The sequence below is a fragment of the Lonchura striata genome, chromosome 3 (genome assembly GCF_046129695.1).
Source record: "Lonchura striata isolate bLonStr1 chromosome 3, bLonStr1.mat, whole genome shotgun sequence".
Lineage (NCBI taxonomy): Eukaryota > Metazoa > Chordata > Aves > Passeriformes > Estrildidae > Lonchura > Lonchura striata.
Window position 1 is genome coordinate 110,883,594 of NC_134605.1, and position 243,793 is coordinate 111,127,386.

At 47.8% G+C, this 243,793-nt stretch overlaps 2 protein-coding genes and 1 long non-coding RNA gene across 3 annotated transcripts; 1 reads left to right on the forward strand and 2 right to left on the reverse strand.

Moving 5' to 3' along the window:
• Positions 1-23,679: 23,679 nt before the first annotated feature.
• LOC110475988 (small basic protein 1-like) lies at positions 23,680-24,693 on the reverse strand. Its single transcript, XM_021540522.2, has 2 exons — positions 24,636-24,693; positions 23,680-23,914 (listed from the first exon to the last, which is right to left on the reverse strand). The coding sequence occupies exons 1-2, from the start codon at positions 24,691-24,693 to the stop codon at positions 23,784-23,786; spliced, it is 189 nt and encodes a 62-aa protein (XP_021396197.2). The 3' UTR covers positions 23,680-23,783.
• A 39,410-nt stretch (positions 24,694-64,103) lies between these two features.
• Positions 64,104-239,660, forward strand: XKR6 (XK related 6). The gene is made up of 3 exons (XM_021540532.3): positions 64,104-64,828; positions 211,462-211,658; positions 230,490-239,660. Exons 1-3 carry the CDS (start codon positions 64,104-64,106, stop codon positions 231,452-231,454), a joined length of 1,887 nt encoding a protein of 628 aa, XP_021396207.2. The 3' UTR covers positions 231,455-239,660.
• On the reverse strand, positions 181,873-182,795 carry LOC116183442 (uncharacterized). The gene is made up of 2 exons (XR_004148084.2): positions 182,649-182,795; positions 181,873-182,066 (listed from the first exon to the last, which is right to left on the reverse strand). It is a non-coding gene; the product is annotated as an uncharacterized LOC116183442 (long non-coding RNA).
• Positions 239,661-243,793: the final 4,133 nt, after the last annotated feature.

Below are 243,793 nucleotides of genomic sequence, written 5' to 3' on the forward strand. Positions count from 1 at the left end.
GATTGGGAATGGAGCGGGAGCAGGCAGGGATTGGGAATGGAGCGGGAGCAGGCAGGGATTGGGAATGGAGCGGGATCGGGCAGGGATTGGGAATGGAGCAGGAACGGGCAGGGATTGGGAATGGAGCGGGAGCGGGCAGGGATTGGGAATGGAGCGGGGTCGGGCAGGATGCCGGAGCCGCAGCCCCGGGCCGGGCAGGGAGCAGGGCCGGGGTCGGTCCCCACCGGGGCCGTGGGCAGCTGCAGTTTGGGTACAAATCCACGGGAATTGAGCACAAACGCGGTCAGGTCCCTGCTGAGCCCATCCCAGCGGCATCCCACTCCTGCAAAAACTGGGAAAAAGGCCAAAATCGCAGCCTGGCCACACCACTGTGGTGTTTTCTGAAATCCCGCTCAGGTTCTTCTCCAAAGCCACCCAGCTGTGGCAGCAGAGCCCCTCCTACACTGGGTTTGTGTTTCCATCATGGAATTATTGAGTGTTTTGGGTTGGAAGGGACCCTAAGGATCACCCAGTGCCACCCCTGCCATGGACAGGGACACCTTCCACTATCCCAGGTAACTCCAAGCCCCATCCAGCCTGGACTTGGACATTTCCAGGGATTCAGGGGCAGCCACAGCTTCTATGGGCACCCTGTGCCAGGACCTCCACACCCTCACAGGGAAAAATTCCTTCCCAATGTCCCATCCATCCCTGTCCTCTAGCAGTGGGAAGCCATTCCCTGTGTCCTGTCCCTCCATCCCTTGTCCAAAATCCCTCTCCAGCTCTCCTGGAGCCCCTTTAGGCACTGGAAGCTGTGACACTGCCAACATCCCACAGCCAGTGGTGATGCTGCAGGATCAGGGGGCTCGAGTGCTTTTCCATGGTTTGTTCCTGTGAAGTTCAGCCGTGTCAGGAAGAGCTTGGGCACAGCTAAAACCCAAACGTTACCACTAAATTTATTAGCAGTGGTGTGAGCGGGAATGTGGATCCCTGGAAGTGTCCAATGCCAGGTTGGACGGGGCTTGGAGCAACCTGGGATAATGGAAGGTGTCCCTGCACATGGCAGGGGCTGGAATGGGATTATTTTTAAGGTCCCCTCCAACCAAAATTATCCTGTGATTCCAAACCAAATTCAGGGCTGGTGATGCTGAAATCCAGCATTTACCCCGAGAGTATCTGTGAGAGTGAGAAGGGCTGTCCATAAACCAGGAAAAGTGAAGTTCTAGAGAGTGGGAAAGAGATAAAGGACCCTTCAGATCTTCAGGGAAAAAAAAAAAAATCAAGATTTTTCCTGAAGAGAGGCTCTGCTTTCTGCACTGCCTGTTGGTTGCTGGGTCCAGGATGTGATCTAGAGCTGCAGATCTCACGGATCTCACTCACCCAGGCAGGCTCCTGCTCCTCAGCCTCCACCTGCTTTATCTCTGGTGGAGAGCAAAGTGAGGAAACTGAGGCACCAGCACTGCTGGGCTCGCTCTGGAGGGGCTGGAGGGCTCCTGGCGCCGTCCTGCCCAGCGCTGCCTCGGGTTCAAGGCTGTCCCAATGGATCAGCCTGGGTGGATGCCAGTGGGCAGGAGTGGGTGACAGCCTGTTCTGGGCAGCTGTCCCTGAGGATTGCAGAGGTGTTTGGATTTGGTGACCTGAATTTTTATCCTGGCCCCTGGTGCTGAGCTCAGCCCAAGTTTGTCTGGTTTGCTGCCGGCGTGTCTCGTTAATGCTGGCGGTTTTGGTGATTCCAGTGTCTGGGAATGATCTAAAAGTCTAATTAATGACGTTTTAATCTCATAGATAGATGCAAAGATTCATAATAAGGATGATTAATTCTCCTCTTGTGTGGGTCTGCACTGATGCACATCATCAGATGGAAGAGGGGTCTCTGGGTTGCCAGTTTGAGGTGGAAGAGGTCTTTAAACTCATCCAGTGCCACCCCTGCCATGGCCAGGGACACCTTCCACTGTCCCAGGCTGCTCCAAGCCCCGTCCAGCCTGGCCTTGGACACTTCCAGGGATGGGGCAGCCACAACTGGAGTGGCTGCAAAGGAAAACAAAGGATTTCAGCCCCATGGGCAGTAGGCAAACAGCACTGCTGCCTCTGTGAAGGAGGGAAAAGGCAAATTTGGGCAGTGGAGGGACTGATGGTTACCCAGTGTTGGTCCTGACACCTCTGCAATCCCCAGGGGATGTGTGGGAGGAGATCATTGCCCAGCTCAGAGAAAAACCCATCACATACAGCCCTCAAGTTGAGGATATATCAGATATTACACAGAAAAAGGAGAGAAAGAGAAGAAAAAGGAGTTAGAGGCGCACTAGGAATGTGCCTAAGGAGAGGAGGGGCTGGCACTGAGGTGGAATTCACTGCCTGCCTTTTTCTGTCTTTGTGCCTTGTGCTGTAAGGAAAATGAGGTTTGTACTCACTTGTGCATGTACAGGTGTTGCAGTAAGGCAGAAAAATCATAAAGAAAGGCCTCATAAAATCAGGCCTGCTCTGTTATTTCTTCTAAGGGAAGCTAGCACTTTGCAAGTTCCCATGTGAAAGCCATCCTGGAGTAAGCAGTTTGTTAACATCACCATATATTCCTGGGTGAAAAACAACTAGCACCTGTATAAACTGTTTTTACAACATTAGACAGAAAAATGAAAACTCTCTCACAAACCACTTTTCCTGCATGTACACAAGGGGGGTTTCAGTGACCATGAAGAAAATGGAGTTTAATGTGATCTATTCCAATATACATATGTTGCCCTGACTTTTAGAAGTGTTAAGTTTTCTTTTATAGTTATTTTGAAAGTTTTAAAGTTCTCATAAAACTTCTTTAGCCTTCTGATAATGTTTACATATTTTTACTGGAGTTCTCATGTACTGTTCATGTAAACAATGATTATTTTGCATTCTTTGTGGGAGGAGAGAATTGATGGACTGTTGGTTTTACCAGTGTGGCTGGAGAGGTGGCAATTTCATCCTCCAATACATGGTCACTTTTGTAATTCTGTATATTGCGAGGTCAGAAATAAAAGTGGGTCTTTTTCTCTCTTGAACTCACCAAGCTTCTGCATACTCATTTTGTGCCAATAGTGACATCCCATGTACTCATCGAATACTCAACAATTTGAGTTTGAACGTCACATCTCCCAGAGGAACCCCTGAACATGGCAGGGACAACCATCCTGCCTTGGTTTGCATTCTGTAAAATCAGGAGCAGCAGCATTTGGAGTTGTGACACTGCCCAGCCCAGCCCAGCCCAGATATTTGTCAGCAATCATTGTCCTGATCTCGGGAACAATGGGGGATGTAAGGACACCAGGGAGGGAACAGCACAGCCCTTGTGCAATAAACCTGGCCAGCCTTATCTCTGGGTGCTGCACATGTCACCCTGTCCTGCATTCCCTCTCGACAGGAGAAGTCCCAGCCCCCAGGCTGGGCTCTGAACACCAACAATTTTAGGATAAACTCATGGCTGCGGTACAGACTGGCCCTGAGTGAGAGAATCTGAGAACTGAGAATCCAGAGAACTCTGGAGCACGACTGGGATGATGAGGAGAGGCTGAGGGAGCTGGAAAGGGGCTCAGCCTGGAGAAAAGGAGGCTCAGGGGGGCCCTTGTGGCTCTGCACAACTCCTGACAGGAGGAGGTGGCTGGGTGGGGCTTGGTCTCTTCTCCCAAGTAAAAATGATGGGAAACAGCCTCAAGTTGTTCCAGGGGAGGTTTGAGTTGGATATTAGGGAAAATTTCTTTATGGAAAGGGTTGTCCAGCCCTAGGACAGGGCAGTGCTGGAGTCCCCAGCCCTGGAGGGGTTTAAAAGCCATGTGGGTGTGGCACTTGGGGACGTGGGTCAGTGGTGGCCTTGGCAGTGCTGGGGGAGCAGTTGGACTCATTGAGCTCAGAGGCCTTTCCCAACCTAAATATTCTGTGGGTTATACAGGTATTTCTGAGGATGGATTTAGGTCTTAATGACTGATAATGGGTCAAGGAGGCCTCTCCAGCTGCTGGAACAGCTGGCTCCAGGCACCAGCTGCTTTTCCTCGCTCTGACAAAGCCTCCTAAGAAACCCCACGAGCAGGAGAAGCACAGAAATTGTCCAAGCAGAAGGAAATGCAGCTAAATCAGTGCCCTCTGCCAAAGGCCCAGAGATTCCTCCTGCCAGAGCCCTAAATGCCCGGCCATCTGCTTCCCTCTGCCCTGGAGCGTGGGCTGGAGAGCTCTGCCAAAAGCTTGTCTGTCCTCAGCAGGAGTCAGGGCTCTTCCCATGGCCTCCTCTCCTGCCTGGAGAGCAGGATCATGAACTGTCTGGGTCTGCTCCTGCAAAACCCCAGGGCACGGGGCAGACCCTGGGGAGCAGATGTTCCTCTCCCTGCTCTGGAGTCACCCTCGAGGCCACATGTCTCAAATCTGGAGCGACTCCCATGATTTTGGGCTTTCCAGAGGGAGAGTTCTCCTCCACCACGTGTGCACTGACACCAGCAGGGGCTGGCCTGTGGAATCCAAGGAATAAGTGGCTGCAGGATGGCAGAGAATCACCCTCCATATGCTACAGCCCCATGACCATTTGCCTCTTGGACGAGTACTGGGGTTTTTTAGGGCTCTGTGCTTGTTTCCACTCCTGAAATAGATTGTTGATCCTGTTATCCCAACTCCCAGCTGCTTCACACTCGGATGTTTTCCCAGGAAGAGCAGCAAGCACAAGGCAGAGGAGGTTTGTGGCTTCTGAGGATCATCTGTGAGTGCATCCACAGGGATAAATCCAAGGCCAGCTGGAAGGGCCAAGCCATAGACAGGACATTAAGATCTCCTGGCTGCCCAAAAAAGGGATCCACAGTGGGCAGCTCGCTGGGGATTGTCTGTGCTAACTCCTGAACTCTGCCTTGGAGCCAAAAGTCTGCCAGGGGCTGGGGGAAATTTTATGTCTGAGCCTGGTCCTGGCATTGCTTCATTTGCTGGTGTGGATCCAGCCAAGGCTCTGGAGGAGAAAGAGGCAGAGAGAAAAACCCTTCCATGAAGAAGCAGAGGAATCATCCTGTTTGCAGGAAATTTGCTAAAATAGCAGGAAAGGCAGCTGGAGCTGATTTAGATGTTGTTTTCCACGTTACATCCACAGGGATGTCTGAGCTCACAGCGTGTCCCAGGAGCTGCCATCCACAATTCCTCACCCAACCCCAGCAGCAGGGCTGGGAGGAAGGAGCTGCAGGTGTGGGAGAGCTTCCCAGCCAGCATTCCCAGCTCCACAGCGAGGCCACTTGGGGGATTTGGCAAGCAGAGAGTGAGTGGGCAGCCCTGCAGTGAGACTGCAGGAGGAAGGAGGCTGGAGGACGAGGCAGACAGACAGATGGACCCCACACCCCATGCACAAGTGTTCCTCGGCACCGAGATTCCATCACTAATTATTTTTAGCTGATTTCCAATTTTTTTTCCCCCTCCAGGGAATAATGAGTTACTGGTGAAGCTTTTCCACTTTGTCATAAGAAATCAGGGGACAGTGTGTAATGCTCCTGAGGAAAAGGGATTGGGGTGCTGGTAGGTGAGAGCTGGACACCTGGAAAAGAGCAGGATCTGGGAGACCTCAGAGCCCTTCCAGTGCCTAAAGGGGATCCAGGAGAGCTGGACTTGGGACAAGGGATGGAGGAACAGGACACAGGGAATGGCTTCCCACTACAAGAGGGCAGGAATGGATGGGATTTTGGGAATTAATTGTTCCCTGTGAGGGTGGGGAGGCCCTGGCACAGGGTGCCCAGAGAAGCTGTGGCTGCTCCTGGATCCCTGGAAGTGTCCAAGGCCAGGCTGGACAGGGCTTGGAGCAACCTGGGATAGTGGAAGGTGTCCCTGCCCATGACAGAGGATGTGAATGGGACGAGCTTTCAAGTCCCTTTCCACCCAAACCATTCTGGGATTCTAAATTTAACATGTTTCCATTAAGATTTTTGTCTTTTTCTTTTTTCTTCATTTTTTTTCCCTCCTCACTTTATGAAAATCTTATCTTGCCATGTAAATCTCCAGGCACTTCCCAGGGACAAACCTCAAGGTCTCCATGTTCCTGGAGTACACAGAGAACACAGCCTGGTGCCAGAGTTGTTTGGAATTACTGAGTGAGAACAATTGCTCAGGAACAAACAGTCCCCACAACCTTCCCTTTATCAGGATCTAATATGAGGGGTGGGATATCTAATATATCAGCTGTACTTGGCTTGTTCAAGTTTTCAGGGGGAAAATTCCAACCTTTTCATGGATTCAAAAGCCACTGAATTCCGAGGAAACCACTCAGGTCACTGCACAGGGCTCTGATACATATTGAATGTGTTGTTGTGCCATGATCTGATTTTTTAGGTGAGTGGCTTTGAGAGTTTTACTTTGGATATTATTCAACTTTGAGGGTTCAGAGACCCCCTGGAAGGATAAAAATAGAAAGAAAGAGAATTTGGTGACAGAGGAGGGAAACCTCTGTGGTTACAAAGGCTTTCCACTGGACAGGACTGTAAAATAAGGGGCATTAATGAAATTATCTTCACCTGAACTTGGGTTTAAGTTGAATGATAGTGAAACAGATATTTATACAGTGACCACAGGTTGCAATAGAGACAACTGTGATTTCTTTGTCGATATCATTGTTGCTGCTAAAAATGAAGGGATGGGACTATTTTCAAGCTAAGAATGATTTATTGTTTAGATAAACATCTGTTTCAGAAGCCATGAGATTTTAAAGGAGCAAGCAACCAGGTATAGCTCAAGAGTAGTCACAAATTTCTTTGTTACAAGGCAATATATAGCTTTCTAAACTGATAGACAGTTGTCACAGAGTTTATTTTGCTTTTTTAACTTTTCACTTTTATTTACTTCTACTGTACTGTGGATACTTTTATCAAATGGGTTTTTAACTCATACACACACATGTGCTTCTATTATAACTTCTAAACTCTCAGTTTATTCCATACAACTACACCCAAAATAAACCCTTCACCATCTTATCACTATATTTTCTCACTCACTCAAGGCATATTCTTACCTACAAGTATAGAAATATAAGTTTATGATTTTTCTGCTTAATATCTGTGTATTGTATTGTATTTTTACATCAATCTAAGCTTCTTCTTAGGCTGCAGATTAAACTCTTCAGTGTCTGTGGAAGTCACAAAGTTACAAAGGTTTTGCATTGGACAGGAGTGTGAAACAAAGGGCATTAATGAAATTATCTTCACCTGCACTTGGGTTTTAGCTGAATGATAATGAAGCAGATATTTATACAGTGACCACAGGTTGCAATAGAGACAACTGTGATTTCTTTGGAAGCTACAAGGAAGAGCTATTATAAGCCCCCCGTGGCAGAGGGTTTGGAACTGGATGATCTTCAAGGTCTTTCCAACCCAAACCATTCCATGTTTCTCTGATTTAAGAACAGGATTGTTCTAGGACCTGTTTCTGAAAGGGAAATGGGAATAATGTGAGGTCATAAATTTTTTATGGACTGATTTTTCATTATTACTGTTTAGAAGCTGTGGTGCTTTGAAAATATCATTTTTGGCTGCTATTCCATGAGACCTAGCTCAGGTTCCCTCTGTCCTGGGAGCTGCAGATGTTGAGGTAACTCCTCACAAGTCCAAAACCAGGTTCTTGGGGTCTGACCCAGTTCGGGAAATTGCCAGATCATTCCTGAGAAAACTGAGTCCTGAATTGCCTCTTCAAGAGCATAAATCAATACATCTTCAAAATCAAACCCTCCCGGACCTGATGGAACTTATAAAATTTTGTTTCAGTGTGCAGGGATACTTGAACTTCATAGAAGCACAGCGTGGCTTGGGTGGGAAGGAATCTTAAGCTCCTCTTGTTTCACCCCTCTGCCATGGGCAGGGACACCTGCCACTATCCCAGGTTGCTCCAAGCCCTGTCCAGCCTGGGCTCACAACCAGGAAAATGGATTTAAATGGAGCTGCAGCCACCCTCTGGTGTTGTCAGTTCAGCAGTGACTGCTGAGGTTGTGCTGAGTATTTAAGAGCAAAGATGAACAGGCTGAGTTAGGATTTGTTAAGCTGGGACTCCTGAGTAGCTTGAGGTATGAACCATTGTTATTGGGGGGAACAAAGGGTTCTCAGTGTGGGAGTAAATGTCCTCTCTGTTGGATGCAGAGAACTAAAAATCTTCTTTTCCAGAATCCAATTAACGATCCCAGCTAATAAAGAACAAGTGGCCAGAGTACCAGTGACAAAGAGATGAGAGCCAGGGCAGCCCAGCAGATTCAGAGATGCTCCCACCAGCTGAAATGCCTTTTGTTCCTCTCCCTGTTGCAGGCAGTGGGATAAATTTAGAGCCCTGACTTGTCATTCCAGAAATCAAACAGGACACAGAGACAGCGAGCGCTGGAAAAACATCCAACTGTGCTGGAGCTCAGCAGCAGGGCTGGAAAGTCTCTTTAACTGTAAGATCAGACAAAAAGCAGAGCTGCTCTTGCAGTCATGTGGCTTTTTTTTTTTTTTTTTTAAATGGAATCACAGAATCATTAAGGTTAAAAAAGCCCTTTAAGATCATCGAGTCCCAACACTGACCCAACCCCACGTGTCCACCACCAATTCCAGCACCTGAGTGTTTTCCCAGTGTCTGAAGGGAGCCTGCAGCGAATGTGGAGAGGGACAATTTGCAGGAGCCTGGAGTGGCAGGACAAAAGGGAATGGCTTAAACTGAAAGAAAGTAGCTTTGGATTGGAAGTTAGGATAAGTTCTTCCCTGTGAGGGTGCTGAGACCCTGGCACAGGGTGCCCAGAGAAGCTGTGGCTGCCCCTGGATCCCCAGGAGTGTCCAAGGCCAGGTTGGACAGGGCTTAGAGCAACTTGGGACAGTGGAACATGTCCCTGCCCTGGCAGGGGGTTGTACTAGATGTCCTATAAGGTCCCTTCCAACCCAAACCATTCTATGATTCCATTCTATGATTCCATTCTATGATTCCATTCTATGATTCCATTCTATGATTCTATAAAGAAATTTCATTATTAAAAGTGAGATTCAATAATAACAGATGTGGTGATGTCTTCACTGCCTGGAGATTTTCAGCACATGACCGGATATTCCTCACCAGGGAAAATTTTCACCACAAATGCAACTCCACAGCTTCTGAACTCCAGGAGTTCTGATTCCATTTCTTCCCCTTTCTCCCTAAAATCCCAAGAGCTGCTGTAATCTGGAGCTGCCCTGGGGAGTGCCCACCCTCTGGTTTAAGCCGTGCCATGTTCCCAAAGGGTTGGCACAGCCCCAGGAGCTGCTCTGCCCCAGGATAACCAGCAGGTTCACCAGATCCCAAGTGCAGGTTCTGGACTGGCCACGGACCAAAGACCACACCCAATATTTGGGTGGAAAGCCACTGCTTTGGAAGCTGGGAGCAGTTTAATCCCATGGGGATGGCCAAAGCAGACCATGCTCGAGCCATCCTCCTTCTGCACAGCACAGAGCTCACCTGAGAGACATGCCAAGGACTTGGCTTCAAATTTTTAACTGGAAGGAGCCAGAGGAGAGTGAAGAGATCACAATTCCTTTGCTGTTTCCCTGTCCGAGCCATTCACTCCTTTGTCTTTTCCTTTTCTGCATTGAACGAACCACCACAGTTGCAAGGTGAAAAATGAGGGAAAAAATCTCAGATTTACATCAGGAGAAAGGTCTAGATATTTATTGCTGCCATATTTGAAAATATTTCATTTACTGGTGCAGGGTTCAGCTCATGCCAATGCCACAAGGACCACAGAGGTCACTGCATGCACCAGGGAAACAAATGAGCCTGATAAAAACATCCGTGCAAAGCCACAGATCTGCCTGGGGAAAATGTTTCTGGAATTTCTGGAATTAAAAAACCCAAATTACATCAAGGTTGGATCATATCCCATTCAAAAATACAGTTTTTTTTTTTTTTTTTAATGAAGGAACACAGAAGATCCTTCCTCTCCTCTGCTGGATTTTCTCCAGCTCTGCTCTTCCTCCTGTGGTGCAAAGGGCTTCAGCATCTCCCAGCACTGGGTTTTTTTTTTTTTTGTGTGTGTTTTTCAGCTGATCCAGACTCATCCTTCCTGCTCCTTGTGCCTTAACTCAGAGGAAGAGATTTTAGCTGTTGGTTTTGCATCCAGAAAAGATGAACCCAGAAAAGAAGAAAAAACACCAGCCAAAGATTGGTTGGTGTTGGTTTGAATTTGGACGTGAAGAGCTAGAATGAGGGATTCCCTGCTGAATATTTCTAGGAACAAACACATTCAATATCTACAAAATAAACTCTGCACCTTAAAATCCCCATCCAGTTTCTTGTCAAGGAAAAAAAAAAACAAAAACAAAACCAAAAAAAGCCCACTGCTCAGTAGCAGTGTAATGATCAGTGTAATGATTCATTTTCCTTCAGAATTCCAGTAAATGAAATTATTCCTTCTAAAAGGTTACGAATGGTCAACAGCAGAAGTGAGGTGGGTTGTTTCCCTGTAGTGGTCATGGAGAACAAAAAAATATAAAGTGGAAAGAAAAAGGAAAAAGCAAAGAATGAAGAAGGAAGCTGAGGGTATGAACATGTAGTTACAAAAATTGGATATGGACAATAGCTGGATAGAAGCATAAACAAAAAGAGAAGGAATAGAGAAATCTGGAAAGGGGGTAAAGGAGTGACAGGGGAGAGAGTGGGAAGAGACTTTCTCCAGTTTCCTGGGGAGTTTCTGGCCACTGGAGTTTGTGTTTAAGGATGTCTCACTGCAGGGTGTCACAATAAGGTGACTCTGGAGGTGACAGTTCCTAATTTTGTCCTTGCAGGTCTCTCCATCCTCTCCAGCTCCCCAGCTGCTGTGTTGCCAGGGTGGGCATGGAGGAAAATGAGGGAAAAGCAGAACAGTGCAGAAAACAGACTCATGGAATTCCTGAGGATGGAAAATCCCTCTAGGGCCATCGAGTCCATCCGTTCCCCAGCACTGCTGAGGCCACCACGGACCCACATCCATAAGCACCATCTTTACATGGCTTTTTTGTTTTTGAACCCTTCCAGGGATGGTGATTCCCCCACTTCCTTGGGCAGCCCATTCCAGTGCCATTGACCCTTTCAGTGAAGGAATTTCCCCCAGTATCCAATCTAATGGCTGCAAAGCCAGGGGAGCTCTTGCTGCGCCGGGAGCACGGAACCGTGCCCACGGAACAACAAAAACCAGAAACATTTGTGCCTGGAGACGACTCAAGCCATCTGCAGAGGGCTGTTGTTTGCTCTGCAGGCTGTGCAGTGTCACCCTGCCCTGCTGGGCCCTCTCACAAAGGCACCTGGCAGCCCGGCCCGTGCTCCACGGGCACGTGGGGCCGTTCCCACTCTCCAGATCCGGCTGCCCGCAGCACAGCTGCTCCCAGGGCAGCTGGAATTCAGCCTGGCACGGCTCCTGATAAGCTCTGGGTGCTATCTGCAAGGCACAGGCACAATGGGGTATCAGATCCACGGAGGGGAATGGTTTTATGGAGCATCCAACCCTGACCAGTGCTCTGGCACTGAGGATCCTCGAGGGCCTCTCCCGAGCGTGATTCTCGACAACATTTTCATCACATTCATTTTTATGGGTGTTTTGTCTCAATTCTGAGTTTGTTTCTTTTTTTTTTTCCGGTATTGATCACAGCCTAAAGGAAATGAAGGAAAAAATGGTTTATGAGCAGGAGTTAATAAATTTCCAGTTACCATGGCAATGGTAGGACATCTCAGAAGGCTGTTCTAAGTCCTGAACTATCCAAGGTCTCCATTAAAAAATTCCATAATGGTATAAATCTCCTTTCTCAATTTGCAAATAAGCTGAAAAGAACTGCTCTGCTCTGGAGGGCAGTGGGGATTGGCTTTTCTTTTTTGGAAGAGACAGAACAGTTGGTGGAGAAGCTGGAACAAGCAACACCTGGCAATTCAGGGTTTCTGCAGGAAAGATGTGGGGTTGCAGTGGGTACCAAGGTGCACACGCTGGGACAACATCATCCTGTTCTCTTCTGGAAAAGGCAGGAATTGTTCTTTCTATAAAAATAACCACCAGGGTTTTCACATGTCAGGCACATCAGTTAATTCATTTACAATTCTGAATTAGAATTCCAGGTGGTGCTGTTTGCTGCCAAAAGGACCAGGCTTAAAGGGGAGGTGGAATAGCTGGAGAGAGCTCAGGGCAGAGACGGTTACAGGACAAATAAAAGTATCTATAGCAAAAATCTGGAAGAATTGAGATTGTGATCACTGAATCACAGAATAGTTTGAGTTGGAAGGACCTTAGACCTCATGCTGTTCCTACCCCCAGCCATGGGACATCTTCCACTATTCCAGGTTGCTCCAAGCCCCATCCAGCCTGGCCTTGGACACTTCCAGGGATCCAGGAGCAGCCACAGCTTCTCTGGGCACCCTGTGCCAGGGCCTCCCCACCCTCACAGGGAACAATTCTTTCTCAATATCCCATCTCTCCCTGCCCTCTGGCAGTGGGAAGCCATTCCCTGTGTCCTGTCCCTCCATCCCTTGTCCCAAGTCCCTCTCCAGCTCTCCTGGAGCCCCTTTAGGCTCTGGAAGGGGCTCTGAGCTCTCCCTGGATCCTTCTCTTCTCCAGGGGAACAGCCCCACCTCTCCCAGCCAGGCTCCAGAGCAGAGGGGCTCCAGCCCCTGGAGCACATTTGTGGCACTCCTTGGACTCTGTGGTTCCATGCATTTTTGGTAACGCACTATTTCCATGGTTACAGCTTCGTTGGCAGCTGAACAGTTCCATGTCCCACTCTCTGATGTCAGTGGTCACACCCTGCTGACATCTACAAGAGTAAATCTCTTCCATTCCAAGCAGGATTACCAGTCCCAGTCCCATTGGAAGCCAGGCCTGTCTTCTGGAGACACAGGAGGTGCAGTGCAAACATAATTGTTTGCAAATGTGTAAAGCAGCCTCAGAAAAAAGCATGGCCAGGGTTGTGCTAAAAATTTACTAACAGAGAGAGGCAGCTCCTTGTGCCAGGACAGTTGATTTGTTTAGAAGTCAGTAACAGAAGGGTAAACCGTGCCATGGAATCACAGAGTCACAGGATCTTAGAATCATCAGATTTGGAAAGATCTTTAACTAAGATCAAGTCCAAACATCCCCCAGCACTGCCAAGGCCACCACTGACCCATGTCCCCAAGTGCCACAGCCACATGTCTTTTAAATCCCTCCAAGGATGGGGGCTCCAGCAGTGCCCTGGGCAGCTGTGTGAGGGCTGAACAACCCTTCCCATGAGGAAATTGTTCCTAATATCAAGTTTAAACCTTTCTGGCACAAGCTGTCCTCCTGTCTTTTCCCTGTCCCCTGGGAACAGAGCCTGACCCCACCCTGGCTGTCCCCTCCTGCCAGGGACTTGTGCAGAGCCACAAGGTCCCCCCTGATCCTCCTTTTCTCCAGGCTGAGCCCCTTTTCCAGCTCCTTCAGCCCCTCCTGGTGCTCCAGCCCCTTCCCAGCTCTGCTGCTGTCTGTGTAGCAGGTCCCCATCCAGCCAGGTGTCCTCAGTGTGACAGTGACAAACTGCTGATGCTTAGAAGGGTGGGAGAGCACAGCCACATGGAGCAGCATCAGACTGGAAACCCACCCAATTCCACCCGTTCCCAATTCCAGTCTGATATCTGGGGCTGTTGAGCTGGATATGGATGAATATTACTGTGCTGAATGCCCCTCAGGGGATCTTTTGGATTTCATGGAAGCACAGAATAACCAGAGTGGGAGGGAGCTCTGGAGATCACCTGGTCCAGCCTGCCCAGCTGCTCAGAGCAGAGCAATCTCCAAAGTCAGATTGGCTGCCCCAGTTACCTTCTGAAGACACTTCCAACTCCCTGTTCCACAGTATCTGTGGCAGCCATGGAATCATTAAGGTTGGAAAAGCCCTCTGAGGTCACCAAGTCCAACCACTCCCCCAGCACTGCCAAGGCCACCACTGCCCCATGTCCCCAGGTGCCACATGCACATGATTTTTCAATCCCTCCAGGGATGGGGACTCCAGCGCTGCCCTGGGCACCACTTTAGTGAACAAATCTTTCTTAATATCCAATCTAAACCTCCCCTGGTGCAGCTTGAGGCTGTTTCCTCCCATGCTGTCTGTGGCACAGTGAGTTGCACCACTGTGGGCAGTGGGAAAGAACAATTCCTTTGTTCAGTGCATCAAACTCCCATGTGTCATCTGCTTCCCTGGCTATGGAAAGGGAAAACCAGAGTTCTCTCTTTTTCAGGACAATTTTTTGACAGTGCTGTCACACATTCCCACATACGCCTCTCCCTCTACGGTGGAAGTTCCCAGTCTAATTACTGTCTTGGGAATAAGCCCCCAGCTCTCACCATCCTCCCTGCCATCCTTTGTACCTCTTTTCTTGCTCTGCAGGTGCAGAGAGAGGGACATCAGCACAGTTTGCAGCACGAAACACCCTGAAAACTAACAACAGCACTCACAAAACCACCCCAATTTCTATCAGCACTCATTCCAGCAAATCCAGTCACTCAGTTTTCCTGTTTCTGGGCACTGTGTTTTTTTTCCTGAATGCTTTTTGGGACTGTCTCATTGCTGGAAGGTGAAAATCAGTTTGCCATCGCTGAGCCAGTCTCATTTGCCATCTGCTGAAGCTGCCAGTCAGTGCTGAGATCCTTCTACCTCCTTGCAGTCAGTTCTCATTTTCCTGCTCTGAGTAACCTTCTGTTGGCATCAGAGCACCCCTGACAGCCAGGATCAGGCCATGTCCACCCCAGAAGTTGAACACACTCAAGCCCCCAGAGCTGTCTGGAGGATTAGGAGGGAGAAGGACTGATCAAAGTGTTTCAAGTGGTCAGATTTCCCTGGGAAAAGGCTTTCAGCTCCAGGGCTCCTGCCCTTCAGAGGGGTGAGAGGGGACAAGAGGTCAGGCTGCAGGGAATGTGGCGTTTGCTGAATTTACCAGAGGGGTTTGCAGTCATGGCTCCAATGAGGGTGACACACAGACACCGGCTCCTCTCAGCCTGTCCAGCCCGTGTGGGGACAGCTCTGGACAGCAGAGGCAGAGCTGTCAGTGCATCCTGGCCACATCCCAGCCCTGCAGCATCCCTGCCAAAGGTTGGGAAAGGCCTGTGATACTGATCTTGCTCCCTGCGAGGTCCCTCTGCCCCAGCACATCCGTTCCATCCCGGCCGCTCCTGTCACACTCTGCAGTTTCCCTTTGAATCGGGAGCTGATAGCAGGTCTGGGGAGAGCAGAGTTTTGCCAGCAGGGTGGAGGGGCTGCTGGCCACGCTGTGCAGTGAGCCATGAGCAGCAGGACCTCCCCCAGACCCTCCTCTCTGCCCTATAAATCCGAGCATCCCCAGCCGTGGCACTCACAGCGCCCAGCTCCGGCTCCCTCCTGCTCCGGCCTCGCGGAGATCCCAGCTCCTCTCCAGCCATGAGGTTCCTCTGCCTCGTCCTCGCTGCCTTCCTCCTGCTCTCCCTGGCTGCCCCAGGTAAGAGGGGGGATTGTGTGGGACTGGGAGCTGGATAAGGGGGAAAAGCAGGATGGGGAGGTCAGTCTGGGCCACAGGGATGGAGAAAACACGAGCCCTGCTGGCTTCAGAGCTGCAGCTTTGGTGCCCACCCACATAAATGTCCCAAATCCTTTGGGTGCGCATCTGTGTCGCCAAGCAACCCGAGCCACCCAATGGCTCTGTGATTTCATGATTCTATGATTTCATGACTGATTTCATGATTTTATGACTGTGATTTTGTGATTCTATGATTTTAGGATTCTACAATTCTGTGACATGGTTTGGTTACCCTGGCTTGTCTTATGCGGGGTTCTATTTTTATATAAATGAGTCTTTGCCCAAAAAAAAAAAAAAATCACTTTAAAGTACTGCAAGAAGCACATTTAGGGTGTTTTGGATGGTTTTGACACCTAAGTTAAGGTGAGCTGGGCCTTGGTGTAATTGTTTTAATAATGAAGCACCAAGAGAGTGCTGGATGTCCTTTTCAGAGACACCAGCCTTCTGGAACTTTCCTTTGCTTGATACAACCTTTTTTTGCCAAACTGCTACTGGAAATACCTTCAGGGACAAGCTCCTTCACATTTCTGATGTGCAGTGCTCAGACATCCCTTCTGGTCTGATTCTCCCCTCTCTCTTCACTGACTGAAAGGGAGATTTGGGGCTCAGAAAGGTTCCCATTCCCATATTCCTTCCCTTTGGATATAATTTCCCAGCTATTTCAGGCCAGCAGCTTCTCAGCCTGGTGCCTGGCACTTGGTGAAGCCTTGTCCTGAGGAACATCTTTATGAATTTTTGGTTTTGGGGTGTTCTGAGATGCTCTCTCATCTTTCCCTAAGTGCACCAGGGTCATCCAGTGGCCACCAGAAGGGGAGGGAGGTGCACAGGGAGCTGCTCTGGGCACTTCAAGGTCCCTTCCAGCTTTGGGGCTGGGCTTGGACAGGATTGTTGGACATGTGAGGGAATGGAGCAGGACATCCCTATGGACAGGGGCTGATCCTGCTGCCCACTGTGACTGGGAGGGGGTGGGAGGGCATGGAAATGGGAAACAGGGATGGGGAAATGGGGAGCAGGGATGGGGAAATGGGAAACAGAGGTGGGGAAATGGGAAATGGGGAACAGGGATGGGGAAATGGAGAATAGAGGTGGGGAAATGGGGAACAGAGGTGGGGAAATGGGAAAACGAAGAACAGAGATGGGGAAATGGGAAATGGGAAACAGGGATGGGGAAATGGGGAGCAGGGATGGGGAAATGGGAAATGGGGAACAGGGATGGGGAAATGGGGAACAGAGGTGGGGAAATGGGAAATGGGGAACAGGGATGGGGAAATGGGAAACAGGGATGGGGAAATGGGGAACAGGGATGGGGAAATGGGGAACAGGGATGGGGAAATGGGAAACAGGGGTGGGGAAATAGGGAAATGGGAAAATAGGAAAATGGGGAATACAGATGGGGAAATGGGGAGCAGAGATGGGGAAATGGGGATATGGAGAAATGGGGAAATGGGGAAATGGGGAAATGGGGAAAGCAATGGGGAAATGGGGAACAGAAATGAGGAACAACCTCTCTCCCTCTCCCCTTCCAGGCTATGGGAAGTTCAGGAAGACCTGTGCTCCCATGGGATACTGCTCCCCGAAATGTCACGTGATGGATTTGAAGTACACCTCTGGCGACTGCAAGTACTCGTGCTGCATCCCAACAGCCTGGAAGGGGAAATAGGAGCTGAAAATGGAGCACCTGGGAAAGAGGAGGCACCACGGTGGCTGTGGGAGCAGATTCTCAGCTGTCTGAGCCCATTGCCATCCCCTGCTTCTGATAAATAAAACAAAGAAAAAAACTAGATATCACTTGTGTGCTCATGATCCCATTTAAAGCATTAGGACAGGTTCCCCAAGCCCAGCAACAAAGACCTGTTGGCATCATGTCTCATTGTTCCTTTCCACAAATTTCATAGTGGAAGTGTTGAAGGGATGGAGTTTCCCCCTCTGTCTCCCACAGGGAATTCAGGCAGTGCTGGGTGACAAAGACGTGGTTGGAACAAACCCCCCTGGCTGTCCTTGTCCCCTCTGAGCTTCAAACAAATCCCATGGGTGGGAGGAGCCCTGGTTCAGTCCTGAGGCTCAAAAATCAATGTTCACTTGAGATCCTGGCAGAAGTGTTGTGATCATGGCTGGGGAATGAGAGGGAAGGGTGGGGACAAGGTCTCAAACTCTCTTCTGCATCTTCCTCATTTAGAAGGGGGAAAGGGACACAGGTTGGAGAAACCCAAGAATTGTGAGGAAACATGATGAAATAACGCAGGGATTGGTGAGAGGGGAAAATGTAAATAGAGAGACCTTAAAGGGAGCATGGAGAGACCACCCAGGGATAACCAGAAGGTGCTCAGGAAGCTCCTGAAAATGGGATTAACCCTCACTGGCCACAGGGCAGATCCCATCTCCTTGTCCTCCAGCAAATACATGGAGTAAAGCAAATTTCCAGGCACCTCTGCTGGTCTTGGATGGGAAATGGATACTGGGAAACGTGTAAGAAACACAGAACCAAGATCTCTACAGCAGGCGAGGAAAGGGGCTGAAAACCAACAGTTTGGGTTTCCCACTTAGTTGTTCCTAAAAAAGATACAATTTGGGGAAGGTAGCACATCTCTGGCAGCAGCAGCAGCTCTGACCTCCCAGTGGCTCTGGTGTTGCCAAAATCCCTTCTCACAACTCTGGAGGAATTTCAGAATTGTAGAAGTAGGGCACTGTTAAAAATCCCTTTCAAGATGTTGTCTGTGCCACTGATCCAGGACTGGATTTGGTGCATTTGAGCCCGCGTATTTGAATGTTTTTTTTGTCTTTGTGCCCTGAAGTCACTGCAGAAATTTCAGCAGAGGGATGTCCCTCAGTCATCACTTGTATTTTCCTTCTAATACATCTTCTTTGATCATGAAATTCAGCAAGTTAAAAAAAAAAAAAAAAGTGGTAAAGCATAAAATTAAGCCTTAAGACTTGGGGTTCACGAAGCTCCAAATAAATCTGGAAAAAAAACCCATAATTTCCAACGAGAAAGCAGAGATATCCTCATGCTTATTGACATCAATAGAATCACAGAATTGATTAGGTTGGAAAAGCCCTCAGAGATCATCCAGTCCAAACATCCCCCAGCACTGCTAAGGCCACCATTGACCCATGTCCCCAAGTGCCACATGCACACAGCTTTTAAATCCCTGCAGGGATGGGGGCTCCACCACAGCCCTGGGCAGCTGTGCCAGGGCTGGACAGACCTTTGGTGAAGAAATTGTCCCAATATCCAATCTAAACCTCCCTTGGAACAGCTTGAGGCTGTTCCCTCTCATCTGTCCCTGTTTCCTGGGGGCAGAGCTCGATCCCCCTGGCTGTCCCCTCCCTCAGGGAGTTGTGCAGAGCAATGGAACAAGTGCAGGAGCAGAATTATGAAGTGACCCTGAATTGCTGTGGGGTTTCACCTAAAACTTCATCACTTTAAAGCAGTTATTTACTCACTTCCTTCATGTCAAGCTTTCACATGATTCTAAATCTGGAAAGGACAAGAATGTGGGGAAAAAAATACAAACCCAAAACTTCTTTACCTTTCCTATTTGACATAAACAGAGTAAGTTCAGAAATGTTCATAAAGTCACAGGCTATCCTGAACTGGAAGGGACCCACAGTATTACCCAGTCCAACTCCTGATCCTGCACAGGACACCCCCAAAAATCCCACCAGGTGCCTGAGATGTGATGAACATCAATTAAAGCAGCTTCCTAAATTGCAGCTCCAAAAGAAAGGGTGTTTTTCTGAGTCTTACTTCTAGGAGCTGCAGGCAATGGCACAGGCTGCCCAGAGAAGCTGTGGCTGCCCCTGGATCCCTGGAAGTGTCCAAGGCCAGGTTGGACAGGGTTTGGAGCAACCTGGGAAAGTGGAAGGTGTCCCTGCCCATGGCAAGGGTGGGAATGGAATGAGCTTTAAGGTCCTTACAAACCATTCCAGGATTTCATGACAATTGATTGGATCCTGGTTGTAAGATTGTTTTTTTTTTTTTTTCCCCTCTGTTTTTCTCTATATCTTACTTTCAGTGAAATAAGACTTCAACAAAAACACGTTTTGAGAAAAAAACATACAGAGCAGAAAAAACAAAACAAAACAAAACAAAACCTCTGCTTTCCCCACAGACCTGGAGCTCCCATATTGCCTGGTGCTATACATTTTAAAGATGTGTCTTTCCTTGTGGTGAATCAGTGCATCTGCCCCGGGAGAGAGAGGAATGGGAATGTCTGGCCCAGTGATTCCTCTTAATGTGCCCATCTGCCACCCACACACAGCCACAGACAGGGAGCAGGGCAGAGCCTCTTTTTAAATGTTGGGACCTTCATGATGAGTGCAGTTTGTGTATACAGCAAAAGAAAAAAAATAAAAGGCCCAGCAGGGCTTTTTCCATCTGATCCTTGCTCAGTGAGACAGAGGCTGCTCAGCAGATCCTAGGTTTTCACTCCCTGAGTCGTCACAAGTTGCCTCCAGCTCTTCCTTCTCCTTTCACGGGGATATTCACTGCCATGGGAACAGCAAACACATGGGAAAATTAAAAAAAAATTTAAAAAATTAAAAAATAAAAATAAAAAAATTCTGGCTGGAATTCCCAAGGTTTAGCAGACAACTCCGTGTGACTCTGCTGATGCTCCGTGTTCTCTCTTGCTCCTGCACTCCCAGTCTCTACAATCAAATAACCCACATGGAGCCATGCACTCCACATACAAAATCATTTGGATTTTTTCCTCATAACATCCACCTGGATTTCACCAGCCAGGGGAGGAGTCACACCCCCAAACCCAAGCCAGGTCCTTCTTCAGCCATAACCTTTATCACCCTCAACAATACACCTTCCCATTCTCTCCCATCCATTTTCCAGCTTTTTTTATGACCAAATTTCCTGCTCTAGCCCCACCACAGCACTCCTCTTTACCCCCTCTCCTGCACCTCAGCCCCAATCTGCTGGGCCCTGTCCTTTGGTTTTAGGACAGGATTTTCCTGATTTCCCATTTTCCTCCTTGCTATTGTATTTAAAACTGGTAAAATCCTGCTTTGCAATCCCATAGGACACTTTAAGATGTCTTTCCTTATCAAACTACCATCTCCTGTCTTTGCACAGCAAAACCTTCTTGAGCAACAGATCATGGAATCATGGAATGGTTTGGGTGGGAAGGGACCTTAAAGCCCATCCCATGGGCAGGGACGCCTTCCACTATCCCAGGCTGCTCCAAGCCCCATCCAGCCTGGCCTTGGACACTTCCAGGGATCCAGGGGCAGCCACAGCTTCTTTGGGAAACCTGTGCCAGGGCCTCCCCACCCTCACAGCCAAGAATTCCTTCCCAATACCCCATCTATCCCTGCACTCTGGCAGTGTGCAGCCATTCCCTGTGTCCTGTCCCTCCATCCCTTGTCCCAAGTCCCTCTCCAGCTCTCCTGGAGCCCCTTTAGGCTGGAAGGGGCTCTGAGGTCTCCCTGAGTGCCTCTCTTCTCCAGGCTGCAGAGATCACACACTGCAGTCAGAAGTGGCTGTTTCATCCTTTAATTCCCTTCAGATCTTTTTTTTTTTTTTTTTTTTTGAGGGGAAAGATCATTAGGTCATGGTGCTGGTGATTTGTTGCTGCTTTTTCTTCTTTTCCAGCGCTTTTACATTTAAGACAAGCCCTTTGATGAGCCCCCACAAAGGAGGGTTCAGCATCACGGCCTCTCTTCTTTCTGGCCAGGTGAAAACCAATGCAAATATTTCACTCAGCTCCTGTGGAGTGGCCTGAGTTTTAATTAACTTTATTTCCCTGACCACGCTCTTTGTCAGGCTTCACGTTCACAATGTGTTTGGAAAAAGAAAAAAAAGATTGATTTGAAGATGTTTCCTCACATTTTTCAAGCTCTTCCTGCAATTCTCTGCTGAGCTGCCTTATTGTGTTTAATACTTTGTCAGGCCCAGTTTATTATCTTTTCTATTTTCAACGTTTGGCCACAATTTCAGCTTTTCCTTTCTAACAATCTCCCTCATCCCACTGTTCTGCTGTGACCTTTTCCTTTTTGCTCTTTCTCAGGCCTTTTATTTTATTTTTTTAATACCTGTCATCAGTTTTCCCTGAGTCTCCTTCTAAGTGGCCATAAACACCTCCCAAGGTGCTTCCAAAGAATCTATTTGCAAGCATTTAACTCCTTTAACTGCACCCTTTGTCTCCTTTTTGATAATTCCCCTATTTTTATATCACTTCCTTATTGAAATGGAGTGCAGAAGCAGTGGCATTTCCATCCCCTGCTGCCCTGGAAAGCTGTGGAGTGGAAGTTCTGTGGGATCTGAGTTGCAGGGGCTCTCCCAGGGGACAAGCCCGGTAACTGATGTTTTCTCCCTTTAAAAATGAGAAACCCTTGTAATCCAGTAATTCATCGGTCTAACAAAGAGATATTCAACTAATTTCTCCTATAAAAGGTTCTTTCCAGGACATGAATCTGCTTCTTGGCATAGTGGGAATTTATAATATCAGGGAATTATAGAATAATTTGGGCTGTAAGTGACATTTTTAGGTTGTCTCATCCCACCTATGCCATGGGAAGGGACAACTTCCACTATCCCAGACTGCTCCAAACCCCATTTCGGAGTTCATTCCCTTTCATGTGGTTTTTCTTTTCACTCTCCTCTCCCAATAAAAAGAAAAAAAAAAAGAAAAAAAAAGAAAAAAAGAAACAGCTAATGGGTTTTAATTTTTTAAATATTTCCTTCTGGAATTTTTATCCTTTAATCAAACTTTCAGCCTCGTGCGGCTGTGAACTGTCAGTCACCAGCTCAGGGCTGGTGTAGGTGAATTTTCCATCTTTCGTGCCCTCTTGTCTGGGGTCAGGTGAACCTTGACAAAATCTGTGGCTCTTGATGGGCCATCCTGTATCAAATGGGATTTTTACCTGCTGCCAGCCCTCAGCCTCTGCAAACTGGATCTTAACCCCCTCACACTCAGCATCTCACCCACTCTGTGAAGAGACTCAGTCCTCTTGTCTACACCCAAAGAAATCCCACAGCCTTATCAGGTTTCCTGTTTCCCTGGCCAGTCTTTCAGCTGATAAAGTGTTTCAGGTTATCAGTTTATCCTAAGGATGAAAATTTTATCCTAAAGATGAAATAAAGGAGAATAAGCTTGGACCTTTTTTTTTTTCCTGTTATTATTTTTTTCTGTCTGCCTCAAAGTTTCCAGGGGCAGAAATGGTCACAAAACCCTTGGAGCACCTCATATTGCATGTTCAGATGCACCAGAGGCCCCATGTGTCCTGGGAAATGGGAGTTTTGGACAAATATATAAATTATTTTGAGGAAGAAATCACTTTTACCTTCGGTTCCAAGTGCCAAGATCTCTGCTGATCACAAAGGATGCTGCTGAGGAGAGGAGACACAGCCCTTTCTCCTTCAGAAATTGGGAGTCATCCCACAAGAGGGAGAAGTCTGTACCACCTCTTTTCTCTTGCATCACCTTCCAGTCCTACAAACACCCATGCAAAGCCTTTTTCTGTATTTGCAAGGCCCCAGGGCTGGAAAGTTCCTTTATTCCCTGCAGGATTTCAGGGAAACAGAGCTGATTTTTGCCCTGTGGCCCTTTAGGACACAAACATCCCAGCCTCCAGTATTGCTGGGGTGTTTGTGGGGTGTTCTGAGCCACCCTACACTGGATCAGCCCATGTCCCCTTGCAGAATACCTGGAGTGATTGGGTTATGCCACAGGAGATGGGGCAGGGAAGGGGACACTGAGGAAATCCTCATCTGTTCTCCTGTTCTCGTTGATCCCCAAGGTCACAGACTGCTGAGAAGGCTTTTGGTGAGGGTGAGCAGGACAACCACAGGACCCCAAAGCCTCAGTGGCTGCAGCGGTTGCTCTGTGGGCACCCCAGGAATGGGATTTTGGGGTGCAAGGGGAAGGTGGTGCTGTTTGTCTCCTGTGTCACATCTCCACAGGACAGATGGGACTGATGGGGTTATTGTGCCCCCTACAAAAAAACTGGGATTCAATTTGTGGAGGAGGGAGGCACTGGATTAAGCCATGAGCACTCCCTTAATCTTTGCCACCACTCTGCTTTGAAAACCCCAAAGCCTTTTCTTTTCCTGGCTGGCATTTTGGTGTCGGGGTTTTTGTGGCTGCCAGAAGCAGCTGTGGGTGCCAGGGGTGTGTCACGACCTCTCTCCAGGGAGCTCTGGCTGCCAGCCTCTCCCGGCTGTCCCCTCCTGGGAGAGAATGAACCTCACAGCACACAGAAATTATCTTATCTGCCCATCTTTACTTCAAAGCACTGAGCATCGTCTCTGCCACGCCGTGGACACAGCGCCGGGAGCTCCACGGCTGCAGGGCTGGGCTCCTCCAGGGTCATTTCCCCTTTTTGGGAGAGGGGATGCAGCAGTGCAGCTCCTCGCAGTAGGGGTTGAAGGACCACTCCTCAGTTTCGCCGCACGCGTGGGCGCAGTACCCGTCACAAAAGCCCTTGGGCTGCCCGTGCCCTGCAGGGAGGAAGCAGAGGGGGGTTATGGAGAAAATCATGGATATGTAGGAGGGCAGAGCCCCGGGAGTTGTCTCCTTGCTGGTTCCAGGGTGGTACTGTGATGGTTCTCCCCTCTCAGCCCCTAAATTATCAGGCTAGCCCAGAGATCCGAGACCTTGAGGGACATCAGGAGATGGGCAAAGATTTCCAAAAAGAGGGTCTCACCCCGATGTAGTTGTCCAGCTCCTTTTATTGCAGGGTCCGAGGGCAGAGCAGGGGAAAAGAGAGCGAACAGGAAGGGTCAGGGTGTATCTAGGCTCTGGACAGGGAGGGATTCTCTGGCTCCCTGCCAGCCCCGTCAGGGCAGGAAGGAGGGGACCAGGTTTATCTGGTCAGAGTCACAAGGGTCCAGGGAATGGGGAAACGTGGCCTGAGCACACTGTGACACCACTGATGCTCTGGGGTTAGGCCCACCCAGGACAGGATGCATTTTGTGTCCCCACTGAGCTGGAGGAAACTGAACACTTACAAACCATCCCTCTCCTCATGTTGGATGCCTCTGCCTGAGGGTGGGAGGTGGGATTTGCAGGGTGGCATTCACCCCATCCCAATCCCATTGTACCTGCCGGGCTGGGTGAATCCCAGGGACCCGACCCCCACCGCCCCGGAGACGAACCCCCTGCCTCCTGCGGAGGACACAGGCCACCCCGATTTCTGCACCTCCAACCTTCCTGTCTTACCTGGGGTGGCCAGGGAGAGAAGCAGGAGCACAGCAACGACCACGCAGAGCACCCTCATGGCTGGAGGCCAGGGGGGATCTCGGCCCACAGGATCCGAGGTGTGCGCGGTGTCCGAGGGCAGAGGTTTTATAGAGGGACTCCGGCCACCAGCAGCACGGCCAGAGGAGAGCCTTGGGCAAAGCCATCTGCAGAGGGCTGTTGTTTGCTCTGCAGGCTGTGCAGTGTCACCCTGCCCTGCTGGGCCCTCTCACAAAGGCACCTGGCAGCCCGGCCCGTGCTCCACGGGCACGTGGGGCCGTTCCCACTCTCCAGATCCGGCTGCCCGCAGCACAGCTGCTCCCAGGGCAGCTGGAATTCAGCCTGGCACGGCTCCTGATAAGCTCTGGGTGCTGTCTGCAAGGCACAGGCACAATGGGGTATCAGATCCATGGAGGGGAATGGTTTTATGGAGCATCCAACCCTGACCAGTGCTCTGGCACTGAGGATTAAACAGTCATGGAACAAAATCCCAGAAGAGTTTGGATTGGAAGGGACCTTAAAGCTCATCCAGTCCCACCCCCTGTCATGGGCAGGGACACCTTCCACTATCCCAGGTTGCTCCAAGCCCCATCTTCAACCTGGCCTTGGACACTTCCAGGGATCCAGGGGCAGTCACAGCTTCTCTGGGCACCCTGTGCCAGGGCCTCACCACCCTCACAGCCAGGAATTCCTTCTCAATATCCCATCTACATCTTTCCTCCTTCAACTTTAAGACATTGCCCCTTCTCCTATCCCTCCATCCCTTGTCCCAAGTCCCTCTCCAGCTCTCCTGGAACCCCTTTAGGCACTGGAAGGGGCTCTGAGGTTTCCCTGGATTCTTCTCTTCTCCGGGTGAACACTCCCAGCTTTCCCAGCCTGGCTCCAGAGCAGAGGGGCTCCAGTTTTGTGACCAATTTCTTGGATCCCCTCTAGACTCAGTCCAACAGCTCCACATCTTTCTTATTGAATCAAAGAATCATGAAGGTGGGGAAATACCTCTGAAATCCTCGAGTGCCATGAACCTGGCACCACTGTGTTCACCACACGTCCCTCATGTCATATCCACATCCGTTTGGGACATTTCCAGGGATGGGGACACCACCACAGCCCTGGGCAGCTGTGCCAGTGCCTGATCACTTTTTCAGTGAAGAAACCTTCCCTAATATCCCATCTAAACCTCCCCTGGTGCAGCTTGAGGCTGTTCCCTCTCATCCTGTCCCTGTTCCCTGGGAGCAGAGCCTGACCCCCCCGGCTGTCCCCTCCTGTCAGGAGTTTTGTAGAGCCACAAGGTCCCCCCTGAGCCTCCTTTTCTCCAGGCTGAGCCCCTTTCCAGCTCCCTCAGCCCCTCCTGGTTCTCCAGCCCCTTCCCCACACTGTTTCCATCTCTGGATGCTCCAGCTGGGGGATGCCCAGGGCATGGGGAGTTCAGGGGTGGGTCATGTCCAGCTCTCACCCCCCAGCATCCCCAAGTCCTTCTCCCAGAGCTGTTCCACCCCTTCATCCCCAGCCTGGATTGATCCTGAGGACTGCCCCAACCCCTGCACTTGGTCTCATTTTCATCACATTGATTTGGCCCAAGCTTTTTGGGGGTATTTTTTCTGAAATCTTTCCGAAAGGACCATGATGCTGATTAAAAGGGATATAGGCAAATATGTAAATTAAGCTAAGGAAATGAATTGCCACGCCAGATCTGATCAGAAGTCACTTCTGGTTCCAGTGCTATCCTGCCTAGTAATTTCCATGACTTTCTGGAAAGAATGCTGTGGGACTCAGATTCAGTCAAAGGAAGAAACTGAGAGTTTCTAGCCAGTCAGAGGCCTGGGGAAGAGCTGGAAAAGAATGTAAATAATTCTTTATCTCTCTTGTTTTTCACATTGTTTATAGTTAAGTTCTATCACTGTGCGTCAAGCACTCTGCACCAATAGTGGTGGGTTGTTTTCACTTCAGAACCAATGGATTTGGTCCTTGTGGAGCTCTGTATAAAAGAGCGGTGCATTTTCAATAAACAGGAGTTTACTCTCAACAGCCTTCTGAGTCAGAGCCTCTCATTCCCATCCTGCCTCAACAGCGACAGATTGCTTCAAAAATTCACAAATAAGAGGTTGAAAAGGACTGCAAAACATTCGGGGACAGGATTAGAAACCCAGTGGATCTCCTCCTGCCAAAACCATAATGAAAAAAAAACAACATTAAGTAATAGTGGAAGCTCCCTTGTCTATACAGACAAGGATAATGATCTGGAGGACACAGAACAAGGAGTTTCTGGCTGTGGGCAGTTCTGCAGGGATCATTTGTGTGGCAGTAGATCACAGGCAGGCACCCAAGAGCAGAGTCAGGGCATTGGGAAAGCAGCACCCATTGTCCTACAAGTGCAAACAAAAGCTGAGTCTGGAAAACACAGGCTGTACCCATGGCACAACCCTTGGGAAGTGCATCCATCCTGATGTGTGCTCCAGGGAGAGGAGGAAGGGACTCAGGGGGCTCAGAAAATGGCTCAAGGTCACCAAGATGAACCAGGGTAGTGCCCATCCCCTGTGCTGGCACTGCTGGGGCACCTCCAGTGCTGGGGACAGCTCCAAGACCCTCACAAGGACATTGAGTGTGTCCAGGGATGGAAAAAGAGCTGGGGAAGGGGCTGGAGCACCAGGAGGGGCTGAGGGAGCTGGAAAGGGGCTCAGCCTGGAGAAAAGGAGGCTCAGGGGGGACCTTGTGGCTCTGCACAACTCCTGACAGCAGGGGACAGCCAGGGGGGTCAGGCTCTGCTCCCAGGGAAAAGAGACAGGATGAGAGGGAACAGCCTCAAGCTGCACCAGGGGAGGTTTAGAGGGATATTAGGGAAGGTTTCTTCACTGAAAAAGCGATCAGGCACTGGCACAGCTGCCCAGGGCTGTGGTGGTGTCCCCATCCTTGGAGGGATTTAAAAGCTTTTTGGGCATGGCAGCTGGGGACATGGGCCAGTGGTGGCCTTGGCAGTGCTGGAGAATGGTTGGACTGGATCTCAGAGGTCTTTTCCCACCTAAATGATTCTGAGATTTTTGTGGTTTAGATGTGTCCTGCTAGAAAAAAAAAAAAAAATAGAGTGGAGTGGTTATGATCAGGAAAGAGAAGACATGGAAAACATGGCAGCCCTCAATTCCAGGAAAGAGGATCTATTGGTGGCCAGGATGAGAAGTTGGTGATACAAACTTTGGCAAATTCTCCAAGGAGATTTTGCACTTAATTTTTATTTTTTACCTTCTACATTAATTTATAAATTATAAATTGCCTTTTCAATACATTTGTCCTTTCAGTGCATTTTAACTTCTTGCATTTCTTGTTCAAGTTCCACATTTCAGCTATCCTCAGTGTGAAAGAGGACTTTTTTTCACTTTTATGATAAATACATGATTTACCTTCATATCCCACCTATTTCTTGGGTTAGGAAAATTGCAGAACTGTACTTCTCTCCTGCTTAGGCTTCTGAAATGTTTTCAGCTTGCGATACACCTTCACTATTTCTAGCCTGAGCTGACAAGTTCCACTATATTTAATTTTGTGAAAACAAGGCTCCAATTCTGCCAGCTTTCTTTAACTTCTCCTTTTCCTACTGAAGGCCATCAGGGATAGGGAGATGAGCAGTGCACATCCCACAGGGTGATGCAGGATGCCCAAACCTCCTTCCCAACTGCTTTAGGTAATTCAGACCCCCCCCATTTGCACAGATTATAGATTTTCCTAAATTCTCACTGATTCAGCATTTGTCATTTCGCTGCCTTGTTGTGTTGTAAATTTAATCTGCTGCACTCTGAGGATTCAGGTTTGAAGATGCTGGGTAATTCTGAAGCAGCTTCTTGCCCCTTCAGCCTCTTTCTCTTCCTGGCTGTTTATCAAATTATTAAACAGCCCAGTGAGCTGGGGCTGGAAAAGTTCCCTGGTGGAGTTTGGCTCTTGTTAGAAAGCTCAGGACTGTCTGGAGGGTCTGTGGGGATGATCAAAGTGTCTCCTCCAGGCTCCCTGGAGCTGCCAGCCCCACAAGTCCCACCCATCCATCCATCAGAGAGGACAGCCAAAGGCACCTCCCTGAACATTCACTGAATTTATCAGGGAGATTTTGCAGACACGGTTCAGAGGTGGGAGCAGGGATCTTTTCCAGGCCATCAGTCCCACATGGTGATCAGCCTGGACAATGCAGGGAGAGTTATCAGTGCATGGTGGCCCTGCTGCATCCCTCTGCATCCCTGCCAGAGGCTGGGAAAGGCCTGGAGTTCTGTGATACTGATCTTGGTCTCCCCTCCCCGCTGCACCCGCAGGTCTCCATCAGGTCCCTCTGACCCACAGCCCTGTCCCAAGGACCCAGATATCGACATCCCCTATTCCTTTGTGTTCCCATCCATGCTGGGATCCTATCTGATGTTGGGTAACCTCATCTGGGGCAGACAGGAGGTGCCTGCCAGCACAATTGGGAATTCTTGTGCCATCACTGCACGCCCAGCCCCAAGCAGCACGACTTGGATGAATTCCTCTGCTCACAGGGAAATTCTCTATAAAACCCAGCAGCTCCTGCCTGCCTGTACATCACCTCTTCCCTCTGAGGTCTTCAGCTCTCCTCTCTCCAGCCTCGCTGAGATCTCAGCTCAACTCCAGCCATGAAGTTCCTCTACCTTGTCTTTGCTCTTTTCCTCCTCTTCTCCCTGGCCACTCCAGGTAAGATGGAAAATGGGATGGGATGAGCTTTATACTAGTTGGGTTTCTTTTAAAATAACTTTAGCTCAGTTCTTACCCTCTGTGGTGGCTGCTATAAACTGGGTAGGTACTTCAGTGATTTCTTTCAAGGGACAATAAAATGAGAACTAACTCAGGGAGATTTGTGCAGGAATAATTGAGGTTAAAACATAAGTTTCCAGTTTAGGAGAGAGCCAAGGATATACAATTCCAAACAACAGTCTGGATGTGGCCACTTCTCCCAGGGACTTGGAGAATTTCATAATGCTGGTGGAGGGCTTTTCAGGCAGCTCAGTGTCTCTGTCAAAGCTCAGTCCTGGCTGTGTTTAATGGCTTAAACTGATAAAGGGTAGATTTAGTTTGGATATGAAGAAGAAATTCTTCCCTGTGAGGGTGGAGAGACCCTGGCACAGGGTGCCCAGAGAAGCTGTGGCTGCCCCGTTCCTGTCCAAGGCCAGGTTGGATGGAGCTTGGAGCAGCCTGGGATAGTGGAAGGTGTCCCTGCCCATGGCAGGGGTTTGGGACAAGGAGATCTTTAGGGTCTCTTCCAGCCTAAACCATTCCATGATTCCAGATTCTGTGTTTGGTTTATTGATGTGACACAACTGTTGCTGTCATTCTCTGTTTCTCAGACTCTAAAGCTCTCTGGTCCCTCTCCAGGAATCAAGAGGGGATTTTGGGCTGAAATCTCCCAAAGGAGTGTTAAAACCCCCCTCAGATATCAATTCTCACCCACCTGGGGCAAGTTTTCCCCTTGGCCCACTTTTACCTTTTAATGGTGAATATTTGGTGCCAGGCTGCTGTGGGACCAATGTTAAGACCTTTGCAGCAACCTTGAAGTGTTTTTTGCTGCTTTGCTCTGAGAACACTGATCCTTTCAGGAGAGGTACAAGGGAAGGAAACACCTGTGGGCACAGGGGAACGTCTTTAGGAACTTTGCTTTTGGGGCATCTCTCAGGAGGGAAATGGGTCTGCTTCCCTTGGGAGCATCTTTTCCAAAGATGAGAGGAGGGAGGTGCACAAGGAGCTGTTCAGACTTGTCACCTCCCAGGTCCCTTCCAGCTTTGGGGCTGGGCTTGGACAGGATTGTTGGACATGTGAGGGAATGGAGCAGGACATCCCTATGGACAGGGGCTGATCCTGCTGCCCACTGTGACTGGGAGGGGGTGGGAGGGCATGGAAATGGGAAACAGGGATGGGGAAATGGGGAGCAGGGATGGGGAAATGGGAAACAGGGATGGGGAAATGGGGAACAGAGGTGGGGAAATGGGAAATGGGGAACAGAGGTGGGGAACAGAGATGGGGAAATGGGGAACAGAGGTGGGGAAATGGGAAATGGGGAACAGAGGTGGGGAAATGGGGAACAGAGGTGGGGAAATGGGGAACAGAGATGGGGAAATGGGGAAATGGGGAACAGAGGTGGGGAAATGGGGAAATGGAATACAGACATGGAGAAGTGGAAAATGGGAAACAGAGATGGAGAAATGGAGAACAGAAACGAGGAACAACCTCTCTCCCTCTCCCCTTCCAGGCTATGGGAAGTTCAGGAAGACCTGTGCTCCCATGGGATACTGCTCCCCGAAATGTCACGTGATGGATTTGAAGTACACCTCTGGCGACTGCAAGTACTCGTGCTGCATCCCAACAGCCTGGAAGGGGAAATAGGAGCTGAAAAGGGAAGAAGAGGAAGAGGAGGCACCACGGTGGCTTTGGGAGCAGATTCCCAGCTGTCTGAGCCCATTGCCATCCCCTCCTCTTAACAAATAAAACAAAGAAAAAAAGGAGATGTAACTCTGGCGTGTGTGGTGTGGTTACTGGTGTCCCCATGGTTCCTGCATTAAAACAAGTTCCCCAAGCCCAGCCCAAAGGCTCAGCAGCACAAAAAAAACCCTGAACATCCACTGACAACAAGCTGCAGGTCTGTCAGCGGTCTGACAGGGTGGGGATTTTGGAATAAGGTGCTATTTTTCATCTTGACTTCTCCATAGCCCTTAACAAAGCCCTCTGGAGACAGGAGAGATTCTTTTAGCTTCTTGTTGCTTTTCAGGTCTCAGGTTGTCTGGAGATGTCTTTAAATGTGTCTGTGGCTCAGCAATCTCTTGTCTCAAGTGTAAGACAACCTTCTCTCCATGAAAATTTCTGCAAGTGGGAAACAGAGAAGCAGCAAGGCCCTCACAGGTCCCATGCAATGGTTTGGACAGGGGGAGATCCCTCAGCAATTGCACTTGCCATGGGCAAAACAAACTCTACTTAGGAAATGGAATATAATTTACTTAAAATCAAAGTCAGGGGAGGGAAATGAGGAAGGAAAAAATAGCTTAAAATTCTGCCCTCCCTGCCTGCTACTTTTTCCCATTCTGGCTGTCGCTCCTGAATTCTCTCCCTTCTCCTCAGCAGGGGAATGGGGGCTTTGGTCAGTTGTCTCTGCTGCTCCTTCTTCCTCAGGGGTTGGGCTCCTCACACACTTCCCCTGCTCCTGTGTGGGTCCTTTCCATGGGGTCAGTCCATCAGGAATAGGCTGCTCCACATGGGTCCCCCATGGAGTCACAAGTCCTGCCAGGACCCTGCTCCAGCGTGGGTTTCCCCCAGGCTCCTTCAGGCATTCCCCTGCTCCAGCGTGGGGTCTCCAGGGTGGATCTCTGCTCTCCCCGGGCTCCCATGGGCTGCAGGGGCACAGCTGCTTCTCCCTGGGCTGGGAAACCTCAGCTCTGGTGCCTGGAGCAGCTCCTGCTCCTTCTTCTGCACTGGCCTTGGAGCAGGGCTCTTCTCACATGTTCTCACTCCTCTCTCCAGGTGCTGTTTTGCATTTTCCCCCCTCTTTTCTTGCCTCTGTTATTCCAGAGGTCCTGCCACTGTTACTGATGGGCTCAGCCTTACCCAGTGGCACATCCATCCTGAAGAAAATTGGAATTTGCAGAGGAGTCAGGGACCAGAAGAGCTATAGGGACTGAGGGATCATTTTCCATCTGGAGAAAAGACAGCTAGAGGGGTGTATTGGGAACATTTGGGACAGTTTAATCCTCTGTTTATCTCCTCTACTTCTGTCCTGCTTTTACCTTGCAATGCAATGGACGCATTCAGTGCAGAGAGAGAACAACAGCAAATCCACAGGGCTTGGGATCCATTCAGGATCTTAGAGCTGTGATATCCAGCTGGGTGTGGAAGGGAGCCCCTTGTTCCCAGTCCTTCACGTGGACACACTTGGAGCAAAAGCCTTTCCAGTTTTTGCTCCCCAGGGCAGGCAGCCCCAGGCTGCTGTCAGGCCATTCCAGAGGGAACAGCGTGGTGCAGTGCCAACATTGTTCAGGCTCAAACATCCATTCTCTGCCAGGAACACAACCTGCAGTGTCTCTGCTTGGGTTCAGCCTCTCCTTGGACTGGAGGTGCTGATGGAATTTTTTTGTTTCTCCGCAAGGGAGAGGGAAATGTGGGAAGGAACACATCAGTCACAATCTGATATAAATGTGAATGCCAGGACTTCTGGTTCTTCTGCCAGTAAGCTGCTCTAGTGAAAAGTGTCCCTGCCCTGTCCTGTTCCTGTCCGTGCCCATGGCAGGGGCTTGGAAATAGATGAGCTTTAAGGTCCCTTCCAACCCAAACCATTCTGTGATTCTGTGACTCTTCCCAGTTTGTTTTGAAGGACACTTTGGGAGGGCAGCAGAGGCCTGAGCCACTCTGGCCATCTCTGCCCTTGGCATTTTGTTATGTTCTGTTAATTTATGTGTAAAATTTACCTTCAGGCAGCCAGAGGGCTCTTCTGATAGGAAAGACATTTAAACTTGAAAACAACTTTTTTGTCCATTGCCACAGGATTTTGGGTTCTGGCAGAGGGTCTGGACAGGCAGCTGGGAATGCCCAGGGTTGGATCAGCCAGGGTAGTACCAGTCCTCTCTGCTTTGGAAAGGGAGAAAAAGGGCTCTCAAACTCATTGCTTTAGCACTGATTACCCCAACCATTCCTACAAGCATTCCTGAACTGTCACCCTTGTCTGTGCTAAAGTCTCTCATTAGAGGGACACTGGCACAGGGCACACGAGAGTCCTTCAAAGAGCCAAATGGGCACGGAGTGGACGTCTCATTGTCAGATGGCCACTGGGTTGGAGTGACATAAGGTCCCATTAAGCAGCAAACAATGTGTCCTTGGACACCAGCAAAGTCACGCTCCTCTTAACGCTGTCCTGTGTGGCAGGAAATGTCTATAAATATCAGGGTCTCCAGCCTTTTTCTGAGCAAGATCTCCCAGCAAGGCTGCATCCCAGAGCTGCTGTGGTCCTGGTGGATATCCAGCCATGAGGGTCATCTACGTTGTCTTTGCTGTTTTCCTAATGGCCTTGATGGCCAGCCCAGGTAAGGTGGAAAATTGTGTGGAGCAGAATGAGAGATAAGACTGATCCATAAAGGAATTAAGGTGAAAGTGTTCTAGGAAGTGTCCAAGAGCAGGTTGAATGGGGCTTGGAGCAACCTGGGATAGTGGGAGGCGTCCCCGTTGGAACTGGATCAAGGTCCCTTCCAACCCAAACCACTCAGGGACAAAAAACCAAAAAAGTTTTCCAGGAAAGTAGGTGTGGGTGGGTCTTGCATGGAGAATTATTCTGGGTTTGGTTCAAGACTTTTGGAGTGGAGTTCAGCTCCAGAATCACCTCATCCTTAATTTAGACATCCAGCATCTGTGGGTCTCCATAGGAAGTGGGCTCGGTCATGGTCACTGGATCATGCTGGTGACCATGAGCAATTAATCAATGTAGGTGCAGATCTTTTCTTCTTTCCACAGCCAAAAGCCAGCCAAAAAGGAGCTGCAGAGGGCATTGCTCCAGGACCTGTGGCAAAGGAGAGAGGGAGGAGCACACTGAGGACTGTGGGAGGATGCACTGCTGCCTGTCACACAGGAAAAGGAAGTAGAGAGGAGGGTGGAAAGTGATGCTTGCAGCGATTCCTTCCTGTTTGGAAGCAAATTTGTTTCTTCTTTGATTTCTTCTTTCTTTGTTTTTTATTTTTTTTCCTTTGTGGAAAAATATTTTGCTCCTTTCAATAAAAAAAGTATTGAAATGTGAAATGTGCTGTGGGGTTCATTGCCTTCTAAAAAGTTGGGTGCAGAGGACCAGGAAAAATCCAATCAGTCTTGCCAGAGAGGTCCTTGTTCATGGAGATGATGTGGTCAAATGCAACTACTGCCAGTTGAACTCATTCCCCCTTGTCCTGTCCCTCCATCCCTTATCCCAAGTCCCTCTCCAGCTCTCCTGGAGCCCCTTTAGGCTCTGGAAGGGGCTCTGAGCTCTCCCTGGATGCTTCCCTTCTCCAGGTGAACATTTCCAGCTCTTCCAGCCTGGCTCCAGAGCAGAGAGGATCCAATCCTCACCTGCTGAACTTCCAATAATTTGGAAATGACCATGGCTGTGTGAGCAGCTCTGTGTGGTAGCACAGGAACACTTAGAAGGTGCAGGATCCTTGGGATTAAGGTGAAGCAGGAGGGGAGAGGCACAATCTCACATAACAGATTGGATCCAGACAGGGCTGGTGCAGCAATGTGCCTTCTGAATCTGAAAATTGCCACCAATTATTAAGTTTTGTCCCCGGAAAGACTTCAGTTTTGTCCTTTTATGTGTCATTGAGACCTGTTTTGGAGTTGGCCTGATGGGGTAAACAGCCCATGGCATTCCTAGAGACTCCTCCCAAGGACACAACATGGGAAATGTGCCCTCCAGCTGCTCCTTCTCAGCTGAGGCAGCATTTCTGGGCATCACTGGGGACAGCTGAAAGAGAAAAATCTGACAAATATGGAAGTGATCCTGCCCACTGGAGCAGAACTGCAGCTGGCACAGGTTCCCCAGAGAAGCTGTGGCTGCTCCTGGATCCCTGTAAATGTCCAAGGTCAGGTTGGACAGGGTTTGGAGCACCTGAGATGGTGGAAGGTGTCCCTGCCCATAGCAGGGAATTGGAACAAGATAATCCTTAAGGTCCCTTCCAACCCCAAAAATTCTGTGATTTCGTGATCTATGGCTTTTCTTTGCTCACCATTTTCTTGGAAAACAAAGCATAGACAAACCCAAATCAGCTTAATGCCTTCCTGATCCCAATTCCCTCTTGTCACAGTGACTTTCCTCCTAATGTCTCCAGGAGGAGCAGCTGGAAGTCCCTACTGCAGGGACTGTGCTGCCTCTACACCTTGCTCCTGGGGGAGACTGGGTGGGTTTCCTAGAGAAGAGCTCACCATGGCACAGAGAATTGTCTTGTAATTTTTAAGGCCAGTTTTTCCTTCCATTCTTGTCAATGTCCTTAGCTTTGGACTCCAGTGTCACCCCCAATGGCACCTCCAAGTTACCCTAAGCCCAGAGGAAAGGGCTCCCCTATCTCTCTTTGAGAGGAAGGAAATAATGCTTTGCTCAGTTTAATGCACAGCAGAGGGAAATGATTTAAAAACCCAAATTAAAAAGTGGATCACCAGTTTTATCTGGGAAAAACCGAGAATGCCCTGTGGATAGTGACAATTTCATCTCTTAGGGAGGTTGGGATCAACAGGGATGAGCAGAGACTGTTGAAGGTCTGACTTTGTGCAGGTGTCAGTCCAAGTGCCAGGCGGGGACACCAGCAAAGGTGCTCACCAGTAAGGAACAGGGATGGGGGCTGCTTACACACCAGTGATAGTCTGGACAAGGCCAGGTAATGCCAGCTGGCCTCAGGCCCAGCAAACAGGCCCTGGCACAGTTTAATGGACTGGAATAGACACCTCCAGAGTGTCCAAGGCCACGGGAACAGAGCCAGGAATAGGCTGTGTGACCTCTTTCTTTAGGACTGGCAGGCTCAGGGAAACAGTGGTGGAGGAACAGAGCTGAGGGTTTTGGTTTGCGTTTGTAGCTTGGTATCTGTAGTTTTCCACAGACTGCAAATATAATGTGGAGAGAAGGGCAAACTGATAAAAGGGATGCTTGGAAAAGAATGGGGTTTATATTTGTGTTTTCATCTTCTATTTCCAAGGTCTGGAGAACAGAGATGCACAAGGTTGGTGCATAAAGGGGACATAATTTCCAATCCTGATGAGCTCCTGCAATGAACACTGAAGCAGAGTAAATCCTGGGAGCAAGATGGGAATCTTGTGAGGGTGGGGAGGCCCTGGCACAGGTAGCCCAGAGAAGCTGTGGCTGTCCCATCCCTGGAAGTGTTCAAGGTCAGGCTAGACAGGGCTTGGAGCAGCCTGGAATAGTGGAAGGTGTCTGTGCCCATGGCAGGGGGTGACTGAGAAGGTTTTTAAAGCCTTTTCTAACCCAACTACTCTGTGAGTCTGCGATTTCTTGAGGGGATACGTTGGAATTTTGTGGGTGGGTGACCACAAAGCCACACAGCAAAGGCAGCAGGAGGGAGAGCTCATCCCACCATCTCATTGTGTCCTTTTGCAGCGAAGAACAATTTAGGAATAGAAATCACAGGGAGTTGAGAGCCCAGGCCAGTGTGTTACTGGCTCCTACACTTCCTCCTGGAGCTCCCAACCCAAATACCCCCTCCCACAGAAGCTGCTCCAGGCACCATGGATGGTGAGGAATGCCAGAGGAACAGCTCAGGATGCTGGGGCTGCCAGCAAGAAGGAAACTTTGGGTGACGTTCAACTAAGAGAAACCCCAGATCTCTTCTCCACCATCACTGCTCTAAGCAGAAGCCAGGAAAACCCCAGCAGCACTGCTGGGAGGGCAGCTTTCAGCAGCTCTCTGCAGCTTGAGATCCCACAGGCTCAAGGTGAAACGTGTGCTTGCTGGAGCTCACCTCTAGGTCAGGGGTGATCCGTATGGTGGAAAAGTCTCTCCTCCAACCTGTGCTTTTAAAGAAAGGCTCAGTATCTTCTGTTGTCTGGTCTTAAGGTAATTTATTGCATGTTATTTAAAAGATTTTCTTCTTGAGCTGATGTGGTTTGCTCAGCAGCTCAGGCAAAGGCACAGACACACCCTGACATCCTCTCTGACTCCTGACTGCTTCTTCTCTCTCCCTACCCAGGGCTGGTGTTATTTTTTATATGATACATTACATGTTAAATGTTTATAGTTTTTTCCTAATGCCTATTACTTATATTAAATGATGCCTTTCTACTCTAAACCAATCTGTGAGTGCCAACATCACCAAGAACATGGAGGTAAGGAGGAAGAAAGAGGGAGGACAGGACGGGCCCGAATCCCTCCATCTTAAAACTTTTGACCCCTATGTATAAGATCTAAAACCCCCCTGTATAGCACTTAAAAATTCTTCTCTCTACTTTGCGACTATTTCTACTACAATATCCAAACTTTTGTGACTTCTTGTTCTTTTTGCAAGGTTGCTAAATTGTTCTATGGTTTAAATCTAAAATCACAGCTGTTTCCAGCTGTCTGCTAGGGTCTTAAATGCTTCTGACCTGGACCCGGAGCATCTAAAAATGTCTGAGGGACACTTTGAGTTCCGACACGTGTTCGTGAGAAGATTTAGGGAAGGCTGCCATCTCTTGGATAACTGCAAAATGACGGCACCTGCCTGGGAAACGCCGGAGAAGGACAGGCTGAAGTTACCCCCGCTCTGCTCGTGCCCCCCACACGTCTTTATTTAGGGCAAACTGGGATCAGATCTGGGAATGAGCAGATTTTCCGTCTGGCTTTCCGTGCCTTTCGGCGGTGGCTGCCTCTGTGGGGCCGGGGCTGCACATCTGGCGAGTTTTATTTGGACCACCTTCCACCTGGCTGCCTGCGGGTCACACACGGGTGGCAGAGGTACCACGAGACTTGGGACAGCCTTTCTGGGGTCTCTTTTCCCATCCCCGCTGTTCTCAGGTGGTTTCAGGGGATCCTTTCCCCTTCCCATAGGAAGCCTTTTGCCATTTGCAGAGGCCACACCTGCCCTGCCCAGCCCTGAGGTGCAAACCCTGCCCTCCTCTGGCTCCCTGTCCCCAGGGTCCCTTCCACTGCCCTCTCTCCCAGACCCAGCTGCTCCACGGCTCAAAAAACATCCCAGCACCTGCCTGCCTGGTGGCCCACTTTCCTGCAGATTAAACATTTGTCTAATGGCCGTAAGCTGCTTAAACATGTCTTGGGCAAAGCCCCTTTGTGAGTATCCCGAGAATAAATGGCTTCCTGCTGGGACCACTGCAATGCCCCCACTCCAAAGCGTTTCTTATGGATGCCTCATCTGGTTGCCTTCCCTTTTGTGCCTCCAGTCTGCTCATCTCCTTTCCAGGAGTGAGGAATTTACCCCATCGTGGACAAAGGGAATTGGCCGGTGCTGCATTGCCAAAGAAAAATCCCCAATCCTGCCTCCCTTTTCCATCCTGCTCCATCTTTCCGGGATATCCCAAAGCACGCCCCTCCCTCCAATCCCATATGTGTTCACCCAGCCAGCCAACACCACAATGTTCAGGATCTGCCAATGCATGAGTGTGCAGCACTTTCTAATCAGCCTGACAAAACCCAAATAAAATCAGAGCCAACATATCCAGTGCTTCCAGGATTTTCCACCCCCAGATGCCTGTCAGCTCTGCATCTCCATTGTTTGTCCTCCCTGCCACCTCTGACCAAGCTGTGACCTTTAACCTAGACCCAAAAAAGCACGAAACACAAATAAAGTGACTGTCCTAAAGCTGTTTTTATTTTTGGCAGGCATGGGAGGAGGATCAAGCTGACCAATACTGGGAATACTTGCTCCAAACAGTAAGAACTGTGATTTTTTTTTTAAAGGGAACTTTCTATCATGATGACTTTAACTTGTCACTCAGTTTTTTCCTCCTGAGGATATATGATACAGACCCCTATGCTGCACCCGTTTTATTTTCTAAAAACAAGTGCTGACTCTAAAAATCCCCATAATAACCCATTTTCCTATGCTCTGAATATCCAGCACAGAAATAACAGAAAATACCCAAGCACTTGGAACAAGGCAAGGAATTCCAGTGACACCCTGTGCCCTAATTCATCCAGGGCTTATGCTATTAGAGGAGGTGATGCTAAGCTGGTGCTCCTAAGCTGTGGCTCCTTGGATATTAGAGAAGGAAAGAGTGTGGGGGAGGTGGCTGGAGTGGAGAAATAGGCAATGGCTTAGCAATGCCAGGTTTTAGAGTATCACTGAGCCTGATGGCTGTGATTCCCCTCAGGAAAGAGTGCTCTGGTAGGAGGGAAGGACATGTGGGCTGCATGGAGACCTGAAAAAGAGGCAAAGTGATGCTATTGCCCCCAAAACTGTTCTGCTTTTCAGATGGAATGTGGGGCATCCCCCTGGTGTTGGGAATCCTAAGGTGTTGGAGGCCAGTCCTTCAGCTCCCATGGTGCTGCAAGGGCTGAGAGAAAGCAGGGAAGGTCATTGGGAAGCAGCATGAGGCATGAGGGAGATGTGGAGGAGAGGAGAGGAGAGGAGAGAAAGGAGAGGAGAGGAGAGGAGAGGAGAGGAGAGGAGAGGAGAGGAGAGGAGAGGAGAGGAGAGGAGAGGAGAGGAGAGGAGAGGAGAGGAGAGGAGAGGAGAGGAGAGGAGAGGAGAGGAGAGGAGAGGAGAGGAGAGGAGAGGAGAGGAGAGGAGAGGAGAGGAGAGGAGAGGAGAGGAGAGGAGAGGAGAGGAGAGGAGAGGAGAGGAGAGGAGAGGAGAGGAGAGGAGAGGAGAGGAGAGGAGAGGAGAGGAGAGGAGAGGAGAGGAGGAGAGGAGAGGAGAGGAGAGGAGAGGAGAGGAGCCACAGGGGCAGGAGGGATGTGGGCAGGGGGAGTTTCAGGAGCAGAACATGGGCAGAGACCAGGAAGGGAATGGTTACATTGACCCAGGTCATGTGGTGGCTTCATCAGGATCCCAGGATTTGACACAGGAAAGGGCTGGTGAGGTGCTGGGTCTTGAAGAGGGGAAAAATAGATGGAGGAATTATGTCAGGGAATAAAGATAATTGGTGCAGTGCCTGTATGGCCAACAGGATTTAGAGATAATCCAGGGACACCACCTGCTCTGGTCTGGGTGTCACTGGCAGGGAAGAGCCACACCCCACAGGTCTTGGGGCCACTGCCAGCCCAACCTGTGGCCAAACAGCCCTTCCAAAATCCTTGAAAAGGCTCTTTCAGCATTTTTTGCCTTGAGATTGACTTGGATCACCCAGCAGTCAGGCACCCAGCTCCTGCAATTCCCCTGGAGAGGGGATTCAGGTCTTCAGTCCCTAAATGTGATTAATGACACCAGTCATAATTTCTGTGTAGGACCAGAGCATCTCAGAGCACCCAGATTCTCTCCAGAAATTTATAAATCTCTTAAGAGATTTACAATTTAAACATGGTCTCGTGCATGCTCCAAAACCAAGATAGAGTGGCCAGCTGGGCTGGATCTGCTGTTAAACTTTCTCAGTCTTCAAAACAGGATGATCCCTCCAGGTGGTCCATTGGGAATGGTCCCTTGTCCATGTTAACTCCTGAGCTTCCCAGGTTATTCCAGCCAATGTCCCAACTGAGCTGGAACAACCAGTTGAGCAGTAGGGGTGGCTATCTGTGCCCCAAATAGTTTCATTCCCAGTTGTAGCCGTAGCCCCAGGGATTCTAATTCCAGTAGGGTGGAGTAGGACAGTGGCCACGTGGCCACAAGGACCAGGAGCGGAGCAAACCAGAAGCAAAGACCTTCACCAGCAGTGTCAGCTCATAAAACATGAGGCAAAATTGTAACTCATGCAAAGATAAGAAGCCTCTTTTTCTCTTTAAAAGTGAAAATGCAGGAACTGAGTAATTACTCCAGGCCTGGCTATCCAGTCAGAAAGCATCAGGCATTTCTGAGCAGTGCTGGGTGAGGGACCGACGGGGCTGGCTGGCATTTCATCCCAGCTTCCTTTCACTTGAGCAATCCGCTCCGAAGACTCTTGCTTTAGTCACTTTTACGGCTCTTTGCACTCAAGGCTGCAGCAGCATGTGCTGGAAGAGATGCTAAATGTTGTTTTGTAGCAATGTTTCCCCTAAAAGTAACATTTTTTCCTTCTTTCTGAATAGCTGTTTCCCCTATTTCTTGTGATACCTGGTGCATTTTCACTGAGAAATGCGAGCTCTGGCCAAATTGTACTTGGAATCCCTGAGTTTCTTCTTGTCTTTCAATTTCCCCTGAAATTTAAAGGGGTGAACTCATCATCTGCCCTCTTCTGCTGGGTCTCAGATGGTGTTAGCCCTTTAAATTACTTCCTTGCCTCTTGCCATCCAGAGGGACCAGGACAGGCTGGAGAGGTGGGTCCATGTGAACCTCATCGAGATCAACAAGGCCAACTGCAAGGTCCTGCACTTGGATCTGGGCAATCCCAGGCACAAGAAGAAGCTGGGAGGAGAATGGGACTTCTCCTGGGGAGAAAGATTTGGGGGTGTTGGTGGATGAGAGCTGGATGTGACACAGCTGTGATCATGTCATGGGTTGATCCCCCAGCATGGACAGCAGGGAAGGGGGGATTCTGCCCCTCTGCCCCTCTCAGGTGAGACCCCACCTGCAGAGCTGCTCCAGCCCTGGGGCCAACAGCAGGAGGATGTGGAGCTGCTGGAGAGAGTCCAGAGGAATCCAGAGATGCTCCAGAGCTGGAGCTCCTCTGCTCTGGAGCCAGGCTGGGAGAGCTGAGGGTGCTCACCTGGAGAAGAGAAGAATCCAGGGACAGCTCAGAGCCCCTTCCAGAGCCTAAAGGGGCTCCAGGAGAGCTGGAGAGGGACTTGGGACAAGGGATGGAGGGACAGGACAAGGGGGAATGGCTTCAAACTGCCAGAGGGCAGGGTTAGATGGGATACTGGGAATTGTTCCCTGAGAGGGTGGTGAGGGCCTGGCACAGGGTGCCCAGAGAAGCTGCGACTGCCCCTGAATCCCTGGAAGTGTCCAAGGCCAGGCTGGACAGGGTTTGGAGCAACTTGGGACAGTGGAAGTTGTCCCTGCCCTTGGCTGGGGGTGGAACTGGGTGAGCTTTAATGTCCCTTCCAACCCAAACCATTGTGGGATTCCATGATTATTTGTGTGTTTTCTTAAACATACAGGAGATCTTTGCCCCGTGAAGCCAAAAGATGTGTTAGACATTTCATGAGTAATCTTCACCTGTGTTCCAGTGTGCCAGAACACCCTGAGGAGCTGCACAAGTTTGTCTTCATTCAGGAGAGAAAGCAGTCAAAAATCCAAAAATATTTTGTAAAGACAGCAGAAGGGTTTGAGGATATTATAATGAAAAAAGAGAAAGAAACCGCAGGCCTGAAATTCTCTTTCCATTTTTCCCTGCCCTGTATAACACAAGTCACTGGATGTCACTTGGTGAAGATGAAGTTCAGTGGAGGAGGAGGAATTCAGAGGTCCCTCCACTGTGTAAAGCCAATTTATGGACTTCACTGCTAAAGAAGGTCACTGAGTCAACTGCTGTGACTGGATAATTGCATGACCACGAACATTTGCAGCTCTGCATGCGAAGATCCTGTAATAAAGGTAATCAAATCTCATGCTCCAGCGCATAAGTGGATCTTGGGCAGCAGCCGGGGGAGAGCTTTTCCACCCACACAGCCAGAACTGTGCAGACACTTTGGAGTGTGATGGAGGCAACCTCAGGAGCCTCCGTTTTTGGCCACCGCCGGAGGCAGGAAAGGGGCTTTGATGAGCTGGTGGTCTAAGTGGGAATGGCAATTCCTGTGCAGGAGCTGGGGAGATCACGGAAGGGGCCGGGTGTGATTAGTGTGCTACAGTGAGTCACTGTGCACGGGGAAATCCGTGGCTCAGGAGATTGCCCCAGCAGCAAACCCCGGCCTGGAATGTTGGCAAAGCACCACAGGGCACTTATGAAGTGAGTCTGAAATATCCTGGGAGAGTGCAGGTGACACTTTGCCCAGTTCAGGAGTGAGGAGTGATGAAGGAGCCCGCACAGATGCCCAGAGATGATGTGGACTCCCCATCCCTGGAGGTGTTCCAGGCCAGGTTGGACAGGGCTTGGAACAACTTGGTCTATGGAAGGTGGCCCTGCAATGGCAGGGGGGGTGGAACAAAATGGTTTTTCAGGTCCTTCCAACCCAAATCATTCTGTGATTCTATAGTTCCATCCTCAGCAAACACTGAAACACTGACCTCCCTCCCATGAACAAACCATCGGTTTAATGTCAATGAAAAGCCCAGCCATGGTGCTGTCACTACTTGGGGTGTCCTGTGCAGGGACTGGAGCTGGACTCAATGGTCCCTTCCAGCTCAGGATATTCTATGGTTCTACTGCAAACCAGAGAGGAAGCATAACACCCTGATGGGTGCATTGATGGGGATTGAGGATTGGGATCTACATGTATTTATATGGAAAAATCAAGGAAATCAGAACCTATGTAGTCCTAACAAAGATTTCCAACATATGCAAGAGAAAAAAACCCCGAAAACCCAAAAAAACCCCTCAAAAACCAGTCACTGCAGAGTTCTTAAAATCCCATCTAGAATGGGTTGGAAGGGACCTTAAAGCTCATCTTGTTCCAACACCCTGCCATGGGCAAGGACACCTTCCACTATCCCAGGTTGCTCCAAGTCCCATCCAACCTGGCCTTGGACACCTCCAGGGATGAGGAAGCCACATCTCCACTGGCACCTTAAGCCGAGGCCTCACCACCCTCACAGGGAACAATTTCTCTTTTTTTGAAATATTTAGAGGAAAGAAGAGGGCACAGACAAGCAGCATCTTGGAGAAAAGTGCATCCAGCTATAATGTGAAAACTGCAAACTGCTCAGACAAAAATGCATCCTGTGGGGGTACAGGGGACCCCAAATTAGTGCCCTTCAAACCTAAACATCCAAGGGACTGCATCTTTGATTACAGGGCCCAAGCTCTGCATCAGGAGGCCGTGAAAGCTGTGATTTCTGCAGGTCAGCACAGGCTGGAGCAGAAAGGGATGTTTCCCAGCAAGCAGAGAGCTGTGAAATATCCCGTGGAAAGCCAGCGCCAGGGATCCGCTCCCATCTGATCCACAGTAATTTCACACAGTGGTGGAGGTTTTCACACGTAGCAATAAAGAGTGATTTTGGGAGGCAAATAGCTGAAAGAGCAGAAGCACCTGGAAATGAAGGTATCACCTCTGGCCATGATTGCAGCTCTGTGATGTTGGGAGCCAGCACCAGGATTCCCCAGCGGGGCCCAGCTGCCAGACTGTTACTCTGCCTTCACACAGTCAAATGCACCCACATCCACAATTCTCCGAGCTCTGGGGGAAAGTACACAGGCAACCATGCAAAACAGGCTTTTCTGCAGTGCTGGGACAGCCATCGATCATCTCTGTCCACAAAACCCACACAGCCCACTCGGGGAGCGTGTTCTGGGGCCATGTTCTGGCTCTTCTAAGGAAAAAAGGAGAGGTCCTGGAAAGTCGGTGCAGATGAGGCCACAAAGATGATCTGAGGGCTGGAGCACCTGTCCTAGGAAAACAGGCCGAAAAAGCAGAGTTTGTTCAGTCTGGAAAGGGAGAACTCATTATGACCTTCTAGTAATTAAAGACAGTTTATAAAAAAGAGGAAGAGGGACTTCTGGCAAGGCCATGGAGTGATAGGACAAGTGGAGAAGCTTCAAAGTGACAGAGGGAAGAGGTAGGAAAAAACTGTTTCCTCAGAGGATGGTGAGGCCCTGGCACAGGTTTCCCAGAGAACCTGTAGCTATTTTGGATCCCTGGAAGTGTCCAAGGCCAGGTTGGATGGGGCTTGGAGCACCCTGGGATAGTGGAAAGTGGAGGGTGTCCCTGCCCATGGCAGGGTCTTGTAACAAGATGATCTCTAAGGTCCCTTTCCACCCAAACCATTCCATGATTCTATGATTCTGTTTCCCAGCAGTGATGCCTCCAAAAGGAGCTTGTGGCACAACTCACCTGCTGAGACACAAGCTGTGGTTCTAGTGCCTTAGATGGGAAACTCAGAGGTGAATACATCCCCATCTGGCAGGAAAAATCCAAGGACTGGATTGACTGAAGCCCATGCACATCCTGGATGGATGGATGGTTGGATGGATGGATGGATGGATGGATGGATGGATGGATGGATGGATGGATGGACAACAGAGGTAGAAAATACTTGAAAACACTGAGATCCCTCCGAAAGCTGGATGACTGACATGGCTTTGACCCTCAGGAGAGCTCCAGCTCCCAAGTCACCCTCTATCAACACCCCTATTAAGCAATTCAAGGTAGACTTTCAGGCTCAGGAGGAAGCTGTGAAGTCTTCCACGCACATTTTATCCTGCAAAAACAGTGTTAGCTTGTGTCTCCTGTAGCGACAGGGATGTCTCTTTGCACTGCCCTCTCTGTACCTAGGAAGTTGTCCTTTGCAGGGGAAGATCCTGATTCAGCAAAATATTACACCTAAAATTAACCTGAAGCCCATCTGTGCTCCTTGAAACAAGTGGCACTGGGAGCTGGTTTGAATATTCTGCCACACAGACACATCTCAGGATTGAGACATGATAAGGGATAAGGATTTAAATGTTTTGTTTAATCAAGAGGTGATAAAAGAGCTGTTGAAAAGGAAGTGGAAGCAGTGTTGTACATGATACCCTGAAAGCACATATGAGCAATCCAAGGTTGTTGGACTCCCTGTGAGAAACCTGGAGCAAGGAACAGGGTGTGTGCTTATCTCTCGAGTGTCACAACACTGCCCCTGGCAGCTCCTAAAAACAGGAGTTTGCTGCCTCTCACCCTGCTGGCCTGACCACCTTGCACCAAATCCTCCCGGCAGCTGGGAGCTGCAGCCACACTGAGGAGGGAAACTTGCTCACAGGAGTGGAACCAGCAGATTCTCCCTGGAATGTTAACTAATGAACAGGCAGGCTCCAGGCATGCTGCATCCTCAGCACCTTGAGCAGTGGTGACTTGAAAGAGCAATGACAGCCATTCTCGTCTGGAGATTTCTTGGGGGCATTTCTGACCAGTCCTAAGCAGGATCAAGAGGATCACAGAATCACACAATGGCTTGCCTTGGAACAGACTCAAAAGCTTATCTAGTCTGACCCCTGCCATGGACAGGGACAGCTTCCACTATCCCAGGGTGCTCCAAGCCCTGTCCAACCTGGTCTTGAATACTTCCAGGAATCCAGAACAGCCACAGCTTCTCTGGGAAGTCTGTGCTAGGGCCTTACCACCCTCACAGTTTAGTTCCTAAACTAAACTCCTCAACTAAACCTCTCCTAGTTTAAAGCCATTCCCTCTGCCATTCCCAGGACTGTTCTTCATGTTCAGGTCTATGAATTAAGTCTCTCTTTATTGAGTCATAGAATTGTGGAATGTTTTCTGTTGGGGGGGACCAGTAATGAACATCCAATTTCAATCCCTTGCCATGGGCAGGGACACCTTCTACTAAATCAGGTCACTCAAATCCTTACCCAGCCTGGTATTGAACATCTCCAGGATATAGGGAGTTTACAGCAACAAGACAGGGATGGGAATGTCTCAGAGAAATGGGAATTCTTTTCTCTATTAAGATGAAATGTTACAGGTACTGCAGAGTGATTAGTCAGGCCTGCACAATCTCTGCTGGTGGTGGAAGGACAATTAAGAACTTTTTGGGTCATGGTAGGTCTCATTCAACAGGCCCAGTTTTGCAATCTTTATCTGGACAGTTGCCCCACTGCAAATACAGTGATCTGTAAGATTTAGATCAAGAGTTATTGTTTGCTGCTGTTTCAGCTTCTTTTTTTTTTTCTTTTTCTTTTTTTTTTTTAAGATCTTCTTTCCATTCTGCCCTAAAAATGCCAGAGCTTGTTATCCTCTCCGAGACAACCTGAGCATTTGTGCCGCAGACTCCCTTGTGCCCCTTCTGATCAGCCTAACCAGCAGAGAACTGAGTTCCTCACACTTCTCTTTGAGGAGTCCTTGCTGTCCTCCAGCTTTGCTTCACCTCCATGGGATTCCCTCTGTCCTGCACTGCTCATCCCCTGAGCAGAGTAGGTGGGTTCTCTGGCTCTGGCTGGGTTTCCCATGGGACATGCCACAGGGAACAGTTTGTGACGCTTTCCAAAGACCAAACTCACCATTCCTGGCTCTCTGGAAACCCAAGAAGCGAGACACAAAGTGTCACCTAATCAAAGGATCTATCTTCAATAAGGTTCTTCTCACTCTATCTGGTCTGAGTTGCCCTTGCCTAATTTCACCTCTCTAAAAGTTAAATTTCTGTCCAGTCAGCAGAAAAAGACTGGACACATCCAGAGCATAGTTCCTCCTGTCCTAACAAGGACAGGTGCCCAAACAAGGAAAGGAATTTCCTTCCAGTTGTGCTGGCATCCTCTCCAAATCTTGCAGAGAAACTCTGAAGGATCAGCTTGGACAAGGAAGATGTCCAACTTCTAGATGGCTAAAGCAAGACGAGATGAATTCCCATGCCTGGCTTTGTGTTTAGGAACCTCAGAGGGAAGAACAATTCTTCCACTGCTTTATTAAGCAATCTTCAAGCTTATTTATCTCTTCCTTCCAGTCTCTTTAAATGCCACTGAAGTTGCTGTCATCACAAATCAGAGTCACCAGAACTGCCTTTCAAAGCAAAACTCCAAACTGAGAAGAAAAGACATGGCTGGGCAGCAAACCCCAATGGGCTGTGTATTGCAGGGGCAGGAGCACGGGGACTCCTCCAGCCTCTCCTCACCCTGGGCCATCCTGGTCCTGTGCAGGTTCCAGAGGAGCAGGGTGCCCCAGGAGCATTACAGCAGCTGGATTACTTCAAATATTTGCACTTCAGGAGGACTTTCTTTACACAATAGGTTGTTAAAAATTGGGACAGGCTGCCCAGCAAGATGGTAGAATCACCATCCCTGGAGGTGCTCAAGGAACAGCTGGAAGCGACACTGAATGCTCTGGTTTAGTTGCCAAAGTGGTCCAAGTTTGGGCTTGATGCTCTTTGAAGACTTTTCCAATCCATATGATCCTGTAAAACTGAGGATTCACCTCACATTTTCTCCCCACTGTTGTCATTAGCAAAGTCCTATAAGAAAAGTAAGATCAAGGAAAACACATATTTGTCTTTAATAATTCTACTTTCCACACATTTTTACCCCAGAGGACTCCTTGAACTCATTACCATTTGCCTCAAATGGGCTTTTCTTCCTAGTTCACATTCTGGAGCAGACCATCAGTTTTTTCCTATTCCCAGTTCTCGACTCCTCCAGGATTTTGCAGGCTGTGCAGATGTCCTGAGCCCCTCTGGAGAGGTTTGTCACTGTCCAGCCATGGCAGCTCTGTGTCCCAGAGGTCCTCACGCCCCAGCAGTTCTCATGCAGTGACTTCTTCCCAAGCTCTGGCATGAGTGGGGATCAGCTAGTGCTCCCCAGTGGTGGCTGATCAGCTGGTAAATGGAGATTTGCTCCAGGAGAAATGTGCACCTACCCCAGGGTGATGCTGCAGCAGGTGTTTGAGTCCCCAGTGAGCCCAGGCTGGACAGTGAGATTTGGGAATGGTGATTTATAAAAGAGCTGGAAGAAGTGAAGCAGAAAAGAGATGAGGGAATAAAGAGGGTTTTTTTATGTTTTTCTAGTTTCTTGAGGAAACAAGGCTGGGGAGATCACACCCTCAGAGTGCCCATCTCTAACTTTCTGTGTCTTTATTATTCCTATCTGCTCCAACAATTCCTTCATCCATCCAAGAGTTTCTACTAGACCCCAAGGACACAAAAGACACCCTATAAATGTCTTCTCCCAGGTGAAGCTGCAGATGACAGGCACAGTTCTCAAAGAAGGGAAATCTTAAAGTCACTCCTTGTTCAAAGACTGCTGGTTTCACTCCGTTTGGGGCTGGGAGTTGAGGATGGGGCTTTGAGCAAACACACCTAGAGGAAGGTGTCCCTGCTCATGGAATGAGATGATCTTTAACATCCCTTCCAACCCAAATTCTGTGATTCTATAATTTGTTTGGATTCTTTTTTTTTTTTTTTTTTCCCAGTGTGTGACTTTGTTTAATTAGAAACAAACTGCATCCCCAATATGCATCTATACATTTTAGTTATCATCGTGTAGCATTGTTCTACTCATGAGTTCTGTGTAATGAACTTTATGACATTCCCAAAGTATTTGCCAAGTGGTGGTTATCTGCCACTTTTAACCAGGGAAAGAGAACTTGGGAAAGGGTGAGAGGATTCAAAGGACACATTCATACCTGGAAAAGCTATTTGAAATTAAGTTTCTCAGGTTTTTTAGCAGAAAACTCACTCTATAAATACCACAGTTGAACATAATTAAATTGAAATTCATTTTCAGCATCAAAGAAACAACACTATAAATCCTGCTGTGAACTCAAAGGTAACAATGCCAGGTGTCTGGGATGCAGAGATGCTCAGAAGGTTTTCCAGATGTCACCTATCAAGAACAGTCCTGGGAGAAGGACTTGGGGGTGCTGGCAAGAGGCTGGACATGCCCTGGCCCTGAAACCCCCATGTCCTGGGCTGATCCCACAGTGTGGGCAGCAGGGAAGGGGGGGATTCTGCCCATCTTCCCCAGTCAAGTGAGATCCCACCTGGGGTCTCCCAGCACAGGAAGGACATGGTTGGAGTAAGTCCATAAGAGGTACCAAAATGACCAGAGGATGGGGCACCTCTTTTGAGAGGAAAGGTTGAGGAAGTAGGGACTTTTCAGCCTGGAAGAGAGAAGGCTTTGGGATGACATAATTGTGGCCTTACAGTGGCTAAAAGGAGCCAAAAGGAAAGTTGGAGAAACAGCATTTACAAGGGCCTGGAGAGACAGGACAAGGTTTCACACTGACAGAGAACAGGGATAGATGAGATATTGGGAAGGAATTCTTCCCTGTGAGGGTGGTGAGGCCCTGGCACAGGTTGCCCAGAGAAGCTGTGGCTGCTCCAGCTCTGGAAGTTCCCAAGACCAGACTGAATGGGGTTTAGAGCAACCTGGGATAGTGGAAGGTGCCTCTGCTCATGGCAGGAATGAGGTGGATTTTAGGTTCCTTCTAACTCAACCCATTCCATTATTCTATGACTCCATCAACTCATGTGCTATCATGGACAGCCCATGAAATAACTTTGTTGTCTTTTGTAGGACAGTCCAGGCTTGGTCTTCTTTTCTGCTTTACCCTGGATTTGGAGTAGGTTTTTTTCTTTTTCTTAGGGTGAACAACAGGTGCATCTCTCCAGAGCACAAAACAAAGTCCAGTTTCTTTCCTGAAGCAGAATTCTCCTCTCCACAGGCACTTCAGGAGCAGCTCTATCAACACAGCAACTGACTCTGTTTGGCAAAGGTAAATCTCCCCCACCAGTGCATCGCTGGTGTCTGAGGGTGGCCTGACAAATCCATTGACATGACATAAGGAAAGATTTAGGAGAGGTTTGGGAGCATAATAAATGAATCCCCCATTGAGTCGACTCTACGTTCCTTGGATCTAGCAAGCAATCACAATAAGCCCTTTGGATTACTTTAGACAAATGCTTGTCTGCACAACAAATCACTGCAGATTGCTTATGACAGCCAAATGAGACGTCCTTTCAGAACATCACCAGCAACTCTCACAGCTCTGGAGCACATTATGCAGCAGGAGTTAAGAAATCTTTAAAAAAAACATCACCTCTTTTGGGTCTTCTTTCATGGGATAAAGACAAGTAACTTCTAACCTGCTCTGCCAGGGCAGTTTAGCCAAATTGTTTGCTACAAGGCATTAGAGCTTTTGTGTTTCTTTGACATTCCAGGTTACTAAAGGATTATATCCATAGACTGTGGTAATCCCTGAATATTTAGAAAATACACAACATGTCTCTCCAAACACCAGACATCTGCCCCATGGTGCTGCACATCTGCCATTCCTATGGATTTCTGAACAATTTCCTTTGATGAGCAGGTTTATTCCAATGGAAATCGACAAATAAGAACAGCTCCCATTCCCTCTTCAAGGCTGTGCCGAGTCTGCAGTTTTGCAGCTTAACATTTTTATCCAAGACAAAAGATGCAGTCAGGCTCTTTGGACATCACACAAACACACAGAAATGTTGAAAGATAAATAGGTTGGTTGCACACATGCACACACACACAAACTCGCCGAAATCTCCTTTGCTGAAAAATCTGTTTCTGCAACGAATACATATTTTTTAAATTAACATTTTTTAGAGACACTAACTGCATCTTGAGAGCAGAGAACACATTATTTTGTAGGCGTTTTCAGCAGCACAATACCAACCCCTATTTTTAACTATTGACTAATTACCAGTAGATCTTAATTACATGGTGTGTGGAGGCACTAATAAGTTTACAAATCTGCCAACAACACTAAACACATATGTCTTTGCAAGCATTAGCCTCTCTCTCTTATTTTTAAAAACCTTTTCTCTCTTTCCCCCCTCCAATTTGGCAGCAGAAGGTCCTGGGAAAGGCTATAATTGTGGCTCATTAGAAGGCAAGCATCTAAACACCCATCCTTGTGGAGAAAGGAATGGCTCAAAGCACGAGGAGGAATGAAAAGAGAAGCCAGCAGAGCTTGGAGAATTTGGATTTTCAGCAGCATGAGAGAAGGGTTGCCTTTGGAGGTGTTAATTTTTGTCTTCTCTGCAAGATTCATGGAGCCATGTGTAAGTTTATTGATTAACTTTGTTTAGGAAACAGTGGCTTGGAGCAACCTGGTCTGTGGAAGGTGTCCCTGACACAGCAGGGGCTTGGAATGAGATGATCTTCAAGGTCCTTTCCAACCCAACCAGCTTGTGATTCTACGAGACAGTCTCTGAGAAAAAGGATGGTGCTATTTTATGCATTTAGGTTTAATATTCTTATGTAAAAAGTAGCTCAGCAGGAACTGTTCCCATGCTCTGCTGTGCTGGGTTATGGCACAATGCAGCCAAATGCATCCCAGGGAGATTTTCTGACAGGGTTTTCTCCTCTTGTTCAAGAATTTTGACAAAGTTTTTGCATCCTCAACTCCTGAGAGATGTTTTACACCACAGCTGGACCGTCACATCTACCAAAATACCTTTCAGACCCAGTCCCCACAATGCTGCCCACACTTGCAGGCTCTTCCAACAGTCCCAAGTGGGGCTGAGAAAAGTTTGAGCCCTGGGGATGCTCCTCTTGCGCAGGGTCTGTAGGTCTGCAATGCTCCTGTTAAATACAATTTTGGGTGAAGTTTGCCCAGTACCACTGAGAGGATTCACGGAGATTCAGGAGGAAAAGAGGTTGCTGCAGGCAACAGATCCTCTGGAAGTCACAAACTTTCATAGCCTTCTTCAAAAGTTGGTCAAGAGGGAGTAGCATTAACTGCCAGAGGGCAGGGTTAGATGGGATATTGGGAAAAAAAATATTCCCTGTGAGGGTGATAAAGCCCTGGCACAGGTTGCCCAGAGAAGCTGGGGCTGCCCCTGGATCCCTGGAGGTGTCCAAGATGAGGTTGGATGGGGCTTGGAGCAACCTGGGATAGTGGAATGTGGTCCATGGCAGGGGGTAGAAGGGGATGCCCTTTATGCCCCTCTACAACTCAAACCATTCTGGGATTTTAAGATTGAAATCAAGTACTGCCAACTACAGAATTGAACATTTGGAAGTCTGATGGCAAAGACTTCCATGTGCTCTTCCATCAGTTGAGTTTCTGACAAAAAGGAGCATCACCCTGAGACCATCCTCAGCAGAAGCCTCTGCACACCCAGCAGCACTTAGTCCAAGAGTTGATCACTTGTGGAAGGTCTGATGTTGCTTTAGAAGCTATATAGAGGCTATTAATAATATCAAAGAGCTATTAGAAAAAATAAATTATATTGGAATTGTATGGGTTGGTTTTTAAAATAAATAATTCCAATAATTTAACAAGAAGGAAAATTAATCTTCTTTTTCCAAGTGCAAGTGTAGCCAAAGGGTAAAGAATGTCCATATTCTTGGAATAAACACTGGGGACATTTTTAGTCTCTGTCCACGCTACTGCTGATCTCCTGAATGATTTGCCATGGAATCACTGGGTAAACTTGAGTTTTATGACTCCATAAATGAGAGCAGGTGTCTCCTTTCCACATTCATATTTCTAAATGCAGGACGGTATTTCTGCCTGGGATGATTCAGTGTTTATATTTACACGGTGGAGGAGAGGAGATTATTGTCATTTGCATTGATGAAGGAGGTAGCTGTCACCTTCCAGTTTTTCCATATTGAATCTTTGTTAGCAAATAATATGTCTTGAGTAAAATGAGAGCAGAAGATAATTTAAATGGGCACCACACTTAGCCCCAGCAATGAAATTACAGAAGAGAATCAACATGAAAGCAGAATCATTTTTTTTTTCCTCAACAATTTAGGTAATTATGGACAAGGCAGACATCAGTTTTCCCTGCAAAGAAACTGAACCAGTTACTCTGGTGTCTCAGGGCAAAACTTCAGTTCCTTAATTAACAGATTCAGAAATATTGTGTGCACTGGCAGACGGAAGAAATTATAAGAGCACTTGGCAAATCTGGAAATGTTGGTGATTGCACATCTCAGAAAGCACAGTGTGCCTGAACTGGGACTTCAGAATAGCCAGACTTAATTCTGAGATGTTGTCTGAAACAGCCACGTGATAATTTTTGCCATAGAGATGAGAGACTTCCAGTGTCCCTTTCAAGCTGGGCAAATCTCATCCATTCCCTGAGTTACCAAATGACCCGTGCAAAGTCAAAATAATTAAAAGCATTTAAAAACACAGAAAGGGCATTGGTGATGCTTTTAATATGGTGGGAGAATAAAAGAAACAAAGAAATCAAGAGACTGTTTATTATCCTACAAAAAAAGAGTTTTGCAAGATTATGGAATGAACAGTCTTTATGTCCCATCTCCTTACACTTAATTCCAAGTGACAAAGGCAGGTGAATGGATTTCCCCAAAAACAGGTAAAAATTCTACACTGTTGCTTGAAACTGGAGCCTGTTCCTGCCAAGAGAAGCTGATCTAGGAGAAGACAAAGTCATGGGATGGGAAAATCCCTGGCAAGGAACTGGAATTAGATGATTTTTAAAATCCCTTCCAACCCAGAATATTCTGAGATCCTACATTCCCTCTCAGAACCAAAGTGGGGAAAATGGTGGTTGAAGTGGAGCCAAGGTAGGGGGAGAAGATTTACTGAATGCAAAAGGACACAAAAATCAGAATCCCGTGTGGTGCACAGGGAGAAGAGGAGGGCTGCAAAGGTGTCACCAACACAGAATTAAAGAACATCCAGAGATGGAAGGAACCCACAAGGTTCATCAAAATCCAGCACCTGGCTCTGCACAGCACAACTCCAAGGTTCACACCATGAACAACAGGAATTAAATGGAAATGGAAATTCTGCCCTCAAGATGAAAAAGAAGAGAAAAGCAAAAAGACAGAGCTTTAGGAAAATGGGCCATAGAGGATCTCAGAAGATCAGCAGGGAATCAGGGGAAGGTGATTTCTCTGCAGTACTTTGTCTAGAAGAATGATCAAGAAGAGAAGACACCAAGGTGTAGCAGCCCACACTGGAAAGAGGCAATGGTTGGGTTGATGTTTAAGCCAGAAGGAAATGGAAGAAGCTGCAGTCACCAGTCACCAGCCACCTTTTCCTTGACTTTTTTCCAGAGGGAAACCCAGGTACGTTCAGATTTGTGCAGCATCCTGTCTAAATTTGGTTTGATGTAAAAGGTCATGCATTTAATTAACAATTCTGTAGTAACAGTGCTAAATACCAGAAAAATCTTCTGTTACATTCAGAGCTTTGGGGGAAGTTTACAGCATCATGAGACCCCACCTGAGGTGCTGTCTCCAGCTCTGGGGCCTCCAACATAAGAAGGACATGGATCTGTTGGACTGAGTCCAGACGATGCTATGGAGATACTCTGAAGGTTCCTTCTGCTCTGGAGCCAGGCTAGGAGAGCAGGAATATTCACCTGGAGAAGATAAGGATCCAGGGAGACCTCAGAGCTCCTGTCAGGGCTTAAAGGGAATCCAGGAGAGCTGGAGAGGGACTTGGGATAAGGGATGGAGGGATAAGAAAAGGGGGAATGGCTTCCCACTGCCAGAGGGTGGGGATAGATGGGATATTGGGAAGGAATTACTCCCTGTGAGGCTCTGGCACAGGTTGCTCAGAGAAGCTGTGGCTGCCCCTGTATCTTGGTTCAGAGCAAATTCGGGAGAGAACCCCCAGAGGGGTTCCTTTAGGAAGTAGATTTAATTGGCTCCTCTCCTTAACTGGTTTGGGAAAAAAATACTTTGGAGAAAAGTGGAAAAAACTGTTCATTAAACAAGAAAACCTAAACAATATTGAACAATAAAACTTCTTGCTGCTCTAAAAGAGAGACAAACTCAGAAAATCCCCTCCCTGGGCTGCAGCTCCACTCACTCAGTTTGTTATCTGTCCTTCTAGTGCTGGAAATGCCATGGCCCAGGCCTGGCCCACTGGGCCACAGGTGTGAGCTGCCACTGCTCTTCTGGATGTTCAGTCCACAGCAGGTTTGAGCAGGTCCAAAGAAAAGGAAAAGCCACAGTCTAGGGAACTTCTTTGCCTCAGCTAGCTAAAACTAACTAAAAGCAAATGAGAGCTCTGTCTTGCTGTCTGTCCATCCGCAGACAACACAGTCCAGGAGCAGGAATGTGGAGGAGGGAGCGCAGTTTCTGAAAACAAACTCTGAGCTTCTTCTCCCCCCAGTTCACTTTTGGAACAAGTCTTAAAGGTGCAAAACTTATTATTCAGCATAAACAGAACAGATGACTGGGAATAAAGGCATCATACAGTCAACCCAGGACACCCTGGATCCCTGGAAGCATCCAAGGCCAACTTGGATGGGGCTTGGAGCAACCTGAGATAGTGGAAGGTGTCCCTGCCCATGGCAGGAGGAGATGATCTTTCAGGTCCCTTCCAACCCAAACCATTCTGTGATTCAGTGATTATCAGTTATAAAAAAAACAAGCATCAGGGGCTGTAGAAAGGGGAATAATTTTACAAGGAATATACCTTACCTTAGTTAAGGTGTGAAATCCAGCTCCACTTCCTCCCGATGGCTCCACATTGGCTTTTTTAGTGACCCAGAAGAACAGAAAAATGGGATGCTACCCACACTTCCCATTGGCACAGGGGCCAACCTTCACCCTGCTTGGAAGGGGAAGCATTGCCTGATAAGTTTATTTTTCACTGAGCTCTGAAGATCAGCGTGGCACAGTGACAACAGCAGCCAGCTACTCTATGAGATACATCCCTGCCCTTCAGAGCCAATTAAATCACTGGAATCCCATGGGGGGAAGTAGGAAATGCTGTATAGTCACTTTTCCTAAATCCCAGCTTGGAAAAGCACTGAGCAAGTCCATCAAACTGGAAGCCTGAGCTGTTAAAGCTTTTCCGAGGGGAGAAACACAGTTGCCTGCACTGCTCACCACCTTCCTTGGCTCATGAAGTCACGTTGCTTCTTCCTACTGTGTAATGAGTTCCTTGAGGAGCAGGACTAAGGGGATTATCCTGTGTTTGGTTTAATGGGAAAGATGCAAGAACTTCCAGAAAAGGCAGGAGGATGGAAATCCTGGAGTCACCCTCTCCTGGCCAGCCCCACATCCCAAGTGGCCCCAGGACCGGGCATCCAATGTCACTGGTTCAGCTGATGGCATTGAAATGGTGTTCCACAAAGGCATTTTGGGGGAAGCAGAGAGAGCAGATAGGTTCCTTTTGATGCACAGCAATAAATGAAAACAGCTGCAGCTCTCAGGAGATTAAAGGGAGCCTGAGGAGAGCTGAATAAACCCTGTCACCGCAGGTAAGATCTAGATAACAGGAAGGATGAAGTTTTCTAATGCACACGTCTCAAGACCATACTAATTCTTAAATTTGTCAGGAGGTGCAAAGTGATTAAAATGTAACATTTCTGTCCAATATACACAAGTTTGGGATTCATATAATTTCATATTTAGTGGGGAACTGGCATCCAGGTTTTATCATGTAACACTTGAGGACCTGAATATGTTTCAAGGACTTGTAAGGAACTGGCAGTGAAGCACCTGGTCCAGCTGTGAGAACAAACCACATTCAGTTGTTTAAAGTCTGGATGAGGCTCTGAACAACCTGGTGTAGTGGGAGACTCCCAAGCCATGGCAGGGAATAGATCGAGGTCTTTAAGGGTCCCTTCCTACTCAAAGCACTCAGTGATTCCATGATTTTATAATCAGTAAGGACTAACACTATTGGCAGTCACTGATATCACTTACCAGTCAATTGCATTGCTAAAATGAGAACTCAAAGATGAAGCCCTCATATAAAAGAGAAGGGATGGAATTGGAAGTGTTCACCAAACATTCCTCACATTGTTTTAGGGGCAGTTCCTATGATGGCTGGGAACTGGCTTTTCAGTAGAGAACCTTTGGGACCTTCTGCACCTTTCCTAGAGAGCCCAGTGTCTCAAAGTGATGGGTGAGAGCTGGACATGCCCTGGCCATGTGCTCTCACATCCCAGAAACTCTGCATGCCCTGGGCTGATCCCCCAGCATGGGCAGCAAGGAAGGGGGAATTCTGCCTCTCTACCCCCTCAGAGCTGCCTCCAGCCCTGGGGCCAACAGCAGAAGCACGTGGAGCTGCTGGAGAGAGTCCAGAGGAGGCCATGGAGCTGCTCCGAGAGCTGGAGCCCCTCTGCTCTGGAGCCAGGCTGGGAGAGCTGGGGGTGTTCCCCTGGAGAAGAGAAGGATCCAGGGAGAACTTCTTGCAGCCATTTAGTACTTGAAGGGGGCTTGTAAGACAGATGGAGACAATGGGGACAAGGATTGATTGTTTTAAATGGAAGGAAGGTCAGTTTAGATTAGATACAAGAAATGAGTTTTTTACAATGAGGGTGGTGAGGCTCTGGCACAGGTTACCCAGAGGAGCTGGGGCTGCCTCTGGATCCCCGGAAGAGTCCAAGGCCAGGCTGGGCAGGGCTTGGAGCAACCTGGGATAGTGGAAGGTGTCCTTGCCCATGGCAGGGTGCTGGAACAGAATGAGCTTTAAGAAATCACTTCCAACCCAAACCGTTCCATGATTCCATGATTCTATGACAGTGCTCCTGACAAATATCAGCAAAAGCAGCATCCTGTTGATCCTCCCTGGTATATACATGTAGCATTCAAAGAGGTTAATAGAAATTAACAAAGTTAATCAACAAAACGAATGGCCTAAGTGAGTCTTCTAAGTCAAGCTCACACAATAACTACTAAGTTTAACAACACATTCAACTTTTGATCCTACGGATACATGAACATTGTGGCAACGGAAGCTGGAGCTTTTTCTGCCTCATGCATGAATAACAAAGCCACCTGCTATATTCCAGCAGTGGATGCTTTATTGTTAGTGATGATGCATGAGGCAGAAATAATGCAGTTTGATTTTTAGAGACAATACCAAGTTGAGCTTGCGAGGCTGTCAGCCCACACTCGTTTGACTTGGGAACTGAGCAAACAACATGGAAGTAATTGATGGAAACTAATGACACAATAAGATGTCATTTTTTTCTGACCTACTTTACTTAACGTAAATCCCCATTAATTGTAATTATCTGTACTCCACGTACACCAAACACCCAGCTGGATCCATCCCCCAGTTATTTAAATGAGGTAGCTCCAGATTTACACAACTCTGATTCTGGCTTACATACCTCTCTATATTTAGTGTTTGTTCCCCTGTTCTGAATAAATGCTTGGAAGATGGAAGACCACACAGCTCAATTAGTGTATTGATCAGGATGAAAAAAGCCTTTAACCAAGCAGCAGAAGGAGGTTGTGATCCTATGCTGGGGTGCTGCTGGAGCACTGAACACGCCTCCCCTTCCCAGTGCCTCCCTGGTGCTCCTGGAGAACAGCAAGAACACCAAACGCAAGGCACAGACAGATCAGCTCCCAGTGCTGTGAGGGAAAACCCTGGCTAAACATGGTTTATAAATACTTGCAGATTTTGGGGTCACCCAGAGTTTACCCAGACCCCCGGACACAAGCGCCTCCAGCGTGATGGAAGTGTGGGATGGTGCTGAGTGCCAAGAAAAGCTTTCTCCTCTCAAAAATATGAGTTGAGAGATCTCATCATGGGTGTGATTGACATTCACAACTTCCAAAAAATCCCTAAAAATACAGAGTGTCGGCTAATAAAAGAAACAGGCTCTAAGCAATGACTTCTGGCTTTCTGTGAAGGCCGCGACTACAAGGAAATAGGAGCTCCTGTGGGACTAAAGGGGCAAAGCATCACCCACGTCCTTGGCCAAAGCAACCCCAGAGCAGCAGTTGTGGGAAACAGGAAAATCAGGGGGTTGTGGAGAGACTGGGACATGGGTACATCTCTGCTGTGTGCTAAGGGAGAGAGCAGGAGCTGGAGAACATCATGGGATAATCAGGAATTAAGATGTAAGTGGTGGAGATATCACTTCTGGCCACCCACGGAGTCATGTAGCCATGACTCATCCCCTGGTGCAGGAAGGAACGTAGCGTACCGTGCATCAAAATGGACAGGATCTTTCCAAGGAGAGATGATCTGGGATGGAAGCCCTTTAAAGGTCTGTTTATCCCTCCACACTGGCATGCCTTTTTCTTCATAAAATCAGGAAGTTATGTGTTAAATGAGTTACTTTTTTATTTCAGTCTCCGATACTCCTACTGGAAAGATCTTCCGATTTCCAGGCTAAAAATATTCATGGCCAGTTCCTACTCATTTACTTTTCCACCATTGCCCTTCAGTGTCCCAATGCCTTTCCCTCCGCTCGCATTTATTTTCCAGGATGTATTTATAGGCAGGAAAACATATTCCTTCTCCAGCCTCATTTTTTAGCTAAACTAAACAAGCCAAATTCTTTCAGTCCACAGGAGAAAAGACAGATTGTCCTGAGCTCTGATCAACACCTTACTCTTCCCTGCAGCTGGAATTCACCCTTCCTGGGCACAGGTGGCCACAGCTGCACGGAGGAGTTTGGGGGCAGTGCCAGCAGGGTATTGTCATTGTGTCATCCCTTGCCTAAGCAGCTGCTTCTCTCACTGCACGTGCCAATGCTGAAATCTTCAACTGCTGCCTTCTCCCACCCAAATGTCTCATCAAACAAGTTTGGGTTGGTTTTGTATCAAAACAGATGACTCGTCTGCCCCCTTACTGGTTCACCTACACTTCTATATAAGTAATAACATTAGTTTGTTTACTTCTCTGTTGTTCTGGGTTTGGGGGGATTTTTTTATCTTTTTAATCATATGTAGCAAATCTGCCACACAGAAAAGTTCGAAGGAATGAGGGAAGCTTCCATTTATATCTCCTTATACTGCAAATCAGAAGTCGAAGCTTAATCTGGGTGCTTCTCACCCAAAAATATGGGTCCCAGAGTCCTTATTTCTTACTGCTGTGAGAATTAACAGCCATATTTAGGTTTGAAAGTATCCATCAGGAGAGGGAGTTGAAGTCATATATATATATATATTTATACTTGTCTTATGCACATGAAGTAATTTGGTCGAGGGCTGGTTCTGCTGTTATTTTTTTCCATATTCTTGTAATAGCTGAAGTTGGTAGAAAACAAGGGAATATCTTCAACATTTGAATGTGCTATGATGAGGATCTGTGGGACCCTGTTTTGTCTGATCCCACTAAATAATATTATACATAATACCACTTTTCTCCCTTTGGGAAGCTTTGTGCCACATTTCACTCCACATGAAATCTGTCCACATCCAGGTGTGCATCAGGTGCATCCACGTGGATCATGCCCAAAGCTTTGCTTTTTGCTCCCTTTCTTCTGTTTCTCTGCTGCAGGAGGATCTAACCATTTCAAAACCAGCAGCATTTTTTTAAACTTTTCAGCTCTTTTGACATCACCCAGAAACACCACACATACCCTTCTGAGATAGCCTGTTTAACATATGAAAGTCCTCCCACTTTTTCTTCAAGATTAAATTAATTTTTCCTCCCTGAAAAAGCATTTTTATCTGCATTTTATCGCATTTTTCTACTTTCTTGGAGCTGTTTCTTTTTTCTCCATGTTGCAATTTAGACTCTGCAAAGCAGCAACTTTTTCAGCCCGTTCTGGAGTCCTGACATTCTCAGCCCTGATATTTTGACACGGTTTAAAGGAAAAAAAAAGGGAGAAAGGGTAGAATTCAAATTCCCACAGAAAGAGACAGAAGCAGGCACTGGAGAAGGAGCATCTGGAAGGAGTCTTCTTATTCAATGGTGGGGAAAAAAACCCACATGGAAAAGAGGAGAGACTGTAACCTACAGAGGACAGCACAAGACAGCTCAGAAATGATGGATATGATGAATGAACAGATGCATAACATGAAACTGGGAGAAAAGGACCTGGAATTTGGATGTCTCAGATTGCCAGTGGGTTCTTCAGTGAAACATCTGACTGGGGTGCAGCTCAGCTCTGGGCAGATCCCAAAAACAGAGCCAAGAGCTGCTTCCTCAGCCTGCCAGAGGTTTCTCCAGCACAGAGCTGAGCCCTTGGAGACTCTGCCTGACTCTAAGAACAGGGTGGGAAAACCAGTGTCCCTGAAAGTGGGTAAAGGAGTGACAAAGAGCAGAGGAGGGGATGGAGAATCCCTGTGTTAGGAGAAGGACAGGAAGACACCAAGGTGGGGGATTTGAGGAGGCAGCAAGGTGGTGTGAGGTCAGGGTGCCAAGGTGTGCTTGGAGAGAGCTGTTATCAACAGAGAATGAGTCCCAGAAAGGTTTGGGTTGGATGAGACCTTAAAACTCATCCAATACCACCCACTGCCATGGGCAGGGGCACCTTTCCCAGGTTGCTCCAAGTCCCATCAAACCTGGCTTTGAACATTTCCAGGGATGGGGAAGACACAGTTCCACCACCCTCTGAGTAAAGGAGAGGGACCTGTGGGATGGGGTCGGACAGGAGCCCCCCTTCCCCAGCACAACCATGGGAAGAGAAAAGACAAAAAGGAACCCAGAGGAGGTCCCAGATCTGCCAGGGACCTGGGAGCTGCTGGAGGTGGGAAGGTGGAAAGCAGCATGGCTGAGGACAAAATGAGTGGTGATCCTGGGATTTGAGGTTGAGCAGGGACAGGGAAGTTGACACTGGACTGGAGAGCTGATTTGGGAGCAGGATGGGGTCAGCACAAGGGGGTCCAGCTGAGGCTGGTCTGGGGAGTGGCGGTGTCAGCACTTGGGCCTTGGGGGAAGAAGAACTTTTTAAAGCATACAGAGGAGAGCCAGGAAGAGGGAGAAGGGTCAGGGGCCATTTAAGAAGCAAATGATGTCACTGGGTTTGCTCAGCTGGAGGAGATGGAGGTCAGACCTCGCTGGGGGATGCAGTTCCTCCAAGGGACAGCTCCAATCTCTGATCTCAGTGACAGAGACAGGACCCAGGGAATGGCTGGAGCTGTGGGAAGACTTAGGTTGGATATCAGGGAAAGGTTCTTCCTCAGAGGGTGGTGGGGCACTGAGCAGGCTCCCAGGGAATTGGCACAGTCCCAAGGCTGCCAGAGCTCCAGGAGCGTTTGGACAATGCTCTCAGGCACTGGCTAGGATAGCTGGGATGTCCTGTGCAAGGTCAGGGGTTGGGCTGGTGTGTCCCTTCCAAATCAGAATATTCTATGATTCAGTGTAGATTTTGTTATTTCAAGATGACTAAAGAGGTGGAATACCTATGGGGAAAAGCTGAGAGAACTGAGGTTGTTCAGCCTGGAGGAGAAACCTGGGGAGATCTTAGAGCCTAGGTCTTACATGGCTGGAGAGGAGGTTCAGGTTGGACATTAGAAGAAATTTCTTCACAAAATGGGTGATTAGACATTGGAAAAGGCTTCCCAGTGAGGTCACGGAGTCATCATCCTGGAGGTGTCCAAAGAATGACTGGACATGGCACTCAGTTCTCTGCTGCTGTTGACAAGGTGGTGTTTGGTCATAGGTTGGACTCGATGATTTGAGATGTGTTTTCCAACCTAAATGATTTTGTAATTCTGTGATTCTGTGATCTCAAGTTGTACCAGGGGAGGTTTACATTGAATAGTTGGAAAAAAATTCTTCATGGAAAGAGTGCTCAGGCAACAGAACAGGCTGCCCAAGGCAACCTGACGGTGGAACCCCCATGCCTGTGTAGATGTAGAACTTGGGGATACAATTTAGGTGTGATCATGTCCATGGGTTAACAGCTGGACTCGGTGATGCCAGAGGTCTTTTCCAACCTAATTCTGTAAGGGAGCTCCAAGAAAGCTGGAGAGGGACATTGAATAAGGGCATGGAGTGACAGGACAAGAGGGAATGGTTTTAAGATGACAAAGGGCAAGGCAAGATGGGACTTTAGGAAGAAATTCTTCCCCGTGAGTGTGTTGAGACCTGAGAGGGCAGAGGTTGTCCAGAGAATCACAAAATTAGCTGAGCTGGAAGGAACCCACAAGGATCATCCAGTCCAGAGCATGGCCCCACACAGGAGCATCCCCAACAATCCCACCCCGTGCCTGAGAGCGCTGTCCAAGTGCTCCTTGAGCTCCGTCAGCTTTGGTGCTCTGACCATTCCCCGAGGAGCTGCTCCAGTGCCCAGTCACCCCCTGCGATTAGAACCTTTTCCCAGTGTCCAACCTAACCTTCCCCTGACACAACTCCAGGCCGCTCCCTCGCCCCCTGTCGCGGGTCAGCCCCGCGCCGAGCCCGGCGCCTGCTCTTCCTCTCCCCCTCAAGAGCAGACCGCGGCGAGGTCCCCGCTCAGCCTCGCTCCTCCAGCCCCATCCCTGCGAGCTGCCGGGCCCGGCGGGACGGGGCGCGGAGCATCCCGGCGCCGTCCGGCCCCGCCGCGCCGCCGCCGCCGGTCGCTGTCGCCGCCAGGCGGCCCCGGCCCGTCCCGCGCGCCGCGGAAGCGCCGCCCCCGGAAGCGGCGGGCGGGGGGAGCGGGCACGGGGGGGGCAGAGCGAGCGAGCGCCCGGCGAACGGGCCGGGGACGCGGCGGCGGCGGCGGCAGCAAGATGGCGGCCAAGTCGGATGGCGGCGGCGGCGGCGGCGGCGGCGGCGGCGGCTTCGCCCAGCTGCACAACCTGGACGAGGCGGCGGCGGCCACGGGCGGCGGCGTCGGGGCAGCGGCGGCCGAGGTGGCGGAGGAGCCGGGCGCAAGCAGCTCCTTGCACATCTGCCACTGCTGCAACACGTCGTCTTGCTACTGGGGCTGCCGGAGCGCCTGCCTGCGGAACCTCTTCGGGCGGGCCGCCGCCACCGCCGCCGCCGAGCCGCTGGCCCCGCGCCCCCCCGCCGCCGCCGCCGAAGGGCCGCCGGAGGGCGGCGAGGCGGCCGAGCGGCCGTGGCTGGACTGCCTGTGGATCGTGCTGGCGCTGCTGGTGCTGCTGGGGGATGTGGGCACGGACCTGTGGCTGGCGCTGCACCACTACGGCCGGCGGGACTACGTGTGGTGCGGCCTCACCCTGGCCTTCGTGCTGCTGCCCTCGGTGCTGGTGCAGATCCTGAGCTTCCGCTGGTTCGTGCAGGACTACACGGGCGGCGGGCTGGGCGCCGTGCAGGGGCTCAGCAGCCGCGGGCCGCCCATGATGGGGGGGACCGCGGGCCGGCGTGGGGGACCCGCCGGCGGGGTAGGAGGAGCCGCCGGCACCGCCACCCCCGGGGCGCAGCGCCTCTGCAGGATCTCCGTCTGGGTCTGGCAGTCCGTCATCCACCTGCTGCAGATGGGGCAGGTCTGGAGGTAAGGGGGCGGCCGGGAACTCCGCCGTGCCCCCGGCGGGGCGGGCGGCGCGCTGGGTCGGGAGCGCGGCCGCGGAGGGGCGGGAGCGGGGACTGCGAGCGCCCGGTGCGAGGGGGACGTGAGGCAGCGCCAGCCCCGGCTCCAACGGGGATGTGGGGCACCGTCACCTCCTGGTTTGAGGTGGACGGGGACAGTGTCACCTGGTTTGAGGTGGACGGGGACAGTGTCACCTCGTGGTCCAAGGTGGACGTGGGTCAGTGCGCGCTGGCCGAGGAGGGGCTGCTGTAGGTGGTTGTCAGCACCTGGTTTTGAGGCGGATGTGGGTGACTGTCAGCTCGTGGTCCAAGATGGGCATGGGTCAGTGTCACCCTGTGGTTTAAAACGGGTCAGTGTCCCTTTGATGAGGTGGGGAGCTCTCAGCTCGTGGTCCAAGGTGGACGTGGGTCAGTGTCACCTCGTGGTCTCAGGTGGACGTGGGTCAGTGTCGTCTCCTGGTTTAAGGTGGGTCAGTGTCATCTCGTGGTTTGATGTGAGTCAGTGTCCCCTGGACAAGGTGGGGCAGATGGGGGTCAGTGTCACCTCGACAGGCTGAGGTGGGTCACTGTCCACTACATGAGGTGGACCAGATGGCCATTGCTGTTACCTCATGGTTTGAGGCAGACGTGGGGCTGTGTCATCTCATGCTTGAGGTGGATTGCTGTCCCCTGGCTGAAGTAGGACTGATGGGAGTCAGTGTCACCTCATGATTTGAGGTGGACAGGGGTCACTGTCCCTGATTGAGGTATGGCAGATGGGGGTTGTTGTCAGCTTGTGGTGTGAGGTGGACATGGCTCCATATCACCTCATGGTCTGAGGTGGTGGTGGTCAGTGCAGTGCTCTCCACATGGAGAAGGAGGAGAGATTTGGGAGTTCCTCCCATCTTTCAGTGAGGAGAGACCCAAAGAGAGGAGTGATTCCCACAAAATGAGCATGGGGGCTGAGATGGGGGACATGGGGGTTGTTGTTGCCTCATGGTCTGAGATGCAGTGCTCTCCATGGTGGAGGAGGTGTCAAGGTCCCCCTTGTGCTGAGGGGACATTTGAGGGGAAGAGAAGTTCCCTCCAAATGTGTCTGTGGGACTGAAGTGGGAGGAGTGGCATTGGTTGCTACAAGCAGGACATGAGATGGTGCTCCCCACTTGGAGATTTGGGGTGACCCCTTCTTCGCTGAGAAAAACCCAAAGGGAGCAGAGATGCCCCCTCCCCCATGAGCATGTGGGGCTGAGGAGAGGAGAATAGGGCTACTGTCTCCTCACAGCTTGGAGGGGATACAGTTCTGTGCCCCCCATGGTGTGGGATTCTAGCTCCGTGGGAATGAGATGGTGCTCCACAGACATGGGGCAGCACGGGAAGGGGGATCATGGAGCTGCTCTTCCCTTCAGGACAGGCCCGGTGCTGGGGGTGACCCTGGCAGTGCTGCAGTGGGAGGTCCTGTGGCACTGGAGGGGACTCACCCCTCCTGGAGCCAGGGGGCAGCCAGGAAAGGACCCCATGGAATGCACGGGCTGCTCCAGAAAGGGTCTGCTGGGGGATGGACCCGTGGCTGCCAAGCACTGAGATGTGCTGGTTCCAGAGGGTTGGTGTCCTTCTGGCACAGATCCCGTAGGGATGAGAGGTGAGGGTCTGATCCATCCTCAAGAGCCTCTCCCCAGCCAGTGGAGCGGGAGCTGCTGGCTCCCTTGAACCGAAGGAGCGGGTGGTGGGAGTGGAAAAACGCAGCGTGATGCCTCGGCTGTGGCTTTGGAGAAAGGAGAAGCCTCCTTCGTGGGGACGGCGGCGGTGAGGCTGTCGGTGTAAGCCTGAAGGTCAGGAATAGGGACTGTTCCCGGCCGGAGAGAGAGGTCGTGGGGTGGGGGAGGCACTGGCTGGAGGATGAGTCTGGGAAGTGACCTCGGGCTCGGCAGGAATAAAAAAATATCCTCCAGTGCGAGCTGGAAATTACGTTATCCTCCCCAAAAAGAGAGGTGGGAGGAGGCAGGGAGGGATTCTCCAGGATGAAAGCCTGTGGATGCAAACACTGCCACAGAGATGTCGGGCTTACAGAAAGAGGTGGTGTAAGGACAGCTGTAAAATCCCGGCGTGGCCCAGCATCCTCTGAGCTGGGGCGCGGGTTGGTAACGTGGAAGGGGTGTGAGATTTTGGCTGGGGGTAGAGGGACAACTCTGGGTTGTGTCACAGGGTCGTGGCTGCACCCCCTCCACATCCTGGATAGGTCAGGCTGTAAGGAGGAGGCTCCAGATGGGGGTTGCTTGGCGTTTGTAGGTTTTAAAGTAATCCTTAGGGATCAAAGATTTTTATTTTCCCAATTTTTTTTTTTGAAGACGCCATGGGGGTGGAGGGGAGGGGATCTGCGTGGGAAGGGTGCGTGAGATGTGTACATAGGAAATAATCCCATGCAATCATGCAGTGCAACAGCAAATACATATTTCTTCTGCATCTTCAATGTCATTTGTGCAGCGTTCAAAGCACATTTGTTCTCAACTTCTGCTTGGGGGTTTATTCTATTTTTATGGGTTTTTTACGGCCAGGGTTTGGGCTGGGGGGTAGTGGGAGGGGGATGTCTGCGGGTGGTGTGTGCGAGGATGATGAATTGGTCCGCGACCCTTTCTGCTGCTTCCCTGGTACTCCCAAGTGCTGATCCCGTCAGCAGAAGCGGTTCTCAATGCAGATGCTCCCCTGGCAAGTTGGATTTTTCCTTTCTTGGAGTCAGGCAGAAGAAATGATTGAGTTTTAGCTGTGCACAAACACCCCATGCCATGGCATGCTTGAGTGAGCGCGTGGGTAGGGGGATGCCGAAGTGATGCTGGCAGGGACAGAGGGGATGCAAGTAGGGGGCTATTTTTGGGTAACAGAAAGAAACAAAGCTCAAGTTGCCCAGACTTTTCCCTGCTATGCTAATGCAGAGGAAAAACATTTGCTTCTGAGATTGTGCAGGGCTGGGAATGCCAGAGGGGACTGATAAGGAGTGCTGCAGCTCAGATCATGTTAGGTGAAATCAGGGAGCTTTCTCTCCTGTTGATCTCTAATCCCACCAGTGCTCAGCTTCCACTCTTTAAGGCATGCTGGACAGTGTGGAGCCGACTCCCAATATCTGACCAGAGCCAGAATTAACTTCCTGGGATCTGTGGAGCAGCCTCCACGAGGGTGTCTGATTTTTTCATTCCCACTACAGCTATTGCCAACGCCATTAAAATCAATCTTGGATGCAGGGATGGGGATTAATACTGGAGCACTCTGGTTTGGCCACCTTTGCCTGCAGCGCAATTGCTGCGTGCTGGGGAGAAGTTTAGACGTGGGGATGGAGGTGGAAAACCTAGGACAGCGTAAGTTCAGTGCGTAATGCTCCGAGCCCGGTTTCCCGGGGGATCACGGATCCGTGCTGCCGCTGCATGGAGCGTAACTGGGATCGTACCTTACGTAGGGGATGTCGTGGGTGTTGCTCAGCAGCTGGGAGCGAAACCGTGGAGAATTGGAGGGGGGCAGGTCGGAGTAGTACAGGAATTCTGAATACGTTAGGTAAATCTGCATCTGGATTTTGAGGGATGACACAATTCCTGTGGCGGCTTCTTCTCGTAAATACTGGGAAGACTCGCCAATAAGATGGTGAATAAATAGCATTTTATGACAGAAATATAAATATACATCGGGATCTTATTTTAGCAAGGCTGTCTCTTCATTTTGTCAGGATTGTGGGAGAAGGAGCTTGTTTTGGAGCAGTCTGGATGGGGACTTTGTCTGTCTGTGTTGTATTCAGAGGGTGGATCGTGACCAGGCAGAGGGCTGAGGGGGCAGTGCGAGTGCTGAGGGGGGACTTGGTGATATTCCTGGGGTTTTTGTGGGTTTTTTTAGTTCAGCTGAGATCTGAAGGATGTGTTAATACTGTCTGTCTGTAGTGGCTGTTGGAAAAATAGTAAAAACACGTGTGTGTATAGATACATATATTTTGAATTCTTGCTGGAAGTAGTCTGATTTCTAATGCTGTTCCCACCAATAAAGCTCAGCACCTGGGGTTTTTACCTTCATAAACCTACAATATTCACCTTTCCTCTCAAATCTTAGATTGTTTTGAGGACTTGAACAATTCATCCAGACTATCCATAAAGTGAAGGATGCCAGTTGGGGCACATTATGCTCATTATAGAGGTGCTGCAGTGCAAGCTGCCAAGGGCTTGTTCCTTGGGGAGGGATGCTGTGGTTTTGCTGGGAACAGGGTGAAGACAGGGCTGATGCTTTTGCTGGAGCTGTTCAGCCGTGTAGATTCAGAAGCAGAAGTTTTGGTATCTTGAGTAGTGGCACAGGTTGTATGAATGACAGGAGTGAACTTCCCTGTCTGATGTACCTTTCCTTAACCTCTGCTGGAAGTGGGTTACTGGGTCATGGATGCTGCCCTGGAATAGAGGGTTTAGAGTGGAAAGTCCGATCCCTTGCGTTGTGCCGTGCTATTAAAGCAAACATTATTGGATTCCATTGGATTAACGGGATGTGGAGCTGAGCTAAAATGAATGCTGACCAGCTGGAAATCTCTCTGTGTCTGTTAAATATCAATGATGGTGAGTTTTGGGATATGAATTTGCTCTATTTATGGGGTTTGTTATTATTCAAATCAAAACAGATTTGAACACAGATCTAGGAGGAAAACATTCTGTAAAAGAAACCCCAGCAAACCACAACAGCCCTTGTCACTGTTGTGACATTAAAAATTGTCTTGTGTATGTACATGGTGAGAAATTCCTAACATTTAGGCAGAGAGTTGGCATCTTTTTTATTAGTGGAAAGACCAAATCTGTGAGCTGTTCATCTTTGGAGGTGGAAGGATGAATCAATGGGTTGAAATGGAATATGAGGCATTTAATGACTTTGTGTTGAGTGGATTCAGGCTGTCCTAATATACTTTGTCTGAGATGAACTTTGTGAGTTAGAGACACATTATTTTGAAAACTTTAGAAATACAGGCAGCTACAACTCCGAAGTTTTCTACCCAAATCCCTCAAAGTGGAAGCCATCTGCTTGTCACACAGCAGATGAACCAGAAGCTGCTGACCTAATGCTGCCTTCTTGTCTTGGTTTGGGATGTTCAGCTCTGTAGAGCCTTTCTGTAAATTTACTGCCTTTTTGGCACATTGGAATATTTTTTTCAGCTTTTGCTGGTTAGCTTGTCTGGCAGCTGAGTTTTTCCTTTTAGCCAAGTTCTAACAGCTTGCTTTTATAGTATGGAGTTTTGTCAGTTTTTGACAAGTTGGCAGAGGGAAGACATTCTGGGATAGATGATAAATATGTTCTCCCTACAAAACCAGATCTGGGGTATAACTTTTTATATTTTTTTCCAGTGAGGTTGCTCTCCCTTTCAAAAGACTTACCCATTCCACCCCCATTTCAGCAGGATCTCCATAAGGAAGTGCTGGGCTGTGGGTGTAGAGGTCCAGCAACATCTACAGAAGCATGTAGGTTGTGAGAGAGTGGAAATAATAATAATAATCATAATAACGATGGAAGAAGGGCTTTATCCCTTGAGTGGGGTCTCCATGGGTGGTGGGTGGTGGTGATGCTCCGTGTCTTGTTGAGTGGTTCCCACTAGAGGGGGTCCAACCACAGATGTTGGAGCAGATCTGCTGGGCCGGCCTTGGGAGGGCAGAGATTTCTCCAAATCTTTCCTTGGGAGAAATAATATCCTGCCCTGACCTGCTGGGAACTCCCCTTCCCATACAGCCCAGTGTTCCTGCAGAAACAGCATGGCTTGGGCAGCTGGGGAGTGGGATTTGGAGGAGAAACTGGAGTTTGGTTTGCTCTTGGATGCTGTTGAGGTAGAGCTCAACAGCATCCTGTGGTGCCCTGTGGCTGGGCAGTGACAGCAGCTCATCACCCCTCCTGCCCTGGTTTTTGGGTAGGAGGAAAGGGAAGCTGGACTGCTTGGGTGACCTGACTCAGTTCTTGCTGGAACCCACATAAAATTTCCATGGCTTTCAAGGTGAACTCACCGCTGCAAGGTATTCTGGGGACAGCATCTCCAGGACTCCAAAAACTGGAATGGAACCCATCTGCTTTGAAGTTGGGTTGCAGGCTGCTTTCCTAAATGCTCCCACCCATGTGGTCCTTGGCCACAACATCTCTTTTCAGCTATTCAAGCTGAACTCCAGGAAAAACAGCTGTTTGTTTTTTCCCCACTCTCCCTATGGCTTTATCTCTAATGCCAGTGGCAGCCTGACAGTGCCTTTCCTGGTGGAGGGGAGGCAGGGTGCCAAAGGAAAGAGGGAAAGATGGCTCATCATTTTTTGTGTGTTAAAATTCCAGGCTCTGTATTTTCCACCTTTCCAGACACTTCCATTTTGCTTTCAGCTGCACTGAGCCAGCTTTATTCCTTGCAGTGGTTCTCCTCTCCGAACAAATGTAGGTTATTCAGGGAGCATTTCTTTTAATGAAAAGGATGGAGGAAGAACTGATGGTGATAAAGCATCTCTTTGGAGGAGAGCTGCTTGCTCTGACTTGAGACTGCAAGGAGCAGAAATGGGACATCAAATGTGTAATTTTCACTGGGGAACGAAGGTGAGCCTGTGGAAAAGTCTGGATCCCTCGCACAACTTCACTCTCTTGTTTTGTTTTATTTCCCTTGAATCCTGACTTGATTTTTAGCACCTGACTGTAGTGAAAATCAGCAGTAGCACAAGGCAGTGTTTTAACACCTGGAAGCTTTTAGGCAGGAGAAATTGTGAGTAAGAGTAAGGCTTTGCTAGAGAGAAAATTAAATTGTAATTAAAGGCATAAGCAAAGGACATGTGCCAAATATTGTCACTTCATTGACCCACCTTCTACTGATGTGCTGGGATTCAGAATGATGGCCAAGCCTATTGTGATTCTTTAGGGCAGCGAGATACTTTTCCAAAGGGGATCCCAAAAAAATGGGGGAAGAGCTTTCCAGGGGAGGAGGTTCTTTAGAAAACCCTCCAACCTAGCAGTAGTCTGATGGAGGGAGGAACACTTTGTATGTTTAACCCTTGCTTGGTCTTTGCAGGGCAGAACATCAGGCACATCCCATATCCTTTAGGCTGCAGTGTCAAGGATGCTACCAAAACCTTCTGGATTGTGGGACTGAGCATTTAGCTGTGTCCCAGGAGCAGTCCATTGCATCTCTCCATGAATGGATTTTAATTTTTATATTTTTTGTCACTCTCACCACTTAGGATTTACATTTTCAACCACCCTCTTTTCCAGTTTCAGCCTGTGTTTGGTCATATGGAAATGCTGTAGCAGAGGAACCACATTCACAGTGCTGAGCAGGAGTCTCAGGAGTTGCTATTTGTCCATCCCTGAACAAATTTCACTAATGGATTTTGGTTATTGCAGTATAAATGTGTGTTTTATTCCTTACTTCCGTATCTCGAACCAGGAAGAAAATCAAATCTTGGCCAAGAGACAAAAAAAAAAAAAAAATAGAGCAAATGCCATCTCAAATGTGTCCCCAAAACTTTAATGGGACCTGAAGACTGTGCTCCTCCTCACATCTCCATTTTTTGGAGAGCTGAAGTTTACCTCTGAGATATTCACTGTCCTTAAGTGTCCTTAAGTGACTTCAGTGTCCTTAAGTGACTTCAGCTGCACAGATCTCCTGCAGAATTGGCAGCTTTGTTGAAACCTTCTGTGTTCAAGCCCAGAGCCTTTATCATGACCTCCTCTTCCTCTGCTCCATTCTGATTTGGTTTACCTGCAGCAGGATTTTGGCATCCCACAGAATATATCCCTATGTTATCATGGAATAGAATCACGTTGTAGAATGGTTTGGGTTGGAAGGGACCTTAAAGACCATGCTGTTCCAGCCCCTGCCATGGCCAGGGACACCTTCCTCTATCCCAGGTTGCTCCAAGCCCTGTCCAACGTAACCTTAAACACTTCCAGGAATTCAGGGGCAGCCCCAGCTGGGCAGTTTGGGACAGGGTCTCCCCACCCTCACAGGAAATAATTTCTTCCACATATCTAACCTAAATCTCCCCTCTTTTGGTTTTAAACCATTCCCACTTGTCCAATCACCATCTGTCCATGAAAAAAGTCACTCTTCCTCTTTTTTACACACCCTCTTTAAGTACTCTGCTGTGTACAGGATGGGCTGAGGGAATAGGCATCTTCTCCCTGTCCTAAAACCCCATGGGAAATAGGACTAAGACAGGAATTTCTCCTAAATGCTGCCCCTGTGCCCTGTATATGGTCAGTGAATGGGCACTAGGAAAACCAAGCGTGAATTGTGAACAAGTTTAAATGGTTTGAATGGACACTGCAGAGGTCTCAGCTCATGCTGGAAAGCTCCTGTCAGCTACTGGGCTACGTCACCTTTTCTCCTTCACAGGTCTGCTTGATGTGGGAGAAGTTTCCCATAAAACCCTCACCATTTTGGCAGAACTCTTATTAAAATCTCCTCAGGAGCCATGATGCAAAAGGCTCTGGCAGCTGGAGCTGCCTTTATCACTTTGCTAATTAAACGTGTGGGAAAAACCCAAACCTGAATGAGGGAGGATCATGTCCAGCTGCCAGAACCTCCCTCAGCTCATGGGGTTCTGTGGGGTTTTCTGTAAGGGCAGGGAGCAGGATCATATTTTGCATCTGTGATGGACAATGGACGTCACATCTCTCCAAAAAAGTCCAGGAGAGATGAGCTCCCCCATCCTTCCAGTAAGGTGGCTCAGGATCAGCTCCTAAAACAGGGACATGTCACATATCCCAGTAAGTTTAAAGAGTTCTGGTCTCTGGGAAAATCACCATTCCCCCATTTTCTCTTGTAAAAAAAGATCAGTTTAACTCCTCATGCTTGGATCCTCCACACAGGCAGCCCTGGATGACAGGATGGCAGGAATATGTTGCCTGATCTACCAAACACAGAAGATAGCAGTAAAGCACCAGGAGTGGTTTTGAGTTTGGGATTGGAATTCATCCCAGTTATGTCTAAGCGAGGGAAAAAAGAGCAACGGAGGCCGATGTTGTTGAAGTAAAAATTGTAAAGAGTGGTATAAGCAGAAGGCATTTAAATAATGTAAACAGTCTGGCATGGGAGGAAGGATGGGAGGCATTCCAGAAACAAAGGGAAAATAGTTTTAAAACATGGCTAAAAATACAGCAACTCTTGAATTCCAGAGATTATCTCAATTAGTGCTTTTCAATATATCTTTACAATAGAATTTTAGGAGTTCACAAAAGATAATGGAGGCTATGAGATACGGAGAAGTGATATAAATTTGCTTAATTAAAAGGATGAAGGGCTCCCTAAAATAAGATTCACTTATCTTCTGTCGCAGGGAAGAGCGAGGTTATATTTGGAAAACTGCAGCTCATGTCACCGTAGTGTGGAGAAAGCATGGAGAGAGCCAAGGCTGGGAGGAAGAACCCCTTCTTCAGCCTCAGCAGTTCTTTGCTCAGTGACTTTCAACAGTAAATCCCTTCCCTTGGGATTTATATGCTATTAGAGTAAAATGGAAAGATTTTACATTTCCAAGAGGATTTTGTTTGATGTTCAGAGAGCAGGAATTGGACATTTTCGTCCAACAGAAAATCAAATACTCAGACATCAGAGCTTTGAGGGGCAGGCAAACATGGTTTAAGCTGGGAATCTGTGTGTGTGGAGCTGTGCATGGATGTGTTTGGTGTCCTCTGGCTCCAGAGGTGTATGGCACATGTCAGAATTTGTCCAGCCTCAGCATTGCATGTCCATCCCTTGGAATGGGGGAGAAGCCTACATGAATATCCAGCTGGAAGTGTAGGGAGAGACCATAGGGGCCAGGGAGGAGAAAAGACCCTCATGCAGATCTAAATTAAATTAACCCCCCTGGATGTATATTAATATGTTAAGTAGCACTAAGCTCTGTATCCCAGCTTAGCAATATTTCGAGGCACTTTATTGCTTTAATGGAGGGATAAAATAGAACCTGCAATTATAGTAATTTTTTCTAATTGAATATTTTGCTTTATTCTTTCCCTTTCAAAGCATGACTGTAAGTACCAGCCTTCATAAAGCTTTGGAAATATTTATACTTTCCCTCTCTGGCAATGGGTGTAAATATGCTTTTTCTTGGGCAGACTGTTTGGGTCCCTTGTGGATGAGGAACAGAACAGCTCTGGAGAGCGGTGGGCAATGCACCTTCCTCTGCTCCTTTTAATCATGGAATTCTGGGATGGTTTGGGTTCAAAGGGACTCTAATGATCGTCCAGTTCCAACCCTTTCCATGGGCAGGGACACCTTCCTCTATCCCAGGCTGCTCCAAGCCCTGTCTAGCCTGGCCTTGAACACTTCCAGGAATCCAGGGGCAGCCACAGCTTCTCTGTGCAACCTGTGCCAGGGCCTTCCCACCCTCACAGGGAAGACTTTTTTCCCAATGTCCCATCTAACCCTACTGTCTTTCAGTTTAAAGCTGGGACACACTTGTTTCCCATCAGAGGGGGGAATGTGATGTTACACTCTCAGTGTTTTATGTCATCCTGCATGGGCTTGATGTGAATGTCAGGTGTCTTTCTGATTAATTTCTTGTCTGTGCAGGGATAGTGGACAATAACAGCTGTTACTGCCAAGCCATGTTCTGTGCAAGCAGATGAGATCCTTGTTTTCTGCCACCTAAACTGAGTCTGGAGAGGAGGACAGCTAAAGCACCTTCAGGATCCTACTGGAGCAAGATGTAGATGGTTGGAAAAGGCAAAAGCTGAAGGGCAGAGTCCTTGCCCAAAACCAGCCAGGTGAGGCAGCGGTGCTGATGAAAGGGACAAAAGGGTGTTAAACTCGACAGCTGATGGTGTAATTGGGTGTCAGCTGAGTTTTCTGAAGTAGCCATTTTCAATGGTAGCTCTTCAAACTGAAGTTCCTCCCTCCAGCTCAAGCCTCAAGCAGGCAGCAAAATGCAGCTAAATTAACATAATAATTATGTTGTGCATTTGGTGTGCTGAATCTCGGGTTTAAAGAGGAAGATTTGCTGATACTCCCTCCATGTGATGGGATGCTATCAGTTGGAGGCTGTTGCAGTAGCTGTCTCCTCGTCTAAAGGGAACTTTTGATCCAATAAACTGCTTATCTCGTGTAGTTGTCCTTTCATCTAGCGTGGGTGGTGTGTGACGGCTGATGGAAGGCGCAGTATTGTGGCTCGTTTATGAATATTAATTAGAAATGGAAATAATTTGGAACAGTGTGCACCGACGGCTCTCCAAGCACCACCGGCTGCAGAAATCCATCAGTTCCTCCCTCGTGGAAGACTCAGAAATGCAGAGAAGACGCTCACGTTGGGGTGTGAAGTCACCACACAGAGTCTGTCACACCAACGCGTCGGCGATGCAGCGGGAGGTTGTCTCGGGGCTTTATTTCCCAGCGTTTTTCACGGCTGGGCTGGGGAAGGAATGATTTCCTTGGGAGAAAGAAGCTGCAGCAGCGCCTTGCCAAGTCATGTGCATCCGAGCCGGGGCCGGAGCTGGAGGTTGAGGCTGTGCCTGGGCACGTGGCTGTGCCGAAAGGCAGCGCGACAAGGCTTCGGCGCCCTTGTTTTAGTGAAGGGCGTGCTTTGCTCCTGAATGCTTAATCTTACCTTAGTCCTTGTCACTCCTGGCCCGTTGTCACACACTGACGTAAATGCATCGTGCCACTGATGCCAGGAAAGGCTCCAGCCCCAGGTGTGATGCAGCTCGATCTGGGATGATACCAGAGCCTTTCAGTGAATCTCAGAATGGTTTGGGCTGGAACGGACCTTAAAGATCATCTCATTCCCACCCCTTGCCATGGGCAGGGACACCTTTCCCCTTTCGTGGTTCCATCTCAAAGTCCAACCGTGTGCACTGATCAAGGACAGAGCTCCCTCTTCACCTCTCTTGCCAGGAACTCATCCTCAGTGGCCACATCTCCTCTTGGGAGCTCGGTAGTGGCAGGATTTGCCCTCTGGCCCTGAGATGGGGCTGGCACAGCGTGGCTGTTTCTGTCATGTTAGGCTTTCTTGGCTTTTGGGAGAGGGTGGCTGCTTCCAGGATGCCAGCTGGGAAGGGTTCTTCTTGAGAAGTGCTTCTTGAGGTGAGGGCTTGTAGGTCCCAGGGATGATCCTGTGCTGGTTGAGCCTTGAAGGCAACAGCCTAGTGGACAAGAAAGAGCCCAGAAGGATGTAACACATCAGAAGGAAAATGTTCCCGTTAGTTAAGGTTTTTATTTTCTTAGGAGGCTGTGGGCTTATTTTTCTAAGCTGATGAAGGTATATCCAGCCTGTCACAGTCTCCAGCAAAATCCACCTGTAGCTCTTGGACATGGCCATCAGATTCACCTGCCTGAGACTAAATTTATTTTATGACTCCTGTGTGTGCACCAGTAGTGGAGGCCAGATCCCTTCATTGGATTAAATTGTCATTGTCATCTTTAGGAGAATTTATATTCTTTGGAATTGATGCTTAGGGGTGGAATCCCTGGTGAGAAGAGTGGAGAAATGCCTGGGCATGTCATAAATCATGGAATGACAGAGTGGTTTGGGTTGGAAGAGACCTTAAAGCTCATCCAGTTCCAGTCCCCTCCGATGGGCAGGGACATCTTCTACTGTCCTGGGTTGCTCCAAGCCCTGTCCAGCCTAGTCTTGAACACTTCCACTCGTGTCCCTGTGGACTCATCCTGCTCGGATGCTGGTGGAGGAGGATGTGGTTTGTTGCTCCTGCAGTTCTCCAGAGTGCTTTGCTATCAGGGAAGACCTGCTGGGGTTAAACTGGGATCATCCCTGGGAGCTCAGGAAATGCAGCCAGCCAAAAGTGTGCACTTCTGGGGTGACCCATCACCACCCAGACCTATCCCAACTCTAATTTGTGGGTTAATTTATTTTTAAAGCAAGCCAAGTAATTAACTGCTTTCCTTTAAAACTCCTCGGAGCCCTTCAAACCAGTGCTTTAAAAATGGGTTGATTATTCCGCTTTCTTCAAAGCGTGGGGTATTAGGAAAAGTCGGCTCCTGCAGGCACGATCCTCTGGCAGCCCAAGGCACTCCAGGGGTGCTGTGCTGTGTCACACACGCTCAGTGTCACAAACCACTCGCCTGTGAGTGCCACTTGCTCTAAGTGGGGCATGGCAGCTCTGCCATCCCCACCTTCCCTTTGGAATTTGTTCCCTTCCCCCAGCGTGGTCGGGGTTGGGTTCTTTGAACCAGTGCCAGCTTTGCTTTTCAATCGTGAGCTTTAGATCTGGGATAATAAAACATCAAAGTAAACCAGATTGTTGTGGATACAGAAAAAAAAAAAAAAGAAAAAAAATCAGGACACTCAGTAGGACTTCAGGGAGTAATAAATTTGTTCTATATTTAATCTCGTATTTATCGCAGTGTCAGTATGAGACCACTTCATTTTACTACTTTAACTGTAGCTAAGAATAACTGAATCCTTGAAATATTGAGAAAGTGGCTAATACCTGGTGGTAGCTGATGGGATCCAGCTTTAATAGTTATTGATTGGCTTCAAAAAGCTCCCCGTAATATCACATTTGAGCTACTGTATGTTGGGAGTTCAAATCCTATCAGTTATTTAAGATTAGAAGTAATTGTAGATTTGCAGCTTAATCATCCCTCAGTAGGTGAAGCCAGCCAGGACTTCAGGTGTCATTTATAATTTTGCAAAAAATTATGGTTGATCTGCTCCAGTTTTGTTGTGGGAAAATCTTGGCATCCCTAAATTCAAACATTCTCCAGCATTTCCTTGGCTTGCTCTAAGATTGGTGTGGATCTTCTGATGGGGGTGCAAAGCCCAGTTTGAAATCTGTTTGTCAGGCAGTGAACACAAGGGACAAATGACCCCTGTAGGGTTGGCCTTAGTGCTTGGTCCTTTCTCATAGAGCCCCATGTCTCAGAAGGGGCTGAAAAAATCCACATATCCTCATAGGAAAATAAAAATTATTCCTCAGTAAGGGGAATATGTTCCAGTCAGAAATTCAGGAGAGCAAAAAATCAGATTAAACATTGCTTTTGAGTACTAAAACTCTGCCTGGGTAACCTGACATTTACCTGTGCTTCAAAACAGCACCTTTAATGATGCCTTGTTACGGTTTGTGTTCTTAGTCTTTGTTTTACTGCTCTGGAGTTTCATAATCCCATTTATCAAAACATTTGGGGTTTTGTTGTTTCTTTTCTCCTTGATATGGCTTATTGCACAATTAGAGCTTCTTTAAAGGCTCTCATTATTTTTTTTTTGGTTGTGATCAAGCTCTGCTTGCAATGAACCACTGAATTTTCTGTTTGAACACACAGATCTCCCTGTAATTCCCTGCTGCTCCTTTCACTGAGAGGCAGATCTTTGACGTTCTTGGGAAGTGACCATTTTTTTATCAGCAAGGGCAAATTATTTCTAACTTTTATTTTTCTTGTTGCTATTTAAGTGTTTTCTGAGAGGAAAAAAAAGGTAATTTTTCCAATTTCGTACAGTTTTCAGGAGCTGTATAACTGCAGTGGGGAGTTGGAATTCAGGGGTTTAAGTTGCATTTCTGGTGGCTTTGCCAATTTCTTTGCCTGGAACTGGATTATTTCCCCCTTTTTTCAGGGGATTAGGGGATTTATTTGTGAAGCAGCACTCCTAACAAAGGTGTCTGAGGCACTGAGTGGTTCACACCTCCTCGTTTACTTTGAATGAACTACTTTTGCCATCATTAAACTTATTTTTGGGAGGAATGGTGTGGAAATCAGGCATTTAATTTTGAATATTTATTTTGGAATAAATCTGCTGAGGAATTTTATGTAGGAATTAATGAATGAGGACATACTAATTGAAGCATCATTATTTAGAGCCGATTCCCACATGGAATATGGGTCTCACTGGAGCAGAAAGTTGTTTAAGGATCCTGACTGGAGGAGCCAGGCTGGGATTGGGGAATTGTGCCTGGTTGGGATCTGGTGCTGGGTCCTTATGTGCTGCTGTGAGGCTCATAAAGACCACTTAATTCTAATTAAGAATGAAAATGTACGTATTTATGATCTTTAAGTTCCTTTCAAACCCAAACCATTCTATGTTTCCATGATATTTAAAGTGGATATTCTGCCTAGCACTGCTCCTTATGGTCAGCAAAAGGGTCCTTGCCTTGCTGCCACTTCCCACTGGATACAGGATTAATTGGTTGGGTGAGTTAACTGAGGACTAAGCTTCATTAGGCTGCCATTATCAGTGCATTTGTATTCCTCCTGTCCTAAATCCTCCATGATAACATTTGTTAGTCACTCAGGAGTCTTCATTCTTAGGAACAATTTCACCATCATAAAACTAGAAATTATTACTGACCAGACTCCTTTAAATATACTGACTTATTTTCCAGTTATTTTTCCAAGAGGAAGCCTTTCAGCAGGACATTAAATCTGTGTTAGCTCTAAGGGCAAGTTTGTATTCTTGCTTGTGAGGCAGGTGAGACTCTCTGACATCTATCAAGAGCACTGAGATGAGGGGTGTCCTGTCCTTCTCCCTTGGCATTGCCCTCATCTGATTTTCTGCTCTTTACCCTTTTCCTTCTGTGGGAGTGTGTTCAACTTTTCACAGAATTACTGAATTATAGAATCACTAAAGTTGGAAAAGAGCTCCAAGACCATTGAGTCCAACCTGTGACTTATCCCCCCCTTGTCACCCAGCCCAGAGCACTGAGTGCCACATCCAATCATTCCTTGGACACCTGCAGGGATGGGAACTCCAAACCTCCCTGGGCAGCCCCTCCAATGCCTGATTTTCCCTTCAGGGGAGAAATTCTTCCTGATGTCCAACCTGAACCTTTCCTGGTGTAACTTGAGGCCATTTCCTCTTTTCCTGTCCCTGTTCCCTCGGAGCAGAACCTCATCCCCTGGCTGTCCCCTGCTGTCAGGAGTTGTTCAGAGCCAGAAGGTCCCTCCTGAGCCTCCTTTTCTCCAGGCTGAGCCCCTTTCCCAGCTCTTTGGCCATTCCTCATCTGACTAGTGCTCCAGACCTTTCCCCAGCGTGGAAGGTATTGTTTTCTTCAGTATTGTTGAAGTGTTTTATTTGGACTCTTTTTTTTTTTTTCCCCAAACCCGGGCTTTTTGTGCAATCAGCACCTTGAGTTGCTGTGGTCATTGTTGCTTTTACACTGAGTGTCTCCAGGGCTGGGATACTCACTGCATTTATGGAACTGAGTGGCAGAAACCCAGGAACTGCAACTTTTTATTAACCACAGGATCAGAGAATTGCTAAGCTTGGAAAAGCACTCTGAGATCATAGAGTCCAACAGCTCCTCCAGCACTGCCAAGGCCACCACTGACACATGTCCCCAAAAGCCACATCCACACAGCTTTTAAGTGGAACCAGGGATGGTGACTCCTGCTGTCCTGGGCAGCCCCTTCCAAAGCTTGGCCACCCTTTTGGTGAAGAAATAGTTCCTAATTTCCAGTCTAAACCTCCCCTGGCACAACTTGAGGCCATTTCCTCTCATCCTGCCACTTGTTATGTGGGAGAAGAGACTAACCCCCACCTGTCCACAGCCTCCTGTCAGGTAGTTCAGGCTTTAGAGTTTCCTTTGATCCATGTTAATTTTCTTGGATCTTGGGATACCTGTCTGAGGCTGGCTCTCCCTGCCCTTCAGGCATCATCTGCTGGGGTTACCTCAGAAACTTTCAGGTTTTTGGAGCTTGGGTATCTTTGGCTTTTCAATAAAAGACAGGATTAATGATAAAAATGCAACTTAAAGGCCTGACAAACCAAGGCTGGTTTTATTGAAAGTGGTGTTATTGGATTTCAGAAAAGCCTCCTCACAGGAGCAGGGAATGACCATGGAAATTCACCATCCCAAACATAAACTTTGCTCCCACGTCCTTTTGCGCATGATTCTCATGATAACAGTGAAATTATTTGCCTATTAAAGGGTATCTATTACTCTTCCTAATCATAGGAATAGAATTAGAAAAAGGAATTCCTGCTTTAAATGAGGCTGTTTACCCAGTCTTGTGGCGCAGCCGTTATTTTCCTCAATGCGCTTTCCCATTCAGCCACAGCAGTGAAGTGTCAGATACATCTGAAACCTCCGGATTCAGTCAGCAAAGTCAGCTTTTGTCAGTTTATGATCTCACACTCTTTTTTCCCCCCAACAGGAGTTCTGTTACCTGATAAAGTTGTATCTCTTTGGGTCAAACCAGTGGGATTATCTAAATGAGGCTGTCTGCTCCGCCGTCCTTCCTGACCCAGCTCTGCTCTGCCTTTGATGGGGGCCCTTCCTGGGGTGTCCTGCACTTGTTCCACCGTGCCTTTGGTGAATTAAAGAAGTTACTGTATGTCCTGAATGGTTCAGGGCTCAGGGTGACAGGGATAACCAGCTTTTGTGCACAGCTCCCTGTGATCTGTAATAACTGCTGGAATTAAAGGAAGGAACCACAGAGCAGCAGCAATGTTTGGTGTTTTTAAAGTAGTTCTGATTTAAGTGTAAAATACCTTTTTTTTTGAACTTTATCAGTTGCTGAAAACAGTTCACAATGCTTTAAAGAGCCTTTCTGGCAGTATAGGAAAGTACCTTCAGAGATCTCAGGCCAAAGCATCGTGCAGCTCATTATCTTCTTTTTGATGGCGAGCAGAAAAGATGACAGCTGGCCCAGGAAAAGGAGTTGGATCTGGTACGTCCTGATTTTCCTCCAGGTACTTGTGCCATCATGTGGCATTTGTGGCTTTAAAAGTTTCTGAGCAGGAGGTGGTGTGTGTATAATAGCCCACAATGAACTTTAGTCCTTTGAGGGCTTTTGGAGCTTGGCAAAATTTTCTTTCTTTTTTCTTTTTAAATGTTGCTTTGCGTGGTGTCTCCTTGCTCTTTTCATTAGGAAGATTCCCACGTATAGATCTCCTAGTGGGAAGTTCCCTGCTTATGGCAGGGGGTTGTATCTGAAGGATTTTCAAGGTACCTTTCAGTTGATGATTTTGTGAATTTTGAGGGCTTGAAACTTTTCCTGCAACTACTGAGAGTAGGACAATGACAGTTGTTTTATTTGGGGCTTTTTCTGGGGAGTTTGGTTTGTTTTCGTGCAGATTACTCTGTGGAATAGAGATTACTTGAGCTTTACACATAGTAAGTTATCCTGAGGAGCTGAAACCCTGTGTGAGTTTCTGCCCCTTGCAGAGAGAGAAAATACCTCTGCAACAAAAACCTTTCCATAGATTAAATGTGGACACTCTTTATTTTTTAGTGAAGCAAGGTACTGAATACTCCAAAGTCAGTTTTCCAGCTTCAGTGTGGTGTCAATGTTGACAGTTGGATTCAATGATATTTTTATTGGGTAATTATATTTTGTGTGTATTGGACTGTGGGAATATGTATAGAGAAAATGCTCTTGTGCTGTCAGAATTTTTAGTGTGAATGTGTTATTTACTCTGCAGTCAAAGGGTGTTTCAGTGAGAGGGATTTTATTGAATCATATAATCCTGGGGTGGTTTGGATTGGAAGGAGCCTTAAAGCTCCTCTAGTTCCAACCCTCTGCTATGGGCAGGGACACCTTTGTAGAAGGTAAAATTGCATTTTAAAAATGCCTGTGCTGTCTATGGCTGGTGCACAGAGTGCTGAGCTGTGAAGTGGAGGGAGACCCAAGGAAAACGTGACCCCCTTCAGATCAAATCCTGTCTCCCACATGGGATGCTCATGCTGATGAACAGAGGTGATTTTACACCAGGAACAGCTTCAGCAGCAAAGCTCCTCTCTGAGATGAGTCATTAGTTGTGTTTTCTCTCCTTTTTCTCATCCTTTACCATTTGGAGTAACTCCCTGCACGCTCCAGGGAGAATTGGTCCCTGCAGATTTCTCTGCAACAGATTCTGATCCCGGCTCTGAAATGTACAGCGGGATTTGAGGAAAAATCCTGGAAGGGGGCAAGCACTGAGAAGGGAGAGTGGGCATTGCAAGGAGATACCTGGCTAAATATTTCCTGAGGGGGTATCAAGGGGTGTAATAATGACTGATCTCAGAGGGGGTGGTTTGAAAAGAACAGCTCCTGTGATTTCAGCCCCTGGATAAGGTGGTTTGGCTCATGCCTTGGAGCTGGCAGTGCAGGAGCAGCTCAGGGAGAAGGTGGAGAGCTGATGGATGAATGGAGGAATATCACTGCTTCAACAAGAGGCAGCATGAAGTCTTGTGTGAAGTTCTGAGTTTGTAAAGGCAGGAGATGAAAGCAAAAAGCAGTTGTATTCAGGATAATGTGAGTTTTCTGTGATTCTGCATTGTAGGAAGGCAAATTCCAAGCAGCTGCAGCCTTTTCATTTCATGCAGTTAATGGCATTTTCCCATTTAATTTATTTTCTCAAATCACAAATGGATCTTTAGGATTGTTCACAAAGGTTACTCAGTGCATAAAACTTGGATGTCTCTTGACAGAACCATGGAATGGTTTGGGTAGGAAGGGACCTCAAAGATCATCTCATTCCATTCCCTGCCATGGGCAGGGACACTTTCCACTATTCCAGGTTGCTCCAGCCTGGCCTTGAACATTTCCAGGGATCCAGGGGCAGCCACAGCTTCTCTGGGCAACCTGTGCCAGGGCCTCCCCACCCTCACAGGGAAGACTTCCTTCCTATCATGTAACTTAAATCTCCCCTCTTCTAATTTAAAACCATTCTTGTATCTCACCTGAAACGTGAGGCCATGGGCTGCAGGTGCCTTCCCAGCCCTTTGGAGCACACAGCCCTGTGCTGCTAATCCACCTGCTCTGCCTGAGCCCTGAGCAGATCCCAGGGAGACTTTTCATCTCCAGCAGGATTGCAGGCCACAGACCTCGTGTTCTCCGGGATGTGAGCAGAGTGTAATATTGATTGGAATGCTTACTGTAGTTATTTATTGCCTTCATTAGCAGGGAAGAGATGAGAGACTATCACAGTGTATTAAGTTGTCCCAGAGACACCTGGATAGTAAATTATAAATAAACAGTCAACAGTGGAGTAGAACTGGTGGAAAGCTGGGATGGTCAATGTAAGGATCTACCAGCCAGGCTTTTTAAATCACTAATGTGCAGATTCAGCATGGTTATTGCTTCCTGTGGCTGGTAGTGCTGTTTTAAGGGACTCAAGTGACTGGAGATGTGGTTTGACTGAGCTAATTGAAGTCCATCTTCTCTTGAGATTCCTCTTCTCTCGTACACAGCGCTGAGACTTTGGATAGGTGTTTTCATAGGATTTCATCAGAGATAAGCCCCCCAAAACTGCTGTTTTGCTGTAAAGATACCCTTCCAAGGAAGGGAAAGATTAAGCTAAAATGATAATATCCCTGGATTAATGATTGGCTGGAAAAGGGAGGTAAAAATCTGTGTAGAATAAGGGTAATTCCTTGTCCATTTCCTTCCAGTTTACTACCAAATAACCTTTGTTATCCTGAGGGAGATGACTGTGTGTGTGTTGGTATGGGATTGTAGCATTTTTAATTTTACTGGTTATCATGGCTATCTTGGTTAACTGTCGGACTCAATGATCCTACAGATCTTTTCCAACCTTAATGGTTCTATGATTCACCCAGCACTCAGCTTTTACTGGAACCTTTTGAACTCAGAACCTGCCTAAAGCCCAGTACTGCAGCTGTGGGGCCTTACTTTATAAGAAAAAATAAAAATTACATGGCCAAAGGGACCCCAGAAAAAGCTCAGTGACAGAAGGACCAGTGGAAGACAGTGGAGTTGAAAGTGGCCAAAATTTTTTGGTTGCCTTTATTTGTATTAACTATAAAAAAAAACAACAAACATACAGTTCTGCTTTACTTGAAGCTGCTGTGACTCGTAAATAAGCCATTGAGTGCTGTGCTCACAGCCTAAACCACTGGAGATGTATTTAAAACCATAAACCCTGTTGCTGCACTTGTATTTTTGTTTTAAATCCTGTTTGTGCAAGACTGTTGATTTACACAGGGCTTTACAAACACAGATAAGACACTTTCCCTGCCCACGTAACTCATTCTTAGAGGTTTGGGCATCCTAAATTAATGCTTGGTCCAGGTACTAGGGCATCCCTTCCTTTCCTTGTGTATCCCTGTGAGCAATCCTTGAGACAGAGCCTTTTTGTGGACAGACATGCCTTTCCCCAAGGGAGTTCTCATTCCCAGCTGGGCACTGGGCTCTGTTTTTTGGGAGTAATTTTGGGGTAGAAAGTTCAACATCCAGGGTTTGTAGGAGCAAACCCAGGCTTTTATTAATCCCCAACTTCTTACGTTCATGCATAAATAATACCCAAGTCTGACAAACACTGGTTAAGACATTGTGCATTTAATAATGAAATTTCTTGGCATTTCCTCCTTGATTTGGGAAAGATCTTCTTTATGTTAGAGGCACGGGGACTTCAGAGCATGCTAGATTTCATCTCCATCCCACTGGAGGAGGGATAGAGCTGAGGATTTCCCCTTGCTGGAATATTGCTGGTGGTGTGCAGCACTTCAGGCAGCCTGAAAAGCCTGAGTGTTTCCTGCAGGAGAGTGTTGTGTTCTCCTGGTGCCAAATGGGTCAAAATCTCTGCCGTGGTGGTGGCAAACTGTGGAGCTGGCAGGGGAAGGAATAAATCAGGGAACGTTCTGGGGAGATGATCGTTAACCAGCATTCATGTGTAAAACGGCGTCTAGACATTCAAACACTGCTAATAGCATTTGATTAACCATTTTTGTTTTGTTCTTGCTCAGTGTGTTAATCACTGTGATTAAAATGCTTAGCCACCATGGAGCTAGGCGTTGGATAAATTAGGAAGTAAGCAAATCCAAACAGATGGGGCAGGGAAAATTAGTGTCTCTGGCAGGGCCAGCGTTAGACAAGGCAGGGCCAAGGAAGATTTAGGGGTAGACCCTAAATAATCTAAGAAAAGCAAATTTACATTTGCAGTGGGCCTGCCAGATCTCCCCACCCTACTGCTCCTGTAAAGCTTTGCCTTTTCAAGCCTTTTTTCTCTGCCTCTGGAACTCACCTGGCCTGTCAGGTCCCAGGTTTGGAATCTGCCCTCTCCTTTGCACAAGGGCATCCCAACATCCTTGTGGGGCAGATCCTGTGTCCCCTGCTGCAAATCCTTGCAGACAGGATGTGTGAGAAGGATCAGCCACTCAATTCTGGCTCAAGACTGACCCAGTTTCTACTTATTTGGGTTTTCTTCCTTTTTTTTTTTATGGCAATAGCAAAACTGTTGGTGATGTTTAAACCCTCCACCACCAAACATGTGTAGACACCATCCTTCAGTGGCTCAATATTTTAAACTGCTGGGATTCGGGCTAAATCCTTGTCTGCTGCAGATTTTCAAGGCAGAATGAGGGCTGGAAAGGGTAGGAAGGGCACCTTGCACTACTTGTAAGATCAGGAGCCTTGTTAGATGTCAAGATGCATCAAAATTAGCACCCAGTCCTGTAATCTGTAAAAGAAAATCACAGATAAAATAGGTGAGCACAGCGGTTTCTCTGTGGTAGGTTTGGACAAAGCTGGAATTACCTGAAACAGGGATCATCCATGGAGGTGATGGGGAGACCACATTCACAGCCCTCTCTGTTCTTCCTTCCCCTTAATCTTGTTTTCTGTGTAACTCATTTTCTGGTAGAGCTGTGGAAAAAGAAATTAAATGGGTAGTTTTGGTGACAGCAGGTTTTGGCCTATTATGTGTTAGGATCTGTAGGTAGGATTTCCAATTTCCCCTCTAATCAAAAGGCTTCCTAAACCTTTCAGAAGTGCTCTCCTGGGATGACTGCACTCACAGAAAGGCAAGTGCTTTGTTTCTGCTGGTGTCAGTCTCTTCAAAGGTGCCTGAAGCACAGCAAAGCCACCAGCCCAGTCCTGCTCCTCTCAGAGCATCACAAGGCTGGGGATATCCAGTGCCCAGCCCCTCCTTTTCCAAATGCTCCAGCCCTGAGTACATGATGATCCTGGGATATTGCAGTGTGAAAAGCTAGGAACTCTTGGAGTTTTCTCACTTACAAGAAATGCTGAATTTAATCTGAACCGGTGTTCAATCACTGCCTGTGTGGGACTTTTCAGGTTAAGTTGAATTTTGGTTTTGTATTTTTGTTGTGCCAGATAAACTTATAATTACAAAATCATGAAATGGACAAGAATCCCCAACAGAAATCCCATGTATAATGATCTCCGAGGGCACATTCCTCACTCCTGGTACTCCTTTAAGACCCCCGGGCAATACTAAAACTCCTTACAAGTTAGTTCCCTGTTTGTTTAGTTTTTTGCTTGTTTCTGCCTTTTTTTTTTTTTTTTTTTTTTTTTTTAATTTTCCCATCCCCTTGTTTTAGTGCTCTCTCTCTTGTCCTTACATGATCATCCTGGGGAGGTTTAGGTTGGATATGAGGAAAAACTTATTCCCCCAGAGAGTGGTTGGGCATGGATCACACTCCCCAGGGAATGCTCAAGAAGTGTTTGGTCAATGCTCTCAGCCTCAGGGTGAGATTGTTGGAGTGTCTGTGCAGGGCCAGGAGTTGGACTCTGTGATCCTGATGGATCCCTTCCAACTCAGCATATTTTATTATTCTAACTCTTATTTAATATTTCTGATTTCCTTCATGTCTAAGCACAGCAGTTTTCAAGCCTCATAAAAAACTTCTGTGCCTCCTTCTTTACACTGGCCTTACTTTCTTCCTTTCATCTCCTTTTTTTTCTCCCTCGGGTCATATGCTTATTTGCAGGAAAGCACATGTAGGGCTAAGTAAAAATGTCTTTTATACCTGAAATACATAAGAAGCCCTTAGACTCAACACTGTGTCTAAATATCTTTATTCTAAACCTGAAAAAGTTGGGCTTATTCAGCTCTCCTCTAAGGCGATTGAGACATGTGAGTCTCCAGCTGAGTGTGTTAAGCTCTGCAGTGACCACACTTACAAATATTTTATTTGCAGTGTGTTAAGGTTTTTTTAGCAAGTGCTCTATTGTTATTGCCAGGAAAATGCTGACATATATTTTATGTAGCACATCAGCTGTGATCCAGACTCGCTTTGCAGAGCCTGAGTAGCATTGCTACGGCCAATTGTTCGACACAGCATTTTGCTGCGTTTCCTGACATGCTTAATAAAGATATTTTCATGATTCTGGAGGCAGCCTGAATGCCATTAACTGCTGGCTTTCTGAGGAAGCACAAACGTAGCTCCTAATGCCAGGCTCTGCAGGTTTGGCTCAGCAGCCATCAGGTACCACTCCAGAGCATGGGAAAATTGAAATAAAAAGCACTTTGGCTAGTTGGCATCACCTGAGCTGCTTCTTTCTGTCCTGCAGATTGATCTCGTCCATGGATTAGGGTAAGGCAGAGCTGAGGGTGTTTTCTCAGGGATGGGGCTGGAGGTGGTTAAATATTCTGGCACAGGAGACCTGGCAGAGGATCTAAGCAAAAGATCTCTGTCAGCCTGTGTCAGGGTCCCTGTGATATCCATGTGTTGTCTTGGCAGAGTCCAGAGCCTGTAGATGTGCTGACCTTGCAGCCAGAACAGGAATTTGTTATTCCAGTAGATCTGGGTCTTGTCATCACTGGTTTATCTTGGATTTAATATTTTTTTCACTTATAATCCACAGTGGATCTGTGGGTTGGGAGGAAAACAGGAAAGCTGCAGAAGAGTTGTACCTGGAGGTAAATCCTGAAGGAAAGGAGCACCCCTCCCATGAGGAAAGACTGAAAGGAATAGGAGAAGAGAAGGCTCTGGGGTGACCTTATTGACCCCTCAAGGGGGGACCCCACAATAAAGACGGAGAGAGACTATTTACCATGACCTGGAGGGATAGAACAAGGGCAAACGGTTTCAAAATAAAAGAGAGTAGGTTTAGAATGGATATTAGGAAAAACATTTTCCCTGTGGGGGTGGGGAGGCCCTTGCACAGGTTGCCCAGAGAAGCTGTGGCTGTCCCTGGATCCCTGGAAGTGTCCAAGGCCAGGTTGGATGGAGCTTGGATCAACCTGTAATATCGGAAGGTGTCCCTGCTCATGGCAGGGCGTAGGATGAGAGGATCTGTAAAGATCCTTTCCAATGCATACATTTCTATAATTCCATGATTTATTCTCTGGTACCTGGTTTTGATGTGCTGGGAGAAAATAGCCTGGTGGTTGTATTTTAAAGGATGGTGTTGATTCACACAGGGTGACTCAGGATGTCTCTGATCACTTAGGAAAGTGCTGAACATCCCTGTGGGAAGGGAACAGGCTCACAGAACATCCTTTCCCACAGTGGGAGTGTCTGTTCCTCCGGAACAAGCAGTTTTTTCCAACTTTTGTGTTTTCCTGCTCTGAATGTAAAGCCGGGGAATTCTCGCTACAAAAAAACTCAAAAATGTTCATGTTTAGCTTTTGCCACCCTGAATACTGCAGGAGAGGAAAGAAGACTCTTCTCTCATGAGAGAGGTGTACTTTTTGGCAGTGTGAGCTTTAAAGAAAGCCAGAAGTACAGGAGGAGGATGGAGGCCAAGGGGGAGGAGGTGGGATCTTCCATGCTCCTTTCACAGATCCCAAGGATGCCCCAGTTTGGTGGAGAAACTGAAGCAGGGGGTGGCAGAGAGTTGATTTGCTGCTCTCCATGGGTCTGGACAGCTTCTGAACAGCTTAAAATAAGCACTTGGATGGCATCATGTTCCTGAGGAGGTAAATGGTGAAGGAATCACAAGCTGGAGCGTGGGGAAGGATACGTGACAGAGCTGAGCCCAAGATTTGGGGCAGAGAGGGAGCTGGAATGGGGAAGTCCTGAAAGTGTCTGTACTGTGGTGGAGAAGCCAAAAGAAGAGGGTGTTGTGGTCAAGTGAAATAAAAAAATGTCTAAAGTGTGCCACTTCTACTGAGTTTTCCTCAAAAGTGTGGTTAAGAAGAAATAGTGGTTGTATTTATGCTGCTTTCTAAAAAACTTTGGAGAAAACATGATTTGTGTTTTTCATAGTGATCTTTAGCTTCTTTTCCTGATGTCCTGAATTATGAAATCAGAGCATCTGAATAATGAAAAAGCATAGCATAAGGCACTGGATAATTAGGCACTTTTGAATTATAGATTTACATTGAATATTAGGAAGGTATTCTTCCCTTTGAGGTGGGGAAACACTGGAAAAGGTTGTCCAGAGAAGCTGTGGCTGCTCCATCCCTGGAAGTGTCCAAGGCCAGGTTGGATGGGGCTTGGAGCAACCTGGGATAGTGGAACCCCTGGCAGGGATTGAAATGGGATGGGCTTTAAGGTCCCTTCCAACTCAAAGTTATTTGATCCTTATTGTGGTGTTTTCCACGTGTTCAGGAGACCCAGAGCCTGCCCCTGTGGTACCTTCTGAAATTGGCCCATTTCAACCAGAGTTTACAGTGCAGATTTTTAAAATAACAAATGGTTGCTGGGTCCCTGAAAACAGAGGGGAGAGAAAACTCCAATACAGGTCCAATGGAGTAAAAGCTGCCATGTTTGTAAGAATCCACCAGAGAGTTTACCAGGACACACCAGTTATTCCAGTTAACAAGGTGGGGATCAGTCACAGGTTGGACTCGGTGATTCTTTTCCAACCTAAATGATTCTGTGATTATTTTTCACCGAGTTCATCACTCATCTGCTCATATCTCTGTCGATCTCCAGAGTCATTCCTATTTTGCAGGTAAATCTTTGGGAGAAGAGATGCCATAATCTGATCGCAGGGCTCTGTTTTTCCTCCTGCAGCTGCCGATCCCAGCTCAGACTCCTGGCTCTACGGGAGGGGGTGTGCTGGATCTCCACGTGTTTCCTGGATCTCTGGGAGCTCCGTGTGTTGGCCTGGTTACAGAGATTTTGTTCGATTGTGTTGGTTTAACTCAGTGGGAGGTTATTTGAGAAGGAAAATGAAAGGCTGAGTGAACAGTGAATGCTTGAAGAGGTGTTAAGAGGAAATTCCAGGCGTCTAAGCTATAGGTTCTTTTGTTTTAGTGTTTTTTTTGGTTGTTTGTTTGTTTGTTTGTTGTTTTGTTTTGGGTTTTGGTTTTTGTTTTTTTTTTGCTGCCATTTGCCTTTTCAGCCAGCCGGGTTTTGAGCAGTGCAGGAGTAGGTCTGCAAGCACAGAGGAAGAGATAACTCCTGCAGGAGTGAGGGAATCCCAGGGAAGAGGAGTTTGTGCAGAGGGGACCTGGGAGTCACAACAGTTATGGGTAGGAGAGTAGATAAGGGAGACATTTCTTATGAGGGTGGTGAAACACCAACACCATGGGTGCCCCATCCCTGCAGAAATTCAAGGTCGGATCGGATGGAGCCCTGAGCGAGTTTAATCCCTGCCCTTGGCAGGGGGGTTCGACACAGAGATCTTTAAAATTCCCTTCCAACCCAACACATTCCATGATTCTGCTGAGAGTTTTTACCTGCCTCAGGTGCTGCAGAGGATGATTTATGTTCAAACTGTTTGGTAGCAGGACAGGACTTTACAGCAGGCAGCCGTGCTTTCACCACTGGGAGAAGTTATTCTATAAATCCGTTTTCTCACCAAGAAGGGTTTCTGGAGGCAGAATTCAGCAGGACAGGTCACAGCCTGGGCTGTCACATCCCTGACTTGTGCTGGAGAGGGGAGAACTGTGGGAAGGTGGGGACAGCCAGGTGTGAATGAGAGCGTTCAGAGGGGCACATAATGCTCTGTGTCATGATGTTGGGGACAAGCTCTTGCCTGGACAGAAATAATTAGGAAGCCTGGTCATCTTAAGTGAAAAAGGAAGAGGTTTTGTCCCTTTAGAAATTTTTTTGTGTCTTTCACTCTGCTTGTATTCTTAAGTAGCTGGACATTGGAACTATTTTGAATGTATTTTTCTAGAAGGGAGTATGGGAAAAAATCTGATTTTATAAATGAATGAGTGTAAAGTACTATAGAAAAAGAGGATAAGATTGGCTGTTCTGAAATCCAGACTTTCCTGTTGAAAGCGATCGTGTCAATTATATCGGAATCCTGATAGCAATGAAGTAATGAGAGGGAGACTTGATTGCTGAAACAAATGCAATTTTTCAGCATTAAAATCTGGCCAAAACTTCCATTCTGAGGCAGTGAATTTCATTCTTATTAGAAAACTGTGGTCTTCCCAGTTTTGCTGCAGATACACAGACTTGTTACAATATAGGCCAAGTAGATGCAACAATATCTCACCTACTTCACACTGATGTGTAATTTCTGTCCAAGTTACAGCAAAGCAGCTATTTCCCAAATACACAATAATTATGGCAGCTGGTTTTTGCGTGCTTGGGATCAATATACTGGAAGTAGTGTAAGACTGGTGAGCTCCACTCTTGCTTTAAAAGATTTGAGAAGTGATCTACACAGTGTGACAGAGGCTGAAAGTGGAAGGCTTTGTTGGAGGCGGTGTTAAAACAAAGTGTTGACATCCTTCTCCACATTTCATGCAGTTCACTTCTCAAGAACAGTCCCTTCTTAATTATCCCTTGGATTTATTCATCTTTCCCAAAGTTTTTTCACATGATTAGTGAAAGGTGGTTGCATGTGCCTGTCTTCTGTACTCAGCAGGATGCTGGATTGCTGTTGCACTGAGCATCCTTCTGTATCCCTCATATAATTCTCCAGTTCTTGAGCATTCCCTGTTTAACATTTCTGCCTGGCTACGTGTGGGTTTTACAATTAATATCACAGCTGAAGTATACTGGGAGATCAGATGATTTACAAAAAGGTATAAAAGTCTCATTTCATAAAAATAAATCTTGTGAAACCATGTCTGTAACCTTTAAAGTGAGCAGGAGTACCTCTGGAGAGATGGATTCTGTGAAATTACACTGTTAAGAGACAGAGGGGAGTCTCTCACTTGGCTCCAGGGCACTAAAACTCATCCCCTGGTCTTGCTATCATCTAACAGAAAACCTGATGGGTCAAGAGCCAGCACATAATTCCAAACCCATAGTGTGACAGAGTTGAGCTGGGTTTGGTAGAGGATTGTTTTGCCAGGGACTGAACTGATGCACACAGATGGACCCTGAGGGTGGACATTGGTCCAGCATCTCATGACAGCCCTGAAGTGGTGACTTCGAACCCAAGGAAAGCAGCCAGACCATCTCCAGAGGACAGGGCAGACCCTGGTTCAGCTCTTCCAGTGCTGGTCACACTGAAGGGTCTCCAGAGTGGTTTTGGCAGTGGAGTAGCATCACCTGAGACCAGCCTTCCTTTATTCAGAGTTGGTGTGTCCCATCTGTGCCAGCTGCTGCCTCAGGTCCTGCCCCCAAAGTTCCCAGGCTGGGGCAAGCAGCAGTGAATGAGGCCAGGGTACAAGGGTGCTGCTTTGTCAGCAGAGCAGATCTGGGTGAAGTTCAGCCACAGCAGCTGTTCCAAGGCAGAGCAGGTGGGAAACACCAAACCTTGCATTATTTGAGGAGAGATGTTCTCGCTCTGCTCACCCAGGAGCTTATCAGGAGGAACCACAGAATGTCCTGAGCTGAAAGGGACCCACCAGGAGTTCCAGCTCCTGGCCCTGCACAGACACCTTAACAATCCCCCCCAAGTGCCTGAGAGCATTGTCCAAACACTCCTTGAGCTCTGGCAGCCTTGAGCCTCTTTGAAGTTGCAGAGAAGTCTTGGTGTGATTTTATGATTCCAAACAGGTTAAAGAGGCTTTGTGCCTTAGCACAGGAACAAGTCAGGAACAAATTCCTCTGGCTCCTCTTCCAGGCTGCAGTGCAGTTTCTGGTAATTGTTCTCCACAGAGGGAAGTGGAAAGAGTGGACTGGTCCTTTTGCCATCTCTTGAGGAGTTTTTGTCCTTACAAAGGCAGCACATCTTCCAAGGTGGGAGATTGGTCTAATATTGTAGGATCACAGGCAGGGACAACTTCTATTATCCCAAGTTGCTCCAAGCCCCATCCAGCCTGGCCTTAGACACTTCCAGGGATCCAGGGGCAGCCACAGCTTCTTTGGGCAGCCTGTGCCAGGGCTTCACCATGCTCACAGGAAGAATTTTTTCCTAAAGTATCTAATCTAAACCTCCTCCCTTTCAGTTTGTTTATCTGATGGATTAATGCCCCAAGGAAATGCATCAAGTATATGGAGGAGTGTTCCCATATCACCTCATCCCTGATGTTATTTAAGTGAAGAGTTGATGATGGCAATAATGGGAAGAGGTTTTAGGCCAAAGTGTTGAAAAGCATCGTTTGTACTGAGATCAGGGAAAATAATTGCAGGAATTTAAGTACATAGTTCTATGAAGAGAACGAACGACCAGTAGGGCTTTCTAGTCTTGTGTGTTGGTACATTTTCCATTATTCCAGTGATGTTCCCAGCTCAACCCGACTCACCAGCTGATGTCCAGGTTCTCCTGTTACCCTTGGATGGGGGGATTCACAGCTGCATTTCTCCTCAGGAGACAAAAACCAAAGCAAGGCAGCTCTGTGCTGGTGACAGCATGAACATGCTCATTGAAAGCTCCATTTAATGTTTATAAACATCAAGGATGACAGAAATGTTGTAACTTCAGCATTTGGCGATTTTTATTTTTAACCAAAAAAAAAAAAAAAATGCAGTTAAGGCACTTTGAGGCTGCTGAAACAGCGAAGCAAACATTTGTAAGTTTGTAGGAAATCTGTGTCACGCTTCTGAGTCTATAGCTGTGGGTAGGAGGAGAAGTGTCAACTTATCTCCAGGAACTAAAACATCCTGATTGTATCACATAGAATCAACCTCTCAAATTCATTCCTGCGCAGAGAAACACAGTCACATAAAATTGGCCAGTTTTGAAGAAGGACTTTGAAGCTTTGTGACCACTGGCATTTGTGTCAAGCCAGGGTTATTTACAGGCTGCTGTGAAGGGGTTTAACTAATCACTAGCAGCTTTATCCAGTTTTTCATGCTTGGAGAGAAGAACTATCAAAGCCCTGAGTTTTGAGGGGGGGGTCAAAGAGGTTTTTCACTTTGAGGCATCGTGCTGTGACCTCTGGTACAGGCACAACAAGGCAGTGGGTTCATTTGGTGTTCAATATGCAAAAAAAACAATATTCAGGAGGTAGAAGCAGAGTCTGGCTACAAGAATGGAGATTTAAACATTGCTCAGGCATGCTGGGTTTGTGTCAGGAAAGCCAGAACTCACCTCCAGTTGTTGCTTACAAGGGGATGTCAAGAAGAGCAAGATGTTTTTAAAGGTTGTGTGCATGTGGCACTTGGGGACATGGTTTAGTGGTAGGCTTGGCAGTGCTGGGGGAATCATTGGACTTGATAATCTCGGAAGGTTTTTCCAGCCTAAATGATTCCATGATCCTCTTACTTGTGTTGTTGGTGATGAAGAGACATGAGGAAAACTGATAGGTGATCAGAATCCCATTTATTGTGGGATACAAATGCTTATATACTATTTTAGGGAGGCTAGTAATGTTTCACTACAATAATTGGACTAAAGATCACATAAACTTATGCATTTTAAACATCTCTTGCTTGCAGAAGTCTGATGTAGTTTTCTTTTTCTGGTAAACCTGTCTGATTGGATCTTCTTGCAATCCTCAAGGTTCTGTTTGCTATTGCCAAGGCATCCTGTTATCAAATTTCTTATGTTAATCAGGTCCAAAGTCCATAATCTGTCTTGTGTTCCCCAACATCCCAACACTGTGTGCCTTGGCCTCTGCCATGAGCAAAGAGCAAAGGGATTTGAGCCACAGAGGAACATCAGCAGTGGATGACAGTGGGGTGAGGGATCACCTGCAGATCCATGAGACCTGATGGGTTCCACTGGGTGCTGAGAGGTGGCTGTTGTCAAAGCAAGGCCACTCTGAAAATTCATGGAGATGATGGGAAAATGGTAAATATTGCCCCTGTCTTCCTAAGGCTACAAATCCAAGGAGCTACAGGGTAGTCAGCTCCATTTTGACGCCTGAAGAAATTGTGGGATGAAGAATTTGAACAAATTTCTAGGCATGTGCAGGGAAAGAAGGAGTTCCCCAGGAGCAGAGCCCGACCCCCCTGGCTGTCCCCTTCTGTCAGGGAGTTGTGCAGAACCAGAATGTCCCTCTGAGCCTCCTTTTTCCAGGCTGAGGTGCTTTCCCAGCTCCCTCAGTCACTCCTGGTGCTCCAGCCCCTTCCCCAGCTCCATTCCCTTCCCGGAAGAGAGAAGCCACCAGCATCTCAGGCTGTTTAAACAGGAGCCCAACCACAAGAGAGAAGTGGCACCCTTTGCTGGTCATACACAAAATCCCACATCCAGTTTTGTGCCTCTTAAGAAGAACTCTGAACAAGAAGGGATTCACCATCAGGACGACAGTGTGCGGTGTTTGGACACAAAAAAAAGTATTTATATCTGCTTAATATATTTCTGTTTTCAATAAGATCTTCATTGCTGCGATGAAAAATGAGGTAGATAAGGTGTCTCAGTGTATCATGATGTTGTCATGATTGGTGCAAAGCCAGAGTAAGAACTGATCCCATAGGCAACTCTTCCTTCCCAAAATGATCCGAGGGGATTTTTCACTGCAGAGTTCAGGCTGAGAACAAGAAGCATGTGTTCTCCCTGAGCAGAGCTGGCTCTGTTGGCAAAACTGATACCAAACATCTTACAAAACTATGGAGTGGGTTGAACTTCCCAGGTTTTACATTTATAAGGAAAAGCAGTCAAGTATCTTTCTTTTTTTTTTTTTCCTCACCAGCAACAGATTGCACCGAATCCGAATTAGGTGGCTGCCATCTGCTTTCACACAGGCTTGGAAAACAGGCCAGCCCTCCTCAGCATGGGTGGGGAGGGTGCTGGGGAGTGTTTACAACTCTGTGTTTACAGGATTTGGGATTAATGTGCTGTTTTCTTTTTCTGAGACAGAGGAAAATTGAATTTTGAGTGCCACTCGCTTTCAGCACCGCAGCGTAATTTAGAAAAATGAGCTGCTCAAATCATTCCCTACAAAAATATTCTGACCTCACCCAATTCAGCTTGGTAGTATCAGCCTGGGATGTGTATTTTGACAATTTTTCTGCTTTCAGTGCACTATAACAGACTCAGGTGATACATTCTGGAGTCTCAGTGGTGAAGCAGAACCCCTCAGAATTTTGGGAGAAAAAGGAGAATAAGGTTTTATGGACTGTAAGGTTGGATAACTGTGGTTTTCAGAGTAGGATGTCCATGTCATCGTCCCTAGAAGCATTCTAAAAATGTGTGGATGTGTCAGTGGAGGACATGGTTTAGTGGTGAACATGGTGGTGGTGCTGGGTTGGTGGTTGGACTTGGTGATCTCAGAGGTGTTTTCCAGCCAGGCTCTGTGATTCTGTGATTTTATAATTCTGTGACTCAGACATCCCAGAGTCAATAAATCACAGGGTTACTTGACCTTGTCCCCCTGTCAGGGCAGGTTGTGTCTGAGCCATGCAGGTACATCTTCCAATTTTAGTCATATTTGTTTGAAAAAGTGACAGCATGGAAAAATAATATTAACACTGAAGTCAGGGTCAGCCAGGTCCTGGAACAAACACCTTTGGGAACACACCAGGGCTTGTGCCAGGCTTCTCCTGCCCTGGTGTCCTACATCCCTGGCAGCCCCTCATTCTTAGGCTTCTGGGGGTGACACTGAGCTACCAGGGGCAGATTTTTGGGTGGTGACCCCCCTCAGTGCAGACAGCTGAAGGTATCACTCTGTGTGCAGAGTGCCTTGGGAAACCAAGGGAAAAATAGGCCTGAATTGCAGCAGTGTGACCCCCAATGGATAAGGATACTCCTGTAAGGAGCAGTTCCCTGCTTGATTATTCCACTTGACTTGGCTGATTTAACCAATTTCCCCTGATTTCACACACAGGGGCTTGGCTTAAGCTTTTCTCAGCTGTGGGGATGAATCAAAGAGCTCCGTGGCAGCAGGTGGGCTGGAGAGAGGTTTTGATACCAGCAAAGGTGCAGAAATTTTTGGATGGTTCATTTATTGGGCATTTCCGTGCCTGGTTTTAGTGTCTGACGTGACTCTACAGTTCCCAGATGCTGTTCAGAGGAGATCTGACCAGCTCCAGCACACACAAAAGCAGCACTTGCACAAGGCACAAGAATACAAAACATCTGTACTTGGATTTGCTTGAGTTTTTAACTTGAAATCTTCAGCTGGATCGGCCTTTCCACTACAGCTCATTTATGCTGCTCCTGGAGGAGTATAATTTATTCTTATATTTGCACTGCCAGGGTGGTTTGAAGTGGGAAGTGAGATTCAGACCTTCAATTTTCTGGTGGTTTCTTTGTATTTTGATGACAGATGAACAGCTGGGTGCAGTAGCCTTTAACCAAGCCCCAGAGCATCCCTTCATTGCTGTTAATTCTCAGCAGAGCCTGCGAGACCTGTTGCAAGTAATGGGAAGATAAAGCAAAGCAGAGCTCGTTGTGTCTCAGAGCTGCTTTGCTCCTTCATTGGATAATTATCGTTTTGGTTTTAATTATTTCAGCTGTTGTATTCTGCATTGTGTCACCCTGGGTCTGTGCACTGCTGTGAATGGGACAGCTCAGGAACAGAAGGACTCCACTCGGATTTACTTGTGTGACCTTTGGATATGGAGCAGGATTGATAAATCTCTGCTGACAAGCAGAAAGGCATCACCACTTGGAATTTGCAAATGTGGAACAGCAGCAATTAGGGAAGAGTGAGTTTGTGTTGCCAGAGCTGTGAATTTATTTAAGGGAAGATTAATTTGGTGTGAGGTGTTGATGAAGAACATTTTGTTTTTGCGCAGTTCCTGAAAAGCGCTTTTTAATAAATTGCTGATCTTTGGAGACCTGTAAGAAATACCACGGATTGCCTTTATCAGCCTGTAATGTGCTTTCATCACTCCAGAGAAGGATGTGAGAGTGATACTAAGTTGGTCCCTGGAGAAAGGCAGGAGACACCGCTGACGGCTCCGGAGTTACGGCTGCAGAGAGTCTGCGTTGAAATGGAGCTTAAATTTCCTCGTTAGCACAAATATCTCTCTAACCTTATCACCAAAGTGCTGCTGCTCGCTTCTCACTCACAGAATTACTCTTCTGTAATGCTACAAGTAATTTACCTCAGTAATACTGAGTCAAAAACAACTCCTGTCTGAGCTGTTATGATTTATTGCTTCTTGAGGCTCTTAAGACTGAAATAGCTTTTCCAGCCTTGAAACTCTAAAATGCCTAAATATTATACTCTGCATTTACTACGAGGCAAAATCTGTGTGGATTTGATGGTATTGAGATAATCAAGATGAGATGCTGGATGGCCATTCTGCAGACATTTTCTGACAATAACATCAAAAAGTGACCAGTTGTTAAAAGTGTTGTAACCCTGCTGTATTTCTGGGAATCACAGAATGGTTTGGGTTGGAAGGGACCTTAAAGCTTATTTTGTTCCAGCCTCCTGCCATGGGCAGGGACACCTTCCACTATCCCAGACTGTTCCAATCCCCTGCCAGCACACCCTGTGCTTTGCCCACCCTGTGACCTGCCAGCTCAGGGGTTCATCACTGTGCACAGGTATTTTATTTTAACATTTTAGTTTCTGTGGCTGAATGGAGCTGAATTGGAGTTTGCCTCTGGGGCAGCTTGTTCTCCTCTTTCCAGTGCACAGCTTAGCGGGGTTTAAAAACTGCTGACGTTGTTTTAAGGGCTGATTTTCAGGTTGGGCCTTTCCTAAGCGCAGCAGGAGGAGATTGTTGGAAAGCAGGGGAATGGAAGGGTTGCTGTGGCTCCAGGCTGGAGGAAAGGGTGCTCCACTGCTGGAGAATAATATTCTCACTTTGAGGTGCTTCTCCTGCCCCTCCTGCAAAGGCACTCCAGCCCACTCCAGCAGCGCTCCAGCTGTCAGCATGAGGGGTATTAATGGGAGAAAAAACGGGAGGAGCTTTGTTACATGGCTGGGGGCAGAAGTCGTAGAATCAGAGAATGATTTGGGTTGGAAGGGACCTTAGGGATTATTACATTCCAACCCCCTGTGATCAGCAGGGCCACCTCCACTATCCCAGGTTGCTCCAAGCCCTGTCCAGCCTGGCCTTGGACACTTCCAGGGATCCAGGGGCAGCCACAGCTTCTCTATGAAATCCATGCCAAGGCCTCCCCACCCTCACAGCCAAATGTTCCTTCCCAATATCTAACTCTGCCCTCTTTCAGCTTAAAACCACTTCCCCTTGTCCTGTTCTTTCAGGCCCCTGTCCCAAGTCCCTCTCCACCTCTGCTGGAGCCCCTTTAGGCACTGGAAGGAGCTCTGAGCTCTCCCTGGATCCTTCTCCAGGTGAACACCCCCAACTATTCCAGCCTGCCTCTGGCACAGAGGAGCTGCAGCCCTCTGAAGTGACTTGCTTAAATGGTCACTGAAACACCCAGGCTGCTGGGGGAGAGGATGAATAGCAGGACGTTTTGGGAAAATTGCAGGGAGACCCCAGAGGACCTTATTCCCATGTGGACTCACAGCAGCAGGGATTTGTTTTTTTCCGCCTAGGTGTAAAAGCAGGAGGTGTGTGAGCACTGATCATTTAGGTGAGTGCGTTACAAACACTCCCCTAATTTAGCACATGCTAAAATAGCCCGAGGTTAAACACATGGTATTGCTGAGAGTCTTTATGTTTGAGCACACTGCAAAAGCAGTGGGTTCTCTTGTTGGAGAGCTGAACAAAGGAGGGCAGTTATGGGCTCAGAGCCGCTCCAAGCAGCGAGCAAAAATACCTTGGAGTAGCAGTGAATGGAAAAGGAGGGCAAGTGCTCTGCCTTTGTGGTCTGGAGCCCTGTCCTCATGAGGTCTAGGTCACCTCGTGTCAGGCAAGAGCTGCTGGCACAGGAAGGCACCTCAGTTAGAGCTTTTTAGAAGGGCACAAAGTAAAAAGGGAGCGAGGAGAAGATTCACCCAGCCCTGCCTAGCAAGCAGGACCAGGGCCCTCGATGTGAGGACAGAGGCAGGCTTGGGTTTGATTTTGGCAACCACAAAGAGGTAAAACAACATCTGGCTCTGGAGGTCAAAGCCAGCATGCCTGAGTGTGATCTCACTCCTCATCCCACAGCACACAGACTCTGCTTGTGTTCTCTTGGGGGATTTCCCTGCATCCCACACAGAACTTGAATATTCCAAGGCCCTGGACTGCTTCCATCCCTTGGCATCGTAACATTGCAACAAGCACCAATTTTCTTGTTTTTCTCCCATGCAATTGAAATCTGTGATGAATATATTAACATTCATTGAATTATAGAACAGATATTTAGCATTTTTCCTGAAGGATCCTAAAATGCTTTGCAGACACTTTCATGTATCACTACACAAATGCAGCTGCTTTTGCTTCATGCTTAGATTTAATTCGAGATGAAGGCAGAGAATTTGCTCTCTTATATCACAGAATCACAGAATGGTTTGGGTTGGAAGGAACCTTAAAGCTCATCTCATTCCAACCCCTGCCATGGTCAGGAAACTTTCTACTATCCAAAGTTGCTCCAAGCCTTGTCCAGCCTGGCCTTGGACACTTCCAGGCATCCAGGGGCAGCCACAGCTTCTCTGGGCACCCATACCACCAGGGCCTCCCCACCCCTCAAAAAAAGGAAATATTTTTTACTAATATCCCATATAAACCTGCACTCTGCACAGTGTTTTTTACAGGATGACACATGATGAGTTAGACCAGAGAATTTTGTTCCATAAATCCAGGTTGCAAGTATATCCAGTGCCCCTCTTACACTTCCGGTGGCCTCAGACTGAGAGGTGACATCTCATGAGCTTTGCTGTGTCTGCAGTCTGGCTGCACCACTGGAATTTGGGGGTGCAAGACTGGGTCCATGTATCGTTTTGAACCAGCTGGGTGCCCCACCATGCTTTGCTGTGGGTTTGCAGCCTCCTTTCTCCTGAAATGAAAAACCGTCCAAATATTCAGCGTGAAAGGTGATAAAATATTGGTCTACTCAGAGGCTAGTTAAGGCAGGAAAATTGGGTGTGGGTGTTTCCTCCTCTCTCAAAGCTCTGTCTCACTCCTGAGCCAAGATTCATTTCCATAGGAAGTGCCCTTGGCTCTTCCCTCATGGATGATGGGGGTGTGAAGAGTCCCTGTAGCTCAGTTCTCCTGGAAAGCAGCTCCTGCCTTCCTTCACCTCTTCCCAGGGATGGCTTTGCCCACTGCTGCTCCTGTTGCCCCAGCCATGAGCAGGGATTGTTAATCAAGGCCATAATCAGCCTCTTGCAGGTCTTTTGTTTCCCAGACTGGTGGTTTCCTGTGATTTTTTTCCTGTCTCTAGCAAAGCTGCATCCATTTGAAAGTCCCTGTTCCATCTTCCCCTTTCTTTAAGATGTATTAGTGCATTTTTTTTTCTCTTTTGTAATCAGAACAATCTCCAAGCCCTGCCAGGATCAGGATTTCTCTAGGTGATTTCAAATGCACTGTGAGAAAGATTTGGACCTGAAGAGACCTAACTCGCAAAATGCAGGGTTAAACCCTTCAGATTCAAAAGCTGCTTACAGTGTGCATATTGGATGTTAAAGAGGCTGGATTCCAGGCTGGGAAGGGTCAAACACCACTTTTAGAGCCTTGGAGTGGCTGAAATTGCTCTCTTAGTCCACAGACATTAGAAGGGTGGCATCATCTGGAGAGCCTGGCATGGATTGCCCAGAGAAGCTGTGGCTGCCCTGGATCCCTGGAAGTGTCCAAGGCCACATTGGACAGGGCTTGGGACAACCTGGGATAGTGGAAAGTGTCCCTGGCCATGGCAGGGGGTGGCACTGGATGATCTTTAAGGTCTCTTCCAATCCAGGACATTCTGTCATGCCTTGACTGATGGCAGAGTGAGCTCCTGGCTGCAGCTAAAGGTGGCTGAGACTTCAAAATAACCTGAGGCAGGAGGGGAAATTGAAGTTTGTGATACCCCAGGAGGTTTGGGATAACCCTTTAGTTTCCTGATTTGTTGCCATGTTTCCTACAGCTCCTATGGAATGGTAACAGAGGTGTCCAGGGAGAAGACAGCCATAAAGGAACTGGAGCATGATGCCACCACCTTGGAGCTGCTCCACCTCTAGGCAAATAATTCACTAATTTTTAGCTTCAAATGTCACTTACTTTGCAGCATGCTGCACTTCATGAAAGCTTCTGTTGAGCAATCCCAGTTTTCTTCACAGCTCCCAAATTTTGTAAACACTGTCACTACAAAAGGCAAAGCTACTGGGAAGGTTTCTTCCCAAAGTCACTGTGGGAGTTAATTAACATTTAAGGACTTGGATTCACTTCATTTAGGCTGATCTTGTCCGTGTGTGAGACGGGGGACAGATGTTGATGGGGTGGTCCTGATTTGTCCCTTGAGAGCAGAAATGCTGCTTCAATGTCCTGTGCCTTGGATATGGTGACTTTCAAGAGGATTTTAAGTGTTCACAGCCCTCACTGAGCTTTTCTGGGGACAGTTTGAACAGTTTGACTTTCATGTCACCATTTCATTGAAGAGCACTGTAGTTACTAAGATCCAGTTCAGACACCTAAAGGAAGCGTTTCTTTGATGCTGGAATTTGTGTATTGGAGACAGATGGGTGAACTGCTGAAGATAATCAGAGGTCAGCTGGTTAAACCTTATTTTCTGAATAGGCTTGTTGGGGTTAGGGAGTGCTTTCTTAAAGCGTATTTACTGCATAATCTGTGCAGATGAGTGTAAGAGAGCCTTTGAAGGAATTAGTGAAATTCAGCCGAGACTGCTTTGCATTCAGGCAGTAGAGAGCTGCTGAAAACCCCAAATGGCTGAGGGATCCTCCTCTGGTGACCCCAAAAACACATTTAAACCTTTTCTTCCACCTGCCAGGCTGATCTGTGACCTCACCATGGCCTGACAAAGTGGAGTTCTCCTGAAATGTGCTCCAGCTTTTAAGAGGGGGTAGTTAAGATCACTTTTGCTCCAGAAGAATGATATAAAAAATGCTGACACTCCTCATTTTTGAAGGAAAAATCCATATGCCACAGCCTTTTGTGAACAAATGTGGTGTCTGGGCCGGATGGACAGAGTTAGCTGGGCAGTGATGAGTCTGCTCACAGGAAGAATCTGCATCAAAATGTGAAGTGATGGAAGCTGGAGCAATCAGGCTGGAAAAATAGCTATTTATTGGGAGTGTTCCCACAGCTAATGCTGGGATCATGATCCTCTTAATGTGCCAGTGCCATGGCGTGCTGTGTGCCAGCAGGGCAGCACTTACAGTCTGTCTGTCTGTCTGTCTGTCTGGAAAATCCTGTGGCATCTGTGACAGAGCCACAGAAATGCTGATTTACTCCTTACCTCTGCTGGGTAGGAGCAAATGGTAAATTAATTGGGGCTTGATGCAGTAGCTGGTGCTGTACTGAGAAAAATCTTCCTTCAGGAGAAGGTTTCAGATTTTTAGGTGTCAGGACAGGCTTAGAAGGAGCAATTTTAGCAGCTCTGAGGCTTTCTCTGCTCTCTGAGATAATGTGGGAGAAGGTGGTTTTTTTATTCTTCAGCCATGAAATAATCATAAAACTTAGAGAAGAATTTAAACCATCCTAATGCACTTTGGGACAGCTGTGTGTATCTGTGCAAGGGGTTGAATCGTGTCCTGAAGAAAGCAAATGGACAGGAAGGATTTCACTCATCTTTCTTCTAAAAGTGGTGCTGCCAGAGGTGTTCAGAAGTGGCAGATGCAGCAGGATCTGGTGGAAGCAGGCAGACCTGCACAGCAGCTGTCCTGTGGCACAGGGTGAGGCTGCACAGTTGTCCCCATTGCTGGCTCCACAGCAAATCTGACAGTCCTGCTGCTGTTTATTTTTCCCATATAAAAACATAAAATATCCCATGTACACAGACTGGGAGCACTGGAGGTGTTCTGCCTGGAAAGAGAAGGATCCAGGGAGACCTCAGAGCCCCTTCCAGTGCCTAAAGGAGCTTCAAAAGAGCTGGAGAGGGACTTGGGACAAGGGATGGAGGGACAGGGCAAGGGGGAATGGCTTAAATTGAAAGATAATAGGTTTAGATTAGCAATTTTAGGAAGGAATTCTTCCAGTGAAGGTGCTGAGGCCCTGGCACAGGGTGCCCAGAGAAGCTGTGGCTGCCCCTGGATCCCTGGAAGTGCCCAAGGCCAGGTTGGACAGGGCTTGGAGCAACCTGGGACAGTGGAAGCTGTCCCTGCCCATGGCAGGGCTTCGGAACTGGATGGTCTTTAAGGCCCCTTCTTATCCAAACCATTCTGTGACTCCAGATGTGACAGGAGTGCTGTGGGCACTACTTCATTAACATTCACATCTGGTTTAATTTCCAAGAGTGGTGAACACTCCCAGAAAGCTTCTGGAAGCAGAAGCAGAGAGTTTGTGCTGAGGCAGAGGAAGATGGAGCGCTCTGCACCCATCATCTCTACACCTTGGCTCGGGGTTCCTGGGCCATTTGTGGCCCTGGTTGTTTTTCCCTGCTGCCAGATTTAAACTCCAGCCTCTGGAGCAGTGGATAATCCAGCCTGAGCACGGAGTTACAAAGTCAGGAGGAAATCAGAACTGCCAGCAGGACTTGAGCAGATTTTAGCCACGTACCCTCCAACCTCAGAGCATTGTTCTGTTGCTGGAGGTGTGTTCCTGTTTTCCCTGACATCCTCCACTGCTGGCTCCTTCCAGGAACATGTTTGCAGGGCATTTCTGTCCTAATAAGGCATCCTGAAGAGCTGTGTGTCCCTCAGTGTTCTCAGGAAGATTTCCTTATTCTGAATTATCACAATATGAGTGACCAAAAGAATGACACAGACCCTAAGTGCTGGTTTGTGTTCACTGTTTGTTATCCTGAAATTGCTTGCTGGAATACTGCTGCTGGGTCCTGCTCTGAAAAATGCTCTAGTACCAACAGTGAGCAGCTAATTTTGTCCTTTGTAAATTTAATTAAGACTTTCAAAGGGTTGTCCCTTGACCTCACGAGTTTAGGTGAAGCCCTGTAGATGAGTGTTAGCCTATTTTTGCTGTCATTGTTCCCAACTCAGGTTTACCAGCAATCTTTCCCAGATTTTCATTTAAAACACCAGTGCCCTAGAGTATAATACTCAAGTTAAATCCAGCTGTATTCATGCCTTATCTGATTTCTCATGCACAATTTTTGGTACCTATAAGAGAACAGGCGGACGACCTCCCTCTAAAAGGAGTGTTCATGACATGAGAAGAAACAGGAGTACGGATTACACTTCAAATTTTACTTCTGAAGCACCAATCTGTGTTCATGGAATTGGTCTGTTACTGCTCCCCAAGGCACACTGTGAACTTGTAATGGAGCCACTGGACATAAATAAATGCTTTAAGCAGTTTAGCTGGAAGTGTGGATCCTCACCTTTCCCCTTTTCCCTCCTCTGTCTCCATTCCTGCCTCCTGCCTGGCACTGCAATTATTTGAAGGCGTTTGTATCTTATTTCCACGTGGCTGCCTTGGAGATCTTTTTGACCAACTTCCCTCTGGACTCTCTACAAACATTAAAAGATGTTTGAAATTACTCAACCTCAACAGTGCTTGAAATTGAGCCATGTTCTGTTGTGTCAACAAAGTGCTGCAAGTGCTGATTGTAGAGGCTGGAATAAAGGTTTCCAGCTCTGGTGCTGCTGCCCACAAAATTCTCTTATTAAGTGATGTTTCCCCACCTGGGAGCTCAGATGTACTGCTCTGGTTGCTTATTCGTCCATCTTCCTTTATTTTATTTAGATTCTATAATCAATGAACAGGTTGAAACAGTTCTGCTGCAAGGCTTCCACCTCTGCCATGGGCAAGGACACCTTGCACTATCCCAGGTTGCTCCAAGACCCAAGTGTCCAACCTGACCTTGGACACTTCCAGGAATCCAGGGGCAGCCACAGCTTCTCTGGGCACCCTGTGCCAGGGCCTCCCCACCTGCACAGGGGAGAATTTCCTCCTAATGTCCCATCTAAATCTCTCCTCCTTCTCCCACTTTGTCCCATCCCTTATCAGCCCATGTAAAAAGTCATTCTCTCATTCCTTCCCTGCTTGTTTTCCTTTGTGTGCCTGAATCTACTCAGAAATTATTTAGGGAAGAATTAAGGGCTTTGTGGGTTATTGCAAATTTGTGCTATTACTTGGAGTCTGAATAATTTAACGGTGCCCTACTTGGCCATGCTGTTCTTTATTAGACCTGAATGCTTCAGAGGTGGAAGAGAATTTCCTCTTCCTTCACACTTGTGTTCCCCATGAAATACATGGAAAAGGAGCAGTGAAATGTAATTTGTCCAGTTTTGGTCTCAGATGGTGTCTTTCCTGAGCAGCCTCTGCTCTGGAGCCAGGCTGGGAGAGCTGGGAATGTCCAGCCTGGAGAAAGGAAGGCTCCAGGAATATCTCAGAGCCCCTTCCAGGGCCTAAAGGGGCTCCAGGAGAGCTGGAGAGGGACTTGGGACAAGGGATGGAGGGACAGGACACAGGGAATGGCTGCACACTGCCAGAGGGCAGGGATGGATGGGATATTGGGAAGGAATTCCTGGCTGTGAGGGTGGGGAGGTCCTGGAATAGAATTCCCAGAGAAGCTGTGGCTGCCCCTGGATCCCTGGAAGTGTCCAAGGCCAGGCTGGGCAGGGCTTGGAGCAGCAGTATCTGTTGAGTGATTTCCTTTCCCTTGGCAGGGGCTTGGAGATATCTAAGTTCCCTTCCATCCCAGACCATTCTGTGTTCCTGGTGTCAAATGGAAAACTTTTCTTTTGGGAACGCTGCGTTTCAGTGGCTGGAGCACAGTCTCTGGGTCTTTCCTGGCTCAAGGTTTCCTCATTCCCGCAGCAGCTTTGATATTTTGCAGTAAATCCCTGGTCACAGCCCACTGTCATCTGGTGGCCGGGGGCATCCTTTAATCAGAGGTGAGGATTGAGTTTATTTTTCAGTTCAGAGAGTGTCTCTGCACTTGGTGAGCAATGAGCTCTGCTGGTGCTGGATCAGACATTGAAAAAACGATTCCTCTGCTGGTCCCACCTGACAGTGAAAGCAGCAGATTTCCCTCCGTGTCTGAGGTCAGAATAAGCAAAATATTTCAAGGGCTCATGATTCCACAGTCAAATGCTATGATAGCATTGGAGCTGCAGATTCCATAGGGGGAGGTTTTGTTGTCTTCCAGTTGGGATATCCCAGGAGCAGTGCTGTGAGTGCCAGACCTAACAAAGCCTGGTGTCCTGGGGTTTCTTTCTCACAGTCAGCTGCTCTGGGACCCAGTGGGGAATCTGAGAGAATTAGGGGAAGGTTTGTGTGCCATTTAAAGGGCTTTCTCTTCTGTGGATCCTTTGGTGCCTGGGAAGGGAGTTCACACTTTCTTTTTTCCCCTCAAGGATGAGCACAGAGGAGGATCCACCACCCCCATTTATCATCAGGGTGAACTTTTGAGGGATTTTGTGCCTTTTTTTTTCCACGGGAATTCACGGTCTAGAGAGGAAGTCCTGTGAGGAGCAGCTGGGGGGGCTCAGCCTGGAGAAAAGGAGGCTTAGGGGGATCTTCTTGCAGGTGGAGGACACCCCCAAAGGTTCCTGTTTCTCCTAACACTTTGTTGAGAGAGGAGATAGACTGGAAATCCCAGAGGATGTGTGGGTATGAGAAGCTGAATGAAAGGGATGCCTAAGGAGGACTGAAAAAATGTGGGTTTCAAGTGAGAATGTGGGAAGGGATGCTGGCTTGGCTTTGTGAGGAGGTTGTAAGACTGAAATATTTGAGTTCCCTGAAGATGTTTGAGGCTAAAATAATAAGGAAAAAGAACAGCATGGCAAATACCTGATACCACTGGCTTCTGAGCACATGCCCAGTGTCCCAGGGGAGATGATTTCCTGCTGCAAGGGGGGAAGTTTGCTAAAGCTTGGGAAACCATAAAAAAAGTCCATTGAAATGTTTGTTGAAGGACAAGAAGTCTCACTCCTCCAACAGTTGCAGACATTCAGGAGAAACTTCCAAATTCGGCTTTGAAGAGTCACTAGAAGTATTTAGGAGAGCAAGTCACAGACCCCTGGAGGTTTGGACCTATAAAATGCTGTCTGTGCTCCAGTCTCCACATGGAGATCCCTACAGGGGTGTGTGTGCATCCCTGCCTATTTTGAAAATTATCCACATTTTTGATATGACTGTCACTGTCTAAAAACAGAATTTGAGGAGCTTAGGTACCTTCTGCCATGTGACAGTGCCATTCCTGGTATGTGAGGATCATGGAATCACAGAATATCCAGAGTTCAGAGGGATCCATCAGGATCATTGATCCAACCCCTGGCCCTGTACCCCAACAATCCCACTCTGTGCATTCCTGAGAGCGTTGTCCAAATTCTCCTGGAGCTCTGGCAGCCTTGGGGCCATGCCCATTCCCTGGGGAGCTGTTCCAGTGTCCAGCCTCCCTCTGTGGGGAGAAGGGGAGCTCACTGGTACCCACAGCTGTAACTTCGTGGCTTCCAAAAAGCTTTGAACGCTCCGATCAGCTGAGTTCCCTCCCTCCCTGTGCCATCCCCGCTTGGAACATGGCATTCATCTGAAGTATTCATTAAGATGGGGAATTATTTGCATATTATTAGCATTATTACATGGAAATAAAGCTGCTGCTGGTTCTTCCCTCCCTCTATGTATCTTTCATCACCCGCCTTTATAAGGCTCTGAATCCTGTTTGTTGTGTGACAAACTGGGCTGATAAATCTCGTTACTCACTTCAATGGCTGGGAGACTCACTGCACATTACTGAATTTGGTGAATTATGTAATAAATGCATAATTAAAATTAAACCCAGAGCCTCTCATGGAACCTCAGAAAACGCCGTTCATCATGAATTATAGAGAAACGTACACGGGTATTAAAATTTAAGCCGAATTATTTGGATTTATTTTCAATCAATATTTAATACGTTACCTATAAGTTCCTGCAGACCCACAGCAAATCTGTTGTTGTGGCTTTGCTGGAAAGCACGGAAAGTGTCTGTGTGTTTGTAGAGCGAGGTGTTTGTTTTCATGGGGCTTCATAGCTGAATATTTGAAAAAAGAAAGGAAAACTCCCCTGAACATGGTGTGCTCAAAATTTTTTTCAGCCACAGGAAGTGTCTGTGAGGAATTGGGTTATGCCCAAGTCTTTCCCCATCTGATCACCTCTGAATATTGCCCAGAGAAGCTGTGGCTGCCCTGGATCCCTGGAAGTGTCCAAGGCCACGTTGGATGGGATTTGGAACAACCTGGGATTATGGAATGTGTCCCTGCCCATGGCAGGGAGTTGGAACAAAATTACCTTTAAGATCCCTTCCAACCCAAACCATTCTGTGATTTGTGGTTTACTGGAGGAGAATCACAATAACAGGAAATAATTTACTCAAATAGAGCACTGCTTGGTTGCTTGCTCATCAAATTGGTATTAAAATAAACTGAAAATCTTTCCCCCGATGAATTTCTGCCCTCGTGGTTCTTACTTCAAGGCAGCTGCTGTCAGGTTTAAACTTGAGATGTGCTAAAAACTTCTTCTCTTTGTGCTTAAAACGGGTTTTAGAGATATTTTCCTTGGAAAGAGGAGCAATGTTTTTCAGGCAAACAGCCTGCAAGTTTAATTTTGAAAGGTTTGTCTCTTAAGTAGCAAATTGAATAGAAGGGATTTGATTCCCTTAAATCCCCGATTCTAGAGAAAGCAGCTTGAGATCTCAGTAAGAGAATTAACACATGGGTTAAACTTACAATAAGAAGCAGGACTTGGAAAATGCCTATTCATATGCCGTTAAGGAAATAATAGGATTAGTTCTTGTCATGTCAGTGTGGTTTCCTCAAACTGGGGGCTGTGCTGACACACAGCCGGGCTGTGTCGCTGGTCTGGCTGTGAAATTGGGGACAATGGCAATAAAGATGACTTTTCTTGGAGGCAAATTGCTTTGAATATTTAAGGCAGTGCTTGTGTACACACGAAGGGCAGGTAATTCGGGATGACAAAGGAGCCCCTAATAATCCCCCTCCCTCCCCAGATGGGCTGTTTGTGGCTGAGGTGATGGTAATTGCAGCTGGTAAGTGGTGAAAGAAGTCAGGACTGCACCGTGGCAGCGTGTTTCCAGTTCCTGTGAGCAGATTTCTGTTCATTTCTATCACCTGATGCAAACACGATGTGGTTTCTTACCTGTTTTCTTCATCCCTTTATTCCAATGTATACATATTTTAATGTGCATACATTATACCCATAGTTTAAGATAAATCATTTTTTGTTTGTTTATATTTATTTATTTGTTTTCACTGCTCATGACAATTCAGAATCCTGCAAAAAGCCATTGTTTTTGTTTTCTTTTGTTTTCCATTCCATAATCATCCATGTGTGTCTTTGTTTTTAGCTTAAACCAAAGAGAACGAAGCACTAAGGCAGAATTGGGGTTGTTTTGACATCACCTGATTCCATCATAGAAGGAGCTGTAGGAGACCAGCGCTCTGGAAAACTTCCAGCAAAATGGTAATGAGACCAAGAAAGGCTTCTGTTGTGCTGTCATTCTTCTGCTGCTTTGCAAAGCTTCTCTTTCCTTCTCCATGGAGTTTCCTCTTGCAAATAGTCTGGGTATCCCGTAATTCCCCCCAAAAGTGCTTTGGGAGCAGAGGGGAGTTTAGGCAGCATTGTACAAAGCGAAAAATTGCATGAGAAGTTGTAGCTGCCCCTGGAAGTGCCCAAGGCCAGGTTGGACAGGGCTTGGAGCAGCCTGGGATAGTGGAAGGTGTCCCTGCCCATGTCGGGGGTGGAACTGGACATTAACTGCTTTAATGTCCCTTCCCACCAAACCATTCCCTGATTCTATAATTTTGTGATTCAATGATTCTGTAACTAAGAATGAAATAAAGTTTTGTGTTCACAGGTAATTGGCAAATATACCAAATTTCTCAGTTAATTATCACTATAACATTTATATATAATAATATAATAATACCATAATATCTTAATACAACCAGTGGAGGAAACAAGGTGGGCACATGCTCAGGCTGATATTTCCCTTCCCATGTCAGAGCATTCCCAAGCACTCCTCAAGCTGGAACTTAAGCAAGCCAAACAGCTTTACAGCTTGGTCTCTGAGAGAGAGTATTTGCTGTGTTTTGGCACAGGATTTATTTAGGGGGTGTGTATAAAGCTTGGAGAGAGCTCTCTGCACATTTTGCAGTGGCAGCTGCTGACGGTGCCTCGAGTTGCAGCCAAAGCTGGGCTGGTTTCAGCTCTGTGTGTGTTTTAGCTCAGTGTTACTCCATTCTGGAGTCATCTTGTAAAGCTGAATGATCTCACAGATCTGGAGATCAGCAATGTATTATATTATTTAGCTTGCAATTCAAGATTCTAAGGAATTATTTAGAAAAGCTGCACTGAATGCATATGTTTACATGCGTATGATTGTATCAGGTTACTGTACCTATATTTTTCTTATTCTTGGACTGTTCTTGCTTGAAATCCTTCTGCTCTCCTCTGAGCTGTTCCTTTCTTACTCACTAACAAGAGTTGCTCTCCTTTAACAAAAAGTGCTTATCCCTATTATATGTCTTTTAAAATGTGTCAATTTAAATTAATATTTAACAGAGCAGAGACATGTCTATGGTATAATGTATCCACTTATGGCTAATCGTTATTTGAGGTGATTGAGCCTCTTTGTACTTAATTTTTTGTGCTTTTTATCCAGCAGAATCATTTGTAGATTGCAGTGTAAGAGCTGATTTACACCTCAAAGTAGACTATTTCTCCTGGAGCTCTGGGTTTATCAGTTGCCAGCATCCTTTTAGCAGCACAGAGGGAGCACTAGGTGTGGAGGGATCTCATCCCAAATCCCAAACCAGAGATCCCAATTCCTGTCCCAGTTTAAGGTGTAGTTACCAATCAATTAGCACCTACATGTAAAATCATTTTCTTAAAGGCTTTGGAATGGTTAATTTACACTGCTGGTATTTTTTATTCCAGCTTTGACTTCATTTATCTGTTCCTTCACTGAAAGGGTGCTCAGGCACTGGAACAGGCTGCCCATGGTGGAATCATCATCCCTGCAGGGATTTCGAAGCCATGTGGATGTGGCACCTGGGGACATGGGCCAGTGATGGTCCAGGCAGTGCTGGAGGAACTCAATGATCTGAGAGATTTTCCCAACTTTAAAGATTCAGTGTTTCCAGGTGAGGTGCCCAGTCAGAGCTGCTAGTCTTAGCTTCCTCTCAGTCACTGACACTGCCATGTGTCCTCTTCTAGAAATCCTGACCTTTTGACTCCAGTTTTGACTGGGTCTGCACCTCAGACATGGAACCTTTGGTGGGATGAGCTCTGCCACCTCATCAGGGATCCCTGAACATCGTCTTTTTTATTTCACCATATAAGCTTTACTTGATCAATAGTGGTTTAGTTAAAATTTAAGTGTTATTATTTCTTTAATTTTATTCTTTTCTCTTTTTTTGTTTTTTAGGTATGAAAGGTTTTTATGGGTGGTGAGATGTTCCAGTGCTTGGATTGAACTGTTTCATTTAGTAGGGGAAGGAGTGGATTTTTTTTTTTTTTCCTATTGTTTGGTTGGGTTATTTAAGTTTCTGGAATTTTACATCAGCAGAGCTGATCCAGGTATAGAGACAGAGAATCATGACATCAGAATGGTTTGGGTTGGAGGGGACCTTAAAACCCATCTTGTTCCACCCCTCTGCCATGGGCAGGGCACCACTAGCCCAGGTTGCTCCAAGCCCTGTCCAGCCTGGCCTTGGACATTTCCAGGGAGGAATTTTAAGAGATTAGATGATTTTTAAGGTCCCTTCCAGCCCAGTCCATCCTGTGATTCCCTGATTTTCTAAAAGCTCATCAGAACAACTCCACTCCCCAGGATTTTTAAGGTGTTCTGTTCTCCATCAGCCCCTGCTGCACCCTCTGACAGAGCAGGGCTTTAACTCCCAGCCTGCTGTGTCTCCCGAGTTCCAACATCTCCGCAGAAGATTAAGCAAGTGAGAGAAATTAGCTTTGATCCCTTTCTGCCAGCATAAGATTATTCCACATCACACTGGGTTTGAAGTTCACACCTAATCCAGTTTTACACGGCCCGGGGGGGACCGGGCTCCTCCCGGCTCTGTCTGCTGCAGCCTCTGATTTAGCGGCACTTCCTCGATTCTGAGATTCAATTTGTATTCCCATTACCGCATCCCATTCCATCCTGTGCCATCCCATAACGCTGCTGCTGCTTCCTGGGATCCTTACCCTCCCCTCTGTTTTGGGTGCTCACTACATACATTAACATACATTGATGTATATTTAAACCACACTCTTGCAAAGAGCCCTGTCCTGTGTGGAGGTTTTCGAGCTGTAGGAACAGATTTACATACAAAAAGGGTTTGGAATGTCCAGCCTGGATCTTCGTGCAGGGAAACAACTGGTGTGAAATGAGATTCCAAGAGCCACCTGTGCAGAACTGATGGTGATCATGGCAATGTGGAGGGTCCTGTCCCCATTTTCCAGAGATTTAGTGCTCAGTCCTGAGGGTTTTTTAATCACACTATATTTTATTTATGGTATTTGTAACCCCATAAGTTTTCTTCCTAATAAATGTGTATTTTCAGGCTGAAAAAATCCTTGTCTGTGATCCTTTGAAATACTTTTTTACAGGCATTCAGCATCCTGAACATCTTCTCCTCACACACACACCAGGCATGGGTGTAGCAGAGTAGCAGAGCATTCCAGCCAGGAGCTGTTTGAAGTCCCCAAAAGATGCATTTAAAAGTGACAGCATGTTTTGCTGGACTGACAAAAGCTTGGTTTAGCACCTGCATCACTCACAAGGATCTTTCAGGAAGTCCCTCCTGAAGCAGAAAGCACTGGATAGGTCAGAAACGTGGTTTATACACCAAAAATGGGGTTTATAGGTAAGAGTTACAATTTCAAGTTTCTAAGAGTGGTTGTATTTTAGTGGGAAGCCCAGGAGATGCCAGAATGGAATTCTCCTCTCTGTTCCTGCCCTGTGCCTTCCTTTCATATACACCTTGTTACAGGATTTCATTTTTCTTCAAGAATGCAGCATTCATAGACGGAGAGAGTTTTTAACACTGTTTTGACATGGTTGGCAAAGAATATTCCTGTTTTTCCATGCTGAGTTGCTTGGCCAGACCCTGCTCCTGCTTTTTCCTTCAACAGCTCCTTCAGAACTTAAATCCATCGCAGTGATGTTTAATCATGGAGTCACAGAATGGCGTGGGTTGGAAGGGACCTTAAAAATCATCTCGTTCCAACCACCTGCCATGGACAGAGAACCATCCTCCTCCCCCAAAGCTGTCCTTGGCAGAAAAGCACCATTAATCCTGCTGAGAACCAGCAATTCCAGGGATTTCACAGCACCCCTGCAGCAAGGGTGTTTTGGAATCATCCTCCCCCATCCTAACAAGGCTTTGACTATACCAGGACCACCCCCTACAAAAAAAGAAGATTTTTTTTTTTTTTAAGCACGTCAGCTCTGGAAGGTCGCAAGGCTGTCAGAGTGACTTATCTGCTCTCCTCTGGAAATGGCATTTCTGGAAGGCTGTGGCGGATGCTGCTCTGCCAGTCTGGGCTGAATCCTGCGGAAGGGCTTCAGGAGATCCATCAGATGCCCTACTTAATTTTAAATGTTTGGAGTTTCTTTTATATTTTTTTTGTTTTGTTTTGTTCTCTTCACTGTAGTAAAATTATTTTTATGACCCTTTGGGTATTACTTGCTTTTATAAATCTTTTTATAATTAAATTTACAAATCTGCCTGTGAGCTGGTGATGTATAAAACCTTGCAAACGGGACCCTTTGTGTGTTAACCTATATTTATGTTACTTTTATTCCTTATGGCAGTAATTATCCTGGCTCTAGGCCTAGGATTAATCTATAAGATGCTGAACATGCTTGAATGTTTTTCCCCCCTTCTCTGTGGCGAGCTCATCTTATGCAGAGCAGGGCATTTTTAAAACTGCTTCCTATGAAGTGGTTTCACTGGTACCCCTCTTAAGTGATTCACAGGAGGAGCCACTGCAGTTTCAGTGATCCTGGGCCGTGGATATGGAAGGAGAAATGATTCAGCCTCTGTCAGTTTGGTGCTGGGCTGTTTCTGAGCCTGATGACACAGCTCTGGCTGCCTGCCAAGGGACTGTCACCATCGCTGCTCTGCAGGACTGGGGGCACAGACTGGGACAGGGCTGGGGATGTTTTAAAAGCTGGACAGGGGCTCCAACAGTTTGGTGGGGCTGGAACTTCCATGCCATAGACAACAGGCAGCTGAACAAGAGCCAGGTGTGCCTAGGTGGCCAAAAAGGCCAATGGCCCATGGGCTGTTTGAGGAAATGTGTGTCCACCAGGACCAGGGCAATGCTGTCCCCTGTGCTGGCACTGCTGGAGCACCTCCAGTGCTGGGGACAGCTCTGAGACCCTCCTGACAAGACTGTTTTAGACCATATCTGGGTCTAAACATTGAGGGGCTGGAGCATGTCCAGGGAAGGGAATGGATCTGGGGAAGGGGCTGGAGCACCAGGGGGAGATGGGCAAGGGGCTCAGCCTGGAGAAAAGGAGGCTCAGGGGGGACCTTGTGGCTCTGCACAACTCCTGACAGGAGGGGACAGCCAGGGGGTCAGGCTCTGCTCCCAGGGAACAGAGACAAGATGAGAGGAAATGGCTTCAAGATCCCCAGGAGAGATTAAGGTTAGATATTAGGAATAATTTCCTTACCAAAAGGGCTGCTGAGCCCTGGCACAGCTGTTCAGGGCAGTGGTGGAGTTCCCATTCCTGGAGGGATTTAAAAGCCACATGGATGTGGCACTTGGGGACATGGGTTAGTGGTGGCAGTGCTGGGAAATGGTTGATCTTCCATGACTGTGTTATCCTGCCGTGGTCTTGAGGCCAAGGTGCTGCAAGATCCTTAAAGAAATCATGGAGGTGGTGGTTTGCACCCACATTACCTCAGTGGAACATTTATTCATCCTCTTACCGAGTAAGAGTTCAGAGACATCAAAGGGAGGCATCAACACTTTCTAGAGACAAGAAAATGGTGTTTTCTGAGTGTCCTGTGAAACACAAGCACAGCCCCAGGCATGGGCAATCCACAGATTTCCTACAGCTCAGGAAGGAAGTTCTGGTTCCCCCATCCCTAAAAACATTCAGGATCAGGTTGGATGGATCTCTGAGCAGCCTCATCTAGTTGAAGATGTCACCACTCATGCAGGGAGTTGGAAGGTCTTTAAAAGCCTTTTCCAACCCAAAATACTCCCTGTCACATGTCCTGTCCTCCTGAGCTGGCAGGTGCTGACCAGACCTTCTCCATCCCTTTCTCCATCCCATCCTCATCCCCACTGTGTGTGGATGAGGGAGGAGCTTGTGAGAGACTCGGTGCTGTTTCTGGGCTGCTGGTGCAGCATCGTCCTCTGGGGTGTCCTCATGGCTGATCTGTCCTTGGGGATTGTCCCCTTGGACACAGGAGCCATGTCCCAGCAGTGGTGACCTCAAGTTCACAACTGGAAGCTTCAGCCTTCCTGGAGTCCCAGATCGATGCAGCCCTGGGCTCTTTGCTGCTGTGTCAGGAGAGCTGCCGTGGGCTGGAGCAAACTTTGCCCACGGGGAATTTTTTCCTTAGAAAACATTTCTGGAGTCATTGATTTGCAGCGTGTCTGAGCCAAATTTAAGCATGGAGCCACAGAGATCTGAATTTAGCTGTGCTGGCTGTTTTCCCTGGGAGGAGGGATCACAGGGATGGATTTGATTGCCTGGGAAAATTAGTGTTGATTTCAGTGAAGAATATTTTATTACAGTGTTTGCATTGGCATTGTCTTCATAGGATAATGGCTGAGAGTTTCCTGTGTTTCCTGTGCTTGTGTGCATTTAATAATTTAAGCTATTCCTTCTAAATACTGGCTTGGACTAGAAAAGAAAAAAGAAGGCTGCCTACTCTTAATATCCCATCATAAAATAAAATCACTAATCCCAAAGGTGGAGTTGCAATTAAAAAGGGAGAAAACCACTGTTGAAAAGTATTGAAACTGAATAATATGGTCTAAAATAGACACTGCCTGTGGTGTTTTCTTCAAATACTGAAGATGCTGAGGTCGTAGTGCCTTGAAAAACTGGGATGCTGTTCCAGGATCACAGAATGGTCTGGGGAGAGACCTTAAAGCTCCTCTCATTCCAACGCCTGCCATGATCAGGGACACCTTCCAGCACGCCAGGTTGCCCCAAGCTCCTTGGGGAGCCTGTTCAGTGCCCAAACACCCTCTGGGGTGTTTCCCAATATCCAGCCTAGCCCTCCCCTGACACAGCTTCAGCCATTCCTGGGTCCTGTCCTGCTCACAGAGGGGAGAAATCAGAGCAGCCCTTAATTAGAAGTGGAGGCTCCAGTGTGGAGAATCCTTTCCCTCTTGTTTTACAAATATGAAATCACAAGTTGACCAAGGTATTGGCCTTTAAACTTTGTTTTCCCCTGCATGGGCTGTTAAAACTCCCCTTCAAACTCCCTCCAATCCCCCCAGGCACTGTCTCCACACCAGGAAGGTTCCCCTGCCCTGAGGATCCAAACATTTGCTGCACATGTGGGGCACAGGAGAGCCAGGGAGGCTGTTCAACACCATCAGGCAGCTCAGTCCACCTCAGTTTGGGGTCTGGTTTGCAAAGATCGGGGCAGGTGAGAGCTGTTGCTGAAGGTTGAGTGTCTGGGAGTCTCCCAGATTCCTTCTGGCTGCTTCTGGTGGAGGTGGGGAGCTCCAGGACAGGGCAGGAGTGCTCCAAGCTCCCCAGCTGGGTGCTTTAACCTGCCTGGCAGTTTTCCCTTCTCTCCCTTCCCAGGTATCACTCCAGGCCACGGGAAGTTTTGGATCAAGAGGAATTACCTTCAGACAGTAATGAAAGAGGCTGTGCTCAGGCTTGCTCATAAATGCAGCACTGGACCTGTTAAATCAGGCTGTGTCTGGCACTGGGGGATGAGTACAATCTAATAAAGGTATTACAAGCACTCAAGTTTGGGCAATTAAAATGATAATGATATGCTGGAGCTAACGAGGCTGAGGTGAGGCTTTATAGGGAGCCAGGGAGTGCATCCAGGTCTGCCCTGCCACAGAGAAGCTGTGGCTGCCTCTGGATCCCTGGAAGTGTCCAAGGCCAGGTTGGACAGGGCTTGGAGCAACCTGGGATAGTGGAAGGTGTCCCTGCCCATGGCAGGGGCTGGAATGAGATGAGCTTGAAGTTTCCTTTCAACCCAAACCATTCTTGGATTCTGTTTGCAGAGCTTCTGGTCTGCAGGAGAAGAGAAATGAAGGGGCTGAGAGGAGGGGAGGATTATTAACCATTACTTAAAGCTTATTGCACATTTTATGTAAGACCTGAGACTCAATTCACAGAACAACAAAATGGTCTGGCTGGGAAGGAGCCCTAAAGACCATCCAGTCCAACCCCCTGCAGGGGCAGGGACGCTCTCCACTCCCCCAGGTTGCTCCAGGGAGGAATCCTTCCTTTACAGCAGCATTTTCCTGGATCAGGAGTAGCAGCCAGGCTGTGCTCCCTGTGAGCAGCTTCCCTTTAGGAGAGGAGCAGAGCAGGAGCAGAGGAATCCCTGTGACCCACCGCTGTCATTTGCTGCCTTCAGAGCTCTCCGTGGGCAGCACAAGGGCTCCTTTATGGCATTGTATTTACCAAAGCTGCCTGGAGGAGGTTATTTAAACTGCAGTGGTTTGAACCATGCTCTTGACATAATTTTTCTCCATCTGTAGCTTAAATATCAGCCTTTTCTCTGAACTGAATGACTCTCATGGTTATTCAGATGCTTTCAAGGTGCAGTTGTTCCCTTTGTGAGCACCTATGACATTTGGAGATGCCCAGTCTGGTTGCTACAGAAATCCAGCTTGTTCCAGGCTCTGTGTGGGAATCGCAGCAGTTACCAGAAGCACATGGAGACACTGGGGTCAAGCTGCTTCTTCTGTATGAAACAATTTAAATTAGATATTAAGAAGAATTTCTTGCCTGTGAGGGTGGTGAGGCCCTGGCACAGGGTGCCCAGAGAAGCTGAGGCTGTCCCTGGATCCCTGGAAGTGTCCGAGGCCAGGTTGGACAGGGCTTGGAGCAACCTGGGACAATGGAAGGTGTCCCTGCCCATGGCAGGAGATGGAATACAATAGTCTTTAATGTCCCTTGCAACCAATAGTTCCAAGAAGTTGCTTTGCAAACTCCAAATTTGATGCACAACAGTACCATTGTGTGGGTCTGTGGCCACAAAAAAGGTGTTTTTTATTTTCAAAAGAAAAAAAAAACAAACCTGGGGAGAAGGGCCTAAGAACAGCAGTTTTCAAATCATCCTGCAGCTCTGTTTCTTTGTGTGTGGACAGGGAGATTTCTGTCCACTCAAAAAAGTCAGGTTTTTCAAATAAATAAATAAATAAATAAATACCAATTCCTCAGGTGACATTCTCAAGGGCTTTTAAGAGAACCAGCACTACTACTGCCCAGGGTGGCAGGAGGGAGAATTTCCTGGTGTCACCTTGTGCAGCCACTTTGAATCCCAGTTGCAGAGCTCCAGCCATGCAGATAAAACGTGAGGGTGTGTGGGACCTTGGGACCTGGCAGTGCTGAGGAACACCAGCGTGGGCTCGCGCTGCTGAGAGCAGAGTTGGGATGCTCAGCCTCTTGGAGAAGAGCCCCAAAGTGCTCCTGACAGCCTGGAAACACCTCAGATTCCTTCATCAGAGCACAGAGCCAAACAATTGCTAAGGTTGGAAAAGTCCTACAAGATCATCCAGTCCAACCATCACCCCAGCAGTGCCAAGGCCACCACTGACCCATGTCCACAAGGGCCACATCTACAGGACTCTTTAATCCCCGCAGGGATGCAGACTCCACCATGCCCTGGGGAGCTGTGCCAGTGCTGAGGATTTTTTTTTTTTTTCCATGAGGATTTTTTCCCCTAATAGCCTAAGTTCCAGCCAAAACTTCCCCTGGCACAACCTGAGGCTGTTTCCCCTTTTCCTGTCTTTTGTTCCTTGGGAGCAAAGCCCAACATCCTCTGTCTGCTCCCTCCTGTAAGGGATCTGTGCAGAGCCAGAAGATCCCCCCTGAACCTCCTTTTCTGCAGGCTGAGCCCCTTTCCCAGCAGTGTTGGATGAGGTGTTGGATTCAGCAGCCTCCAGCTGAGTTTGCAGGAGTTCCCTGCCTGTGTCCCAGAGCCAGTGCCAGGGCAAGTGCAGCTGTCAGCGAGCTGCCAGGTGGATTTTGGTCCCTGTGGTGCCTTCACTTCCACTCTTCCCTCGTTCCGAGGCCTCTGGGGACAGTGTCACTCGCTAATGCAATTTGAGAGCCATCACTCAGAGAAGCTCAGTGGGAGCCCAGCCCAGATCTGCTCCCACCTTTGCTGATCCCACTGCTCTTGCTGCAAGAAGAGCTGCTGTGCTCAGGTGTTTGTCCCCGCCTCTGCCCTGCACCAAAGCGTTTGTTTTCCGCGAGGAAATCCCATCATGCGTGAAGAGCCCCCGGCTGCCCTCAGCACCAGCACGCCATCCGTGGCTCTGTCCTCCTGTGATCCCAGCAAGCCCTACAGTCCCAAAAGAGGCATCTCCACAGCACGGACAGGACAGGCAGGCCAGGGAGCAGCTGAGGAGACCTCCCAGAGCAGGAGCTGTGTGTGAATTGAGGGGTCGAGTAAGGATAGGGAAGAGGCTCCGCCAGGCTGGGATTGTGTTCAGCTCTTCCCACACCCACACGTGGGAGGCAGCTCCTGGGAAAAACCACTGCAGCCTTCTCTGGCTGCCTCAAGATTTGGCCAGGAGCTGCAGTGGAAGTGTGGAGAGGAGGCTTGGATGTGGATACCTGCCTTTTGGTGGGCTGGGAATTACATCTGGGATGAAACCACATCCACAAAGCATCGTCCATGAACTGAGGAGCTGTGGCTACCCCATCCATGGAAGTGTCCAAGGCCAGGTTGAACAGGGGTTTGGAGCAACCTGGAATAGTGCAAGGTGTCACTGCCCATGGCATGGGGTTGAAACAAAATGATTTATAAAGTTATTTCCAACTCCAACCATTCCATGATTCCATGATGAATATAGATGGCAGAGCAGTGAAGTCTTCAGTGCAAAGCCAGGAACATCCCATGGAAACCACATCCCATTACCTGTGCAGGCTCTCCAGGGTTTTGGGAGCCTCCCAGCAAGGGAGAGACGTGGGGGAAGCGAGTCCCAGGTGGGAGTGTGTTTTTGTACCAACATTGAATTCAAAAGGAGCTGTGAGTGCAGAGACAGCTGAGCGACGGCGCAGCCTCCACTTTCACACTAGGAATTGTTTCCACTCAAAGGGCTGCTTTGCATTTTTATTTAATATGAATTTCCCTTTTGACAGTGTCACTCGTGACTCTTGGGTACAGCCTGTGATTCTTCACATCTGAGTACAAAAAGCCAGGCTGGGCATTGTGCTTTCCTGAGCTGGAAATTCCTGCCCTCTTATTTTGTGGGCAGGAATAGTTTTCCCACATTTCTGGGAGAATCAGTGTTGAAGAGAAGATAAAATACTTCCCTGGGTCCTGGGACATATGGATCTCGAATTGAGCTACCCACTACCCTCCTGCTAAGTTTTTGGGGACAAGATCTGTTGCCTGCCAGATGTTTGTGCTCTGTCTGGCACAGCAGGGCAGTCTGGGTGCTATTTTTGTAGCTGTGTTAAATAACTCTGTCTACAGGGTTTTGGAGGTAGGAGGGGAAGGTCTATCCAGGCCCTTTTAAGTGTGACTCGGTGGTTTATTCATGTTCAGGCTCATGTAACACAGGAGATGTTGGGATTCCACAGCCTCATGTGTGAACTCATCCACCCCAGAGCTGCCTCTCTCCTGTGTCTGGTGTTGAGCAGGGCTCAGCCAGGCTGGGAGAGCTGGGGGTGCTCACCTGGAAGAGAGAAGGATCCAGGGAGAGCTCAGAGCCCCTTCCATGTCCTAAAGGGGCTCCAGGAGAGCTGGAGAGGGACTTGGGACAAGGGATGGAGGGACAGGACAAGGGAGAATGGCTTTAAACTGCCAGAGAGCAGGGATAGATGGGATATTGGGAAGGAATTCCTGCCTGTGAGGGTGGGGAGGTCCTTGCACAGGTTGCCCAGAGAAGCTGTGACTGGCCCTGGATCCCTGGAGTGTCCAAGGCCAGGTTGGACAGGGCTTGGAGCACCCTGGAAGAGTGGGAGGTGTCCCTGCCCATGACAGGGGATGGAACTAAATGTTTTATAAGATCCCTTCCACCCAAACCATTTTAAGATTCCATAATTATTCTTAAATAAACTGTTTCCCATTGCAGGGACATGTTGGCCTTCTCTTAAATGTAAGAGTTATTTTAAATGGATGTAATGCATGAATCCTGTGCTTCATCTTACCATCACTTCCACATTTTAGGTGGAAACTTCAAAACATTGAAGAACTCCTGTTTGTTGACCCTGGCTGTGTTTTGTGCCACCCATTCCCTCCAACCCTTCTCCACTTACCTGTTTGTGGAGTTCCAAAGCAATGAGGTGGATATTGGACAGCCACTGCTCTGCAGCCTGGAGTACCTTATTTTACTTAAAACCCACAGGTTCCATCGAGCTGAGTCCTAAATGAAAACTCCATTAGGTGAAACCTTCATTGGGTGGTGCCTCTGCTGGTGAACACACCTTTAGCAGGGAAAGGGACTGGCAGAAAATCTCTCCTCCCTTCCTGAGGCAGGTGTCCCATGCCACTTCCAGCCATGACCTTCCTGCTCCCATGTCCCACTTCACAGCTGGCCTCCAAATGGGAATAACAATGCCTGTGGTGGCTCAGGGTCTGTCATGTCACCGTCCCCAGCCTCCACAGTGTTGGAGGGTGAATGTCCAAAAGCTCTTGAAGTGCCAGCTTTGTACCAGCTGCTGTTCCCTCTCTGCTGGGAGCTGCCCTGTCACACAGCCTGGGGAAACAAAGCCAGGACAGCCAGGTGGTGGAATGGCTCAAAAGCCTCTTTTGTTTGCTTCTCACTCTTGAAAAGCAAGATGATGTCATGGAGGAGAGGTGGGGGCACGAGAAAACTCCTTGTGACATTGGTGCCGAGTTCATTGCATAACCTGCCTTGCCACGCTCCCAAATCCTGTGCTGTGGTGATGTAGTGACCAAAAGGAGGGTGTGAAGAGTCCAGAGCATCCTTCAGAGGTTTTCCAGCTCTGCTTGATGCTTGTGCATCACCTCCTGTTGTGTGGATTCCAGCACAGAACCCACAGCACCTTAATTAATTACAATGTCTTGGAAAAGAAGACGTGCACAAGGAGTTTTGGGGCAAGAAAGCTTCGAAGACAGGTTGGATGGGGCTTGGAGCAACCTGGGATAGTGGAAGGCGTTTCTGCCCATGGCAGGGGGTGGAACTGGATGATCCTTAGGGTCCCTTCTAACCCAAATCTTTCAGTGATTCTATTCGCAAGGTAAGGTTGGCAAGGATTGGCTCCATCAGAGAAAATTCCAATAAGGTGTTGAATTTTCTGGCTGCTGATTGCAATGGAGATGAGGCCCCAAATGAAGAAATGGTGTTTTAAAGCCCCCATATAAGGATTTCTGCAGGGAGGATAATAATGGTACAAACTCAACCAAGTACAAGGTACTCTGAGGCAAATGAACTCCCACGGATAGCAGAGAACAAGGAAAGAAAACAAAGTGGGGAAAAACACCCAGCTGGGTTGGAGCAGAACTGACTCCTGGAAATACTCCAGGCTTTGGAAATTGGTAGGCTTCTGGTTCTTGATGGATCCCTCATGGAGCTTAACAAAGACTGGAACATAAAGATATGTTTATGCCTTTTCTTTGGGAGTCATTTTGCCTCTGTTGTGGCCTACAGGACTGTGCCCTCATACCTAAAAATAGGGATAATTGATGTAATCCTAAACCAAGGGAACACACCAGCTGAGTGCACAGACTATCAACCTGTCCCCTCAGCACCTGCAGGAGCGGGGGAACATGAAAAGGAGATTTTTTTCATCACAAGTGATGAAACAGCAGTGGGTGATATGAGCGGGGATGCAAAGAATGATTTGGGAACCCAGAGGTGCTTTGGGGATGGATTTCAGGAAGCTGATACCTTCTCTGGAGGCCTGCCCACAGCTCTGGGCTGCTGTGGATGATCCACAAGTGGTGGAGGTGATTTCTCTGTCTGAATTTAAGGTGTCTTAAACCTGTTAGTGCTGTTTGATTGTTAGAAGTATAGCCAATGCAGGCTCAGGCTGCAGTTCCCTCTGAGCTGCCAAATGGGAGACTGGGATCACATCCTTTCCAAGAGGTGTCCAGCTCTCAGGTGCATCTCCACATCATCCTGTGTCCTCATAGCCTCAGTCTGCACCAGGGGAGGTTCAGGTTGCACATCAGGAGGAATTTCCTGACGGAAAGGGTGCTCAGGCATTGGAGGAGCTTCTCAGGGAGGTGGTGGAGTCCCCATCCCTGGAGGTGTCCAAGGAAAGATTGGACGTGGCACTCAGTGCTCTGCGCTGGGTGACAAGGTGGAGATTGGTCACAGGATGGACCCTGTGGTCTGGAAGGTCTTTTCCAACCTAAATAATTCTGGGATTCTGTGAAAGAGGTTATCTCCACCAGTATCCTCATAGTAGGAGTGTCTCTTGTTGCCTCTGAGCCATTGGGTTGGATTTAATTCCTTCATTCAAGCTTTTACTGAAGACAGGATTATTTTTTCTCTTTCGTCAGTGCCAGTGGGATCAGAACAAGGATGTTGTGATGTAGAAACAGCTGTTTGCAAAGAGCCTTCATCGAGGAAGAGGAGCTCTGCAGGGTCCTGCTGGTCACCAGGGCCTGGTTTCAGCTGGGATCTTGGGTTAACCATGGAGGATGTGCAGAGACCTGTCATGGACGAGGGGGAATTGCTTCCAACTGAGAGGAGATTCAGATGGGATATTGGGAAGAAGCCCTTCCCTGTGAGGATGATGAGGCCCTGCCACAGGTTTCCCAGGGAAGCTGTGGCTGCCCCTGGATCTCTGGAAGTGTCCAAGGCCAGGTTGGACGGGGCTTGGAGCAAACTGGGATGGTGGAAGGTGTCCTGGGAACACAAAAATGAGCATCAGGAGCTCTCCTGGCTGCAAAGGGGCCACTTTTCCATTCCTGCCCCATGTTCTGGCTGGGATGCAGAGCAGCACTGACCCTTCCAGCCACAAGGCTGGAGATTTTAAAGCTCTTCTGGGGAGAGTCCTCATGCCCAGAGTAACTGTGTCTTCATTATGTCTGGTAGATGCTGCTGAAAAATTAATAATGCACTTACAGACCTTAGTTAAGGAGCCTGCTCTGAGCAGGGAGTGAACGTCCCCACTGATGGGGCCTGGAAACCTGGAGAGCCAAGTGGTGCCTGCTATTTATTCCCTTTTATTTAGCATCCATATTTAATGCTTTGCCTCTTGCAATGGCTCTGCAAATATGAATGAATTAATTGGGGAGTTACTGCAGTGCACATAACGAGGCACTGCTAATTGGTCAGGGTGGGGTGTTGATGGAGCTCTGTTCAACAAGTGCTCCTGTTCATTCTCTCCTTCCAGTTTAAATTCTGGTTTCAGCTGCACTTCACTGATTGGCAAAATCCAAAATTCAGCAAAAATACCTTCTGAAGGCTCTTTCTCAAAAATGAAAAGCAAAATGTCTGTGTTCTAGGAAGTGCAGTTATACTGGTGAGTTTAATTTATGGATTTAACTAATTTTAAACTCTTTTTTCCTTTTTTCTTTTTTTTTTTTTTTTTTTTTTACCCTTATTCTCTAGATAGCATTAAAACATACCTGGATGGGAATGTGTCTCTAATTAATTGCTTTGCAGCAAATGAGACCATTTCAATAAATCCTCCATGCACGTTTTAGATCTTAATCTAGTGGGATAGTGTATCACAGTGAGCCAGGTAACTCCACCCCTGTTGGAATAAGGTTTGTTTCATAGAAGATATCATTGATTTTGGAATTTCTGGTGTCTCTGTTACTGCAGTTACTGCCGGGTGTATTTCTGTTTTGCATCCTTGCCCAAGGGACAGTTTCCCAAGGGACAGTTTTCCCCTGTTGGGTCACTTCTCACTTCTCCACCTTATCCATCCTAAATCTCCCTTAAATATTAGTGAGAACATGGTGGAGCAGGAAATGAATGCAGGAGGAAATTAGGTTGCTTTTGCTGCATTTTCCTGAATTTCTGGTCAATAACTCCCTCCAGTCATAAAAAATTGACCCAAATCCTAGGAATTGTCAGAGGTGGGGCTGAGTTGCCAAGATGATAATTTCTCCAGGAAGGTCTGTGGAGTGTCTTTTCTTCATTCCCTTCAGGAAGAACTTTCCCTGTGCAGTGACTGAGCACTGGAACAGTCTGCTCAGAGAGGCTGTGGAGTCTGCAGATATTCCAGAACCATCTGGACACAATCCTGAGCCCTGTGCTCTGGGGTCACCCTGCTGGAGCAGGGAGGTGACACCAGATGACCCTACAGGTGCTCCCTTCCAATCTTTACCATCTAGTATCCCCTGGCTTTACTCTTTCCTAGCTGGAAGGGCCATTTTCCATTATTTTTCTGTATAGCCAGCTAACACAGGGGGTGTTCATGCCCCAAATCCCAGTTGTGACCTCTGAACCCAGGACAAACAAATCTCTGGTCCCATCTTTCTCCTTCTTACCTATCTTCCCTCCTGCTGTGCCAGCAGCAGGAATTCCTGTCTGACTCTGCCCTTTTTGCCCTGAAGACACCACCAACCTCCTTGCTGGGTGTTTTCCTACTGAACACCTCCACTGATCCCTGGGATGCTCCTTTCCCAGTCTCATCCCAGTCCTTCCATCCCCTCTGGGATGCTGCCTCATCTTGCTGCCTGCAGGGTGCTGCTGATGCTCTGTATCCTTCTGGAAATGCCGTGGGATTTGGGCTCATCCTGGGCTCCAGGAGTTTTCCACACAGTCCCTGTGGAGGCTGGAGGGATGATCTGCTGGAATGTGGGGAGGTGCTCTGTTGGAATCTGGGAAGATCATGTCCTGGAATTTGGGGAGATGCTCTGCTGGAATTTGGGGAGATGTTTTGCTGGAATCTGGGGAGATGCTCTGCTGGAATTTGGGGAGATGCTCTGCTGGAATTTGGGGAGATGTTTTGCTGGAATTTGGGGAGATGCTCTGCTGGAATTTGGGGAGATGCTCTGCTGGAATCTGGGGAGATGTTTTGCTGTCCTGGAATCTGGGGAGGTGCTCTGCTGGAATTTGGGGAGATGTTTTGCTGGAATCTGGGGAGATGCTCTGCTGGAGGCAAACGTGGCCAGCGCACTTCAGCTGCTCCACGGCTGCCGCTTCATTCCGGCACCGGGCTCGGATAATCCCCTGTGCCTTTAAACGTGATGCACATCAAAGCCAAGCCGAGCAGAGGAATTCCCTCTTCCCGCCTCCCAGCCCGCGCTCCCTCCTTTTTCGTTTAAATTTTCGGGACCGGAGAGCGGATTGCAGCTGACACAGATTTGTAGCCATCTCCATGACGACAGAGACGGGCAAGTTGTATGTGGAGCGTGTTCATTGTCAAGTTTCTAATTTCAGTGAGGTCGCCGGACGGTTTTTCTCCCTTTTTTTTCTTTCTTTTTTTTTCCTCCCCGCAGCTCTGAGATACCCTGGAGAAGGAGGAGAGCTGTGGGTGCTCCCTTGCAATCCACGGAGCAAAAGCACTGGGAAACAGCTCCCAGTTTTCAAAGCTTTCCTGTTTTAACCCCTTCTGCCCATCCCTCTGGGTAGTGAGCTCAGTGCACCTCAGTAATTCCCACTCTCCCTGAGTTCCCTCGGGATCTCTGCTGCCTCCTTCTCTTGCCTTCAGCACTGCTGCACAGCCAGTGGGATGCTGTGCAAGGGTGAAGGCACTCACATGAACACCATAAAAGCCACCAAATTCTGTCCAAGGGTGCAGAATTATCCATGTCTTGCCTGGAGAAGTGGGGCACAGCCAGTGCTTTGACAGAGCTGGTGGCATCACTGGTGTTTCAAAAGTTTTGGATCTTCCAGTTTGACTTTCTCCATTAGGGGAGATTTAGATTGGATATTAGGAAAAAAAATTCTTCACAGAAGAGGTTGTCAAGCACTGGAACAGGCTGCTCAGGGAAGTGGTGGAGTCACCACATCTGGAAGTGTTCAAAAAATTTATGGATGTGGCACCACGGTGGTGGTGTGGGGTTGATGGTTGGACTTGTTGACCTCGAAGGTCTTTTCCAACCTTAACAATTCCATGATTCTCTGATTCTTTTCTCACCTTTAGAAAAAAAAAACAAAACAAAAAAACACACCTGCACACAGACTTGGGGATTTAAAAAAACCCCCTTGGTTTAGAATGAGGTAGAATTTGGTATTCCAGGTTAGGATCAACACCGCTTCCCCCCTCAAGTCATCCTCTGATAGGATGAGGGAGAGAGAAAATGTCCCTTGTGCAGATGATCTGCTGATCCAGTGACTTTGTTTGTGGAGTGCAAGGTCTCCCTCCCTCTTCCCAGAAGAAATGCTGGAATTCACAGAGTCAAGAGGAAAACGGGATTGCTGATGGCAGAGCAGCTTGGGAAGAGAAGGCTCTGGGGAGACCTCAGTTCAGTACTTGGAGGGGGCTTATATAAAACAGGGAGAGACTTTTTACGTGGCAGAGAGTGACAGGACAAGGGGGATTTGTTTTAAACTGACAGAGGGGAGATTTCAGTGGAATAAATTTCCTCCTGTGAGGGTGGTGGGGCCCTGGCACAGGGTGCCCAGAGAAGCTGTGGCTGCCCCTGGATCCCTGGAAGTGTCCAAGGCCACTGGAGCAGCCTGGGATAGAAGAAGGTGTCCCTGTCCATGGCAGGGAGAGGAGTGGGATGATCTTTAAGACCATTCCAACCCAAACCATTCTAGGATTTTAGGATATCAGGTTTCTGGTCACAATTTTCGCAGTTTGGCCAAACTTCATGAACAACGTCAGATCCTATCAAGAAGTAGATGTGCTCAGGCTTTTCTCAGTGCCTTGCCTTTAAAACTGCAATAGAACCCCAAACCTTGGGATGTTTTTCAAACAAACCCCACCTCCGTGGTGTCACCGATGTCCCTTTTTCCTGGCTGCAGATGGCAAGCAGGGGAAGGTGGGACATTTGAACTGCAGTGCCCTGTGCTGCTTCCAATGCCTGCTGTCAGCAGGTCAGTTTGAGCCTGGCTGGAAGCCCCTGGGTGTGTTAATTGAATTAATCTCCTTCCTATAAAGCACTGAGCTCTTAAGGTCAATGTGCAGTGGAACACAGAGCCGGAATTGAGGTGCTCGCTCACTCGTGTGCACGCTGGAAGAAAGACTGCTCTGATTGATTCCTCCAGGAAGGATCTGCCTGACATTTCAGGCCCAGATGGTTTGCTTGGGATGCTCTTGCTGCTTCCTCGCTCAGTTTCTGTTGTCTGACTCATTCCCCCTCCTTGTAGCTCCACTGAAAAAGTGGGTTTGAAAATGAAGATTCACAGCAGCTCCTCGCTTCAGCTCTGTGTGGACGGGTGGGTTTTGTGCAGACCAGCCTGCTCTGATTTACCCAAGGAAGCAATTCATCCTCCTTTTTCAGTATTTGGCCATTTTCCTTTGCTTCTGTACCTTTCAAACAGACAGAGAGTTGTTCCCATATTTTCTTAGTGGAGATGAAGAAGCAGTTGACCAGAAGGGATAAAATCCCATCAGGGGAATGAGGAATAAAACTTGTTTTGTTCTGTGATGTTCTGGCAGGGACTTCTCAGGATTTAAAAGACTTTGGATAGATTAACCCAAACAGCAGCACTTGGATGTTCCAGCACATCACGATTCCTTCTGCTTTTGGAGAAAAAAAACATTGGTTTTGGGCAGGATGGGTATGATTTCAGGAGAGGGAATGATGTCACAAGAAGAGCAGGGAGGCTGCTGGCATCTAGAGGAAAATTGACAGTGGGAAAGGGCTCCACCTGCTTCAAAGAGTGAGGGGGAATTGCTGAACCATTGCAGGAAAAACAAAAACACGTTGTGGACGTGGTTTCCAGGAGCTCTGGAAATGGCAGATCCCAAGGGATAACAGAGATCAGGACACTCTTGTCTCTGGAGTGTCTCAGAGCTGACTTTCCACCAGCAGAAAGCCACAGATCTTGTCCATTTTCTGCCAGTTTGTCCTTTTATCACTACTTGTAGGCTACAAAAAGGTCATTTTATAAGGACAAATCCAGTCCCCAGCCTTAGAGAAGGGCTGTTATTACTCAGAAAACAATAAAATCAAATAATGCCAGACTTTGCAGGAGTCCCTCTGTACAGAGAACTCGAGAGGATTTGCTGTCTCCCTGGGAAAGAAATTACAGGCTGGGGGTTAACCCTTCTGCTCGAGTCATTTTTCAGAGTTGATTTTGGCTTTCCTGTGGAATATCTAGTCAGATTATTTTTGTTTGCCTGCCGACATTTTAATAAAAATATTTTATTTCATGCCTATAGTACTTAAAAAATAATTGGGAGGGAAGGCAAAGGGATAGCTTTTCATCAAGTATCTCATTTTCCTAAGGATCTTTGCATGTGAAATGCATTTTTTTCCTGAGGAAGTCAATGTGCTCCAGGAGCTCAGGATGAGCAGAGCTTCAGCGGGAGAGAAAAGTGGAAATGCAAAAGATTTGCACAGGTTCTGACTCACTCAGAACAAAGAGCAGGAGGTTCCAACCCTGCTCCAAAGTGGAATCACCAGCACATGCCCCATCCCAGGAGAAACCAGGTGCTTTCCCAGAAGCTGCTCAAGTTCTTTTTGCTCTTCTTGCAGGAGCTGGCACATGCTGTGCTGCAGAAAGCATTTGTATTACAAATTAAATTGGAATTGCTGGTTAGAGATGGAAAGTCTTGCACAAAGAGCTGATTTATTGGGAATTCACATTAATGGGATTATTTCTGCTGCCCCTACAAGGCTTAGGTTGGCTTCCAGACCTGGCTTTGGGGCTGCCATGCCCTGCATGTAGGGAGGGGAGCAGAGAGATGTCAGAAAAGCCTGGCTGGCTTTGAGGAGCAAGGTGTGGAGCAGGTGGAGTTGGGCACGTGGACTTGGTGGACTCACAGTGCCAAGGTGGAGGGGCTTAGCTTAGAAACAGCAGGAAACACAAAGAAAAACTCAGTGTGGACTGATCACAAGGTGGAAAATGTAGCCTGGAAGTGGAGCAAGGAAGGGGATCAGGAGTGTCTCTAGACAAGTTTGATCCCATTTGATCTCGGAGCCCTTGCTGGAACCTATTTCTGTTCCAGCAAGTGGTGGAACAGAAATAGGTTCAGTGCCTTGCCCCTATTTCTGGTGCTCCTGGCACACCAAGGAACCCAGTCCAGAGGACAGGGTGGGCTAGGTGACCTTTAGGGTTCCCTTCCCACCCCAACTTTACCATGACTCTGTGATCTATTTCCAACCATCCAAAATTGATCATCTGGGATGATAATAGAAGGAGTTTGGGGCAGCAGCTGGAAGCATCCTGTGTCTTGGAGCCCCCAGCAAGGAGACTTCTGTGCCTTGACTCTGGGGTTCCAGGTGTCCCCGTGTTGGATCATGGCAAGGTTGATCCCAAGGGTTGAACTTGATGTACCCCTGGATCAAATGGTTTTTGAAATCACACCCTGGGATGGTCAAAGCCTCACCAGGACAGCTGCCACCTCCTTGGCAGTGCTGGGTTAACATCTGGACTCAATCTTGCAGGATTTTTCCAGCCTAAACAGTTATATAATTCTATGCCAACCCATAGAATAATTTCCTTTTCAGGTTCTCCTCCCGAGGCAGATCCCCCACTCGCTGCCCACAGAACCATTTCCTATTCCCTGTCCCCAAGCACCACATCCACCCTTCTTTTAAATCCCTCCAGGGATGCCAATTCCACTACTGCCCTGGGCAGCTGTGCCAGTGTTGACAATCTTTCCTGTTAAGGAATTATTCCAAATATCCAATATACACCTCCCCTGGCTCAACCCGAAGCTGTTTCCTCTTGTTCTGTCACTTGTTACCTGGGAGAAAGGACCAACACCCAAAGTGAAACAACAAAAAAATTATCTCTTCCAGTCCCTTGGCTTATAACCCTCCCTCTGTCACAGCTGGATTGGAGGAAAACACAGGAATTTTCAGCAGGTTTTGAGGTAGCTTGGATGGGGGTGATCCATCCCATCACTTATGGGTTTGCAGTGGTCACAGGGCAATGCCCTCTGCTTTAGAAACACCTCCATGCCCAACTTCCTGGCTGTCTTCGGGGACACTTCCCACCTCCTTTTGCACTCCCAACACTTTAGGGTTGGCAGCACTTCCCTGCCATGGAACGATCGCGTGCAGAAGCACCCGGCGCCTTCCTGCACGGGCTGTTAGTCTGTCCCTGAGCTCCTTGCAGCAGCTGCTGTTGCAAGTTTGGATTCCTAACATTTTGCCAGGATTTTCGCTCCTAGCCCCTCCACTCAGAATGAAGGGAATCTGTGCAATTTCCACGTTGACCTGTGTGTGTTAAATTAACACAGGGCAGGCACGCGCTCCCAGCTCTTGGAAACATCCCCCAAAACCACAGCCTCGGAGGGGGTGGTGCTGGAGGCTGAAATTCGATTTGGGAGGAGGAGATGCTGCTTGGCTTCTGCACAAGGAAATCCAACCCTTTCCAACCTGAGGATCAGATCAAACACTTGCCAGTCTGCTAAATGCACTAAGGGCTCATTTGGTGGGTTTTTCATCTGCTTCGTGCACCTAAAAGAGGATCCCTCCTCTGGCTTTCTTTGGGAAGCCTTCAATGAGGTTAAAAATCAAATTGTGAAAGCTGTAATGATGAATGTCCCCTCAGGATTGACCTGGAACATTTAATATTTGTTGAGGAGCCAGGGCACAGGAGCAAAGCTGGAGCACTCACAGGGGAAGATCTCATTGAGAGCCACAGAGGATGTGAACAAGAAGTATTATGAAGGACACAAGAGAAATCATGGAATTACAGAATGGTTTGGGTTGGAAGGGACCTTGAAGCTCATCTCATTCCCCTCCTGCCATGGATTCTGCTTGGAGCCTTGTAGAACAAGCAGTGGATGATCCGTGCACGGCGTTATTTGTTGGGAAGGAACACAACAATCTCAAAGCACAAAAAGTTGAACCAGGCCGGCGTTATTTGTTGGGAAGGAACACAACAATCTCAAAGCACAAAAAGTTGAACCAGGCCAGCTTGAAGAATTCCCAGCCACCCTCAGGGAATTAGGAGGAACCTAACATCCAAAGATTGGTGGCTGGGGAAAAAAAGTCTTCACTGAAGGGGTGCTCAGGCATTGGGACAGGCTGCCCAGGGAAGTGATGGAGTCGCCATCTCTTGGAAATGTTCAAAAACAAATGCATGTGGCAATTGGGAACGAGGCTTAGTGGTGGATATGGTGCTGCTGAAGGAATGGTTGGACTCCATGATCTTGGAGGTCTTTTTCAACCTAAACTATTCTGTGACTCTGTGGTATCTGGGATAAGCTGGCTCTGAGGTTTTGAGTCAAAAATAGCCACTTTAAGAACCCTCAGCCAAGCCCAAGGAGAGTGTTTCAGAAGGAAATCCACCTTCATTTAAACACAGCAAGAAACAAGTCTTCTTCCATGTCCCTGGGTAAATTGTGTCGGTGGCTAATTCTTCTGTGTGTGGGAAATATTCATCCTTCAAATTTTTATGAGGAAGTTTTTGTTTTCTGGGAAATGGTTGTTGTTCCCCCTGAGTGCACTCAGAGCCCTCTGCTCACTCTTCTCTTCCAGGCAAGCTGGCATGAATTCAGACTTCCAGGAAAATTATGTGGTCCTTGGGGTTGTTCTATGAAGGGCCAGGAGTGGGACTTGATGATCCTTGAACGCCCCTTCCATTGCATCATTTTATTCTATAAAGCCAAATCCTCACTAAAACTCTAAATCTCCTCTATTAAGGACATTAATATCATCATTTTGGAAAGACCCCAAGCAAAGTGGGTCATTCTGAAGATAAATTAACTTTTTTTTCCCTGTTTCTATGGGATTTAATAATTTAATTCCTGCAGGAATATGTTGGTGGTGCAAGTTGAAGTTGGGTTTAATGTAAAGTTTTCCTACTGTTGAAACTATTGAAAGAAAAATCTATTTTACAGCATTGTAGGCCATAGACAGCTGGGTGTCAAGGCTGAGACTCAAGCCTGGTTTTAACTGTGTTTGACAAGAGAAGAAAGAGGAATGCTCCAGGTAACAAGTGACAGAGCAAGAGGAAATGCCATCAAGTTGTGCTACGAGAGATTCAAGCTGGATATTAGCAACAATTTCTTCACCAAAAGGGCAGTCAGGCATTGGAACAGACTGCCCAGGGCAGTGCTGGAGTCACCACCTCTGGAAGTGCTCAGAATGTGTGGATGTGGCCCCTGGGGACATGGTTTAGTGGTGAACATGACGATGCTGGCTCATGGTTGGACTCAGTGATCTCAGAGGTCTTTTGCAACCTTAATGATTCCATGATTGGCTCAAATGGAAAGCCACATTTCGGATCTCTACCCTCTTCCTATTTTGTGCCTCAGAGATAATTAGGGTTTGCCTCACAGATAATTAGGGTTTGCAATGGAGAGGCAGAGACTTGCTCTCCTCCTGCAGCAGCATCCTGCTCCAGGAGCAACCTAACACAGCCAGGGTTTCATGTACCCTCCAGCTCTGCCACAGATCCAGGCCTGGGGCCTGCAAGATGGGGAAAAACATTTTATTAGGGCCTGTAGTGATAGGACAAGGGGCGGTGGTTTAAAACTAATACAGGGTCAAATTATATTAAATATAAAGAATAATTTTTTTTATCATGAGGGTGATAAAACACTGGCCCAGGTTGCCCAGAGAATCTGTGAGTTTTCCATCCCTGGAAACATTCAAGGCCATGTGGGATGGGGCTTGGGGCAGCCAGGGATAGTGGAAGGTGTCCCTGCACATGTCATAGGGATGGAATTAAATTATCTTTAAGGTCCCTTCCAACCCAAACCATTTTCTGATTCCCCCTATTTTGCTGTACTTGTGTCTGTCATTTCTCGGGATTGGGACGACTCAAAGTGGGAGCAAACCCTGCCCACATGTGGCTACTTTCCCCTTCAGCATCCTGCAGGATGCAAGAGTTCCTGTTCAGCTGATTTTTCCTGGGAAACCGTGGGCAGGGAGGTGGCCAAAGGGAGGATGTATCCAGGTGGGGAGGATCTGTCTGTACCAGTAAATTTAACCCAAGACTTGGACTCTGGAGCAGAGTTATCCACAATGTGACATTTTAGGGTCCTGCACTGTTTGGCCTGGCCATGCTGCCCAGGTGATGGGTCCTGGCAGGTACAATCTGTGTGTGAAAGCCCAGAGCTCCCCAGGGCCACATCAAACAAACCAACCAGGGCAAGGGCAGGAGGCTGAATCCACCTCTGGGATCGTCCCTGCCACTAAATCCACACCATGATCCCAAACACGGGCTGGGCCCAGACCAGCACCCCTCTCCCAGACAATATCTGAGCGTGCCTGAGGGTTTGGCAAGGATGTTTTCCAGCAGGCTCCGTGCCAGCCTGCTTTGGAGGATGGCAGAGTTTGTCCATATGGATGTGAGCTGTGCCATGCTGCTTTGCCCTCGGAGAACTGGCCCTGACCCATTTTGTTTCCTAGCAGGGATGTGGGATGTGTGGCCCAGAGGCTCTGGATTCATCAGGCTCTGCAAACAGAGCTGCCCTTTGCCAGGTGTCTGGAAGTTTTAGGGGCTGTTAATGAGTTAAACCCCACTGGTTGCTCCCCTCCTTCCTGGGAAACCTGTGATGTAATCCAACATCCAGAGTTTTCTGTGTATCCAAGGACAAACTGCCCCAGATTCAGAGCATTTGCTGCCAAAACACAGGAGAAACTGAGGCACAGGACTTGTTTGAGGATCCAGATGCTGGGTCCATACTCTGGAAATCCTCACCAGAGAGGTGCTGTTTTGATGTGGGTGACTGGTTTGGGCAGTGCAAATCAAGGCAAAAGCACTGTCAGGAACCAGGGTGCTGCAAAAATGTGCTGGGGCTCGGAAGGACTCATCTGAACTGAGATCATCTCAATCTCAGGCACAGACTGGGGTTGTTGGGGTGTCCTGTGCAGGGCCACATGATCCTTGTGAGTCCCTTCCAACTGAGGATGTTCTATGCTTCTGTGATCCTGCCAGTTCTTCATGGAACTCATTTCTGAAAGAGGGAAGTAGACTTGGGAGGTTTATATAACTGGAAAACTCATTAGAATAAGGGAAATTAAAAAAAAAAACCAAATTAAAAAAAAAACCCAAAAAACAACTATCTGTAGGTGGAATAATATAATTATTTAGGTTGGAAACAGACTTTAAGACCACTGAGTCCAACCATCCCTCAGCGCTGCCAAGGCTACCACAGACCCATGTCCCCAAAGTGCCACATCCACAGGGCATTTAAATCCCTTTGGGAATGGAGACTCCACCACTTCCCTGGGCAGCTGTGTCAGGGCTGGACAACCCATTCCATTAAGAAATTTTCCCTAATATCCAATCTAAACCTTCCCTGGTGTAACTTGAGGCTGTTCCCTCCCATCCTGTCCCTGTTCCCTGGAGCAGAGCCTGATCCCCCTGGCTGTCCCCTCCTGTCAGGAGCTGTGCAGAGCCACAAGGTCCCCCCTGAGCCTCCTTTTCTCCAGGCTGAGCCACCCCAGCTCCCTCAGCCCCTCCTGGTCCTCCAGCCCCTTCCCCAGCTCCATTCCCTGCCCTGGTAGTACCAAATGTGGAGACTGGGAGAATTGTGGGAAATTCTCATCTTACCCAGTTCCCATCCTTTCCCTGGGAATCTGCTATTGACCAGTGTTGGAGCCAGAAAATGGATGAGTTTGACCCAGCAGAGCAATTTGTGAGATTTTACAGGGTTTGATCCAACTTTGATTCAAGGGAGTTTGGGTTTGGGACCCCACTGGGGACATCTCGCGGATGTTTGAGTTATGGGATAGCTCAGCAACTTCTAGTGCACAGCACAAAAAAGGCTGGGCAGGGCCTTGGGAGGAGAAGTGTTTGGGCTCCACGGGACTTAAATATCCCAGAGACAGCATCTCACCTGCTGTTGTGACTTCAGAGCTGTGCTGGAAACTCCACCTGGCCACCAAGGTGACGCGTTCCACCCCCCAGGACACATCCACAGAGAGGCAGCCTTCACCACAGGGAGCCTGGGTCATACCTAAAGTGCTGCATAAAAAAAAAAAAAAAAAAAAAAAAAAAATACCCCCTTTCTCCAGACTTTCCAGCTTTCTGTGTTAACCTGAATGGCTCTTTGAAGTGGGGGATGGATTCCCTGGATGCTCCCAGGATGTATTTGGTGCTCATCTGCATGAGGGGGATGAGCAGCCCTGCTGAATAAATAAAGAGCAGAGCTTTGCTGCTCCAAGTGACGTTGATTTTAATGCAAAATGGCACAAAGTGGAGCAGGAGGAGTTCACCAGCTTTCTAGAAAAGCCTCACCTGGTAGGAGCAGAGGAAGGAGCTGACCTTGAATGAAACTCAGCTCAGATTTGGGACATCTGTGAGCCACCAGAAAGGCTGCTTGTCATAATGGGAATGGTTTGCAGCAGGGTGTACACCTGGAAGCACAACTGGATGGGGCTGGTTCAGTGGCTGAACAACCCTCTGAGAGGCAGCTGCTGCTGAGCAAAATGAGTCCCTGGACTAACATTTGCACTGATTTCTTCCTGCAGGGAGAGAGGCTGTGGAGCTTCACTCCAGCAGGAGGCATTGGGCTTTTTTTTGGTGCATATCTCTGTGAGAAGACAAAGCACAGGATCCTCTGTCCCCTCGGAGTGGAAGCTGCTCTCACTTTTGTGAGCTTTTGTTCCTACAGTCATGCTCTCCTGCCCTGCACCAGCCTCACAGCTGCCCAAATTATCTGAACCCTCCCTGTGTGTGCCACATGACAGGGAGAAACCAGCACAGGGATATTTTCTTCCTCTCTCCATTAATCCAGGAGTGTGGCTCCCTCCACCCATCAAAGAGGCATTTTTATTCCCTTGCTCCACGTCACTTCTGAACTGCTCCCAGCCAGAAACTCTCTGCTTGAAGCAGTGTTTGATTTAACCAGAGGCAACTTAACACTGTAGTCATCAGTCAGTTCCTGGCACTATCAAGGCCTGGAAGATAAAGGAGCGAATTAAAAGGGAAGGGAGTAAAAAAATAAAAAAAAAAAAAAAAAGAAGAGAGAGAGAGAATAAAAATAATAATAGTAATAAAAGAAATCCTCTAAGATCTGATTTCATGTTAAATGTTTTCATCTTTGGATTGAGCATTAACAGCTGATCAGCAGTGTCTGCTCTATTGACTCGCTGGTAACTGCACGTGTTCAAAGGGACAGGGAATACCAGCTCCTGCAGGAGATGAAGGGCTGGCAGCTGCCTGGATCTGGCTCCCATGCAGCCCTGCCAGCTGACCACAGGCTGCAGGAGAGGCCTGGCTGCCTCTCTGCTGTGGCTGATTCTTAAAAATTGCTCTGCCTGCACGGGGGACTTCTTCCTTGGGCTCCTCTGTGAGAGAAAACTACTGGATAGGGCAGCATAAGGGAGGAAAGGCTGGCAGGGCTTTCCAGAAGAGGTGTGCTGGGCTTTTGGTGGGACTGTTTGTCAGGGAGAAGATCCCTGGCACGTGGCTGGGATTTTACACAGCCTGGAATGGTCGGTGGCTGCAGACAGGTCAGCCAGGACTCCTGAGGAGTTTGCCAGGGCTTTCTGCAGGCAGGAGTTGGGATGGAGCTGTGCCATCTGCCTTAACATTTCTAAGTGTCCCCACCACTATTTTTATAGTCCCACTTGGACACCTGCTCATGCCTGAGCTGGAATACAAGCCAGATTTTCCATGGATGTAAAGAAATGCAAATTGTGTGACCTTGGTGGGGCAGCTGTGATGGACAGCAGTTGTGGTCACCTTGGGCACCAACATCAGGGCCACTCCTTGATCCACAATTGTGGAAATGCTCAGATTGAGGAGAAAACAACCTCAAGTTGTGCCAGGGGAGGTTTAGATGGGATACCATAGAAAAATTCTTCACTTAAAGGGGGGTGAGGCACTGGCACAGCTTCTCAGGGCGGTGGTGGAATCTCCATCCCTGGAGGGATTTAAAAGCTGTGTGGATGTGGCAGGTGGGGACATGGTGGTGGATTTGGCAGTGCTGGGTTAATGGTTGGACTCAGTGTTCTCAGACATCTTTTCCAACTTTACCCATCCTGTGATTCCATGATCCCATTCCCACGTGTGCCCAGCAGTGGCCAGGTTGGAAGCAGTCAGGGGAATCCCTTTAAAGATTCCTTGGCTGATGTCTGGCATCTAAAACTTCCTTCTCCTGGGACTCTTTGACTAAGTTGGATGAGTTTCCAACACAGCAAACACCTGGCTTCTGATTTTATGGAATCCCAGGAACTGGATTTAGGAGAGTTGAGTGCAGTTAAGTCTTAAGGCAATTCTACCTGTATGGTTCCCTGTTTCTTATGTCCTATCTCATGAATTCCACAATCGGAGAAAGCTGTTTCTCCTAGCTGGCTTCAGGACATACTTTCTGGGTTATCCTAAAATTCCTGTTGCCCCCAAATCCTTTTCAGGATGGAGTGGGATGATGAGGTGGCCCCTGGAGACCCAACTCAGGTTCTCTGAAGGGCATCGCCTGAGATGGGGCTGTGTCAAAAGCTCAAGGCCCCTGGTTTCTAAAACAGAGGCAGCCTCAGCTGTGTGCACAGATTCCCAAATTGCAGGTGGATCCTCCTGCACCTGCTTTCCCAAGGATGGTGGAAATGGAAGCAGGAATCATTTAGCAGTGCATCTTTATAGCTTTGTTTGCATCATTAGGCACTTATGAGCAACGACCTGACATCTGAGGGGTCAGGATGCTTCATTATCCCTGCTGGGATTAAATACACCTCTGGAAAAGTGTTTGGCAGCTTTTTGTTTAATATTTCTGTGTAAGATGGATGTGAAATGCCAAGCAATGCTGTCTGATGGGCAGGCTCTTCTGAAGGAAGGATATAGCACTGTCCAAAGTGGAAAGAAGGGAAAAAGAGTTGGTCTCACCTGGAATTCACTTAATCTTAAAGGGGGGGCTTATAAAAAAAGATGAAGAGGGACTTTTTACACAGGCAGATTGTGACAGGACAACAGGGATCTGTTTTGAACTAAAAAAAAGAATAGATTTAGATTAGATTTTAGGAGGAAATTCTTCCCTGTGAGGGTGGTGAGACCCTGGCACAGGTTGCCCAGAGAAGCTGTGGCTGTCCCTGGATGGCTGGAGGTGTCCAAGGCCAGGCTGGGTGGGGCTTGGAGCAAGTGGATGTGTTGGGATAGTGGAAGGTGTTGACAGGGGGTGGAGTGAATGGTCTTTACAGTCCCTTTCAAACCAAAACATTCTGTGATTCCATGACTCTGTGACATTGTCCTTGTCAAATGGCTCCAGCTTTGGCTTCAAACAATGAAGTCAAAGCTGGAGATGAATGTGGAGCTTTTTTTGAGATAAACCTCATATTCAGGAGATCTTGGGATCCCTCTAGGAACGGCAGCTGGCCCAGGGGTGGGCCCACTTTACAGCTCCTCGCAGGCACTGTTGTTTACCTGCCTTGTGCCTCTCAGTGTTTCCTTGTTGGGAACAGGTTTTGGGTTCATTCCTCTCCTACCACACATTTTCACCCAGACCCAGCCTGCTCCCTAATAAACCCAACGTGTTGGCAACCAATCGTCTGATCCTGCTGAAGAAGTGCCTCTGTTTCTCCTGACACGGGCAACTTGATTTGTAAACAGACACTTAAGTGGGTGTTTTTAGCGGTATAGCAGATGGTCAATACAGCTGCCTCCTCTCCCTACCCTGCATTCCTTCCCCTCCTCTACAATTACACTTTCTTGCCATTTTTCTCTGTAATGTGGATTCTGTTTAAAAAAAAAAAAAAAAGAATTCAAAAAAAAAAGATTGCAAGAGGGAGAAAATTGTTCAGTGAATTTCAAGAGGGGGAAAAACATGGACGGCAACCTCAAACATTACCTTAAAAGCACTGTGAGAGCTACCCACACATCCTCACTTCGCTTGACTTTTCCCTGCTTGAGTAGCTCTGGATCTCAATGGGACTGCTTGTGTGGGAAGAGCCCAACGCTGGGATCCACTTCCCTCACGCACAGGAACCCGTGACTAATGCTACAACTGAAGTGTTCATTTTCCTCCCTGCTTGGAGTCAGTGCTTAAGGAGGTGCTTGCTTCCCTGAATTCTGCAGCAGGGCTCTGAGGTGATTTTGGGATGGGGGACGGTGTGGATCCCAATCCAAGGGTTTGCTGGCTGTGGTGCAGGAGCAGGGTCAGGGTCTGTGCAGATGTTTTGGCCTTGCTGGTGCACTTCTGCCTTGTGCTAGACTCGTGTTTTCCAAATTCACCTCACTGCCTTCTGTGGGATCAATGATTAACCCCAAGTGGGGGTGGGATTGAGCCCCTTCCCTCCCAGGCACTGCCCCCCAGACCAACATCCCTCTCTTCAGAAGGCTCTTTTTAAACCCCTTAAATTTTCTCTTTGCTTGTTCTCAAGCTGTCATTTCTGCTTCCTTTCCCAGCACGGCCCCATTGCGTGGTTGACACCTCCAGGAATCAGCTCTTAACCTTTACAGATACATTAAAGCACTGGGGTGAGACTAATCCAGCGCTAGGCTGGGGGCTGCACTGCCTTCAGCCACTGCTGCAGCTCTGAAAGCAAACCAGCCATCACCTCTCCCTTCCAAGAGGCTTGGCCAGGGATCAAAATCCAGGTGGGGTCGTATTGAAGGGTCTTTTTGTCTTTGACAGGTTGTCACTCCCTGCAGTTCATCCCTAACACCTGGAGATGCAATCAGTGCAAAGAGGAGGACGTGTCCAGCCTGTCCCAGCCTGGCTCCTCCGTGTGCCAGCTGACAGAGGGTTGTGGCTCAGCTTTTATCCCCACGGCTTAAAATATCCTAGGTTGGCTCTCAGGTCTCCTGGCCTGACACTTGAAAGCCATTGAGGGTTTCCTGCCTTTTCAGCAGCCTCTTCCAAGCAGATTGCACCGAGGCACAATTCATTCCCTGCCCAAGGCAGTGGTATACTCCCCACCCCTGGAGGGATTTAAAAGCCCTGTGGATGTGGCACTTGGGGACATGGCTCAGTGGTGGGCTTGGCAGTGCTGGGGGCACAGCTGGACTTGATGATCTAAAGGGCTTTTCCAACCTTAAAGACTTGATGAGACTATGAATCGCCCGAGGAAGGCATCTAGGAATCTCTCAAGGCAAACTTTTGTTTCCCTGCTGGAAAATACCAGTTCAACCAAAAAAAAAAAATATTTTTCTAGGAAGGTGCTTATTCCAGCAATGCCTCCAGCAGGAATGATCCCTCTGAACTAATACTCTGGTGATCAAGGAATTATTTAGGGGCCTATTTGGAGGTTTTTCCTCTGTTATTGGTGTTCCTGTGGGCATGATATGCTCCAGTATCCCATCAAATCACTGGATGGTTTGAGTTGGGACCTTAAAGACTACCTAGTTTCAAATCCCTGGATGCCTTCTCATCTCCATCAATAATTAAGAAAAATCTGTGAGAAACCTAAGTAATTTCCAACACTGGAATGATCCGTGGGCACACAAAAAGATGTGGATGCATGAGGGATTTCACAAGGAATATTTGCATCCCACAACACCCAGGGACTGCCCCTCACCTGTCCTGCTGATGTTTAAGACTGGAGTTTCGCTTTAGATCCATCTGGGAAAAACCACGCTGCTCAGTTTAATGGTGCCACTGGAGGGGTTTGTCCAGAAGGACACGACCTTTCCTAGGAACAGGGTTTTCCTGAAGGGTCTGCTCCTCCTCCCTTCCCCAAGGTGTGTTTCTGGCCCAGGACTCTGCTGCCTTGCTGTTTCCTGGCCGGATCCTCCTTGTGCAGGGCTGGCTGCAGCTCCTTCCATGGCCCTGGCCTCCATCCATGGCTATAGGAGGACTCTGTGCAATGGCCAGATCCGCCTGTGCTTCTGTTCCCTGGACCCGAGCCCAGCCCGTTTCCCTCCCTATCCCTCTTTTCCATGAATGAAGTGGAGGGATCTGGCCCGGAGCCAGAACCCTCCGGGCTTTTATCAATGGGATCAAGGGTTTGTCAGATCCGTGAGGATGAGTCACGGCGGGATCCCCTTACTGCTGATTAATGCCTCAGCCTGCAAGTCAGGGATCTGCCTGGAAAGGGTTTGCTCGGAGCCTCTGGAACACTTCCATGGATGCACTCACACGTGGAGAGACAGGACAAGGGGGAATGGCTTCAGACTGACAGAGAGTTGGGTTAGGTGGGATATTGGAAAGGAATTTCTCCCTGTGAGGGTGGTGAGGCTCTGGCACAGATTCCCAGAGAAGCTGTCCTGCCCCTGGATCCCTGGAAGTGTCCAAGGCCAGGCTGGAAGGAGCTTGGAGCAGCCTGGGATGGTGGAAGGTGTCCATGCCCATGGCAGGGTTGGAATGAGATGAGCTTTACTTTCCTTCCAACCCAAACTGTTGGGAAGGATGGATAATTATTCATAATAATACATTCAGTATGAAAACAATCCTCCCTACTAGCTGGACAATACCCTTACCTACAGATAGGTCCAAAAGTCAAGTGGACTGTTCCATCTCACGCCCCAAAATGTATGGTTCATCCCACACCTGTAACCCTCCCCTAAAATATCAAGTCTCTGTAACCCCATTGGCCCAAGTCTTGTTCCAGCCCACCTTGAAGCCCCCTGATAAGGGGTCTCCGAGGGGCCAGACGCTCTCTTGGAACTTCCCTCCTCTTGGAACTTCCCCTTAGATCTTCCCCCTTCTTAGGACCTCCACCCTCTCCTAGAGCATCTTTTTTATCTCCTCTCCCCCATCCCCTCAAGCCTTGCCACGTTCTGCGTCTGGCAGCTCCAAGCAAGACCTTTCTCCATCCCTAATAAACCTGATATCCCAAGAGCAGCCTGCAGAGATCTCTCATCTCCATTCACCTAAACCATCCTGGAGCCCAGCGCTCCTTACACCAAACCCCTCTGTGATTCCATGGTGACACACGTGCTTGCTGGGGCAAGGTGGCATCCTGCACCTCTTCCCAGGGGCAGCCACGCAGGAATGTGGTCCCTTTTTGGAGGAGAACATGAGGAGGTGACTCACACAGGGAAGGGCCAGAAAGAGGATTCAGCTCAGCTCTGTGTGATGCCACAGCTTTTCCAGAGTTGCCTCGGAGACTGGCTGGGGTGATGGGCACAGCAGGGAGGGGACACAGTCACCAGCACCAGGACATGGTTGCTGAGCCACCAGACAGGGTTCCTGTCCCATCTGCAGCTCATCACTGGTGTGATCAAACAGCTCTTTTCCCCATGTCCTGAAATTCACTGGCTCCCACTAAGGCATTGCCAATCTCCGGCTCTCCAAGATGCACACCAAGCCCTCAGAAAGTAACAAAAATGCTGATCTGAAAGGTCTTTTCTAACTCAAGTGATTCTATCATTCCATGGTTTTAAATACAGGCAAGCAGAGAAGAAGTCATCAGCATTCCATTTCTTCATCATTTTTTTTTTTCCCCTCAGGTGTTAGAGCCTGGAGGAAAATTTTGAAGTCAAACCTCACCTCAGAGACATTTTAAATGCTTCTCTTTGCCTGAGAGGTGCAAAATTCAGTTTCCAAAGTTTTCCTGTTTGGTTTTGGGCAGTCTTTCACCACAGCTTTACATTTATTTCCTAAAGAAATCAGACCTACATAGGGACAGAGGGTTGGACCCCTCAAAACTTTTAATATTGATTTTTCAGAGGATAAATCCTTCAACTTTCACACAACCAAGCACATGGAAAGGGAATAGGAACCCCAGTGTCCTCAGTGAAGGAAAAAGCACCCCTGGACCATATTCTCTCCTAAATTCCAGCCAAACCACCCATCAGAGAAACTTGATGAGCATCACAGACTTGGGTAAACCTTTTATTGGAATTTGTGTTTTACTGAATGCAAGAGAATCCATCATCCTTTGAAACCAACTTTGCTTTGCTTTTCTACTCACAGAAAAGCAGTTTGTTTTCTCAGCTGTAGTGTGGGGAGCGATCTGGATGTGATTTCATGTTGGAGCATGTAAAGGAGAGCTTTGGGAGGCAAATGGGAAAAGCAGGGTTTTTTGAACCCTGGGATACTGCAAGAACTGGGATTTGAGCCTCAGTCTTCTGCATCTTCACCCACAAACAAGGCTCATCCTGGGCTGGCCTGAGCTTCCTCCTAATTTAATACCTGAAGAGGCTGATTTCCATGAGCCCTTTGCCCCAGGCACATTTACACAGGGCTGAAAAACCTTTTCTTGTTTTATATCCGTGAATTCCTGTGGGAACCCCAGGCTTGCTCTGGGGTCTCATATGATGGTGAAATTTCTCCTCCAACCCGTGCTTCCAAAGAAAAACTGCCCAGGCTCTTGCTGTTCGGTCTCAAGGCAGTTTATTGTTAGTTATCTAAAAGATTGTCTTCTCGGGCTGCGGCTGTTTGATCAGCAGCCCAGGCAGAGGCACACACACCCTGACATCCTCTCTGTCTGTTGTCTTCTTCTTCTCTCCCCCCACCCAGGGCTGCTGCTATCTTTTATATGATATATTACATATTACATGTTTATAGTTTTCCCCCAATATCTACTCCCTATATTACAAAGTGCTTTTCTACTCTAAACCAATCTGTGAGTGCCAACATCACCAAGAACATGGAGGCAAGGAAGAAGAAGGAGGAAGAACAGGATCAGCCCACTTTCCTCCATCTTAGAACTTCTGACCCTCATGTACAAAGTAAAACCCCCCCTGTAGAGGTACTAAACCTCCCCTGTACAATACTAAAAAAATTTCCTCTCTGTTTTGTAACTACTTTTACTATGCTATCTAACCTTTTGTGACTGCTTGTTCCACCTCCAAAGTTGGTAACTCATTCCATGGCTGAAACTCAAAATCACAGCTGTTTCCAGCTGCCTGTCAGGGTCTAAAATGCTTCTGACCAAGGCCTGGAACCTCTAAAAATGTCTGAGAGACATTTTGAGTTCCAACAAATTCCCATCACCCCTCAAACATCCTCCATTGGTCTGCACCCCATCCCTGCCCCAAACCCCATGTGGCACCTCAGCAAGGGCTGGGATGGTGGCAGTCCTGAGCTTCCACCTTGTCCCTCCAAATGTCCCCTGGGCTCTTGGGAATGACCCTGCCCACTGACTGCACTTCCAGCTCCCACTCCAGAGCATCTCTTTCCCTCCCCCTGGGTGCAGTGGGATCACTGGAGCTTCCCATAGTCCTTTCAGACTGCACCAGCCTCCTCTCCCTGCCAGCCCCTCTCTTCCCCACCCCCAGTGCATGCTTAGACCCATTAAGTTTTTGCTCTGGATTGTGTTTACAATCTCCCCTTACTGCTGCTTTGTTCTTTTTTACTTCTCTTTGATTCCTGCTCCCCACTGGTGATTCAGCAGCAGAAAGGCAAAGAGTTCCTCTGGCCTTCAAGGTTTTGCCTCTACATGATTTTTTTAAGCATTTCCTGAAATGTCCACCCTGGCTGGGGTCTCATTTGTTGCCTGTGGGGCTGGACCTATGTCCCCACAGCAGAAATGGGCTGATGGGTGGTGCAGGAAGACTTTCCTGGGAAGGTCTTATCCCAGTTGTCCCACTGGCATCTTCTCCTGGGTGAACATCCATGGCAGGAGCGTGGTTGAAGTTTCCAAGTGTTGAGGTTTCAATCACCTGCCAACCAGTCATCTCAGAGGTCTCATTTTGGCCAGGTCTGGCCAGGTTGGGAAGAGGGAAGAGGCAGGAGGACCCCATGACCCCATGTCCTCAGGGGTGCAGGGGGTACAGGACCTTTGAGGTGTAAACCCTTGCTGGATCAGGAGCTGGAAGAGCATTTGCAGTTTGGACAGCCCAAGGACAAGACCTCAGGACCTCAGAGAGGAGGCTCTGATATTTCACATATACAAATGTTGCTTTTTCCTAGTTTTTCCCCATGTGCCAGAAGCCACCTGAGATGCCCTCAGGCAGTGCCCTGACTGCCACTCCAGGATGTGAAAGGTGCTCAGTTCAGGGCTGAACCAAATAAGACTGTGCTCATGTTTTCATTTCAGTGAGTAAAACCTCTTCCACCCAACCCCAATTGCTTTGCTTTTGCCCACCTCCATTTCAGCAGCTGCACTGGTATGCCGTGTGTCCCACCATCCACACAGAGAGGATGACCAAAGGACTCATCATTCCTGGCTCATCCAACAGGAAACTGAGTCACAGGCAGGTGACAGCACAGACCAGCACCCAACAGGCCTGTTTTCTGGATTAAAACTGTGCAAGGGACTGTGCCAACAGGTGACAGCAGGAGTGGTGCCATCCCTGTCCCTGTTTCCTCCACTGGCACAGACAAAGCCTTTCTGTCCCACCCCTACCTCTGCTGCATCCTCTATATTTCCTTTCTCTCCAACAACTCCCAGCCCTGCCCAGGCATTTACCCAGCAGAAATATGACTTTTAATTACTATTTTTTATGACTTCCTTTTCATAATTGCACTGGAGGCTCTCTGCTGTTCTGCTTTAATCTGCATCCTGAGAAATCACTTTCTCAGGCACGATCCACTGGATGGGAAAGGGAAATGAGGATTTCAAAGTGCAGCCATGGGCTTGTTGGCAGCAAAGAAACGTGGGGTCCACTGTAGTTTTATCACAGAATGGTTTGGGTGGGAAGGGACCTTAAAGATCATCCCATTCCACCCCCTGCCATGGGCAGGGACATCTTCACTATCCCAGGTTGCTCCAAGCCCTGTCCAACCTGGCCTTGGACACTTCCAGGGATCCAGGGGCATCTTCATCTTCTCTGGACAGCCTGTGCCAGGGTCTCACCATCCTCACAGGGAAGATTTTCTTCCTAAAATCTAATCCAAATCTCTCCTCTTTTAGTTTAAAAAACATTCCCTCATACCCTTTACCTATCTGCCTGAAAATCTCGTCCCAAAAACTTTGAGGGAGCGGACAAAGTCCTGCAGACCCCCCTCACCTGACTGTTCCCTGCCCAGCTGCTGATGTTTCCACAATATCCAGTACTTTGGTGCACATCATGTCTTGGAGTGGCTACCTGAAACAGACACTAGACAAAATTAAGAGAATAAAAATGGGTATTATTGAAGGCCTTCCATAGATACACCTTGGGGGAAATGGTCATGAGTTTTTCATACAGTTATAAGTTTGGTCAATTTACAGATCAGGGATAAATCCTCCAATTACAGCTTCAGGTAATGAAGTCATATAGCCCCAGTTTGCTTTCCCCCCCAGTTTACTTTTGTTTATACTTTTTGGGGCTTGAGACAGTGAGGTGTCCTTGAGTCCCAGGCCTGGAGAGGAACTATTTTGTCTGAATAAAATGGGAGGACAGTAGCTGGCAGGCTATGGAGCTTTAGAGCTATACACCAAAGAATTTGCAGGGTTACAAATATATGAAAAATATAAAAGCTAAAATCCTGAGGCATCACACCGAGAAATTAATTGGATTGAAATATCACTGTTAAGACTTTTAACACCCTTCAACATCCCCTCCCTGTTAGTGTCCCTGTCATTGTCATCTGACAGGATCTGGGGTTGTTCATTGTCTGCCATCTATGGGGGGGTCATTTTGCAGGAAAACCTTCAGACAGTGCCAACATTTATTCCTCAACATGAAGAAATGGAAGTGGATTTTTCATAGGGCCAAGGCTGCTCAGAGTGGGGATGAGGAGCAACTTAGGAATGGAAGAGTTTTTAAAAGTTGCTCAGCCCTCAGGCCTGGTGCCCTGGGGGAAAAGGGAGATTTGGGTGCTGTAGACATTGAAGGAATGGCTGTCACTGCTGGCCCAGGGAAATGGTGGAGGACAAGTTCATGGACACCTCAGCTCTGGGACGTGGGTGAGGTCTGGTGGTTAGACCAAGGTACCTGAAAGAGGACACTGAGGCCACCAAAGAACCTTCTGTCAGCAGTGGGGACATCTCCAGTCATCCCACCCATGAAAGGTGTCCAAGACACACAGGGACAGCCACCTTTGGAATTGCCCATGGCTGTAGGTGACATCTCAGGTGACCAAGTGAGTTACCTAAGCAGCTCCTGGCATGGTGGCATTATCCAGATAGCCAAGCCAGTTCTTTACAAAGAGCCACAAGATCCAATCCTCAATCCCTGTCCTGCCCTGGGCATCCCACAGAGGGTTGCCCAGAGAAGCTGTGGTTGCCTCATCCCTGGAAATGTTAAAAGCTGGGTTGGACAGGGCTTGGAGCAACCTGGGACAGTGGAAAGTGTGACAGGAACCCTTCCCACCCAAACCATTCTATGTTTCTGTGATAACCCAGCATGACCTGCATAAAACTGAGACAAACAGTCAGCCAGGCACCTCCTGGAGTGGATATTCCCATCATAAGGACATGGGGCTGGGACAGTGGGAGCTGTGTGGTGAATCACAAAGCTCCACCACACAACCAGCTCCAAAGCCTGCAAGAGAGACTCCTTCTCACAGCAGAACCCCCGAGCCATCAGATTTCTTTTAGACTAAAGCAGTGTGTAATATATAATTGATAATGGTTATTCCTGGTGCACTCCTTGTAATGAAATTTTAATGCTGGGGACAGCTCAGCATGTGCGTGTGTGTGTGTGTAATGTAGAGCTGGCTCCTCGTGCTGTTAAACACAGCTCCTCAGCCTTTGTTCTGGCAGCTGGAATCTCAGCTGGCTTCTCAATGTCAAAGAGGACAACCTCACATCCAGATGGTGCCAGAATTCCCACCAAAACCAAGAGTCCAGAGCTTGGAGTGGGCGCCGTTGCCAAGAGTTAAAACATGATTCCACCTGATACCCAAGAGTTGCCCTTGTCAGTCCTTTCCTAGGAATCTGTCTGCCTGTAAATAACATTTCCATCACCTCTGGGTCCTGTTGAGGAAGAAATTCATCTGAAAACAGGTGAATCTCACCCCACAGAAAGCTGCTTTTCAGTGAGCAGGGCTGCCTTTCTCTTGTCACTGGTTCCAGCAGTGACTGTGCTATGCCTTTCCTTTCTTTTCAGGAGGGGTAATTAGCTCCCTTCCTCAGACTCTCCCACATCTGAGGTTCATCCTGGGCTGTGTTTTCCCCTCCACTGATTTATTTTCATGGGCCAGATCAGGCAGCAATATATGGAACTCCCTCCTTGCTCGTGGCCAGCCCTAAGTCCTGGAAAGCAGACGGATCTTGCCTTCAGATCAGGTTTGCCCAGATTCATGGGAATGAGGAAAAGAAGTCATCATACCCTTCTCTTTTCTACCCATTTGTGATGTTTGTGAGGGTGTAAGATCAGAACCAAAGGGGACAGCCTATCAGCTGGACAAGCTGATCTAGCTGGAGATGTCCCTGCTTGTTTCCAGGGGTTTGGACTAGATGAACTTTAAAGATCCCTTCCAACCCAGAGTGTTCTGTGATTCTGTGATCAGTGTTAGCTCTGTGCAGCAGCTGGTCCTGGGTCCTTTTTGGGATTTGTATGGTGGGATCATTTAGAACAGCATTCGTTAGTCCATGCCAAGAAAACAAAGTCCTCCCCACACCCTGCCAAGCACTGGGATTTGGAGAAAACCTGCAAGAGTTTGGATGCTTTATTTGATCATTTTCCTGTGCTCCAGGTTACAGAGATAACAAATTTACCAAACATTATCAACACAACTAAACCAGTTGTGCTTATTTCAGGGATTGGGTTGGATATCAGGGAAAGATTCTTCCCCAGAGGGTTTTAGGGCACTGAAAAGGCTTCTCAGGGAATGGGCACAGCCCCGAGGCTGCCAGAGCTCCAGGAGCATTTGGACAGCACTCTCGGGCACAGGGTGGGATTTTGGGGTGTCTGAGCAGGGCCAGGAGTTGGACCGGATGATCCTGGTGAGTCCCTTCCAGCTCAGGACAGTCTGTGATTTTATGATTCTAAGTGGGTCCTGCCCTTTTCTCCCACCCTGTGGCTCTTTCCTGGGCACAGCCCTTGCTCTCTGCAAGCTCTCCCAGCAGTGTCTGGGTGTCTGCAAGGTGGCTTCCTGTCCTTGGTGACTGTTCAGCCAAAACAACCAGAGTTTGAGTCTGTCCCCTGGGGCAGGGGACAATCACCCAAGAGGGTTCTGTGAGTCACCCTCTGGGCTCAGTCCTTGCTGCTCTGGGCACTTGTGTGACACCACAGATGGATTGAGAGCACTGCCAGCAGATGGGCTCAGCTTCTCCCAGGCCCTGTCAGGGCTGGGTGATTGATTTTTGTGAGTGGTAAATGGAACAGAGTCAGAACACAGGTCTGGGGTTGAACCATCGTGTTTCTGTTTTCAGCCCTGGCCAGCTCAGATTTAGCCAAACCATCCCTGTCTCAGCTCAGGAGCTGGCATGGGCCAGGGGTCATCCCCTGCAGGTGGTTGTCTTTAGGAGGGTGGGAAAGGTTAATGGTGTGAACAGGGCCAGGTCTCAGGGATGGAGATCAGGCTCCAGCATGGATTTTTTGTGGAGGAATAACCTCAGCATCCGGCTGGGTGGGAGAGCTTGGGATGTTCCTCTGGAGAAGTGAAGGATCCAGGGAGAGCTCAGAGCCCCTTCCAGAGCCTAAAGGGGCTCCAGGAGAGCTGGAGAGGGACCTGGGACGAGGGATGGATGGGCAGGACACAGGGAATGGCTTCCCACTGTCAGAGGGTAGGGATAGATGGGAATTTGGGAAGGAATTGTTCCCTGTGAGGGTGGGGAGGCCCTGACATAGGTTGTTCAGAGAAGCTGTGGCTGCCCCTGGATCCCTGAAAGTGTCCAAGGCCAGGCTGGACAGGACTTAGAGAAATCTGGGATAGTGGAAGGTGTCCCTGCCCATGGCAGGAGATGTTACAAGTTGAGCTTTAAGGTCCCTTCCAAACCAAACCATTCTGGGACTCTTTGATTCTATGATCAGCTCTGACCTGAGCATTGTGAGGTTTTTCCCCTTTGCCTTTCCTGCATCCCAACCTCTCCCAGCACCCACCTCTTGCAATAACCGCTCCAGGGAGCTGCATCAAAGAGACAATCCCCACCCTGGCAGCCTTCTCCCTGCTCCCAGATCCAGCTGCAGTTTGGAGCTTCCTCCAAGCGCCCAGCCCGAGGCTGTTTTTGCCGGTGAAGCCGCTGAAGCCCAGGTGGGATGCACAGGCACCACGGGCTGTGCTGCAATGGAGAGGCTGGTGTGAGCCAAGCGTTGTCACGGAAACCGGAGAGTTGGGGAGGAGGCGGAGAGGGGATGCCGAGGGTGCGGAGGATGCAGGGAGGCAGGGGGGCGGAGGGGCTCTCCCATCATCCCTCCGTGCAGAGATTCCCCCAAGGAAGGGACATCTCCCTGCTGCTTTCGGGAGCCTGCTGGCTCGGCTCCTCCTCGCTGGAGTTGATGGATTTGTCTGCACTGCTCCTTCTCCGAGTCAAACCCTTCCTCCCTGTACCACCAAAAAAAAAAAAAAGAGAGGAAGAATAAAACGGAGCAGGAAGGCGAGGAAAGAAAGAAAAAGAAGAACTAAAAGGAGCAGGAAGGTGAGGAAAGAAAGAGGATCCAGAAGTGTACGGAGGAGTAACGCTGAATTCCCGCTGTGCCATCCCTGTGATTCCTCCATGGCAGGGTGGCACTGGAAGGCACCAACAATGGAGCATCATCCATCACCCCCTCTGAGGCAAACACAGCCATTCCTCCCCCTGCCTTCCCCCAAAAACAGCCTGGTCCTCTCCTTGTTCCCCCTCAGGGAGTTCTGAGAGGTGGGACACCATGGAGGTGACACAGAACCGTGGCCGTGGTGGGCAGGGCACAGTGCTGGCGTTGGTGTGGGGGCTCTGTCCCTTTTCCATCTTTCTCCGTGACTCTGTTGACCATTGGGATGTTTGGCTTCCCCCAAGGAGACCCTGGAAGTCACCAAAGGCCATGTCTGGCTGTGGTTCAGGGGTGACAGTGGCATGGAAGTTCTCACGTGGACATCAGGGCATGCAGAGGGAATTCCACACTGCATCCATGCTGTGACCCTGGGAACAGGGCTCTGGGTCATCCTCGGGGCTCTGCTCACCCCCAGGTTCAGCCATGGCTGGGTCTGAGCTGCCGTGAGCCCTGCCAGGGAGTGCTTCAGCAGTTTGGGGTGGGAATGGTCAGATCCTACAGGCATGGCAGCATCTCAGGACTGGCTCCTTCCACATGGCTGAGGTGGAGCACGAGACTCCTCAGCGAGATCCACCACATGGCCCAGCTTCTCCAGACCTTCCCACACCTACATTGCCTTGCTGAGGATGTTCCCATCACTTTCCATCCTATTTTGGGGGCAGGACACTGAAATCTGAAGTGGGTCTGTGAGTATCAGGAGGTGAAGTGAGGGAATTTCATTTCCTAGGAGAGTGGATGGGCCCACCACGAGGAAATGAAGTTCTGTGATCTTATTCCTTAACTGTGAGGTTGAAAGTCCTCACAGCAGGGGCTGGGTGACAAGAATGTGCCTGAGCAGTGAGACATTTACTGCACAAAGAGCAGCACAAGGTCTTGTTTGTGGATTCTACTCAAAATTTTGGCCAACTTGAGGAATGAATCCCTGTCCAGGTTTGGGATGGCTGTTCCCACACCAAGGGTGGTGAGGTCCTGGCACAGGGTGCCCAGAGAAGCTGTGGCTGCCCCTGGATCCCTGGAGGTGTCCAAGGCCAGCTTGGAGCAACCTGGGATAGTGGAAGGGTGTGGAACCAACTGATCTTTAAAGTCCTTTCCCACCCAAACCATTCTGGGATTTCAGGGTGTCAGGAATAAAGAGTGCAGCCAAGAGAGAGCCACAGCAGCCCCAGCTTGGAAAATGCATCCATGGCTGAAAACAGCCCTCCACTGGGACTTCCAATCAGCCTCTACACACAGTGGAAATCACAGGCATATTTATTCACTTGCAGTTCTTAATTCTGCACTGAACCTGATGGTGGTAATGGATATTAGGGCTGATTGGACATGGCTGATTATTATTATTACTATTATTATTATTTTGCCAGCTGCAGGGTGTGTGACTGGCTCTTGCAGCACTCTGCCTCTTCTCTGCTGACTCCTGGGAACTTGCTGCAATTAAGTCCAGGAGACCTGGAATTACTTCTTAGCAGGGTCTTATTGTTATTTCTGTTAGAGGACTGGGCTTGTTCTGCCTTTTTGTCATCTTTTTTTTTTTTTTTTTTTCCCTAACTTTTTGCAGGCAGGGAAAAACTCTTATAAATTCTGGGTTTGGGTATTTATGGATATATATGTTTACATATATATAATTTATATGTCTGTGTATCTCCTGTACTGGTGCAGCCCCTTGCAAATGGCCATTCTTTATCATCCCATTCCCATCCCATCCCATCCCATCCCATCCCATCCCATCCCATCCCATCCCATCCCATCCCATCCCATCCCATCCCATCCCATCCCATCCCATCCCATCCCATCCATCTCCTCCTCCTCAGCCTCACTCACCCAAACTCACCCACCTAACATACAAAGAAATAATTATTTATTTATCCATGTATTTAAAGTGCATTGCCCTGATAAATGCTGTGCTGAGCTGGAGACAGAAGGGGTGAGAAGGGGAAGAAAATGCAAACTGGGGAAATGGGAATGAGGAAATCAACGTAAAGACCAAATCTGAGTCATCTGTGGACTGCAGATCTCATGGTGATTGAACTTGATTAATGCCTCTCTTTCAGTTGGTTTGTGGTATAGGGAAGAATTATGAGGTCACACTTTTAAACTTTGCTTGGTTTTGTTAGATTGTGTTATTTTTTAGAAAATTCTCAAAAAAACCCAAACCTCAAAAAACGTTCTCCCTCCTCCAAAAACATTAACCATCCTGCCTGGAGCACTTTCTCAGCTTTGACTTTTGGTTTGAGGTAGATTTTTTTAATCAGAAACAAGTCTTGGAGATGTAATAAATCTCAGCGTCACCTGGCCACTGTTGAGACTGCTTCTAAATTGGGGAAACTGAGGCACAGAGGGAAGCACCTCTTGGAGCTCAGGGCTTTTGGACACTCTAATGGAAAAAAGGGGATTCAAATCCAAGTCTGTGAGCAAAAAGTACCAAAATCAGGCAATTTTCAGGCTTCACAATGCAGTGTATTTTTATTGCAATGGTCAGTATTTGGGAATTGTCTGGATAAGGAGAAAAGGCAAAATCCCAGGGAAAATTTCCTCCCAAAGCATAACTGGAGGTTAGTTTGTGTCTAGGAGGGTCCTTATGTAAGTGTTTGTGCAAATACATATATTTAAACTCCAGATCCTGTTGTTCTCTGTATAAACATCATTTTTCTGGAAGTCAGCTGAGCTTTTAATCTTTTGGGCTTGTGAAGAGATGTTCTATTTAGGGAGCAGTACCAAAACCCCAAGCTCCTGACCACTTGTTAGTGCTCAGCAGAAGGAAACCTCGCGCCTGGGGGGCTCTGGGGACTTGGTGCTTTTGAAGGTGAAATCCGCAGGGAAATCCGTGCAGCAGGAAGAGCAGCTCCTGCTTCATCACACCGACCAAAAAAAAAATATATATATATAATAAAGAAAGAGCTAGAGGAAGAGCTTTCAGTGATTCTGTGGTCTGGATGCCCTGGGTGCGCGGAGGGATGCGGGGATGGGATGCGGGGATGGGATGCGGGGTTGTGGTGGTCCTGGAGGGGGTGAAGAAGGTTTTGCGCGGTGTCTCCGTGCCCAGCACGTCCCTCTTAGATGAGGAGGGGACGGGGCAGGCACGGAGCGCCGGTCGGCGCGTCCCCGCGCAGGGATGCAGGGATGCGGGGGCACAGCTCGGGTGAAGGATGCCGGCACCTCCTCGGCTGCCCGTGCCCAGCCGCTGCTGCAGTGAGGACGGGAATTCTGTGCGTGCAAAGCCCCGCCGCCCCGGCGGCGACAGCTCCTGAAATGACCCCAGCGCCGCAGGACCGATCCCTTTATCCGTAACCGCGGTGCGCCAGAGGAGGGGATGGAGCGAGGAGAACCACGGAGCGGGGAGGAGGAGGAGGAGGAGAGGGAGGATGGGAACTGATTACGTGGGAGGCATTTTGTCCAGCAGCAGCAGCAGCAGCAGCAGCAGCAGACAGGATGCAGATGAAAGGATCATCCCGCCGGGGAGAAGAGGCAATGGAGAGGATGGTCCGGCGTGCCCAGGGATGGGCTGGCACGGATGCACCCAGCTCCAAATCCCCCTTCTCCGGGCATCCCTCGGCCCCGGTGGGGCTGTGCGGCTGCCGGGGCCGGGATTAAGATGGATAGATTGGTGGGAAGCGGTCGCTGTGACCGGAATAGAAAGCACGGTGGCTTCGTGCTGACTTGAGGGCACGGATCCAGAAAATAGCATTGCTCGGGAGATGATTACTTTACTATTGGAGCTTGTCCTTAAAATAGCAAGCTGGCTCCTCGCTGCCCCTCCTTCCCCTGTGCCCGTGCACAGTCCTAGTGGTGGCTGTCAGATTCCTAGGGTGATTTTCCCCACAGTTTATTTCTTTTTCATTTCCTCATTATCCATGTCCTATCATACTTTGTAAAAATGTCCTTGAAGGCCTCTTGGTCTGTGCAAAGCTCACTGTGGGGCAGGCTCAGCTCTGACCATTGCATTTGTAGCAGGGGAAGGATGTGGGGGGAAGATCCCTGGGGAAAATCAATCAGGGCAGCCATGGGGTGACAAACACAGCATGGGTGACCCCACTCCCGGGGTGATGCTGGGATGTCACCCAGGGAATATCAGAGCCCTTCCCTGGCTATCTCCTCCTGGCTGGGTGCTGCTGTGACCCTGGGGCAGGGTCCTGCAAGGGCTTGGTGGCAGGAACACTCCCACCTCGTCCCTGCAGCCTGGCTCTGGGTTTTATTTCACGTGGGGAGCAGCAAGGAGGAGAACAAAGCCAAAAGCAGAGCAGGGAGCAACCCAGGGCAGCCACTGGTCCCTTGGAGCCCTCAGCACAGGAAGAGCCTTGTGCTGTCACCACGGGGGTGACGTGTCCCTGCCACGTCCCACGGGTGCATTTACGTCTTCTCCTCTGGCGTGGGCAGAGCCACCCGTGGTGAAGGAGTCACCCGTGCCAAGGGATGGAAGGGGAAGCAGCAAAGCTCCTTCCATGGGCTCAGCCAGGGGACCACAAGTCCGAGACCTCAGCCAGGGGTCTGAGCTCATTTCTGGGCTAAACTTAGTTCAGAGAGTCCCAGCAGCCACTTGGGAACGCTGCCACGTTGGGATGGATGCCCTGGAGCAGCATTTTGTAGGCCAGGCCACCCGGATATTATTGTTAATGTTAAAAATATTCTCTGCTGAGTGATAGAGGTTTATGCTCCTCTTGGGCTGTCTCAGTGTGGGTGCCTCCTGTCTTCCCATTCTCACTGAGTCCTCGGGAAGGGAATGAGATTTATGGAACTGAGGATGTCCCACACTGGGGTCACAGGCAGAGAGGGGAAGAGCAGTGGGGCAGCCAGGGTAAAGCAGGGAGAGCCACAGTGAGTCTGTGCAAATGCAGCAGTGCTGGGACCCTGACACGGGGTCTGCATCCCACTGCCTGCACCGCTCCTTGTCCTGGCACTGATGGGCCAAGGCCAACCAGCCCTGACCCACACAGTGCCCAGGCGTGGGGCAGGGACTGGGACTGCTCCCACAGAGTGTCTGGGTACAGCCACCCCCCTTCAGAGGAGACCAAGGAGCTGCTCCAAGGGCTGGAGCCCCTCTGCTCTGGAGCCAGGCTGGGGGAGCTGGGGGTGCTCACCTGGAGAAGAGAAGGATCCAGGGAAACCTCAGAGCCCCTTCCAGAGCCTAAAGGGGCTCCAGAAGAGCTGGAGAGGGACTTGGAATAAAGACCTGGAATAACAAGGGGAAATGGCTTCGAACTGACAGTATCAACATCTGACCACATCATCTCCCTACAAAAGAACTTATCTGACAAGAATTACCTGATGCTTCCTGATCCTCTGCCATGTATGAGGATGATTTGGGTTGAAAGAGACCTTGAAGATCATCTCATCCAACCCCCTGCCATAAGCAGGGACACCTTCCACTATCCCAGGTTGCTCCAAGTTCCATCCAGCCTGACCTTGGACACTTCCAGGGATTCAGGGGCAGCCACATCTTCACTGGGTATCCTGTGCCAGGGTCTCACCAACCTCACAGGGAAAAATTTCTTCCTAATATCTAATCTAAATATCCTCTCGTTTAATTTAAAACCATTCCCCCTTGTCCCATCACCAACTGCCTGTGTAAAAAGTCCTTTTCCCTCTTTTTCATAATTCCCTTTAGGCCCTGGAAGGGGCTCTGAGCTTTCCCTGGATCCTTCTCTTCTCCAGGGGAACACCCCCAGCTCTCCCATCCTGGCTCCAGAGCCAAGGACTTCAGCCCTCAGAGCAACTCCATGTCCTCCTCTGCAACCCACTTAAACATATCTATTGAAAAATAAAAAAAAAATAGAAATTAATTTCTGTAGAATTGGTGTAGTTTTGATATTTATATGTTTACTTATTCAAAATGATGCCAACAGCTGCATGGACACGCTCACGTGGGCTTCAGCTGGCCTTTCTTCTGCTTAATTAATGGTGACGACTCTTGCAGCGTGCTTGGCATTCCCTTATAAAATAGTGTCATGAAGGACATGGTTATTTCTTCTTTTTCTTCTTAACAATAATGCATAAAGCAATTTTGAGCCAGCTGAATACAAACTTGAAGGAGCCCTTTGGACACCAGGGTAAGGTCTCCTGCAGGCAGCTGTGGCAAAGGTTTATGTTTGGACTGAAGGGTGAAAAATCTGTGGACAAGCCCACACGGGAAAAATCTCTGTTCTCACTATAAATTATAAAAACAAGCCCCCAAAACCCCCCAAAAATAGTCTCTCTGTGCTTAGTGTTTTATCTCATCTTCTGACAGGGACACACACACAGATGGGACAGGACAGGTGTGGGAAGGGGGCACGGCGTCCATGCCAGGAGCAGAACAGACCCCAAGCTTTTAGGGAGTGTTTGGAGAATGAGGGGAATGACTTTTCCAGCCTTGTGGGGATGTCCAAGGAAAAGAGAGGAGAGAGGAACACAGGGGAGAAACAACGAGGTAAAGACAATCCAGAACCGACATCGAACTAATCTCCTTAAAAGAGATTTCTGGGGCCATTCTGGTAATTTGAGGATTTATGTTTTTTTATGACTGCCCGTTCTGGGATTAGCTCTCAGGAGAGCAAGGACTGGAAATATTTTTCAAGCTATTTGTGACTCAGCAGCTGCGAAGCGCTGATTACTGGCAGCAGCTGACGTCCGAAAAGCATCTAAGTCTTTATTATATTATCCAAAAAGGGCACAGACTTTTTTTTTTTTTTTTATCACCCCAGCTTCAGAACAGTGAGTTCCCAAACCTTCAAGGAGGACCAGGGACAGAGGGCAGAAGGCGGCGCTGAAAGAAAATTTTATTCTCTTTTCCAAAAGCTCTTCAAATTTTCAATTTTTTGGTGCTTCCAACCACTTGTGTTGCCTTGGGAAGTTCCCTTTGGATTTAGGCAAGATGAGTGATACCAAACCAACCAGTCTGATGTCCAGCTTCAGCTGGCAGATGAAGTTTGTGGTGTTTGTAGGGAGCATGACTTCTGTGTTTCCATTGGCAGAGTGCTGTGCTTTCCCACATGCCCCTGGAAGGCTGATTTCCTTCAGGAAATCATCATGGAGGGAGACATGGAGCTCCTGGAGAGGGCCCAGTGGAGGACTCCAGAGATGGTGAAGGGACTGGAGCATCTTGAGGAGGCACAGCTGAGAGGAGCCCTCAGCCCTGGGTGTCCCTGTGAGCAGGGAGGGTCAGAGCAGGGCCCAGGCTCTGCTCTGGGACCAGCAATGGCACCAGAGGAACGGGCAGGGACTGATCCCAGTGAGTTCCACCTGGACAGGAGGAAGAAATTTCCTGTGCAGGGACAGAGCACTGAACAGATTGTCCAGAGAGGCTGTGGAGTCTCCTCACTGGGGATATTCCAGAACTGTTGGATACAACCCTGAGTAACCTGCTCTAGGGAGCCCTAGTTGAGCAAGGGTGTCGGTCTAGAGGACCTGCAGTGGTCCTGCAGTGGTCACAATCATCCTGTGATTCTGTGATCAAACTGGTCACTGCTCTGTGCCTCAGTTTCCCAGTGCTCATAGACCCAGACGGTCACATCAACCCATGAGTGCCCAGCTCCGATACAGCCACACAGATTAGACATTAATTAGTGACTATTTATCAAGCCACCAGAGTCCATCAGGCTGTTCTGGTCCTAGCAAGACTTTTTTTGACATCAGTTCAAGTCCAGCTCTGAAATACACAGCCGGGTGTGGTTTGGTGGTCACAGCAGCGTGTTTGGTGCTGCTGCATCACCTCGGGGACGAGGAGAGAGATCTGTACCCCCTTCTCCTGGCTGCAGTGTCTCAAAGCAGCTCAGGCCACTCTCGTGACTGCTCATCCCTTTCCCGTTCGTCATCCCGAGACAAACCCCCCCGCAGCTTTCCCCTCTGTTGCAATTACACACTCTTCCTCTGTCAGTCCCCCAGCTCAGCGAGCCCGGCCAAGCCGATGGCCAGGAAAGCTCCCGGGATGCTGCGAGCCCGAGCAGCCGATCCGTGTCGGCAAATGAGCGGCGGGATCGGGCCAGGGGCACAGCCGGGATCCGTCGGACGAGCGGAGGCAGCAGCACGTCAGCAGCTTGTACCCAAATCTCCAGATGGATGGGCAGCATCCCTGCGAGCTCCTCACGGGCACCGAGCTGCCGGCTGGACACAGGGTCCTGCCAAAGCCGGGGAGGGGGGAAGAGCATCCCCGCCGTCGCGGGGATAATAAGGATAACGAGTTTGAGGATAGGTTAAGGCGTTTGGGATCATTTCTCTGCAGACCTTTGGCTCCTTGTTTGTTGTGCCGGCGATGAGCAGGAGTGGGGATAAAATGAGATGAGTGAAGGGAGGGAGGTTCAGAATGCAGGAAGGAAACTTTGTGCTGGAAATGGGCAGCACCAGAGTGGTCCATTTTGGCTGAAATTGTGTGATGCTGCCTACAGCTGGGCAGAGAATGTGGATAAATCACTAAAAATGAGAAATATTTGGTGAAAGATCATAGAATTCTAGAATGGTTTGGGTGGGAAGGGACCTTAAAGTTCAGCCACTCCCTGCCATGGGCAGGGACATGTTCAACTAACCCAGGTTACTCCAAGCCCTGTCCAACCTGGCTTTGGGTACTTCCAGGGATGGAGCAGCCACAGTTTCTCTGGACAACCTGTTCCACTTTCCTGCTGGCAAATCTGTGGGAAGATCCTGACGTGCATTGGCACCATCCCATTTCTTTGTGGGGCCTCTGCTCTGATTTTTGTGTGGTGATGATGACTAAGAAAAGGCAGTGCCAACCCTCTGGAACCTGCAGTGATTCCCCCCTGTGATTTGTTCTCCAGCCCCACCACCTGAGAGCAGCCAACAGGTCCTGTGGCATTCCCTGCTCATCCCTCATGGAGTGGCCTTTACAAAGGCAGGGACAGCATTCCAGTGAGCATTTCCTGGTATTTGTATATCCAGTGTGTAGGAGTGGGATGAGTGATCCCAACTAGAAGGCTGGTGAGATGCCTGGGAGAAGAATTCCCTGTACAAGCCACAGCCAAGGCTCATTCCCCTCTCTGCACTCATTGTTTTTATGATTCCTCTTTTTTTTCTTCCATCATGAGCACAGGAAGTTGTTTTAGGATAAACCCCAGCCCATTCATACACAGATGCCACCCATGAGGATGAGTTATGTTCTCTTTCCTCCCCTGCTCTGCTTCAAGCCCTGCCCCTGCCTCTTACTTTGCTTCTTTCTGGTCAAAAGAGCTTCTCCAAAATCTGTAATTACCAAAGGTGAGGGGAGGAATTGGAATAACCAGTTTTTGTGTTCATCCCAAATGGATATAAGAAGCTGACCTTTAGGATACGTGTGTGGAATTGGATTTCTGGAGTAGTTTCCTTCAGAAATAATGCCAGCAAAATTTAGATATTAAATATATATTTGTGTGCGTGTGTGCACAGCTGTGTGGATATGCATACAAATCCAGATACTGATGTAGATTTGTTTGGCTGGAAAACTGCCCAGCAGGGAAGGAGCTGGTGGTGCTGATCAGCAGTGCCTGAACATGAGCCCAGGTGGGCAAGAGGCACCTGGGCTGTGCCAGCTCTGGGGTGGCAGCAGGGCCAGGGCAGTGCTGTCCCCTGTGCTGGCGCTGCTGGGGCACCTCCAGGGCTGGGGACAGCTCTGGGACATTGAGGGGCTGGAGCATGTCCAGGGAAGGGAATGGATCTGGGGAAGGGGCTGGAGCACCAGGAGGGGCTGAGGGAGCTGGGAAGGGGCTCAGCCTGGAGAAAAGGAGGCTCAGGGGGACCTTGTGGCTCTGCACAGCTCCTGACAGGAGGGGACAGCCAGGGGGGTCAGGCTGTGCTCCCAGGGAACAGGGACAGGATGAGAGGACAGAACCTCAGACTGCACCGGGTTGGGCATCAGAAGGAATTTCTTCCTGATAAGGGTTGCCAAGCATTTGAAGGGGCAGCCCCGGGAGGTTTGGAGTCCCCATCCCTGGAGGTGTTCGTGTCTGGACATGGCATGCAGTGCTCTGGGCTGGTGACAAGGTGGGGTTGGTCACAGGTTGGACTGGATGGTCGCAGAGGTCTTTTCCAACCTAAATGATCCTTTGAGTCTGTATAGAGACACATGGAGGTTTGCAGAGCTCCCCACCCATAATTGCATCAACGGCTCTTCAGAGAATTGCTTGAAAAAATCAATCACGTAACAAAATATTGAAATTAAATGAAAAATAAATCTGTTTCATAGTAAATCACAACATAATAAATCGACTCCGTTTCCTTCCCACTCTTTCTCTTTTTCCCTTCTTGTCTTTCTTCCTTCATCTTAAAATCACAAACACTGTTGATGTTATTTGAGAGGGAATGTGTTTCCAAAGCTGTATAAATCTGCAGGAATTCATTAAGCCCCACTGAATTTATTGAAAATTATGAAGTTTTTAAATCTACAAATGTCTGACATTTTTAAAGACTTATTAATTAATGCAAACCATTAAATACCGTTAAAACTCATGTCGCGTTTATGGAGCGTTTGAGCTCCATTGAATATGCAGATCAGGTAATTCATCTTTTTAAGCTCCATCATTTTTTTTTTTTTTTTTGTTCCCAAAAGAAGATGGGGTTAACACAAAGGAGGAAAATCCAAAGTTTGCAGAGTTCTTAGGCTGGGAGAATTCACAGCCAAATTCAGGATTTCTCTGTTTCCAGGAATTTTCAGCTAAAACTGATGAATTTTTGCTGTCCTCAGCTTTGTGGGGTTGATTAAGGTCACAGCCATGTCCTGGGTCATTGTCCTTCCACCACTGGGGGCTGGGGTGGGATGGTGAGAGGAGGTTGAGAAAAGCAAGTTTATGCATTCATGGCAGCCACCTGCAGGTGTGAACTTTCTCAAGGAGAACAAGGAGGATTTTGGAGTTCCTGAGTGGAAAATTCCTTTCAGGCTGCAGGACAATGGTTTCTCCGAAAAGGGACTGAAGGGGTTGAAAAAGACATCTGGAAATCTGCTGGCAATCCAGCACATGGGGTTCCCAGGATAAAAGGGTAGTTTCTGTCAGCCAACACACCCACAATCCAAGGTTTTCATTACAAGAAAGCTTTTTGGATTTAAATTTGACCTCCTTAAGATGCTGCACAGGAGGTGCTGTAATTGGCACCCAGAGCTAAACAAGGATTTAAATGGGACAAAAGGGGGAATGACTTCCCAGTGCCAAAGGGCAGGGATAGATGGGATATTTGGAAGGAATTCTTCCCTGTGAGGGTGTGAGGCCCTGGCACAGAGAGCTTGGCTGCCCGTGGATCTCTGGAAGTGTCCAAGGCCCGGCTGGATGGGGCTTGGAGCAGCCTGGGATAGAGGAAGGTGTTGGGGTTGGAACAAGATGATGTTTCAAGTCCCTTCCAACCCAAACCATTCTGGAATTCTATGATCTGTATTTGGCTGAGCTCTGATAAGGTGGGGACTGTGATCTGAGTAAGTTTTTAGACAGATAATCCTGGTGACTTCCAGGCCAAGTGTAAATGTAGGAAGGACTTTACATACTGAGTACCCCATTCACAGACCTGATCTTGAGTGATCAGGGGTTGGAATGAGGTGAGGACAAAATATCTATGTGGCCATTTCATAGCCAAAAAACCCCACAGGTTTGTGTTGGAAGGGACCTTAAAGATTCTCCAGTTCCAATCTCTCTGGCATGGGCAGGGAACCTATTTCCTGACGGGCAGATCAAGAGACAGAGAAGGAAAAAATAATTTGCTTTTGAGAAAAATTAGAGATGATGGCCTTAAGCTTCATCTATCCAAGGACTTATTCTGGACTGTGCACCTGACATTAGTGGTTCATAATTAATTCCCTGTGTTGATGCTCCTATTCCAGAATCAGACACGCCTTATTCCAAATTAGTTCAATCCACCTGGGACCCTGCCACAAAACCAGGTTAAGAAATTAGCACAAAGCAGCTGAGCTTTGGTATCCAACAGGATAGGCAGGAGAATCCATGGAAAATGCAAAGGAATTCAGCTTCATTTTATATCCCTGAGAGGAGGAAAAATTCACGTAAAAATACCTGCCTCAGACTGAAAAACACACATGTGAGCAATACCCAGGCCTCAGCAGATGTGTGGTTGTATTTTAAATTGCAGTAATGTGATTTAGTGCAGGAGCACCCAGCACCACTGGGAAATAGCAATTCTACTCTAAACTCTATTCCTGCTGTAACCAGAGTGAGTTTTTCCCCCCTGAAAATAAATCTGCACCAAAGGTTTAATAGATGAGTAACCTGACTGGGACAAGGATTTGTGAGAGCTTCATTCTGGGCACAGTGCTGATAGTTTATCTATTTTTTACCACTCAGTGTATGATTTTAACTAACCACTAATTTAGCGTTCCTTTATTTTTACTAGTTTATTTTTTCCTAAAGCTGAAGAACTTTTAAGTCTGAAGCAAACAAGAAACTTTATCTGAGGTACCATGAACACAAAAAACCAACAAAACTGAAAAATGCAAAACCAAAGAGGCAAAAAAAACCCCCAACCAAACAACAAAAACCAAAACACACACACAACAAACAAACCTGTTTAGTAATGATGTTGAATGATTGGTGCATATAATTTAACACACAATCAGAGATTCAGAGTGATTTGGGATGGAAGGGACCTTAAACCTCAGCCAGTTTCCACCCCCTGCCATGGGCAGGGGCACCTTCCACTATCCCAGGTTGCTCCAAGCCCTGTCCAACCTGGCCTTGGACACCTCCAGGGATCCAGAAGCAGTCACAGATTCTCTGGGAAGGACCTGTGCCAGGGTCTAACCTTCCTCACAGCCAAGAATTCCTTCCCAATATCCCATTTATCTCTGCCCTCTGGCAGTGGGAAGCCATTCCCTGTGTCCTGTCCCTCCATCCCTTGTCCCAAGTCCCTCTCCAGCTCTCCTGGAGCCCCTTTAGGGGCTCGGAGCTCTCCCTGGATCCTTCTCTTCTCTGGAACCACCCCCAGCTCTCCCAGCCTGGCTCCAGAGCAGAGGGGCTCCAGCTCTGGAGCAGCTCTGTGGCCTCCTCTGGACTCATTCCAACAGTTCCATGTATTTTCCTTGTGGAAGCTGCCTTAGCCAAGGATCCCGGGGTATCTGACCTCTGATGGGGATGGTGCATATTTGGGGATTTGTTTGGGCCAGTGATAATTCACCTCTTGTGTGTGGGAATCATTCCAGAGACCAAAGTGTGGAGCACACAGGTTGGGTATCCGAGGGATAACTGGGTCTTTTCTGTGGAATATTTAACTTACAGAACCCAAAAAGTTGGTGCTGAACCCTTTTTTGTCTGATGCTGCATCAGTTGTGCTGATGAGGGAGGTGACAGCTTGGACTGGGCAGAGAGGCCTCGTACTCTCCATCATCTGGAGTCTCCAACACCCCTGTGGGGAGGGGGTCTTCCCTTTCTTGTTGCTTTCTTTGGCTTGATGGGATTGTGATACTGTTTTTTGGAAATTCCCCCTGGCATGAATTAAACAGAATTCCTGCCTGAGTGCAGGGAGGGGCTTTTTGAACATTCCCAGAGGAGATGGAAAGCAGAGTCTTGATTTATTCACAGAGAAAGGAGAGGTCCCATCAGTGATCTGAAGCGCTGGAGCATAGAACCCTTTACTCTATCCCAGAGTTTTCCAGCTCTGGAGCAGCATAAAGAAAATCACTCTACTTTTAGGAAAAAAAAAAAAAAAAAAAAAAAAAAAAGGTGAAAGAAAAGAGAAAGGAAAGTCTTAAAAGTGCCTGAAACTGGCTTGAAATATCAGCTGTTCCACCATTTCCATGAGCCACCTGCAGACTCCAGCTGTATGGATGGATTAGGCAGTGCCGGGGTGTGATTTTGGGCCAGTGGCATTGGCTCAGGTGGTTCCCAGGAGCACTTTTGGAATTGGCACAGGGCAGGGATAATGATGGAGTGGTGCCTTAAAGGTGGGACATTCAAATGTTTCTTCGTGGTTTGAAGTCCAGCCCAGGTTTTGCTCTAAGTGGCAGGAGCTGCACTGCACAGGGAGCTCTGGAGCAGCACCAGGATGAGGGAAATACAAAATAAATGAAGTCAGGGAGGGGAGCGCTCTGTAAATCATCTGTCTGCTGCCCCTGTGATGTGACCAAGTGAGACAGCTCAGGTCCCCAGGGAGGCTGGCACTAACGAGCCTTGGGGTGAAGTCCTGGAGTGCAGCAGGGTCAGACCTTCTGCACGGCCACCCTTGGGCTGTGAGTCCCCCTGAGATCAGGCTGACCAGGGATCGTTGTCACTTCTGGAGCAGATGATGGTGAGGGCCTTCCCTTCACATTAACTTCCTCCTGATGTGCTCCTGGGGGGAATGATTGTGGTGATGATGTAAATGTGTAGACACTGGCCAGGCTTTCTCAGCCAGGTCTGCAGTGAGGACAGGGACCCTGCTCTTTGGGGTCCCAGGAACTGCAAATTTACCTTATTGTGCTGGGAGCCCACCAAGAGCATTGAGGGATGCTCTTCCTCGAGGGTCTCTGAGCACCTCACAGCACAAGGTGCTTGTGGTGATGCCTCAGGTTTTAGCTTTTATATTTTTCATATTCTGCACTGCTTTAGTGTGTAATGCTGAGCTTCCTGTTAGGGGATGGTAAACCCTCTTCACAGAGTGGGGAGACAGAACAATTCCTTCTCTAGCTTAGGACCAAGGACAAATGATCCAAATTTCAGGCCCTTTAACAATGTGGACTGAAGAGAGAAGAGCAAGAAGGATGGGATTTCCTTCCTTTATAACCTAAAGCTTATAAATGGACAATTAACTCCAATATGCAAATGGAGCAGAATTTATAAAAGTGTGAGACCCTGTGACCAGTCATCCATTTTTGTGACCATTTTTTTTCATCTTGGGTGTAGCCCTGGATGGGCTCTTATGCTGCCCAGGGCGGATCCATTGAGATGATCCATTTAATAAATCCCTATTTTATTCTTTAACTCTGTCCAGCCTCTGTTCTAGGTCAGCCTGCACAAAGCACCAGTGGACAGGAGGGATGGTCTGACTGCAATCCTGCTCACAGAGCCACACACTGGTTTGCCCTTGTGCTTTTCAGTGGAATCTCTTTCCCTGGAGACTCTGGATCATTTATTAAAATCCATCTAGACACAATCCTGAGCAGTGTGTATTCTGAAGGGCAGCACACATGACTTTGTCACAAGGCCTTGTCTTAGTGGACAATTAAGTTGACAAAATTTGAATGACATCTCCAGTTGGATCCATCCTAAGGCAGAGCAGCTTCCAGAGGAAGGGTCAGGTGTGCAGTGTGTTCAACTATTTCTGTCCAGGGAAAACTCAACAGCAGGGAACCACAGAATCACAGGATGGTTTGGGTGGGAAGGGAACTTAAAGGATGTATTCCAACCACAACACCTTTGATGCTTTGTGCAGGCTGACCTAGAACAGAGACTAGAAGGAGTTAAAGAATAAAGTAGGGATTTATTAAAATGCCTCAATGGATCCACCTTGGGCAGCACAGGAGCCCAGCCAGGGCTACACCCAAGATGAACCCAAAATGGGCACAAAAATGGATGGCTGGTCATGGGGTCTCACACTTTTATAAGTTCTGCTCCATTTGCATATTGGAGTTAATTGTCCAATTATGTCTTTAGCCCATGAAGTCCCATCCTTCTTGTTTCTCTCTCTTCAGCCCTTGTTGTTCATGCTCTTGGACCTGAGATTTGGATCCTTTGTCGCTGGCCCCCAGCTAGAGAAGGAATTGTTCTGTCTCCCTACTCCGTGAAGAGAGCTCAGCATCCCCTAATATGATGCTCAGAATTATGCACTAAAGCAGTACAGAATCTGAAAAAGATAAAAGATAAAACCTGAGACATCTCCTTCACTATCCCAGGTTGCTCCAAGCCTCATCCAGCCTGGCCTTGGACAATTCCAGGGATCCAGATGCAGCCAGAGCTTCTCTGGCCTCTGTGCCAGGGCCTCCACAACCTCACAGGGAACAATTTCTTCCTCACATCTAACCTAAATATCTCCTCTTTTAGTTTAAAATAATTTCCCCTTATACTATTAGTACCTTCCCATGTAAAAAGTCCCTCTCCCTCTTTTCCTAAGTGCCCTTTAGGTACTGGAAGTGGCCCTAAGTTCTTCCTAGAGCCTTCTCCAGGCTGGACACCCCCAGCTCCCTCAACCTATTCCTCAGGGAAGTCCCTATGACAGCCACTCTTCACCCATGGGAGAGGGAAAATGTCATTACCTGTCTAATTGTGGGGTTTGCTCCTTGTGTCTCCCAACTCCAGAAGCAGCTTCCTCCCACATGGAAGGTGGGAAGGGGGTGGACTGGGCTGATTAAATGAGAGCACATCATAGCTGGAAATAAAGGGCCTTAAATGAAATCTGTCACAGCTCTGAGGCCACAGCTGCAAGTAAAGGACCAAGAAATATCTCTGAGAGCTCAGTAACACAGGCATTATGTTCTTTATGAGTGTCTCACAAAGTGCAGTGAAAATGTCTTTGGTTTTGTAGGGGCTGTGCCAAAAACCTGTGAAAATGTGTGTGGTAATAGTTTTTATTAAAGAAAATCTTTTAAAAATAAGGATTAATAGAACTTATACTTTTAGGGCTGGGTTTTGCAGAGCTGGACTATCTTGGCTCCCACTGAAGTCAACAAGGGTTATACCTCCAAAATCAGTGAAGGAGCACAGTTGCTGATTCTGAGAGATTTGGAAATGCTCATCTCTCACATATTATTGGCTAAGCAGGTAAATAAATATCTTAAGAAAAAAAAAAAAAAAAAAAAAAGGAGCCATATCCCCATATCCCCAAAAGCCCAGTTCTCCCATCCTTCCTTGAGGGGAGAGAGAAGAGAATGATTTCCATAATCCTGCCCTCAGCCTGGAGGGACACAAATGATACCAATGGATTTACATCTCTCATCAAGGAGAACACCTGGATTCCTGTTTCTCGGGAATGCAATGTCAAGGGATGATTCTCCACCACATCTCCCCCTCCCACAGCAAAACCATGGGATGGAAATGATCCAGCTTCTGCTTCCTGTTCCTACTGGATCTCTCAAAATGCTTTTGCAGCCCTCCCAGCCCCAGGTGAGCCAAGGGGATGGGTGGAAAACAAGAGGGGAGGGAAGAGGGGAGTAACAAAATCCTTTCAGACAGCTCCAGCAGGCAGAGCAGGAGCCTGGGAGCATGGAGATGCCTTGGCTGGAGCAAAAAGAGGCTTTCAGGGCATGACACAAGTAGGTCATCCTGCCTCCCACTCCTTGCATCGTGGCAGGAGCAGGGGGGAGAGGGAAGGAGCCTCTCCAGCCTGCCCGCAGGGGTTGTGGAGATGCCGCTTCCACCTGGCCCTGCGAGCATGGCCAGACCCAGGGCCAGCCCCTGCTCTGCCCTGAGCACCAGCACAGCAAAAGCCTTTAATGATCCTAAAATGGAACGTTTTCAGCCCTAAACTCATCCTCTGCAGGGTAGCCAGGGTGAACATGCCTCAGGCAGGAAAACAGCCTTAGGATACTTTGTTCGTCTGCAACTTGGCTTCCTCTGCTTCATGTGGACTATTACACATCTCCTATTTTTTTTTTATTGTTTGTTTGTTTGTTTTTTATTTTTTTTTTGTTTTTTTGGTTTTGTTTGGTGTTTTGTTTTTTTTTTTTCTGGGTTTGTTCTTTTGTATTTTTATCTTCCCATTTGGATATTTTTCCTGGCTTGGAGGGGCCAAAGAAGTTGTTAATGCCAACCTGGCTGGTTTGGCTTTCTCTTCCCTGCACCTGGGGACTGTCCAAGCTCTGTGGCCACATTGCAAGGGACCAACCTCCAGTGGAGAGTCTTGTTTCTCAGCCCTCCTTCTGAGCTGTTGCCCAATTCCCTGTGGAAAGCAAGTTTATGGAATTTATTTGCATTTTGGCTTTGATATCAAACTTTGACACTCTTTCCAAGCAGGGCTCCTGCAAGGGAGTTTCTGGAGCCCACATTCCTGTCTGGATTTGGACTGTATGGCTTTGACTGGACACAGCCTTCCCCACTGCAGGCATTTCCCAGAGTCACAGAGGACTTCAGTTTGGAAAGGCTCCCAGGAGACTGTTCAGTCAACTCCCCCATTTTTAATTTCAGTCTCAAACTCACCAAATAGGTGTGGCTTGGGAATTGCCATTGGCACCACTCCTACTCAGGTCCTGTGTGACTTTGTCCCCAGCAATGCAGGGATAAAAATATGTGTGTTTTCCTTGCATGTGGCCCAGTGGAAGGTTCCCTGCCCATGGCAGGGGGGTTGGAATGAGTTGATCTTTAAGGTCCCTTCCAACTGTAACCACTCTGTGACTCTGTGATCATTACCATCCATGCTCATCTCTGCAGTTGGCCTCAGTTCTTCTTCCCATGCCTGTATGGATTGATTCCCTGGCAGTCTCCTGGCTGCCTTAATCTCTCCATGCTGCCTCTTCAGATTCCCTTCATGGCTGCTGGGTTGTTTCCCTGTTAATTAGGCATTTCCATGCTGCCAGTCTGGCCATGCTGCCTCCTGCCACCATGTTCAATGTAATACCTGCTGGAATGCCGCAGGGAGAGGCTCCTGAAAAGATCTATTTATTAAATGAACTATTTAGAGAAATGCTGAAGCCTGGGAGGCAGCACCAAGGCCTGAGTAGCCATGTAACCTCTGTGTCCTGTTTTAGCAGTGTTGTGATTCCCCTCCTCTCTGGTCATCCTGCAAGTGAAAGCACCACCACTTGTATTTTGGTGACATCTCAGCATATTTTACACTTAGAATAATAATATACATATTATCATATTATTTATAGTAATATTATCTTATATATATTAATATATTCGTCCTCCTGGCACTCAGGACCTTACTGAAGGTGGGACAATGTTGCTGGTCCTTCCTTCCCAGCCAAGGAACCCTTGGAGACATATGGCCACAACACCATCATTCTCAAGCCAGTTAGTTGATTTTGCTTAATTCAGCCATGTGGGAAGTTTGGCAGGACATAATCTTTTGTGGTGATTTAAGCCCTTCTTTCCCCACCAACCCCCTGCTTGCGTGCTTCTCCCTCTGGTCACGCCTTGCCTGCCACCAAGGGGAATCCCAAGGCAAGCAGGGACAGTGAAATTCCCCATTTGTGTACAACAGCATGGATTGATTTCGTCTGGCTCACTAAATAAACACCAGGGACATCCCCTGCCCTAAAAGGCTGCTGAATTTATCAAGTTCAATCACAACAAGATCCCAGCTGCTGAATTGGCAAAATTCAGCCTGGAAGTCAATTCAGGACTAGGAACTTGCAAGCAACACGGGGACACAAACAGGACCAGTCATTTCTCTGCTGAAGAAACAAGATATTTTTCAGTCTGCCTCTAAAGGCAGCTGGGAAATTGGTCTCCAAAAGTATAACTTGGTCACCAAGAGGTGTAGATGGTCTAAAACTCATAGCTGTGGCCAGAGTGCCCAGCAAGGCTGATTTCAGGCCCCCTTTCAGGGCATGGAAGAGATTTGCCTTAAATAAGAACTGCCATGGGCTGGGTTAAACTTCCTTTCCTAGCTGGTCTCAGCAAATGCAGCACATATTTGTGTTATCAATCAACATATTTGTGTTATCAATCAACCATTGGCCAATTTCACTGACCAGCATCCTTTCCAAATCCACTCTTTTAAGTAATGTATTAAATCTTTAGGAGACTGTCCAGACAACCCAAATGAGCTTTATTAGCTAACTGCCAACAATGCTGTGCTTTTCATAGAAATAGGAAATCCAGGCAGGACTTTCCTGGAATTCACACATGGAATCACAGAATATCCTGAGTTGGAAGGGACCCACAAGGATCATCGAGTCCAGCTCTCCATGTTCTCATTGATTTCCTTAGAACAGTGTTCCCTGGGTCACATTGTGTGAGCTGCCCTGAAAATGTCATTCCCATTGGATGCTTCCAGATTTCCTTCAACCTTTATTTTCCAATGGGAGAGCTAACCAAGAGCATGAGCCATCTCCTCCACACAGCTGGGTCCTGCCTATGCCATCAGCTGCCTCAAAGATTTGGAAACCCAGCTTAGGATCTCTTTGCAGACATTTGCAAAAATTTCCAATTCCATATTGGACTGTATTTCTGTGAAGTTGTGGTGCAAAAGCCAGATATTACCTCATTAACAGCCACTGTCACCACTCACTAATTACTATCAGCAGATTTAAAACTGCCAGCTGTGGTCAGTGGTGACTTCTGGGGACTCACCCTGTTCTGTGTCCAGCCAACTCTCCCAGGAATTGCTGTGGCTTTTCTTGTGATCCCACTGGATTTTCCCAAACACCCCTTGGACTTTTCAGGTATTGGCTGCCTCCTGAGCTTGGATTTGAGTTTTTTGGGATGCCCAATCCTGGGAACACCCTAATTGCTGAGCCCATCAGTCACGGCGCACGCACGGGCGGCTGCCACCGCTCCACTCCTGCTCCCTGAGAGCCTCTGCTTTGCAGCCCCATTAATGACCATAATTATTTCCCTGAGCATAAATTGTTCCTAATGACTGCTGTCATTTCTAGCGTGAGAGCACAGCAAATGATGCAGCCATGGCACGGGATGAAGCCAAGGAACAGACCTTTCAAACCCTGAGGAATGTCAGGCGCGCGTTATTTAGAGGGCTGGGTCGCTCTCGTTGCAGGTCTGGAGGTTCAAAAAGTCTGTCACTTCTCCTTGGCCCTTTTTGGTTGTGATCACTGGTGGTCTTGGTGTGTGTTTCACTGCCCCACTGCTCAAAATTAGATATTTTGCTCCAGTGGGAGAGACTCAATAGGTCTCTTTCAACTGCTGGCCACTGAGTGGTTTGTAAAATTATCAGATATTTCAAGAGAATCTGCCAAATCAAGTTTGTCTCAAATAATTCAGCACTCCAAGCTGCAGATTATAGGTAGCCTCCTTCTTTGAAACCTACAAAGCTTTGTTTTTTTCATATCCATCACTCCATTTAATCACCACTCTTTTAGTCTCTGCTTTGGGGCTCTGTCAGAAGTATCTGCTGCTCCGGCAGAATGGAAGCCTTGGGTGTAATTTTCTTAGAAGACTTCATCACACATGATTAACTAATTTGTAGTCTTAATTAGACCATGATCCTGGATGACTATTGAAAGATCTATAAGTTGATATTAGATTATTGGAGTAGTTAATTGTGTCCTGGGCACAGGCACCAAGGATTGACTCTACAAAGCACTGAAGGCAGAAAAACCCATGGTAGTACCACAGCATCCAGGTTAGGGACAGGGCTGAGTGGCAGCCAGTGACTTCTCCTGGGATGTCATCACCACTCAGGATTTGTGGTTTTTCCTCAAGCTCGAGCATCCTGAAAGCATATTGTTTTTGGAGAGTCTCTGCTTCCATTAAAGAGGTGTTTCTCTCTGTCACACTTAAGAAAAGCAATTCAAGTAATGCCTGTGAGTTCAAAACTTTAAAATAAATCTATGGCATTATTCCCAGTGCCATCCATTTGCAGAGGGAAAGGTTTCCCGGGAGCTGGGGTTAACTACACTTTCTGTGCAGGACTGGAAGTCCCAGAGAAGCAGGAGGCTGTGTCTCAGAGGAGCTTTCTGGGTCTGAGTGGCTTGCAGACAGCACAGCCCCGAGGCTCCTGGTGCTGTCACAAGAGGTCTCAGCTGTCATTTGTGGGGGCAGGTGCCCTTCCAGCCCTGCTCTGACTGGGAGTGTTGTGACTGTGGTGACTGAGCTGGGCCTGGCTCGGGACGGGCAGAGGTGTCCATGTGTGTGTCCCTGTGATGCCTTGTGCAGGCTGACCTAAAACAGAGATCAGACAGAGCTAAAGAATAAAGTAGAGATTTATTAAAATACCTCAATGGATTCACCTTGGGCAGCACAGGAGCCCAGCCAGGGCTACACCCAAGATGAACCCAAAATGGTCACAAAAATGGATGACCGGTCACAAGGCCTCACATTTTTATAAGTTCTGCTCCATTTGCATATTGGAGTTAATTGTCCAATTACAGCTCCAGCCCATGAAGTCCCATCCTTGTTTTTGTCTCTTCAGTCCATGTTGTTCATGGTCTTGGGCCTGAAGTTTGGATCATTTGTCCTTGGTCCTAAGCTAGAGAAGGAATTGTTTTGTCTCTACTCTGTGCAAAGATTTTGCCATCCCTTAGTATGAAGCTCAGGACTACACACTAAAGCAGTGCAGAGTATGAAATATATTAAAGGTAAAACCAGGCATCACATGTGTAGCTGCCTGTCCCAGTGCCAAGTGCTTGTGCACCTTCAGAACAGATTCCCAGATGTATTTTCTGTCTCTGAGGCCAGTTGGTTCAATCTGGCCATGCCCTGACTGCCGTGTTTCCCATTCCTCATGTCCTTATATCCTTCCCAAAACAGCATTCCCATCCACTCTGCCAACTGGGAACTGTCCCCCTTCCAGAACACCTGCCAAACCAACCTCAGGAATTGGTTTTGGGTTTTGCTTCTTGTTGGGGGTCAAAACACTGCTAGGAACAGGTTGTTCAGAGAAGCTGTGGCTGCCCCTGGTCCCTGGAAGTGTCCAAAGCCAGGCTGGACAGGGCTTGGAGCAACCTGGGATAGTGGAGGTATCCCTGCCCATGGCAGGGGGGTGGAATGAGATGATCTTTAATATCCATTCTAATCCAAACCATTCCATGATTCCACAGAAGTTTTAACAAGCCAGATCACCAAACTGCAGTGCCAGTTTTCCTGGAACTGTTCCAGGGAGATGTTTGCTGGCTCTGAAGCCTGACCTGCCCAGCTGAGTGATGGACAGGCTGGAGAAGGGGGTTTCAACCATCAGGATGATTAGGAAGGATTTAGGCAAGGCAGAGACTGCACAAAGGAAGACAACAGGCTGCTGACACAACTCCTACTCCTTCCCAGCACAACTTTCCAGGAACTGGGGTTGAAAGGCTGGTCTGGGGCCACGTTCAGGTCGTGCCCGTGGGCTCAGCTGACAGCACAGAAACACTCTGGGGGATTGCAGAGGCTCTCCTGAGGATCCTGAACGGGATCACCCTGCTCACCTCGCTTTACCCACGATTACCTCTGTCCCTCGGGATGTGTCACCACACATCCACCACAGGCAGGGCTAGACCCGGATCTCAGGCAGGAGGTGGGACTGATCCCATGGATCTCCTCAGCCCGACAAGTGTTCATTTGATCCACGCCGCTGTGGCAGGGGGAAAACATGGGGGTGGTGTGGCTGAGCATTGAGATTCTGAAAAGGGTGATGGAGAATTTAATGGATCTTGGCGGCTTAATGCTCCATTTTTTCTTGTGATTCCCCCTCGTTTCTTATCTCTCGTATTTACATAAATTATGTGGACTCCAGGGAAGCTGCAAGGCATAGAAATTTAATCAACCTGAGTCTCAGGAGCCTGGTCAGTGTGCAGCAAAAGGAGGAAAAGAGGGGTGGAAAATGAAAAAAAAAATAAAATAAAATAAAATAAAATAAATAGAAAGAAAGAAAGAAATCATCAGAGCACAGGATGTGTCAAAAGGGACTGTTAATAACACCAGCCCTGAGCCACATTCAGCAAGGAGCTGGATTTCAGGAGCAGGGAAGGGATGACATCACCTTTTGCTGCACACAGATTTTCTTGCAAGCAGGAGGGATCTGGCAGGTGAACAACAGCCAGGGAGGCACTTCCACCCCTCTCAACCCGGCACCGCAGCTCTTCTCCTTCTGGGATGCTGGTCGGGACATCCTGATGTGGGATGTCCTCCTGTAACACCCATCCCCGGGGCCAGGCTCCTTTTTCCCCCCAGTTCTTCAGCAGTGCTGCTAGAGGAGGGATTGGATGAAAGGGTTTGGAAAGAAGTCATTGCAGGAGCGCCCAGCTCCTCCTCGCAGGATGACATAATGCCTGCTGTGGTCTCTGAACTCCTGCTTTGCTGCTGGGCTGCAGCGTGGAGAGAGGCAAACCCACGTCTTGCTAAAGGCTGAGTTCAAGCACGGATGGAAATCCAGGAGTAAACCTGGAGGAAGAGGGATCCGTCCCCGATTTTACTACATGATTGTAAGTGCTCCTGCGCCCTCCATGTTCAGCAGGCAGACTTTCCCTTTCCCAGTGCAGCTCACCCTCTGCTTTAGGATATTGGAAAAAAAAAAGTTCCTTTGTTTCAGAGGGATTTTTCCATTTTCTTTTGAGCTAAGTGCTGACATGGGAGATTGAAACACTTGATTTGTAAAATGTCAGTCAAAAAATCCTTGCACTTTTCTGCTTTCTTTGATGCCTTTTTATTTCTAATGCAAAACTGATACCAAAATTCACACTTTGCTTATCTTTTCCCATTAAGCCATTTTTTTTAGTCAAGAATTGTTGGATACTAAAAAGAGGAGAGATTTAGATGAGATACTGGGAAGGAATTGTTCCCTGTGAAGGTGGGGAGGCCCTGGCATGGGGTGCCCAGAGAAGCTGTGGCTGCTCCTGGAAGTGTGCAAGGCCAGGTTGGACGGGGCTTGGAGCAACCTGGGATAGTGAAGGTGTCCCTGTCCATGGCAGGGGGTGGAACTGGATGCTCTTTAAAGTCCCTCCCAACACAAACCTAAATCCCAAACCATTCTGAGATTCCATGGCTGCTTCTCCAAGATGCTGGAATGCTCAGATGGAACACCAGGAAAGGCTTTTTCACAGGAGATTGTGCAGCACTCCGGGAAGTGGGGGAATCTCCATCTTTGTGGAGGCTCTGGAATCATGGATGTTGCCAAGCCCTGGCTGACCTGATCAGGTGGTGGACACAGATGTTCAGAGAGAGACCTCCAGATTTCTCCATACTTCTCTGATTCTCTGCAGCCCCAGCCAGACAGGATATCTGCTTTTCCACCTGAGTATTGCACTACACAAAGCCAAGTGTGTGACAGAAAACCTTTGCAGTCCCCTTGTCAACCAAAGCTGGTGCCTGAGCAAAGGAAAATGTGAGGATACAGCTGTGGGGATTTAGGCCTGCCACCACATGCTGCACTCTGTTACTGATCCTGCCCTTCCCCTGCCTGCTTTGCCCCTCTGCCAGCAGGATTAGCCCAAGGAATGCTTTGGAAAAGCCCCATTACATTCCTTCCTTTTCCTTTGCTGCTGACAGGGTGGGAAATCACCCTGGCTGTCAGTGTTGAGGACAGCTTTTATGGGATGCTGGGCTTATCACAGCTCACCTTACCCATGGTGACAAGCTGCAGTGGCTGCATGATCCATCTGAGAGCCAAATGACCCTGCACAAGGGGGACAAGGCCAGAGATGAGCCATTAGATCCAGGGATATTCCTGGCCAGAGTGTGGAAGGGGGCATCCCTCCCTCTCTTGCCCATGAGCTGCACTGACTGCTGCCAAACTGCTCAGGGAATTGGGTCTGGAGACCAAAACGCTGCTCCAAAGTCCATGGAAGCAGGACCAGAGCTTCACTGGAAACAGTGGAGGGATATTTTGACAGCTCATTGTGTTTCATGAGCCAGCTGAGGAGGGGTTGAGGAAACCTTGTCTAGAGTGGAGGGCTTTTTTCCCCCCTGTTCATTTCCTCCTGCAAAAATCCTTCCTTAAGGTCATTATAACCCTGCATCCCACTGATTTGTGTGGATTGAGCCTACATGGAGTCAGTCCATCACTGACAGCAGAGCAGACACCGGAGCTCCACTGTGACACTGTAGTGGGAGGGGTCAGGCATTGGATCAGCTGCACAGGGAAGTGGTGGAAATCCCCACTGGAATCCCTGGAAGTGTCCAGAAGATGTCACAAGGGGACACGGCTTGGTGGTGAACACAGCAGCGCTGGGTTAATTGTTGGACTCAAAGGAAAAAGAGAATCATCTAAGCAGAAGAAAATCTCCAAAATGGAAACACATTTCTGGGCATTCCCTTGAGTTCCTTCACAGTTAATGGAGGGACACCTGTGCCTAGAGGAGCACAAATGGATTTGTTCTGGGGTAAGAACCTCAGAACCAGGCCTATGCTTTACTCACCTAAAGTTCAGCTCAGCTCATTGCATTATCCATTTCTTGCTGCTTTTTCAGCTTTAGCATTTTGCTTATTTAAAGGCACCTTGCAATAAAAGGAATCTTTAAATCTCATCCTGTTCCACCCCCTGCAATGGGCAGGGATACCTTCCTCCAGACCAAGTTGTTCCAAGCCCCATCCACTTTGGCCAAGATGTGTCCAGCATCACACTGGTTTGGTCCCTTAGCCACCAAGTTCAGCTTTTGGTGGCCCCTTCAACCAGGAGCCAAACTTGGACCCCAGATCATTCCTGATGTGTGACTTCATTGCCACAATGCACCAAAGTCTGGGCTTTTCCAAATGTTTGCAGTGATTTATCTCCTGCAATATAAAGAACAGCTTTGTACTGTAGTTTTCTTCAGAAGTTTAATTAAAAAGTTCTCTTCCTTTCTTTCTTTCTGTGCACTGGAAAATGTACAAGGAGAAAGGAGGTGGATAAAAAAAATAGAAGCAAAGTTTAAGCATGCGAATGTTGATTAAAAAATATCAGCCCACTCTCCTGTGAAATGCTAACAATGGTTCCCATGGCTCCTGTCTCCCGAGTCAGAGCAGGCCCAGTGGGTGAACTTTGATTTCTGAAAGCACAATCACTCCTGCAATGGGCACCACTGGTTACTCACCCTCAGCAAGGCAATCTCTGCTCTGTGGAGGAGATAAAATCACCCAGTGAGCTCCAGTGTTTGGAGTGGGATGTCAGTCAAATTCCAGCTTGGAACAAGCTCCACGTCTTCGAACAGCGTGGGAAGGCAGTAATGGGAACAAATCACCAGCAGGGACCGTGGGTATTTTTTCTTCCATTATTTGTGTGGATAAATCAAACCTGGATAGCTCTGAAAGGCAAATCCAGGGGTCTGATGGCATTCTCAAGTGAAATTCCCCATCCCAGGTAAGGGAAATCACTCCAAAGCCTATTCCTGAACCTGTTACAGCACCTCCCACTCCATGCATCCTTGAAGAAACAAATAAACCCTTATCAAGTATCTAATTGTCACCCTCACTTTGCCCACTTCACAGCAATATTTAGCACCTCCACCAACCTGTGGGAGTTTCACAGTGATTATTTTGGCTGGATTGAAGAGCAGTAGCAGCCTGTGTGTTTCTCCAGAGCTTTCTCCTTTACCCCCTCTCTTCCCAACAGCTCAGCAGATCCCCACTCACAATTCACATGAGCACTGGAAAAGCATTCACTCCCCATAAAGATTCCCCAATCCTTTTGGAAACCAGTGCTGCAAGGCACACAGCAGGGTCAGGACAGTGGGAAGAGCTGTAGGTTGTGTATGAGATTTTGGGCCGGCTGCACCACTCCTTGATGAAGAGATCTCAGCAAGTGGCTTTGACATCCCCAACAACCATCAGGTGGCCCCAAAACACATCAGGTCTGTGATGCCCTTTGCAGACAGGATGTGGGATGGGGACAAATCATCCCGCACAGTTTCACTCTGACCAATTCTGTTGCTAAAACTGCTTTCAGCTGGGGCAGATTTTGATGATGCCCTGGGAAAGCCAAGACAAACCCATCCCTGTTCAGGATTTCAGGGCACTGGGCAATTTCCTGCAGGCACAAGCATCAGGCTCAGCACAGGCTGCCCTGCAGATTTTAACTCAACTTTTGAGTGGCATTTGCTGAGAAACTTGAAATGGGCCATGTTTGGGACTAAAAAAACCCACAGCTGTGGTTGGCCAGGTTTAAAGTCCACCAGGAATATGTTGAGTAACAGCAGGTGGGTGCAAGAACAAGGCAAGCACACAGGGATGCATCCCAGGATGCTTCTGAGATGGATGTGCTGCTGTTGATTTAATAACAGAATGTTCCTTGGTGGTTGAGTTTCTCTGTTATTCATTTTTCTAAACCCTTGGCATTATGAGGAGTTGCCCAATTTAGCTGTGCTTCATAGAAAAAAAAGGAGCCTTCTTTTTGCTGGGTTTGAACTGTCACCCAACTGACCCATATAGAGAGAAATCCTTCATTGCAGGGGACTCTGGATTTTGCAACTCTTTATCTTAGATGACATCAGCTCTCCTTTTTCTGGGCTGAAGAATCTTGGTCTCTGTGACATGTTTGCCTGGAGTCCTCAGCATAAGAAGGATGTGGAGCTGCTGGAATGAGTCCAGAGGAGGCCGTGGGGATGCTCTGAGGTCTGCAGCCAGGCTGGGAGAGCTGGGGATGTTCACCTGGAGAAGAGAAGGATCCAGGGAGAGCTCAGAGCCCCTTCCAGAGCCTAAAGGGGCTCCAGGAGAGCTGGAGAGGGACTTGGGACAAGGGATGGAGGGACAGGACACAGGGAATGGCTTACCACTGCCAGGGGGTAGGGATAGATGGGAATTTGGGAAGGAATTCTTGGCTGTGAGGAAGGTTAGGCCCTGGCACAGGTCCTTCCCAGAGAATCTGTTGCTGCTCCTGGATCCCTGGAGGTGTCCAAGGCCAGGTTGGACAGGGCTTGAAGCAGCCTGGGATAGTGGAAGATGTCCGTGCCCATGGCAGGGGGTGGAATGAGATTATCTTAAAGATCCCTTCCAACCCAAACCATTCCCTGAATGTACAGAAACCGTTCCATCACCCTGATCTCCTTCACCGTCCTCCTCTGAATATTTTCTTGCCCTGCATCTCCTTTGGGAGATGCGTGAGGGCCGCAGGCACGCTGCAGGCAGCACCCTGAACAGCACAGCAGCAGCAGCAGCAGCAGCAGCAGCAGCAGCAGCAGCAGCAGCATGGTTCCCTGCTCACCCCCTTCCCTCCCCAGCCCTCCCTTTTACCTGATTTTGCTCTTTCTGACCCATTCCCAGCTGCAGAGGCCGCGGTGGCTGCAGGGCTGGCAGCAGCACATTGCAGCTGTCTGGCTGCAGAGGATGTGGAGCAGCAAGAAGGTTCCCAGCCCTCCCTGTGCTGCTTTCCCCCCCTCTCCTCCCTGCCTGGCTGCGATTGCTCTGCCTCCTCTGGCACAGATGGCTGGAGGTTTTCCTGAAGCTCAAATCCCAATGTAAGGACTCCCAGGCCCCCTGTTCCTGCGTGAGGCTCAGGCAGTTGTTGGCCACTGTGGCCATCAAGCAGCTCCTCAGCCTCCAATCTTCCCGTTGACCAAGACTGGGTTTTGTTACAAACAGGTTGGATTTAATTAGGAGCAGCAAAACATTTTGATTTATGCTTCCTACCCACCTTACCTCCTCCCCTGCCTCTCTGCCTCTCCAGCTTCACGCTTGTCAGAGCAGATATTTTTAATATATATATATTTATCACAAGCCGCTCTTTCAGCGCTACAGGCAAAGCTTTTAGCAGGGGAGAAGATGCCCGGCTTACAAGTAGCTCTCCAATTACTATTGCTTGCTTTAGTGATTTTCTAAGAGAGGCAAAATGCTGGATCCTGGCTCTTTCCCTTTCCTCCACAGCAAGATATTCACTGCTTCCCCTGGTATCATCCCCCAGCTCTCCTGGGTGGCACATCTCCGTGTGGAGAATGTTTACTGTTTGTCCTGATTTACACTCAGTCCAGGGAGGTGATTTCTGGCTGCTTTCCCCCTTCCCCAAACAACTAGGCATGAATAAAATCCCCGCCTGGCCTGTTAGTCTTGAGATTATCAAAATATGAACTAAATCGCAGGGCTGGGGTGGCAGGGGGGGAACCTCTCATCAACCACAATTTGTCAGATCCGTGTCTGAGCTTGGATTCATGAATTGATGTGAACGAGATTCCTTCGTCTCAGCCCAGAATCCACGTGTGGATCTGTCTATAATCCAATGAGTCACTTCAATGCTCTTTTTAGGTCAAATTTAAAGCAACACCTCCTCCCAGAGCAAAGCTGGGGGGACGGGAGTGGCGGAGAAGGGGATGCAGGGATGGGATGCAGGGAGGGAGCGGCTGAGCACTGGTCCCATCTCACATCCACGGCAGGAGAGGCTCCTCCATCCCTCCCTCCCAGCATCCAGGAGCAGAGATAAGATCTCTGCTGCCCTGGCTCCGGGACACTCTGCCCAGACCCGCCGTCTGCAGCTCGGGAGGGAAACCAGAGAAGGGCAGGGGGGAATGGGAGCACGGAGGGAGATGCCAGGATCTGAGACAAGTTCAGCTCGTGTAATATCTCCAGGAATGTCGGGACGGGGAAAGGATAGTGGGAGCTTGGCCATGGTCTCCTGATGCCTCCATGAGGAGCAGCAACCTGGCAGAGCAAATTTCTCCTTATCTTCAGCTGCTTCCTCGCATCATCCGTGAGCAAACCCTTTGCCTTTCCAATGACAGCAATTCCATCTGTATGAAGCTACATTCATTTTATTTTACTTTCATTTAAAAAAATTTACTTTATTTTATTTTATTGTACTCTATTTTATTTTATTTTATTTTATTTTGTGTACTTTTATGATTTATTGCGCTGTGATAATGTCGGACAGCGATAGGTCACTCACTGTGAACAGCAGGCACTGAATGTGAAGTTTAAAACAAGGAGATACAACCAGGAAGAACAGTTTTGCCAAGAAGTGACATTCCCTACATTTCTAAAAAGGGCTTTTCTAAATAATTTCAAAGGTCTTTTATACAAAACAATCAAAATACTCATTTATTTACTCCACTTTGACTTCCAAACTGAATTCCCGTCTTTACATTAGGCAGCAGTTCCTGGTCTCAACTCTCTGCCAGCAGGAGATTGTTCATATAGATGTAGAAATGAATAAATAAACCATGTACATGGTCATATATATGATATATAAAAACATATATGGTTTACCTACATAAATATATAGCTCATAAGTCAGATATTTTCTTTTATGTGTACATGCCATATGCCTCTCTATATACAGGTATATGCACCTCAAATTAATAAATAAGCCATAGATTCATATAAGTTTGCACATATATATGAACCTACATTTATGTTTAAGGTATAAATTTATATACATGGTGTGTTTTCTCACTGTACATTTTTCCCTGGAATGCATTGTCCTGCATGGCACTCATAAATGTAAAAAAAAAATAAATAAATCAAAGCTGTTTAAATATTAATTCCAGAATCGTTAGATAAAAAGGTTTGTGGGCAAGATCCTGGGAAAGATGAATGTGGTGCGAGGGTGTGGTGTGGGAAAGAGGATTTGGGTGAATATGGAGGCAATTTCTAACCAGGAGAATTACTGGACCAGAAACGTGGGGTTCACCCCACTTGGTACTTTGGCAATGGAGAGATTTGTCAATGAGGTATTTAATACAAATTAATTCATAATTTATCTCAGATTGAGGTAGGGGTCTGGGAGCTTGACATGACCCATCCCAAATCCCCCATGTCCTGGGTTGATCCCCCAGTGTGGGCAGCAGGGCAGGGGAAATTTTGCCCTCTCTGCCCCTCTCAGGTGAGACCCCACCTGCAGAGCTGCCCCTGCCCTCGGACAGGAAGGACCTGGAGCTGCTGGAGAGAGTCCAGAGGAGACACCAGGATGTTCAGAGGGATGGAGCAGCTCAGCTGTGAGGAAAGACTGAGACAATTGGGATAGTTCAGTTCGGAGAAGACTTTGGAATGAGATAATTGTGGCCTTCCAGTTCCTGAAGGAGCCTACAAGAAACACGGGGAGAGACCATTTACATGGGATGGTGGGACAAGATACAGGGAATGGCTTCCCATGGCCAGAGTTCAGGGTTAGATGGGATATTGGGAAGGAATTGTTGCCTGAGAGGGTGGTGAGGCCCTGGCACAGGCTGCCCAGAGAAGCTGTGGCTGCCCCTGGATCCCTGGAAGTGTCCAAGGCCAGGTTGGATGGGCTTGGAGCAACCTGGGATAGTGGAAGGTGTCCAACCTCATCCACCTTCTCCCCATCCCAGAGAGCAATTCCTCCACAGGATGACATTGTGGGAGGCTGGCTGTGTGACAGGAGCCACCCTCTGCCCTCGCCCCTTGCTCTCCCTGGGCTGCAGAGGGTTCCCATCTGACATCAGACATCTGGTGTTGGAGTCAGGAATTACCTGGAGCTGTGAGCACCAACTCCCCAGAAACCACAAGGTGCTGCCAATATCTCAGGGAGACCTGCAGTCCTCAAACCATGACAAAAACATGGACCAGGAGGAGAAGCCAAGGGCATCCCCCCCATCCCACAAGGTGTGGCTGCACCCCAGTATTGCCTCCACCCACCTACCAGAAGTGTTCCACACAGACCTCCTCATCCCTGGATCCTCACCCAGCCTCTCCTCCTGCTTCTGTGACCCAGCCCTCACCTTCAGGGGTGGTGACACCATCCTGGAGCTATGTCAGGCTCTAGGAACCAGGGCTGAAGCCACACCAACTGCAGGTGGCACTCCCAGCATGTCTGCAAAGGGGCCTCTTCCCAGGAAGTCGGTCAGGAAATTTTCCCATTGCCGAATGATGAGCCTAAAAGTTTTTGACAGTGTCCCTGGGAGGCACTGTCAGCTGTGATTGTCTTGGATGTGGCACCCCAGGCACTGGCAGCCTCTCACTGATTTGGGATGAGAGAGGATGGGGCAAGGAAGGTTTCATTTATTTCTGCTTTTCCTTCTCCACCTGCCTGTCCGTCCAACTCTGTAGTGGTGTGGAATGGCACGAGCAATCCCACAGGACTTGCTGTGCACCAGGAAGTCTGGGAGACATCCTGCCAGCTCCCAGGAGGCCCAGCAGAGCTCTCAGAGCATCACTGCATTTTTCCCCACAGGGTGGGGGTCCCTGCACATCTGCAAAATGCTCATTAACACAAGGGAGGCATTTCCCAGTGACTCTGTTTGCTGTCCCCCGAAGGGAGATACCCATTTGTCAAAATGAAATGCTTTAAGTGGGAAAACACCAGTGTCAGGAAAGGCAATCAGGAGTTGTCAGCATGGATTCACTGAAGGGAAATCATGTTTGACCAACCCAGTTGCCTTCTAAGATGGGACAACCACCTGGATGGATGAGGGGACAGCAGTGGGTTTTGTGTACCTGGACTTCAGCAGGGATCGTGACACTCTCTCCCATCATTTCTGTTGGATAAACTCAGGAAATGTGGACTGGAAGAATGGATGAGTTGGACTGAGAACTGTCCCACAGATGTGGTGCTTAGGGACATGGTTTAGTGCTGGACCTGGCTGTCTTAACTTACAAGCTGGATTTAGATCTTGAAGGTCTTTTCCAGCCTCAATGATTCTGTGGTTCCGTGAGCTGGCTGAACTACAGAACCCGGAGGGTCACGATCAGTGGCACAGGGTCTGTCACTTGTGGTGTCCCACAGGGTTCAATACTGGGCTCAGAATTGTTTAACTTGCTCACTAATGACTTGGATTGTGGGAAATGGATTTGTAAAGAAGTCTTAAAACTTAACAGAAAGTTCATATAGTCTTGTATATTTATATGAAAATACTGAGATATGGTGTGTTGACTTAAGAGGGTTACAGAATGGAGATGATAATGTTGAGAGAGAGATTGAACTAAAACAAGTTTTAATAAGTTTCAAAATATGGCCTTGCAGAAAAGACCAGCTATTTTAGAGAATTAGAGCTGTGAAAGATGCATGGTAGCAAGATAAAGTAGAGAAAAAATATAGGTGATTGGTGTTGGAATAGCGGCATTGTGTGGCAAAAGCTAATAAGATAGAAAACATTTATAAAGTATTGTAACCAAAAAATAAGTTAGCTTCTGATGCAATGGCGCTGAATTTTACCTCTCTTGTGTGTCACTATTCATCAAGAGTGATAATAGAATAAAATATTTTAAAACACCTCTCAGATACCCCATCTCTGTAAAAGCTAGGAAAACCAACACTAGATGAAGGGACAAGTACCTCCTCAAAAGCTGGGAGGAGCAGCTGATCACCCCAAGGGCTGTGCAGCCCTTCAAGAGGTACCGTGGTGTGTTGGAGAAATGGTCAGAGAAGTGTCTGAAATTCAGCAAAGGGAAATACAGGTTCTGCACCTGAGGAGGAACAACCCTGGGTTCCACCACAGGCTGGGGGTGACCTGCTGGAGCAGCTCTGTGGGGAAGGATCTGGATGTCCTGATGGACAACTGGCTGTCCATGAGCCAGAAGTGCCCTGGGGGCCAAGAAAGCCAAAGTGGTCCAGAGGTGCTCCAGGAAGAGCATTTCCAGCAGTCAGCAGCTCCTCTGCTCAGCCCAGTGAGGCACATCTGGGCTGCTGTGTCCAGCTCTGGGCTCCTCAGGGCAGGAGGGACACGGAGCTCCTGGAGCAGGCCCAGCAGCAAGGATGATGGAGGGCCTGGAGCATCTCCCTGGTGAGGAAAGGCTGAGGGAGCTGGGGCTGTTCAGCCTCCAGAGGAGGCACAGCTGAGAGGAGCCCTCAGCCCTGGGTGTCCCTGTGAGCAGGGAGGGTCAGAGCAGGGCCCAGGCTCTGCTCTGGGACCAGCAATGGCACCAGAGGAACGGGCAGGGACTGATCCCAGTGAGTTCCACCTGGACAGGAGGAAGAAATTTCCTGTGCAGGGACCGAGCACTGAACAGATTGTCCAGACAGGCTGTGGAGTCTCCTCACTGGGGATATTCCAGAACTGTCTGGACACAATCCTGTGCCCTGTGCTATGTGCTGGCCCTGCTGGAGGAAGAAGGTTGTACCACATGACTTTCTGTGATGCTTTCCAACCTGACCCATTCTGTGATTCTGAGATTCATGGGAAGTGTTTTATTTTGGGACCAAGATGGACTTCTGTCTCCATACTCCATCTTCTGAAGTCAAAGCCTTGGGATGTCCACCAGGGATGAGGTGTGTCTTCCATACCATGATGGCACGTCAAGAGAAGAGGGAGACCAAGAGCTGGAAGGCAGATTTGTCGGTGTAGGCGTAGCACTTCTGTCCCAATTTTACCTTCTGGTCCTTGTTTTATAAGGAGTCCCAAGCTGAATAAGGAAAACCAGACCCTTTATCCCATCCAGGATCTCCAGACCTTGGAGGAGGTTCTTGTTAAACTCACACTCAACGTCCACCCTGGCTTGTCCATTTGTTGTTTGTGCCCTGCACCCTTGGTGTTAATCCCAAAGACGTTTTACACTTAAAATTCACACATCCACCCCAAAATGCCTCAGAGGAAATGAGGGGAGACACATGGAGGGATCAGAGGGACTTTCTGCAGACGGTCTCTGCAGGAGCCATCCATTATCCATCCCCATCTATCCTCCATCTCCATCCTCTGGATCCGCCTGTGCACACCAGTTTTGATGAGGATTTTTGGAGCCTGGGAGGGGAGCGTTTTTCCTGTGAAAGCCACAGAACAGCGGGCTCCAGCTCCTGAGCAGGCTCTGAAACACAGAGCCAAACCAGCCCCAGCTCTCCCTGTGCTCATTAACGTGCAACTGGGGGAGAGGCAGGAACTTCCAAACGACTCGCGAGCGGTGCCGGCGCTTTTGTTATTCCTCCTGTCGGAGCTGGTTCCACCTTTGATTCTGCTGGTGCTGGGAGGGGACTGCTGACAGCAAGGGCTGAAAGCAGGAATCATCAGGAGAGGAGATGAAGGCCCAGCCTAACACATTTTTTCCTTGTCCTGTGCATTTAAAGAGCTGGGCTGGATAATCTGGGGGTTTGGATGGCAGGAAACACCTGGTTTTGAATGGCTGCAACAATTTAAATGGGGGAACTCAGAGACAGTTGTGGGTTTTTTCCTTCATAATCTCTTTTGCATGGTTTTTATTGAAGTGGTAGTAATGGGAAGAGCTGGAGTTAACTGGTATATTCTGTAATTCCTGCTCACTGCTGGGAAAACAGGCAGGAAACCATCAGAAAATAAGCCCCATAACTCCAGGAGCAATGGAGCAGTTTATTTGCCATGGGAGATACAGCTCTGCTTTAACAACAGCATCACCAGGGGGGTTGAGCATCATTTCCCAAAAACAGGAGGGTGAACAGGAGCCTCTGCTGTACCTTGTAATGAGTTGGTGAAGCCAACTGAGACAGCAAGAAGACCTGGGTTCAGACATTCTCCAAAACAATATGCAGGGCCACAGGCTGGAGTGAGCTTTATTTATCACCTTCATATCCCCCCCAGCACTGGCTGTGGGGCTGGTGACATCCTGCACACACAGGGGTGATGCTTTCACCATGCTGGCTCCTCCAAAAGGTAGATCCAAAGGGTACAGACCATCCTGCAGCTGTCCAATGCCAAGCTGGACAGAGCCCTGTGCAACCTGAGTTGAAGATGTCACTGCCCACATCAGGGGTGTACCACTGGATGGGCTTTAAAGGCCCCTTCCAACCCAAACTATTCTCTGATTCAATCAAAATATGTATTTCAATTATCACATCATTATATTACTATAGCCATTGGGAATTTTTTTCATTGCAAACCAACCAAACCTCACAGGCACTACCATTTATTGCCCTCTGTTGTTTTTGCAGGCGAAAGGTGATTTACTAAAGTGTTAATTTCCTATAGCAAAAGTTATAATGGGAAACCAAAGTAAAATTGATTTTAAATTACCATGGCAAGCTTGCAGAAACACTCCCATTATTCAGAGGAGTGGGTGAAGGCACTGCAGTTTTCACTGCTGGGAAGGAAAATACCTTATTTAATATCAGGGGCTCTGGAGTGGCGTTGCCAGGCTTTGGTGACACCATCGTGGTGGAATCCTGTTATTAGGGAATGTTTTCTTGGTTGAGAACAACCTGATCCATGAAGAAAAGATGTGTTACTGTTGGTTATTTATTGGGGTTTTTTTGTTGATATTATTCTGGTGGGGATGGTGCTGTGGCAATCACCAAGAAGCTCCCTGACTTGGATCAAGGAAACAGCAGGAATTTCAGGCATGACTTTGCCTCCTGGGGACTTGTCCTTGATATTCCTAAAAGCAAGGATTGCCCCTTCCTGCATGGACAGCTGCCCTCAGTTGCTGTTTCCCGAAAAACACCATTTTTCACTCGAAGGCTGCTGTCCTAAATTAACTTTCACCGAGGGAGGCCAGGGGAGAGGGAGGGGGGCAGATTGCAAAGCCCAAACACAAAAATCTGCTTGAGCCAAGGCGACGTTTTTTGATGCTGGGATGGATCAGAAGCAAAATGCAAAATGATCTGCCTAATTGCAATGAAAACTAGACCCAAGGACCTCTTAAAGTCACAGTAAAGAGTTGTGGGGTCACATCCTGAAGGTTTTACCCTTCTCCAGGAACTGTCCAGGGATGTGCAGGCTCTCAGTGCCCTAGGACAGGATCCTGTGCAGGATTAAGGCTTTGTAGAGGCAGCAGCTCTCTCAGACTGCCTGAAGCTGATGGCACTGGAGCTGCTTTCCCGCGGAACACTGACAATATGAAATGTTCACAATAAATCGACACAAGGCGTTATTACTTCCTGTCCTTCCTGTTTGATGAGAGCAGAGCTGTGGAGGAGCTGCCCTGCTGTCCATACCCACCCTGCTCATCCCATTCCCTGCAGGGTCTGGATGTACTCACCTGGTTTTGAAGGTTTGGAGTGTTCCAGAGCATGGATGTGTCCAGATTCTTCCTGTTGGCCTCAGGGAAAGACACTAACCCTGAAATTCTCAGTTAATTACTTTATATGAGGTCCTGGAGGCTAGAACAAAGCTCAATGCTACAAACAATTCCTTTTCCGGGCCAAGTAAATGACACGAGCCCTAAAACTGCTCATTCCTCACCTGATGCTTCTGCTCCATAAATATCCTCTAAGAAAAGGGCCTGTTTGCACTCAGGAGCACACAGGGACTCCAGGATTTGATACGAGTAATCCACGGGAAAGTTTGCTCCTGCAAAGAGAAGGATGAGATCAGACAGATCCATTTGAATTCTCTGTTGCCGTGGCTGCATCCGAGGGTTCACACGCAGATGTTGTGAGCACCCACAGCAGGAAAGTATTTATTGATATCAAAACCATTCCTGATCCAGCTTGGTTTCTAGGGAAAAGGAGAAAAGGAGGAAGTCACACAAAAAGATGACTCTGTGACCAAGGGAGAGTAATCTCAGACATTTGGGTTTTGCTGTGCAAGACCTGGGCAATTTACCCTGCTTTCCTAAATCATGGCTATGTTTGTCTGAGGAGTGGAGTCCTGGTGGATACAGCTTCAGAACAGAAACCAGCCTCATGACATGTCCAGGGAAGGGAGCAGATCTGGGGAAGGGCCTGGAGTACCTGGAGCAACTGATGAACTGATGTTAACCTGAACCTCCCCTGGCACAGCTTGAGGCCATGACAAATGTAGGAGGAGCCTCTGTATAAGTGGACAGAGGTAATTAATTTTTCCTCATGTGCTTTCTCTCAGGTGTGTGGACATGGAATGTTGTAGAGCAGGTCTGTACAGACAGGTGGGACAATCTTATTGTGCTTTGAGATTCCCTGACAAGACCCAGAAATTATCAGCAGGTCTCAGTCCAGTTTTATGCCCAAAAGAGCAAACTTGCTGTGGGTCACTCTTTACACAGGTGTCCCCTGAAGCCCACTCTTTCCAGCAAGTTTCCTCTAAGGAAAAGTGATTTCAGTTTCCCCTTCCTAGATTAAGAAAAATTTCTTGAGGGGAAATGGTTGAAAAGCATTGAAAGAGGCTTCCCAGGGAAATGGTGGAATCACCATCCCTGGAAGTGTTCAAAAATTGTGTGGATGTGGCACTTGAGGACACGGTTTAGTGTTGAGCATGGGCTGGACTAACAGACTTGACAGCCTTCAAGGTCTTTTCCAGCCTTAGTGATTCCATGATTCTGTGATTCCTGCCAGTCTGTAAAAGTACCTGGAGTGGTTTATCAGCCTCAGCCCTGAGCCCTCTAACGGGGTTTGGAGGGGACCTGTCTGAGCGAACAAAAACCTGTTGGGATGATGATGACACCGGGGATGGTGGTATCAGAAGGGGTTTTTCTCCTCCTTCACAGCCATACATAAGTAAAACTGGGGTCAGGGGCAAGAATGTTTTTGTGAGGGGATGTGTTTTCTGGCAGGGTTCCTGATGTCACCTGACCCATCAGCAAAATTCCCAGCTCACCCAGATTCCTGGTGTGCTCCTTCCTGATGGCTGAGACAAGGCAGCGACGGTGGGAAACCAAGGGTCAGGTTTTGGCTCCTCCATAAGCTGCAGGCAATTTATTGCGTCTCTGAGTGCCTCGGTCCCCTGCTGTTAATAACACATCCTTTCCTTTGGTGTGGTTCTGTCCTTGTCAGTTTAGATTGTAAATCCTTTAGGGCAGGAGCTGTCTCTTACTCTGTGTGTGCTCCAGACTCGGCACAATCCAACTCTGATCTCAGCAGAAGCCTTTTAACATTGCTATCATATAACTGTCAGTGATACCTGGGAACCAGAGCTCCTGGGTTCTCTGCCTGGGTCTCTCAACCCTGCACTGAAGCCAGGGATGAGTTTATTTGACCTGTTTCTAAAATAAAGACTGTGTGAAATAGTGATCAGAAGGTTGAGGAGTACAGGATCTGTTTATGAATAACTTTAGTGTGGGCTTGAAGGGGTGCAAGAGTTGAAAAGACAGTTGGGAATGGATACTATGAATTAGATTAGGCTTCCTGATAAAAAGTCCTAAAGGAAAAAAAAGAAGGGGTTGCACTTACTCATAGAACTGCTTCAACACCAGAGCAAAGGATTTGTGGAAAGTGTCCTGGCTCCACTCTGTGATTGTTATCCTGCTCCTTCACACTTCTCAGCTGTCTCCATTTGCTCCCATAACAAGCAAAGCTGTCCAGAGAGATTTATTCTGTCCATGTTCTGCTCTTTGCTGCTAAAAACTTTGCTGCTAAAATCTCCAAGGGAGCTCCCAAACCTCCTTTGGGTGCTGTCCCCTCCTCTAAGCACTGAGCAGTGACATGTCTGAGCTGGTGACAAGGGGATCAGCAGCCCTGGAGGCTGCAAGGACAGAAGGTCCCGGTAGCTGTGGCTTGCAGGGACATGCAGAATGTGCTGTCAATCTCACAGCAGGGGATTCTTCCAGCTGGTTTGGGCAGGAGGAGCAAGATTCCCATGGGAAACCTGTGGGTGGAGCAATGAATAGAGGAAGAGGAGGAAATGGTGCAGTTGTCCTGCCTGGTTCCATGGCCTGTTGCTGTAGAGATTTCCCTTCTGGACTGAGACTCAGGACCTCCATTCCCTTTCCCAAACTGTTCAAGATGCTCTGGTAGCCCAGTGCACCCTCAGGTGTGGGTCTAGAAGGGTAGAGGTCTTCTTCGTGCCCTGTGTCCCACCTGCCAGCAGTACATGGATGTCTTTGATATCCTCTGAAACAGTGCCAGGTGCCCGTGAGTCTTGCCCCTGATCTCCAGCTTCTTCAGGGATGGCTTGGAGAAGCCAGCAGGAGATGCTGGAGCATTTCCAAAGTATGGAAACAGGGCTGGGAAGGGTCTGGAGCACTGAATTCTGATGAAGAGTGGTTGAGGGAGCTGGGAAAGGGGCTCAGCCTGGAGAAAAGGAGGCTCAGGGGAGACCTTGTGGCTCTGCACAACTCCTGACAGGAGGGGACAGCTGGGGGGTGTCAGGCTCTGCTCCCAGGGAACAGGGACAGGACAAGGGGAAACAGCTTCAATTTGAGCCATAGAAGAATTAAGTTGGCTATTTGGAACAATTTATTCACTGAAAGGGCTGTCCAGCCCTGACACAGCTGCCCAGGGCAGTGGTGGACTCCCCGGCCCCGGATGGATTTAGAAGATGTGTGGATGTGGCACTTGGGGACATGGGACAGTGGCAGATTTGACCCTGCTGGGTCAACAGTTGGACCTGATGATCTTTAAGAACTTTTCCAAGCTCAGAGATTCCATGATTCTATGATAACACATGGCATTGATCTCCACAGGGATTCTTTTGAAAGGCAGTACCATTCCTCCGGGTGGGGAAGAACATAAAAACTATGGGATAAAATCTGTTCTAGACAAGAACTACTCATGGCATGTGTCACCTACCCACAGCTGTGCATTTGCTCCGCAAGGGGAAAGAAAAAGCCAAATTAAGAGATAATGGGAACAAAAGAAATCCCAGCCAGCTCTGAGAGCTCCCATTCCAGCTGTCAGATGGGAATGCATTCCATTTTATCGCCAACTTTGCTTCCCACAGGAAAATTCCTTTCCTACCTGTTGGCATGGCACTACCACAGCCTCCATGTCTCCCAAACCTTTTCCATGGGGGAAGTACAAGTGATTGCTTAAAATGACTTCTCAAAATGACAGCAAGGAGGTGAGAGGCATCTGATAGGGAAATGATGCCAAGGAGATGGGAGACATCTGGTATCAGCCATCAGCTCTCAGTCGGTCGTCTGGACCCTTCTGTAGTCAAGGGAAGGAGACAGGAAATCCGTGGGAGGTGTTGCAGACATTTATCTGGAGATGGGATGAGCGGCTTTCTGGAAATCTCTGTCTTTCTCCCTGTTGATTAAAGAGGGAACAGAGACTATGAGTTTGGATCAGCTTTCCCGTTTTCGAACAGCTGAAGAATGGAAATCTCATCTGAGGGGACTTGGGTCAACTGCGGTGGCTTCAGAAAGATTTTCAAATCACGTGAGCTTGAGCTTCACAAAAAAGCTGTGAACAACTGGAGAAACCCCAGGGGCTTGGGGTATCAGAGGGGGGGAATATAAGACACAAAATATTCCCTACACCCAGGGAGAAAGACTGCACCAGGATAGCACAGGGAAAGGGACTCAATCCCAAAGCTACTTAGAAATGCGCAGGCTCGGTGTCCTGCTTTTGGCTGTCACCTCAAGTGGCAGGACACGCGGGCGGGGGGGTGGGAGGTGGAGACTTTAATTCCCTCCAGAGCCTGGAGATGACTCAAGCCTGCAGCATCCTCTTTCCAGCAGAGTGTCCTCATGAGACCACGGTGGAAACCCGGCCCGCTGGCACCCGGCCACCCCGCGCGGCCGAGGGAGCGTTTCCAACGGCAGGGAATCGAGCCCCGGCAAAATCCTCTCCGGGCCACCCTTGGAGCCAGCAGAGGAGAGCCTTCCTGACAGGCTGCCGTGTCCCAGGGGGTGTTCAGTGTTGGATATCCTGCCCAGCAGCCCCAACACGGGAACCTGAGAGCTTTGTCTCCTCGGCCAGCTCGGGGGGGTTGATGGGTTTGTCTGGGATGTTCGATGGCCAAGGTCAAGCACTGACTTCACGTGTAGCAGAGAAGGGCTTGGAACTCACAGAGAAGGGTTTGAACCAACATGAAGGGGTTTGAACCCACAGGAAGGGATTTGTACCAATAAAAAGGGATTTGAACACACAAGGAGGGATTTGCACCTACAGGAAGGATTTGAACACGCAAGGTTTTTAACCTACAAGAAAGGATTTGAGCCTACAGGAAGGAGTTTGAAACTACATGAAGGAATTTGAACACACAGGAAGGGATTTGTGCCAATAAACGGGATTTGAACACACCAAGAGAGATTTGAACCTACAAGAAGGAGTATGAACCCACAAAAAAGGATTTGAACCCACAAGAAAGAGTTTTAATCTACAAGAAAGGATTTGAACCTACTGGAAAGCGTTTGAAAATCTAAGAAGGGATTTGAACCCTCAAGAAGGGATTTGAGCCTACACGAAGGGGTTTGAGCCCACAAGAAGGAATTTCAACCTATACCAAGATACTTGTACCAATAAAGAGGGATTTGAACATACAAGGAGGGATTTCTACCTACAGGAAAGATTTGAACCCACAAGAAAGGGTTTGAACCTAGAAGAAAATATTTGAACCTACAGAAAGGAGTTTGAACCTACAAGAAGGGATTTGAACCCTCAGGAAGGTATTTGAACACACAAGGACAGATTTGAACCCACAAGAAGGGGTTTGAACACAAAAAGGGATTTGAACCCTCAGGAAGGTATTTGAACACACAAGGAGGGATTTGAACCCACAAGAAAGGGTTTTAACCTACAAGAAAGGATTTTAATCTACAGGAAGCAGATTTGAAATTGCAAGAAGAGATATGAACACAGAGGGTGCAGGTCTGGACCCACAAGAAAGGATTTGAACATAGAGAAAGGGGTTTGAACCCACAGGAAACAGTATTATTTGAAACAATAAAAAAAGGATTTGAACACCTGAGGAGGGATCTAAACCCACAAGAAAGGGTTTTAACCTACATTAAAGGGTTTGAATCCACAAGAAGTTTGAACCCATAGGAAGGAACCCATCTAGAAACTCTCCTGACACTGTTCCTAGCTGGATGTTGAGGTCTGGGCTAACAGGGTGGATGGTCTGTTGGAGGCAGAGAAGGATGGAAGATGAAATGATGAATCTTTTGGTGGAATCTCTAAGATGGTCATTAGTGTTGGCCAGGCCTTCCTGTGCCTGCCTGCCATGGCTTACCTGCTAAAGGAGCTCAAACACTTGCAGTTCTAGGGATCAAACACCTGAAGTTTTAGGGCTCAAATACCTGAAGTCTTAGACTAGGATTGGAAGGACTTGTGTCTTGGGCTGAGATGCTCAGAGTCAGCTGCAAATTTTTAACTGCTGAGGCCCTGGCTGTGGAGGCAAAGGGCAACAAGAGCCAGACTGGGAGTCTGTAATGCAGAAGTTATGTCAAATCCCAGATTCCCATGGATGCTCTGCAATTCCAGATTTATGGGCAGGACATCTCTTGGACCTCCAGATGGGTCTGTTGGCAGGTCTTTCCAAACCTCAAATGTAGGAGGTGACAAATGCCACATCCCATGAATATTTGAGGTCCTGACTCCTGTGGAGGGCCAGGCAGCACTTGTAGGGGCAAGAGGGCTGGCAGGTAGTGCCAGGCTCCTTGGAGCATGTGCACAGGGAGGTGGCACATCCCTCTGCTTCAGAACTGTCACCTGAGCCATGGCCAAGAGCCACCAGCAGCAGGGTGCAGGACATGTCACTTGGAGGTGGGGTGACAAGAAGAGAGGGGTCCCAAAAGCAGGAGATGGGTTGTGGCACTTCAGATAAGCTACAGGGACCTGGCTGGGGAGAAGTGGGTGGTGGGAGGGGGATATCCAAGGAGGAGCTGAAAGAAGCAGGGAATGGACATTTTTGGGCTAGGGGTGAGACACTCATTGAGTCCCAAAGTGGTTTGGGGTGGAAGACACCTTAAAGATCATGCAGTTCCAACCCCTGCCATGGGCAGGGACACCTTCTACTGTCCCAGATTGCTCCAAACTCCATCCATCCTGGTTCTGAACACTTCCAGGGATGGGGAGTCTGCAGCTTCTCTGGGCATCCTCTCAGCTGACCCCAGTGACACCGGTGGATTTTTCTTCAACAACTGCAACCTCCCCAACTGCAATTCCTTCATCTCCTCAGCAACCAAGACATCTGCTCTGCTCCTGTTTAGGAGGAGATCCCTGGAGTGTGGGAATCTCCTCCAGATCCATCCCAACAGGCATCTCCACCACCTTTCCTAGCCAGTTCTGCAACCTCCAGCTCACAGCCTGAGCTTTCCCAACCACTCTGGTCACACACCTTCCTTCTGGAGAGGAAAACTTTCCTGTTCTCCTTGCCTGGGATCCTTGCCTCACTGCACTGGTTTAAATCATCCCTCCTGGAGGCAAGATCAAAGGAGATCAGGAAAAAACAGTGGAAGCCAAGGTCAGGGCTTTGGAGGCAGTACACAATTCCAGCAGGGAAAGGCTGCATGTTTGCACTTTGGAGAGGCATTTGGGCAGTAAATGACAGAGGCCCTGAATTATTCCATGGGAGAGGGAGGAGGTGTGAGTGCAGGAGAGGAAAATCCATCCATTCATTACAGAAATCAATAGCCCATACGTGTCATTGAAGCAGGCCTGCCCCTGGAGAAATGCAAGATGGAAGAGTCCTCCACTGCTCTGCTGAGGGCAGCAGAAACTCTGCCCAGGCTCAGCCAGGGGAAGGTGCCGAGGGAGATTATTCAGTGGTGGCCCCTGAGTCATGTCTGGATCAATGCATCCAGCAATTTATTGGTGCTTCTGGGATAGACCTCATCCAAGCAGCTGCAACAGTCAATGTTAATGCAAACATGCTCCATGCAGGACAGGGCAGCTGGAGCAGGTGTGTGAGAGGCATCCAAGTGGGCTGGGGAAGCATTTGGAGCAGCAGGAGGTTGAAAGGACGTGTGTGAAAATGAAAGGCTTTCTTTCCTTTGGATTAAGCACTTCCAAAAGGAGCCTATCCAGCAGGGAGAGAGAGAAAAGGGCCTCCCCAACTGGAAGCTGAACTTGATGGTCATTGCAGAGTCCTTACAACTGAAATTATTCTATTCTATTCTATTCTATTCTATTCTATTCTATTCTATTCTATTCTATTCTATTCTATTCTATTCTATTCTATTCTATTCTATTCTATTCCATTCCATTCCATTCCATTCCATTCTATTCTATTCTATCCCATCCCTGTCTAAATTAAACCCCACCGACCACCACTTGCCCAGGGGAAGTCACTTAACCTCTCTGCCTCCATTTCTGCACCTAACTGTGCATGAACATCCCTCCCTTGGGCTGAGCTGCAGGACTCCATACCTCCCCTCCCAGATGCTGCTCTCTGGCAGAAAGCTCCTGTGACCTCATTTGTGTCACTTGGATTAACTGGCTGCTGGCACCAGAAGACTCAGCTGCACCTGGAGGGTGGCAGAGCAAGGATGTGGTCAGGTGGCTTCACTTTTATTAAGCTTCAAGCAAAAAGCTCTTTTTAAATAAGTAGGAGAATATAAAAAAGGTAAAAAATGCTGTGGTACTGGGTAGTGCCATGCCTGGGCTGGTTCTTCTTCTGAACATGGCTACTAGAAGGTAATCCTATTTGCAATATTGTTTAGAACCAGTCTTAACTCAGTTGCCTGTTAAATGGAGCAACTGCAAGTGCTGCCACCCACAGGCTCCTGCACAGCCTGACTTGCTGAGTTTTATTATGTGTATCCTTACTCAGAGCCCCCAGCAGCTGGGAGAAATCCTGCAAGCAGGCAAAGGGTCTGTCAGGCCCGTGGTTAATCACAGGGCTGGGAGGAGACTTGGAAAAGAACGGCGAGTGAAGCAGGGAAAGATGCTCAGGTGAACTTCCTGATGGATGTTTTTGCAGGGATCAGCAGGATACACCCATGGAAGGGTTCCTGTACCTTCCAAAAAGGCTGTGTCTCCTCTCCTGATGGCATAAGACATCCTGGTGGCCTTTGGAAAGCCAGCTGTGATGGGATGGTGAGGCTTGTATGAGTCTCCTCCCTCCAAAGTTATGGGATGCTGTACTGGCCCAGCAGTGAGTGAGAGTTTGAGAGGTGTTGTTGTACTCACAGCTCCCTCAAGGAACAGGGAACGTGCACGCTCCAGAACCCGCCAGTACGTTTCCTCTGGCCAGGAATAGCTGATGAGTAATACAAAGCAGCAGAGGTAATAAATATTAAAGAGCTGGAAAATGCGAAAGTGCACGGGCAGTGGAGCTGACAGGCGCTGTGGGTGTGAAGTGCAGCGATCAGGCTTTGCTCCTCATCCCTCTGAGAGAAAAGTGTAGGAATAAGTGTTGCAATTATTTTTTGTTAATTGTGCGCTGAAAGGCATCACTGTTCCAGCGGGCTGATGAGCTCATCCCTGGCCTCATTCCCTTCATGTGTCCCAGCCATGGTTTTCCTGGTGTGATGTGTCTGGAGCAGCAGAGACAACAGCCAGTGGGAGGAAGGAGATGCGACATCAAGGATCTGAGGGGTCTGTGTGGTGATGAGGTTTTGTTTCCCAGGAGGTTGTGTGGCTAAAAGATTGCAGATTTGGATTAAGTAGCTCATGGTGTTTAATTTCCCCATCCCTAGAAGTGTCCAAGGCCAGGTTGCACAGGGCTTGGAGCAAGTTGGGATAGTGGAAGGTGTCCCTGACAGTGGCAGGGGGAGGAGCAAGATGAGGCTTAAATTCCCTTCCAACCCAAACGATTCTGTGAGTCTGTAATTCTGTGGTGGGTGAATTGAAGGCAACACATGGCAGTTTGTGAATATCACCTGTCCTGGCTACCATGAGAGGTCACTGGAGTTGAGGAATCAGCTCTCAGGTTCTGCAAACCCTGAACTGCTCCCTGCCCCTTTCAGCCTGGAGTGTGGCTGCTCCTCAGACAGGGCTGATGGTGGTGGCAGTCAGATGCCATTTCCATGCTGGAATTTTCTTCCAGTCCCTGTTCCTCCTACCACACATGATAGCATAAGGTCCATGGGGCAAAGACGCTCTTACTTTTCAAGACCCAAAATGCCCATAAAAACCTTTCTCCCCCTTGTTCTGGTGCCCACCACGATCCACGCTGAGGTGCAGCTGGCTGGGGCTGACTGTGGTGGGACAACAAGGGTTAAACTCTTTCCTGGCAGGCTGGGAGGACACCGTGCGATTTCTCCGAGCCGGGAGAGGAAGGCAGGCCCTCACTAATGTATGCGCAGCTTCTGTGCAACTAAAAATAGCCATGATCTGAGGCTGTTCTTCCAGGATTTCACAGGCGCTCACCCAGTTTGTAGCTCCTTCTCCTCAAAGCGATGGCAAAGCCAAGGCGACAGTCTCAGCCCTCGTGCGAAGCCGCCGCGTCGGGAGCTTTGCTCCAGGGATGCTCCAGGGATGCTCCGACCCCTGCGGCACAGGGATGTGCTGCTGAATGCACAGTCCCGGCTCTCAGACGGTCCCTGGCAAGGCTGGGGTGGGCTCAGGAATGCCGGAACAGCATCCCGAGGATTTTCTGGGAGCCCTGGTGCTCTGCTCTGGATGCAGAGCGCGCTGCAGCTGGCAGCGAGCCACAGCTCTGACCCTGGCAGCTCTGCAGCAGGCAGCAGCTTCTTTGCAGCTGCACCAGCTCCTCGAGAACCAGCTCTCCTTTTCCTAAGCTGAATCCTTTCCCCCAAAACCCTTCCTGGCTGCTGTTTTTCTGGCATGCTGTTTGGAAATCCTGGAGTGTCCACCTCCTCAGCTTTACAAAGCCACTCTCCATGGGGGTTAGGAGAGGCATGGAAAAGTCTCGTCTGAATTTGTGGAGATTTCAGGTCCTGCTGAAGCATCAGTCACCCTGATGGCTGGGGAGAGAGTAAATACTGTAAATTCAGGGAATGCTCTCCTAGAATCCATATCTGATCTCCCAGCCACAGAGGTGACCCCCTCATCTTTTCCAGCAGCCAGAATGTGGGAATGGAAATGTCTCCCTCTGAGTGAGGGAACAAACTCCCAGCTTTGTTACTGTGATCCTGGAGTCCACACTGGCTTTTGAGGGTTCAGATCACAGACAATCTGCTGTGTCTGTTCAGATCTCTGCACCCACTACCCCAGACTGTTAAGCTCCTCAGGAACTGAGAACCCCTTAGACAAGAAAACCACAAGTGCCTCCATCTCCAAGGGACTCACTGATAGCAAAAATCATCTCTTTCTCCTCTCCTGCTCTGCGTCCTCCACCAAGGGATCTCTGTGAGGAGATTAAGATGTGTCCCTGTCACTGACTGGTATCAGAGCAATGCCAGCTTCTCCTCCCCTGAGATATCTGTGGCTCTGGTGAGCCCACAGAATGCCAAATCACTTCTCGAGACCATCTGGGTTAAAACACTGTAACGTGACCCATCCTGCTCAAAGGGTGAGGTGACTGCTCCCATGTGCCTCTGAGAATCATGTGCTTGAACACTCACATTTTGAGAGTCCTCGGGCATTTGCTTGGGATTTTCTTTGGCATTTCAGGGAATTTCCCTGAAACTTCTGTTGCTTGGAGCCAAGACAAGTCAATCAGAACGCCTCTGCTTCCTTTCAAGGCTTTCAGCTGCTCCTGCAGGACTGGCTGGACTGGGACCATCTTCATTTCCACCACGAGAGCCCTGACACTAAACCTTATTTTCACAAAAACTCAGTGTTGAGTCCAACTTCCTGGTCCCTGTGTAAAGCTGTTTAACAGCTTTGATTTACAACAGAAGACTTTGCCAGAGGCGACAGCACCAAGTGTTGGAGTATCCTTAAAGCAAATAAGCATGTGCAAAACAGGAAGGGACTGGGGTTTAAGAATTCATCACTAACTTAGAGGGGGAATCCATGATAAAAGAGAGCATTTGGCTCAGTGCTAGGACCATCCCACGTGTGATAGATGCTGTGACATGTCTCTGCAGCACCCATCACTTGGATACCCTCTCCAGCAGCCCCTGCTGCTCTGCCTCCTCCTTCATGCAGCATGGAGATGGTCCCCACAATGAAATTTAATAAAAAAGGGCATTCATGCAGGGGTGCTGGAGAGGTCTTGGGGTTTGTATTCCTGTTTTAGAGCTCTACATCTCAGAAAATAATTAACAAATGAAAACACAAACATGATTTCTAGGAGTCTAGGTGGAAAAAATGGTAGCTGCTGCTACAAAGCTATTCTCTGATTCTGTATTGATTTACTGAGCAGAGGCCTGGAAATGGGGAATTCTGCAACCTGGATATCCAGGGGAACGCCTCAGCCATGGGGATGCAGCAAGGAGAGGCTGCCTGGCTGCTTCCAAAACTGGGATTGTGGTGAATATGTCAATAACACGTTCATGGCTATTTTTGCAAATAAAGAAACACTGGGCAGGCTCTGGCTAAGCAAGGATAGTTCAGTAACAGCCAGGCTGGGGAAGGATTGACAAATCAGTGCCAAAAAGTGGGGCTGTTTAGGGCTAGCCCTTCCTTATAATTTGTTTGTCTTCTTCTGGTTGTGATCTTTCAGCTGGTGAGTCAGAGAAAATTACTCTGCAGCTGAGGAAGGAGAGCAGACACAGAAACAAATCCCAGAAACATCTCCCAGATGGAGCAACATGAGCAGCTCCTGCACCTTTGGCCTCTGGAGTTTTATCTGCAGTGATGCCCTTGCCCCACTTTCCTGCCCTGTGCATCTGCTGGAGGTTGTGACCCCAGTGTGTGTCAGCAGGATGAAATCACACCTGCAGCCCTGCCTGTGCCCTCACAGTCACAAATACCCACTTAAACCTTCAGTAAAAAGGGATTTGAACCAAGACCAGGAGCGCTGCCCCAAAGGAGGGGATGTAGGTTTATGTCCCTTTCACCTGACTCTGCTACCAAAGCAATAATTTCAGCGGATCTGGGGACATTTCTCAGGAATCATCAACCACAAAGCTCTGTTTTGTGTATCAGAACCCCCAGATTATCAGCCATGAGTTAAATCAGCCAGAAAATACCAAAGCTGTTGGAACCAGATCCTAAAAATACTACAGCGTCATGCTTTTATTTATTTTAATTCCAACTGTTGGATGGAATTGACTCTTTCCAAGAAGTGGATGATTTTTTAAACTTTCTTCAAGTAGTGGAAGTGATCTTGGGCTGGAAATCATTTCACCATCCCCAGGAATGTTCAAAAAACCTGTGGATGTGGCACTTGAGGACATGGTTTGGTCATGCCCATAATGCTGGCTTGATGGTTGAACTCAAGAGGTCTATTCCAAGCTGAATGATTCCATGATTCTGCAGGGATTGGGGTTAAATGCTGGAACAAGTTCAGAGAGTCTGTGGATTCTCCATCCCTGGAGATTTTCAAAACTCAGCTGCACCAGACCATGACCAACCTTCCCTGCCTTCAAAGTTATCCCCACTTGGATGGGAGCCTCAGTCCACAGGTCTCTAAAATCTCCTTCCAACCTAAATTCTTCTGTGATCCAACAATATGATCCTTCCCAACATAAGTTTTATAAATCATTTGCATCTTTTGAGGTTGGTGTGTAGTAAAGCCATCTGTGCTTTAAAACATCTTCAAACTGGCTTAGAACATGAAATTGTGACAGTTTCTCCTGTGCAGCAGAAGACTGGGACAATCATTCCTTCAAACACAAATTTCAGTTGTGCATTTGACAAAAAGCCAGAATTTGTAATACAGATTACTAATTCCTCAATAGAAACTGATAGAAACAAGTAGGTAAGATTTAGATTGGAAACTGCAAGGCAGAAGGACTAAACCCCTTGACGAACACACTTCTTGTTGCATTTTATGCATTTTTTAGGTATAAACTGTATAAGGAAATCCCCCAAAGTTGTCAGAAAGCACTGAAAACCCCAGTTCTGAAGATCAGGGCCCTGATGAAGGTCATCAAAATGATTATTTAGGTGTGTGTGATCAGGATGACCTGTGAGGAGGCTGGATTAGAGTTTGTGCAGAAATAAGGATCCCTTTCTTGATTTTGAGGTGGAAAGTGATCTTTCCCAGTTCAGCATGGTTTTGATCTAACACCACCAGCAGTGGTAAAAATAGATCCTGCACTTCCTTCAGGGTTCAGGCCAGACCAGGAGCAACTCCCTAGGAGACAGCTTGGATGCAGTCCCTAGATGCTGCGGGAGCAGCCAGAAAAAGCTGTGGAATATCAGCAGCTGGATGGGATCCTGTAATTCTTATTTTGATACTCAAACTAGGAACAATAACAATCCATCTGAGAATGCTTATCACTGGCATGTGACATTATAACAAAGAAAACAGCTCACAAATGTTGATATTGAGCACGTTAATGGTGATGGCAACTCTAAGTTTGAGTTTGATTTTTTTAATAGACAGTGTTTCACTTTTCTACTCCCCTGTTGCTCCAGTGCTGCATCTCCTATTCCTTTTATATCAGTTAGAATGAAAATAATGCATTAAAATTAAAAAAGCAGGCCAAAGCCTCAGCTGGTGTAAATTGCCAGAGCCCCGTGGATGCCAGCTCGCTCCAGCTGAGATCTGGCCTCACGTAACCTCGTTGTAAGGGGATGTTCAGGCAGCCTCTGCTCCCAGCCTTCCAGCCCAGCAGTTACACATGGCCTCCTTTCCTCCCCTCTGAAGAGAGGGATTTTAATCTGGGAACACCCTCCAGTGCACAAGGCCCCTTGCAGGAAGGCGAGGTGGCAGGGGGGTGAGCTGAAGGACACCCCCATTCCCATCCGCTTCCTCCAGGAGGGAGCACCAGGGAGAAGGTTGGTGCCATGGGATGGTGCCCATCCATATGATGTGAGTGTTGCTGCCACGTCACCAAGGTCACAACCACGCTCCCGTAATGCCACAGGACATTTCTAAATATGAGCCAGCAGAGTGACATGGAATATCCAGCAACAGTGTGGCCAACAGGACCAGGGCAGTGCTGTCCCCTGGGGTGGCACTGCGAGGGCACCCCCAGTGCTGGGGACAGCTCTGAGACACTCATGACAAGAGGGACATTGAGGGGCTGGAATGTGTCCAGGGAAGGGAACGGAGCTGGGGAAGGGGCTGGAGCAGCAGGAGGGGCTGAGGGAGCTGGAAAGGGGCTCAGCCTGGAGAAAAGGAGGATCAGGGGGGACCTTGTGGCTCTGCACAGCTCCTGACAGGAGGGGACAGCCGGGGGGATTGGGCTCTGCTCCCAGGGAACAGGGACAGGAGGAGGGGGAACACACCCAAGCTGTGGCACGTTGTGGCATCACCACCATCACGTTGTGGAACCACCATCCCTAGAAGTGTTCAAGAAGCATGGACATGGCATTTGTGGCCATGGCTTAGTGTTGAACATGATGGTGCTGGCTTGCTGCTTGGACTTGATCTTAGAGATATTTTCCAGCCTCAGAGATTCTGTGATTCTCTGGCTGGGTCTGGCTGAGATGGAGTTTGTTTTCCCCACAACAGCCCCCACACTGCTGTGCTTTGCATTTGGAGCTGGGAAGGTGTTGGTAACACCCCAATGTTTTGCCTACCACAGCATCAGAGCTGTCTCTCCAGCATTCCACCCCAACAGAAGGCTGGGCACGAGCAAAATTGATTTTTCATATACCTGTACTGATAAACCAAGTAATTTCAAGACTTGTTCATGGGCACTGCAATTTCACCACACCCTGTACAGGGGCAGGGGTTGTACTCAATGATCCTTGTGGGTGCCTCCCAACTCAGAGTATTCTGTGATTCCATGGCAAAATCTGAATATAATCATTAGAATGGTCCAGGCATATTCGGACTCTCCCAAGTCATCACAACCTGTGCAGGTTTCAGCAATCTATAAGGTCCAGGAATCATTCCCAGTGCTGAATATGGAGGAAGTTTCCTGGTTTTGGAGGATGAGAGAATTCATTTCTTGTGTCTTGGCCTGTTGTCCTGAGGAAAAGTGATCAGACTGTTACAGCCTGGGATTCCTGCCCTTGGTCAGCTTGTGGCTGTGTGGGACAGGCCACCAGGAATCTTCTGCCTCCAGAGCACAGCCTGATGTGCCTTTCTGGGCTCCCAAAAGGGCTCTGACCCTTTTACACATCTACATCCTCCTCCCCTCAACCAGCCCATTGCCAAAGGCATCTGCCTACATTTCCTGGTGACACTGGGAAAATCCTCTGTAAATCCAACCGTGCCAGGGCCCAGGCATGACCCTGCAATAGTTCACCCTGTACAATTGTCAACACAGTCCCTGGAAATTTTGGCCAGGGCCAAGTAGATGGATGTAACCACGCAGAGCTGAGCCTTGCCAGCTGGCCAGCTTCATTTCATGATACAAAACCAGAGCCTCAGCCTCCAGAATGCATCCCCTGTCATCCCCACGGAGCAGCTTTTTCCACAGAGCTCATGGTGGGTTGAGGAACATCTCCTCTTCTCCATCCTGGTGGGCTCCTGCACCTCTTTCTAAAGGTTATTTGACCACATTTGGTGGGTTTGGCTCCTTAGAAAGGTGCTCTGGTGCAGGGACAGCAGTGACTTTGACCCGAGCAGTTCGTGTGCTGCTGTGACATCAGTAGTAAATAAGCGTGAGGGTAATTATACCAGCAGGAATTCTGGGAGCCCTGCCAGGAGGGAGGGGACAGCAAATCCTTTGTGCGCTAAAAAAAAATTAAAAAACATCACCCCAATCCCCCTCCCAACCCCAAATTAGTTCTATCTCTTGAAGCCGTGATGAGACTTAGGACTAAAAATACACACAAATACACACACTCATATATAAAAATAGCCAGCATTCAAAAAAAAAAAAAAAAAAAAGCCCAAAGTTAGGCTCCTGTCTCCAAAATTAAGCTCTTAAATAAATAAATTAGCCTGATTTTCAAAAGCATGGAGCAGTGAATGGTTTTCACTGACATAAGAGGAAGCATCGTGTTGCTAAAGATTGAAGATCAGGCCTGAATATGGATTTTAAAGTCTAATTATAGAAGCTTGTTTGCCACCAGCTTGACCGGGAACAACGAATTTCAGGTGAAATGACATTGATTTTTTTTTTCCTTAATTCTTCTTAAGTTGTCTACACTTAACCAATGCTAGGAAAAGTCTGAAAGACCCCCGCAGAAGTAAATAAAATAACACAAGGAAACAGATGACCTGGAATAAAACTGTTTACACCAGTTCTGTACATTGGTGTTTGGAAATAGGGTTAAGAATTATCAGTATTGGAGCTGGGTGAAATTTTATGTTGATTAATTAAGTAGGTATTTATTACTTGCTGAAAGCCCACAAGGTGGAAATATTACTTTTCCCAGTTATTCTCACAATCTGCTGGCATCAAGAAGGAATGGTGTCTTAGTCATTCCTTTCCCCTCTTTGCCAGATTTTGGTCTGAAGGATGCTGAAGACAGAGCACGGTGTTTTTTTATGGACTGAAGATAAAGAAAAAGGAAGTTCATTTATTTTCAGCTGCAAATGGTCCTTGGGGCTGCTTTGGTCATGCTGCCCAACATTTGCCAAGGGGTTCCTGAGGTCACAGCCCCATAGGATAGGGACAGATTTGTCCTTTGGGGTCAGATTGGGCAGGGCTGGGAATTATGTCCACCCTGGATGGAGAAGCATCAGCTGGTAGGACTGTGCTCCACTCATATGGTGTTCAGAGGCAGGGGACAGCACTAAAAGATCTGGGGTTTGATGTCAAAAAAACTTTGAGAGCATCTTTTTGGTGCTCTCTGGCTCAGTTTCCCCATCCATGGAAGAGGCACAATACCAAAGGCTGTGGGCTCAGCAGTCAAGGAGAATTTTGTGTTTGTGCTATTGCCACTGATGGAGACAGGATCAGGACACTGTGTCAATCCCATGAATTTGAATATTTTCCCATGCATTCTGCCTCCATGGATTGGTGTCATATTCTCTTTCTGTGGACAGTAAGAAAAATCTAAATTTTTCTTAGATGGTGGTGAATCCCTAGATATTCACCATAACACAGAGATCCAGAAGAAATCATTGCAGGACATTGTGTCCCTTCTGATAATTTCTTCCTAATCTTTTTGAGTGGCCCAATTGTTGCAGTTTGGTTCAGACAACCTGAGGGCTGGGAAAAGCCAAGATGGTCATAAAAATAACCCAAAAGTGGAGACAGCTGGTGGGAACATCAGTGTGGAAGAAGAAGAGGTGTAGGAATGTGAACTGTGGGAAGGTGATGAAAGATTTTTTTTTTTTTTTTCTGGAGAAAAGGAGGTTCAGGGGGACCTTCTTGTTCTCTTGACAGGAGGGGGCAGCTGGTGGGGGGTTTGGGCTCTGCTGCCAGGGAACAGGGACAGGATGAGATGAAACAGCTTCAAGTTGCACCAGGGAAGGTTCAGGCTGGACATCAGGAAGAATTCCTTCAGGGAAAGGGTTATCAGGCATTGGAAGTGGCTGGTCAGGGAGGTGGTGGAGTCATCATCTCTGGAGGGATTTAAAAGCCATGTGTATGTGGCATTTGGGGACACAGGTTAGTGGTGGCCTTGGCAGTGCTGGGGGAATGGCTGAACTTGATGATCTTAAAGATATTTTCAAGCTTTAATAATTCTATGATTCTATGGAACTGTGATTTTTTTTTTTTTTTTTTTTTTTTTTTTTTTTTTTTTAATCTGGAGAAATGAAAGGTTTACATGGCAACTATGTACAAACAGGTAAAAGACTGCTGCAGGGTGAAAACCAATAAATTCTTCTTGTCCCTGGCTGAGGTAATGAGAAATGAGTGTTTTAACATTCTGAAGAGGAGTTTAGGTTTTGTGTACCAGAAGGAATGGGAGCTTCTGGGGAGGGGGAGACCATCCAGGACTACAGGGCAGATTTGGTGGAATTTTGGCAGAGGTGGCAGTGCCTTTGCCAAGGGGCAGCACCTTATGGGCACCACCACTTGGTTTTGGTGACAGGCTGGCCCTGTGTCACTGACGTGATAAAAACCATTGCGTCCTCCTTTTCTCTGCTTTCTCCTTAAGCCACGACACTCTCCCTGACTTTGCCTTTCCAGCTAAACTGCATTTATTTAATTCCTGGGCGAAAGGAAGGCAGGATGCCTGTGTCATGCTGCAGCTCCTGGGGTTGGGGTCTTCCATGGAAATGCCAAGTGCAGGTGGTGGATTTGGGCGTGTTGGGAGAGCAGATGCTCCACGGCCATTCGCGTCCCACTCGGGGTCTGCTGTGGATGTCACACCAGTGTCACCAGTGCCGTGTGACTGGCGTAGCGTTTTCTCGAGTGTCGAGCCCCATCTGGTGGCTTTCCCGCGGTATTTTTTTGTGTGTCCTTGCAGTCCTCTTTCGGGATTTTTCTCCTCCTCTGCCACTCAGCTGCGAGCGGGCTCAGGAAGGACGCGATGCTGGATAAAGGACGGGGTTCGCAGAGCTGCCTCTGTTTGTCCCCAGCTCCCCGTGCCTGGGTGCAACTGGGAGATGCGGAGGCTGTCCGGGCTCACGTCCTTCCCTCCTCTCTCCCCGCCTGTGCAGTCTCGCCCGAGTGGCAGGGGATGATCTAATCGTTTTGGCCAAACCCCAGCGTGTGCCCTGAGCCCCTCCCAGAGCCTCCAGAAGGCGCTGGCAGCGGAGCTGGGACAGATGAACAGTCCCGGGAGGGGACATTTCCGACTATTGCCTGCCGCAGACTGCTTCAGGGTCGGCATTAGGTGAAATGGTTCCCATCCCAAACGAGGTTACAGCCACGGCTCAGGATGAGAAGGAAAAAAACCCAGTGTTAGATTGGCGATCCCTAGATGTGTCCAAGACCGGGCTGGACAGGGCTTGGAGCAACCTGGAATAGTGGAAGGTGCTCCTGCCTCTGGAACAAGATGATTTTTAAAATCCCTTCCAACCCAAACCATTCTGAGATTCTGTGATATCAACAAACATTAGAAAGGACTCTGTTAGGGTTTTTTTCTTAAATGCCACAAATCCTGAGACAGAGGCAATGGTAGAGCTGTGCCTGCCCATGCACGAGACACCTCCTTGTACTCCAATATTGCCCAAAGTCTCAAAGCTGGCCAGTGACAAACTGTGGCCTTTCACATCTGGGGGTCACACACGTGGTGCGTGTGAGGGGTCTCGTTGCTCCACTATGATGAAATAGGGTCAAATCATAGAATCATAGAATATTCTGAGCTGGAAGACACCCACAAGGATTGTCAGATTCTAATTCCTGGACAACTTTCTGAGTCTCACAGTGAGCCTGAGAGTGTGGTCCAAACATATCTTGGGCTCTGGGATCTGTCAGAGAAGCTCCTTACCAGAGTGCTGAGGGGGGTTAGATGGTCTGTCAAGCCACTTCCAAATGTTAGGACCCATATTTTTTTATGTGGGTTCTCTTCCTGTGATGAAAATTAGTGGTTTTCTTGTGTTTCAAAAGCATTTCCAACTCCCAGGCTTCACATTTGTGTGTGAAAAGTTTTCCCAGCCTTGCAATACCAAATGTACTTCATTATAAGGTCTTGTTCTCAGGGTGGCATCCAGTTTAAGGTTGGGCTTGATGATCTTGGCGGTCTTTTCCAACATTAATGATTAGTCCAGTTGTAAAAATCCTCCTCAGATCTGACAGGAGGGAGTGGAAGAACCGTGCAAACCCCAGCGTCTCCCCAGAACCCCATTCCCCCACAAACAGATTTTGCTGCAGCTCCAACATCTCACGCCCAGCTTTTCCCTCCTGTTCCCTGCAGGTATATCCGAACAATGTACCTGGGGATCCAGAGCCAGAGGCGGAAGGGACACCAGCGGCGTTTCTACTGGGCTATGATGTACGAATATGCAGACGTAAACATGCTGCGCCTCCTGGAAACGTTCCTCGAGAGCGCCCCTCAACTGGTGCTACAGCTCTGCATAATGATCCAAAAGAACCGTGCAGAAACATTACCATGTAAGTGGCCCCCTCTTCCCCACCTTTCCAGCCTCTCCCCTCTGCTCCCAGTGCCCAGCAGCTGATGGATGTGTTGCTCGCTTCCCACCTTGGCTGGGGGTTTCCACTTTGGGACAAATCTCGGCTGCGTTCGCTGGGTAAAATTTTTGCTCATTCCTCTGAGGAGAAAAAAAAAAGTCAGTGTCAAGGAAAAGATGGGATTCAGCTCTTCCATGCCCGGTCCAGGCTAAAGGAATGATGGTGGTATCAGGAGGAGGCAAGCAGGCTCTGCTGCTGTGGCACCACTCAATTGTCGCTTCGCACTGGGCAGACACAACCATTCCCTGCCTCAGTTTCCTTCCTTACACAAGTAGGGTGATAAAACTGGCCAGATTTGAGTTTGTGTTGCGAGGACAAATGGTTCAATGCCTATGCAATGCTCTGATGGTGTTAAGTGTAAAAAGGGGGTTTTTAACAGCTAAATGCTGTAGGGCCTTTTCTGATGAGTGCCCAGGAATTAAGGTCTTGTCATTGGTACCATGGTTCTCACCAAGCCCAGGAAAAGAGAAGGGGAAGGCAGCGGAGGGGATTGTGTAGGGACAGGGACGTAGTGGAGGTTTAATTAATGATGAGACAAGGCTTGGAAGCCACCACAGGGAATATTTTGCCAATTCTGATGTCCGCCACTGCTGTGATGTGCTGAGCATGGGGCATCTGTCCCAGCTGAGAGGGACATGGCCCTGTCTCAGCCCTGGCATGAGCAGCTCTCCCAGCCCATGGCCATGCTGGCAGCCTGGGGGTGACCAGCCTGAGGGACAATCATCCTTTTCAAAGACCAGAAGTGGAGCTGTTTGGTTATTCAGCCCCTGTTCAGTTCGTGCACCACGGGTGACACTCAGCTTCCCAAAGAGAGCCTGGTTGGGGCCTGTCATTTCTCTGGAGTTTTTGGAGCTGAGGTGGAAACTGAAATCGGAATTTGCTTTGGGGTTAAATTTTGCTGGTTTTGCCAAGGGCGTCAGTACCTACAGCATCAAGGAAGGTCAGCCACTCTCCCTTTCCTCTGTATTTCCAGCATGTCCATCACAGTTGTTTATAGAAGCCTCCCTCCTCCTATTTATGCAGTCTTTTCTTGAAACCTCTCATCACGAGCTCTCCAGGCCTCCAAAGTGCTGACATGATGAATATGCCTTTCTACAACTCCTGCTAGAATGGCTCATATTTGCCAGCCCCCTTTTCCTGCTGCTTCCAACGTTATTAACCCGGCTGAAAATGCAGAAATCACAACCCAGGAGGTTTGCCAGGGCGTTCTGCAGATTGTTGGGCTCGCCGCAGAAAGCGCCGGGTGAAGTTTGTTGGCCTCTGTTGTGCTGCGAGTCAGGCAGCACAGGAGAATAATCCCTCCGGCCTTTCAAATCCGTGGCTCTTCCACTTTGCCACTTCCAGGCACGGCTGCCTAATCCACTGAACGAGCTGCATCATTTTTCCAGCATCCCCCTCCCCTCCCTTCCTCGGCTTTGCAGTTCCTCTGCTCCTCCAGCGCGCCCAGCCGGCTGCGCTCTCTTCCAAGGCAGCGCACGTCCCCGCCTGCCTCCCCGAGCCCTGGAGGGCTTTTTGCTTGCCACACGCCAGCAGCCGAGCTCGCCGGGTCCCCAGTGCATCCTCTCCCTGCCTCCCTCCCCGCCTGTGCCAAGGATGCAGGCGCCGATGGATGAGAGCAGCGGAGCTTGCTCAGCGCTCCTTGACTCCGGTGCAAGGTTTCCTAGAGCTCCTCCATGCCCGTTCAGGGCTTCTCTCTTCCACCTCCTCCTCCTCCTCCTTCTCCTCCTCCTCTTCCTCCTCCTCCTCCTCGCGGCCAGTTCATAATTATAATAGAAAAGCAAATTAAATGTTAAGAGGAGCCGTTGTGAAAGGGAGCATCAAGGATTTTCACTTAAAGCAGGCAAAAAGCAAAGGGAGATGGATACTGTTAGGCAGGCAATGTGTTTAAAAATCAAATCAAGTCTCTCCTGGCTCATCGAGTCTGTGGGAGCGTGGCTCGTCACAGGAAGGGGCCAGTTCTGCCTTTAAACAGGGGCAGCATCAGCTGCATCCCTGAGGAATGCACACTGGAAAAACAGCCCAGGGAAGGGCTTAAAAGCCCAGGTACAGCCCCTGCTGATGTGTCCAGACTCCAGCTGCTTCCATGCATCTCCCACAGACTCTTATGGATCCATTTAGTGCCAAACCAGGTCAGTTTGCCATTTCCTGTGGCATACATCCCCCCTCCAAGCCCCAGCCCTCCCTGCTTTTTGGATTGTAATGCCAAGCCCAAGCTTCATTTCTCCCCAAACAGGTCAACTTCTGTTTAAGGAGCTTTAGAAAAGGGGTTATTGGAACGGCTATCAGGAGGCTTTGCTTTTGTCTCCTAATTCCTATGTTAAGAGAGCTGTTGAGGAAAGAAAAGTGAACACCCTGGAGGTCTTTACTCAGACCCAGAGCATCTCCTCCAAAGCATTTCTGCCACGCAGCATGGTGGTAGAAAGGGCTGATCTTGGAAAGATGAATAGAAACGGATACAACCAGGAAAATGCTTTATTTCCTGGGTTTCAATCTACTGGGTGGGTGAAAGAAAGAAAAGCCTCATCATGCCTTGCAGGAATTATTTGACCATGAGAGGTACCTGTGTGAGAGGGTTGGGTGGGACCTGTGTCTGCTGTTCCTTCAGCACTCAAAGAATGGAGGGGTTTCACCCCAAAGTGAGAATATCCAGCAGCAGAAGTGCTGGGGCTGGAATTTGAGGTCAAGACCCAGCCTCAGTAAAGCTGGGGACAAGACCCAAGCTGGGATTTCATGAGAGTCAGGATTCATTCCTTCATCATATCCCCAGCAAAAGGCAGAGCAGATCCCAGCTCATCTGGCCTTGTCTCAGGAACAACAGAAAAGAGCACTGAAAGAAAAGAGGTGAGAACTCCATGAACTCCACCAGGTGGGCAGTGGAAGGTAAATGCTGAGAGCCTGAGCTGGAATTCTTTTGTTGGTGGAGCAAATGGAACAACATCAGCTCCTGAATATCTGTATGGAAGGAGCTGGTGTTGGTAGCCAGGCCCTCTGTGAAGAATTTATCTGCTACAGCCACAGCTGGGTGGGCCCAAAACAGAGTCAAGAGAAGGTGAGGTGGAAAAGGAGGGATCCAACACATAGAAAAGATCATGTCCAAAGCAGCTGAAGGAGGTTACATTTATACCTATCTTTCAGGTTAGGCCGAAGGAGGGGAAGGGATGCTGGAGAGGATGCAGCATTGTCTCTCAGTCACCCTAATTCTGTCTGAGGTTTAGAAGAGGATAAAAGGGTGTCCATCTCTAAGACTCCTGGACAACAATGGCCAGAAGATTTCCCATAACTTAAATCACCTATTTGCAGAGAAAAACATAGCATTAACAACAGAAAAAGCTCAGCAATCCAGATCCTCATTCCATAATCACTCCCAGCAGGTAATCCACCTCACTTCTTGTAGAACAAACCATCCTAAACCCCCTTCAACCTGCAGAGGTGCTGCTTCCTCCGTGCCAAGTGGGAAGGAGCAGATCAAACTAGCTTAAAGGAGACACCCAACCTCTAGGCAGACAGGGAGGTGAGAGGGATTCAAGTTTTTCTGGTATAAATCTTCTCTTAAAGAGGTTTTCTCCCACTTAATTTTTTTTTTTACATGGCTTCTTTAAAGCTTAATGAGATTTAGCTGAAGCACCAACATCCTTCCACTCATGTCACAAGTTCTTTACGCAAAGATTTCTGCCTGTATGAGGCTGCAGTTTTCAGCACGGTGTCTCTCTCTCCAAAAAGAGCCACATCTCTCCACAGATGCTGTGTCCATCTCCTTGATAACCCTACAGGTGATCTGAAAGAGATTAGCAGCATAAACCTTCCTTTTGCAAAGTCCTGCTGGAGTCTCTGGGTTTTTGGGAGGTGTTTGCACTCTCCACAGCCCTCAAAAGTAGGCTGAAGCTGCTCATATATTTAAGGAAAAGTAACATTACCTTAAGGGGTTTGGGGGGGGGGGGGTGTCATTTTATTTAAGCATAGTAATAGAAATTAGGCATTAAAATGGATTTCAGACATCTCAGCTACAGGTGTGTGCTGGCTGCAGAGTTATCCTGATGGAGTTTGCAAATCATCTTGTCCCTCCCAAAGCAAAATCCTATTTTTTTATCATGCTCTCCATTGTCTGTGCCATGTCTGGGGACCATTATAAATCATTTATGATTCATTTTTGCAGGGACAAAGATGATTTTCCCTGTCACTTAGTTTAGAAGACTCAGCTGCTCAATGGAGTTAGAAAGGGGCCTTCAGCCTGTAAGTGCTCAAAAATGTGAGATTCAAGTGACATCAACACTGGCCTGAACATAAATCAGGAGACTAAAATCTCTAGATGTCCAGTGAAAAGACTTATGAAATTTGAAATTTCATCCTTTTCACCACTTGAAGGAGCACTCAAAGTTAGTGCAAGATCCTTCATGCTGGCCTGGGCCAAACAGGTGTGTCCAACAATGTTCAAACAGGAATCCAAACCCTCAAACCCAATCTTTGTGACCTCACAACACAAAATTGTCCCCATTTATGCAGAGTCCCATAACCTCATAAATAAACCAGGGTTTGTTCTACACAGGCACCAGATCCCATGGGGACCAGTACAAAATTCTATATGGCATCTGCAGATTTGGTGTGGGAAAGTCCCATTTCTGCAAAGCAGAAATCTTCTTCCTGACTGGTGCATTTTTCCTAAGATCTACTGTATGACTAAATAAGTCTTTGCCTTATAAAGTCCTCAGTAACAGGAGATGGGGTAGGGACAAGATCTACCAGAGCCACACTCTGGGCTCTGGCTCAGGTTCTGGGACAGATCATGAGGGAAACAAGATGTTAAAACTTTGCCCAGAGGTAGATATTCTCTTTTCCCTTTTTCTCATGTCATTCCTTGGGGATTAAAAGAAATGGGAGATGTCCATCACCTAGGCCTGGTTTCCTGTGACAGAAGAGGCACGAGCATAAAAGCAGTTGCTCATTGCCATGTGGGAAAGGGACCCCACCAGTCGTGTGCTTGCTGGGCAGGAAGGATCTGGAATGATCCACCCTGAAAATTTGTCCTTATTCCACCAGTTTCCCTTTAAAAGTTCACCAGCAGCCCAAGGAGGCCCAGATAGCTCTGAACTCATAAGCAGCTCGCCTGGGAGGCCACTCATATGACTCCAGTGCTCTGCCAGACTGGGGCATATGGCTCTGTTCCTGCCTTCCCCTCCTTCCCACCAAAGCCGGATGACAGGGAGCGATTTGGTGCCCTGCTGGAAAGGAGCTGCTGGTCCCCGGCCAATTCCCAGCAGCATCAAAAAGCCATCTCCACAGTTGGCAGTGGCGCTGAGGACGCCTTGCTCTGGCATGCTGAGAGCAGGCCAAGCCTGAGGCACGCTGGCATGGGACAGCTTGTCCCATCATCAGCCGTATTGTCCCAGTGCGGTGGGATCCAGGAGCCTTCGGAGCCAGGGACAGCTATTTTGGATTTTTCCAATGGGATTTGGAGCCAGCCCAAAGAGAGATGTCATCCCTTCGCCCATCCCCACCTGCAGCTTCTCTGTCCACCACCTTGCCATGTCTCTGGCTCTTATTTTTGGAGTGCAGCTAAAACCCCGTCTGTTCCGTACCACGTGTCGCTGTCACACACAGGACACGGCACAGCCAGGAAAGATGAGTCACCATTCACGGGACAGCGCTGGCAGGGGGCCAGCACTGCCAATTTTAGGCTTTGTCAGACCGTGGTAATCACTGGGAAGGGGTTACATCATCAGAGCACTACAACAGCATTAGCTCATGCTGTTCCCAGGAGCTGGGGGCCAGCCAGGAAACTGAGGCATGGTTTGGGTTCTTGTCAGGCAGATTCCAGGCAGGAAATTCAGATTTTTTTTTTTGGTAACTCCATGGTGCAGGCTTTCTGGAGATACACCTCTCATGGGAAGTTTGGGATAAGAGCAAAGGAAAAGTTGAAAATTATTCATTTTTAGCTGCAGGTTGCTCTAGTGCAGGATCCTTGTCAGGCATCTAGGAGAGCATGGATAAACAGGGAGCACATAGGCTCTGGGATGTGCAGAAAAACATGGAAAAGGTGCCACATATGCTCTGGGATGTGCAGAAAAACATGGAAAAGATGCCCTGCTGGGCAGAGACTACTCTGTGCTTCTACCCCTGATGGAGGTGGAGCAGTTCAGGTTGATGCAACTGAAAATCATTGAGTTTTGAAGGAAAGAATTGCCTCACTTCAGAAACTATTAATTGTTTTTTAATGATTAGCTTGAGGTGACAGTTCTGAGTCTAGGCATGCAGCAAAAATACTGAGTCAGTAGAAATCTCCTGAAGTGGCTTTTGTCCTAACTGGCATTTGACCAACCTCATGCTCTCAGTGCCCTCAGAACATCCATGTCTTTACACAGAGGGTCACAGAGGGGGGACAGCCACCACACACAGGAACCCCTTCTGATGTACATCAAGGCCCCAAAAATGTTTGCAGAAGGCAAAAAGGCCCAGGAGATAATCCAGGATGAGCATGACTTAATGTGTGGACACCAAGTTCTGACCTGCTACCTATCACATAGGTCTTTGCAGAGTGTACAAAACGTGGGAAGCAGAGGGAGAAAGAGTTTCCTGCCGTTATCCTTGGAAATCAGTGTCCCTGGTGCCTCCAGTACCCCACTGTGAGACGGCACCAGCTGCACCACATCCGTTTTTGCCACTTTGTCACTCCCCCTCACTGGAACACTCTGCCAGACTCGCCTCATCGATGCCAGCCCTGTGTACTCTCCAGGAATGTTGAGACACTCCTTCTTTTCCAGAGACCAGTCCCCTCAGCTGGGATTATGCTGAGGCATTTCCACCAAAGGCTCCCTACACAGCATCAGAGGTTTATAAACCGTAAGGTTACAAAGTGTGCACTGCTGACACATCTCTGGATGGAGATCTCTTTCTTTGGACAGTGAGTGTGATCTGAACTGGGTCCCTTCCTCTTTCCAATACGGCCAAAATCATTCCCCGGGATGAAGTTATTTCCCTAATTGCCTGCAGGCTTTCTGTGTCCAGGCCAACCCATCCACCAGAGGAGGTTTGCAGGATCCCTGTTTGGTGCTGTCACAGACCCTTTAAAGCATTGCCTTGATGTTGTCTGATTTCCAGGGAACAGCCGCTGGGAGCTGTTTTCAGCAGAAGTTCCCCAGCAAAGCCCTGGCAGGAGATGTTGCTTTCCCAATCCTGGGACAAGTTGGTTTGGTTTCACCCCTACTGATAAACCAAAACCCATCAGAACATGAGCACAGCCACCAGATCTTGTTCATCCTCTGCTTCAATTACCAGCACAGCCCTTGGCACATCTTTATCTCCTGGCAGCCAACACCAACCCCAAGAATTCCCATGCTTGGCTCAGGTGATGGCAAAAACAATTCCCACCAAGCACTCTGGGCCGCCCTGTTTCAGAGGCTGGGGCAGAACTTAGCAGTCAACAGAATTAGGCTTGCCTTAGTTGCTGATTTCTGGGTGAAGGGTCCAAAGCTGGCCCAGATCTGTGCTAAGGAAAAAAGGATCCTTGTGGTTGGTCTCTGAAGCAAACAGTGGAACTCCTTGGGCTTTCCTTTCCAGCACTGAGGTGCTGCTTCCATCTTTTTCAGACTATTTTAGCCCCCACTTGCAGGATTACAACATCCTTTCAACTTGAGGTAGGCAGGTTTACATCTTTCCCAATGTCTGTGGTCCTCATCCGAATTAAAACAGAAATAAAAAAAAAAAAAAAAAAAAGGGAAAAAAAAAAAAAAGGAGGATAGGGGTGCTGTAACAGATGTCAGACTGCAGTGTTGAAATGCACATATATTGTACATGTTTGTGGAGTCCTGCTGTTTCACACCAGCAATCCCTACTCGTAGAAATAGCTGTGAAAAGATTTTATGCTAAATGGAGCCATGTGCTGTTTTTCTTAGCAAAAGGTTTTTTTTCACCATTTCAGTCCATTCCAGTAGTTTCTTAAGGTGTGTTTCTCTTCTAAGAGTTCCTAACAGTAGAGTTCAAATATTTTTAGGTCTGAAAATTCTCAGTGTAGGAGGCTCCTTCTGATATTTTCAGGATTCAAACTGGAAGCAGCTCTGCTGGATTTGATACACTTGAAAATCTTAGCAAAGAATTGGCCACTAGAAGTTGTAACTAAAGTGCCCTTCACAAAGAGCCAGCTGTTGAATGTGAAATGTGATTTTTCCTCCAGGAATAACCCCTCTTGGATTTTGCCATCTTATTCTTACCAGTTGAAGTAACAATGTTTGGGGTGGGGTTTTTGTGCCTGTTGTTCTAGAAAGACTATTTTAATTACCAAAGGGACAAAAACTACGTTCTCAACAGGAAGTAGCAATGGAAGTTTCTAGGGATGGTTGTGCTCCTGCCAGGTTGAGCCAGGTTTGTGTGACTCCCCTGCCTTCTAACATTCCCCACAAAGAGGGATTTTGCTCTGTTTGCACAGAGTTAAATCCTTGCTGGAGGTGTTGTCAGAACATCCTGGTGGAGCATTTCCAATGAAACCTCTTGGAGTCTCTCAAGGAGCTTCATATCCTCTTGTCTGTGGCTGTTCACTTTTAGGGGCTCAGGTGGGGTTCCTTTTCAGTGTCATTCTGAGACAGCCCTTAAAGGCTTCAGATTAACGTGGATTTAACTCAAAAGTCTTTATAATTACAGTGATGACTATGCAGAGGGCACCTCGGCCTGAAAAAGAGTGGCAATTCATGCAGCTTTTGACAAAAATAGACACGAAGAGCAGTTCTCATGCTCTATTTCCAAACAAGCTAATCTGTGCCCGGGAAATCCTGGCTGCTGCTTTCCCAGCACATTTCTAATGCAGAATTAACCCAGGTGACTGGTGCCTGGAGGGATTTAGACCAAGCTCAGGGTAGATCATCTCTCCTTCGTGTGTGTGGGTCATTAGAAGACAGAGATGTACATGGTTGTTGGTTCTGAGTGTCTCTGTCAGCTGCAGTGCCATCCCTGCCCACCTGAGAGTCAGGGATTTGTGGGATTCATGATCTGCAGAGGATGCACTGGGAAAAGGTGAACTTGGGCGTGGTGAGAAGTTCCTGGAGAGATTTTGGCACTTGAGTCCTTGCTGCTGCAATGTGGGTAACTGGCCCGCGTGAACCCAAATTTATGTGACAACAGCAGCTCTTCTAATTGGAAACACCATCCATGCAGCCCCACACTGACATTGAAAGCACCATTAGTAGGATTAATAAGAATTCTGATTCCAAAAATCACAAAGGAAAGAACTGTTCTTCACAAACATCCTCAACATAGCATCTGCTGAAGTGGGGTTCTTTCAGTGAGAAAAAGAAATCTGCTTTTGCTGAAAAGAAAACAGTGAATTCATTCCTTTCCATTTTCTTAACATTTAGGGGAAGCTTCAAAACAGAAGAGCCATTTCAAAGTAAATAGTGTTGTGTTATAAATACTTTTATATCATTTATGCCACACCAACAGGAACTCCAAAAGTAAGACCGTGTGTGTCTCTCTGTTCCCTGATTGCCTCCAGCTTCTTTAGAACTGAGTCAAATCACCAAACTGACTCCAAATTCCTGAATGGATTTATTAGACATCTGCCATGCATTGTTCCCCCTGGAAAGTGAATTTGTGTGCTGTCATTTCCTTGAACTCTACCACTAGAGTCCCACCAGAGGCTCTGGTGGCTGGGTGGAGCTGTTGCAGAAGAGACTGCTCTGCAGAAGGCAGGATTTGTCTCTAGCAAAGCACTCACGCTGACATTTTCCTCAAGCATCACTTTGGGAGCATAGCTGACACCAGATTCCTGGAAGGATTACCCTATCCTGCTAAAATAACATTTTTCTGGCAGAGAGCTGTCCCCACATCTGTATTACATTTCACCTAAGCTCCACCTGCCATGCCAGGGCTCCCCAGAGCTGCCCAAGCACAGCAGCCACCTGAACTAATTTACTCTGCCCAGGCTGGAAAATCTGATAATATGAAACGCTTTATCTCCAGGCATTGAGGAGTTGAGCCAAAGGTCTTCCATATTGTTCTTAACATAATGAAAAGGATTATACAACCATGATTGTGATAAACAGAGGACTGTGGTAAGATTTTGTCTATGCCTGTAACATAAACGGTGTTGGAGCCCAAGCACTGGCACTCAGGTGTTTGTGCTAAATTGGTCTCTGGTAGAGTTCTGCCTGCCAGACGTTTCCCAAAGCTTTCCCAGGCATGAGAAAACAAATTCACATAGTCCAGGAACCATTCCCATGGGGCAGATTGGATACAACTCCTGAGGGATTTTAACATGGCAGATTCTGCCAGCTGGACTCAGGGTCTACAAATAATCGTGTTACTCATTTGGGATTCAGATACCACCAGCAGGTTCTCTTCCCATGTGTCCTTCTCCTCTCTGCTGGTTTTTATGAGCCAGTCTGTGGTGACAATTCAAAGACCCCAGTTAGCCAAGTGATTTGAGACTTGTTTGTGGACCTCTGCTTATACAGGGACTGAGATTTCCCCCAGTTGCTGCCAGGAATGTTCCAGCTCTGGACCAGGTGTCAGCAGCTTCTTTCCCTATGTAAATAGGTAAAACCTGAGATACCTGAAGTCAGTATCCTGGGAAAGGGGCAAGGCTGTCATGGAAAGCAAAAAGTGAATTTTCATGCTGATGAGGGCTGTATACACATAGTCCTGTTGGAGACCAGTCTTCTTCTCAGTGATGTAACAGAGGGATGTTGTCTTTCTCCTACCCCCTGAGGATGTGGGTAACTCTGTCTGGCTGTTCTAGGATGTCCTCTGATGGACCATTGCACCCTTCTCACATCAGGAGGGTGTTGGGGTCTTGTTTTGTCTGCTTGGCCTTCAGTGGTATAAATTCATTGTGTTGTGTCACTTGAATATGCCCAGATCATGTTGGGTCTGTCAGCTTCTGCTCTGCAGGAGCCACTGTGGGCTATTCTGCTTGTTCTGGAGCCAGGAACAGGTTTCAGCAATCTTCTTTTCTCCTCTTTTCATCTTGCTGAGGCTCAGTGTTCCCCTATGAGCTCTTGTGGGGACTTAGTGGATGCCAAACCCCTGTTACTTAATATTCATCTTACCGTGTTCTTCTTTGGTTATTTCTGTTCGAACCCCATCCCTGGAAGGGTTCAGGGACAGGTTGGATGGGATCTGAGCCACCTGGAAGACTGAAAGGTATCTCTATCCATGGCAGGGGGTTGGAATAAGATGAGTTTTAAGGACCCTTCCCTCTCAAACCATTCCATGATTCACCAGGAGAAGTAATGGAGACACAGAGGCATTTCCAGACAACTCATCCCATGTCTCAGACAGCATTCCTGGGGTGAAATAAGCACTGGGGTGTTCCTATAGGACACAAGAAAGCACAACACGAGCCACTGCAATGGCAAGGTAAAAAAGACGAAGGTTTATTTTCTGACTCCAACTTTTATACTTTTCCAAAGGTGACAGTGGATTGGAGAGTGAATGGGCCACCTCTCCAAAGACATTGGACAAACCACCAGTACATCAACTTCCTCCACCCCACGAAGGAATGCAAAACAATATGTTGTTTATAGAAAATGTGTGGGAAAGTTTTCTAACAGAATGTAAACTCAGAAGGCTTTAGAAAATCTTAAGAATCAGGGTGACACTGAGGCATGTGACGGACAGGACATCTTCATACAGAGGGTTTTAGAACAGTGGGGAAGCTTTGCCAATCCTGATGTGGTGGCCAACATTTTGAACAGGAGACTGGCACTTCACTGAGGTTATTCGAGGATAAGCCCAAACAGAGGGTGGATTATCCCATCTCTGCTTGGCCTGGGGTGCTCGTGCCTCCCACAGCAGGATCAGTCTCTGGCTTGCATCCAGGAGGAGATACAAGACTCGATGGCTGCAGGGCTGGAGCTGGTTTGGAGTTCACAGAGGACATGGATAGGAGGAGACACGACAGAAGCAGCCGAGATAATGAGAGCACAGATCAGATGAGTGTGGCCGGTCACCTCTTCCTGCAGCAGGGAAAAGGGGCACTGGGGACAGCTGAAAGGCAGCAGGATGAAAGGGCAGGAAAGCAAGGCCATTGGAAACACAATCCATGGTGACCCCGGGGACGCTTCCTCAAGGCCGTGCTGAGGCGTAGGCTGGGGGAGGAACTAAGGAGAGATTCAGATTTTTGGGGTCACCAAGGACATCTTAATTTCACAAAAGGAAAAGGGTTTAGGAAGCAGCATTTCAGGACATGAGCCAGTCTTTAACTTTCGAGGGGCAGGAGGGCAAATCTCCATGTGAGCAAGCCTTTGTGGTGTTGCCTTGGCATGGATTTTCTCACAGTGAAAGTTTTGAGATTGTGGATGTGCCTCTGGTCTAATGTGCAAGAGCTCTCCCTGTGCCAGCTTGGACATGGAGAATCCTGTACAGAAACCCAGTACAAGCCTTGTGAGGGATTCCAGTGGGATTTGGTGGTAGAAGGCTTTCTTGTTATCCAGACCTACTTGGAAATATGTCCCTGAAAGGAGTTACCTTTGTTTCCTGCCTTTCCCAGTCATCAGCAGTTTTCTATTTCTCATGGAAGGGTGATGCTGTTTCCAGGTGAGCTGGATCCTGGAGAATGGGGATGTGATATCCCTTGGAGGAAGGTCCCAGAGGATCTCCCTAGCAAGGGAGCAGGTACTGAGGACATGAAACTCACCCCTCACCTGATGAAAACAAAATACTTTCTGTGAGAAAAGAGCAAAGGACAGGACACTGGTGTGGTATCTCTTCCCAATCTCCCCAGTGTCAAGATCCGGATTTACATCCCTGGTAATTCCAGCTCATAGCAGAGCACAGAGGTGTCACATAAATGGAAGGAGGCCATTCCTGGTTCAGATTTTGCATCATGTTCACAAGAGGTGGAATAGTTCCCATCTGCCATACCGGACTGGTGGTACATTGGAGAAACTGTTTAAGGAAGTGTCTTGAAATCCAGGGAGGAAAATGAATGGCAAAATGGTCTGTGCAGCCCTTTACTATTTATATACTGGCAATGTTCCATATTTTTCCATGTTTAAAGAGACAAATAAAGAGGGAAAATAAAGGGAAAGAGACATAAGTCATTCCTTCCTCTGATGGGGAAAAATAAAGGAAGATCAAGCATCAAATTTCATCAAGAAACAATGAAAATCAGACCTGGGGTCTGATTCTGACCCCTTTTACTCTGACACAAACAAATTAAATCAGATTAAAAATGAGGGAGAGTGACTTTCAGGCCCTGTTGTTACAAAGCAGGATCTGGCTTGATCTCTTTTGTGTATAAATGCATTTTCACTCTGTGTGCATCAAAATGAAAGCCTGTTCTTCGTCTCCTACTGAGCTTCAGGGAGGAACGTGCCACCCAAAGGGGAAAACAGGATAACAGGGTTCACAGCACAGGGGCCTGAGCAGCCAGTGAGGGATGGGAATGAACTGAAACCTGGCACTTGGCATTAAGCAAGAGCTGCCTCTGCAAGGGGGCTGAGGGAAGGTTTCGTGTCATGCTCAATATTTGCCATCCCGCTCACCGGGGAGAAATGTTGGTATCTTCCCATTTTGTTTTAGTGGAGTCTTAAGGAGAATTAATGTCAAAAAAGAAATAGAGCACTGTTCAGGCATCATTTTCAACGTTAAAGGGGCAGGCACCACAGGAAATACTCAGGGAATGTGCTACAGCAACTGCATCCAAATTTATGGGCAGCCAACGACCTGCAGCTGGATTTGTGATGAAAACTGTATCTACCCCTAGTGAAAATCCTCTCTTCTCAGCTGGACAACACTGAGTAAGGCCAAAATGAGTGTATTGTTCATTTTAAATATTCATTTGTGTGTGTGTGTGTGTGTGTGTGTGTGTGTGTGTGTGTGTGTGTGTCTGTGTGTGTGTGTGATTTTTTTCCATTAGAGTGGTTGTACAACCGTGCATAGCAGGAATAGGCCAGATAGACAGAGATGGCTTTCCCTGCACTGTTTTTGTTCCCAGGCTTTAAAAGCAGCAATGGCAATTTCAGGGGAGTCATTGCTGTGATTCTTTCATGTCAATGTTTTGGGTTTTTTTTTCCAAAGAGCCTTTTTACACATCTGATATGACCTTTTCTTTTTCTGGACTATGATTAGGAACCAGAGGAGGAAAACCAAACCAGGATGAAATTCAGGGAGCTCCCGTGAGCTTCTGCAGTTTCCCTTGCACTCAGAGTGTTTCAGGCTCCTCTCCTCTGGTATCAGATCACTGTCTGCATTGTACTCAAGTCCATTCATGTTTTCATGATCCAAACCAACAGCTCTTGTTTCCCTTTCTCAGAGAATCTATTCCTTGGTCTGACATTCTCAGAAATTTAACTGTTATAGACCTGCCTTATTTCCCACTGCTTTCTCATCTCTCTGTGCCACGTGTTTATCATTTAAGAGTGATCATGAGCTCCCCTGAGAAAGGCAGAATATTTTGAGTCTCAGCTGGTGTTAGTTGGAAGGCCCTGAGTGTCTTCCATCACTCTATCTCCCAGTTCAGGAATGTTCTTGTCCTCTCCATGCAAGTTCGTCACATCTGCCAGCTCCACATGGTGGTCTAGAATATCCTAAAGCATCTCAAACATTGCTAGTTTCCCACCTGTGATGGTTGCCCTAAGCTTTGATCCTCCTTTGAGCAAACAGACATCATTTAACCATGGACACCCTGGGGTGACTCTCTACAGTGAGAGCTGAATCCTGTCTGCAATGTCTTGTCAAGCACACTGTGATGTGAAGGAGAACTATTCCCTGCTTTAGCTTGGATTTTAAATGAGATCTTGGGTAAATCCTTCAAATCTTGGTGCTTCATCTGTCAAAGTGGACATTATAGAGCTCTGCCTCCTCATGCTGAATGTAGGTGAGCAGATGTCTCACTGCAAAGACTAGAGGGTTCATCCCTAAAGGAATCTGGGGGATTATTGTTATATCTTGTGCTGTGTCATTCAAGACAGAGGGACTTGACTCCGTGATGGTGCTGACTTTGACATGTGTCACTCATGGCTTTGGCATGTGTCACTCATGGATTCCTAGGGCAGAGAGATTTGAAGAGAAGCCCAGTCTGTGCCAGTCTGACTGGTTGTGGGTAGGTGGGATGCAGATCCCAGAGCTGCAGCCACAAGGCTTCCAGCCCCACAGGAGCTGATTTTCTCCTGGCTCGAGAATGCCTGCAGAGATGTGGTTGTGCATGGTGGGGATGTTCCATTCCCAAGACTGAGAACAGGGTGGGAAGAGTGAGAGTGAGCTTTTTTTGAAATGACTTCAGTGTTTACTCAACCTCATCCCTTTGATAAACAAACATTGGAAGGGAATTGAAACCTACTCGTGCTCCACTAAGGTGCGTCAGTTACCACGTGCAAGAGTTAGAATCAAAATAAAAAATTAATGCTCATGTGATCCAACTTTTCAGGACTTTTTGTTTTAGTTATAATTGAAGAGATCTCTAGAGTTGCTTAGAAATAAGATTTGGAGAAGTTGAGAGGAAAAACAGGGACAGTTTATCTCACAGTGTGAGAATTGTAAACTCTATGAAGATGTCACGGGTTAGAAGTCACAGGGAAAGTTGGGAATACAAAACTTATGGTCAAGATGACAAAAGTGCTGTGTCATTTAGGTCTGTATGAAAGAGCTAGGCAATAATTTCTATGGCAGGAAGTAAGAGTGATGTAAAAGTCTTTACATTGCTCCACAGTTTCTGCTGACACCCACCTACAGATCTGCCCCCTCACACCCAGGTCCAGATCCTGCTCATCACCGGCGTGCCAAAATTCACATTCAACACAAGATTTGTGAACTTTTAAGCAAAAGCAAAAATATGTCAAAATGCCCAGAGATCCTTCATTGTCTCCCACAGATCTTGGTGCAGATGAAGAGACAATGAGCTGCTCTGTACGGGGGGGACTCATCCCGCCTGACTGCTGGTGCTCGCACGTCCCCTGGCAGGGGATGGAGTCAGACACCTTGGGAGCATGAGTCAACCCCTCCCTGTCCCACACACGGATGTCAGGACAGGCTGAATCACTTTCTGGAGGTGTCTGCCTCTCTCTGCTGGCTGGAGAAGACGTTCAGATGACTGTCAGCAGCCCGGGTGCCGTGCGAGTGACTCAACACACGCACTCTGTGCAATTTACAGCAAAGGCTGTGATTAGTGGAGGGTTCTGCCCTGAAAACATTAAGTAAAGCCTTTACGTGCAAACTGGGGGATTGTTTTGGGTGTATTTTATTCCTTTCTCCTTTCTAGAATAAATGAGCCCAATAGAAACATTTTTAATCCAGGGTGACACATCTGTCTCCTGTGGGTTGGTGCTGCTTGAGTTTCCCTGTGAAGGTACAGCTAGTGCTGTACAAGTTTCTAGTAAAACAGCACTAAAATAAAGCAATAAATGACATATTTTTCCCCTGCTAATCATGGAAAGTTTTTAAATTGAATAGCCAAGAGGTACTGCAACAAACACTACTTATACACATAACAAAACTTTGTGGCATGACTCATCCTTCCAAAACTGTTAATAAAGTCTAACAAAAATGTAGCTCATCTTGTAGGTTAAAAATGAATCTAATCTACATCTGCTTGAGTATGAGGCTGTTAATATTTAGAGGTTTGCATCCTTTATGGGGAGAGACTGAGGGAGCTGGGCCTATTCAGTCTGGAGAAGACTGAGAGGGGATCTCAATAATCCAGATAAATATCTCCAAGGGGTGACAGAGGATGGTGCCAGACTCTTTGCAGAGGTGCCCAGTGACAGGATGAGAAGCAGTGGCCATAAAATAAACCACAAGGAGTTCCACCTCAACCTCAGAAAGAACTGAGGTGGCAGAGCACTGGAACAGCTGCCCAGGGAGAGCATGGAGTTCCCTCTCTGGAGACATTCCAAACCCACCTGGATGTGTTCCTGTGCCACCTGCTCCAGGTGATCCTACCTTGGCAGAGGGATTGGATGATCTCCAGGGCTTCCTTCCAACTCCAACCATTCTGTGAGTCTTTGGTTGGAATCCCCAAGTCCTATGTCCTACGTGTTTCTTAGTGAGGACTTAGAACTCGGTGGAAATAGTGATTTTCTTAAAGCTGGTGGCTTAAAGCTTCCCTCTTGGATAAGGCCACTGCTTTGCTCTTTGTTGTATTTTAAAGTTCAGTCTGAAATTCAAACGCATATTTGAGCCCAAAGACAAGGGATTCAGAGGGAAACTTGAGAAGTGATGAAAAGGTGTAGTTTTGGTGGACTTTGCAGGCTGTGAGAATTCCAACGAGGGCAGAGTTGGAGTCTGCCATCCTTCCTGGCCTTCTTCTCCATCATCTCTCCTGGAAGGAGGGAAATCTAACCCTGCCACACTGTGGGGTGGGCTCCTCAAAACCACGATAAATTCTATAGAGTGCAGTCTGAGGAGTCAGTGGACGTTGCTTGCATAACCATGGAAGCCAGGCCCCTGTGAGAAGAGAGAAAAGAGAAGAAGAAAAAATGTAGGTTTTTTAGGCATTTTACCTTTTTAACTCTGAGCAGCTGCAGCAAGATGCTCCTTGGATTTTCTTAAAGAAGTAAAAGCCAAATAAGATCTGGACCTGTCCCCCAGTTACACTTCAGAGATGGAGGAGCACTTCTCATTGTTTTGCTTGGAACATAGCAGTTTTTCCTTTGGACTTTAAAGGTGATGTTCCCAGATAAATCTTTAGCTAAGGTCCAATCCAACCATGACTACCAAATTACTGAGCTTCCCAAATATGGATTTCAGTCCATGATCTGTTTTCTCACCTGCAGAATAGTTGTCCAGTGAGCAGCAGTGGAGGAAAAGGAATAAGATGCCAGCAGCTCTTTCTTTTCCCAGGAATCTCTCAATTAATTTTTATTGTGATGCTTTGCTCCATGAGTTGTTCAATCTACCCTTGTGATAATCAATGGAATTATATTTTTAAAAGACTCTCAAGAGTGGTGTGGCCACTATTTTATCTTCTGGAGGAAATAAATTGTTTAAGTATTGGGATGGAGAATAAGGCCAGGTCCCTTTGGAATATCACGGAATATCAATATCACCCATGTGAGGGTGCAGGGGGATGTGTTGGGAGCTGAAGGTGACCTCAGTACAGGCTGTGCCCTCCCTGACATGACTGTGACTTGGATTTGTGCTCCAACCAGGAGGCAAGACTGGAGAAGAGCTACCCCCAGTCCCTCCCAGAAACAAGGCAGGGATTTGCTGGAGGGTTTCTTTTTTTGGGAATTTTTCAAGGGTATTGATGAGTCTTGATGCTCCCTGGATTTATATGTTTATCTGCATGGGGCAAAAACCTGTTTTTTCCAAAAGGGAAATGCAAATGGGGATTCCTGAGTAAGGGAGGATCAATAGGAATGTTGCTTTAAAAAAGTGTTTTAGAATAAAAAGGAATCCAAACAGTTGCAGGGAATACAGGTGTCCTGCTCTTGCCGTGGTGCATTCCAAGAGAGATTCCGCTCTCCAGGAAAGTAACTTTCACACTTGGGCTTCAGCATTTAGATGGGATCTGGATATCAAACTCTCACATGTGGATCCAGTCAGGATGAGCACAGAGGCTGTTCCCTACTGGAACCACCAGGGTGGGGCGGCCGATCCAGCGACTCAGGAAGATAAGGACAAGGAGTCAGAGAACTCCTGAATACGGCACCATTTCCAATTCCCACACTGATATCTCTGTATTTCTCTCCTCCAGACTGTAAAGACAACCTGACGTGAGTTGAACCTTCAGGCTCCTAAGCCTGCCCCAGATGCAATAATTTAGTGAGCAGATGATGTTTTCCACCAAAGCTCCTGTCTAACTCAGTGGATCTGTGTGTCTTCCGGCAGGTGTGTCCTCTGTGGCCTCCCTGATGTCCCTGGCTTGGGTGCTAGCCTCCTATCACAAGCTTCTTCGGGACTCTAGGGACGACAAGAAGAGTATGAGCTACAGAGGGGCCCTCATCCATCTCTTCTGGCGCCTCTTCACCATCTCATCCCGAGTTATTTCTTTTGCTCTCTTTGCTTCCATCTTCCAGCTCTACTTTGGGATCTTTGTAGTGGTCCACTGGTGTGCCATGGCTTTCTGGATCATCCATGGTGGGACAGATTTCTGCATGTCTAAGTGGGAGGAGATCCTCTTCAACATGGTGGTAGGGATTGTGTACATTTTCTGCTGGTTTAATGTCAAGGAAGGGCGGACTCGATACCGAATGTTTGCATATTACACGGTGGTCCTGACGGAGAACGCTGCCTTGACGCTCCTTTGGTATTTTTACAGAGATCCTGACACCACTGACTCCTATGCCGTGCCAGCACTGTGTTGTGTCTTTCTTAGCTTTGCTGCTGGGATAGCTTTGATGCTGTTATATTATGGTGTGCTGCATCCCATGGGGCCAAGAGCTAAGATCTTTGCCAGCTCCTGTTGCGCCGAGCTGCTCTGGGGCATTCCTTTGCCCCCCGATGTTGAGCCCATGGCGCCCCAAACCCCTGGGTACCGGGGGGCCCAGGCTACGCCCACCAGAGCGGTCACGGAGCAACAGGAGGAACTCACAGCTGACACTTGCTTGCCCGTTTTCCAGGTGAGAGCAATGGTACCATCTACTCCATCTGGGCGACCCTACCCCCCCGAGGGGCCTCTCATTAAGATTGACATCCCAAGAAAAAGATATCCTGCCTGGGATGCTCATTTTGTAGACAGGAGGTTAAGAAGAACTATCAACATCCTCCAATATGTCACCCCCACAGCTGTAGGTATTAGGTATAGAGATGGACCTCTCTTATATGAGTTGCTACAATATGAATCTTCACTTTAAAGCTCCTTAAAGCAAAAGTAAAAGAGGGGACCTTATTTTTGTTTACGGTAAACACAGATCATGAAACAAACACAAACCTTCAGATAAGCTTTCTTTCTGGTTGCTGTATGTATAAAAAAAAAAAAAGATATTCTCTATGTTTTGTAAGTAAAAACAAAAAGAAAAACTTTTCTTTTGTTTTTTACACACAAGAAACAGTATTTCAACTTCCACACCTAGGATTCACAGGTGGAGAAGGAGGCATCTCCACATCAGTTTTATACCGTACACCAAGTGTAGAACATTATTTATGGGATTGGTGCTGATTGAAAAATAAAAAAAAAAACAAACAAACAAACCTACAACTGCCTTATGCCCTTAGGTGCTGAGTTTCATTAAGTACTGTCACCTTTCTCATGCAAAAGTCTTTGATGATTATATGCCAGGAAAAAAAAAACAAAAAAAAAAAAAAAAACCAAAAAAAAGCAAAAGAAAAACCAACCATCCAACTGAAATGCAAACCTTAAAATTAAAAAAATAATAATTAACAACAACAACAAAAAGAGAGAAGTGTATGAAAAAAAATATATCCTGTTGTTCATATTGGATTTAGTAGAAAAAACCCTCCAAATGTCTAAAGATAAGAAAGAAAAGATAAGAAAGCAAAGCCAAGACAACCCCAATGGAGTTTGATTTTTCCAACAGCTGAAAGACAAAATCAGGTCTGTAAGATAATTTGGCAAGGAATTTATAACACCATTGGGCCAAGCCTTGACCGAGTCGTGTTATAAATGTGACCCCACCCTGGAACCGTTTTCCTCGTGGAAATGGACCCTGTACAAAGGTGGGATTGTACCAGATCAGTGTGAAAATATAGGATCTGATCTTGTTCCCAACAACTGCTTGTGCTAAAGCCCCACTGTCTCCAGTGGAGCAAACACCAACAGTCCGAGCCCAGAATAAGGCCTGCCACCTTGATTTCTGGAAAATGCGAAATTATCAAAATTATAAACAAAAAACATGATCTGAAAGTACATTTCCACATATCTAATAATTATTTCAGTAATAATAAAACTCAGCATGGTAGCAAAAAGCGAGTCAATTTAAAGGCACAATACTTGATCAGTGACTGGCAAAATAATTTGACCTACTGTATCATTTTAAGGCTGTGAAAGGCATACATGTATTATTTGTAATCTCGTGTAAGACCTGTCATGTCTCATTCAGTGCGAGCCTTAAAGTGATTGTAAAGCATCCTTTGTTCCATTTTGGGGATTTTTGGGTTTTGATTTTTTGTTTTGTTTCTGTTTTGTTTTTAAGGAAAACAAAACATGAAAAGTCGGGATTAAAAAAAAAAAAAACACAAAAACACAAAAAACAAACAACAACAAAACAACCAACAAAACTTCTTCAAACGGTAATAACCTGTAAAACTGACTCACGTCTCGAGATGATTTGGTGCTTTGTATTTCTGTTGATGTTGTTGTTGTGATTTAGCTGAGAAAATTCTTCGACTCGGTTACATGTGGGGAACTGCTGATAAAAACTGTCTCGTGTCACCCTCTACTGTAAGTACATGGCGAGAAACAACAACCAGAGGAAACCCAAGAGCGTGGCGAGAGCGCCGTGGTTTAGCTTAGCCTTCCACCGCCAGGAGATGCTGCCACCTCCGATGTTGGCAAAGCCCAGACGGTCCCGTTGAGGGCTGTGGGGTTGTCTTGACATTTCCAAATAACCCGCTCGGTGTCTGAACATTCTCATCTCTCTCGGATTCTGTTTCTGTGCTGGAATATCTTGGTTTTTTTTTTTTTTTTCGAGTTAAATCACCGGGTTTGCGTCTATCTGACACCCTTTTTCCGTTTCGAGAGTATTGCTCCTTTAAAGGAATATTCCCGTTTCAGGGCATCTTTTCAATCCCACCATCCCTCTACTTGGGAGGGGAAAAACAACAACAACAAATGAGATATTTTTAAGTGAATGCTGTAGTATTTTCTGTGTGTAATTGCAATTTTTTATTCCAGAAATACTGTAACTGTCTAGGGTGCAAAACTCCTATGCTGATCTATTCTGAAGAGAAGATCAGCATGGAGGGATATTTTTTAATTATGATTATTATTTTTTTTTAATTTCAAGAATCAGTTGGTTTTTTTAATTATGATAGTATTTAAAGAAACTAGTACCAATTTTATATAACAGTTTAAAGAAGCTGAATGCTTTCTTCGCCTGAATATACCTGAAGAGAAACATTTTTTTCAATCAGTGATCCTTTGCAGTGTTCTGAGAAAATGTTGGGGTTTCTTCAGTTGTTTCATTTTGTTTTGTAAAGGAAACTTTCAACTGGTGTCTGTCCCTTTCAAGGAGGGCAGGACTCCTTCACGCCAAACTATAGACACATGGCAAAGTTTATATAAAGCCAAATTGTCAGTGGTACTGTAATTCCCAGTCAAACTCCATTTCAGGCAGATGTTTCTGGGCTCTGATTACAACCAATGTGATGGTCACATTTTCATGCAAAGGGAGGGATTTGGTCTTGTCATCCTCTGTCTAACTCCCCAGTCCCTTGTTTGCTGTGCACATAAATACATATACATATATATATATATATATATATATATATACACATGAACTGATATATATTTGTGAAAAACTTTCATTTTCCTTCTCCATTTTCTGTGCCCCACAGCCAGTCCCTTCTCAAGTGTTCTACTAACATTTCACCCTGTTTTTCCCCTGATCAGTGTGCTGTTTCCATAAAAAGAGGTAATTTGTGAAGTGAACGCGCTGTTCCCACCTGCTGAGTCTTGAGAACACAGAGGTGCCCATCCTCCAGCTGCAGGCCTGCATTTCTCCTTCCAGAACTTTCTTTTGACTTGCCTTCAATGTTAGTGTAGACTTATCTTGATCTAATTCCCCATGTAAAGGCTCCCCTTGGTCCTTGCATGAAGAGCTCTCCTCACATCTGCATTTCCGTGGCAAAAGCATGAGAAAGGAATGGATGACAAACAGCCCTGCTGTTCCTCGGGGACCATTTTTCCAGGAGGTGGCATTCTTGTTTTCAAAAGCACCCTAAGAAGGTCCTGCTCCCCAGACTCGTCAACCTTGAGGTCTGGAAATGTGGTGCTGATCACTGACCCCATTGAACAGCTGGACCCTTCCCACCAGGACAGTGACAATGAGCCAAGGCACAGTCACCAGGTGCCAGGAGGAGGAGACCCTCCAGTGTTGCCTCTCATGAGCAACTCCAGCCTGCCTTCCCTCAGGAACAGGATCTTACTCCACACCACCACACCAACAGCCGTCGCCTCCACCCTGCGCCAGGAGTGGAGGGGCAAAACACTCTGGAAGTGTCCTTACTTCTCAATGCAGTGCTAACTTCTCACAACCAAACCAGCTTAACCAAGGGCTTGACAAATCCCTGTTCCAAAGTCCTCCTCCTTCGTGGCTCGTAGTGTGGATAAGAACAAAGGCAGGTGCCTCCACTGCGAGTTAAGACTGTTTCATTACTTGCATAAACTTCCTGCCTCTGCTTCTCTTTTCTTTGAATGATATTCATCAGCATCTTAATTTAGCAAAGGATTTCCAGGGAGAGCCTGTGTCATCCCTGAAGAACTGTTTCTTTTTCCAGGACTTCATTACAGCCTTAACATAAAGCACGTGCTCTGCCACTACTCCCAACATGTTCCTGTGGACAGTTTGGGGTGGTGACCATTTCCTTTTGGGATTACCTGTGATCTTGTTGCCAAACAGCGCCTTTTGCCAAGCCAAAAGCTCAGGGTGGAAAACTGCCCCAGCCCTTTATTGGTACTAATCCCAGTGCTAAGAATCTCATCTTCTCCTCCTGTTTTATTTTTTTGCCCTTTGATTTTTTGGTGCGCACTTTTGCAGGATGGTCACCGACTTGTTTTGGTTTCACTTTGATTTTAACTCCTCAGCTTTTCCCTAGTACCTATTTTATACCATTTCCCACCTTCTGGCCAGAAGATACCGCATGAGGAACTTTTCAAACTGCCATGGAGAATGTTGAGCCTGTATCTTTTCACATCACAAGGTCAGTGGGCAAGTTCTCTGACATAATTGTGGTGCTGGATTCACCCTGGGATCATCTAAACCAGCCAACTGTGCCATGCCAGGGCAATGCCGAGGCACGAGGGCTCCACCATCCTGACTGTTATTATTCACACCTTCCCTGGCATGGTTTTGATCCACTCCAAGGAGCCCTGGGCTCAGGCACAGCTTGCCCAGGCTTTGGCACTGGCCAGAGACCATCCCCAGTCAGCAGTCTGGATGCAGCTGCTCCATATCAGGGGTGGAAGATTTTCAGAATCAGGACGGGGCCAGCACTACTCAGTTGGCTTCATGGCCAGAATGGATCCTGAAGTTGTTTAATTTTCTGATAAAGGTGTAACTCCGTGCCACAGACCAGGATGCAGGATGTGGTGGACTACGTCAGCTCTGATCTGGCATTTTTCTGTTTTCTGCCTGATTCAATGGACAAGTTATTTTTCAGTTCACTTTGTTCCTTTTGCTGAGGCTGTTTTGCAAACTGCATCACTTTTATGGCTTGGATGTCAACTCATCCATCCCTCCATCCATGTCAGATGGATGGCATGTTTACTGTGATAGTGTTACACATCCATAGGCAGCTAATTCAGAGACAGGAATCATTCAGACCAGACCAAATCAACAGTGGAAACACAGGAATTACAAGGTTCCTGCCCATGCCCTTGTCATGCTTTGCCACCCACACGAAGCATTTTTCATCTGCAGCAAATCCAACCTGAACTGTAGAAGAGGAGCCAATGGTAAATAATTGCCAGACTAAAGTGCAAGTGAGATACCCATTTCAAGTGTAAATATATATATTTTCATTGTCTGGGATTGGAGCTAGTTCTCTGCTTCACCCCATCCTTTTGTGCACCTGCCAAAAGTCAGCAGTCATTTGCATGTATTTTTATTTAAAGCTGACTAGGTGAAATGGCAAAATTAATTCCAAGCTTTAGTGAATTGTCTGCTAAAATCTGGCTCATGAGAGGAGCATCACTATTGACTTTCAGAGTGCAATCACCCTGTGCTCTTCAGATACATTTTTGTACCCACAAGATTCACTTCACAATTTATCCCACCCCTGGCCCTGCATGTCACACCTGTCACCTGCACACCTGCAGCATGACTAAACCTCCTGAAGAAAATGTGGTCTGAGGTTAGTCCAGCATGATTTCATTGAAGCTCAGAGGTGCTTTGAAAAGGAAAACTTACTACTGTGCATTTGCAAAACCTTTTAGTGCCTGCTTGCTGGGCAGCTTGGGCAGGAGACAATTTAGTAGCTGCCGGAGTCAGTGGAAATTTGTGGAGACAGGCTTTCCTAGGATTTTTCCTTCTTTTACTGGGTTTGCTTTTCTCTGGGTTCTGCTCAGATCGAATGTGGTCCTGCAAAAGAAAACCCACCAGAAAACAAAAACCCAAACGACCATGACAAAATAAGGTCTATGCCAATCCCCACAGAAGCTGAGGTGGCTGGTGTAGGACGGTAGGGATGATGTGAACTCCGTTGTGGACCCTTTGCTTGTTGAAGCTTGCATGCTGTTCTTTTGGCAGTTGTCTCAAGCCCTGGGGGCTTTGGGAATGGTGCTTTCCCAGGGTTATGATTGCTGGTTTTATTTTTCCTTGGAGCTCAGGTGTATTCTGGTGCAGAGAATCTCAGCCTGGTTTGAACGAGAAGATTTGAGGCTATCCCAAATAGACGTGGGCAAACCTTTCACTGTGTGCAGAACGCATTTCCAGACCTTTGGGTACCGCTAGAGATTGTTGCAATCCACTTAATTCTCCATGAGCATGTCCAGAATCGCTTCATTGTTCTGTTGTGTTTGAATTTGGGAATAATGGTGTAGTGACTCTTTCCTGTCGAGGTGTGATGTGAAAAAAGGGAGGAGCTTTCCTGCTGTGCTGGGTACTGCCTGTGTTCAACCTTTGCTCCTTATTTGAAGCTCAGACAGTGGGATAATGAGAAAAATGGGAAAATGAGATGTCAGATCGCTGCATATGTTCCATTGGCTCTCTGCTGATGAGGAGGGAGGCTACTGGTGACTATTAAAATAAATCTGCATGAACCATCTGGACCTCAATGTACATTCAGACATGCACAAAACCCAATTGGAAAGTGATGTTGTTGATAAAATAATGTGGATACCTTTTCCTGACGTATATTAAAAACCTAAAAACAAAACAAAACCACGACCAAGCCCTGCAAACGGAAAAAAATTATTTGAGAGCAGAAACCTTCCTGTGCCCTCCCCATTCCTTTGGGACACATGCAGCAAGGCAACTGTTTGAAAGCCAGGCACTTTGTAATCCGCGGAGTTAATTGGATTTGTGCAATGCTGTGTTTGTCAGATGGTCTCTTACAGAGAGCGTAGAAAGTGGCCACGGTCTAAAAGTCATTGCAGATTTTTGGGTGACAGTACTCCTGGGTTTCGACCCCAGCTCTGCCACAAAGTTGCTGTGTAACCTTGGGCAAGTGATTTAACCTTTCTGTGCCTACAGTTTACCCATCTGTACATGGGTATAATAATATTTACCTACCTCACAGGGGTGTTGTGAGGCTTAAGTTAATGCGTGTGAGAGGTGCTGGAAGTGCGCCGTGAAAATTCCATTCCTGCTGGGTTTGTGCTGTTGTAGGGGATGAGCACTTGAAGGGGTGGGTTACAACATGGAGAAGGAAAACCTGCTGGTGCATGTCTTGAGAAAGTGATTTGAAGTCTTTTCTCTCCCCAAAAGCAAGGAACGGAGAAAATTGTTGTGCACCAACTGAACAGCCTTGCTTTCCTGGTCAAATGTAACAGCACTATTTGCAATATTATTTTCTTACACAACAGGTGACCTTTCCCTTTTCCTTGCTGTTTCTGAAAACTTGAAACTAAAGATGAAAAAAGTATTTCTGAACCTAACAGATTACTGATGAATACTTGAATTTCTTTAAAAGTTGCTCTCATCAGCCACGGTTAAATGTGCACTAATCTTTCAGTCATCAGCTTCCATCTGAATACAGTGAAAAATTTGCTCACGCTGTTTTGGAATAGCCTGGACCTTATTTGGGAGGCTGGTATTGCTGAGGACTCTTGTAGGCATGGGAAAACTAGTGTCTCAACTGATAAACGTGAAAAAAATATTTTTTTTCTTTCTGTTTTTGCCTTTTAAGTTCATTGACTGCCTAAGACAGCACAATAATTGCAGTTTACTTGGTTGTACAGTAGCTTTTTTTTTTTTTTTTTTGGTTTTTGAATTTTTTCCTTACACAAAGGGTGAAGGTGGGATGTGAAAGGATAAAATAGACCCAACGCTGCTCCCGTGCAACTCTTCCCGAAGTCCCTGCTTTCCTGGAGAAAAAACCTGTGCCACACCTAGAGAGACCAGATCAAGCTGCCTTCACCGTCCTCCTGCAGGCAAAACTTCCCTTGCCACCTGTGGGAGTTTTGGCTGTTGGTTCCGTGTCCATCGAGGTAGATTCATCCCTGGTTGAGCTTCAAGCCACGTGGGTGAAAGCCACGATAACTTTCTTTAGAACAAGGGAAGGGATCCAGTTCATTGCTCCAAATGTCACCACTGGTCAGATGATTCAGAAGGGAAAAACATGTGACAGAAAGCCTGGGGTTTAGGGTTTTTTTGTCTTTTTATTGTCTATGTGTTCTGACCATTGTATGATGTCTCTTGTGGGAATGCAATGCCAGGCAGGACTCCCTGCTCCCTTTTGGAGAAGCTTTGTGAAGTCTGCTCACGCACTCCTTACTCAGGCAAAACTCCTGGGTTTTGTTGCTGGATTTCTTTTTCTGTCCTGAGTAAGGAGTGTGGAATCTGGTCTGTTTGGAATCACTGGGAGGTGTTTCAGGTGGCCGTTGTCTTCTGTAGCCTAAAACCTGCCTTGCACGAAGCAAGAAGGAAGCTCTGGCTTGGTCTGCCACATACCTTCCCTGTCCCTTCCCTGTACCCACCATGGGGAGGGAGCTCAAAATCATCTGGCTGCAGGGACCAGGCTCTTCCACCTGAATTTCCAGGCAGCTGCACATTTTCCTGCTGGGGCAGAGCAAGTTTAGAAGCCCCACTCCTGCAGATGGGCTATCGCTCATCCGCATCGGCTTTGGGTCTGCTTCTTCCCCATCCTTCTCCCCAGCTGTTTCTTTGCCCTGTTTTAAGCACTCAGCTTGGTGCATCTGGGTTCTTTTTACTTCTTCTGTTCAAAAAAAAAAAAAAAAAAAAAAAAAGATTGACGTTGGGAAAAAACAGCAATGTAACTCCTTCGGTGCTATGCTAACTGTTTTGTTTGACCCAACCAAATGCTGGCCAACAAACGAATATTCCCTCTTTGTCCTAAAAAGCACCACACATCTGTGTCTTGAACAGGGATGGACTGAGAGGGCTGAGAGAGGGCAAGTGTGGTTTTGAAAGCAATTAAAGTCTCATGTGTATCTGGTAGAGCAAAAAGATGTAGGTGCAGACTGCTTTCAAAGCTCATTGTCACCCACCTCGTGGAATTAAATAGGATATAGCCTATAAGGTATTGAGGGCATTATAATATATATATATATCTATTTTAAAAAAAAGAGACAAGAAGTTCACATTATTGATAAATCACCCTTTAATTCTCCTGAAATTCCACTGTTTAATAGGGAAACAACATGGCTGTGCTTGCACCCTATTGTTTTGGTATAGCCCACTTTGGCAGTGAGAGTAAAACAGCAGGAAGAGAGAGAATTCTTCCTACTACATATTAAGCCTGAAGTAAAGTGGGTGCCTATGAATTTTCAGGATTAAAGGGATTAATCAACATGTATGTCTGAGTCTATATCCCCAGTCCCGTGGAAATATAGGTGAGCATACATGCCATGTTACTGCAGCAGTATATATGTTTTAATATATATGAACACATTGTGAATTCCAAAGGGCTTTTTCGAGATGAGGAAGGTCATTCCTGGTGAGAGGTGCTAGCAATTTGGGATTTGCAAGCAGGGTTGAAATAAACATTCCTTGTAGGGTTTTTTTTTTCTTTTAATTGAAAGACCATCAGAAGCTTAAGGTCCTGAGGAAATGCTGTCCCACCTATCTTCCACTTCTTAAGAAATTTGGAAGCCAAATTTGACCAAACATGAGGGCCAGACACAGCTTCAGGATAAATCAGTAGAGCTCCACTGATGGCCAGGTGCCTCCTTACACTATCTATGCTAAAACCACTAATTATTACTGGTATGGGGAGCCCAAACAGGGCCCTATTGGTCTTTTCCTTCAACTGTAACAATAGATTTCATGCTTGTGCTTGTAGAGTTTGTCAAAACCCAGGCAAAACTTGGGCAAAAGCAGGAGTATCTTTCCTAGAGGAGCCATCTGAGTGTAGACTACCCCTGATCTCTATGGGGGCTTTGTAGCTGGCTTTAGCTGAGGAAGAGATGGTTTCTCCTTTCACCAATATCAGCACTGCAATGAGAACAGCCCTGTCAACACACACAGCAAATGGGGCCCTCCTTTGCAGGGAGTAAACCCTCCAGATCTATTTCAAGCCCTTAAAATTCAAATGCCAAATGCCACTCAAAGGCAATGATTATTGTTTTGCCTCCAGATGTCATTCCCGTTCATCAGTCACAAGGACAAGCAGCTCATATTTTCCTTTCTAGCTGTATTTACCAATAAAACTCCCTGCCAGTACCAGAACCTCCTCCCCTCAGCCCCAGCTGAACGCCACCTGCATGCCACCCCCGCCTTTCCTCTCTTTCTTCCACTCTAAAACCAAACACTGTTCCTTCCTAACTAGGGAAAATCCAGGACAAATGCCAGCTGATTACACCTGCAATCTGTTCGCTTGAGGGGTTGGTTTCGGTTTCTGAGGGCGCACGAGTACACACAGGGACACACGCCCGGAGGAATTTCAGCAGCCTGAAGATGAATGGAGCCTCTTGACTTCAGCTGGGTGATTCTTGGGGTCGTCCCGTGCAGGGTCAGGAGTTGGACTTCCATGACCTTGTGGGTCCCTTCCAGCTCAGGGTATTCTCTGATTCTGTGAGCTGACACTCTGGGGGAAACTACAGACAAAGAGCTCCCCAAGCAACCCCTTCAAATCAAAACATTCCCAGTTTTTTCAAAAACCTGGGTTTTTTTTCAATAATCATTGAAGTTTCAGTATCAGCCAACAAATTCATGGTGGATAAGTTGTAGGGAAAGTGTACTGGTTTGCACTTATCAATAGAATTCCCAGAACTACTTGAGCAATTAAACAAGCCTTAAATTGGATGTAATTGCAGTCATTTGGAGGAGAGCTGTGATGCGTGTTTTCTGAAGGAGGGTCTAGATTGGTATCACAGCCAAATCCCTTTGTCTCCCATCTTTTCTGTGTAGGGAGAGTGAGAGGGAAGAGACTTTACTTTGAACATCAAAGTTTTCCATTAGCTACAAAATATGTCCCTTCCCAAAATGGATCTAAAACTTGAGGGGGTTTCCAATTAAAATATTTCCCTATCCCTATATTGTTTCTGCTCTGCAAACTTTTACCATTTTAGCCTTTTGTCCCAATAAGGAGTGAGAATTCATTTTAAAAGTGTTTTATTTACTCAGGGAAGGACTATTTCACATCTCATTTTGGTGACTCCTGTCACTGGGTCAAGTTTGGACATTCTGCTAAATCTGCTGTGGCCACCCATTATGAAAAGAGTAAAAGATAACAGGTGGGGTGAGGTTCTTGCCTAGTTTTCTGTGTGCTCCTTGTTCCAGACTAATCGGAACAAGTGAACTGTCTTTGGGAATCTGACCGCATGCTCCATGGTGGAGCTGTTTCCCTCAAATCAGGATTATCACAGGAAGGCTCTATATCCTGGAGGTTTTGAATGACTTTCTGATTGCAAGGAAATGCCCTTCCTGTGGTGCAAATATTTTTTGATTTATTTTGAAAATCATGGCACATGAATATCCACATTCTCTCTCCATCTCTGCCATGGGCTGTTGGTTGAGAAAGCAGAGTATTTTAGGGTTGTGTCTGCTGGCAGGTGTAAGACATTCCCTGGTGTCCTTGGCCTGTTTTCCAGGGCATGTGATATAGGAATGGTCAGTCTGATGCCACCTCCATCCCTGGATATCTGCCATGTTTACCCCAGGTGCTGCAATGAGCATTTAAAGATCTTTGTCAAGCCTACTTCTTGCAAAGCTCTTGTGATTGAAAGGAATCCTAAAAGTTGACAGAATCTTCTCAAATGAGCTGTCATCCTAGGAGAGTTTTTGATTAGTGAATTTTGATAGTACCAGAAAATTGGCACAGCCACAGAGAATAGCACAATTTAAATACTTCTATTGCAGAAGTGCCACTTTTCCCATAAACATTGAAATTCAACTAATCACTACTGGAACCCTTTAACACTCAAAACCTGGAAAACATTCTTGCACTTGACTACTCAAATAAAACTTATTCAAGGAGAAAAAATTCCACAACCACTACAAAGTGGTAAAAATAACTTGTTAGGGCTTAACCTGGGGGCTTTGGTTTTGTTTTTTTTTTTTTTTTTTTTTGAAACATGGGGGTTCCATGTTTCACCTATAAACTGGAAGGAATAAAGGTTCCCTCACAAGGGTGATGAGAGGATTATCTAGATAATATTGGTGATGTTCTTCCAGACCTTAACATCAAAAGTGCTGTGGGGCCATGGTGGTGGTCAGCAGAGCAGGACAAATCCATCATGTCACCTCCCTTTTGTCCCCATTTTGCTCAGCATACACAGGCAGATTGTTCTGAATTGTCACAATAAGATTTGGGGAAGCACTTTTCTCCATCCTCTGAAATGCCCCTCACTCCCTGTGGAAAGCATCCAGGGAACTCAACTGAGAAACCAAGGATCTAGCACAGTCCTGTTGGGCCATGGAGTTGTTGACAGCAGAGGTGGAAAGAGCACATGGATCTTCAGCTGCGTTCCCAAGAATTCATGCCACAGGCATTCCTGTGTCTTATTCTCCCACCCTAAATCCTGTCTGGCTGAAAAAATTCCAAAGAAGAATTCTCCTCACCCCAGACCCTCTTGATCAGGTGCATCAGTCAGGAATAATGGCCTGAGCTTTCCTAGTAAGAAGTACATTTTTTGTTAACTAAGCTTGAAACTTGGTCATGCCCATGACTTGAATTTGCCTTATAAACCAAACTCAGCTCATTCTGAACCCAGGTCCTTCATCTGAAGTTGTCCTTCCAGTGCCGTTCTGACCCAGCGCGGCTTGCAGGTGAAGATGCCCGTCCATCCAAGTTAGGATCAAGGATTTTCAGTTCATCTGGGAGAGGTTGGCTTCTTCCTAGGTAATTTCTGCACCTGAGCCAGCCTTTCTGGGATTCTAGAAAGACTGGGA

Excerpts from the sequence above, each read along its gene's own strand:
- LOC110475988 (XM_021540522.2), bottom strand. The coding sequence starts at position 24,693 with ATGAGGGTGCTCTGCGTGGTCGTTGCTGTGCTCCTGCTTCTCTCCCTG. Across the intron at positions 23,915-24,635 it reads TCTCTCCCTGGCCACCCCAG|GGCACGGGCAGCCCAAGGGC; the intron begins GTAAGACAGGAA and ends TCCTCCCTGCAG.
- XKR6 (XM_021540532.3), top strand. The coding sequence starts at position 64,104 with ATGGCGGCCAAGTCGGATGGCGGCGGCGGCGGCGGCGGCGGCGGCGGC. Across the intron at positions 64,829-211,461 it reads CAGATGGGGCAGGTCTGGAG|GTATATCCGAACAATGTACC; the intron begins GTAAGGGGGCGG and ends TGTTCCCTGCAG. Across the intron at positions 211,659-230,489 it reads CCGTGCAGAAACATTACCAT|GTGTGTCCTCTGTGGCCTCC; the intron begins GTAAGTGGCCCC and ends GTCTTCCGGCAG.